The 284,704-nt window shown below is 40.4% G+C and overlaps 10 protein-coding genes and 2 long non-coding RNA genes across 18 annotated transcripts; 5 read left to right on the top strand and 7 right to left on the bottom strand.

Moving 5' to 3' along the window:
- Positions 1-23,327: 23,327 nt before the first annotated feature.
- Positions 23,328-35,490, bottom strand: LOC130177203 (uncharacterized). Its single transcript, XR_008828986.1, has 3 exons — positions 35,266-35,490; positions 32,951-33,107; positions 23,328-23,620 (listed from the first exon to the last, which is right to left on the bottom strand). It is a non-coding gene; the product is annotated as an uncharacterized LOC130177203 (long non-coding RNA).
- A 7,032-nt stretch (positions 35,491-42,522) lies between these two features.
- slc49a4 (solute carrier family 49 member 4) lies at positions 42,523-89,719 on the bottom strand. The gene is made up of 9 exons (XM_056390264.1): positions 89,286-89,719; positions 85,633-85,726; positions 75,581-75,852; positions 74,709-74,838; positions 69,319-69,427; positions 62,558-62,625; positions 56,510-56,637; positions 52,853-53,035; positions 42,523-44,453 (listed from the first exon to the last, which is right to left on the bottom strand). The coding sequence occupies exons 1-9, from the start codon at positions 89,578-89,580 to the stop codon at positions 44,338-44,340; spliced, it is 1,395 nt and encodes a 464-aa protein (XP_056246239.1). The 5' UTR covers positions 89,581-89,719; the 3' UTR covers positions 42,523-44,337.
- A 99-nt stretch (positions 89,720-89,818) lies between these two features.
- On the top strand, positions 89,819-102,900 carry hspbap1 (hspb associated protein 1). Of its 2 annotated transcripts, none has more exons than XM_056390263.1 (8): positions 89,819-89,947; positions 90,775-90,982; positions 92,057-92,241; positions 94,584-94,720; positions 96,699-96,870; positions 99,394-99,477; positions 99,927-100,037; positions 101,626-102,900. In XM_056390263.1, exons 2-8 carry the CDS (start codon positions 90,790-90,792, stop codon positions 102,232-102,234), a joined length of 1,491 nt encoding a protein of 496 aa, XP_056246238.1. In that variant the 5' UTR covers positions 89,819-89,947; positions 90,775-90,789; the 3' UTR covers positions 102,235-102,900. The 2 variants fall into 2 exon arrangements, with proteins under 2 accessions (XP_056246238.1, XP_056246237.1); XM_056390262.1 differs by lacking the exon at positions 89,819-89,947 and adding an exon at positions 90,014-90,224.
- A 123-nt stretch (positions 102,901-103,023) lies between these two features.
- On the bottom strand, positions 103,024-120,945 carry slc15a2 (solute carrier family 15 member 2). Its single transcript, XM_056390260.1, has 22 exons — positions 120,402-120,945; positions 117,909-117,996; positions 116,655-116,796; positions 116,287-116,379; positions 115,866-115,965; positions 115,575-115,665; positions 115,399-115,476; positions 113,901-113,983; positions 113,674-113,757; positions 113,470-113,559; positions 112,709-112,753; positions 112,444-112,479; positions 110,628-110,716; positions 109,940-110,021; positions 109,264-109,389; positions 108,226-108,390; positions 107,909-107,955; positions 107,669-107,776; positions 107,050-107,149; positions 106,816-106,959; positions 106,091-106,195; positions 103,024-104,690 (listed from the first exon to the last, which is right to left on the bottom strand). Exons 1-22 carry the CDS (start codon positions 120,408-120,410, stop codon positions 104,481-104,483), a joined length of 2,115 nt encoding a protein of 704 aa, XP_056246235.1. The 5' UTR covers positions 120,411-120,945; the 3' UTR covers positions 103,024-104,480.
- A 2,593-nt stretch (positions 120,946-123,538) lies between these two features.
- LOC130178129 (sterol 26-hydroxylase, mitochondrial) lies at positions 123,539-135,239 on the bottom strand. The gene is made up of 9 exons (XM_056390261.1): positions 134,856-135,239; positions 133,088-133,278; positions 131,261-131,460; positions 129,832-130,029; positions 128,965-129,128; positions 128,507-128,673; positions 127,955-128,036; positions 126,710-126,913; positions 123,539-125,796 (listed from the first exon to the last, which is right to left on the bottom strand). The coding sequence occupies exons 1-9, from the start codon at positions 135,129-135,131 to the stop codon at positions 125,617-125,619; spliced, it is 1,662 nt and encodes a 553-aa protein (XP_056246236.1). The 5' UTR covers positions 135,132-135,239; the 3' UTR covers positions 123,539-125,616.
- Positions 135,240-138,410: 3,171 nt separating this feature from the next.
- On the bottom strand, positions 138,411-143,872 carry eaf2 (ELL associated factor 2). The gene is made up of 6 exons (XM_056390193.1): positions 143,676-143,872; positions 143,154-143,248; positions 142,170-142,306; positions 141,560-141,741; positions 141,172-141,426; positions 138,411-140,359 (listed from the first exon to the last, which is right to left on the bottom strand). Exons 1-6 carry the CDS (start codon positions 143,776-143,778, stop codon positions 140,316-140,318), a joined length of 816 nt encoding a protein of 271 aa, XP_056246168.1. The 5' UTR covers positions 143,779-143,872; the 3' UTR covers positions 138,411-140,315.
- A 4,441-nt stretch (positions 143,873-148,313) lies between these two features.
- On the top strand, positions 148,314-209,157 carry si:dkey-91i10.2 (uncharacterized protein LOC555224 homolog). Of its 4 annotated transcripts, none has more exons than XM_056388744.1 (8): positions 148,314-148,623; positions 186,357-186,505; positions 191,932-193,661; positions 198,800-198,989; positions 200,380-200,584; positions 203,485-204,074; positions 205,604-205,749; positions 206,061-209,157. In XM_056388744.1, the coding sequence occupies exons 3-8, from the start codon at positions 191,992-191,994 to the stop codon at positions 206,893-206,895; spliced, it is 3,636 nt and encodes a 1,211-aa protein (XP_056244719.1). In that variant the 5' UTR covers positions 148,314-148,623; positions 186,357-186,505; positions 191,932-191,991; the 3' UTR covers positions 206,896-209,157. The 4 variants fall into 4 exon arrangements, with proteins under 4 accessions (XP_056244719.1, XP_056244715.1, XP_056244717.1 ...); XM_056388740.1 differs by having other exon boundaries at positions 198,794-198,989; XM_056388742.1 differs by lacking the exon at positions 148,314-148,623 and adding an exon at positions 167,160-167,308 and having other exon boundaries at positions 198,794-198,989.
- A 72-nt stretch (positions 209,158-209,229) lies between these two features.
- tsn (translin) lies at positions 209,230-212,876 on the bottom strand. Its single transcript, XM_056388747.1, has 6 exons — positions 212,694-212,876; positions 211,680-211,773; positions 211,490-211,586; positions 211,133-211,248; positions 210,975-211,054; positions 209,230-210,803 (listed from the first exon to the last, which is right to left on the bottom strand). The coding sequence occupies exons 1-6, from the start codon at positions 212,757-212,759 to the stop codon at positions 210,573-210,575; spliced, it is 684 nt and encodes a 227-aa protein (XP_056244722.1). The 5' UTR covers positions 212,760-212,876; the 3' UTR covers positions 209,230-210,572.
- A 991-nt stretch (positions 212,877-213,867) lies between these two features.
- LOC130177227 (protein FAM124A) lies at positions 213,868-241,184 on the top strand. 2 transcript variants are annotated; one of them, XM_056388745.1, is made up of 4 exons: positions 213,868-214,169; positions 219,051-219,082; positions 232,937-233,712; positions 239,953-241,184. In XM_056388745.1, the coding sequence occupies exons 1-4, from the start codon at positions 214,114-214,116 to the stop codon at positions 240,775-240,777; spliced, it is 1,689 nt and encodes a 562-aa protein (XP_056244720.1). In that variant the 5' UTR covers positions 213,868-214,113; the 3' UTR covers positions 240,778-241,184. The 2 variants fall into 2 exon arrangements, with proteins under 2 accessions (XP_056244720.1, XP_056244721.1); XM_056388746.1 differs by having other exon boundaries at positions 213,869-214,169; positions 232,946-233,712.
- Positions 241,185-249,174: 7,990 nt separating this feature from the next.
- On the top strand, positions 249,175-256,041 carry serpine3 (serpin peptidase inhibitor, clade E (nexin, plasminogen activator inhibitor type 1), member 3). Its single transcript, XM_056389494.1, has 9 exons — positions 249,175-249,924; positions 250,889-251,217; positions 253,066-253,293; positions 254,116-254,358; positions 254,535-254,733; positions 254,816-254,916; positions 255,001-255,087; positions 255,183-255,266; positions 255,850-256,041. The coding sequence occupies exons 2-9, from the start codon at positions 250,953-250,955 to the stop codon at positions 255,900-255,902; spliced, it is 1,260 nt and encodes a 419-aa protein (XP_056245469.1). The 5' UTR covers positions 249,175-249,924; positions 250,889-250,952; the 3' UTR covers positions 255,903-256,041.
- Positions 256,042-256,158: 117 nt separating this feature from the next.
- ints6 (integrator complex subunit 6) lies at positions 256,159-279,117 on the bottom strand. 2 transcript variants are annotated; one of them, XM_056389492.1, is made up of 18 exons: positions 277,633-279,117; positions 277,432-277,509; positions 276,628-276,777; positions 271,334-271,483; positions 269,586-269,769; positions 266,062-266,187; positions 265,549-265,700; positions 264,487-264,639; positions 262,893-263,025; positions 262,670-262,764; positions 262,467-262,577; positions 261,770-261,985; positions 261,225-261,351; positions 260,899-261,041; positions 260,596-260,782; positions 259,997-260,368; positions 259,196-259,289; positions 256,159-258,072 (listed from the first exon to the last, which is right to left on the bottom strand). In XM_056389492.1, the coding sequence occupies exons 1-18, from the start codon at positions 277,741-277,743 to the stop codon at positions 257,979-257,981; spliced, it is 2,676 nt and encodes an 891-aa protein (XP_056245467.1). In that variant the 5' UTR covers positions 277,744-279,117; the 3' UTR covers positions 256,159-257,978. The 2 variants fall into 2 exon arrangements, with proteins under 2 accessions (XP_056245467.1, XP_056245468.1); XM_056389493.1 differs by having other exon boundaries at positions 271,394-271,483; positions 277,633-279,114.
- A 1,877-nt stretch (positions 279,118-280,994) lies between these two features.
- Positions 280,995-284,052, top strand: LOC130177729 (uncharacterized). The gene is made up of 3 exons (XR_008829049.1): positions 280,995-281,060; positions 281,919-282,283; positions 282,786-284,052. It is a non-coding gene; the product is annotated as an uncharacterized LOC130177729 (long non-coding RNA).
- Positions 284,053-284,704: the final 652 nt, after the last annotated feature.

Below are 284,704 nucleotides of genomic sequence, written 5' to 3'. Positions count from 1 at the left end.
GCTCACCCCTCATCCCCTAAAACACGCACATGCACACAGATGTGTACACACGCACACAAGTTCACATGTTTCTACTGTGTATGTCCTTCTCATTCAGCCCAAGCTGCACCTCTCAATTAGAGAGAGCAGCCTCTATGCAGTTTTATTAATGGTCGCAGTGAAAGCATTAATCAGTTGGTATTCTGCTGACAGACAGATGCAATGATTGGCACTCTGGCAGGGAGCCAGAAGGAGGTCGCCAAGAGGAGGCTGTGGGCTGGAAAGAGGCCGCTCAGATAAAACAGTAGAGGAATACGGGCGGAGACGACGGCAAAGGACACGCGCTCGATTTTATAATTCACCCTCTGTGTGACAGTGAAGAATTAAAATGACAGTGAAAAGGAGACAGGGAAAACACTAGCTTTGGCTTTATGATGATCGCCAAGGGAGTAGGTTTGCTTAAGGATGGAAGTTTGGAGTAAAGTAATATTAGATCATTCCAATGTGACAACAACATCTCTCTCCAGGCTAGCAGTCAGGTTGGTAGCAGGAGTAAACATGATATGGTGGATATATGTATGTATGTGTTTAATTTCTGTCAAAAAAATCCCATTAAAATTTTACCATGACTAAAATGAATTTTTTTTATGCCTTACTGTACTATGACTTTTTAGCACCTTACTATAAAATTATGTTTATATGCCTTTATATACTATGGTGTTTTTATGCCTTATTATACTATGATGTTTTTGTGACTTGATATACAAAGTCATTTTTATGCGGTACTATACTTAGACGTTTTTAAGCCTTACTATACTATGATGTTTTCAGACATTTTTATAGTTTACTATACCATAAAATGTTTCATGACATTTCATGCGTGTGCCTGTGCATTTACGTTTTTATGCCTTACTATACTATAACATTTTTTAATATTTTTAAACCTTATTATACTGTGACGTTTTTTTCACGTTTTTATGCCTTACTATACTATGATGTTTTTTCACGTTTTTTTGGTTTACTATACGGTGAGGTTTTTTCACGTTTTTATGCCTTAATATACTATAACATTTTTCAATATTTTTAAACCTTACTATACTGTGATGTTTTTTGATATTTTTAAGCCTTACTATAGTATGACTTTTTATGACATATTATGCCATACTATATACTTATGTCGTTTTTTAATTCCTTTCTATACTATGACGTTTTTATGAAGTTTTGTGCCTTACTATATTATGAGGTTTTCACGCCTTACTATATTATGAAATTTTTTGAAATTTTTATGCCTTACTATAATATAACATTTTATGACGTTTTTATGCCTTGTTATACTATGACATTTTTGGACGTTTTTATGCCTTTCTATACTATGATTTTTTGTGACATATTATGCCTTACTATACTATGACGTTTTTATGCCTTACTATATAATGACGTTTTTTGGTATTTTCATGCCTTACTATACTATGACGTTTTTATACCTCACTATACTATTACGTTTTTTTCACGTTTTTAGGCAATACTATACTGTGACTTTTTATGCAATATTATGCCTTACTATACTATGATGTTTTTGGACGTTTTTATGCCTTACTATACTATGACGTTTTTTGATATTTTTATACTATGATGTTTTTTGACGTTTTATGCCTTACTATACTATGACGTTTTTTGACGTTATTATGCCTTACTATACTATGACGTTTTTTCGTGTTTTTATGCCTTACAATAGTATGACTTTTTATAACATATTTTGCCTTACTATACTATAACGTTTGTTTATGTTTTTATGCCTTACTATACTATGACTTTTTATGCAATATTATGCCTTACTATACTATGACGTTTTTGGACATTTTTATGCCTTTCTATACTATGACTTTTTATGATATATTATGCCTTACTATACTATGACGTTTTTTAATATTTTTATACTATGATGTTTTTTGACGTTTTTATGCCTTACTATACAATGACGTTTTTTCACGTTTTTAAGCCTTACTATATTATGACTTTTTATGACGTATGATGCCTTACTATACTATGACGTTTTTTGATATTTTTATGCCTTACTATACTATGACGTTTTTTGACATTTTTATGCCTTACTATATCATGACTTTTTCTGACATATTATGCCTTACTATACTATGATGTTTTTTGATGTTTTTATGCCTTACTATATTAACACATTTTTTTCACGTTTTTATGCCTTACTATACTTTGATGTTTTTTGACGTTTTTATGCCTTACTATATTATGACGTTTTTTCATGTTTTGATGCCTTACTATACTGTGATATTTTTTGACATATTATGCCTTTCTATACTATGACTTTTTATGCAATATTATGCCTTACTATACTATGACGTTTTTGGACATTTTTATGCCTTTCTATACTATGACTTTTTATGACGTATGATGCCTTACTATACTATGACGTTTTTTGATATTTTTATGCCTTACTATAATATAACATTTTATGACGTTTTTTGATGTTTTTATGCCTTACTATATTATGACGTTTTTTGACATTTTTATGCCTTACTATACTATGATGTTTTTTGATGTTTTTATGCCTTACTATATTAACACATTTTTTTCACTTTTTTATGCCTTACTATACTTTGATGTTTTTTGACGTTTTTATGCCTTACTATATTATGACGTTTTTTCATGTTTTGATGCCTTACTATACTGTGATATTTTTTGACATATTATGCCTTTCTATACTATGACTTTTTATGACATATTATGCCTTACTATACTATGACGTTTTTTGATATTTTTATACTATAATGTTTTTTCACGTTTTTATGCCTTACTATACTATGACTTTTTATGCAATATTATGCCTTACTATACTATGACGTTTTTGGACATTTTTATGCCTTTCTATACTATGACTTTTTATGATATATTATGCCTTACTATACTATGACGTTTTTTAATATTTTTATACTATGATGTTTTTTGACGTTTTTATGCCTTACTATACAATGACGTTTTTTCACGTTTTTAAGCCTTACTATACTATGACTTTTTATGACATATTATGCCTTACTATACTATGACCTTTTTTGATGTTTTTATGCCTTACTATACTATGACCTTTTTTGATGTTTTTATGCCTTAATATACTATGACATTTTTTGACATTTTTATGCCTTACTATAATATGACGTTTTTTTAAATATTTATGCCTTACTATACTATGATGTTTTTTTCAAGTTTTTATGCCTTACCATGCTGTGACGTTTTTTGATGTTTTTATGCCTTAGTTTACTATGACGTTTTTTGACATTTTTATGCCTTATTATAATATGACTTTTTTGACGTTATTATGCCTTACTATACTATTACATTTTTTGATATTTTTTTGCCTTACTATACTATGACGTTTTTATGCCTTACTATAATATGATGTTTTTTGGCGTTTTTATGTCTTACTATACTATGAAGTTTTTTGGCGTTTTTATGCCTTACAATACTATGACCTTTTATAACATATTATGCCTTACTATACTATAACATTTGTTTATGATTTAAAGCCTTACTATACTATGACTTTTTTTGATATTTTTATGCCTTACTATACTATGATGTTTTTGGACATTTTTATGCCTTACTATATCATGACTTTTTCTGACATATTATGCCTTACTATGCTATGACGTTTTTTGATATTTTTATACTATGATGTTTTTTGACGTTTTTATGCCTTCCTATACTATGACGTTTTTTGACGTTTTTATGCCTTACTATACTGTGATGTTTTTGGACATTTTTATGCCTTTCTATACTATGACTTTTTTATGCCTTACTATACTATGACGTTTTTATGCCTTACTATACTATGAAGTTTTTTCATGTTTTGATACCTTACTATACTATGATGTTTTTTGATATTTTTATGCCTTACTATACTATGACGTTTTTATGCCTTACTATATTATGACTTTTTATGACGTATGATGCCTTACTATACTATGACGTTTTTTGATATTTTTATGCCTTACTATACTATGACGTTTTTTGACATTTTTATGCCTTACTATACTATGACGTTGTTTGATATTTTTATACCTTACTATACTATGACGTTTTTTTCAGGTTTTTATGCCTTACTATACTTTGATGTTTTTTGACGTTTTTATGCCTTACTATAATATGACGTTTTTTCATGTTTTGATGCCTTACTATACTGTGATATTTTTTGACATATTATGCCATTCTATACTATGACTTTTTATGACATATTATGCCTTACTATACTATGACGTTTTTTGATATTTTTATACTATAATGTTTTTTCACGTTTTTATGCCTTACTATAATATGACGTTTTTTAAAATATTTATGCCTTACTATACTATGATGTTTTTTTCAAGTTTTTATGCCTTACCATGCTATGACTTTTTATGACATATTATGCTTACTATACTATGACCTTTTTTGATGTTTTTATGCCTTAGTTTACTATGACGTTTTTTGCCATTTTTATGCCTTATTATAATATGACTTTTTTGACGTTCTTATGCCTTACTATACTATTACGTTTTTTGATATTTTTTTGCCTTACTATACTATGACGTTTTTATGCCTTACTATACTATGATGTTTTTTGGCGTTTTTATGTCTTACTATACTATGAAATTTTTTGGCGTTTTTATGCCTTACAATACTATGACCTTTTATAACATATTATGCCTTACTATACTATAACATTTGTTTATGATTTTAAACCTTACTATACTATGACGTTTTTTGACATTTTTATGCTTACTATACTATGATGTTTTTGGACATTTTTATGCCTTTCTATACTATGACTGTTTATGACATATTATGCTTTACTATGCTATGACTTTTTTTGATATTTTTATACTATGATGTTTTTTGACGTTTTTATGCCTTCCTATACTATGACGTTTTTTGACGTTTTTATGCCTTACTATACTGTGATGTTTTTGGACATTTTTATGCCTTTCTATACTATGACTTTTTTATGCCTTACTATACTATGACGTTTTTATGCCTTACTATACTATGAAGTTTTTTCATGGTTTGATGCCTTACTATACTATGATGTTTTTTGATATTTTTATGCCTTACTATACTGTGACTTTTTATGACATATTATGACTTACAATACTATGACTTTTTTGACGTTTTTATGCCTTACTATACTATGACTTTTTATGACATATTATGCCTTACTATACTATGACGTTTTTTTCACATTTTTGGACTTTACTATATCATGACGTTTTTTGACATTATTATGCCTTATTATACTATGACGTTTTTATGCCTTACTATACTATGACGTTTTTTGACATTGTTATGCCTTACAATACTATGACGTTTTTATGCCTTACTATACTATGATGTTTTTTGACATTATTATGCCTTACTATACTATGACGTTTTTATGCCTTACTATACTATGACGTTTTTATGCCTTACTATACTATGACGTTTTTCGACATTATTATGCCTTACTATACTATGACGTTTTTATACCTTACTATACTATGACGTTATTTGACGTTTTTATGCCTTACTATTACTATGACGTTTTTATGCCTTACTATACTATGATGTTTTTTGGCGCTTTTATGCCTTACTATACTATGACGTTTTTTACAATTTTATGCACCTTACTATACTATGACGTTTTTATGCCTTACTATACTATGCCGTTTTTATGCCTTACTATACTATGATGTTTTTTGACATTATTATGCCTTACTATACTATGACGTTTTTATGCCTTATTATACTATGACGTTTTTATGCCTTACTATACTATGACGTTTTTTGACATTGTTATGCCTTACTATACTATGATGTTTTTTCACGTTTTTAAGCCTTACTATACTATGATGTTTTTTTGACATTATTATGCCTTACTATACTATGACGTTTTTATGCCTTACTATACTATGACGTTTTTATGCCTTACTATACTATGACGTTTTTCGACATTATTATGCCTTACTATACTATGACGTTTTTATACCTTACTATACTATGACGTTATTTGACGTTTTACGCCTTACTATACTATGACGTTTTTATGCCTTACTATACTATGATGTTTTTTGGCGCTTTTATGCTTTACTATACTATGACGTTTTTTACAATTTTATGCACCTTACTATACTATGACGTTTTTATGCCTTACTATACTATGCCGTTTTTTTCACATTTTTATACCTCACTATACTATTACGTTTTTGATATTTTTATGACTTATTATAGTTGTGTTTCTATGCCTTACTATATACTATGACGTTTTTTGGCATTTTTAGGCCTCACCATACCATGACGTTTTTTGACATTTTTATGCCTTACTATACTATGACGTTTTTTTTATATATTTATGCCTTATAATACTATGACGTTTTTTTCACGTTTTTATACCTTACTATATTATGACTTTTTATGACGTATGATGCCTTACTATACTATGACGTTTTTTGATATTTTTATGCCTTACTATACTATGACATTTTTATGCCTTACTATACTATGATGTTTTTTGCGTTTTTATGCCTTACTATACTATGATGTTTTTTGACGTTTTTATGCCTTACTATATTATGACGTTTTTTCATGTTTTGATGCCTTACTATACTGTGATATTTTTTGACATATTATGCCATTCTATACTATGACTTTTTATGACATATTATGCCTTACTATACTATGACGTTTTTTGATATTTTTATACTATAATGTTTTTTCACGTTTTTATGCCTTACTATAATATGACGTTTTTTAAAATATTTATGCCTTACTATACTATGATGTTTTTTTCAAGTTTTTATGCCTTACCATGCTATGACTTTTTATGACATATTATGCCTTACTATACTATGACCTTTTTTGATGTTTTTATGCCTTAGTTTACTATGACGTTTTTTGCCATTTTTATGCCTTATTATAATATGACTTTTTTGACGTTCTTATGCCTTACTATACTATTACGTTTTTTGATATTTTTTTGCCTTACTATACTATGACGTTTTTATGCCTTACTATACTATGATGTTTTTTGGCGTTTTTATGTCTTACTATACTATGAAATTTTTTGGCGTTTTTATGCCTTACAATACTATGACCTTTTATAACATGTTATGCCTTACTATACTATAACATTTGTTTATGATTTTAAACCTTACTATACTATGACTTTTTTTGATATTTTTATGCCTTACTATACTATGATGTTTTTGGACATTTTTATGCCTTTCTATACTATGACTGTTTATGACATATTATGCTTTACTATGCTATGACTTTTTTTGATATTTTTATACTATGATGTTTTTTGACGTTTTTATGCCTTCCTATACTATGACGTTTTTTGACGTTTTTATGCCTTACTATACTGTGATGTTTTTGGACATTTTTATGCCTTTCTATACTATGACTTTTTTATGCCTTACTATACTATGACGTTTTTATGCCTTACTATACTATGAAGTTTTTTCATGGTTTGATGCCTTACTATACTATGATGTTTTTTGATATTTTTATGCCTTACTATACTGTGACTTTTTATGACATATTATGACTTACAATACTATGACGTTTTTATGCCTTACTATACTATGACTTTTTATGACATATTATGCCTTACTATACTATGACGTTTTTTTCACATTTTTGGACTTTACTATATCATGACGTTTTTTGACATTATTATGCCTTATTATACTATGACGTTTTTATGCCTTACTATACTATGACGTTTTTTGACATTGTTATGCCTTACTATACTATGACGTTTTTATGCCTTACTATACTATGATGTTTTTTGACATTATTATGCCTTACTATACTATGACGTTTTTATGCCTTACTATACTATAACGTTTTTATGCCTTACTATACTATGACGTTTTTCGACATTATTATGCCTTACTATACTATGACGTTTTTATACCTTACTATACTATGACGTTATTTGACGTTTTTATGCCTTACTATACTATGACGTTTTTATGCCTTACTATACTATGATGTTTTTTGGCGCTTTTATGCCTTACTATACTATGACGTTTTTTACAATTTTATGCACCTTACTATACTATGACGTTTTTATGCCTTACTATACTATGCCGTTTTTATGCCTTACTATACTATGATGTTTTTTGACATTATTATGCCTTACTATACTATGACGTTTTTATGCCTTATTATACTATGACGTTTTTATGCCTTACTATACTATGACGTTTTTTGACATTGTTATGCCTTACTATACTATGACGTTTTTATGCCTTACTATACTATGATGTTTTTTGACATTATTATGCCTTACTATACTATGACGTTTTTATGCCTTACTATACTATGACGTTTTTATGCCTTACTATACTATGACGTTTTTCGACATTATTATGCCTTACTATACTATGACGTTTTTATACCTTACTATACTATGACGTTATTTGACGTTTTTATGCCTTACTATACTATGACGTTTTTATGCCTTACTATACTATGATGTTTTTTGGCGCTTTTATGCTTTACTATACTATGACGTTTTTTACAATTTTATGCACCTTACTATACTATGACGTTTTTATGCCTTACTATACTATGCCGTTTTTTTCACATTTTTATACCTCACTATACTATTACGTTTTTGATATTTTTATGACTTATTATAGTTGTGTTTCTATGCCTTACTATACTATGACGTTTTTTGGCATTTTTAGGCCTCACCATACCATGACGTTTTTTGACATTTTTATGCCTTACTATACTATGACGTTTTTTTTATATATTTATGCCTTATAATACTATGACGTTTTTTTCACGTTTTTATACCTTACTATATTATGACTTTTTATGACGTATGATGCCTTACTATACTATGACGTTTTTTGATATTTTTATGCCTTACTATACTATGACATTTTTATGCCTTACTATACTATGATGTTTTTTGCGTTTTTATGCCTTACTATACTATGACGTTTTTTGACATTTTTATGCCTTACTATACTATGACGTTTTTTGACGTTTTTATGCCTTACTATACTATGACGTTTTTATGCTTTACTATACTATGACGTTTTTTACAATTTTATGCACCTTACTATACTATGACGTTTTTATGCCTTACTATACTATGCCGTTTTTTTCACATTTTTATACCTCACTATACTATTACGTTTTTGATATTTTTATGACTTACTATAGTTGTGTTTCTATGCCTTACTATACTATGACGTTTTTTGGCATTTTTAGGCCTCACCATACCATGACGTTTTTTGACATTTTTATGCCTTACTATACTATGACGTTTTTTTTATATATTTATGCCTTATAATACTATGACGTTTTTTTCACGTTTTTATACCTTACTATATTATGACTTTTTATGACGTATGATGCCTTACTATACTATGACGTTTTTTGATATTTTTATGCCTTACTATACTATGACATTTTTATGCCTTACTATACTATGATGTTGTTTGCGTTTTTATGCCTTACTATACTATGATGTTTTTTGACATTTTTATGCCTTATTATACTATGACGTTTTTGACGTTTTTATGCCTTACTATACTATGATGTTTTTTGCGTTTTTATGCCTTACTATACTATGACGTTTTTTGACATTTTTATGCCTTACTATACTATGACGTTTTTTGACGTTTTTTGACGTTATTATGCCTTACTATACTATGACGTTTTTATGCCTTACTATACTATGACGTTTTTATGCCTTACTATACTATGACGTTTTTTGACGTTATTATGCCTTACTATACTATGACGTTTTTATGCCTTACTATACTATGACGTTTTTTTCACGTTTTTATGCCTTACTATACTATGACGTTTTTATGCCTTACCATACTATGACGTTTTTTGAAGTTTTTATGCCTTAATATACTATGACGTTTTTTGATATTTTTATGACGTGCTATAGTTGTGTTTCTATGCCTTACTATACTATGACATTTTTGGCATTTTTGGGCCTCACCATACTATGACGTTTTTTGACGTTTTTATGCCTTAATTTACTATGACGTTTTTGACGTTTTTATGCCTTACTATACTATGACGTTTTTATCACATTTTTGGACTTTAATATATCATGACGTTTTTTGACATTTTTATGCCTTATTATACTATGACGTTTTTATGCCTTACTATACTATGACGTTTTTTGACATTGTTATGCCTTACTATACTATGACATTTTTATGCCTTACTATACTATGATGTTTTTTGACATTATTATGCCTTACTATACTATGACGTTTTTATGCCTTACTATACTATGACGTTTTTATGCCTTACTATACTATATGACGTTTTTTGACATTATTATGCCTTATTATACTATGACGTTTTTATGCCTTACTATACTATGACGTTTTTTGACATTTTTATGCCTTACTATACTATGACATTTTTATGCCTTACTATACTATGATGTTTTTTGACATTATTATGCCTTACTATACTATGACGTTTTTATGCCTTACTATACTATGACGTTTTTATGCCTTACTATACTATGACGTTTTTCGACATTATTATGCCTTACTATACTATGACGTTTTTATACCTTACTATACTATGACATTTTTTGATGTTTTTATGCCTTACTATACTATGACATTTTTATGCCTTACTATACTATGATGTTTTTTGGCGCTTTTATGCCTTACTATACTATGACGTTTTTTACAATTTTATGCACCTTACTATACTATGACGTTTTTATGCCTTACTATACTATGACGTTTTTTTCACATTTTTATACCTCACTATACTATTACGTTTTTGATATTTTTATGACTTACTATAGTTGTGTTTCTATGCCTTACTATACTATGACGTTTTTTGGCATTTTTAGGCCTCACCATACCATGATGTTTTTTGACATTTTTATGCCTTACTATACTATGACGTTTTTCTATATATTTATGCCTTATTATACTATGACGTTTTTTTCACGTTTTTATACCTTACTATACTATGACTTTTTATGACGTATGATGCCTTACTCTACTATGACGTTTTTTGATATTTTTATGCCTTACTATACTATGACGTTTTTATGCCTTACTATACTATGATGTTTTTTGCGTTTTTATGCCTTACTATACTATGACGTTTTTTGACATTTTTATGCCTTATTATACTATGACGTTTTTGACGTTTTTATGCCTTACTATACTATGATGTTTTTTGCGTGTTTATGCCTTACTATACTATGACGTTTTTTGACATTATTATGCCTTACTATACTATGACGTTTTTATGCCTTACTATACTATGACGTTTTTTGACGTTATTATGCCTTACTATACTATGACGTTTTTATGCCTTACTATACTATGACGTTTTTTGACATTATTATGCCTCACTATACTATGACGTTTTTATGCCTTACTATACTATTACGTTTTTTGATATTTTTATGACGTGCTATAGTTGTGTTTCTATGCCTTACTATACTATGACGTTTTTTGGCATTTTTAGGCCTCATCATACTATGACGTTTTTTGACATTTTTATGCCTTACTATACTATGACGTTTTTTTAATATATTTATGCCTTACTATACTATGACGTTTTTGTCACGTTTTTATGCCTTACTATACTATGACGTTTTTATGCCTTACTATACTACGACGTTTTTTTACGTTTTTATGCCTTACTATACTATGACGTTTTTATGCCTTACCATACTATGACGTTTTTTGAAGTTTTTATGCCTTAATATACTATGACGTTTTTTGACATTTTTATGCCTTACTATACTATGACGTTTTTTTGCCTTACTATACTATGACGTTTTTTTCACGTTTTTATGCCTTACTATACTATTACGTTTTTTTGACGTTTTTTGATATTTTTATGCCTTACTATAGTTGTGTTTCTATGCCTTACTATACTATGACGTTTTTTGGCATTTTTAGGCCTCATCATACTATGACGTTTTTTGACATTTTTATGCCTTACTATACTATGACGTTTTTTTTATATATTTATGCCTTACTATAATATGACGTTTTTATGCCTTACTATACTATGATGTTTTTATGCCTTACTACACTATGACGTTTTTTGACATTATTATGCCTCACTATACTATGACGTTTTTATGCCTTACTATACTATGACGTTTTTATGCCTTATTATACTATGACGTTTTTGACGTTTTTATGCCTTACTATACTATGACGTTTTTATGCCTTACTATACTATTAAGTTTTTTGATATTTTTATGCCTTACTATACTATGACGTTTTTATGCCTTACTATACTATGACGTTTTTATGCCTTACTATACTACGACGTTTTTTGCACGTTTTTATGCCTTACTATACTATGATATTTTTTGACGTTTTTATGCCTTACTATACTATGACGTTTTTTTCACGTTTTTATGCCTTACTATACTATGACGTTTTTTGACGTTTTTATGCCTTACTATACTATGATGTTTTTATGCCTTACTACACTATGACGTTTTTTGACATTATTATGCCTCACTATACTATGACGTTTTTATGCCTTACTATACTATGACGTTTTTATGCCTTATTATACTATGACGTTTTTTGACGTTTTTATGCCTTACTATACTATGATATTTTTTGACGTTTTTATGCCTTACTATACTATGACGTTTTTTTCACGTTTTTATGCCTTACTATACTATGACGTTTTTTGACGTTATTATGCCTTACTATACTATGACGTTTTTATGCCTTATTATACTATGACGTTTTTTGACATTTTTATGCCTTATTATACTATGACGTTTTTGACGTTTTTATGCCTTACTATACTATGACGTTTTTTGACATTATTATGCCTTACTATACTATGACGTTTTTATGCCTTACTATACTATGACGTTTTTTTCACGTTTTTATGCCTTACTATACTATTACGTTTTTTGACATTTTTATGCCTTACTATAGTTGTGTTTCTATGCCTTACTATACTATGACGTTTTTTGGCATTTTTAGGCCTCATCATACTATGACGTTTTTTGACATTTTTATGCCTTACTATACTATGACGTTTTTTTAATATATTTATGCCTTACTATACTATGACGTTTTTGTCACGTTTTTATGCCTTACTATACTATGACGTTTTTATGCCTTACTATACTAAGACGTTTTTTTACGTTTTTATGCCTTACTATACTATGACGTTTTTATGCCTTACCATACTATGACGTTTTTTGAAGTTTTTATGCCTTACTATACTATGATGTTTTTTACAATTTTATGCGCCTTACTATACTATGACGTTTTTATGCCTTACTATACTATGACGTTTTTTTCACGTTTTTATACCTTACTATACTATTATGTTTTTGATATTTTTATGACTTACTATAGTTGTGTTTCTATGCCTTACTATACTATGACGTTTTTTTATATATTTATGCCTTACTATACTATGACGTTTTTTTCACGTTTTTATGCCTTACTATACTATGATGTTTTTTGGCGTTTTTAAGCCTTACTATACTATGACGTTTTTTACAATTTTATGCGCCTTACTATACTATGACATTTTTTTTTAATATATTTACGCCTTACTATACTATGAAGTTTTTATGCCTTATTATACTATGACGTTTTTTGACATTTTTATGCACTATTATAATATGACGTTTTTGACGTTTTTATGCCTTACTATACTATGATGTTTTTGACGTTTTTATGCCTTACTATAGTATGACGTTTTTCGACATTATTATGCCTTACTATACTATGACGTTTTTATGCCTTACTATACTATGACGTTTTTTTCACGTTTTTATGCCTTACTATACTATGACGTTTTTGTCACGTTTTTATGCCTAACTATACTATGACGTTTTTATGCCTTGCTATACTACGACGTTTTTTTACGTTTTTATGCCTTACTATACTATGACGTTTTTATGCCTTACCATACTATGACGTTTTTTGAAGTTTTTATGCCTTAATATACTATGACGTTTTTTGACATTTTTATGCCTTACTATACTATGAAGTTTTTATGCCTTACTATACTATGACGTTTTTTTCACGTTTTTATGCCTTACTATACTATTACGTTTTTTGATATTTTTATGCCTTACTATAGTTGTGTTTCTATGCCTTACTATACTATGACGTTTTTTGGCATTTTTAGGCCTCATCATACTATGACGTTTTTTGACATTTTTATGCCTTACTATACTATGACGTTTTTTTTTTATATTTATGCCTTACTATACTATGATGTTTTTTGCGTTTTTATGCCTTACTATACTATGATGTTTTTTGGCGTTTTTAAGCCTTACTATACTATGACGTTTTTTTACGTTTTTTATGCCTTACTATACTATGACGTTTTTTTAATATATTTACGCCTTACTATACTATGAAGTTTTTATGCCTTATTATACTATGACGTTTTTTGACATTTTTATGCACTATTATAATATGACGTTTTTGACGTTTTTATGCCTTACTATACTATGATGTTTTTGACGTTTTTATGCCTTACTATAGTATGACGTTTTTCGACATTATTATGCCTTACTATACTATGACGTTTTTATGCCTTACTATACTATGACGTTTTTTTCACGTTTTTATGCCTTACTATACCATGACGTTTTTGTCACGTTTTTATGCCTAACTATACTATGACGTTTTTATGCCTTACCATACTATGACGTTTTTTGAAGTTTTTATGCCTTAATATACTATGACGTTTTTTGACATTTTTATGCCTTACTATACTATGAAGTTTTTATGCCTTACTATACTATGACGTTTTTTTCACGTTTTTATGCCTTACTATACTATTACGTTTTTTGATATTTTTATGCCTTACTATAGTTGTGTTTCTATGCCTTACTATACTATGACGTTTTTTGGCATTTTTAGGCCTCATCATACTATGACGTTTTTTGACATTTTTATGCCTTACTATACTATGACGTTTTTTTTATATATTTATGCCTTACTATAATATGACGTTTTTATGCCTTACTATACTATGATGTTTTTATGCCTTACTCTACTATGACGTTTTGTGATATTTTTATGCCTTACTATACTATGACGTTTTTATGCCTTACTATAGTATGACGTTTTTTCGACGTTTTTATGCTTTACTATAATGTGATGTTTTTTGACGATTTTATGCCTTACTATTCTAAGACCTGTCATGACATATTATGCATTACTATACTATGACGTTTTTTGATATTTTTATACTATGATGTTTTGTGACTTTTTATGCCTTAATATACCATGACGTTTTTTGACATTATTATGCCTCACTATACTATGACGTTTTTATGCCTTACTATACTATGACGTTTTTATGCCTTATTATACTATGACGTTTTTGACGTTTTTATGCCTTACTATACTATGACGTTTTTATGCCTTACTATACTATGATGTTTTTTGGCGCTTTTATGCCTTACTATACTATGACGTTTTTTACAATTTTATGCACCTTACTATACTATGACGTTTTTATGCCTTACTATACTATGACGTTTTTTTCACATTTTTATACCTCACTATACTATTACGTTTTTGATATTTTTATGACTTACTATAGTTGTGTTTCTATGCCTTACTATACTATGACGTTTTTTGGCATTTTTAGGCCTCACCATACCATGATGTTTTTTGACATTTTTATGCCTTACTATACTATGACGTTTTTCTATATATTTATGCCTTATTATACTATGACGTTTTTTTCACGTTTTTATACCTTACTATACTATGACTTTTTATGACGTATGATGCCTTACTCTACTATGACGTTTTTTGATATTTTTATGCCTTACTATACTATGACGTTTTTATGCCTTACTATACTATGATGTTTTTTGACGTTTTTATGCCTTACTATACTATGACGTTTTTTGACATTTTTATGCCTTATTATACTATGACGTTTTTGACGTTTTTATGCCTTACTATACTATGATGTTTTTTGCGTGTTTATGCCTTACTATACTATGACGTTTTTTGACATTTTCATGCCTTATTATACTATGACGTTTTTGACGTTTTTATGCCTTACTATACTATGACGTTTTTTGACATTATTATGCCTTACTATACTATGACGTTTTTATGCCTTACTATACTATGACGTTTTTTGACGTTATTATGCCTTACTATACTATGACGTTTTTATGCCTTACTATACTATGACGTTTTTTTCACCCTTTTTATGCCTTACTATACTATTACGTTTTTTGATATTTTTATGACGTGCTATAGTTGTGTTTCTATGCCTTACTATACTATGACGTTTTTTGGCATTTTTAGGCCTCATCATACTATGACGTTTTTTGACATTTTTATGCCTTACTATACTATGACGTTTTTTTAATATATTTATGCCTTACTATACTATGACGTTTTTGTCACGCTTTTATGCCTTACTATACTATGACGTTTTTATGCCTTGCTATACTACGACGTTTTTTTACGTTTTTATGCCTTACTATACTATGACGTTTTTATGCCTTACCATACTATGACGTTTTTTGAAGTTTTTATGCCTTAATATACTATGACGTTTTTTGACATTTTTATGCCTTACTATACTATATTTTTTTATATTTTTATGCCTTATCAAACTTAGACGTTTTTTCATATATTTATGCCTTACTATACTATGACGTTTTTTTCACGTTTTTATGCCTTACTATACTGTGATGTTTTTTGACATTTTTATGCCTTACTATACTATGACGTTTTTCTATATATTTATGCCTTATTATACTATGACGTTTTTTTCACGTTTTTATACCTTACTATACTATGACTTTTTATGACGTATGATGCCTTACTCTAGTATGACGTTTTTTGATATTTTTATGCCTTACTATACTATGACGTTTTTATGCCTTACTATACTATGACGTTTTTTTTATATATTTATCCCTTACTATACTATGACGTTTTTGTCACGTTTTTATGCCTTACTATACTATGACGTTTTTATGCCTTACTATACTACGACGTTTTTTGACGTTTTTATGCCTTACTATACTATGACGTTTTATGACATATAATGCCTTACTATACTATGATGTTTTGATACCTTACTATACTATGACGTTTTTTGATATATTTATGCTTTATTATACTATGATGTTTTTTGGCGTTTTTATGCCCTACTATACTATGACGTTTTGTGACTTTTTATGCCTTACTATACTATGATATTTTTTGATATTTTTATGCCTTACTATACTGTGATGTTATTTTGACATTTTTATGCCTTACTATACTATGACGTTTTTTGACGTTATTATGCCTTACTATACTATGACGTTTTTATGCCTTATTATACTATGACGTTTTTTGACATTTTTATGCCTTATTATACTATGACGTTTTTTGACGTTTTTATGCCTTACTATACTATGACGTTTTTTGACATTATTATGCCCTACTATACTATGACGTTTTTATGCCTTACTATACTATGACGTTTTTTTCACGTTTTTATGCCTTACTATACTATGACGTTTTTTTCACGTTTTTATGCCTTACTATACTATTACGTTTTTTGATATTTTTATGCCTTACTATAGTTGTGTTTCTATGCCTTACTATACTATGACGTTTTTTGGCATTTTTAGGCCTCATCATACTATGACGTTTTTTGACATTTTTATGCCTTACTATACTATGACGTTTTTTTAATATATTTATGCCTTACTATACTATGACGTTTTTGTCACGTTTTTATGCCTTACTATACTATGACGTTTTTATGCCTTACTATACTATGATGTTTTTTGGCGTTTTTATGCCTTTCTATACTATGACATTTTTTGACATTTTTATGCCTTACTATTCTATGACGTTTTTTTCACGTTTTTATGCCTTACTATACTATTACTTTTCATGACGTTTTAATGCCTTACTATAATATGACGTTTTTATGCCTTACTATACTATGACGTTTTTTGATATATTTATGCTTTATTATACTATGATGTTTTGTGACTTTTTATGCCTTATTATACCATAATGTTTTTTCACGTTTTTATGCCTTTCTATACTATGACGTTTTTTGATATTTTTATGCCTTACTATACCATAATGTTTTTTCACGTTTTTATGCCTTGCTATACTATGACATTTTTTGACGTTTTTATGCTTTACTATAATGTGATGTTTTTTGACGATTTTATGCCTTACTATTCTAAGACCTGTCATGACATATTATGCATTACTATACTATGACGTTTTTTGATATTTTTATACTATGATGTTTTTTGACGTTTTTATGCTTACTATACTATGACGTTTTTTGACGTTTTTATGCCTTACTATATACTATGACGTTTTTTGACATTTTTATGCCTTACTATACTATTAAGTTTTTTTTTAAGTTTTTATGCCTTACTATACTATGACGTTTTTTTCACGTTATTATGCCTTACTATACTATGACGTTTTTATGCCTTACTATACTATATTTTTTTATATTTTTATGCCTTATCAAACTTAGACGTTTTTTCATATATTTATGCCTTACTATACTATGACGTTTTTTTCACGTTTTTATGCCTTACTATACTGTGATGTTTTTTGAAGATTGTATGCCTTAATATACCATGACGTTTTTTGACATTATTATGCCGTACTGTATTATGACGCTTTTTTTAATATATTTATGCCTTACTATACTATGAAGTTTTTATGCCTTACTATAGTATGACGTTTTTTTCACGCTTTTATGCCTTACTATACTATGACGTTTTTGACGTTTTTATGCCTTACTATACTATGACATTTTTTCACGTTTTTATGCCTTGCTATACTATGACATTTTTTGACGTTTTTATGCTTTACTATAATGTGATGTTTTTTGACGATTTTATGCCTTACTATTCTAAGACCTGTCATGACATATTATGCATTACTATACTATGACGTTTTTTGATATTTTTATACTATGATGTTTTTAGACTTTTTCATGCCTTACTATACTATGACGTTTTTTGATGTTATTATGCCTTACTATACTATGACTTTTTATGACATATTATGCCTTACTATACTATTAAGTTTTTTTTTAAGTTTTTATGCCTTACTATACTATGACGTTTTTTTCACGTTATTATGCCTTACTATACTATGACGTTTTTATGCCTTACTATACTATATTTTTTTATATTTTTATGCCTTATCAAACTTAGACGTTTTTTCATATATTTATGCCTTACTATACTATGACGTTTTTTTCACGTTTTTATGCCTTACTATACTGTGATGTTTTTTGAAGATTGTATGCCTTAATATACCATGACGTTTTTTGACATTATTATGCCTTACTATAGTATGACGTTTTTATGCCTTAATATACTATGACGTTTTTATGCTTACTATACTATGAAGTTTTTATGCCTTACTATAGTATGACGTTTTTTTCACGCTTTTATGCCTTACTATACTATGACGTTTTTGACGTTTTTATGCCTTACTATACTATGACATTTTTTGACATTATTATGCCTTACTATACTATGACATTTTTTGACGTTATTATGCCTTACTATACTATGACGTTTTTTGACATTTTTATGCCTTACTATACTATGACGTTTTTGACGTTTTTATGCCTTACTATACTGTGATGTTTTTTGACGATTTTATGCCTTAATATACTATGACATTTTTTGATATTTTTATGCCTTACTATACTATGACGTTTTTTGACATTTTTATGCCTTATTATACTATGACGTTTTTTGACATTTTTATGCCTTATTATACTTTGACGTTATTGACATTTTTATGCCTTACTATTCTATGACGTTTTTTTCACGTTTTTATGCCTTACTATACTATTACTTTTCATGACGTTTTAATGCCTTACTATAATATGACGTTTTTATGCCTTACTATACTATGACGTTTTTTGATATATTTATGCTTTATTATACTATGATGTTTTGTGACTTTTTATGCCTTTCTATACTACGACATTTTTTGATATTTTTATGCCTTACTATACCATAATGTTTTTTCACGTTTTTATGCCTTGCTATACTATGACATTTTTTGACGTTTTTATGCTTTACTATAATGTGATGTTTTTTGACGATTTTATGCCTTACTATTCTAAGACCTGTCATGACATATTATGCATTACTATACTATGACGTTTTTTGATATTTTTATACTATGACGTTTTTTTACGTTTTTATGCCTTACAATACTATGACGTTTTTTGACATTTTTATGCCTTACTATACTATGACGTTTTTTTCACGTTTTTATGCCTTACTATACTGTGATGTTTTTTGAAGATTGTATGCCTTAATATACCATGACGTTTTTTGACATTATTATGCCTTACTGTATTATGACGCTTCTTTTAATATATTTATGCCTTACTATACTATGAAGTTTTTATGCCTTACTATAGTATGACGTTTTTTTCACGCTTTTATGCCTTACTATACTACGACGTTTTTTGACGTTTTTATGCCATACTATACTATGACATTTTTTGACATTATTATGCCTTACTATACTATGACATTTTTTGACGTTTTTTTTATATATTTATGCCTTACTATACTATGACGTTTTTTGACATTTTTATGCTTACTATACTATGACGTTTTTTGACGTTTTTATGCCTTACTATACTGTGATGTTTTTTGACGATTTTATGCCTTAATATACTATGACATTTTTTGAGATTATTATGCCTTACTATACTATGATGTTTTTTGACGATTTTATGCCTTAATATACCATGACGTTTTTTGACATTTTTATGCCTTATTATACTTTGACGTTATTGACATTTTTATGCCTTACTATTCTATGACGTTTTTTTCACGTTTTTATGCCTTACTATACTATTACTTTTCATGACGTTTTAATGCCTTACTATAATATCGACACCCTCTTAAAATAATGGCCTAAGTCATTTTTTCAGGTTTTTCAGGAAACACAAAAAACTCAACAAAAGAGTCATACTTTTGACATAGGCCATTATACAACCGGGGGTAGAATTGCATGTTCCCCTCAACTGAGGATTCAGGCGATTTTACCAGAGGTGGCCAGCATCATGAGGGGGTGATTTAGGCAAAAAAAACATTTTTGTCAAAACATGACTTCGGCCATTATTTTAGGAAGGTGACGATATGACGTTTTTATGCCTTACTATACTATGACGTTTTTTGATATATTTATGCTTTATTATACTATGATGTTTTGTGACTTTTTATGCCTTATTATACCATAATGTTTTTTCACGTTTTTATGCCTTTCTATACTATGACTTTTTTTGATATTTTTATGCCTTACTATACCATAATGTTTTTTCACGTTTTTATGCCTTGCTATACTATGACATTTTTTGACGTTTTTATGCTTTACTATAATGTGATGTTTTTTGACGATTTTATGCCTTACTATTCTAAGACCTGTCATGACATATTATGCATTACTATACTATGACGTTTTTTGATATTTTTATACTATGATGTTTTTAGACTTTTTCATGCCTTACTATACTATGACGTTTTTTGATGTTATTATGCCTTACTATACTATGACTTTTTATGCCTTACTATACTATATTTTTTTATATTTTTATGCCTTATCAAACTTAGACGTTTTTTCACGTTTTTATGCCTTACTATACTGTGATGTTTTTTGAAGATTGTATGCCTTAATATACCATGACGTTTTTTGACATTATTATGCCTTACTGTATTATGACGCTTCTTTTAATATATTTATGCCTTACTATACTATGAAGTTTTTATGCCTTACTATAGTATGACGTTTTTTTCACGTTTTTATGCCTTACTATACTATGACGTTTTTGACGTTTTTATGCCTTACTATACTATGACATTTTTTGACATTATTATGCCTTACTATACTATGACATTTTTTGACGTTATTATGCCTTACTATACTATGACGTTTTTTGACATTTTTATGCCTTACTATACTATGACGTTTTTTGACGTTTTTATGCCTTACTATACTGTGATGTTTTTTGACGATTTTATGCCTTAATATACTATGACATTTTTTGAGATTATTATGCCTTACTATACTATGACGTTTTTTGACATTTTTATGCCTTATTATACTATGACGTTTTTTGACATTTTTATGCCTTATTATACTTTGACGTTATTGACGTTTTTATGCCTTACTATACTATGACGTTTTTTGACATTATTATGCCTTACTATACTATGACATTTTTTGACGTTATTATGCCTTACTATACTATGACGTTTTTTGACATTTTTATGCCTTACTATACTATGACGTTTTTATGCCTTACTATACTATGACGTTTTTTTCACATTTTTATGCCTTACTATACTATGACGTTTTTTGATATTTTTATGCTTTACTATACTATGACGTTTTTATGCCTTACTATACTATGACGTTTTTTTCACGTTTTTATGCCTTACTATACTATTACTTTTCATGACGTTTTAATGCCTTACTATAATATGACGTTTTTTGACTTTTTATGCCTTACTATACTATGATGTTTTTTGATATTTTTATGCCTTATTATACTATGACGTTTTTTGATATATTTATGCCTTACTATACCATAATGTTTTTTCACGTTTTTATGCCTTGCTATACTATGACGTTTTTTCACGTTTTTATGCCTTACTATTCTAAGACCTGCCATGACATATTATGCCTTACTATACTATGACGTTTTTTGATATTTTTATACTATGATGTTTTTAGACGTTTTCATGCCTTACTATACGATGATGTTTTTTGATGTTATTATGCCTTACTATACTATGACGTTTTTTTCACGTTTTTATGCCTTACTATACTATGACGTTTTTTGGCATTTTTAGGCCTCACTGTAGGCTGATTTTTTTTTTTGCCTTATTATACAATGGCGTTTTATGTCTTAGTATCCTACGACTTTTTTATGCCTTACTGTACAATGACTTTTTCATGCCTCAACCTACTATGACTTCATTAGTTCTTACTTCACAATGACTTTTTCATGCCTTTCTATATAGACTTTTTATATCTTACTATAGTATGACTTTTTAGGCCTTACTACCGTAAATTATGCTTTAGTACACTATGCCTTTTATTCAGTGTGAATTTTTTATGCCTTGGTTTATTATGACATTTTTAAGCCTTAATATACAAAGACTTTCTTATGCCTTACTACACTACAACACTTTTATGCCTTACAATACGAAGACCTTTTTATGCCTGTCACAACATAGCTATAAAGCCATGACAAAAAAAGCAAGGGAACACAGGTTGGGCAAATAATAATACATTTATTAACAACAAAATGATGTAACCAAAACAAAAGGACTAAGATAAGCTGTGAGGTATGGACATCAGTACAATCAGTGTTGTGGGTGCATGTTTGCATGAATGGGTGTATGAAGTTTGAGCAGTTGTCTGCATGAACACAAAAGTAAAATATGATGAGTAGCTGAGAGAGATAGAGCCCAAAAAAAGCGTGAAGAGGCGACGTCTTATAGGGCAGAAGCACTGGGCCAAGGTGTTTCCAACTTGGTGATCAAGGTGTTGCTCCACCCTCCAGGGACCTACTGCACAAATGGGAAAACAGAATAATAACTTAAATAGAAAACATAGAGACAGGCCAGGGGTATAACATTGGCTATGTAGCAATAGCAAAACTCATAAATAGCTCCTTTAAAGCTGCATTAATTCCTTTTATGGGCATTAGGGGCAAAAAATGTCCCAACAATCACATGGAACTGACATGTTAATATGCGTAAATATTAGGTACATGAGCATAAACTTTGTACACTTGGTGAATGTAAGTTCTCAGACAAACATCTGACTCTTTAGCTGCTTTGCTTCACCAGCTGGTTGCTAACTTTATCTGTCTGGTTTGCTGCTGCTGCCGCCGCTGCTGCCACCGCCGCTGCTGCCACCGCCGCTGCTGGAATAAGGGGTTTGAAAAAGCAGGCTTTGAAATAGACAGTTAACATCATGTATTACTCTCACTATCAGATATTTTTGTTAAATGCAAAGGGCATCACAAACAGAGAGTGTTGCATTATGGGATGTTGGCAGCCTTACTGTTGCTAGGCTAGCAAGTTTCTTCATGCCGATTTAAAATAAGTTTGTCTTTTACAGTTTGACAGCATTAACAGTATTTGGGAAAGGCAGTTCATATTACAGGATTGTCTGACGTCTTATTTAATGTGTTTCACTGCCATCAAGAAAATCAATTGCTGACCAATGAAAACAAGTTGAAAGTGTCTCCTTGACATTACACAGTCATTTGATAAAATGTTAAAAGTATTAAAAAAATGATTACACATATAACATTTACAACTACGGATGTACTTATATACTACATGTTGTGTTAAAAATATTATTATAGAAAGTCACCCTAAAAACTGGGCTAACAATGAGTTATTACTAATCTAAAGCATTAAGAAATTATGTATTAACCACTAATAAAAGCCATCATTGACAGCCGCGCAGCAGCCCCGTGTTGGTCTGAGAAATCTCGAGAACTACGAGCACCCAGCACAGATCACAGTTGCATAATACAACCATCTGATGTTTATTTCGCGTTGTCGTGTTTACAGAGCGAGCAGCCGGTTGTTTTTGATGTGTGTTGTGCAGCGTCCCAGGAGGTGGCCGGCAGACAGACGTGTCTGTGTTCCCGCACAACGAGACAGGATGGGCAGATCACACAGCGTCTGAAATTGCAGCCAGAAAATGCTCTCATCGTCTGCGGGGATTGAGACTTTGTCGCCTCCGCCATTGCAGCTTTCCATCATCTTCCATGGGAAAAACAGGGTAATCGTTTGATATGATTCATCAGCTTAGCATTAATCCACTGGACAGTTCTTGTGTGTGTGTGTGTGTGTGTGTGTGTGTGTGTGTGTGTGTGTGTGTGTGTGTGTGTGTGTGTGTGTTTGTGTTTGTGTGTGTGTGTTTAAGTGTGGTCTGGGCAAACCCTCCTGGAGAACTCCTCGGGAATTGGTTTTATTGGAAATGTGATCAAAGGAGTCAAGAAGCAACCAAAGTGCAATCTGGCGTAGAACAAAATCAAGCTCTCTCTTCAGGTCTCTTCCTCTAACCTGATAGTGTTTCATTCACTGACCAACAAAACAATCAGACATACAGACACTGCACCTCAGTTACTTCTCCAACAATGCACTTCAATCCTGGAGATGGTTTTACAAAGACTGTGACTATATGACTCAGAGCAAACAGTCAAACACACTTCAGGTAACAAAGTGAGATAGAATAGTATGAGGATAAGAAAAAAATGAACTGAATTCCATTCAATTCAGCAAAGTGTTTCCTGTAAGGAACTTAGGATGTTTTACCAGTAGTTTTTCAAAAGGTTTCCTCAAGACATTGTTAATTATGACTCCACAATATCTTTAGCAAACTACAACTCAGCAGATGGCATTAATTGTTTCCATGGAAATGCAATGATAGCCAGCTTTTCAGGTGTGAAACTGGTGTTTTAGCACAAATGTTGCATTGTTGTATTCAGACAATGCGATGCAAATTTTCACAACGCAGCAAAAGTGTAGAAAGTCACTGAAAAGATACTAGAGGACACAAACAGACTGGGATTCACTCTAAGACAAAGACACACTTGCAGAAGTTGAAAATATTTCAGTTTAAGCTGTGAAGTGTGAGGGTGAGAGAATAGACACTAAAGGGCAACGTACTGTATATTGTCAGTGTGCAACACAAACATGTTAACTGTGCAGGAAAGTAGCAGAGTGATGCATTTTTGGCGCATGAACATGGTGAGCAAGTCTCACTGTAATAGATGGATGCCATCTTTGAGTCTCGCATTCAGTTTCATAACACATCCATGATATCAGTACGCTGAACACTGACTGCAAAAAAGCTGCAGCGCTCACATTTGCATTCATAAAGTGAAGCAAAAAATCTGGACACACCTCCAGCCTGATCTAAGAGCAAAACTAAGACTGTCTCAACTCGCTAAACTTGTCCAACAGATCTCTGTTGATATCAGCCTTTCGAGGTCATGAGGTCATGTAGTTGAAGGTGACGCTGGGATGCTCTCCCTGCATTTTCCTTGTAAGGGGAAAGGATGGGTTAATGGTGTCACAAGTTAACCTCAGCTGACAGAGAGAGATGAGTAGGAGAGACGGAGCCGGCAGTGATGGAGGGTCCTCTCCTCCTCCTAATAAAGCAGAGAAGGGAGACCAAACGATGTTAAATTACCTCCGACGCCTCCCTCTCACACAGAGCCAAGCCTCCACATTCAGCCGTTAAAGTAGCTGCTGCAAAAACGGGGGAATCTTTCCAAGAAGCTCATTTGACGAACATTGAAGTTTATGGTTGCTGCGCAGAGCGTGAGTGAGCCATTTGCGTTTTATTCAATCTACTTAACCAGCTGACGGAGGTTGTAAAGGCTGGCAGCCTCAGTGAGTGGAGGCAATACTGATGACAGCATCATAAATAAAACTGCTGATGGCACGTACATATTGATGGGGACACGGGTGTGAAGCAAGGTAACATAACCTCGCTGCTCCTCCCGCAGCTCACAGAGGATTTCAGAATCATGTAGAAGGAACAGACCACCCCCTTTTCATTTCCATACTAATCCATTAAGTTTGTGTGCGCTTATACAGTATATATACGTATATACACACTTTATGCTATCTGACATTTTGCTAAAAAAAAACAAAAAAAACAAACTAGTAGTTTATTCAGGAAATGCTCCTTGATTTATATTCGACCCACTGCCACGGCAGGCTTGTGCTGTGATACGGACCCCCGCCCCACTCTCCTGGCAGGGTTAATGGATCCAACACACACTGAGAGAAGCCATTTACACCCCCCCATTTGCTTTGCAGATATTTGGTGGTAACAAGTTGTCCAACATGAATCATTTATGTAGCCTGAGGCTTCAGTTTTTACAATAAGTAAGTTTGATCTTATGCCTGTATATAGGCCTGCATCTGAAGCATGGGGATTTAAAAGTGCTTAAATAACAAAAAAAAAAAAAAGGGCGGGGGAACATGGGTATTAAAGTTTCAAAAAATGAGAAAGTGACAAAGTAATTGCAAATCGGTTTCGGGCCAGGCATTCGCCACACGCTCAGACAGCCTTTTAAGCAATTTCCTTGTCCTTGTGCTTGTTTGATGCCTTTTCCTGCAATGTCACTGGAACACAAGCACACATACATGGGCATCAAAGCCACCACGTTCCATTAACTGACAATTTCTTTCAAAGAAAAGCAGCTATAAGAAGGTTAGAAAAAGTTTTCTCTCCTCTGTGCCCTCAAAACTCAGACACAAACACCACAGCAGACAATAACAGATTCAAAAAAAAAAGAAAGAAAGAAAGCACATTTTAAACACACTGAGTCTACAAGGACAAAAAAACATCAACATTTTAATCATAGTGGTGTGTTTACATAGAAAGCTGCACTGGCATTGAGCTGATGGCGTGTTCAAATGCTACATCCCACTGCAGAGACAGATGGGGTAATGAATGGACCACAAGGTCATTTTTCAACATCTCTCTTTCCTCCCAGCTTCGGGGCGTTATCACTTCCAGTACTTATTTAGCTTCACTCCTCCATCACCTCTCTAAACCAATAACTCACGTTAGGTACAGTAATCAGTAGAAATGAGTCAGTGTGCATCTCTGTACCTGCTGCAGAGCGTACTGCATAAAAGTGCATAAAACGTAATTTTTTTTTTTCTCATCTCGTTCATGAGTGCTCCTGCGAGATCAGCGCTGCGTGTGGGCATCGAAGCCAGGAATGCGAGGAATTACAGTCTGGCTGTGCACAGTTTTGCTCTGCATCCCAGTTGTGAAATCAGTCAATCCGGAAAATAGCTGCAAGCTTTTTTTTTTGGGGGGGGGGGGGGGGTTGAGCATCACAGGAAGATTTGGCAACAACTTTCATCTCTGCTCCCCTACTTCCATCCCAGGTAAAGCCCTCCCTGAACCTGTGACGCTGGCAGCAGACACAAACCAGAGCTACAGTTTGTTTACCTCCAAACACGACAAACAGCTTCATTGTTGCAAGGTCTCTCGTCATGTTTATGCTCCGCTCTTGTTGCTGAGGGGATCAGTGAGGTTTACAGGTTTACAGCACCTGCACAGGGACAGGCTGAAGACTGCGGCGAAGACACTGCACAGGGCGTGAAAACGAAAAGCTACATGACTGAAATGAATTTTGGTTGGGAGTACACCGTCTGCGCTCTCTCTGTGTGTGTGTGTGTGTGTGTGTGTGTGTGTGTGTGTGTGTGTGTGAGATAGTCATATACTGAGCATACACATCTTTGAATCTTCAAAGGGACTTTTTGAGGATTAAAACTTGGATGTGGTTCGATTCAGGTTCAGGAAATACTTTTGGGGTGAAACTAATGATCATGTTCATTATTGATTAGGCTGCTGATTATTTTCTATATTAATTTTTTAGTCACTCCACAGCAACCTTTAGAGAAACCTTCAAAACTTTCAAACTCACCAAGAACTTCATTAGGAATATTAATAGTTCCTCCCTTTGTTCTTAAAACAGCCTCAGTTCTTCGTGACATGGATTCCACAAGATTTTGGAGACTTTCCTTTGAGACTCAGTTGACTTGACTGCATCGCATCATTTCTGCACATTGATGCTGCCAATATCCTGTTCTACCAGTAAGAGAGGACTTTTTTGCTTTGCGACATTCAAATGCTGGTCATAGAGTGATGTACATGTCCAACAACAATCCCCAGATCGGCTGCGGCATTCAAGCGATGATTGATTGGTATTAAAGGGCCTAAAGTGCCAAGAAAACATTCCCCTACACCATCACACCACCAGCAGCAGCCTGGACTGTTTACACAAGGCAGGTTGGGTTCATGGACTCATGCTGTTGATGCCACTTTCTGACCCTACCATCTGCTGCCTCAGCAGAAATACAGATTCATCAAACCAGGCTACATTTTTCTAATCCTCAACTGTCAGGTTCTGATGAGCCTGAGCTCAAAGCAGCCTCAGATTTCGGTTCTTGGCGGACCGGAGTGAAACCCAACCCAACTCAATTTGAACTGAGGTCGGCACAAATAAGTTTTTAAAATGGTTGAGTTTACATCAGGGTTCTCTATATTGTTTGCCATACTCGGCCTGGAGAACATGAGACGGGTCAGACAGTATCCTCTGTGCTTGTCTGAGAACAGACCGCATATTGACTGGGATCCAGTGTTCATTCCTCTGTATACCCTTCACGGCTGCTGTACAAGAGCAAGTTTTTAACTCTAGAGTGCGATTGCCATACCATGCTGACGTCCCATACCTGAGCCTGCTCTCTAATACAGCATCATAGAACATCGTCAGGTCCACCCCACACAACCCGAGTCTGAGTAGGAAGTATAAGCTCTTGTGTGAACAAGAACACAAACTTTCAACACGGGCCTTCCAGCATAGGCTGTTGTCCAAGTGAACACAAAGGTACGCTTGTAGGAGTAGACCTGATTGATTGGTTCATCATGTAAAACCACTGGACTATGAACCCCCCACTGACCCAGCGTCCAGAGCAGTGTCCTCAGTTTTTCTCACATTTAAAATGAGATGGGCAGCATCACACCGCTGCACAAAACTCTCTCTCTCTCAGTGAAATAGACTGAGGGATTTGTGTCCTTGTGCAGTAGGCTGAGGATCACAGTGTCATCAGAAAACTTAAAAATGTATTTCATATTGTTTATGGGCTGGATTGAAAAAAAAAAAAAAAAAAATGTATTCTACGTTCCAAATCGATCTTCACTTAAATAATCCAATTTCGATTCATTTTACTGTCCCCATGGATGTTTGCTGAAGCCGACCACCGTTCTCCAACAACGAGATCTGGGCTCCACAGAAGCCCCAGGTCTGAAGGCAGATGTGTTGTTGCATTTCTGGTCCATTCGTAATGTTAACATTAATAATCTTAATAATGCACCAGGTTAGAGGTACAGTTCACAGCATTAGTTCTCTGAGAATCTGACTCATAGCCGAGCAAAATTATTGGTATTATTACTAAAATATCTCCAACTGAGTCGATATTGAATTAAATTGAGAATCACAATGAATCAGGACCTTGTCAATAAGAATTGAATTGATTTTGGGGAAATCAGTGGCAATACCCAGCCCATACAGAGAGAGAGAGAGAGAGAGAGAGAGAGAGAGAGAGAGAGAGAGAGAGAGATAGATGTCGGTGTGTATGACAAAAAACAAAAGCAAATCTTGACATTTCAGAAGCTGAAACCAGAGAATATTTGCCATTTCTGCAGATGCAAATTTTGCAAATGACCAATCAAAATAGTTGATTAACTTTCTGTCAATCAATGAATCAATCAATGCATCTCTAGAACTCTTTATGTCAGTGAGTGTCCTCACAAGTATAGAAATAAAGATTTGTGTGCGGAGGCTGAGTGATCATCATCAATATGAACTCAATCCGGCAGCTCAACATGTGGATATTGAACTGTCATTCACTCTAATCAATTAAATGAAAGAGCAAAGACAGTGTGACCTGATGGTATCAAATCTGTGCTGGATACAGGGAGATGGACAAAATAATGGAAACCCTGGAAATAAAATGCTGTATTTGTCCATCTGATAATGTTGGATTCTCATGACGTTTAACTTGACAGCCTCTTATTTTGTTTCAACAAAACCTATACAGCAGGGAGATATAAACAGAAGACACTTTTCAGAATAAAAGTAGACGATTTGTAATACATGAAGAAAAACCTGAACATTATTGCTTTCACAAAGACAACATGTGACATGGTACATGTGTTTCCATTATTTTATCCACCCTATGGATCTAATCCTTTTGCTCTACATTTCCAGAAGCATGCTGTTTCAAACAGTATAGAAGGAAAATGGTTTCATTCAGCGCTGGCACCAGAGGAAACAATTGAGGAAAAAAAAAGGCAATTTCTGTGCAGCCATTTTTTTCTCTCCCACAGAGGATTTAAGACCCAGAGGAGTGTTTTTTTGGGTGGGTCACTTGTCTCTAAATTGGAGCTTAATTTTCTTTTTCTTTTTTTTCCCTCCCCCTTTAGTATTCATCACCCACACACACATTTTCACACTTTCTCCGTTTCTCACAAACACACCACACATTCCACTGGCATCTCTCAGGTGGCTGTTTGGCATCCTACTGCAGCTCTCTGATGTCACCACCTGGCAGCTGACGGTCGACGGCAGCTGACATGATCAAATCGGGTGCTGTTTCGCTGCACCTCGGGAACAGGGACAGGTTAATGAATCTGCCAACCCAGCCTGGACATTCATTGACATGTTGCACCTCCAATCCTCTGCCCAGTGGGGTCACACTGGCAAAACCCACAAGCTTGAAGACGACCACAGAGAGTCCAACAGGCCAACATCACTGTGGTGGTTTTTTTTTTTGTTTGTTTGTTTGTTTAATTTTCCTTTTGGCACAGAGACAGAGAATCATAAGTCAGCCAGCCAACTCACATGGTATGGACCATTACATTGACGGATTATTATTTGGTCTCCAGGCACTGACTGCACACTTTTCTCAACCAAGCTCATCACAGTAAAAATTGGGGGGGTGACACTAATACCTCCCAATAACCATTTTAGATACAGAGCACAACAAAAGCCATTATGCAGAATCAGCCATGTGTGGGCAGCAGCAGCAGCAGCAGCAGCAGCAGCAGCAGCAGCGACTGTGCCAAGTGGTCACATGTCCTGCAGGGAACAGGTGCACCAGCCTGCAGAGTAAGATGGACCACGTCCCATCAGAGCCTCCGCCTGCAGCCAGCAGTCAGAAAACCCTGCCCTCATTGTAAGGCTATTGCATATACATCTTTTCTACATATAGAACATAAAGGGAGAGACAAAATTCTCTTAGCGCTCAGAGGCAGGACTGTATCTGTTACGGCTCGGGGGCTTGCCTTACTCACTTTACATTGTAACAGTTTTCACATTAAGAAAATAATAATTGCCACAATCAAGTCAAGTCAGTTTTATTTATGTAGCCCAATATCACAAATGTGCCTCAGGGAGCTTTACAATCTGTTCAGTGTACAACACCCACTGCCAAGCTGGATAAGGAAAAACTCACATACCTCCAAAAAAATAAACCTTTACCAGGGGAAGAATTACATCATTTGTTTAAAAAGGATTATTTGGTTATAGCCCTATTGCATATGATTTCATTTAAGGAGGTGCAACACAAAAACTTAATGGACTGAATGAATGGAGTGAACTTCCATTCTCAATTGCCAAACCATAACTTGATGCAAATCTTCTGTATAATTCTTTTTCTTTGGGCAACACAGCTACATTTGTTGCTACATGTGGGACGTAAATGACAAATGTGAATTGCTAACTGTGCTAGTGACAAAGAAAAGCAGCGTATTTAACCATATTTTCACAGAAATATGTGTTTTAAATGTACTGAGAATATGAACTGACGATGGAGAGTTGATTATATTGATGCATGTTGGAGAAACAAACAAGCCACTCAGAGCTTTGTAGGCAGGGTTGATGTGCCAAGTCTCATTTTTAATTTGAGCAGGTTTACATCAGTATAGAAAGAACTATGTGGCAGATATTGGCCTTTAAACACGTAATGTTTCAGGGGTTCAAAAGTAATTGGACACTTGGCTACTAAAAGTTTCTTGGGCAGCTGTTTATAGTTTCAACGTTATTTCATACACACACACACACAAAATAGAAAAAGGCTCACACAAGAGTGACAGAGTTGAGAGATGCCAGTTAGATTGAGCTGAAGTAAACATGCCACAGCCTGGCTGAGAGCGAGTTTGGGCGTTTAGGGAGGGGCATTCTGCAAAACTGAATGTGACACAATAATCATTACAATGTGTCCGAACCTCCACTCTTTGGTTTAAGATAGAATGACTTTGAATACTAACACTTAAAGTCCTACCTCTACAAGAAGTCCAGAGTTGCTCCCAGTTCTGATGTTGAGACAGTAGTATGTTACAAACATCAGTATAAGAGCATTTCCAAAATCACAATACTGTCATTCACAATGTGCTGGTCCATTGGAAACATGAAGTGTGCAGCCGTCAGGGGGGACTTCACTACGGTACACAACAGAGGAAAAAGTGTCATTTAAAGTTATAACAAGCTAACATCACGACTATCGACACCCACTGTGAGGAACTACTGTAAAAATATTTTGCCGTTATTTGGCTACGTGTTTGCACAATAAAAAGAAAACATTCATATCCAGGTTTCACCTTAAATAATTAATGAAACAAAAAGGTCAAGATCTCTGTGACCTCATAAAAAATGATTTCGGCCTCTAAAATGTGATCTCAAGACCCCCCTGAAGGAATCTCTTCAAATTTTACTCAAACATCCACTTTTACTAAAAGATGAACTGATTACATTTTGGTGTAAAGGTCAAAAGGTCAACAATCAAAGTGACCTCACAAAACGCATTCCTTGCTGTAACGTAAAAAGAGTTCACACACAATTTACGACACACTTCAACACAAATGGGACAAAATGATGAAGTGTTGACATTTTATATCCAAAAGGTCAAAGGTCAACGAGTGAAAACACTTATGGCCATTATTCAACGCTTTAAATCAGCAAGATTGTGACCATATTTGTGCAACTTGACTGGTTGACTGAGGTTTATAACTGCAAGGCCCTCGGAGATAATTTTCCATCATGTTTACGATTCTTTGTAAGCTTTACCAGTTACTTATTTTTCACTGGATTGGATTGAAATGTCAATATCTCCAAATTTCGACTCTGTGCAGTATTGATTAGTTCTATCACATCTAGAAGTTATTTGGTCCTGCATAAACAAATTGAGTGCCACAGATCAACTTTAAGATATTTTGACTGAATATTTGCCCAAGAAGGATTATTTTAATTTACTTGAAACCTTTCTATGGGAGTGCTAATGTTCATTGCATACATATAGAAAACGTAAAGATGCTATATAACTCAGTTTTTGAAAGTAGCACTGGCTGTAACATTAGATTCAGTTGTTTTATTTCAGATATTTGTACTAGGTTTATTTCAAGGTTTTCTGTCTCAGTGTGATACCTATTGAGCCTGTTTTTCATTGAATTCAGTGACAGCTTTTGTTGCATGCTGGATGATGGCATCTTGTTCTGTGTCTGGACCAAAATATTAATCTTAGTTCCTTAGTGCAATACACATTATTTTGCAATTTCAAGCTTTTCTGAACTAATTTCTGATGGAAGCAGCTGCCTGCTCCCAGACGGCCAGGCTCAGAGCTAAAGCTAGCTGCCAGGAGGAGGCAGCTAGCTGCATATGTTTTTATAGATTCCCTAGGCAGGTTGTGACATTAATAATTGATTAGGATGGTCACTGGATTGCTATGTTAGTAAATTTAGAGGATTGGCAATTTTGATTAATATGTGTGGATATAATAATACAGCTCAAAACAAAATAAACTCTTCCAGGAATGACTGCTGAATATAAGCAAACGTATAGGGTTTACAGTAATAGGTGGAGACTTTAATTTGGCACCAGATGAGTGGTTAGACAGATACCCATCTATTCATAAATATTACCACTACAACACTGCACTGAAGGAATTCATAAATGTCAACTCTTTTATTGATTTGGAGAGAAAAAAAAAAAACTTAGGAGACAATTTTCTTGGATAAAACCCAATGGGAGATCATGATCCAGAACAGATCTTTGGCTGGTGACTCCATAAATTTTGTGACAAATGTTTCAATGTCCGCTGCACTGGTAAAATTGAAATTACTTACTGAAACCAGAAAATAAACCTAGATGCAGGAAAAAGCACTGAATGTTCATTGCTGATCTGTTAAATTTAGAAGAATATAAAAGACCTTAGTGGTTATAAATGATACAGAACTAACTACTTAGTGTAGAAAATGGGAATGTTTTAAATATAAGGTCAGGAATCCATCCTTTAAATTTAGTAAAACTTGATGTCAGCAACAAAGAAAATGAATTTAAGAAATTAATGACTGTTGCAGAAAAGCTGACTTATCAGATGAAGACAAAGCAAAGTCATTAAGTCTACAATCCAGATTAGATAATTTATTCCTCCAAATGGCACAAGGATCTTAATGTTAACAAGGGGAGAAGAATACATCTTTTTCCTTTTTTTTACTTGAAAGGAGAATTTAAATCCAACAAGTAACCACTACCATGTTCAATTTCTTACGTTTATATTAGACGTCTGATAAGGCAGTAATCCTCTGACACTGTCACACTCACCTGTGGCACCTGGCAGCTGTCTCCACTGTGCACGCGGGATATAAGAGCGCGGGCGAAGTTATCTCGTTGCCGAGGTCCGGGTTTGTTTGGAGACCGGCGAAATGAAGAAGAGGAGAGTCGAGTATTTTCCACACTGACCGCGACCTGAACACAGAGTCAGGGATTAGCGAATACTGTAGCAAAACAGACACCTCTTCTCCCGTGTAGGTCGCCATCATGTTTTTGTCAGCCATATTTAAAGTAAGAAGGGCGGGTTGCTGGTGGATGCCAGAATGTCATTGGCAGAACAAGGGGGTGTGTCTGGGTGTAGATTCAACTTTTATTTTGAATGAAAAAACGTTATTTATGGCATTATTATGGCAGATTGCAGCAGTATTCTGTTGGCCTTTCATCTTTATATTAGCTGATGCTCATAAAGTCACAACTCACCATAAAATTCAGTCAGTCATTTTCCCTTCACAGTATCTACTATGCATTGGAGGGAAAATACTCTAGTTCCTCAAAGAGCATAATGGATTGTAATCCAAGTACAGCTGCCTTTTCTGTGCCTTCACTCCTCTTTTGGCAACAGATATTGAACTGTTGTTTATAGTGAGGGACGTGTTATTGTGACCTGCGTGCAGACACTGCCCAAATGAAATAAAAGAGACTTAAGGAAAGACCTAATATTAATATCAATGTCCTCCTTATTTCCAAAGTTTGCTTTGACCTTTCTGCCTCTTCCCAGGAATTCCCATTCTAGAGGGCACTTTGTTGGAAATGTTTAACCATCTCCATTTATTTTGATCAAGCTTCTCAGTCCAAGCTTATATAGTCTGATTTCCAAGGACATCACTCCCATTTCAATCAATAAGGCAGGTATTAGTAGAAATGTCCCACTACATGTTCTCAGGGCTTTAGCTTGTACAAATCCAGTTAGGAGCTGCTGATCCATAAACCATGCATCCATAATCAATACCTGATGTAATCACTGACTCTCTGTCAGCTCCCCTGTCAGAACCTAAAACCCTCTGTCTTTCTTTCATCAAACCTCATTCGGAGAAACTTAAAGTTTCTTAGCTTTAAAACTTGTTTGCGCCTGCAGCTGGATGGGCAGTGACTTCAGTCAGGGTGTGGTTCTCCTGAAGTGGTTCATATGTAGTTACTCGTTTTTTTGGAAGAAGCTCAGTAAAATCTTAAAACAGATGGCCACTGTAGTTTTAAGTGAATATCAGAATAACAAGAGAAAATAGTGCATTTTTTTAGTATAATAAGTAGTAGTATAGTATTAGTAGTATAATAGTAGTGAGTGTTGTAACTCACAATACACAGTCAAATGGTTGCTTAATGCCAGTGTATAAAACCAACTAAAATTGGCTTCAAGTGCATTAACATATTCAACCAAGAGCTTTGCAGCACATGCAACATGTGATAAAACAAATGCAGCACTAATTACACTTCACATTGTAGATCACTCTTTTTTAATGAATTGCATGTGTGAAATAACTTGGAAACAACTTTAATTAAATTTCTGCAGCCAATGTCGGCACAATGTCAGTGCTTTTTACTGTCATCTGACAAAGTAGAGCACTAGTTAATTAATACCTCCCCTCAGTGTGACACTTTGATGTCTACAGACTTAGGTCAAATTGCAATCAATCCTTTTCTGTTAAAAACTTTTTTGTTGCCTTATCTACCACCGTCGGGACAGTCTAGATCCATTTACAAAGACTTGGATTGTGCTCTGATACAAAGTTAATTGAGCTAACTCAGAGCCGTTGTGGTGCTTCAATGTGCCTCCGCAGGCTCTGCGACTGAGGTGTATCGTCTAAATGGCCATGAAAGGAAACATCAGTCACCAGTCTGCCCCAAAACAAAAGCACCTACGTTCACCTTTGATGAGGAGGAAGTGCGGGGGAAACAAATAGTGTTTTAAGGGGAGAAACAGCTGCATATCATGACAGAGGAGCCCACAGGAGCCTGCAAAGGGCTCAATCTCCTTTTTAAGAGCCCATCTACATTAGCCGAGGATGGCGTCTGTAGTGGAGGTGAGCTGTGATTTAAATAGGCAGCCTGCTGCATCAAAGCCTGTCTCGCTGTTCTTCTGGCTACAGCCTTTTCCGCTTGCATGGTTATCATAATTGCTCTTGCTCAGCGGACATGCTGCTTCCGTCAGGGCCACGTCCTCCTGCATTACAGCTGAGGAGCCTCAGCCAAGCAGAACCTGGCTTTGCAGGTAGACATGTTTTTTTTTCCCAACTCCTCAAAACATCTCAGGAAGTTTGACACAGCTAGTTTTAGGAATAATAAGAGGGTACTTCGTCAGTGACAGCGTGATGGCTTATCAGCTTTAGTCAACCATCTCTGACTTGACCTTCTAACATGTTTCCATTGACCTTTTAAATCACATTTTACTCCCTCTTCTTAAAGGGAAAGTCAATCTAGTGAATATCAAACTTTTTCCCCAGAGGCTAAAGTTTCTACATAGATGTAGAACAGAAACTGTGGGCCAGCTTGAATCACACTAGCTGTCATTACACAGAGAAATGTGCCAAAAGTTGGGTGAGGATTACTGTGAAAGCACAGTGCTGATGTTAAATGATGTGCTGACCCATCATTAGGCCCTTCACAGAGGGACACAATCTAAATGTCCATAGTAACTTTTGAAAACCATACCTCCACAACAAACTACTCTATCCACATACTCAAAACTGTCTGCTTTGCAACATCATGGCAACATACACTGCTCACATTTACACTGTTGCCTCTCTTAAAGTGTTGAAGCTCCACTGGAAGCAATCTGTTTAGCCATAAGCTGTACTGGCGAAAACATCTGTATGCAGAGCTGAAGTTGGAGCAGTTTCTATGGACATTTTGATAAAAGAATTTGTCCGCTTTGAAAACCTCACCAGTGAAATCCATCTGTGCGGTGACTACAGCTGCTGTCCTCCATGTGAAAGCAGACTGTTTTGCAGACACTGTTCAAGGCTTGGTATGAGAATAGCTTTTTTTTTTCTTTTTTTTTTTTTTAAAAAGTCTGTCCAAAGGAATGTTTTCTCTGGACAGTGTTTCATTGATGAGCTGCAGAGGAAGGATAGTAGCAAAAAGAGGCTGTAACTTTGGAGGATATCCACTTGATTTGTCTGACTCGGATTTCTGAAGCTTCATATTAACTTCAGACAAAGTTTGGCACAGAGCAAGGACTGGATTTTATCACAAGCCCTCCGAACTGAACAACCATACAGGCCTCTTTTTTTTTTTTCAACCCCTCTGATACGACCCATAGGAGCGTCTCCGGAAATAGCGCCCCTAAGGCGGTTGTCATGGTTACAATAATAAACACGCGGACTGTTTCCGAGAGCCGTGGTTACTAATAATAAAGGTCACGGCTTGGTTAGGTTTATCATGATTTAGAATAATGCTTCCTTAACATTAGACGATCTCTGTTGTCATGGTTACAACAACAACAACAACAACAACAACGTGATTAACTTTGTAGAACCGTCATGGATGATACAAACAACATAATCTGCCACTTTTAGATGGGAATCGAACACTATACTCGAGTAATATAACTGTGTTTTGTTGAGCCATCCACCCCAACCTCGTCCTAATGCTCCTGTCATAATTACTGCAGCCGCTAGATGTCGCCTAACAACGAGGCGTAACTATGGGTCATAATAACCTGCTGCACAAACAACCTACGGGCTGGTTTTGTTTTCTACAGGAGGGTAGTGTATACATATTGTGTACTTGCACTTGATGCTTTAACTCAGAACAAGCTGCAGTGAGTTTGATATGTTGCTTGGGATACATGACTGCCACACAGTGACTGTCACAGCCCATAAAACCATGACCCAAACGCTCAGTAAGCACTAAATCAATGTGCTGTGTGTGCGTGTGTGCGTGTGTGCGTGTGTGTGTCTTCCTTTCATCTCCCATAAGTCTGCGTTTTGGTTTTTGGAAACATTGGTGGTGCATTTATATCATAATATAAGTTGTGTTTTCCCACAGGAGCGGCCAAATACCTCCGATTCACCAGTGATGAATTGGCAAATTAGTGGCCAGCTGTCAAATGCCGGTAGCTAGGGCTTTTGCAGCCCATCACTCCTAATCAAGAGAACCTAGCCCTTTTTAATATGTTGAAGATAAAGTAACAGGCACTGTGATAGCAGTTCTGCTAAATGAGCCATTTGAAAGCATGGCTCATTTTTCATAATCCTGGAGAAGTCAATTAAGGGACTTGTGGCGCTGAGGGAGGCCCAAGGAGACACTAAGGTGCAGTGTTAGAAAAGAGACACAAGTGAGTTTTAGTCACCAGAGGAAGAAAAACAAGCAGCGTCTCAGTGGAAACACCACAGGGAAATGTAAGGAACAGTATCTGAAAGAAGAAAACAAAAGACGGAGTATATAAAAATGTCAGACACAGTGACAGCGACACCAGTTTTCATCAGCCAGCCAAAAGGCTTTCATAGCCTTTGACTGGCCGATGCAACAAGAAACTAAATATCCAAATTGCTCGTCTGTAAAAGAAAACGATTGTTTCTCTTTGTGCGGCTCCATCTGCTCCCAGTAGACCCTAAACAGCTACAACACCACGCCCCGCACTGACAACGAGCCAGAGGAAGAAACTGAACTCCTGCTGAAAGGCTGTTAATAGTTAGTGTTGTGTATGTGAACAGTAGGAAATGTATGCGCCATTACTTTATCGCCCTCTGACAAGAAAACAGAGGGTTTTTTTTTTGTCCCACGCTTGTCGGAGTGTATTTACATACACACAGGCCTCATTGTAAAAAAGAAAAGTGTTTTCTCCTTAATAAAATGTGTGAATAAAATGCCTCCTCTTTTTGTAGTAATTTTCATATCAGATAAAACTGGATTTAAGCCGATTTTTCTGCCTTCTCTTTTGTGTCTGGCATGAATTTAAAACATCAACAGCTGACTTGCTTGCTTTGGTCCTTCTGAAGATCTGATACATTTATAATATAATATGTATGCACGTCATGGTTTTCTGTGGAAGGGACAGAATAAATCAACCATGCTTATGTATTTTGTCAATGTTTTTGCAGAATAACAAAGTTGATTCATGACTTTAAATCCACCAGGACTACTTTAAAATAATGCCACAGCAATGGCTGTTTGGTCACTGCAACCAATCCAAATTCATTATAAAGTTTCATTGAAAAACAATAGCTTTTTACACAAACAGCTTCAAATGTTTGGCTGACAAGCGGTTGAAACAATTCACAATCCTTTCCTTGGGACCATTTCTTAGATTCCCATACACAAACACACCCACAATAAAATGTATGAGTTAATAGCCATGCTCTGTTTACTCATACATGTTTACATTGTTCATCTCTGTGCAGAATTAGACTTTTTGGCTTTATTATGGTGCACAGAGAGCACAGAGGACAGAGGCTGGAGGAGAGGCGGAAAACACTGAAACTGTGTCAATAAACTGAAGAGTCAAAACAAAGCACGTTTCTTTTCTCTGCAGGATTTGTGATAAATGCATGTGACAGCTTCTCGAAAAACCAAACAGATCAACATAAACCAACAGTGGATTCATTTGACATCCCTGCAGGCCTTTTTTGTAAATGCCAATGCAATAATTTGAGGCACACCCAACTTTAAACTATCCAGTCTGATCTTATGAAAGAGTCAAATTAATCTCTAGCAGCTATTTTTCGTGTCATTTGTGAATTTGAAAAAAAAAAGTCTCAGGTCAGGAGTTCCTGTCAGCTTGAATGGCAGCAGTTCAAAGGATCATGAACAGAATAATTTTATATATGAGGCGGAATTAATCTCAGCATCTTTTCGTCCACACACACACACACACACACACACACACACACACACACACACACACACAAACCATCAATACTAATTGGAACCAGACTGAAGTATTCAGCAGTCTCCTGCATGCAGACTCGCCCCAGAGATATTCATTCTCACCAGCAACAGAGCATGAGCTCATCCCCAGCTGCGTCACCAGCGGAAGGGGACTAAACTTGCAGGCACTAAATGGAAGGGTTAAAAACCAGTGAGGTCATGTCTATAGGTCATACGTGCAGATCCTGATTTGTATTCAAAGACAGGACGGAGAAGTAGGAAGATTTCCTAGAACGCAGGAGTCCTCTGAGAGCTTCCTCTCCTCCTGCCTCGGGACATTGTGCTGCCAAAATAACACAACAAATGAGTTCAGGCCCCAGCAGAGCGTGATGTAATCTGCTCCTTAAAGGCACAGTCTGTGATCCAAATGTAAACAAAAAAACCCCCCACAAGTGAAGACTGAAACCATCGATCAGTCTTAAATGCATCAGCAGCTTCAAAGAGGGTTTCACACATTTACCACGGTTAGATCTACTCAGGTCTACGATGTCATCTGTAATTGGCTTTGTCAAGTCTATGAAAATACCCCAGATCACATTATCAGGGTTATTTAAAAGCACATCTGAAGCTTCACCCATACGAGTAATTAAAAGTCAGGATCTCGGCCTCTGGTGACTTGATTTTGACCATTCGTTTTAAAACCTGTCTCTGTTGAGTTCACCAACTTAATGGAAGAGCAGCAATAAATATAAAAATATACTGATACTTTGGTGTATTAAACTGGTAATATTCTTCTCTGAAGATACATGTAAACTTTTCTGTGAACCTAAGTGCAGAAGGTTGTGACGCGCACATTTCCTAAATGTCAGCAGTACGCTGTGCGGGACCTGCGTGTCAAGCAAGTTGATTGGTTGATTCAACTCTGGTTGGTAGGCAGGTAGGAAACGGAAATAAAAACATGAAGGAAATGTTATACAAGTCGTGCGCAACATAATGACAGAGCAAAAGCCTCTTTCTAGACTCTTGAACTTGTTCGACAGTCATTCTGAAAGGAATCCATCTTCGGTGAAGCGTTGATAAAATTCTCACCAACTGTAGCCTCTATAGAGAGCAAATAATGGCCCAAAATTAACTGCAGCCACAAGAAAGGCTGAGCTCTGAATAAGGAGCTCAGCTGTGATAATGGAGGCAAAATAATTAACCACCTCGCAGACTGTACGTATTTGGACAGTGAGCCATTTTCTGTCGTGTTGGCTCTGTACTCAAGCACACCAGATGTGACCAAAGGAAAGTGTGTGAGTGTGTGAGACGTGCATATCCTTACTGCGTGAACGCTGTAAGATACACCCATTTGAGCAAAAGCAACAAGTTAATGTCCCATATCAAACGGTCACTGAGAGACCGCTGATGGAAATGATCATTAATGTAAAAACAACAGCAATATTATTCTTAAAATGTTCATTTTAATAAGGTGCTGAAAATATTCAACAGTCACATTTGCTCTTTTTCCTTTTCACAGAACAAGGACATTTATAACCCAAAGCCAAGAAAACCGCAGACTGTAAGCTGCAGAACAGAGGAACATGACCTTTAGGTATATGCACAGACAAAAAAAGTCACAGTGTGGAAGAGAGAGAGACAGAGAGAGACTGAACACACTGCACTGGGCAATTAAGGCAACACGTCAAAAGGTAATAGACAACCTTTTCTGTACAAGGAGAGTAAAAAAAAAACAAAAAAAATACAAGCACCAGGAAACACATTACAGAGCCTCCTCAAAACCCACAGGAAATGACATTAAAACACTCCTTATAGCTGCTGTGCAAGACAAAGACACAAAAAGAAGTCGAGGACAAGTTAGAGAAAAAGTTTGTCTATAAGTGACAGATGTTGCTTTTGCTTTGATGTGTTTCTTTGTGGTTATGTCCCTCTAGGTTTGGAGCTGTTTTTTTTTTGTCACAGCTCCAGTTTTATCAGTCAAGGAATCCGTGAAAATGACAACTTCCTTTTCTCTTTATCATTAAGGTTTTTTTGGTCAGTACACTCTCAGTTGGCGCAGAGACACCTGCTGGTGCTTTGGAGGAGGAGCAGCTTGGCAATTACGATGCAATGTAATCCTTGTGTCTGTGCAATAAAATAATCTCCCTCAGTGTGCCTCAGCTGTGGTCGAAATCATGACCAAACATCCTGTTTCTGTGAAACAGTGTGAGTGTTAACGGTGTTAGTGTTGAGACATTTCCAATAAATACTGGCAGGCTGCTGAGGACAACAAATGATTAAAAACTGTAAAAAACAAATGAACATTATTCAGTTAGATTAAAATGCAAATCTCCCAGAAATTGACACAATTAACCATAAATTGGCTGAACAACTTTTGAAACGTGATGGTAGTTCAGATGACTCAGCTTCCTCCACATGGACAGTTCATTGATGGGGAAAAAAGTGCAGGCTTATCCAATCCCAGACCACGTCTCTAGCCGACATCAAATCATCACTCTAGATCATTTTTGCATAATATTGGTCTTGAGAGGGTGATAAAACATAATCTAAGTACCTGCCTCTCAATGACAGGCAGTATCACAGGTCACTTAACAGTGTCGGGCCGGTCGCAGCCTGCAGTTTGGAGCAGCACTAAAACAACAGGAGGTCGCTCGTTCATCCCTGACTCAGCGCAGCCAGGCCTGCTGATTGGCTGATGAAGCTGTCCCTTTAACATCCTTAATTTTTTTCGTGACGCTGATCTGGAGTCTGCGACGTCCAGCTTGTGAGCTTAGAAACAGTGTCCAGTTCATTATAAAGACTATCTAGGGAGGTGAACAGAGCAGCCACAAGGGGGCGACACTGAGAACAACTTTAAATATACTTATTATCATCTGTAAACAACAATAACTAACAGTCTGTCATGCCGTGCCTGGTTAAAAAAAATGAAACCGTTCACAAACGTTTGTTTACATACAAACATAGACTGACATATAAAAACAGGTTATGATGTGTTAGTCATATGGCATCGAGTCAATCACGTATAAAGAGTAAACCGTTGATGTAGAACTGCTCTGTGGTTCTTCTCAGCAGCCATACAACTGTAATCCATCACCACCCTTACAAATTTATATACATTTACATCCTTAAAATCTTACATCTTGAAAGAATGTGGGCTTTCCACTTTCCCGTCATCTCCCTTTTCTCCTCTGCTTTGTGCAAGAATAATTATTTAGTCCCTTGTTGTGAAGTTGTCTTGTCTTTTTGTCCTCTGCAGTGTCACACGGAGACAAAGACGTCCAGGTAGAGGCGGTCGTAAGACTCCCTGAAGAAGAGGATGAGGACGAGGCTGAAGAGACAGGAGCCTGTTAGACACCAGTTGAGCCATGACAGCTCTGGATGAAGGAGAGAGAGAGAGAGTGGAAGAGAAAGAGGAAGAGACATGTTCGGGGTTAGATTTAAGCGCTCTGCATCAGCTCGTATCCAGAATGTGACACACTGGGTGGGCAGGCAGATGACTCAGTGCCCTGCTTAAAGTCACTGCCACCATCCAGCACTTTGTTGTTGTTTTTTTATGATTATTTATTGTACATTTGTTTCTTCTCTTTTCAGCCTTTTTTTTTCTTGTCCTTTCCTCTGCTTCCAAATAAAATGGTCTGGAGCTGTTTTCCCAACTTGGACTAAGACCCTTAGTTCCAATGAAGGAAAATCTGATCACAGAGAAAATAGTGTGCCTCCAATTTTGTGGCAACAGTTTGTGTTTGGCCCTTTCTTGTTTAGCATGACAGCACCCCTGTGTACAGACTCAGGTCCATAAAGTAATGGTTGCCTTAGTTTGGTACTTGACCAGTCTGCACAGTGCCCTGACTGCAACCACATTGCCCCACGCCTCCTTTGTGCAAGGAGGAAACTGTGCAGGTAGGTTCTAAAATCTGGTGCAAAGCCTGAAACCATGAGGGTTGAGGCTGTGATTAATGCCCATGTTATATGGAATGACATGTTCAACAATCACATGGGTGTTCAGGTGTGTCCACTTACTTATGGTCATTTGCTGCATATCTAATCATAGCAGTGCGGAGGTGAATATTAAGTAAAAACCAAAAAAATACACATAATAAAATAAAATAAATCATTCAGCAGGTGAAGTCATTGCGTATTCATGCACATATGAGCTGTTGCACATATTAGCTGTTGCGCACCATCACTTAGAACAATGACTGCTGACTTCAACCCTACCTCAGTGCCAAGCAACAGCATGTGACCATAATGAAATATGAGTCATCTTCATAACTCCAGAAACCTAATGAGTGTTGGTATGAAGTGACACTGAATAATTTATAATCATATAGGACTAATGGCTAATCGATAGAAATTCCAGACATACCGTATAGGAAATAAGAACAGCCTCCTGAGCTGTCTTTCATGATGATTTTGAATAATTCATTGACACTAGCAGTGTTCCCCATTATCATTGACCTACACTTGAACCCAAACATGGTGCAGAATGAGGTGTTCTATTTTCTCAGCTCGGTTCAAGCTCCATTAACCACAGGAGAGGTACTCTGGCTGTCTGCAATAATGCAGAATCTGGAGGGCAGACAGGAAGCTCACAACTGCACTGAGCCGTTGGCATCTTGACTCATTAGCACACAGACAACCTCTTCTTCTTTTCAGCCTCTGGGATGCACACACACTCAAGACTCTCTCCATGCAAGCCTGCACTAACACGCAATCACACCTGACTCAAGTCGATACCCCCCAAAAGTCAATAAATCTCAAGTCTTTCAAATGCATGAAGTCGTCCCCGTTGTGAAGCTGGCCGTCTCAACAGCACACAGGTGTTTGAGGTGTTTTGCCGTGACTGAGACATTAAGCAGAATCTATACTGCGTGGTGAGGGCCAACGTCTCAGTCAGGACCGACGACGCCGTGGCAGCAGGCAACTGCTCGGGTCCTGATAACAAGCCGGACTAAATATAGAGAAATCAGGTCGTATACACAGCAGAGCCCTGGGGGCCCTGCCAGCACAATGTGCTTCAACTCACGCCGGCTCCACTTCAACTCCAGTCAGCTGGCTTTTCATATCGCCAATCAGCCGTCCCGGCCTAAAGAGAGCACCAGATCAATGCATGATGCAGCCTCTTTGTGGTAAATTATGAGTTTTGGCTGTAAGGCTCAAAGCTTTGTGAGCTTGATGCTTCACCTCTTCCATGAGGAGAAAGAAGGTGGGGTAAGAAGATGAAAGCCAAGGATAAATTGAGGTAAGAGAGAGGTGGAGAAGGAGGGTGGAGAGAGTGGAGGGAGATGAGGGATTGGGTGAGGGTGCTTGCAGTGAGGTGTCAAGACTCCTGAAGCAGCCTCATTAATCAGGAGTGTGTGAGCCGGACAGGGGGAGACCTGGCGTGGAGACGGGTTAATGGAGTTGTGTTTATCTGACCTAAAGTCTTTTCAGTCAAACTCTCTCATTTTCTCACATGTACGCTCGGACAAAGAGTCGTCCATTTAAAGTTGGATACACACAGTGTGTTGGGGTGTGTGTGTGTGTGTGTGTGTGTGTGTGTGTGTGTGTGTGTGTGTGTGTGTGTGTGTGTGTGTGTGTGTGTGTGTGTGTGTGTGTTTGGTCCTGCAGTCTTAAAAGAATGCTAATGCAGTGCTGGGTAATTCAATCAGGTGATGTGGTAAAAATGGACAGGCCGCTCAATCGCTCCCCTCTGATCTCTGAGGACATGCAAAATAAAGTTTGGAGGAAATACAGTTAAAGTTTGGCTGAATGGTAAACAGACAGGAGGGGGACTGAGGAGGGGGACTGGGGGGGGGGGGGGGGGTGAAGGGAAAAGATTAGAGCAAATAAGATAAAAGGAAGAAGAGAGGAGTGAAGTCACTTTGTTCTGTTCCTAGAGGCTCCTCAGCTCACCGGCTTGCTTTAAAGTTGATTATTAGATTTTAATGATCACAGCTTAGAGGACAGATATATCTGACTCGAGCTGTGTTGCAGCCCTTTAAACTTTCCTATAATAAAGTGAGCAGCCACAGATTTTCTGGGCTGAGCACTGAAGGTGACTGCACTGGCTTTGAAACATTTGAGAAGCTTAGACTAATAAAAATCACAGTATCTTTTAAATCCCTCGTCATAATTGTCCCACACATTTTTTCTACTTTTGATAAATGGTTTTCATCTGTGGTGTCCTCTTGTTTTCACCTGTTTTAATCCATTTGAAGATTAGGCTTTCATAGTGATTGTTGAAGCAATTTATGGGGTTATTGAAATGGCTGATAATTACGTTCCTGAAAAGGAAGTGGGTGATGATGGCAAATTTTTTTAGGCAATATTGCCCAAAGAGCTGGTGGCCTATTATTTCTATTGAATTTTCAATCTCTTTTTTGTCATCCTTTAACCTTCATCTTAACTGACTTTTGCACAGGTGGTGCTACGGTGGTACTATGGCAACCAACTTAAGGTCTTTAGGAAGGAATTTATCATCAGCTTTGTCAGTTTCATGAGGAGAGACTCTTCATACAGTGAGAAGAGTGAAATTTATTACTTCAGCTATAAATCTGTAACTGCAACTTTCAAACTTGTATATCCTGTTCTATTTGACAGGATGGAGCATGTTGTCGTTCATCATCTTCACCATGACAACCCACCAGAAGACGACTGTGCAACCCCAGCCACCTCTCTGTCTCACTGTGGTTGCGTCAACACTCAAAACTTTAGCAAGTAGCTTCAATAATGAGTAACTTGCTCATTAGAAAACACTATGTAAATAAGCAACTTACAACACTCATACTTCATTTTTATATATAAATTGAAGGAATCAGAGAAATGCAATAACAATCTCCACAGATTTTCACCCGCAACAGGTGAAAACTAAACTTCCTGTCACACCACAGCATCACCTTTTCTCTCTTGGTCAGTTTTTTAAACCATCTTAACTTACTTCTGTCTAAATCTATTCAAAATTTTGAAACCATTTTCCTTATTCCAAAAAAATGTTTTCAAAAATAGTGGCAAAACAATTGTTACAAACATCACAGAGGGCAGATGTAGGTCAAGCGATACACCCTGCTGTGCTAGGTTTGAACAGAACCATGACAACAAGACATCAGCCGACTGCTCAACTACTGCCACAAACTACAGCGGGATCACTGTGACTGGATGATCATGTTCAGAGGACATCAGCGCGAGCATCGGACAGTTCATCATATTAACAGCTTATTACTGTATCAGTCAGCGTCAGCAGAGCGGTGCCACAGAGGAAGGCAGAGACGGGGGTCGACAGGCGTCTTACGGCCTTAATCAGTCTTAATTGAGGTCAATGCAGCGTTATAATTAATGCGGCTCAGTTTCTCCTTTACTACTGCGTCCTTTGTTTGAGAAGACGAGGGTCACACCTGAAGACACACTGACATCGTGTACAGAGCTGGATGATCCATCACAGAATGCCCACTTCCTCATTATGATCCATATGAAAATATTTACTGTTGACACACAAGTTGGTGAGCATGTCTTTAATAGCCAGAATATTGATAATGACTGCCATGTGTGTAATTAATGTGCCGCCCTTCATTTACTCTGTCAGTGTTGGGTCTCACTCTTGATTCAATACTGAAAAAGTATTTATTCTCTGAGGAGTAACAGAGCGAGACAAAGAAAAGATGTTTGTTTTGTTTTTAAACACCTCCACAGTTTTTATGTGGGGGGGGGGGGGGGTCGAAAAAGTTGGTCTGCAAAGGCATTTTCACTTCAGATGAGAATGCAAAGTTTAGCAGAAAAGGAAAAAAAGTTCTTGGGACTAAAAAACTGCAGCAATTATTTTTCTGTGCTGAATAATCTCTGCTTCCCCCAATGCATGAGAGACTAACAACTCACAGCTGAGCGGAAACTCAACGCCACCCCTCCCTCCTTCCCCTCCCTCCTCCTCCTCCTCCTCCTCCTCCTCCTCCTCATCCTCATCCTCCACCTCCTCCTCTTCTTCTTCCTCCACAAAACCTTTGAGGCTCTTTGGCTCCACAATACCTATCTGCTGCTTTGTATTGCACCCGATGCTCCACGCTAAATGACACAAACACACAGCAGGCGAAATTGAAAAAGAGCGACAAGCGTAGATATATGGCCTGGAGGCTCCATTCATGTTTCTGAGTCACATGGTTCAGAGACTGTGGAGATTTTTAAAACATGAAAACAGAGTCAAGAGGCCAGATAGGGCTCACTGAACCAAGACCGGGCTCTCATGGATATTAAAATGGACAAGGAGCTTAATTCATGAATGTCTCTCCGCTCACAGGGAAAAGGAGCCATAATTCAGAATGCATAACAAGGCAATGGGCAGCCAAAAGGAAAACTCTAAAATGAACTGGAAATAGATGGAAATCTTTAAAAAGGCCAGAGTCGCCAATTTTCAATATCAAGAGTTGAAAGGGTTTTGAAAAGAGGCTCATGCAGAATTTATCAGTTCTGAAGTCTGCATATTATTTGCCACATCCATTATGGGACAACAGAGAGGAAATTAGAGTAATGAAACAGCCCACTAGAATACCTCCAAGGGGAATTTACATAATAATCTAATTAATCTTTGCAGGAGTCATCTCTTCAGGAGAGCAATACAGCCGATTCCCAAACACGACAGGAAACATGCACTTCTTTAATTCCCTTGCTATAGTGACTGAACAACATCAGTGTTTTAACATGTACCTTTTGGCATTCCTGTGCTGTACTTTTAAAAATCAAGTGAGATATGCTCCAGTGATGATCACTACCGATACGTAAAGAAACACAGTGCAGTTATGGTTACAGAACTGGAGGCTACAGTGAGTCGCTATCGGAAAGTGACGAGATGGGCCGAGGCTGGGTTAGCATGCCGACTTCTGTAGAAGAAAAGACGTGATAGAAACTTTGGCTTTGCCGTCCACCGTTGTTCAAAATCTGTTAAAACACATCAGTGATCTGTTCCTTCATTACCATGAACACACACACTGCAGTTTATTGAGTCAATCCACAATACACCATCCTGGTGCAATAGATATTCAAATGTGTATTACTCCTCATCTGAAAATAGTTCCCAACAAATGCGCTGTTTCCTCCTCATTGAGTAACATTTGTTAAAAACTGGACGGGTTGTACGAATTGTTGGTTTTGGGCTTTTCACAGTATTTTCTCACTATTAAATAAAAAAAGAATAATGCCAGCCTCATCCTTGAATATATCCCACTGTTACAGTAACCGAATCCCACAGGATACTGAACCTTACATAATGGTTGATCACCTGCTCTGACCTGCAAACAGCGATGGGATTACAGTAGAACAGTAGAGTTCAACAACTTGGTACCTACAGAAACTTTTGTATACGTTTGTATATTGTTGGAAAAGTATGTGGGCAATCTACCACTTAGGTAGTGATCTGCAAGCTGCCTGCCTGCCTGCCTGCCTGCAGCAGTGTGAACTTTCTGAAGAGAGAGCTTCGATCCATCATCGCCTATTATACGACTTCAGGGTGGGAAGTGAAGAAAGGAGCAGAAAAAGCTTCCATCATCTCGGCTTGATCTTCTCTCCAGCTGTCACAAGGAAGTTGTCAGGATCCATCTCAGCACATCAGACGCCCGCGGCTTACCCAAACACACACACACACACACACACACACACACACACACACACACACACACACACACACATATACATACATACACGTGCTGGCATCTCAAAAACAAGGACATACTTGTGCGCTCACAGAGGAGCAGTACATTATGTGCACGGCTACACACAAAACATGCAACACACTGAGATACATGCAGACACACGTTCAACCCCACCAAGTAGGATATCATTCAGCATCGCAGAGAGAAGCGTCGAACAGAGGATGCAACATGTATTTTTTATGAGTTCTACTCTTGTGATCGAGAATGTGTTAGTGTGTGTGTGTGTGTGTGTGTGTGTAATTGTGTGTGTGTATGACTGTGTGTGTGTGTTGGCCTGCAGCTGCTCTATCTACCCAAAGCTCCGTCTATCCACAACTGGTACACTGCTGTCTAATCTATGATTTATCACCATGCTGACACACTACTGGTTCTGATGAATCAAAAAACATCACCTGTCATCTGAATCCCACAGTTTCACTTCTGTTGTATGTTATACGTCAACTGCTGTTGTTTTCACTTTGAATATAACTAAACCGAATTTAAACTAAACCACTGAGCATCACTCCAGCTTCATTCTCAACCCTTCAGACTCCACCTGTGAAATTTACTGAGTCCAACCTGCATCTGCATTGTATTTCAATCCTGTTGCCATCCTGCAATTCTTCAATAAAAGCTTTTAAATTACTAGGAGAAACCTCAACTCCTGAAATAACGGATCCCAATAGTATTCTGAAATAAGTTTTATTCTCACAACATGTTAGGTTGTAGATGTATAAACAATGAAATGAACTACAATTAGTTGACTAATCAATTTGTTAATCAGCAAATCCACAACACTTTGGTGTTGGTCCAGCACAGAAAGCAATTTGTAGCCTGGGCTCTGGGAACTCTAGATGGGCCTTTTTCATTATTTTCTGACATTTCACAGGTCAAACTATTAATCATTTAAATCAGAAATGTGATCAACAGATTAGTCCGCCATGAAAATAATCATTAGTTGTAGCCTTGATATCTTCCCATGCTGGGCTATGTGCAGTGAATATTAGAGACCTGCTGTTCCTGACAAGGCAAGCTGCTTTCGAGCCCTGGCTGTCATACTTGTTAGCGGCCCCCGAGGGCCGCTGGGCCCCACGGCTGTTCAGGTCAAACAAGAATCATATTTACCTGCACTGGCAAGACAACCTAGAAGGCAGGATCAAGATACAGTTGTCAGCCAGCAGCTGTCAGTAGCCTTGTAGCAATCGGACGGATTTGGCAGAGGAGGATGGAGCTCATGAATATTTATGAGGGTCTGAAAATATATTTCTTATTTACTCAAACAAACGGTAAAAGGAGTGTGTGTGTGTGTGTGTGTGTGTGTGTGTGTGTGTGTGTGTGTGTGTGTGTGTGTGTGTGTGTGTCAGAGATGGATCTGTCTTTTCCAGCTGATTGCTGCTGTGATGTAGCCAAACTTACAGGGAAGGATAATGAATCTGAAGACAGGTGAACAAAGATCAGAAGAAGAAGCCGCACTCATGAAACATGGTCCCGAGTACATACTAACATACACACATACATACAAAAATGCACTCTCTCACACACATTCACACACACACACACACACACAAACACACAGTTGCTTAGATGGATGACTGAGCTCAGTTTACTTATGAATTCACTTTTTCATGAGAAAGCCACAGAGGCAGAAGAGAAGCAGATGACATGCTGTCCTCTCTGCTGCAGCCGTAAATTATTATATCAAAGTCTGTCAGGCAGCCAACTCAAAAGATAAATCTGAGTCTAAATTACAATAGGAAGTTTTCTTTCTTTGTGCTGAATGTGTCAATTGCATTGAAACCTAATTTTCCCACTGTCCGCCTTTTATCGGCAGCATCTGCAGGGCTTCAAATGGATTTTTGGAAACAATTGAGCCTGTGGCTTTTGGGAGATGAGAGAAACCTGCAAGGGACAGAAAGCCTCTGGATGGCGCACATTCAGACATTTTCCATTGACAAAAATAAGAAATACAAGAAGTATTTAGGTGGTGTTATCCTAATCCCACAAGACTAATAGATGCAGAAGATGAATGAAAAAATGAATGCATTTGAAAATATTAACAAACCAATGGGAATTTCATCACATATTGTTTCCTCATTCGCACACATGCAGTACTCCTGTCTTACCTGTAGAGTAAAAAGTAAGAAAGAAGAGGAGCAGGCCGGTGACCAGGTTCCCCAGGAAAGTGACCACTCCACAGGTGATGCCTTCAGGGACCGGGTACACCGTCTCGATGAAGAGCTCGAAGAATATTGGCACGCTGCTGTTGATAAAAATGCCCACCAGGATGCAGGAAGTGTACAGGATGGCTGTGAGAGGGCAAAAGAAACAGCAGAAAAACAAAAAGTTACAGTTTAAACTGGTAACTTTGATGTAATTGGGCATCAAATCCCATCTGAGCGACTGTTTAAAAACGATGGCATGCTAGTCAAGTTTATGGAACCGCGGTGGTGATTTATGCCGTGTTCTAAAGCTTCCTACTGTGCCATTTGTTCTCAACAGCAATGAGATTGATGACGAAAGCCTCATCCTGAAGCATTTAATTTAGAACGCCTCCCCTTAAGGTGGCAATTTACTGGAAACAAACCCAAACCACTGTGGGCGTTTTGATGGAAAATGGCCAGTTTGCAACCCAAACAATATAACACATCTCCCCCAAGTCTGCTCACCTGGTCTGCAGTGTCACATAATGAATCAAATTTGTCAGGTTTGTGCGTTTCTGGCTTACTCCCTTTGTTTATATCACATTCCTATTTCAAGTGCTCAATTTTAGGAAGAATCGGTTTAAGGCTGCAGGGGATCCAATTGTGTGTTTTTCTATACTTGTGTAAATGTCATACCTGACTTAACTAAATCTAACAAAACAGACCTTTTTTGAAACCTTACTCTGACAGATTGAAAAATGTGTTTCATAAAGGCCTTTTTTAATGTATCAAAAGAGGCCAAACTTCCTAAATGTTAAATGCCGTCAAAAAAACAAGCAGCCAATTAAGTTAACTGAATAAAATACCGTCTAAAATTCACAAAAGTTTAAGTCTGTAATAAGTAAATCAAAGAATGTATAAACAAAGTTACAAGTCTCACCAGGCAAGTGGCTCTTGGCACTTTTTGATACTATGAGCTATGAACACATTTTTGTTATCACGAGGAAAGTATTGATGTTTGACACCCAGTCTGGCATGAGAGTGTCATGACAATGTTTTGCTGGCTCTGTGACACCAATTCAATTTGAATTTCAGTTTCTTTTGTAATATATTGCCGTTATTAGTTTTTTCACACACTTAGCATTAAGCTGTAATTCATTTCATGGATTCTACAATATATTAAAATCAAATTTCTAATTCTTTTGCCAAAATATGCAGCGGTCCACATAGGAAACAGCTTGTCTCATTTGCTCCTGAGGCATGACGAGAATGCTGCTGCTTTAATTTGTGTAATATAGGCTTATTGCTACAAACAGCAGTTTATTGTCAGCTACGTGTGTGTGTGTGTGTGTGTGTGTGTGTGTGTGTGTGTGTGTGTGTGTGTGTGTGTGTGTGTGTGTGTGTGTATGTGTGTGTTTGCAGAGCAATCAGAGAGCGCTCATTATGTTTGGCGATCTCAGGGTCTAGTCTCAGTCCTCTGGCTGCGACTGAAAGTAAAATGTGTGAACGTGTATTAGAGTAGATGTGCGGAGAGATTAAGCCATCACCTCTTGAGCATCACGGCACCCTCCATCTCCCTTATCACGGCAGATTGGTCCAAATGAGCTCCCCATTAGCCTGCACGTCCCTTTAATCACAGTGCCTCTGAGGGCCCCCGCGTGCCCGACTGCCTGTGACAAGGAATCCAGGCGGCACTCATGCAGCCATCAAACAGAGCCTTCTCCCCTGCTTGTCTTTATTCAACCCTTAATGAAGCACTGATATCAAACCCTTCAACCACTGCACTTTTCCCCTCACGTTATTGAATTAGCCTATCTGCGGCCAGCTCCCACAAGGTAGCAGGAAATCCCTTGAAGGAGGGAGACATGAGATGAGCAGAGGAACATGGGACGTACCTCACTGCCCTGAAGAGAAGACAATGTTTTTTCTAGAAGTTATGTTGGGGGTCGTATTACAATTAGACATTTATGCATTTAGGGCTACAACTAACAATAATAATAACAATAATAATCAGCATAATTTTTAAGTAATCTGCTGATTATTTTCTTGATTAATCATGGAAAGGTACTAGACCTCTGTTATTTGTCATTTCCCATCACTCCCCATTGCCCACATTTTATATTATCTCTCTACTGTCAGCTTTGTAACAAAGGCAAGAATAATTTGTCTTAACGTTATTAGTAGCCACAGTCAAAAAACATACTTGGACAAGCTACATAAAGGTGATTATGGTTTATGGGAAGCAGCAGCAGAATCCATGATATTGATTTATATGACAAATACAACCATGGGAAAGTCTAGTTTATCTGTGTACCTTCTTATATTTGGCATTAACACGTGTCCATCATTCTGTGCTGCTTTGAATAATAGGGAGTTCATTTTAGGAAATCAAGGAATTTAGACAAGACAAGACCAGAACAGAAAAACACACAACGAAATCTAATACACCACAATGACAACTTCTATGCACATGATTGATTTTTTTTTTTCTTCCCAAAAGACTGGTCGGTTGGTCACAAAAACTGCAGATTACACTGATCTGTGTATGTGCCACTGACCATCCCACACTGGGATAATGAGGGGTTCTGGCGGATTTTGTTGCAGTATCACGACACCCCCCGTGTATGCTGTGCCAGGTGGATGAACAAGGTTGGAGTCTGGCTGCTGCAGATTGCCAGAGTCTCAGATAAGAGGACATGAGATAGAAAGAGAGCAATGCCAGAGCCTGGAGAATGATGATGGATGATGATGCCTAGAATCAGTGGCTTTGAACGACATGCTGGTATGCTTATTGGTTTGGCTTAGTGAAAGGCAGCTAAGTCCACTAATGTCCCTAATGGGTTTATCACTGACATCTACTCATGGACTGGTTCTGCTGAATATGTACCAGATGTACAGTGCTCTGTGCAGTACCTGTGCCGTACCTACATGGTGCTGACTTTAAGCTTCCGGGGTGTTTGAGGGTGTTTACGTCCATATTGGTGGAGAGTATATGAATCATTTTACATGTGGTTGCTCAGTTTTAAGACAATACAGCAGGACAAAGCCAATGGGTTTTTAGGGCCAAACACTCAAGTGTCATCCATGTGTTTTGTTCGCTGAGGACCACACTGAGGGGAAAAAGGCTCCAAAACAAGCAAGAAGTGAAGCTGGCTGCACTAGAGCCAGTAAGATATTGCCCTAGAAACACATTGACCCCGTACATGCAATATGATGACTGACTTTCTAGGGCAATCTCTACTGGATCTAGTGCAATAATTACATTTATTTATTTATTTATTTACCTGTGTTATTTGCTGTGGTTGTTCTATTTCCCTGTGTCTTTAAATGCACTAATCAAGAGAAGTCCTAATTGCTTTGCATTCTGGACAATGACAATAAAGGCTTTCTATTGTATCCTATTCTACGAGTTGGAGTCCAGAGCCAACACAAACACTTACATGCTGGTCTATATGTACTAAGACGGGATGCAGACGAAGCACACCTGAATCAACATAATAATTCAGTGTGGATTGTCCTGCCTTTGGCAAATTTATCTGAGCCAGAGCACTGAACCGCTCACTGAATTCATTTTGGCTCTGGGTTGCATCAGAGCCTCCCCAGTTGCATCGGCTGTGTGCAGTGTCACCTTGGACCAACCTGCAGTGGAGGGAAGGTGAGTGACTCTGCTCAGACAGGTGAGCGTGAACCATGTGGAGGACAACGAGGCTCCTGCTAGCATCAGCACCAGGATCAGCTTCAGCATCCCCCGAATAGAGTCAGCAAACCTGGGGGTGGGTGAGACGAAGGGGTGGGGGAGAAAAGAGGAACATCAATATATATATAAAAAAACAAAACAAGAAAAAACACTGAGACAAAGTATTACACATTCAAGATGCTGATCTGAAAAAAAAAAAAAGAAAAACACCAGAACAAAAAGGCTGACATGATTACTGAAGTGAGTAAAGGCAGCTGCTTCAGAAACAAGAGGCATCCTTCATAAACACAATGAGCAGCTATGCAATTTCTCAATGTCTGCTTCTTCTGTGACTTGTGTCATAATCTATTACTGGAGACAAGCATTGTTGCAGAGAGAGGCTAGATCATTTCCTTCTCCCACTTATTTCTGAGTACGTCAGTTGCACTTGTCATTACACAAGCAGACACTATTCCAAGGGTTGATTCAATTTGTCTCACCAGCTAAACAGACAGACTTGAGATGTGCATTTTATTATATTGTGGAAGACAAGCCATTCGGCCATTCTCAAACTCTCTTGAGCATTGTGGTTTCTCTTTGTAGCCCTTTCTAAACCCTCATAGTTCATTAACTCCTCTCCGCTCCTCTGGGTATGCATATGTATGCTTGTGAAAAGCTACACAAGCCTGTAGCAAAGAAAGACACTAATTACTTTTGTTTTGTTGTGCGCAGACGAGATGCTTTGGAAAAGAGGTCTGAGCCTGACAATGAACTTAATGCAAGAATAAAAAGAAGTGTTGGAAATGGCTGATTAGTTCAGCTAGGTTGTGAAGTTCTGTCAGCGTGCTGAGGGCCAGGGGATAAGGGAAACCACCCTTTGGGCAGATAATGAGAACATCTCCACTCAGAATGTTCCAGGATGGCATTTTTAGATGACATTAATATCTCCTGGGATTTCGTGAGCTGTCATTCACAGCTTCGACATATTACCTCTGTGTTCACAGGACATCTACTACATTCTGTATTCCTAACTCCGGACTTGGAATCACTGGGAGAGAATTTAGAGCAGGCTAAGGGGCATAACATGATTAATTCTGCCTTCTCTGATAAACAGATCTAAAGCCGTCATATTTCTGTTTTCAAGAAAGAGCCGGTTGCACTGGAAGAGGCAGTCTAGTTAGAGTGCCAAGCGCTTGCTACTACACAGAGATGTCTAGTTCCTCTGCCCACAGCTACACCCCTCAAATCTGCATCACCCATCTGCCACTGACTGGCTCACATCCACAACCCTTCAACCTCCCCCGGTGCCAGAGAGGGACGAAATCCTTAGCCTGCATCCAGTCAAACCCTCATCTCTTTGCATAGAGGATCACAGGCTACTCCCCTGTATCAATTCCAATCGATCCTCGAGGCACAAAAACCATAAGTAGCTTATTTTGCGTACTCAACCTCCAATGGTCTCTGAGTCCAGTTGATAAAGAGCTTGGTCACTGATTGCCAAGATAAGTCAGGTGCAAGACAGTTTGAATGAAACTAATACAACTGAGCAGAGTTTGGGTTTTGAAAACTACTGGCTTACACTTGACCAATAGCAAAGCTAAATATCCTATCATCAGAAGTATTGTGTTTTTAAAGGGAGAGGCCACCAATGACATGAAATGTTCCTTGTTTTAAGTCAACTGGACATACGCTTAAACACACAGTATGTAACTTCTGCCGCTAGGGCTCTTTCAATCAAAATGCCACGTGGTGGAATTGCTTGGGATTGTGGGAGTTTTATTCTTACCTTCAGTTTCTCCCAGTTTGGTTTCCTTAAGTGTCAGTCGTTTAGGATTTTTTTTTTACTGGGAGCGGAATTATTCACAGAAGTGTCCTCCTCTCCAAATCAAACAGACCAGGGGATTAAAATCGTTAAAAGCACTGAATAAAGCAGTTTCACATCTGAAGACAGTGTTTCGCTGATGCTATACAGCGGACATGAGACATCAGGGAAGGGTTGGGAGGTGAGATTGCTGCTAACCTTTGTTTTCGATTGTTTCTCTGATAACGTATGATCCAGATGTTCAGGAGGTTTTTACCGGTGGGTGTCCTCCTTCCCATAACAAATGGACCAGGGGATTAGAACCAGTAAAAACACAGAATAAAGCAGTTTCACTTTAAAAATCTGTGATTCGCTGATGCTCTTCAGCAGACAGGGCGTGTCAGGGAGCGACTGGGAGCTGAGCTGCCAAACATTTGCTTGGCTTTTTTCTCTGATAACTTAAAATCCAGACGTCCGATGATTAAAATACTTCATCTGGTTAGAATATATAATTTAAAACAACCAAGGTGTAAAAAATGTATCTTAAAACTGCGGCTTAAAACTGGATAAAAGTGAATTTTGAGCTTCTAGCAGACAGCCACAACGCCAACACATAGGGGATATGATGCCATCGAAAGGCGACCAAGTGAAACGCACCGTTACCATGACACCTGTTACATTTTGGCATAATGTAAAGTACGGAAACTCAAAAAAATATATAACACAGGTCTGGTCATTTTTAGACATTTTAATGTGAAAAAGTCACATATAATAACATATTGTAGCTACATGTCAGTGGTTTTCTAAGACTGATATACTAGAAGCAGAGGGCCTTGCCACAGACATGATGTGGAAGTTGGAAAGTAATACAATACTTTGTTGGTTTTGGTGTTTTCCTAGAAATTGTTGACAACAAGACTCACACAAAATAATATTGAACAAGAGAACACTTCTCTCCTGTAATGTAATTCAGACCTCTGTCACACTACTCAGTGAGTAAAGAGGGTCATGTCATCTCATGAGGCAATGTTGGAATTAAAAGCCTATCTTTAACACTCCTCTAACAGGATTTATTGGCCATAAAGATAGCATCGTTTAAGTCATGTAGAATCAGATTCCATTTTCTGCTCTCCTCGTGCCTGCGGGGTTTGATGAATATCATTAGTATGGTATTATCATTTGGGCCTGTCTATGTTTTTAGTGAGGGACATGCAGTAAATAACCAAATAGATGGAGAAGGTATAAGATGACCAGCATGCAATTACGGATTTGCAGGTAAAACAAATGAGGCAGTAGTTGATGCTCCTTTGTGTTTGCTCTATCTCAGCTCATTAACCTGAGAGTATTGCGTAGCTTAGACCTTTGTGATGTGAACGAGAATAACCCAGTTCTGTTTTCTATCATCTCCTCTTCCCTCACCCGCTCTCTCCAATCTTTTTAACTGGAGCTAGTAATGGGAAGATAATGAGGGACCCTTGTTAGTTATTCTTTCCCTCCTCAATCTGTGATGGAAAAAAAAGTATGCAGCGACCGTTATCCAATCAGCTTCTGTCTGGGCCACGCAATTAAACAGTCGCCAGATTGTTTGTCAAATGTTTCCATGATGGGTGCCACACCTTGCAGCATCCACCACCATTAATTGAACCTGCTGTATTAAGCTCCCTGCCATTCAACTATCCACTAGCAAGTCACAGGGAGGGAAATGCTTTCAAGCAGCCAGTGATTTTTGGCAAAGGCAGACCACTGATCCCCTAAGAAATTTAGCTTTGGAGGAATACAAGCCACTTAAAATGTGAAATTGCAACAGAAAAAGCATTTAAAAGGGGGTAATTTTCTGCCCCCTGTGGCAAATTGTGCTCAGCATTGGCTTGGTACTGTGGTAGCTGGGGGGACAGGGACCGCTAGTGGCATATAATAACTCGCATTCTGACATTAACATCTTAAGGGCTGCTAGTGGGTGAGACAAGGGACAAAGATTGCTCTCTGCTCAGTTCATTACCACAGGCTTTCCTGGGAATGTATCTAATGATGCCATGTTCCAGCAGGATGAAGAAGAGGAAGAAGGAAAGAGCAGAGAGAGGCAGGATTTAGTTTTATGGGAGTAGAGAGAGAATGAATAAAGTAAAGATACTGGTTAGTTCCTTCTAGTTCTGCTCTTTTAAAACATTGCCCTAATCAAAGGAGCCCAGTAAGATTGCACCTAGGGGCTCATTTCCCAACGGACATCACAATCAAAGAGGGGATGTGAGGGGAAAAAAAAAAAAAAAAAACAGCTTGGTGACTGATGATTGTAAATGAGAATGTCTGCTTCCTGTTTTCCATTACCCAGGCGCAGCAGCCACAAATTACAAGTCAACGTCTCAATTATGCTCCAGCTTAGCATAGCATTATTACCCAGATACAGGTGTGAAATATATACAGTAGATGTATGCTTAAATGGTAAGAAAATGTCTAACTTTCAATTTTTTTAATTTATTTTTTCTTTAAAAAATTCTGGACAGTAATGATGAAATAATGATGTACGTAAAGTTTTAAAACAACTAAAACAAAAAGTGCATTAACTTCGCTTATAACACGTCCAAATTAATTTCCAACCCAATTAATAAATCAGCAAAGCTGGCCTCACATTTTTAAAGTAAAGTAAAGGTGCTGTCATAAACTTTACTTTGTCAGATGACTTTGTATCATTACATAGTGATAGAATCAATATCTCGGTGCAAAAGTGCAGGAACTACGGTTTGCCTAATGCACAGGTAGCATTTAAGAGCTGCAATCAAATCACTACACTGATACTTGATACGTGGTTTAGACAAGTTCACACCTGACCCCTACCAACCGCGTTTATCACATTTCCACATCTGCACATAGAGCAAATGATGTGCGGCCAATTGTTAAAACTGAATTTCATTTAACTATCAACTGTAGCAGCAAAGAGTCTAATCAATCCGTCCATGGCCTCAGAGTCTATGTAATCAACACCAATAACTCAACAGCTCTGTTTACATACACTCATCTCATGCTGCAAATAGCTTCATTGATTAACGGTGGGAGTTATGGGCTCATTTACGTGATTACAACTTAAAGAAAACAGTGGGCCTGCCTGGAAGTGCTGATTGGGCCTCGGCCTACGATAAACATATATCCGTCAGAGCAGGAATGAATCCCTTGCTTTTGCAGACTCCACACTTTGTCTTTGCGGTGTGGCTCCCTATTCATCAGGGGAGGTGAAGTGGCAAATGCAATAGCATCTACTCCCCTCGCTCTATCACAGCGTCGCTGGATACAGATCATATATTAAAAGAGAGTAGATTAGGTGAAGGGAGCGAGCGAGAAACCCCCATCCTTTAACTCAAGTCAACCCTCCACTGTTCGTTACAAGAGAATAAGTTATTAATAAGGTTATGAACGGGAGCTAGACTAAATTACAATATATATGTATTACACCAAGTCACCCGAGCCATTGCACTGTGAGGAAGATTCAAAAGGTACTAGCTCCTAATCTACTTCTTCAGGTATCAGGGGCACAGGGGAGGCTATCGCACAGAACTTGAAGTTAATACTTGCAAGATTTCAAGGACAGTTCCATCTTTTGTGTTGCGTTACACCAGGTATGCATTCATGCCGGGAACAGGTGGAACACAGAAAGCCAACTAGAACTGTCATTATGCTAACTACATAGGGATCTACATCTGAGGTTGCTCAAATGTCTGGTTTTCTGACCATCCTTGAGACAACTCTACATCGAGGTCTACACGGGTTACACAGAGAAGGCCTGCAAATGTAAATGAGGGGTTACAGTAAATGTCTGTTTTCTAATTTGATGCCTCACCGGGTCCATCAAGTTTTCACTGAGCTGTGTGGCCTGATAATCAGACTGAATTACCATTTTGTTTTCACTTAAACACTGAGAAAATTAGACATCAGGGGTGGGGGGGGGGGGGTTCAGGGGTCTGGAACCAGGCAAGGGTGGCACTATGTTCTCTTTTGAAAGTTACATAATAACATGGATGAGAGGGCTGGGTATAGACTACCCAGGTCCATGGCGTTTGTTTGTGGGAGAAGTTAATTAACAAGCCCATTCTAGGGAAGTCTGGATATGCACAGGTCTTAGCAGTCTCAACTTGCTGAGGAAATCTTACCATACAACTGCAACCACTCAGTGGTCACAAAGTGAGAGACTTACATCATTGAAAAACAAGGTATAGCTTACCTGGCCATTGCCACTCCAAACACACAGCCACCAACAGTCGACCAGAAACCAATCCAACCTGCATCCACCTGTATAAAAAAAGAAAAGATAAAGAGGATGGTGGATTAAAAAAACAATAAAGTAAGAGAGAAAGAAAAAAGGAGAAGAGAAGGGGAGAGAGTCATGAAGCAAAGGGAAGATTATTCAGTGTTCAACATGCAATTCATGACTGTGGGGACAGAGCCAGACAGAGAGCAAGCACTAAGTGTCTGAAGTCTGCTGAGGACTGTCAGTCAGTGTGTCTGGCAAATTGTCGGGCAGCATTGCTATAAGAACAGCTGTGCGTGTGTGTGTGTGTGTGTGTGTGGGTGTGTGTGTAAGACCATTGTCCTTTCTTATTTATCCTGGTGAAGGCCAACACATACACTGCCATAAACTCAGGAGAAACAACGCTATGGCCAAGGGACTGCAGCAGAATCAATGCGAGGTGAAGTGTACCACACGTACGCACGCACACACACACACACACACACACACACACACACTCACACACAAAACCAATCAGCTTGTGGCACCCAGGCGAGAACGTCTCCGGGTGCCAATGAAGGTGTTTGGTTCCCATCCATCTCCCCGAGGCAATAACTCACATTCAACCAAATTCAACCAGATGGAAGATGAGACAGCAAGGGAGCAGAATCTAAAGCAGGATCTGATGCTTTTTGCTTAATCATACTCTGCAACGACCTGTCAGGAAACTCTATAATGAAGAAAAGTGGACTATCAAAGTTATTAAATGTAAAATGTATTCTGGCTGAGTAAGTGATGAATGCCAAAATGTTATTATATTTGATCTAAATTACACTCCTCTAAGTGTTCTGTGCCGGCCAGCCGCCTGTAATATGCTAAAAACTCATCGGGAAGGCACGCATGGCTTGAGGTGAGGCGAAATGCACCTCCCCAGTAAATGGCGCTGATCAAAACATTTGATTCACAAACATTTTAAACTCCCACTACCCTATTGGCCCGTATAACTGCTGCTTATTATCTATGTAGGCTGTGCAGCACCAATGTAAGGGCTTCTAAGGCGTATAATGCCACATTGGTTTGTGCACCAATTTAGGAAGCTAAACATAAATTGCTTGCCAAGACATTTCAATTCTGAGATGCAAATTACTATGTTTCATGTGCGGGTGGAGAGGTAATTAACTGCAGTATTCTTAGTGCCTTGAAACCCTAAAAAAAGGACAGATTTGAAGCTTAATCATGTCTGCTATATTGCGATTGTGTCAATAAGCTGGAGATGACTAGTGCTAGGGAAGGGAAAGCCAGGTCTTCTGGCTCTTGACACATTAACGTGTTTGAGTTCCTTAATTTTTCTCTCTGAATCTCTTGTTATAAGCCATTTTAAGCCAATAATCAAAGACCTTATCCTTAGCTTTAGTTCAACATGGTATTCCTCCTTCAAGTCACTTCATGTAATCCCAGAAAATCCACAAAACAGTCTTCAGTAGAAAGCAAGTGTTCTGTGTGAAGGCAGAACATGCATTCTAATAAAGTTAAACACTGCTCTGGAACTTAGTAATGGAATAAAAACAGCAATCGCACTAAAAAGGAAGCAGGACACATTGGATCAGTCTGTAGTTCTGTGCATTATAAATGGCTCATCTCCATTAAGAGAACAATTACACATGACTGATGATCACAGTGCAGTACCTGTTTCCCGAGTCATACTCATTATGGTAATACTAAGGTCTGCGCTCAATCCTTCTGTCTGCCTGTCTGGCACATTTCCACTCAAACGCCAGGAGTGCAGTGTTTTTATAAGAGCCTTTACTATCCCACTTCTTCATCAAATCCAAACCAATAATTATGCACCTTAGCATTGTCAAACCATCTCACTGTCCTTTTGTGTTTCAATGGCACTTCGGGTCCTGGTCTCACCCTAACTTATACCTCCTACCTAATACAATTATAGTCACGTACAACCCATTCATCCAATCTTGTTTCATTGACTGGACTCTGGGTTTGACAACTCCCAACTAAAATTAGCTTTTTTGATGAGAAAATGTTGGAAACATTTCTTTGCGGTTCTGGTCCATGTTGACATGACTGCATTAGATCACATCTGCAGCTTTGTCAGCTGCACATTCATGCTGCCAATCTCCTGTTCTACCCCAAAGGTGTTCTGCTGGAATCAGATCTGGTGACCGGGGAGGCCACTGAACAACACAGAACTTGTTCATGAAACCAGTCAGATGACTTTTGATTTGTAACATGGTGCATTATCACACTGGAAGTAGCCATTAGAGGATGGTAAATTGTGACCATAAAGGGACACACGTTGTCAGCAACAATACTCAGGCTGTGGAATTCAAACCATGATTGATTGCTATTAAGGGACCAAAGTGTGACAAGAAAACATTCCCCGCACCATTACACCACTAGCAGCAGCCTGGACTGTTGACACAGGGCAGGTTGGGTCCATGGATTCATGCTGTTGATGCCAAATTACCCTCCCATCTGCTGCCTCAGCAGAAATCCAGATTCATCACACCAGGATATGTTTTTGCGGTCTTCAACTGTCCGGTTTTGGCGAGCCTGAGCCTGAGCACGCAGCAGCCTTACGTTTCTGTTCTTGGCTGACAAGACTAGAACCTGACGTGGTCTTCCGCTGTTGTATCCCATCTGCCACGAGGTTCAATGTGTTGTGCATTCCGAGATGGTTCTCTGCTCGCCACGGTCGTGATTGGTGGTTATCTGCGTTGTTGTAGCCTTTCTATCAGCTCTGGCCACTCTCCTCTGACCTCTCAACAAAAATTCATTTACATCCACAGAACTGCCGCTCACTGGATGTTTTTTTTTTTTTTGTCTTTGGCACCATTCTGAGTAACAACTCTGGAGACTATGTGAAAATCCCAGATCAGCAGTTTCAGAAATACTCAAACCTGGCAGCAACAATCATGCCACGGACAAAGTCACTGAGATCCCATTTTTTCCTCATTCTGATATTTGATGTGAACATTAACTGAATCATCAACTGAAGTGGGTTTAAAGGTGTCCCTAATAAAGTTCTCAGTGAGTTTCTGTACAAATAACAGCCAGAGCCTTCCTCTATAGAGAGGTTTTCAGGAGAGAACTCCAGTTTCCCTGATGCAGGCAAGGTCACTTCTTGGATGTACCATGTCAACATGAAGTGAGCACATGTTCCCAAAGTGTGCCTGAATCTGTATCCTATACTTCCCTTTCATTTCTTCTAGAGTCCATCCCTGGTGTTTACGTTGCACTCAAACTCAAATGTCACTCCAAAACAAGAGCTAGGAGCTGAGGAGTTGGTGTGGGACTTGGTTGTAACACCTAGTCATGGTAGTTGCCAATTACTCTTTCCACCACTGCTTCACCCAGGATCCACCCAGTTTCCTAAACATACATTTCCTAGACATTTTCAAGACAGAGGCAAGAGTAAAAACCCCCCTAAAGCTTTCAAAGTGTGCATTCAGAATGCTATGGGTGACATCACAGTTGCTGTCTACATGTTTAACTGACGGTGTGTTTGCAGTCTCTTTAGGCTGTTGTTTATTTCCATCGATGTTCACACTGGCCTTGTATTTATGAAGCCACTAACATGAAAAATTTGAAATCCATTTCCATGTGCCTTCAAAAAGCCCAATACTTGGTCACCCTCAAGTTACTACAGTCAGTTTTTGCATCACTCAAAACCCTGCTAACTTTCCTAGCATAGTGTCAGTCAGACCACTGCGTCTCCTCCTGCTGCGCCATTTGCCAGCCAGCCGATCCCTGCATGTCTCTGTTCGTCTGCCTTTCATTTATTTAAATCAACCCTTGCAAGTTTCTTCCTGGTTATATTTAGCCAATGTTCTCCCCCGGTCGCAGCAGGACATGGCTTAGTGCTGGATCACTTTTTGTCATTTGTAGTGTGCGTGTTTTTACCACTGTGATTGTTTTAGGACCCTCAGCTGTGGATTGGGCACAAGTTTGTTTTTCCAAATCAGTTTTAGAGAGTAGACAGCAGCATTTGTCTCATCCGACGACAACTATACATGCTGCCTCACAGCAGCCATGGTCACCTCTCAATCAGACCACATGGCTAGCTGAAAAAACAGATGACAGAAGCGTCTTTATCTTTGGGGAAGAACCCTGAAGAACAGCTCAAAGAAAAATGCTGTAAAAAGATGGGGAGGGAGGGCAGAGAGGGGAGGGAAGATGAAGCGAAATCTGGAAACACACTAAAGATAAATGACTGCATGAAGCAGAGGTAGAAGAAAGTTGTCAAGTGTGTGCATTTCAGAACACTGAAAAAAGCATTTGGTATTTGCAGTACAGAAGTCATTATTCGAAAATAAGCGTGACAGCGTGCAGCTCCAGACCGGCTTCTGTGAGAGGGAGAAGAGATGGACAGGAAAGGGAGGGAAAGAAAGAGATCTCCAAAAGTAGATGAAAACCTCCAACTAGGGCAGAGTGGAAATAAACCAAGATGGCTGGAAGTTGGCTCGTAGGTGGGATGTATTGCATCAGATCCAAGTGTGGCCTGTGAGCATAAATGAAGGGATTTAAGTGATGCACTTAGGCGAAAAACGAGCGCACTTGCATCCCACCCATTTGCAGCAGGATCTGGTCTGCATAGATAGTGCCAGCGTGAGGCACGCTTTATATCATAACAGACTGACACAGGCTTCACAATCAGGATGACCTTTGCTCCCGTACAATGCAGCAATTATCCGCAAAGGAAAGGAGTACCAAGGTATACACATCTGCTTGTGAGTACACTTTCATGTAACCACCCACCTGCTTCAAAATGAACATATTATGGGAAACCACGAGGAAATTAATAGAAAGTATGAAATTGCCCTCTTGCTATCATCTTTTTGGTGCCTTGGCCTGAGGCTCTTACTGCATATTTTAAATTACCAGACAAACAGTCAGACTCAGTAGCATTTTTCAGGGATGAGAGGAAGATAACAAAAGGGAACAGAGCAGAGCAAAAATGTTTGTTCCAGTGCAAGTGCATGGGAGCTCATGGTGAGAAAGAGGGAAAAGGTCTACACACATCACATCTTGTGCAACATCTCTCTGCACTGTTTTTGGATCTGACAGAATCAACAAAGCTTACAGCAGATAGGAAAGCGGGATAAGTTAAACCTATGATTTGGATCTGCGGAGGCATAGTGAGCTTAAAAAGAAGACGCTGTGTTTGCTTTTCCTCAGTTTAACTTGACTTTAAGAACAAACATCTCCATGTCTGAAGAACAAAGAACATTTCCAGAACTCTTCTTAATACTCTTCCATTTCACCATGTTTGGATGCATCGCTGTTCTGGTCCATTCATTTTCTAAGCTCCAAGTTTTGTACCCATGAGATATCCTGTAACATAGCTCACCTCACTGCAACAGACTTTTATTCTTAACACACTTTTATCTCCTTAACTAGCATGGATAAAAGGAATGTGGAGGAGAGGAAAAAAATCTTTTGAGAACAAATGAAATCTAAGAACAATTTGGTATGCGCTCTGCTACCTCTTGACAGGGGTATAAAGATAGAGGTGTGACGAGAAGTGTCTCATCCTTCGCTCTCCTGTGTGTGATCTCCTCTCAAGCAGCACCTGTCTGATGATAACCTTGAAAAGATCCTCCCTTTGTCTTTCGACATACTGCTGTGTTGAGACCTGGAAGATGGAAATGATACAGACCTTCTTCTCCAAGCTGCACCACACAACCCCCCCCCCCCCCCCCCCCAACTCAACTTGCCTTCCTCTTTTGTCTGTCTCAGACTGAAGATTGAAAGCAGGCATGCAAATGATGAATTGCAGTTGATTGGGCCCCTTCACAAAAGACGGACAGAAGTGCTGAGTGTGATTAACAATCATTTCCCTCTTTTATTTTTAGGTCGCTAGAAATATGGCTGAATCTGTTTTTTGTACGGTGAAGGACATCGTTTTTGAACTTTAAAGTGTATTCAAAAGAGGGTAAGAGCGAGTTAATAAAGCACTGCAGAAAAGTTCAGCTGTCAGGAGGCCTTCTACACGGAAATACACTTTCTCATTATAGTACAGGAACCTTGGGGTTAATTATCCCTCAGCATCTCCAGTATTTCAGATCTGCTTTAAAATGCAATGTGTGCTTTCTGTGCGTTGACTCTAAGGAGCATCGACAAATAACAGGCATCACTCTCTTGAAGGCATGACGACTTTCTTCAAGACACAACCAGGAGGCCGAAGAGAAATCTTACTGGATATTTATCCCATTGTTCATCTGAGTGGGCTACACTTGCGTAAAGATCTGCAAATAGCTGGCACAGTGAGGGTTTTCAAAACGGGAAAATCAAACCCGGTGAATGGAATGATAAGCTACTCGCGCTGCTTCGTTTTTTATGCAGAAATACACGATGGCTGTCTTTTCATTCTATTCTTGGGTGCAACATCCACCTAAAGGGTAACCAAGATGAAAGGTAAAGTGTTGAGCAGAATAAGTGCTGACCTAGTCTGCACATTTTCACAAAAAGCGGCCAAAATAGCAGTATTGACTACGGATTGTTCCTTTTTGATGGAGTGGTGTTTGGAAAGTCTTCCCACACAAACATTTCTTGGCAAAGTGTGCACTGGAAAAAAAAGCCCACTCATAGCTACTATATTCAGTGCTGTTAGTGACCTTGGTTTACTGATGTTCTTTTTATCCAAACCTAATACATTACCAAGATTAAAGGTGATATGTCATTCTGTGTGTGTGTGTGTGTGTGTGTGTGTGTGTGTGTGTGTGTGAGATACCTACCTGACTGACTTTGGCTGGTGTAAGGACCATGTCAAGGACTCCTGCCCAGCCGGCAATCACTCCTGTGGGGACTGCATAGGCCAGCGCTATCATCAGGAACCGCAGGTTACTAAAGGGGACAAACCCACATTAGAGATTCAAGATTGATGCACTCTCAACAAAGTCTTGTGACTAAGTTGTTTGTGTACTGATTCTCCCAGCAATATGAATATGGCTGAGTTCTCTGACCATGTGTGTCTTGGAACCATTAGATTAGAATAATATCCATAACATTAACCTTAAATCTTCTATATCTTCTATAATCTTCTCTAATCTTCTATGCTGCACAACACATCATTCTGTGAAAGGACAGAGGGTCACTATGCTAGCCTCTAGTTTATTTTTTAACTACAGCCACTGACTAAAGTTCTGTAAAAACATACTGTTAAAATCAAGTACAGTCCACATCCTAACAGCTCTGGCCTGAGATGAAAGAGTGAAAGCAACATAATGAAATTCCTCCTTCCCCTCCTGTTCGCTGGTGTTTGGAGGTCTGCCATCAGCTCCAGGTCTTTTTTACTAGTCTTCCCTATACTGTGCGCACACACACACACACACACACACACACACACAATTCCTCCTGCTTCTGTCACAGCAAAAGATCTATCCTTATGCAGAGTGTAGTGACAGAGAGATAAGCATCTATCTGCACATAGTGGGCAGAGCTGCCAAAATAAAGCTGAGGTGTCACAGAGGGCAACATGCACCTAAACTGAACAATACGGTCCAAAGCTGCTCTCCAAGCTCCATGGTCGTGTGGCGTTCAACAGATGGAGTGAGATGTCCTCTAATTCATTCACTGCATCAGTGAATTGATAATAAATTATATATCATAAAAGACTCTGGTTTCCGCAATAACAAATCAAACACCTCAAAAACCTCCCTGAAGCTGAAACCGGTACCACGGTAACTGTGATTATTACAGCAACTACTGCGGCTGACTCTCAGTATATTCAGCATCAGCATATTTAAAAAGTGTGGAAACATTGGTTTATTTGTTGATATTATTCCCTATAGAATATAATATTCAGTCTTGGGATATAAGTTTAAATGGTAAATTCCAGTTTGATAGCACTGTTTAATGGAACTATTCACACTATTCAGTGAAAATGGGGGAGGACGATTAAAGGTGTTGTCTTATACATGTAAAAGAAATTCTCTCCTGTGTTCCCTGGGATTATTTATATTATATAATTATCTATCAATTATTTTTAGATTAACCAATTAGATATTTAGTCTATAAAACATTAGACTATAATAAAAAATACCTGTTATAATTTCCTAGATCGCCAGGGGATCTTTACATGACCAACAGTTTAAAACCCAAACATATTCAATATATATCCAGTTTATCAAAGTGCTCACATTTGAGAAGCTCAAACCAGAGAATAGTTTGCATTTTGCTTGATGAATGACTTTATTACTGATTATTAAAACTGTCACCAACTATATTTACACTGAGTTTTTAAATCGGGTAATGAAACCAATTATTGCCAATGAATAGTTGCTAATCAAGTTATCAGCTGAAATCAAACTGCACAATAATAGATGAAAACAAGCACCATTTCCCAGCTGTGATAAATGGCTTTAGGCTACAGATATTGTGCTGCAGGGTTTATTACGAGCTGTCTCCTAATATCTCATCAGCTCACAGCGAACTGAAAAAAGAAAACAGATACCTCTGTACACCTAGTTATGTATGCGTATTCAGTGTACAAACAGAGAGTGCATCTCTTTAGGGTATATGGCCCCCCTCCAATCCCATGCAACCCAATTACAATCACTTGGAACACCCAAGCTAATCACCTTCGCCCAATGAGGTGGCTTGCTGATTTAAATCAGTGCCACCTCCTCAACCCCAACAATGTGATTAGAATCACTGGGCGTCTGACAAATGAGGCAGAGCTGGCAGAGCAGGCAGCAGATTCATAGATTGTTTTGTTTCCTTGCTCTCCTCTTTTTTGTTTATGGACACTGTTTAACATTTATTCTCCACCTGCTTTGTTCATTATAATGCAGGCGGTATCCTGAGCAGTATCGTGCAGGGACATCTGGAGAACACTTTTGGCCTCCCGCATCCCTACTATGGCATCAAACGCTCAAACACACTGACAGATCAAGTTCACACACACACTTCAAGTCAGTCTTTGAGTTGCAAACTGTGGGGAGAACTTGTCCCAAGATACATACACTGTACAGCAAAAGCATTGTTGCTTTAAACACATGCACACCCGTCCCCTTTCCTGACACTGGTGTACTTCAGACAATGAATCACTTCTATTTGCAGAATGCTTTGACTCCACAGAAAAACAAACACAGCCTGTCTCTCTACTGCAGCCCTGTCTTGTCCTAAGCAGTATGAAGCTACTTGGCCTTGGAGAGAGAATGGAGGGACGGTCATAAAAGCCCCATGATGGAGCACCCTCTCTGCTTTTCTCCCAGCACCCCTTTCATTAACCTTGCCACAACAGCAGGAAATCGATATCCAGGCACCTTTTTCTCCGTCTGAGAACTTATTTAGATAACCAAATGTAAGCAAGCTACTGGGTAAGAGAGGGGACATTTTTTCCCCTTCCCTTCCTGCTGGTGATGAAATATTTCCGAAGAAGTCACAAAGCTGGCGGCGTCATCAGCTAAGTGCCATTTGTCCTTGGCAGACCCGGCTGGAGATCAATGCATCAAGATGACAACTTTCGAAGCTAAAATGAGTATGACCGGGGAGGGAGGGATCATCAATACTCTAGGCTTAGGGCTGCTTAGCATTCCCTCAGACTGTGATCAGAATACAATGATAACTTTACACCATGTGTAGAGACATTCAGGCTTCTAATTAGACTGCTGCTGTGGAAGCAGATGTGAACAGCTGGAAGCTCTCATCAAGCTGAAGATCATTAACCAGTGCTCATACCCTGACAGGCTAAATGGATGAACAGATACATCAATGGATAGGTATCAGGCGGGCTAACTGGCTAGATGGCTGACACCTGCTGTCATTGTGGAGGGCACAAATTGTTACCATTTTGTCAGCGTCTAGAGAAACAAACTTTACTCGGAATACACCAATCAACAATGATACTGACCTTATTAAGCAGATCAGGTATCATACAGATGCGACTAATCAACTTTAAATACAGTTTCTTCATCAATGTCATTATAAAGTTACCTAATAACGTTAATTAGGTCACGACCAACTTAGTTTTTAGTCCCACTGCCATCCCTGGCCTCATGTTACCTTCCATAAAAATGGTCCACCTCCACCGATAGACACTTGGAAGGAAGTACGCTCAGCGGCACAACTAGTTACATGCTCAGATGCTCTCAACACCTGGAGAGAATTTAAGAGGAAGGACTACAAGCAGGTTTTTCAGAACACCACATATAACAGCTGAAATAAACTCTTCTGCTTCAGGCGACTGGAGGAACTGTGGTGCACAGGTGGGCAACCATACACACACATTCTGCTCATGCGCAAAACTGTAAAATGGTTCCAATCTATTAGGGAAACAATGCATCTTTACACCCCACAAGACCCAAGATTCTCTCTGTTACCTGAAGAGACAGAAGGAAGGAGCCAAAAGTAATTACTCCTGACCCTCCCGCCTACAATTAATAGACACAAAAATTATGAGACAGATATAAAATGTAACAAATTACTCATCATTGAGGCTTCAAAAAACCCAAATTTATTAAGAGATGGAGCCCAGCCATGACATTACTAATGCAATAAAATAAGCTTTCATCTTTATCACTTCACTTTCCTCACCAGCTAATCATCTACTCTGATGTTTGGACTGGGCAAGTAGAATAAAGTGGGTTTATGAGGGAATTTTACTTGACAACAGCTTCCTGTTATACACTGAGATGTGGCCAATGAACACAGTGAGAGTTAATGTGCTGTAAAACCAAAACAATGGGCGAAACAAGACTATAAAATGTAGAAATATTAATTAGTGGAGCTTTAAATTTTAATTCTTTTGCCTGACGTGTTTCTGTTATTATGTCTACCTCCTGTATGAGTGCACATGGACACAAAGACTTAAAAGTCACTTTTCCTCCATGTCCAGTCCCTTCAGAAGAATTCTAAGGCTTGATGCTGCTGGACCGAGATACAACATGCTGCCCAAACAGGTCGCTGGAAGGCTGCCTATCAGAAGTGGAACAGAAACCCTCTTAGCTGGATGGCCTAGTTAAGTTGGCCAGTCTGCATATGTATGTGGATGTGTGTGCATCTTTCCAAAACTATGCATTAGGTTGATATCTGCCTGCTCCCTGTCATCTATCTGAGGGAGCTCTTTCAGCGAGTTAAGCCCATCTACGCTGGTCAGAGGCCTATGAAAATCCTGGTGCAGTAGTGAAGCTGTTTCTTTCTAAAGGGGACCAAGTGTAGCCAACAAAGCTAGGCCAACTCCCTGGCTGCCATCGCCCAGCTTTCCTCTCCCTTTTCCAGCTCTTTAATCCCTGGCCACTGCCATGGGCCTCATTCCTCCACAAGCCAGGCAAAAGGCAAGACACTCACTCCTCAGGCGATGTTGTTTCCTCATGGCCCAGAGGATAAATATTTCCTCAGTAGAAAGTGTGAGAAGGGGGGTGGAGTGCTGCAGGGTTATAGTGAACTGTGATTCAATCACTGTCTCTAGATTTCCTCTTAGCTCTCCCCTTATCCGTTTCACAGGGAGGAAAAAGACAAAGGTGATGAAACATCAATAACTGCATTCCACTAATACTGAAATTCAAGACCTTGTCATAATATATCATCTCTCGATTTCTGTTACCACATGCATCAATGGTGTTTTGAGAATGTATCGATAACTGAACCTGATGGTATAGATGCAGAGGATGATGCAGTGGATGATGCTGCGACCAATATATTATAGCTTAGTAATTAATCTAGAGGGAAGGCTGGGGTTTCTTTGATAACAACCCAAGCAGATGGTGAGTGGCAGACCCCTTCATTAAGATTCCATATCCTTCTCCAGCGCAAGATTCTGTCACTTTAACTTTCTAAGACAAGAAGCGTGCATTGCATCAGTAAATAAGAAGCCAAACTAGACCAAATGGATTTGTAGACACAGCAGTTATTGAGCACTGAAGTTGCTGCAGAAATCTGCTCCTGACTGCTCTGTTAGAGTCTGATGTCGTAAAACATGACAGCACCTGAAACTAATTTCAAATGCAGCGCTGAAGCTTCACTTGTTTTACACGTCTACACCCAAATTGAATCAAGGACACATCAATTTAGGCATGCTGAATAATGTACTGAAAGAATGGCCTCAACAAACCGTGTCAGATGGTATTGGTCTTTCAGATGACTTTGTGTGTATGTGTGTCAGCATGTGTGAGTCGCTTTTTACCTAAGAAGTCTGCAGATGCTGCTCCTGTAACTGAGTCTCTGGCTCGCAGCGGCCACACTGGGAGGCATCGGTGGGCGTGATGGGAAATAGAGCAGGACTGCCGCAAAAAGCACGGCAATTGCAGTCAACTCTGCCAGAGCACAGCGACACAGATAAAAGAGACATATGTGTTATCTTCATAGATAAGACAGTCAGACCAATTTGACATTTTAAAAAAGGTCACGGTGACATCTCAAAAGTCCTTTAAAACCAGCCTTGGAATGAACACAATGGCCTGCTAGACATGACCATAGACTAAATACATGTCCTTGTAGCACTGGTTGATATATCAACTTATTTCTCTTGGTGAACCAACACATTTTACAGCTCTATGTCATATATGTATGTGTATGTATATCGAGCAGCAGCTGCTTAAAATGAGTTGTCCCCACAATAATCATAATCCTATGGAGAGGTAGCCGGTTTTTCTACTGTGCAAATTTTAAAGTGTTTTCTATGTCTGTCCTTTCTGTCTTTTGATAACCTCCAAAAAACTTTTGGTTCACAAAGGGTGCCTGCTTCGTCCTTTAAAAATAAATAACAATACTACCTTAGGTTAAACAAAAGCCGCAGCCTCAATCTATTACAGCATGCTTGTTTCTCTTTTCAGCGTGCTTTTAATTTTCTGAATCAGTTAAGCATAACAGTCCCAGCAATCTATTTTTCAGAGGGGCGGTTATGAAGATTATAATTGGAGTTTTTTGGTGTTCGTGCAAATATCTTGGATCCCCTCGCCTGATTGTATTTGTGTCCCTTGACGGGGCTGACATGATGTCGAAATGATGTGCTATCGATCCTCCGTGCCCTCAAAGGTTCTCCCCTGCTGTTGGTACCTGCATACATAACCAGCTGGATCCTGTCTCGGATGGAGCTGTCGGAAACTGCTGCTGCCATCGTGGTTGCTGCCTGGGTGTCATTGGGGGCTGGCACTACCATAGGTCCAACTACAAATGAAGCTGCGCCTCCCAGGTAGGAGAAGAGTGAGGCCACAGCCGTTGCCGTAGCTCTCTGGTCAGGAGCGAACCATGTAGTGGAGAGGTAGGGGCCGGCGCTCATTATGGTTGGGCCGGCTAAACCATTCAGAAACTGACCTCCGTGTATCAACCTGTAACAGAGACAGAAGGAGGAAATAGCTTCAAATCTTCACTATAAACAACAAATTAAAAAAAAAAATCACATATTGTAAGGAAGTGGTGTGGTGTAGGTACAAACATCTGTGCGGCACTTTGGACTTTTCTTTGAACAGCAAATATCAATATTAAAAATTATAATTTTCCACAATATAGGGCGTAATTTAGATGTCACGTAAAATAATAATAATTAGGCTAATACATTCGGACACTGACACCAGGCTAAGCTCATCTGGCTAATTAAAGTCTAATTTCAGTTAGCCAGATGTGGAAAATGCAGTTCTCTTAGCTCAGCTGCTTTCAGTTACTATAATCAAGTTTTAGTCTCTGAAAGGTTGAGTCTGCATTGTGTGGCTCCATAATGGCCTTTAAAAGCAACTATCAGTAAAATCATGACAATGTGATTGATATGATATTTAACTTTACATTGTCCCAGAGCAGATGTGAGATTTCCGCTTCCAGCTGTTGCAGGGACACTGCACAAAATCACAAAATCAAAGTTGAGGACTTTTATTTGAATAGGAAAAGTGTAATGCAGGTTTTTCATGATGCGTGTTGACCCTGTAAACCCTTCTTTTGTGTGCAGCCTATTTATAATGCACTGTTAAACAAAGGTAATCAGACATGACTGCAGCAGTGAGCCTGTCATCAGTGTTCATTAAGTTAAAAATAAACATCAAGTAATGATGCATTTCTTATAAAAATCTGATGGAGTAATGACAGGTGAAAGAATGAAAATAAGGTGCAAAATCTCCAGGGAAGTAAGTAACAACCTGGACCTGAGAGAGTCCAAGTTATAGTCTCACTTTCAGACCGAGCTGTGCAAGACAGATGTACTCTGAGATGTCCCCCGATGGCACCAAACCCCTCACCACCACCACCCGGCCCCCTCCTGCACTGTCTAACTGAGACAGCCAGCCGCCAGAGACAGGGCATGGCTGATTGATTGTCTGTGAGCTCAGTAAAGACACCTTTCATTCAGAGCAGTTTGAGACAGCTCAGCAGGGAGAAAAGGAGAAACAAGAAGGAAGGAAGGAAGGAGGGAAAAGGCAGAAAGAGGGAAATTGATGAGGTAGAGAGAGGAGAGGACAAGGAGGGATCCTGGGCTAATTCTAAGTATTTGATGTTCAAAAATATTCAGTATATTCGCGTGCAGATTGTAGGTTTGACAGCTAAGAGTCCCCGCTGATCCTTACTAGATGTTTACCAGCTGCAACAGCATGTGGCTGCTATTGTTTTCATCTTGTGAGTCTGTGTGTTGTGACATCTGTTGTGCCCTTTTAAATATTTTGTTAAAACCAACTGGATGAAATATATCACCAGTTAGTTAAGTGAAATAATTTTGGAAATAATAGATGTAAGAGTATATGACCAGGATATATGATATTCAGTGGTCCCCAACCTGTTCCAGCTCATGGCCTACTTGAAAATAACAAACATCCGACCCCATAACATACGGAGCCCAAATAAAGCCTCAGAGCACTTTTTGTTTTAATGATAACACCCGAACATTTAGGACTGAACTGAAAGCAGGGGAAGCTCAATTCTTCTTTTTTGTTTGACGGGGGAGACACCATCTGTCTCTTGACGCTTTTTCTTTTCATTCTTCCTGTTGCTAACCAGTTAGCCATTTTGATACTCCAGCTTTTGCCATAGATGTAATCTTTTAGTGCACAATCACACTGAGCTAGAAAACAAGTATACAATGTGGCCTGGCAGCAAAGTGGTCCAGCGGGACCCCCTTGCAATACCTTCGCAGACCACCAGTGGGCCCCGGCCCACAAGTTGGGAACCACTGTTCTAAAATATTATTATTAAGATTTAAAATATTATTCAATAAGACCTTGGTTTAAATAAGATGATTGATAAGACTGTTTCAGGATTTGCTGAGACCTTGAGAGACAAATAGCTGCCATCCTTTTGGCATCCATCACTGTCACTGTAAAAAACCATCAATATGACCGTTTTAAAAATTCACCTGTGTGGGGATGACAAGTACATTTAAACACATCACAATACTAGTGCTGATATGACACTGAGGTGTTGGTACTGATACCATAACCAAGTATGAACATGTTTTTCTACAAAACCCTTAAATGTTGTCTAAACACAAGCAGCCACATATGAACTTTATCTACCTAAAATACAGTTTAACACTGGCAAATTATTTTTCTTAAATCAGGAAAATTCTGATCAATGAATATGTAAACATAATTAAAACATGCACATGAATTCAATGCAACGAGAACATTTTGTTTCGGTACCCAAACCTACATTTAGAAAAGCAGCAGTATCTTCAGACATAAAGCAGGCATACACTAGTTTGTTCACTCTTCAGTGTGCTTACACTTCTCTGCCTTCTAACTGTTTCTAACGTTGCTGTCCACTGGGTTCCAGGGTTGACAGATAAATGCGTCATGGCAGAATACAAAGTACCGTGGTCGCTGACAGATTGATTGGAGAATAACTTGTTCACCCTATATCTCCTTCCCACATCTCAGACCTGCTAACATCCCAGCCTACACACCAGCACCCTCCAAAAATATTCTCTGACACTTACTTTTTATTCATCCCACTTCTTATTTCTTTGTAGAGTTCTTTGTAATGTGCCTCAGTCTTTATTGCTAAAAATTATAGATATGTGCACATCCATGATCCTATCTATGAGAATGATTACACACTAGTGTCATGTTTTGATCATGCATGGGAAACATCATTTACATAGAACACAGAATAACCTGGTTATTCATTTCCCTTTATACATAATTCTACCATTATCAAGGTTTCTGATCTGGCCACCTGCGTTGGTGCAGACATGTCTTTGATGTCTCCTCGACAGCCAGCCTCTCTGTCATTTCTCTACCAAGTTGCCGCAGCAGTTGAGGGATGAACCCAGTGTCGGGACACTGCTGCATTCACCGCTATGCTATTTTCTTCTCCATCTTATTACAAGTGATGGAAGACAAGAGTGACAAGCGAGAAAATTTATCCTCCACATAATCAGTGCCACACTGTCATTTCACTTCAGTAAGTTATCATCATTACATCATTTGTCAGTATATATATATTTTTTTTAAAAGTTACCACTTTGTGATTTAGGTCAAAGATGCATCTGCTGTCATGGAAAAAAATATCAGAAACCTTAATACCCCAAACCACAATGTCCAGTCTTTAGTTAGCATATTAGCATATTCAGGTTTGTCAAAATGTGTGTGAAACCAGAGTATGGTTTCTACACCTTAACCTCCAGGTTAACAACAGGGTGTATTAGTGTTAGGGCTGAACGATATGCAAAACAAACTAATAATGTGATTATTATGACAGAGTCACAATTTCAGTTGGAATAGCCATAAAAATGATGATGTTATTTTTAGTAGCACGTTACCTCACACCTGGAGAATATGATTTGTAGGCCAGGGCGTTTCTGTAGCACCACAATGCTTCATTTATGGCATGTTGTGACACATTTTACCTTTATTAAAAAAAAAAAAAAAACTGCAGCTTCTGTGATTTGGATATTGCAATTTCAATTATATTTCAATTGATTGTTCAGCCTTAATTAGTGTGCATAGAAATGTGCTCCATGTTAAGACGCTGTATTTTTGCAGCATACTAAAATGTGACGTCCTTAGCCACAGATATCACTGGATAAAATGAATGCATGACAAAATGGCTTACTGTTAATCACATGTCACATTAGGGTCATTAGAAGCATCTCTCAACATCTGTGACTGGCAGGTTATGTCCTCAAATCAATTGGTGCTTAATTCCAGCGCTAGTTCACGTCAGATTCATTAGCTCTCGATTGGCCAAATCCTCCTGATCCGGTTAATCAGGTGTTGGTGCAGAAAGGAAATACAGAAAATAAGCCGTGCTGGGGCTCTGTAGGACCGAGAGTAAGCACCACTGATCTAACTGCTTGGCATCTCTCCATGATTAAGAAGTTTTTTTGTGGTCTGTCACACTTTGTTAAGTGCAACACTAGGTATATCACTGTGGCTGAGCTCCATTTGGCTGGGCCAGCGTGCCACTTGTTTTGTAATGGCAAGAGTGGAGGCACCATGAGGTGAGACAGCAGGTAGGATGCTGAATCTATATCAGCTGATACTCAAACAGCAGCTGCAGGTGGAAATGGTAGAGGTAGAAATGCTGTAGTAAAGCAATTTAATCTTTTCACAGCTTTTAACTGTTGGAAGAAACGCTATAATACCTTTTCTATTTGGATTCAGCCACCCATCTGAAATATGTGTTTTCCTTTTTACTCTGAATGCTGTTGATTCACATGGTATTTTGTTTACCTGCTGCACAGAGCCGCTGATTCAAGTCGGCATAGGCATCATCTGACACACTGTAATGGAGTGGACACCACGCCCCAACTAGCACAAGCCGGAATTGTGCCAGTCAGGTGCTGGAGCGCCACTTTTGATCACAGTCTCATTTAGGCCTGGGAAGGGTCCAGATATCAGACTGGTCCACCTGTTGTACTTCATCATGTCATTAGGCACAGGGATAACTCCAAACCCAACACTCAAATCCAGTTTGTCTAAACACTGATTATCAAAGCAACTCAAATAATCTGTCTAATTTAAAACAATAACTGTGAATCATTTGAATTTTTCATCAGTGTTAATGCAGTGTCAAAACCTAAATTATACTTTAATCTATATCTTAGTTTTTTTATTCAAGAAAAGAAAACATGTTAACAAAACATGCCAAATATTTTTTTACTGTCGTCCCAACTCCCAACACAAATGGCTGCAACATAAAAATTATAAATTATAAAATTATAGTTAAAACAGGTATATACCATAACCTGACCAACTCAATGACAGCATTCAGTATTACAGCTTTTGAAACTTTGTGTTACAAAGTTTGGTCAGTACTTTCTAAGTACAGAAGTTCATTATCCTGTCTCAGCGTCTATATGATCTCAGGATGGATGTGAGAAAGAAGAAAATTGCCTTTAATGTGACAGGAGATGAGGACAGATGGTGACTAATATGAGGATGAGCGGTCACACGAGGCAGCCGCACTGTGGTGGGAGAAGGAGAGAGAGGGAAGGGTGCAGCTTTTTTTTTTTTCCCCCAACAAGAGATGATTAAGTTAATCAGTATTGATGAACCCTGTCAGACGGAATCTGATCGTGAATGAGACAAAGAAGCCAGCACTGTGGTGAAATCATCTGACTGCTTCTGGTACGCCAGGGCTGACAGACCCAATTCTGCCACAACAGAAAGGCCAGGCCAATTCTGTCTTGAAAATGGCACCACAGCAATTGTCACAGTAATATTACAGCCTGCTGCAGCACCCACAGCATGTTCTGATGTCCAATCAGACAGTGTGAGTGAGTCTGAGATGTCACTGATAGACACTTACTAATCACACAGGTAGTGTTTATTTAAATATATGAGAGAGACAGATGGAGAAAGAGACTGAAAGGGCAAGACAAAAGAGTGAACACTTGAAAACAAAAAAAAAATTGAGGAAGGTAAAAGTTGATGTCTTTGATTTGAGTGCAGACTTAAGCACAGCAAGGTCTAATCAGTGACCACTGATGCAAGAGTGCCTGTTCTGTCCCTGCCTGAACCGCACAAAACAAACACATTCAACTCAACGCTCCTTTTTAAACATAATTGTAGCAGCTACACAGAAGAATCTGGATATAAAGGAGAGGAAGTTCCATTGCTAACACGTTCTCAACTGCCTTTGATTTCTTAAAGAGTCAAAACATAGGCGGTTTACTTCCTTGAGAGGATAGCATAAAAAAGAAGGAGAAAAAAAAGTAATCACATTTCAAACATGAAACGGCATGCGGAACAAACAGATCTGCAGGGGGCTGTCAAGGGAACTTCACTGTTTCTAAACCTGGATAACTGTCGCCACTTGTCTCCCGATCAGGGGAGCAGGAAACTCAAACGCTGCGTTTGATCGCTCTTGCAACGCCCTTGAACTCTACCCATTCGAAATTCTGGTGCCAGCTTCCTTTTCTCTCAGGTCGTCTAAATCGTCATCCAAGCCCATTTTGATATGAAAAAAAAATATCTTGAGAGGCAGCATACACAGCAGCACCACAGGTCACTGAACAAAAGCTCTCACAGCCTGATATTCTTTTATCTCCACTACTGCAAAGCAAAGAGTGACATCTACTGGTGATCCAGGGAGCTGCATGATCATCATATCAGCCTGTACTTTACTGTGATAATCCATTATGTCATCCATTAAAACATGGCTTCAAGAGCAGTGACCTGTTACATTTAATATGCAAATTAAGCTGAACTGTGTCAGAACTAACATTTGCTGTGTGATTCATGTTATCTTGGCTTTCAGTGAGCCATCTTGCTTTCCACTTTGAAAACTGAATCTAAAGAGCTGAAGGTCATGGCTGTGTAGGACTGCTCCCATCATCCACTGGGAAAACAGCTGGCAGCTCTGACCCCGGCAACACACTTTGAACTTTGCACGTGTTTCTTGAGCTCTGCAGACACCAAGATCTGACACATCCTGTTGTATGGCTGGATTCAGGCGAGTGAGATGTCAGTTTGTCAGTTTAAACCACCAGTCCTGACTGTATCCAAACAAGTAGAGGAAGAGGTCTCTTGTTTCTTTGCAGCACTGTTTCTATTTGATTCTACTTCCCCTTTACAGTAAAAGCATCTGGCAATTGTTCGCGCCAATGCTGCTATATATAGATATACTTGAATGGATGGATAAAAGCATCCAATAAATGACGAGTCGAGATGCATCAGTCTTAACTGGAAGGTTATTGAATGAGGGTCAAGAGAGAGGCTGAGCTCAAAGTTACATTTGAGGGAGCTTTGTGGACTTGAAACGAATCTTAATCCGGCCCAATAAATCAACAATTGCTGCTGTACTGCCAACCAAGATCTATCATTAGAAGGGAAACTCAATTTTCCTCATCAAGATGAGTTAACATGGTTAACTCTTCTCCTGTAAAACCATGTGTATAATGCTGTGTGTGTGACTCAGACCCATCTAGGTTAAGTCTGAGAAAAATAACCCCTGATGGTGTCTGGGTATCTGGGTTATCTTATCCAACATTTTGGAGCACTGGAGTACTCTTGTATGAGGTCACTCTGAAAGTTAAAACAATAAAACAACCTGAAATAACCAGTTTGTAAACATTGGCATTATTAATATTTTTGATTTACTGATGAAATTAAAACTCCAAATAGATCGTTATATCATTTCTGGAGGACTTCACATTATTAGGCTCATTAAAAAGAAGTTGAGTTTGCCCAAAACTCTGACCCAGTAATGAGAGGTGTATCTGTGTTTCTCACTGAAATACAGATTTCCCTACAAGACGCTCTTTTGCTCTGTTATTTGTTTCTAGTCTGTATAAGTTAACATTGTAAAACACAACCAGGTCCACATTGTATTGCTATGCAACGCAGTGACCTATACAAGGTCAACAGTCTAACAAAAGTAGTCTGCACATGCACGACGCGTTTATTCTACACGTTGCTACAGTACGAGCGTTTAGAAGTGGACGTCACTCTTGACTGAAAGCTGTGGTTGTGATGCCTCAAGCACATGGAGCGCCAACAAACCAGGATGGTAAAACACATTTCACAGAAAATTGTAAATACTCTTTTTCGACTTAGGTACCTTCACAAGGGAATCGTGATTCTCCTGCCGAATACGCTTTAACTGAATCTTTTTTATTTTCCTTACATTTGGCCTGTATCAATATAACATAAGCTTTTCAGTCCACTGATGACTTTTTTACCGCAGCCTCATGAGACACAGAGCGAAAGAGACCGAGAAACAAATTGATTTATGTGCTTTCTGAAAGCCAAAATCATTTAAAAAATCCTCAAGTCCGTGGAGTGAAAGCAATATGGGACACTGGAGGATTCTGTGGAAAAACAATTTCCTCTATGTATTGATATTTTATGATATACTGCCTCATTGTGCAGCCCAATAGGAATCATTAGATGGATTACTACTCGGAAATATTCAATGAATTTACATTTTTAAAAGGCACATTATAAGGCACATTATAATTGAAATGACCTTCTCTGAGCACTTGCGCTTTCTATAAGAGGAACACTGAACTCATGAGTAAAACAGAGAATTAAACACTAAGAATAATGGGATTCCTTTTATGTTGTCCAGTGATGGCCTGTCAAAGTGCTGTCTGATAAGGGAGGAAACTGGCAGCAAGGACACGAAAAAGAAGTTACAGATCCACACAATATTGAACTGTCTTTCAGAATCCTGCTCTCTGGTAGCCAAATGCTTTCTGGCAATCCCGCTATCCAGTTACAGGTGTGTACTCTGAAGAAAAAGAAACAGAACCCTTGGATCAATACAGCTGAACACAGCATAGCAACCTGAAAAGCCACAACAATAGACCAACATCGCATGTTGTACTGATGTTCATCCAGTGTCCTGTGTTCAGTGAGGTCACTGTAACCTTTGACCATCAAAATCTAAACGTTCATCCTTGAGTCTAAGTGAAAATTTGTGCCAAATTTGAAGAAATTCCCTCAAAAGATAACACCTCCAGCTGGGGCATAAAAGAGTGGAATAATGCTGTAGTCGCTGCAAGTGGATATTTTGCTGCAAGATCACATATTGTGCCAAAAAATAAATACGTTGTCTGTGAACATTTCACTGATTTGTTCAGTATCCCTTTTGACTTCCCAAATATGTAAAATAAAATGTCCTTATTACATTTATAGAAAACACAATCTGGTCTCAACTACATTTCCTATTAAACCTATATGCTGTTGCACTTAGGTTGTATATAGATGTCATTTTTAGGAGACAGGGTTGGTCGGTCAGGTATTTGGTTCACCACTTTGGTCCACACTGAAGTGACACAATATTTATTGGATAGTCCGCATGAAATTCTGTCCAGACATTCATGATCCTACTGACTTTGGTAATGCACTGACTTCACCTCTAGTGCAACCACGAGGCTGACATTTGCAATTTTGAGTGAAGTGTCTTGACAACTCCTGGATGGCGTTACACTGGTAATCATTGCTCTTCAAAATCTCAATCTGTCCAGTTCTTTGGTTTATGATCAGATACACATGACATTCCCATCAGCCTCAGCTGGGCTTTGTGTTGAACATACTAAGATGGTGAACATGGTTATCATTCTACCTGCTAAGTTTAGACATCAGCATTTCAGCACAGTCATTCCGAGCGTGAACAATTATTTCCAATATAAACATTAAAAAATAGAAGTTAGTAAAATATTCATGTTATAATTTCCCAGAGCCTGAGGTGACCTGTTCAAATTATTTTTCCAGTTTTTCATCCAAACTTCAAAGACATTCAGATATACGATGAAGAAAAGCATTAAATCCTCCTGTTCCCCACAGAGGCTGAAACCGGTGAAGGTGTGACAGTTTTACTTGAAAATGACTGAAACAATCAATCAAAATAGTTGCCAATTCATTTTCTGTGGATTGACTAATCCATTAAATTCATAATCTTGTCAGCTACATCACAAATCATGGCGAACTCATTAGACAAGGTGATGTTCTAACTTTGGCAAGCAACTCGATGCTCATGGATGGTCCTGAACTGGGTGTGGCAGCCGGTTTAAAAAAGTATTTCCTTATAAATCAGATTAGTCGTTATAGAAGGCTTATGACTGCAATGAAGATCACGAGTCACTCTCTGTCTCTGTTCCAAAACCTTTCAAAGGTTCATCATCAACACACTTGCCTTACTTGAAACATCTGCTAGCAAAGTGTTTTACAGGGGCGTCTTACCATCGTCTGAGAGGCTGCTCTGTCAGTGGTATGCTCCGCAGAGCCGCTCCCAGCAGCATGAGGAAGGCAGAGAGGAGAAGGGATGCCCGCAAACCTGGAAGACACAAGATATGGTCATGAAAGTGGAAAAAAAAGAAAAAAAGGAAAAGAAATTATTTTATTACTTCCTGCTAATTAATATTTTTATTCTCAATTAATCTACTGTTTGTTTTGACTAGAAGTATAAGAAAATTGTCTGACCAGCAGTTCAATGACTAAACAAGCAGAGAAAAGCAGCAAATGTTCATGTAACAGAAGCTGGAGCCAGCAAACATTTGGTATTTTCTATTTGGTAAATTACCTAAACTATTAATTGATTACATAATACAACAGTCCATCAATAACGCTGACCTTCATGAAGGTTATGAAGGTCCAAAATGACCATGCAGCTGTTTTAAAGTCTGTATTATTAGTAGTATTAGTTTTGGCTTGGTGTATCTAATAAAGTGGCAACTGAGTTTATATGGCCAATAAGAACACTACAGGAATCCCAAAGCTTCCTGTTTGATATCATTTGTTACAGCAATAGTACAGACAGACCTTTATCTGTCAGTTTGGAAGTGTCTATTCTCAGTTTCACCCACATGATGTCAATATAAGGAAACTCTCTCTCCACTTCCCTGTTTCTGAAGCTTTGGCTACCACGCTATAATTACCACTCCATTGTCAAACATTTCTGGGGAGGCATTGTACCTCATCGATCCCTGATGCGAAACCGGTCACGTGCCGAATATGGGCCTATGGTGCACTTTAGGAATGTGTCTTGCTAAATACTCTTAAACTTAATATCTTTAGACTTTGGATTATTATTAGTTGAATTAAACAAAACATAAAAATTCAAGAAAATAATCTACAGATTAATCCATAATTGAAGTAATAATTAGTTCCAACCGTAATTAGAATAGACAGACGTTTTAAATGCCTTGGATATCTTTCAAAATACCTGTAGCAGCATATAAATAGGGGAAGGAAATGAGCAGTGCCTTCCCCTCTCACTTTAACCAGTGTTTAGGGGTCCTCCAATGATGCATATGAAAACCCTAAAACACCTCAGACTTTAGTTGCATTAGATAGATGTCACAATGACTGAGTGTAACCATGCAAGTGTAAAACAGGGAATTGTCTAAACTAACCAGTCTTGAAACAGTCAATTAATCAGGTAGTAGATAACAGTTTTGGTGACTGATTACAGTCATTTATAAAGCAAAAGCTTTCTCTTTCCATATATGAGAATTTGCTGTTTTTCTGTAAATTGAATATCTTTAAATTGTGAAGTGTCACATAAACAAAACGAACAATTAGTCAACTTCAACTCTTACTTGTGATTCTTTTCTATTTTAGACATTTTATAAACGGGATGATGAATGGGGAAAAAACTGCAATGCAATGGACACAGAGACTCTGTATTTCCATCATAGGTTATTCAAGTGACAAGTAACAAAAACTGTAATCAGTTAATTAAATTGTATTTTGCCGGCATTCTATTATAATAATGCTACAGAAATCTTGTACTTTCTGTGATGCAGGTGGGCTAATATTGCATAGAGTCTTGCATTTGTATTTACACACAAAGAAAAGTAGAGCATTTGTATTTACACAAAAATATTTCACATACACGAAAGGGCGGAAACCTCGAGCGGCCCTGGAGGCCAGCTGCTGTGAGCAGGAATTACAAGCTTTGAAAACCTCACAGTTAAATGGGAGGATCAGCTTTGCCTGACACATTCTGCACTATCAGCGCATATGTATGTCATACCCTAAGCACATTACGAGTGCTCTGTGACCGCATCACATATGACTTGGTGTTAAGACTCTAGCCTCTCTTGGATGCCAACTACCGTGTTGTTGATCATCCACATTTTCTGCCCTCGGGGAGAGGGAACTCTCAGAGGAAATCCAAGCTTTTTCCCCCACTGACAAGACAGAGAGTGTGTATTATAGACAACAGTTTAAGCTTGTTGCAGCCTGTGGATGTTACGTAGGTTTTTTTTAAACAAGGTCACACCATGGCTTAACACAATTTGTGAGCGCTGAATGAGCTGCCCTAACTCAATATATGACTCAGAGGCAGACATAGCTGAACGCTGGGTCTAAAGCAGGGCAATAACTTCACAGGTCTGTTGGGGAATCTACAGCTGGATTATTTTACTTTATACAGTCTTGTCAGTAATAAGTTTCTACCACTCACTGCGCTCAGAAGATATGATATGACAATCTGTGTTTAAATTACGCAAACAAAACACCCCTGACCTCTAATTGCTGATGAATCAGAATCACAAGATGAGTTATGTAATTTCTTGGCAAGATTTGGCTTGTGGTCTTCAATTCATCCTGGTTACTGGGATGTTGTTACTGTTTTTGTCACCTGACAGTTCAGCACAGACAGTAAATACGACGTGTCAGTCAGGTGATGTGGAGGAACTGGTTAGGTGGCAGGCGTCTGATTCAGCGGCTAAAGTCAAGAGGGCTCCTTCAGGCTCCCTTGACATCACTCAAAGGCACTTTACAAAATATTCTGGTGTCTTGTGAATTTGAACCCTCTTGAAAGAGAGAAGTCTTAAAAGCCCTTCAGAAGTTTCTAGTCCCACATCAGCACTTTTTAGCTTTCAAACAGGTTCAACTCATCTACATGGAAAACTGAACACAGGAAAACCCTTCTGCACAGACCAATGTTGATTTAAAAAAGTTAAAGGGGTATCGATCGTTTTTTCTGCCAACATGTTATATGATGAAGCCCATTAATACAAAAGTCAACCAAAGATGCATGAAAGTGATACCTGTACACCTGCACACAAAGACCAAGTCAACTTATCAAGCAAAAATACCAAATATTTCTTCTTCTTTTCAAAGTTTTTTTCTGTTTCAAATTTAACTTGTTGAATATATGTGGGTATTAAACATTTAGTTGGACAAAGCCAGTCATCTGAAGATATCACATTAGGCTCTGGGAACTGTGATGTGCATTTTTCACAATTTATAGACCTAATAAGATGAAAATACCTCAGTCGCTCATTCTGAAAATGGTCGATGACAATGATCATTTTCTGCAAAGCTGTCTAAAACTCATACAAATTTTCAGACTAAATAAAAGTGTCAGCCAATTTATATGAGGAAATATCCAGTAATGGTATCAGCTAACAAACAGGATAGTATTTGTCGCTCCACTGTTACTTCAGTTACTTTAAAAACAGTTGATTAGTTTATCAAATATTGACAGACACGGACAGACATGAAATCTACTACCAGTTTATGAAATCACAGGTATTCTAAATTTAAGTGGCCCTATCTTAATACTATGGAGTCAACATTTGTGATAACAGTTATCAAAACACTTTAGGTCACCAGGGTGAATATGTTTATCAGTGACAAAATACCTCGAATTCCCAGGCCACAGAATGATATGACAATACTTATTTATTTACCAGAGAAGCCTCTTCTGTGTAGGATCCATGTCAAGTAACTACACTAAACTTCTCAGTGATATATCAACAAGACAAACATGTCATGAGTTATCTAAGACTTGTGGGTGATAACAGAGGGGTCGGGTGAAAAAGAGAGGTCAAAAAGCCACAATGTTAAAATAGGACACAGTGTACCAGATTAGAAGAGCTCACCTTTTTTGTCCAATAACCACATAAACAGCAGCCAGGGGACGAACCCCACTGGGCCCCACAGAACCAGAACTGCGATGTCGGACTTGGTGAAGCCGAAAGCGTGAACGGCCGAGTTCTGGATGGGACCCCAGAAGTTCCACACCATCCCCTGCATTAACCCCAGCAGGGAAAACAGGGTCAGAACCAGCCATCTTCTCCCGTACACTCTGCTGTTTACTGGCTGAATGTTTGCCTCCGCATGAGAAGGGGCAAGAAGCGGCTCCCGTTCGGCCTCGGTGCTCGGACGGGCACCCATCGTCGCTGTCTTCTTGTCAGTTCAGTTAAAATTCCGGTTAAAACCCCTGTGTGGTAACGGGAAAAAGGACGTCTCACCGGGCTTCTGTCGACCACACAAAACAAAAACAGCCGTTAGCTCCCCTTTCTGTCACTTAACTTTACTGCGCATGCCCAAACGGAAGCGGTTCGGAACGTGGAAACTGATGTTATGGGGCTGCCATTTTGGCTCGTCTGGAGCATTAGCTTGAGCAGGGCTGTTGCAGCGTCGGCAGATCCCAAATGGAGTAGATTCACACTAAAGTGTTCCAGATGTAAACAGAAACCGTACACTGTCACGTGAGCTTTGTTTACTTCCGCCCGTACCTCAACTACACGTGTAGTGCAAGGTGAGTCCCCTTTTTCCCAGAGATCCCTCTATTTCCGCGAAGCTTGAAAACGTTAGCTTTCTTGGGATATCTTTTCACAAAAAGAGGCTAGCTGATAGCATCGCCTCACTATTTGAAGGGAGTTTAAGGGAGTTGTGTGATAAATCAAGTTCCTCACTCAGAACGATGAGACCAAGTTGCCCCTTCTGTCACGTAAAGATAGTTAGCCACATTATCTGAATGTGTAATGACATTAAAGTGGTTTATGGTGAGGTACTAGCTCGATCGGGTGAGAATGGTATGACAAAAAATGTGTTTGTTTGTTTTCTAGAGGACAAAGGCCATTTAAAATGGTTAACAGTTAACTACAAGTTACGTGGATGTGTATTAAAGAAAGTTAACTTAGCTACGGCTGCAACTAACGATGATTTTCATCATCATCGCTAAATCTTCTATCATCCATAAATGTTTTATGGATGATACGGCTGATCTGTGATGATGGCACATTTTCTACACTGCTGATCTCGTCACATTCACCTCTTCACTCTCTGCCTGAACCCGCCCGAGCCTGCTGTTGAATGCAGGGAGTGACATTTGGGTTGTTAGTGAAATGACACAGCACTGAGGCAGGAACAAATTGCAGTAGACACAAAACAGCAGTTTTTTTTTAGCATGCATAAAGTTTTACAATCTTGTTCACTTTTATCCTGCAGAAGATATCTTAGCTCTCAGTCACTGGTACAGTATAATCTCTGTGAATGGCGAGGATAATGTAACAATTGACAACTGAACTGAAATACCATTTATTTATCAGCTAATCTCTATCTACATCTTCTTTGTTGCAACAGTGTGCTCTTCAGGCCATGGCTGCCACCCCCATTCAACCCTTCAGCACAGAGGAGACCCAGAGGATTCTGCAACACCTGCAGCAGCCGGCAGTCTTCATGAACATGACCAGGGGCTGGCCTGTTCTCCACTGGACTGCAGAGCACCTGTCTGCCTGCCTTGGTGAAAAACTGATCCGGTTCAGACTCGGGAGAAAAGGAGACGTGAACAGTAAGCTGTACCTAAGATTGATCTCGACAGATCTGGGTTGAAATAATTCCTGTGTAATTAATCACTTGGATTGAACATGCGGAATAAAACAAGACTTCTGTGCCCCAAAAAGATTCAATTGAAATGAATTTCTTCACAGCACACTCTTATAGGAAATGCAAGTCATTTCAATTCAACACTATCAGAATAATTTTTAATTTATCAAATTCAATATGGTAAATTAATAAGCTTTTTCTGTTTTTGTGTTCCTGATCACATCAATGCGCTCTTACAGGAACGCCCTGAACACACTCACACAGTTACACACATTAACACCTGGAAGCTGCCCAGTACAACCACAGTCTGACCTGCTGGACACTGAGCAGCTCCACTGGAGCAGTTGGTGGTTAAGAGCCTTGCTCAAGGGCACAATAGTAGTGTTGATGAAGATTTGGATAAGATCCAAATACTCAGTTCTGTATTTTCACCCAATTTTCTGTGATCACATAATAATTGCCTGCAGTCTTGTGTAGTTTATGCTCTGACAAGTGATAATTTACAGGTTAGACTGTAGTTAGCAGGACCCGATGAAGAGGCTGTTTTAATGATCTGATTTAAAATGTCATGTAAGCAAAACACAAAGCAATGAGGATTTTTGCCTATGAGCATCTGGTGTATTTTGTCGTCAGTGTGGCTCTAAAACAGCCACAATAATGAATCCTCCTGTGATAAATAACAGCGCGCAAGTCTTCTAATAAAAGCTAGCTAATTAGATTTCTAAATCATCTTTTTCAGCTGCAACAGCTGACAGGCTGACACGAGGGCATTACTCATTATAAGTGCCGTCACTCAGCTATCAACACACGTTGTTTACTAAAACAAAGGCAAAAGCGAATCACCACAGCTGTGATTTATTTTTCTCATAAAAGTGGGTAAAACAAAATTGCATGCCTCTGTGACGATGCATAGTGCAGCTACATGAATTGCATTTCTTTTAGCACAGATCAGTTCAATTGTTTTTTACGTAAACTATTATGATCAAGTGATGATTCGCTTTCTTGCTCATTTTCTTGCTATTTTCTCCCATTCTCATAGCACCTCTGTTCGAAACCCAGTGTTCCTATGTGGAGGCCAAACTGGTGCACTTTCTCAGCTGGACCCAGGGTCAGTCTGGGACAGATGTTGGGCCTTTTTCTGAATTCTCCTCCTCAGAGTATTGGGCTTATGCCGACTACAAATACATCGCCATCCTGTTTCAAGATCAGCCTTCCATGTTTGAGGTAATCTGGCCTCTGCTTACATACACACATGTTAACGTTTTAATGTACACCTGTGGGACACTTTGGCCTTGGAGGTGCTACTCCTTGTGTCTTTTGGTCTGTACCAGACTCAGTCTTACAATCCTGACAAATTACACATTGTTTGAAAGTCTCCCGATTCTACCTGTGAAAAACATTTTAGGATCCTCACAACATCGCAAGAGCTGTTTACACAGTATTGGTTCAGACTTGTGGCTATTGCTCAGAAGTGTTCACACAAACAGTGCTTCTACAGGCCTTATATTCCCCTTTCTATGCCAAAAAATTTTTTACCATGTTTGCCTTACAGTACAGTACATCTTACAATTGAACCAGTCGTTAATTGTGTTTTAAGGGTCAGCAGCAAGCAATAATACAAGATGAAACAAAAGTTTGGGCCTGTGGTGAAGAAAGTTTTGACAATTTAGGTCGGTCCCTGGCTGTATGAATGAATTAAAGTAGTGTATTTTTGATAACATGGAGGTTCTTAAATAATCAAGATAAAATATATGACCAAAAACGTATGTGGACACATGAACTTTACACTCTTGATGTAACCTGGATGTGCTCCCATTCAGCCACAATGGGAAACTGGGCAGACGATTTCTTTATTAAACTTGCTTTGTGTATAAGGGCCTTGTGTTGACGTAGAAAAGATATGAATCACCATGAAAAAAGCAGAACAAAAAAGTATGTGGACACTGATGGCTGTACACATTGGCCATATGGTGTATATCCTATGGAAAATAATCTTCCCAACCCATTATTACATCTGGTAAGGAGGTTATGATTTCACCCACGTCTGTTTATTTGTCAGCAGGGTTATGCAAGAAGTACTGGACTGATTTGCACCTTACTTGGTGGAGGGATGGGGCATTGGCCAGGGAGGAACCCATTAATTTTGGGGCAGATCTGGATAATTTACTGTGAATTTGAATTTTTCTCTCTGAAGTCTGGGGTATAATGTTTGACATTGGCCTTGGCGGAGGTCTGCGCTCTTTTAGTGCCCTTGTAGTTTTTCATTTCATTTTCTTTCAATTTTTAAAAACAGGTCTAAATTTCAAATTAGGACTGACTGCATCTAACAATGCAGTGAGACAGCACTGTTAAATGATAGAACAAAAGCAGAACAGCAAATCTGGTCCTGACGTTGAAATAGTTGAGAATACTAGACTTCAGGTGAGAGCATAATGTGCATTTACCAGTGACCACTCAGGATCAGATATGTTGCCAAACTAAAACAAATAAAGAGAATCCAGGGTCAACTTAAACGCGTGTTTTTATTAGTGTTTTCATTATATAAATATGTCCATGTATGTCAACAGCTTAATTGTTTGTGTTCTCAGAATGAACAAACACTTTCACATCCTGGTGGAGCTGGTCATGTATGACTTATATGAAAAGTATATAATCACATACAGTCTAAGCAAACAAGAAGAGAGAGAAATGTTATGAATACCAAATTTTATTTGAGATGACAATAAACACAATTAGAAGTTTTTTTTTCTTAAGGCTTAATTTAAGAAATATTATTCACATACTGTTACTGTCTAATCGGGTTGCAACAGCTTCAGCTTATCAACAAATTAAAAATTAAATGGGGGGAAGAAAAAAAATGAAAGAGCCAAAATAGTGTCTTTTTTTCTTAGAATTTTCAATGTTTTGACATTTTCAATTAAAATGTTAAGCTTTTCCCTCTAACGACTTTATTATTAGCTGCTATTCTTGTCCTGTGGTAAGTAAAAGCATAAAAGTGCCATCCGTTCTCGAGCCGCTGCCACACGTTCGTTTCATTTTATCTCAGTGATAAATTTTTATTGGGCATGCACCTGCAATTATTACCTGCTGACATTCATGCTTTTGAGACAGGCAGACGTGGGCTATTTTTCAGGATAAATGATGCTGGGGAAAAGGCTGCCTGAGAGCTAGATTGACCAGTCTGTCATTTACAGCTGTCTGCATACATCGTAATGACTTGCATGATTGCTACACCTCTGTGGCCTGACAGGATATGACTGACAGGACATTTTTTCTTGAAAGATGACAAATATTGTCATTTGGTTTCTCTACACAGAGACCTCCGCTGGTCACCTATAATAGGCGTAAGTAGCTGATGAGGTGGGGCTACATCTTTGAGCTTAAAGCCGTGTTGTGACAGCTGTGAAAATGTGAGCTGTGTTTCCATGTCATGTTTTTTATCACATCCAAAAAAAAAAATGAGACTTGTGATTTAAAAATCAATTGTTGTTAATATTTTCACATTATTTTCGATTGATAATTGTCATAATGTGGTGTGTGTAAGTGTGTATGCGTTTGTGTTGCAGGATGTAAAGTGGTCCGACTTTGGTTTTGAGGGACGTAATGGGAGAGAGAGCACCTTATGGATCGGCACAGAGGGGGCCAACACACCATGCCACCTGGACTCGTATGGCTGCAACCTGGTGCTGCAGGTCCAAGGACGGTAAGACGGATCATCAAGCTAAACCTAGATGCCAAATCCTTTGGTACTATTTTCTACTTATCCCACTACACAACATAATGGGCATGTGAGCGTCAGAACCAGAAGAAGGTGGCCTGGTCTGATGAATCGCATTTTCTTTTACATCATGTGGATGGCCCAGCTGTGTGTGTATTGTTTACCTGGGGAGGAGATGGCAGCAGGATGCACTATGGGGAGAAGGCCCTTCATGGCAACAGTATTTCCTGATGGCAGTGGCCTCTTTCAGCAGGATAATGTTCCCTGCCACACTGCAAAAATTGTTCAAGAATGGTGTGAGGAACATGACAAAGACTTCAACAAAGGCATCTTTTTTTTTTCCAATTTTTTATTTGTATAGTGCCAATTCACAACATTTGTTATCTAAAGGCACTTTTCAAATAGAGCAGGTCTAGACCTTCTCTTTATAATAATATTTACAGAAACCCAACGATTCCCACCAAGAGCAAGCGCTAGGCAACAGTGGCAAGGAAAAAACTTCCATTTAAGAGGCAGAAACCTTGAGCAGAACCGGACTCAGGGTGGGCGGCCATCTGCCTCAGCCGGTTGGGTCGGAGCGGGAGAGAGGGAGAGAGAGAGAGAGAGAGAGAGAGAGAGAGAGCATCTGTGGGATGTACCAGAAAAACAAGTTTGATCCATGGAGTCCACGCATTGCAAAATCCTTGTACAGGACTTAAAGGGTCTGCTGCGAACATCTTGGTGCCTGATACCACAGGACACCTTCAGAGATCTTGTGAGGTCCATGCTTCAACGGGTCAGAGCTGTTTTTTCTGTTTTTGTTTCGTGGCATGAGGGGACCTGCGCAATGTTAGGCTCTTGGTTTTGGTGTCGGTCGGCGTATACCCACTGAGAGGCGTAAAAGTAAAAACTGGCATTGCCCCGTCATTCCTGTGATAATCGGTCTCTGCATTTAATAGAGACTTGTCGTAACTGAGCTGAAAGAAGGTTCAGGATTCCATACAAGCGCGGCTGTACCCCACCACGCCGATGGTGGTGTTTTTATGCCGGTTAACCACCTACCTCTTCCATAACATGAAAGGTGCAATGTAGTGTAACTGCTGACACCGAGCGCGATCTGTCCTCTGCCCCACTGAAAGAGAGTTAATTCGTCGCAGAGCTCACCAGCGCAGTAGGGGAATGGAGATAGAGGGTGAGACGCTATATGGGGCACTGTGAGTCAATAAACAAAAGAGGAAAGGTCTCTGAGTGTCTTATCTCACTCTGCTGGTCTCCCAGAGAGCAACAGTTTTATCTCGCTCCTTGTAATTGGGTCTCGGATTCTTTTGTTTGGTATTGATCTCAAAAGGGAATGAAATTCAGCACAAGCAGTTCTTTGACACTGCTGATCCATGAAAATACAACAGCGCTGATTGATTCCATGACATTTGTGACAATGGTGGGTCAGATGCACAGGAAACAATAATGGCAGTGGCTGTGTTACACAACACCCAAACTATTCATGGGGATGTCATTTGAGTTTCAGGTTAGAGACAACTGGATTCTTTTGCACTGATTAATTTTCATTGGCCCTGTCAGCTTTAATTATCCTCACAAAATGACATAATACCTTTTGGAATTGATAAAAAAAAATGCTGCTTGGATCTTTAAAACACTGTTCACTGTCACTGTAATTCATACTAACAACATCTTCTTCCTGTCATCATGATTCCTATATTTTGTGTTGTATCTAAGTCCATCACAGTTGAAACTGTTTACATAGTTTCTAGTATTTACTACGCTCTGTCAGAGTGCAATAAAAGAGTTGTTTACAGTTTTGGATAGCTGCAACTCTTGGCTTACAACAACCCACTTGGCCTGAATTTATGGCTGACTCGGTCACCACCAAACAGTTGAATGAATTTCTAACGACAGCCTTTGCCTGCTCATTAGTCATTAGCTCATTAGTGAAATCATATCTACCTGCGATGTTTCCTCTTTGCAGGAAACGCTGGCACCTCTTTCCTCCAGAGGACACGCCTAAACTCTACCCAACCCGAATCCCCTATGAGGAGTCGAGTGTCTTCAGTCAGGTGGATGTGCTCCATCCAGACCCGAGGAGGTTCCCTGATTTCCAGAGAGCCAGGGTCCACACCGTCACTCTGCAGCCAGGCCAGGTCAGAATTCTGGACGTGGTATTTTGCAAAACAAAAAGCAAAAACAAAGATCAGATTATTGGTTAAACTGGATCAGTTATGCCTCCTAAAGGATACTGATTTTTTTGGCTTACATACATTGAATGCCAGATGATGTAATTAATTTATGACTGTGATTTGTCACAAGTGTCATCTGCTGCCAGAAAATGGACAAACGCAGAAAAAAAACATGGAAAATATAAAATCAGCTTCTCTCAAGATGTTACATTTCATTTCATGACCAAATAAGGGCGGTTTCATTCAAGTAAAATTTTGTACAATACATTCACATTCCCATCTTTTTTTTTTTTTTTTACTAAATTATATAAGAAGACCAGAGCTGAAATAATAAGCCCATTAACAGGGAAATGATTGAAAGCTATTTTTATAATTAGTGAATGTTTAAGTCATTTTTTTAAGCAAAAATGCCAAATGTTTGAATTTCCTGTTTTTCTTTGTCTTATATGATAGAGTATCACACAGATATAAAATAATAGCTATCAGGTAGATACTATTTTCTGGCATTTTGGAAACTGAACAATTAATTGAGTGAGTGAGAAAATAAATGCAGCACTAAAGAATTGTAAAAAAAAAAAAAAAAAAAACATAAGAAATAGTCACATTTGTAAACAGCTTTATGCCCAGCTGAAGGACAAATAATAAAGCTATAGTTTGTTCTCAGTCAATCTTGGTTAAACATTTTGTAGCTGTGTTGAACTGTGAACCCTGTGTCATGTATAATACCAGTATGGTTACGCCATGTTTTCATTTTTGTATCAAACATTGAACAAAATTACATTAAGCACCTCTTTTGTAATGAGGAAAACCACCCCTCAGTGATTTACTGAGGTTTGATGTTATGCAATACTGTAGCTCTACATTTATGTGATGAACTGCTTGTGACACAGAAGCAATAACCATAAAATATGGCTTTATGAGTCCTTAAACTCTGAACATGTAAAAGTAGACTCAACGGTGAGATTTATTTGTCGTGGTGTCCTCCATAAAAGCGTGAAGCAAGGCAACGGTCGTGACTTGGGTTCCAATTAAATCCTAGCCTGCTCAGTTATAGGGTTTCACCTTCAGCAAAATGGAGTTTTTATATTAAAGGAAGGGGAAGGTTAAGCTACATTAAAGTCGGCTGCGTCATCACTCTTGATGACTTGTCCTGGAGAGAAGTTACAGGATCACGTCTAAGCCAGTAAATCAACTGACAAATCAGTCAGGTTCCCTTCCTCTGCTCCGCTTTAGACGTGGGTGAGTTCATGGTGCCCCTAATTTTCAGAGACCTGAATCGCTGCCGGAGTGTTCCTGGGTGTATTTGGTCTACTTTGCCTTGTTTCAGATTCCAGCTGCATTGTTTTTCAAGTGTCGAAATGGTGTCAAAGCAATTAGCCATCTGTCTCTTTTCACTATCTGCTTGTGCTGGAGCTCCTGCGGTACACCAAATACCCTCCTTTCAGCTACTCCAAAACATGGCTATCGAGTGACTCTGGTGGCTGATTGCGGAGTGATGTGTAGGTCACCGTTGATGACATAACAAGCTAGTTTTGCTTGTTTTGTTGAATGAGAAGTCTGCGCAAAATACCCTAACTCTGTTTATTACCACCTTTCCTCTTTTTACTGGGTAGTTTTTTGGTGTAAACTAAGTCCTGGCTGGTCTAAGTTGATCCCACGGTCAAAAGACTTTTATCCATGGATGTTCTTTCTTAACCTTTGGGCTCAGCCTTTTAACTGTATAGGGTTCAAAGGTTATAGTTATAGGATTCCATCTAATCATAAAGAAGGAAGGAAGGAAGTTTGGTTTCCTGGCTTTCAGAGCTATAGACGCTACCTCACATTCTTTATTTAGCTAATGGAGCAGGCACAGATGTCATCCCATGACTTTAATCTGGTTCGTTAGTCATACGTTAACAAGACATAATATATGGGAGGCAGGTTGTGACCCCTGTCTTGGTTTAAGGCCGGCCTTTGGCATCAGATGTTTGATTCTTCTGGGGCCTCCAAATCAATGATCTTGATCTCCTCCAGCTGATGGTGTGGCCGGACCCGGCATTTACAAACAGTTGAAAGCTACAAGTGCACTTTTGTGCTTAGATTTTTGTCACCATAAAAGTACTTCAGCTGTTGACACAGACTGGATAGTTATGGTATCTACAGCAATCTCCTCCAAGATGGCTCCACCTCTGCAAATCAAATCAAAGGAGAGCTCATCCCTCTTGTCTTGTCAGACCACAGGCCACGAATGAATCAGGACTGCTGAGGAGGCAGGTAATCAATAAGGATTGCCCGTTTTAATAGAGTCACTTTGGTGAACTGCTGACAGTCCTTGAGGAAAGAGGTGTGTGCTGCCATCTAGTGGATGATCAGTACAGTCATGTATTCTCTCAACATTTATCACAGTGGCCTGAAGACAAAAAAAAAAAAAAAGGAGGGGGAGTGGGTGACGTCTTGATACTCTTAATCCATTTAAGCTTCTAATAATGTTTTATCTTCTCTGCTCAGGTGCTTTATGTTCCCAGACACTGGTGGCACTATGTGGAGTCAGTGGATCCCGTCACCGTCAGCGTCAACTCCTGGATCGAGTTGGTAAGGAGCCCAATTTTGTCTCTTCCCTCCTCCTGAGCTATTCACCTGAAAACCTCAAACAATGAAAAGACGTTCTGTGACTTTTGCATCTCAAATAAACTTGAGGCACGTTGGCTTCCCCTCCTCTTTGCCCCCGAGGAGCCCCTGCTCCCGGATGAAGGCCCCTCTCAGCTTTGAGTAATGAACAGGTCTGACAGTAAAAGATTCCCTGTCATTATGATGAGTGTATGTGGACAGCAAGGAGTGTGTGCCGCATGAAAAAAAAGCTCCCTGCTGCCAGACAAATGTTTATTCAAGCAGCGGGTCCCTCTCCAGCTTTTCCCTGCAAGGTCACAGACAACAAACTGTGCCTGCAGCGTACACCGAGACTGCGTCTCTGTGATTCTGTGTAATTATCTTGATATGCGGCGCTCGTACTTGTTTCTGCTTGGCTCTCTGCTCCTGCACAGGAAGCGGACGATGTGGCGAGAGTTAGCGAAGCTGTGACCAAGGCTGTTGTCTGCGCTATTAAAAGTGCTCCGAGTGACGACAACGCTGACGACTGGCTCAATCCCACTGAGGTAGCAAATTAATACTTCCTCCAATTAATAGCTCCCCAATTCTTCCCTCTCGCTTGTGTTGGTGTCGCTAAGAAGAGAAAACGAACGCAGTCTTCAGCTTCTGTAAAAGATTTGCAGGTTCTTCGGTTTCAAAAACACCAAGTCTGTGTGAAACATTGTCCTCAGCTTGCAGCTCACTGTGCAGGGAATTCTGTATGAGTGTCAGATCAGAAAAACTAATCTGGTCATCGCTCATGTCAATCCTTTCATCCGTGGCGGTCTGAATTAAGCCTCAGAATCAGTTCAGTATTATCAACTAAACTTTCAGTTGAATTGCATCATCATGATATGAGCAAACTGTTTTCCTCATAATGATAATAATAATGATAATAATAATATAATACTCATGTTTTTTAAAATTTTGGTCCAATTTTTTTCATCAGGTGAAAGAGGCCTTTCATTTTGCATCACTGCTGTAAAATACAGTATAACTGACGATGAGATTCTGTGACAGAGTACTACCCACTGTACCTCCCACACCTTCTTCTCTTCCTGTGTATCAGTCGGCACAGCCGAGGCAGCTTCTGCCACTCAGAGCGGGTTTATTTATCCCACCTACAGGAGGTCACTTACTGTGTAGTCACAGTATGTGCTGCTGTATAAGAACCACAGATGTTAAGGAGAGACTAAAGCTCCAGAGATGCTTCCTGTAACTGCAAAGAGAGGAAGAGTGGGACTGAACTTTAAACGCTCTTTACTTTCTCGCTTTCTTCTACAAGCTGTTTTCTGCCAGAGGTAGATAGCCAACATATGCTGTGCTATACTGGGGCTTTAAATCAGGCGGGAGAATATTGAATGTTAGTTAAAGTTATAGAGTTCAGAAAGTTTAGAAAATGTATAAAAACTTACTAGATAAAGACTTAAAAATAATAAAAAATAAAGACATTAAAGATATTAATAAAAGCTACACATGGTTCCCCAAAAAATGTAGTAGCTAGCTGCTGCTGCAAGATAAAATTTTCTGGCGATAAACCAGTTACTAAATGAGCTGTAAAGCCCATGTGTGTAGAATATTTATGTGATTTTGGCATCTTTCTTCTTCTTTCAAATTATTCTAATGGCAAATGTTTACTTGTAGAAAAATGAGAGAACCGGCGCGGCTGTTACTTTGACCCCATTCATTTCATTGAATCTGTGGCACGTATTATTGTCTGCAGCAGTGTCTCTTTTTGAAAACACCGCTTGGGTTCACTGAAGTCATTCATTTCCACATCCTATTAGTTTTTAATGTGATTCTCTGAAATGATTCTTTTGCTTTCTTTTTTATATTTTGGGAAAACAAACACATCCCAGCCCTTTTTGTTTTGTACACTTGTTTCCTCTCACTATCCTACAGGCTTTAAATATGTCTCTGTGATAGAGCGACTAGAATGTTAACATTTTTATGAAAGGCCTGATGTTAGATTCAAACCTCAAAATCAAACTATGCCTTGTCGTTTGACATTTGGATGTAATAGCAGCCTAACACGCAGGTGAAAGGTGGTTACTTAGCTGGCAGCTCATGCTTGTGATCTCTCGGTCCCAGTTTGTCTGTGCTCTGTTTCTACAGGAAGGAGTAGCATCCCATAATGAGAACATGCAGTACGTGAATCTGGCAGTAAGGGCTTGTGCGCAAAGACAGAAGGCCCTCTGCCACGGCAAACTGACCCGGGACCCAAGAGACACCCGTCCAGCTAAACGGGACTCCAGCGGACAAATAAGAAAGAAGAGAGATTCGACGGGGGATTCTGTGCCCTTCAGCGTTCCCTTTGGGCCACATCTCATCTCTGTGCGCTGTCAGCAAGAGGACTCACCAGAAGCGAGGGAGGTGACCCCTAAAGATCTGCGGTTCAAATCTTCCAGGAACGGAGCGTGCACATCTCAAGAAGACACTGTCAGCTCGGAGGCAGCAGGGAGATCTGAGGCCGCACCTGCTGTCAGACTCCAGCAGGAGAGACGTGAACGTAGCCCCGACTTGACCCAGTGTAGAGCACGTGATTGTGCAGATGAGACGCCAGAGAACTCTTCAGAGGATTGTGAGGTATCCAGACATGCAATAATAACCACTAATGACCTGTTAGACTGCCTGGTGCATCCTGATATCATCGCCCGTGTCACAGAGCTTCTACTGGAAAGACACACAGGGAGCCACAGGACCACTGCACCATCCCAGCTTTAACATTCACCTGCCATACACAATATACAAGTCTCACTGGAGTTTACGGTGATTTAGAGCCGTGAAAAGACCTAAAGATCTTTCGCCGCAGACATTCATCCTCCGAGCTTCCTGTAATGCTTTGGTGTCAGTAAGAAGTGAGGGAGGAAAGATGAAGATTAACGTGGAGTTTCACCCGACTCTTCTTTCTCCTCTCATCTGTCAAGGTCGTCCTGAGATAAACCCCCGGATGCGAGATGTCATGGTCAAAACTAATTGCAATGCGATGAGTGACGCCATCGAGTGGCTCTAAACATTTCCTGGTTTTGTTGTCCTGCACATGCTAATACTGTTTGGTTCTTCCAGAGCAAGAAAAATGACCACTTAAATCAATTCAGTATGCTAATAAGCCAAACAATGCAAGATGATATTCCAGGGATGTGAACATTTGTTTCCTGTAAAATGTTTCTCTTGTCATTTAGATGAGCGTTGTCATTGAACAGCCACAGAGCGCTGATCGTAATGGTTTGATGATTAATGAGAGCTGTGTGAGGAGCGCTGAATGAAACGGGTCAGTTTGAATACAGTCTGCCGCCACAGGTCACACATCTCAGAATAGGCAAAGGAGGGGTGTGCATCTACAAATATAATAAATGTCATCTTTTATTTGCTAAATGTCACTTCCTGTCCTTTGTTTTCCTCTAATACGAATTGTGTTTTATACACCCGACCACAGATGATCACAGATTTTAAAATTTCAGTGTAATATAGTGCGATGGAAAATTGTTCTAGTTAAGAAGAATGAAAAAAAAGGATGATTTAAAATTTAATCATTAAATTTTCCAACAGCGCAAAAAAAAAAAAAAAAGGTTTTAGCATCACAACAGTCTTTTTTACAGAATAGGGAGCAGCATAATTTAAACATTTGACTTGTCACTGTAGAAAAGGCTCAGGTGTTACTAACAACATTAACAATGGCTCTGTTCTATTCGAGTGTCCCGGTGAAGTCATGACAGTGTGACAGTGAACCTGCTTAAACAAAACCAGGACCCCGAAAACCCGGAGCAGCTGAATTTTATTATTTATACCTGTCCTTTTCTTACTGCGACATGTCAAAAATGTCTTCGGTGAGAAAGTTAAGTATTTCCAGGATTGAAAAATACACTATACAATACTGACTTTTTTTTTTTTTTCATACAATTTTTAGATTTCCCACTTGCAGGGCAATAACTGGTTTCAGTTCAACCTTCAAAGACTTGAAACTTTCACAGTGAACTATTTTAAAGTACTGTATGTCAATGCAGTTGCAAGCAGGCACTGTTTTTCTTGGTGATGTATTCAAGGACTCTGTCACAAACTTTGTTTTTTCCAAAACTCAAACCAGAAGATAAGAAAACATTGTGAAGCGAATAATATGGATCTATTCATAACAATCCCCTCCTGCAACTGAAGGACCAATAAGGTAAATCACAATAAATGGTATACATAGGTAATACATATGCTGAATTTTTAATTATTGGCTTACGATGTGCCACACCACTAATAACTATTTTCCTTTAATATCATTGTTATAGGCGCACAATGTAAACTTAACCACTTCTCCAACATGTGCTGTCAGACCGTGTAGGTTATAATTACCAGCGTGTGGCTGGTGTTGTCTATATATGTGTGTCATCGTGGCAAAATGTGGTTCTGGAGACACCTAGTGCAGGCGATTTGTGTACTTTTGCAGGTGTGCACATCTGCGGACAGATGTTTGTTAGTGCGACCGGTGTGATCCCATACAAGATGGTCTGTAATTATTATTCAGCATCGTAGAAAATATATCGTTCCGACATGCAGTTAATAAGCAACAAATATATACAGAATACAATATCTGACATTCATTTGTAATAACACTATTGATCATGCTGTGGGAAGTCACACAATATTGTGCCTGTCTTAAACACTATGTCATGTATTCAGTCTGATTTAGGAAAAATTCATTCCTGTTCTCAGCCTTTAAATCTTGAAGTGACTGGAGTGTTAAAGGTTTCAGAGAATACATCGAATGATGTCACAAACAAATACTGCGCTTCCAACCACAAGAAATGTCCCGACAATCACATCTCAGTGCTTCATTTTCACAAAAAGTAGCTTAAAACAAAAACATGACAAGAAACTGAATTAAAAACGGTACCTTCACATGATAGCTGCGTGTCTAACTGATCCAATACTTCACCTTTTGTAGCCAAATCTAATCAGCTGCAGCGAAGACATTGGCGGCACAATTACAATCTGGTGCTCTTCCCCCTTTTGTTCATTTGCACCTCATTAGATTTTTTCTTCATGTTGTCATCATCATCTTCCTCCTTCCCTGAGTCCTCCAGGTAAATCTTGTCCAGCTGATCGGGGTCGACGTAGGTGTAGAAGCAGGACATGATGGAGAAGATGATGAAGACGGCCAACAGCAGGCCGGCAAACAGCAGGAACTCTTTCCACTGTGACGACAAATAGAGTTAGCATGTGAACTGTGCTGGGTGGAGAAAGATTTAGTTCACTGCTGAGGTTTGCTGAACTCTAGAGAAGGAATGTTACAGGCATGTAATGTTTTATAGTAACAGGTTTTAGTAGATGTTTGTTTTATTTAAGACAAAGTCACAAAAAGGCCTTTTTAAGAGTTGAATGTCACATTTTCAGTTGTTACAGTGATTATAAGCAATGCAGGGATTTAAAAAGCTGAGAGTTATAACAAAAAAAAAACTACAAAGGAAAAGGAAGTTTTTCACAAATTATAAAAAACAAGACTAGGTCAAAACCTAGAGTATAGCTGGAGCAGCCATGGTCAAATCCTGATTTTATACCTGTGACTGCAACTGACAAAATTACCAAACACATAAATTAAAGTCAAAGACTGAGCTGTGATTTCAGCTATATTTACTTAATAAAACGATCGCTCGGAGAGAAAGTTAGAAGCGACACAATATCTTTCTTATTTTGTCTCTCACACAGCACGCAGCCTCCGTCTGGGATCCACAATAGTTTAGCCTTTATTTCCCTCAACTCCAGAATGTAACACTTTTATTTGAGGCACGTCTTTATTTCTAACTCCCTCCGCTTGATATGTATAATAGCTCATAGTGGCATTTTAGTACGAAGCCTCGTTTTCAGTCGCCCTCGTTTGCCATGTTAAAGTTACTGCGTTATGTGTTAATATAAACTCAACACTTACCTGTAACCATTTCAAATTTCAGCCATGTGCTAAGTTTATACCCAGTCTTGTCTGAAGAAAGTCTGTAGCTCTAGAATCTAAAATTAACCACACTGCAAGCTGTAAACACCCCCCTAACAGTGATGAAGCACTTGGCTGACCAGTGGTGGAAATATGATCAGTCAGTCAGACAATCAGTCAGTCAGTCAGGGACATTCCAGATTACAGGGCTGGTCCAGCTGTTGCGGTCCAGCCAAAAAGAAAACACACTTTCTCACTTACCCTTAGAAGGATAGAAACTCATGTATTTTTATTCGCAGCGCTCCAAGGATTCAATACTGACATTTAGAAAATTCTAATTTAACTCTAGGAACTATTTAGAGAGAGTAACCAGGTCATCCACAGTAACTGGATCTGGGAAGATGCACTGCTGATTAATGTTGAAGTTCAAATGAAGTTCATCTTCATTGTCTTGGGGTGCAAAAGATAACTTTGATAGATAAAAACAAAACTGCATGGCTGGATTCCACTGGAGGGAAGTGAGAAATGCGGCTTTTTGAACTGACACTTTACTGTGACTATTTACAACAAGTAATATTTCAGCCTTAAAAGTATTTCATACGAAAGGTCAGTTGACTGTGGTTTCAGTACAGTTTTTAATGTCTCCCATAATGCCCAATGAAATCATACCTGTTCCAGTCCCGCCCCCTCCGCCACGATCAACACGATCACATTCCCAAATGCAACAGTGAGCAGCCAGCCTGCCTGTAGGACTGACTTCATGTTGGCCGGAGCCTGGAGGCAACACAAATCCAGTGTGAGTAAAGAGCAAAGACATCAAGCAGCTTTGGGATCATACAATCTTTAGAGGTTCAGTGAAATGGCATATTACTTCCTAAACGTGACAAAATATTTCTGTTTTGTTATTTGGTGTGGGACATCAAACAGTCTTAAGTCTTAAACCAACAGGATAAAAGTTACAGAGACAAAAGGAGTTTAATTTAACAGAATAGGCACAACTGATTAACTATTGATTCCATGGGATCATCAAAGGCCTAAACCTCAATCATTTCACTCACACATTCAGTCCCTGTGGGCTTGAATTCTTGAAAATGTGATTATGTTATAATGAATTCCTTTCCAAAAAAAGTATCAAAATGGCCGTAGAAAGTTTTCAAACTACTTCAGTAGCATAATGCTATTCTCCACTGTCCATCTGTATGCTCAGTGTGTTTTAAACACTCATTTCTATGGATGTTTTGAAACCTTTTTGCTGAGAAATTGGGCGCCTGTTGGAATTCATTTAACAAAAAAGCTTTGCCTTGCACTGATCCAGGACAGAAAGCGTACAGACTATATAATCAGACGTTCATAGAGTTTCACATGCAGCTGAGTGAAGTATTATAATGTCAAACCTGTGAGTAGGAGAACTCCAGGCCTGTAATGGAGAACATGACCTCTCCAGCAGTTATGAGGACGTACTGGGGGATCTGCCAGGCAATGTGCACATCGTTGGCCTTCACATCTTCCATCCTGTCAGTCACAATTTTACCCAATTTCTGCCAAAGCAACACAGAGGTGATGTCATGAGTATGGAAGACTTTTAAAATCTTTGTATAAAATGCTATTTGCATGACAGGTGTCCTGACCTCAGTGAGTATGACGGTGTAGGAAGCTCCAAAGTCCAGAAGGCCCACGTCAAGATGAGAGCAATTCTCTGTCTGTGGGCTGCACGTGACATCTGAGTATCTACCCGGAGGCAGGAGGTGCATAAAGGATGACATGAATTAGAAAAGAACAAGAACACATGATTTGACTAGTACCGATCTACACTAAATTAAAAAGTCATATAACACATATTTAAATTATTTAATTGAGGTCTAATTGGGATTTACTTAAATCGCTGCAAAGTGGGAGTTAATGCAGGAATCCATGGTTCTGGAAGTAAAAGTCTTGTTCATTTTCTGCATGAATAACTTTGAACAACAACAACATGAACAACAGATCCTCTTGTTAAATGTAAAGGAAGTAAAGCAAGAATCCTCCAACCGAGACCGCAGTCAAGTCTCTAAACCTCGAGTTTCAAGTGTTCGAGTCCGAGTCCAAGTCTGAGTCGAGTCTCCGTTATCTGAGTCAGAGTCATCAAGGTCAAGTCTGAGTCGAGTTCCAAGATGGATTCCAGTGCTCCACTCTGGCACAGTCAAAGAGCAGATGCACAAATACAAAAGGTCTACACTGAACACAACTGTCAACATGAGTTGTACTCACTCTCCCCGGTCCACAGTCTTGTTAGCAGACATGCTGTAACCAGAGGGTACGTGGAAGGTCACATCTCCCACCGTCAGGTTTAGAGCTTCTGCTTGTGTGTTGAGGAACCTGTTCAATTTGAATTATAAGAACTCATGATCAAATGTAACCGATTAATCAAGTTGGTCAAGTCGACCTACGAGGAAATTTTTATTTTGAAGCCGAATTACATTCAAATTTAAATTATATTAAATATTTTACCTGAGAAGAGGATTCCCTTCTGTGTCTTTCATTATGAAGTCTTTCACCTGGATGACGAATAAAACACACAATAATATCTGAACTCATTTGTGCTGTTACACTCAGTGCCAATGGGGTTGAATATTATTAATAATCATAAATAATAATTGCCAGGAAAACAGTCAAATCAAACCTGATCGAATCACAACCACAACCAGATCCTTGGGTTTAAATAATACCCAAGGATCTTCACTTTACATTTTCAATTGTTCCTTATTTAGTCATGAATATTTAATACTATTAAAAAGACTTTGGAACCAATTTTCAGGGGCACTCACGAGTTTGCACCGGATCTCTTTACTTTCGGGGTACAGGATGAGACTGTAGGCCATTTCTTGTTCAAACATCAGGTTACACCTTGAAGTTGTTCCGTCTAAGGTGACTTCGATGATCAGTTCCTTGCTGGACGCCCCCAGTGGAAGCGTTTCATACTCAGGAGGGTCCTGACACAGAGACCAGGGAGTTAATGTTCAGGTTCTTTCACTGCTTGAAAATAATCTCTGACAAAAAGAGAATGAAATACAATATACTAAGCCTTAGATGATTTTTCTCTGTTGAACTAGTTTATTAATATTGTTTAGAGTATAGAACTATATAAACCTCATATTACATATTTCCTTAAATTAAGTTGTAAAATTTAACAGTTGAGCAAAGACAGAAAGAAGCGTCCTAATCTCCAAAATGTTTCTGTCGAACAGCTAGAGGCTCTGACAGTAGCTGGTAAACAACTTTAGCTTCGTGGGTTCATTAAAATGTAAATGCAAACTGTTAAGACAGACAAAACAAGTTTTAAATGTCTCAAGGGTTTTGCCAAAGACAAACACAAACAGCACATTCATCATGAGCCAACTGGCTTTTGTGTGCCTTGTTAATTGCTGTGCTTTTTTTTTTTGGTGTGTGTGTGTGTGTGTGTGTGTGTGTGTGTGTGTGTGTGTGTGTGTGTGTGTGTGTGTGTGTGTGTTATGGTACACTGGGTGCTTATAGTTTTATACTGTCCTTTGGATCTTATAAGCTATGTGTCTTTGTGATCCCTGTTTATTCCCTTCATATTTTTATTTTATCTCAGCGGTTAAATAAAGCTAATATTACTGAGTGAAGAGGTGATAAACTCTGCACACACTCTCCCACAAGACAAACACACTCTCACATTCTCAGACCTCTGGTAAATTTAGAGTCTAGACTTGTGTTTGAAATGCAAAAGCAGACAAAAAAAAAAACAGTATGAATTTGAGGAAGGCCTGGTCACTGGGAAATGTCTGCTGCCCTGCGTCCACACGGATAAAAAAAGTTGCTTTTCCCTCCTCCCATGTGATTACCTGACGGCATCGGATGGGGTCTGGAAACAGGTCGCTGCCAGGGATCTTCACACTGACATTACCTTCTACCAGGTTGAAGGCCTGCAGGAGACAGCTCCCTTCAGGTGCAGGATCCACCACAGTTTTCTATCAGATGGAGCGGAAAATTAGTATTATAGAAAGAAATTGCTATTATTGTATTACAAAGACTTATATAGCACTTTTTGTGGTTCACAGAGGTCTCACTTTTTTTGATATATTCAAACATTACATTGGGATTAAAACAGAAGAAATTAAGGATAAATGTAATTGTTCTTACAATACACATACACCTTTTTGTCTGGACCAAAGCAGTGGACCGACTGATGGACCAACATAGAGAACATGCCTGCAAGCTGCCAGCATGATTTCAAATTAACCTCATGAAGACAGCTCTAATTCCAGCTGCCAGCTGCTGAGAGTATGAGACATCAGACAAAAATAAATGGGGGGTGAGGTTGTGACAGTTTGTGTAGTAACCGAACCATGAGGACAGCTCAGTTTCTCCAGGATGTGTAGGATTTGTAGAAGTCAGTCTGTGTGCAGGTGTTTTCATGTGTTGTAGCTGCTCGATCTAAGCGTGTAAGTAAGCAATGGTTTTGGTGAGTGCCATTTAATCTCTGTAACGAGATGATTCATGATTGCTGCTCATACGCACCACGACGTTCACCTCCACCAGTGCGGCCGCGCAGAAGGCCAGCGCTGCAAAAATCATCCCCGTGGCCATTTTCCTCAGAGGCCTGGAGGGGCAGAGAGAGTCAGTGACAGACAGTCAACACTTTTATATACCCTTCACGACTATAGGCCCAGTGCGTGTTTACTGTTCTGAGAGTCAGGCTTTATCACTTTATAAATCAGTTGTGATTTCCACATCAGTGTCCTCACTGATCTGCCTGATAAGAGACTGCCTCACCACTTGTTTTGACCCAATGCCATCTGTTGCAAATGTGTCTTTTACAGCCTGAGCTATTCTATAAAAAACATGAATAAAATCATAAATTACGAAAGAGCTCTGCACTATTTGTGTGTGTGTGTGTGTGTGCAATCACATTTGAAAGTTGTTTTAGTTCAATTCTTCGGATGAATAAGTGCTGAAATGTGATCACTTATTTTTCAGTAAACTGTGGCAATCCATGGAAAATAAAAGTGCTGTGTGCTCCACATGCATGAATCAGCCACTCATCAGATTTACAATTGTAAATGTACAGTATGTTTGTGTACGTGCGGCGTATTGCTGGGGGATAAATTAAAGGTCACATGGCTCGTTTTCCCAGTTTAAGAGGCTTCTTAAATGCTCATGTCTGCAATAAAGGTGGACGTATCCAAAACAACAGGCTTCCACTCACGTGATGTTGATTCTGCAGAGGGCGACCAGCGGATATATGATGAGGTCAAAGATGGGCACAAAGACGAGAATCAGCAGAGCGTTCAACATCTACAACACCAGGGAAGGAACGAAAACACGCCGTTAAACGACTCCATAAAAAGCTCCGTAAAACTCGTAAAATCATAAAGGTTAAAGTTACACAAGAATAAAGAGACTAACAGGGGCTCTAATTCCATATCACCAGTGATGAGATGGCTGTGATAGACAGCTGTAAAAGTGTTTTCATGAGAATGACAGCATCACTCGCCAAATCAAACATCAGTCGTCTCTAGTGCACTATGGGAAATGTGTTGATGACAACATCCATTTATACCACGGACATGAAAAAATACATGTTTCTGGCTGGATGGCGGGTTCCTCATTTTGAGTATAAACCAGTTATACACTATAGTCCATATGTATTTGGACAGTAACACATTATTGTGTTGCACAGTGGTTCTCAAGGTGGGTTCCAGGGACCTCCAGGGGTCATTGAGGGGGTTTCCTGAAGGTCTCCAGCAAAAAGGGGAGAATTTTATAATATTTAATGTTTTCCATAAGTAACACAATGACAGAATGTAAGAATGTTGGTCATGGGTTTCAAACACTTTCTGTTATAAAATATCTAAAAGCAAAAACCCAATTGGACAAAATCAGGGACAAAATCTTATCACATGGGGGTCTGTGGTCTCATTCGTGTCAGTTTAAGGGTCCTGGATGTGAAAAGGTTTGAGGAGGATCAGAGGACTTGAAGTTAAACAATGACTATGAGGCAACACGGCTGACTTTGAGCTTTAGGGGTGTTTGAGGGTGTTTTCATCCATGCCAGCACAACTGGACTCTTTTCTTGTCATTGTCAGCCCTCCAGTTTTAGGATGACAATGATCCCACAGCGACAGATAAGGCAAACATTCACATCAGGAAGTACAATGTTCCTGACTGAAGTGACGATGGCTGCAGATGTCACCGAACATTTACGCATGATGCCTTTATTTAAGTTTATTTTTAACTTGTCCAATTCATTTAGGACTGTGTATAAACAGGCTGATGTGGATGTAAACAGCTTCAATCTAAAGCTCAAGTCAGCCTTTAACCTCGTAGCTATTTTTCTTTAGGACACGGCCACAACCACATACATGTCTTTCGAAAGAGTGTTTTATAACTGAGTGAAGAAAACGTAACCTGCCATCCCATACAGGACATCTTATGATTTTAGCACTTTGAAAAATACACAGCTCAGGTGAGACCATTGTTGGATTTTCAATCCTTATTTTATTCACTTTGGTACAGAGCTATTACATTTATTTTTTTTTATAACTCTGTTCTGCAGGACATTGGGTTTAAAATGAATCACTGTCCAAATACTTACAGAATGCAGTGTAGTTTAACCACGGCTCCAAACAAGTTAAACAATGAAAGTATGAGAGTTAACCAGACCCCACACACACACACACACACACACACACACACACACACACACACACGCATACGTACACACTTTAAAAAATGCTTCATCACAGCCACTTTGTTTTCTCAGGTTACTGGGCATGTTGCAGTATAAGTGAGATTGTACTAAGAGGCTTTTTTTAATAAAATTTGGAAAAGAATGAACTTTGACCCCTCATCATGAAGCTTCAATGAAGAGTTGGATGAAACTGATACAGAATATATTAGATATAGTCGGGGAAGAACTGGAGTTTAAGACGTTCAATCTTCTTTATTGTTCTCTTGTCATACATCGTTGCTTATGGACACAAAAACTAGATCCCACTGAGAAGAGGTGGAGCTGCACATACCTGCATCTGGTCGGGCTGAACATTGAAGGAATCTCCCTGTAATAAAACAACATCAATTGATCTGAGCAGGACAGCCACTTAAACTTTAACTTCGTAAATCTAAACCTGATAATAAGGCCATAAACTGATGGCATTTACTGAAATAAAGTGGCCGATCGTTACGAAGATCTGTTTTACAGGACCCACAAACTGATATCAAAGTGCAATAATAAAAGATGTTATCAGCTTTTTTCAACAGTGTTATTTCATGGAAGGAAACTCTTACAAAAGCCATGTTCATCCTCGTGGCTTGAAGTGTCCAACGGGAACCCTGCAACAGCGAAGAACACTGATTGTTAGTGTGTTTTCAGGCAACAACATGAACCGACTCGTTTTGTTTGTTTTCCTGACGAGGAACATTTGACTCACCTCCCGAGGAAGACGTGTGTTTGTTTTGACAGTTAGTTTAAGTTTTGAGTGAAGAACGAGTTCGGGGAGAATGAAATTCAGGAATGTTGATTGTGGCTTTGAGGCTTTCCATAATCAGAAGGTTGAGTTGAGTGTTGGCCAGAGTTGATAACAGATAGTTAAGGGACTGAATAAGAGAGCTATGACACCATGACCTTGACCTTGTGCTGACTGAGAAAAATGGTCACGTATGAACACAGTCAACAGGAACTGAACATGATACTTGATTCAACACTTAAAAACTCTTCATACTTTTTTTTTTACCAGTAAAATTAATCCGCCATCACCAAACCACATACTACACACTAAGAATAACAAAATAAAGCTCCCCTACGTCTCCAAATGTGTATGTGATTATAGCATCATTGACATTATTCTGAGGGCATTAAACTCTGTTCTTGCTTCTTATTTTTAAGGCCACAGTTTGACATTTTGGCAAATACGTTTAAAATCACATCAGCTGGCAGCCTGTTAGCTTAGCTCGGCATAAAGACTGGGAAGAGCTGTTGGACACAGCTGAACTATTGATCACATTAACATGACTCTTGATAAGTTGATAAGTCTCTTGTCTTCACGTACCTGCTGATCGAACAGAGCCCAGAACATCGGCAGCGGGATGTAGAGCACCAAAACCCGCAGCACCATCTTAATCTCCTGGATCAGACGCTTCTGTTAACACAAACCCGCACACCGGATGGATTATCAATACACCGAAAAACACCAACACAAACGCTCTTTTTTTGACCTTTCCAACGAAATTGTCAGGAAAAGTCCTTTTGTTACCGAGTACTTGTCCTCAGCCCAGTCCAGCCAGTGCTTCCTCTGGGGTTCATACTTCGCCCTCCTCCAGCGGTTTCTGATGGCAAACTGCACGCCAAAAGTAAATACCAGAGACAAAGGCAGAAACAGTGTAATTCATACCATTATTACGGCACAAAATGAATCTTTATAGTAAATAAACTTCAATAAATCATCTGATACGACTGGGGACAACCGGCCAGATTACTCACTCCAATGCAATTGCAGACTTCCAACAGGATGTTTCCCTGGGGAGGGTTCTTCTTGTACATCCCGCTGCCGACTATGAACACAACTACACAAGATGGATGAGGAGTTAGACTACAACTGGAGAAGTGAAGAAAAACTGTTTATGTTGGAAATGGATCAGCTGTTGTGCAAACAGTTTCTCCATTTGCCTCATATCAGCGCATAGTAATAACTCCACAGATTAAGCTGAGGTACGGTGCAGACAAAAGAGCAGAATTTAGCAGTAGTTTACCTTTTAAGGAAGTGTTTGCCCCTTTACACTGCCTTGAAAAAAAGGGGGTTCGGGGGTAATAAATTCTCACATGCTGTAAACACACTTCAGGCCTCTAAACGCTGAAGCCCCTCTCTCAAACTCGTCGCTGTGATCTGTGCACGGCCCCTCCAGTAGTAAAAGCACGGTTTGTTTTCACAGCGAGCGGGGCGAGCGAGCATGAATCACACACAAGGATCAGAGGTGACGGGGGATTCAGAGGCAGAGACAACTGACTGTCAGGACGTATGCTGAGGGGCTTTAATCAACAGGAAGCCCGACTGTACAAACATGTTCTCAGCATGCAGATCGCAGCCTGAACCGAGCTTAGACTCTGAAATGTGACAGTTAATTCAGACACTGATGGTTAAAATATTCAAATTAGGGCATCGCACTGCAGCCTGGTGTTTTTATTCATTTCCTGGAGGCAAACATTTTTGTTTTTCGTTTTATTTTTTTCTGAGAAAAATAAATGTTCTTTGGTGGCAGATTTGCATATTGCATCCATACAGCTTGCATACATTCACAGTAATCACTCCAGCAGCTACAGTATTTAGGGTTTAACTGATTTGATCCAGGACACTGATTGGACGGTAGCAGAGCTCCACTGATATAAACATTATCAGCTGATATTGGCTATAGCATTATCAATACCTCTTTTCACAGATAAGTAGAAACATAAGTGCGTAAATGTGTTATAGGCTGTATATTTTTACCCTCATTCGTCTTGAAGTGTAAAAGAATTTGACCAAACAATCCCAACTCCAGAGCTTTCAACCTCATCACATGGTCTTCATCAGAGGATGAAGTTTGCCAAGTTGTGATAAGAGATGGATCTTGAGATACACCTGTTTGACAACTGAGCAAATCCCACGAGGTGATGAAAACAGTGTGATACAGCTGAAAGCTCCAGAAAAAGCAAGCTGGCATTTTCATGTGTCTCGTTCTGACTAGGAATTATAATGATGTGATTTCCAGTTCAACATTTACTGCCTTCTTGACGTCTCATCTCTTTACTGTTACTCACTTACCGTTTTAATGTTTAGCAGGTCTAACGTTTACCATAGTCACCATCTTAGTTAGCATGCTAACATTAGTTCATTAGCACAAAACACAAAGTACAGAATGTCATTGAGAGTGTTATGTAGACACTACTGTGTAGGTGATGTAGGAGACATCTGATTGGATGTTGCAGGTGGATGAAGGCTCACCTAACGCCACGACCATCAGACCCGCAGGAACCCCGAAGGCCAGAGCGTAGCAGTCACCACCGAAACACTGCACATCACCTGCAGGAGCAAATCCAGCATTAACGCCATCAGCGCGCTGATGTCAGTCACACGGTGGACCCGCCAGGTTCCTCAACACTGTGACGGTGAATGCTCACCTCTCAGTATGGGTGTAATCACAGTCGACAGGAGGCTCCCAGCGTTGATTGACATGTAGAAAATGGAGAAGAATTTCTGCCTCTCGCTGACCTGGAGGTGACCAACAACAATCATCAGGGATTTTGTTTTTGCCTGAATCTTTGGTAAATACTAGATTTTGTAACGTGTAAGTCACTGCTGATTTCTGCTGAATCTTTCTTTTTCTTTTTTTCTTAACTCATTTCACAGAGAAGTTAAAAGCTAAACTGCTTTCATTTATTCCAACTACAGAGGGAAGTGCGGCGCCTCACGTTCTCCTCGTCAAACTGGTCTCCTCCAAACGCTGACACGCAGGGTTTGATTCCTCCGGTGCCGAAGGCTATGAATATCAGACCGACCATGGACAGAGCACTGCAACACAAACACACAGCTAATGCAGCTGGAATGGATATGGATATCAAGTGTCTATTCCCTCTAGCACTGAAAAGTCAAATCAAAGTCAACAAGCAAAAATGTGAGATATTTGCTGATTCCACTTTTCTTTTGGGTTTTTTTCTGTTTTATTTAATTGTAAATTAAACATCTTTGGACACTGACACTGATTCACTGCCCGCACCTCTGATATGCTGAGTGATTCAAAGTGAAATAAAAAAGGCTCAACCTGATGACAGACACCTCCAGCAGCACTGCCCTGTGGCCGTGGCTGCTCTGTATCAGCTGCAGATAACTTACATGTGCATGTTGTTGTTTCCCACAGTGGGAATGGCTCCGACCGACTTGACCACATGGCCGATCACATAGACAATGGAGAGGTAGATGATGGTCCTGTTGGGAGCAAACTGTGATTATGTGCATTCAGAGCTGCACTCTTGTTATTATACAAGATCCGTGTGTATGTTTGGTCGGAGTGATTCATCTCCACTAAGACGCTGTGTTACAGAATTTAAACAAAGCTCCCGGGTTGAATGACGTATTGCAAACAGACGCAAAATCTCAAAACCTCTGCACATAAAAGTAAAAACTATTCGCATGGCTTGGTATCACTGTGTTTAGTGAATTCGGGTGAGTTCATTTGGGGATGAAGGAGACGGGGGACTCACTTGAATTTTCCGAGCCAGGAGTCAGCGATGAGAGCTCCCAGTAAGGGCGTGAAATAGCAGAGGCTGCTGAAGGCGTGGTAGACGGCGGTGGAGAGGTCCTTGTCCCAGTGGAGGTAGGTGAGGAAGTAGAGCGTCAGCACCGCTGTCAACAGACACACGAGCATGAGCCCAATGCAAGGGACGGAAACTACCACAAAAAGACTGATCGCTCATTACATGTCAGCAACACCTTGACGACCGCGTATCAAGTTTATCAATCAAACTCCCAGTGTCCCATAATCCATCACTGGTCAAATCATTGTTGTCGATGCATGAAGTATTTGTGTTTAAGTGTATGAGTCACTGGGAGCCACATAACCTCTGTCCTGTTAGTGGGTTAGTCTTTACAAACTCATTCTTTTTTATTTATTCATTCATTCATTTATTAAGAGAATTTCAAAGGTTTCCAGATGCCAGATTTTGCAGGTTGAGTTTTGGGGGTATTTGTATAAAATGACGCACGAGACACGAGACAACCGAAAATTTTTCCGCTGTTTATCTTTGTTTTATTTCACTGTAAATTCGATACGTTTGGGTTTTTGACCCCGAGCTCTAAAGGAAACACAGATGGGCACATTTCACCATAAGTTTCAACCTGAGTTTTCAATCAACCTCATTGACAAACGATTTATATTCTGCATTTACAGATGTACTTTCTCAGTTACTAACATTTTAAACACAAGGCGTTTTCAGAAGAGAGGTCCAGTGCTAGATGCTGTATTTTACAATTAAATCATTCATAAAGAATATCAGTAGATAAATTGATAATGACAATCATTTGTAATGTGTCTGCTTAATGAATATTTCTTACAACTAAATATAAAATCAATCCACTTCATCTGGAACTGACGTGATTTAGCTGCTCAACAGGAAATTGTTTTTCTTGCGTGGCATGTTTACAATTGTGTGTGTGTGTGTGTGTGTGTGTGTGTGTGTGTGAAGCAACAGTAATGTGACAGACATGTGAGAAGAAGTGAGGTCATGTGAGGGGAAGATCCTTATCTTCCATTACAGGCTCTCTGTCATGTTGTTCTGCTGGACTCGCATCCTGTTCGCTGGTTTAACAAGCTGAGCATCGATGATCAATCGACTTTGTGTCAAGGACTTTTCACAGTGAAAAGACCCTAAAGCTACTCTGTCAATGTAGAGTCCTGTTGTTCAGGTCAAATCTATGCTTCCACATGATGTGCAGAAAAAAACAGAATCTTTTCTTACCTTTCATGCCATAGTAGGAGAAGCGTTCACAGAACTCATTCACCACTATGAAGCAGATGCTGGTCGGGTAATTGGTCCCACATAGTTTCTAGAAGAGGAAAAGTTTGTTCACAGGATGAGCATCAACCACAACTTACAGTATGTACATTATTAAAACAACCCCTCTGACAGTAAATCTATAATCCGTTATCTTATCTCTTTTATCTTGGTCAAATATTTTTTTTAAAACTTGCTGATCCAATCGATGGTTTCACCATCTGACCGAGATTCGATGAGTATTTGGCCGTGGAACGAGAGGAATGTGGCAGATACATACCTCCTGTTAGTCCGGCACTCATAAAATACTCCAGTTAATCATTGTGCAGATATAGAAGTTACACAAAACTTTAAGGCTTCTGATCATGATCATGCAAAAAGTCCAATATATGCTCATATTTCTTGCACAGACAACAAGTAACTGTAACAGATTATCAGTTTTCATCTGTTGTACCTACATTTCTACTGTTTACATTGGTTTTATTGTTGTAATTGTGTATTTGACTGAATTCTAGCTTTACATGTGTATTTTTCATTTTATGCAACTTTATGCTGCTGCTGAAGTAATTTTAATATGAGAAATTATACTTTTAACTTTTAATGACGTCTTTAACTTGCAGTTTTTCTGCAGACAAAGATTTTACTAATGAAGTTTATGCTAAAGAGTTCATATGTGATGCATTGCTACAGATGACACTATCCAACAGCACAACACCTGGAAAGAAAGTAGATTCATTTTCTTAGTTACGTTACAGAAATTAGGGAGAGTATAATGTGCAGCTTTCTCATGAGCCTTTCTCTTTTTCTTTTCTCTGTTATTTCTTTGTAGTATCTAAAGTGAAAGCTTCTCTTGTTCAATAGTAAATCATTAAAGCTAGTGTTGAAAACATCTGAAAGAGCCTGGCTCTCAAACGGACTGCAAATCCTGGCTGAGTGAATCTATTCGCAGGAATACTGATACTGTGTAAAATATTGACTGTGAAATGAATGAATGTTCCAAATAAAACAAAATGAAATGTCAAACAGATCTAGCTCCGGCTTCGGAGGTGAAGACCTGCTGCTTTTCCTTGTTTTCTATCATCAGTTCAAAATCTTTCAGACGTGATCTTGGGGGTTCCTGGAATTTGTTATGAGCGTTCAACACGTTTCTATTACCTCTGTTATCTCAGCTCAAGTTAATCTAAACATAATTAACAGATTATCCAGCAATGAAAATAATTAATTGCAGTATGTTCACTTATGAATAAATGAAACTTTAAAAAGAAAAAATCCTCACCTGAATATTCTCCCACTTTTAAAACCTGAGCACCGTTTGATGCTAAAATCATTAAGACGTGGATTGTTGGACTTTAACTTGTAATTGGCGGATGCATTGATCCGGCATTGGTGCAGCTCATCGATCCACATACAGTTTCTCTTTGTCATTATGGAAGTCAGTGTTTTCTCTGTCATGCAGACTCAGTTTTCTGAGCCACAACCATGTCTGGCCTCATGTTGCCTCATGTTGAAACACAGAGTTTCACACAGGGAGATGATTTTAAATCAGGGAAAAAGCAGGAAATGATACCGAAAAAAAGTTGGATCAATGCATCCCTGCTTGTCATGGGTTTTATACTGTGGAAATGCTACAAAAAAAAAAATTCCCACACCCCTGTAGCGGTAACCAGCTCGTGCACATACGGCGCCTTGGCTCGTGTTTGTCTCGGCTTTGTGACATCCGTCTCTGAGCTCTCTGCCTCCAGCTCCACTACAACGGAGGTGAATGTAATCACTCTCCACAGGGTCTCCACAAAGTAGCTACTTGGCAAATATGGAAATGTGTCGCGACAGAGAAGTGAGTGAACCGCATGCGTGATATGATCACAGCTGCTAAACGGAGCGTGAAGTCTTCCTCTGTCAGTGTCGCTCCAAGAAACAACCTGGAGGATTTCAAAGCAAAAGTGCGCGCACAGATTCTGCAAAGCTTCCTCTAGGGATGACAGGAATCAGTTGCGTGGGGTGAAAAGACAATTTGCTGTCACTATCCGTTCATCAGGATTACTTGTGGCTCTAACATCCCTCGCCTGGAGCCTCTTTCTTTTTTTCTTTTTCTTTTTTTCCTTTTGGATTTTAGATGATGCGCCTGTTGCATCATCCCACCACCAGTTTAATGTAAAGCCTCAGTGAGAAGTGTGTGCAGAGCAAAGATCCTAACTGTCTGACACTGCAACACACGGCATGCAGCGCTTGTCTGACTAAAAAAAAACTTTCACAAATCACTTTTAGAAAGACTTGAAGCGCCCTCCGCTCCCACGTGTCCACGCGTAAGTTCCAGCCAGACTCGGTGCGGTTTTTTTTTTTTTTTTTACACTACGATGGATTGAAATGATTTTTAAAAACTTTTCAACAACCAAAACACACATCTAAACAACTTGAACGACTCAGTCTATGCGCCACAAAAACTTTGCATATATTTACCTTGGTCATGTTGCCTTTAATGTGCTGCAGAGATTTGTGGATGTTTACTGCTGCATCGGGAGATCCTGACTGACATCCAAGTCCGTCCCACTCCTGCTCTGCTCTGCGAACCGACGGCACGAATGTAAAACCTCGATCACTTGTGCTTTTTAAAGCAGACTTAAAAGTTAATATTCCACCATAAAACCCCCCCAACTTGCTGCTTGAGGAACTGCAGTGCGCCTGCACAGACTTCACTTCTTGAGGGAGAGTCTCCAACCAAGACAACAACAAGAAAAAAGAAGATCACCCAGTGGGTGTTTTACATCTAGAAGCCGGGGTTTGTATTAACCCAGTTTATAGCAGGAGCAGGAGGTCCGTTAGTTGAAGTGAGTGTAGTGGAGCAGCAGCTTCTCTGGTTCTACAATAGAGTCTTTGTTGGACTCTCAGCCGCAGACCTGACTGTGATGAAGGCTCAAAGTGGCCTGTGACTGTTCGCCAAGCCGCCTAGTTTTCCTCGGAAGGATGACCCTGAAAGCATCACTGGTTGCGTTTTCATTCACTATGGGCAACATGCATTACCTCAGTGTGTGTGTGTGTGTGTGTGTGTGTGTGAGTGAGTGTGTGTGTGTGCGTGTGTGCATGAGTGTGGTGTGACAACTCACCTCTTATTCTGAAAAATACATTCTTTTCTTTAGTCATCTTCACTTGTGTCACTTTGTGTAATGGACAACACACGGCTCTGATGAGGAAGAATGCATATGAATAGCACATAATCTATTGTCACACTGCGTTGACTATGAAGTAATAATTTAATCATTAGTTGTGGTGTAAGTTCCAAATGAAACCTTCTGAAATCAGTTTTTATCAAGCATATAGGGTAAATACGGCATAAAAGTGTAGCTGGTTGCTAATTGTAGTTGAGTAAAAAAGTATTTTTTTCTGAACTGTAATGGAGTAGAAGTATAAAGTGACAGAAAACAGAAATACTTAAGTAAAGTAAAAGTAGTCCTATAGCGACATACGTTATATTTGTACATTTTAAAGTTAAATTTGACCACCAGTTGTAACTCTTTATATTCAGTCTTTCTTGACACCTTCATCATTTTTGCTCAGTGATACTTTGACTAGATCCCTTGTAGAGGAACCGCTCGACATTCAGCTCATCAGGACCCTAAAACATAAGACATCTGTATGGAAATTAACCACAAAGAGTTTGATATGGGATAGAGTAATAGAATAGAATAGAAGCAGTTCCAACCGTATCTCACCGTTATCAGTAGATGGAGATTTCTCAGGTGTCATGGCAACGGCTCAGGTGCTGTAACAAGTGGTCACATACAGGTGGATGGTGTAGTGCGTTACATGCAGCACCTGCAGGAAACACTCGACAAGAGACTGGAGAGAGAAACATTTGCTGTCAACTTCAGCTGTCTGTGAAAACCTAAAGAAAGCATCGAATGTGAAGAGGTCAAAGGTCATCGACCGGCGGTCAGCTGACAGTGCCAAAGACCAGGGCTGTAGCCAGGAGACGTGAGTCCAAGTTGCCAAGTGTCAACCCTCCACCCTAAGAAAGCCTGTGAAACCCTCCATGTTAATCCTTCACTTAGCTTTTCCATCAACTTCTCCTTCCACTTTATCATTCCCAAGGGGAAACTTGTCTCGCAGCCAGGTAAAACACAGAACACGGTCTCATATTTTCTTTCCTGCAAAATGTTCCACACGTTTTTACAAGACTCTCTGTAAAGTGCCAACTAAATTTTTTAGTTATAAAATAGTCCACAGAGAGTCTGTGACAACCGGAAACACTGCTTCATATTTTATAAACCGAACAGCAGATATTCAACCAGCGAAGTTCCTGGTAAATACGGCTGTCAAATAAATGTAGTTGCATAAAAGTACTAAAATAGTCAAACCTAAACATATATAGCCTAAAAATATCAACATCTTACATATCTAATTTATGTGCACGGTCAAATTCCCAGAAACAAAACTGCGCATGTGACTTCCATGTCAGAGACCGGGGTTAAAACCTGCCCTCGTATGACCACCTGATATCATGCGACTGAAGCTGCATGCTTATGTCATGTGATAATAATAAGAAATGAATTACAAAAATTCATCTGCTGATGACAACTGTGAAACGTGGTTGAAGTCAATGTCACACTTACAACTACAATTGGCACATAAACGGTGAGTCTGCGACACACACACGGCATCACTCTTGTGTTGGACGTCCTTTTACTCATTCTTCCAAAAAACAGAATGTTTCCTGTCATGACGCTGACTCAGATTGCTCAACATCTTTCTTGTGAACTGTTTTTTTTCTGTTAAGTTACACAGAAGTTTTTTTTTTTTTTTTAATCTTGCATGACTAATAACCCCAAGTTAAACACACGGCTCTTAGATGTAATACTGAAGACACACTAACCCAAACCCTAAAAACCACTGAACAATCAACAGATATGTACAAGTCATGTGTGACTGGAGAAAACTGAGGCGCTTTCTCCCCCAGCTCTGAAACGGCCACTGATGAGGTGAATTCAGGTAAAAGCCGCCGCGAGTTACTGGTTCTCTTTATTACATCTGTCCCAATTGCGGGGGATGATATGGAGAAAATGAGCAGTTGATGAGGATTTCTATGCTGAGAGACAGAAATATGGATTGTACAAATGGAGATGAAACTCACATTATGGCCCATAAAGATTCCTGGAAAATGGGCCTTATCTAATTCTGCAACCTAAAATGAAATAAATCTTACTAGCTGCGATTTAAGAGGAACTTAAGAAAGTTATGATCCCGTTTCAGAGCTGTGGAATAAATCAGATATTTTGTGTCCCACCCAAGTGTCTCTGAGCTCACACTGGGTAATTTTAGAGTGACTATTAAAACCAGGGAATATGACACATTTACAGTAATGTCCTTTTATGTTAATTGTTCCATTAACAAAAATAAGCAAATGAATAAGTCCTAAATTAGGAAACTGGAGAAAGCTGCAGTGCTGTAACAGTCCACAAGAGAGCGGCAGTGGTCCGCTGCTGAACAGACAACCGACAGAAACACTGCAGCGTTTGGGAAATGAAACCAACATGAAACACCAAAACCTTATGTATCAGTCTATCAGCAGAGAAATTGTGTAAAATGAAAATTTGACATGCTTTTAAAGAAATCATTTTATTTTATTAAGCACTAGATAATGGAGACAAAATCATTCTTGTTTGCAGTGTAATGTTTATACTGTCCATGTGTGTCACTTCATGACACAAATACACAACCGATAATAACACTTCTTCTATTACAAAAGAACACAACATGAAACACCTTTATATTTGAAACGAACAAACATCAATATGTCTTCTTTTGTTCTGCATTATGGGATTGTTTGCACAGGGCAATTAGAGTGAACCGTACTCATTATACAAAAAGGTCAAATGTGTGTTCATAGCGGTAATTCTATACGTACAGTTTTGAAGTTTGTATTTTTGAGAGGGAAGATCAAAAAGAAAACGATTCCTGGATTCTCAACAATAGTGTGTTTGTTTATTTGTTTGTTTTTACTTGCCCTGATTCCATATTGTACCTACTATTTACTGTTTGTCATAGAATACTGTAAGAAACTGTAAGAACACTAGGATACTTTACCATTTTCATCCAACAGGAAATGAAACAATGTGTGATGTCACTGCCAATAAAATGTAATGATAAGAGAACAAATTGTTTTTCCAGAGAATTACAAGTTATATTTTGATTCCAAGACTTTTCTGGAACTGTGTCACCACCATCGTTATCGCCACAGACCATTACGTGTTTCGCAGCTGTGAGCTGTGTCTACATTTCCTTTGTGCATTAAATCTTAAATCTCTTTAAAGAGCTTCTGTCATGTTGATGCTCTGTTAAACCCACGAGACGCTACATAAAATATTGGACTGTACAAACAAGAAACAGGGAGTTTTAATTATAAAACAAATCAAAACTATAAACATGGTTAAACCTACATTTCTGTATGTACAAGATGAATTTTACTCAAACATAAAGAGTAAAAAACAGTATCTCCAAGTTAAGATTTTCAACTCACTGCCAATGTTTTTTTGTTTTTTTTATTTTCCTCAACACTATGGGTCTGGATTTTAAAATACATTTTAAATAATATATATTTATATATTTTCTAGTATGTCAATTTTAAATATGTACAGTAAAATATCATTTTAAAATTACTTAAAAGGGAAATACAAGTACTTGAATTGGTGATGCAGACATTTTTTAAAAATTTGATGTTTACATTTTACCCTTAATGACTTTTAGCAGAGGCTTAGCTGCACCTAATGGACCAACTACAGCTCTGAGGCCAGGGCCTTTCTTAAAGGATAAGGCTGGCTATATTCTTCGTTTTTCTAGAGACTTCGACCGACAATTAACTGATCTTGCAAAACAAGTATCGTCTTTGTCGTCAAAGCCAGATGCATTTTATCACCAAAGCGCTTCCATGTTGTCAAAAAACAATTACTAACACATCAGTGAGTCACTGTTGTAGCATTGCCATGAACACACACACACACACAGTAAATTATTTTGACTCAATCCCACATACACAGTCCCGCTGCCAGAAATACACACCAGAAGAGCAAATGTGTATTCATCCGCCGCTGAAAGTAGTCCCCAGCACATGCACTTTTTCCTTCTGTTTGAGCATCATTTTCCATTAGGGTCAGGGATTATTTTTGGGCCCTATTTCTAAAAATGTTTACACTGAACTGTTGTTGGTTTTTGTCTTTTCATGGGATGTGTTGACAGGAAGAAAAATAAAGAACGTGAAAGTGTATGTATTTTCATGTTGGGGAAACTAAACGAAACAAGACTCAAACTGGAGGTTGGGTCGGTTCAGGTTTGGACCCGGGACACTTCCTGCTGCGAGGCAACAGCTGACGAATTAAAAAAAAAACAAACTGCAGCATTTGTAGAAGTGAAACTTAACAAATCCCTGGAGAAAAATACCCTTTTGACTCTTTATAGTTTTTTGTTGTTGGTTAAAGAATTCATATTTACATTAATACAAATTTTTTAAAATTCTATACATACTGCTTTGTATTCTGTACAGTACAGCCTACGACCGCCTCAATCAGCTCATGTTTTATGCATCAGTTTAGGTGCATTCCATCCAGCCAGTTCTCATGATGTGAACACTGGATAAACAAGTGCCTGGTGACAGGAAACAACACCGTGTGAATACTAAAACAGCTCACAGAGAAACACCTCCTCCTCCTGCTGCTGCTGCTGCTGCCGTCCTCGTCTCCTCCTGCTCCACTCCTCTGTCCAGAAACTGCAGGTTGATTTCTTCAGCAGGGCAGAGCAGGGTTCTGGTGATGGGCTTCACTGTGGTTCCAGCAGGATCTGGCCTCAGCTCATAGTGTTTGATCAACTTTGAAAATAAAAGAGAGAGAAAACTGTTCAAGTGAGTGAAAATTATATTTTTTGGCAGGATATTTATTCACGTGAGCCACATGAGCGCAGACAGAGTCCACACTGCAGTTAATGATTAGCACCGGCTCAGTAGCTGACAGAAGATTCAGTCCAAAGTCAGACAATTGATCTGTGGTCTGTATCATCCCAATGCCAAGAATAACAACAGTTACTACAGGTCAGTGCTGCTCTCTGAATGTAGCTAAAAAGTAACCGACTTCCTGGGAGGTTGGTGTTTAACTTGCTCAATTCACAAGGGTGTACGCCGCTGGTTTGGATGCTGCTGGAGTCAAAGGTCACGGATGTAGACAACACAAATCGAAATGAAATAAAGAAAAATGGACACAAACTCATGTGAAGAATACAGTGAAAATAAAATTTAAAGTGCTACAAACATAGAGATCATAATAATAAGAGAAAGATCAGGAACACTAAGACCAAATTATGAACCGAAACTTCTAAAATATATCAGAACTAAAGTTACAACTTGAGTTTAAATTTCCTTTGATTGAAATTAAGCTATATGTACATTATAAAGGAAAAATACATTCACATACAAACTTCTGACACTGCTTAATGACATTTGACACTGTGACTATCTGAACTGTAGTAGCATCCTGTAGTGTCGTGACTCCTCCACACGTGTTGGAGTTTTGATTATTATCACTGATAAAACCTGATTTTTATAGGTGAAAAACCTCAGCAGTAAAACCCTCCACGCACAGGTCAACACAGTCCACAACAAGATAAAAATACACACACCTCTGATTTATTGTTGGCTCATAATTGTTAATGTTTGAGTGTGAACAAACAGACAAATTTTACACAGTAAGCACACATACAGCAACATTTTTAGCATTTCACGTTCTTACCCTGGACAGGAGAAGATACATCTCAAGTTCTGCCACCCGTCGGCCCAGACACGCCCGGATCCCAAAACCGAACGGCACGGACCCGAACGGGTGCTTGGACTTCTCCTCCGCCCCCCGGAGCCATCGCTGCGGCAGGAAGGTGTGGGCATCAGGGAAGATCGTCTCATCGTAGGACACGGCGTAGTGGCACAGGTGGAACAGCGTCTGTGGGAGAGGACAATGTTGTTAAACTTCAACACTGTACAAAGTCAGTAGGAGGGAGGTAAAGCTGTTGGGCCTAAAGCGTTGTCATTATTAGCTCCAGCAGGTGAAATTCACATAAAAAATGTCTTAAGAAATTAGATTTCCATTTGTTCTCGGGTTCTATATGAGACACAGCTGATCTCATTAAAACATGAAACACAAGGCATATTTGTATAACTCATTTCACACACAAAGACAATTCAATGTGCTTTACATATCGCATTCAAATATTTAAAAAATCATAAATCATTCAAATACAAATTAAGAGAAGAGAAACCTTTTAAAAAGGAAATTGAAATGTTAAGAACAGAGACATAAATTCAGGATGGATAAAGATGTGAAGGCAAGATGCTTGAAAGTTCAGTGTCAAAGTTAAAAGTATTTAACCTGGAATGAAAGGTTATGACAACACTAAGTGATTATGTTGATGAAATAACAATAACAGGCCAAGGCCACTAGAGGGAGCAAGTCTTGTTCTCTTCCTGTCACTCAGCAGCTGCACAAGACTGATCACCTGCCGCATCACTTTACTAGCTCTGATAAATGAACTGTTTTCACAAAGCACCTAGCTATTAACCTCTCATCAAACTATCCAAACAAACACATACTGATGGGGTAGCTCCCCTACTTCCTTTTCTGAATGGTATTAAGGTAAAATTATTCATCTAAAATTACATTAAGACAATTTCTTACCGACTCAAAATGTATTTTTTGAAAGATGTCGATATGAAATATTTTTATGAAGCTGTATTATAGATTTATTTTATATAAAAAAAAAATTCCAACGATAATGTGCACATTTTGGCCATAAAAACCTATATTAAGTTTTATTTACCACATTTCCCAATCTTATTCCAAGTAAATGGACATATATGACATGACTAAGTTGGATAAGTTCCACCAGTTCTTACTGAATACAGTGAGAATATCTCTTTCTCTCATTAACCAAGGATTTTGTTAAAGACGCCACATGGAAAATTTGAATCCGACACACAGTCTCACCTTTTTGGGGAAGAGGTGATCTCCCACCACAATCTCATTTTCAACAGTGAGACGGGCGTTTCCTGGTACCACCGGATACAGCCTGGGGACCGCAGGACACAGTGGGAGTCAGTGACTTCCATGTTTTTATTCGTCTAGTTTAAAGCTGCAGCACTTAGTTTATTAATTTAATAATCAACTGAAAGGAAATGAATTGGCAGCTATCCTGATCATCAATACACTGTTTTTGTCATTTTTCCATTTGATAATCTCCTTTGTCACACATGATGGCAAACTGAAGACTTTTGGGATTTTAGACTGACGGTCTAATAAACAAGACGTGAATACATCACGCTGGACTCTGGGAAATTATTCTGGACATTTCTAACTATTAACTGACATTTTAATGACAAATCAAGAAAATACCCTGCACATTTATCGAATGTAGGTTGCAGCCTTTGTCTAGTTGTGAGACAGATCTTAACATCTGATGTCAGGTCCTTTCAGCCGGAGCAAACATCCTTTAAACAACCAAACAAACCAGTGGATGTCTTATTGATAAGACTCTCTAACCGTAGCGTCTCTCTGATGATGGCCTTCAGGTAGGGCATCTGAGCGATGTCCTCGCTGGTTGGCATCTTGTCTCCGGGGCAAACACCTATCACTTCCTGGTATAACTTCTCTTGGATCTCTGGCTCTTTCGCCAAGTGGTACAGACACCAGGAGACAGTGTTGGAGGTCTGCAACACAGAGGAACACACACGGCGTTATCATCTGTTGTTCGCCGCAATGTTTCAGTGTGTGTCGTCGCAGTGAGATCTTCAGGTCATTTCAACATTTTAATCTCTATATTCGAATGTGAAGTAGATCTAAACTATGTGTTGAAACACAGTGATTAAACTCTTATTTCAAATAGTTACAATGAAGCCTTGTGCATAGATAACTGATAGAAAAATATATTCTTTAAGCCAATAACACACACACACACACACACACACACACACACACACACACACACACCATCTACTCACTGTGTCGACTCCTGCCAGCAGGAGTTCGGTGATGCTGCCCAGAATCTCGGTGAACGTCATCTGATCACTGAGCAGCAGGTGTGTGAGGTACGCTCCCTCCACGTTCTGGTCCAGGTGCACCTGCTTCTGGATCTCCTCCATTTTCTTCTGGACCAACTCTTCAGCTGCGTGACACAGGAGAGGGAGAACTGAAAGTGAGAGGAGACGGCCTCCACACATTTTGCCCACTAGATGGCGAAAGACGAGCACACAGAGTCTGTGTTCAGACGCCTACATGCAGGAAACAACAGCAGGACATGTGGGTTGGACTTTGTCCCTTGAGTGAGTCACCAGAGTTTAGTGTCCTTGAAATTATTTGATACCAGAACCTTAAAAAAAGGTCCAGGAAGTCTGAACTTTAGTAACCTTTTGAAACAACAACCATTAATGGGGAGTAACAGAGAAAGCATTGAGTGACTCACAACACTAACACTACCAGGCAAAGCGAACTGAGCGACTCGGCAGCCAACAGGAGCCCAGGCCCAAACTGACAGTGTGTTATTTGGGACTGAGGATGCAGTTCAAATGCTTTCTAAAAAAGGGAAGAATGCCATACTTCAGAATTCCTGAAAGTGAATCTTTTTTTAAACAATGTTTTCACCCCATAGTGGCGGCATGTGATGTGAATGAATTTGTCTGTTTATTCAGAGTGACTTCAGGGGATCGTGTAAAGGGAAAAAAAAAAAAATCAGGCTTCAGTGAGTTAACACTGAGCAGGGAAATAAATCATCTGCTCATCACAATGAGCATCACTTGCTAACTATTAAATAGCAGCTGGCTCAAAAGATGCTACACTTTGATTTGCTGGTTGAAGTGAATGTTGCTCACCGACTTTGAAGAGATGATCCCAGGCTGCCACAAACCTTTTCCAGAAAGTCAGGTAGGGCCAGTAGGACTTGGGGAAGAGGACGATGACCTGGGAGAGCTGAAACATTTCCCCCACGGAGAGGATGAACTTTTGGGTTTCCTCGGGCACCACCTCGTTCATGCAGCCCATACGCGTCTCAAACAACACGGAGCAGATACCTGCATTTAAAAAGAAAAGGAACATACATTGACTATAATATTAACAATTGGCTTCTGTAACCATCCGAGGTCAGAAGGGGTGATTTTAAATGATGTTTAGCATATAGACTTTGGCCAAAAGTATGTGGACCCCTAAAAATTACACCTGTAAGTGATTGTTGAACATGTCATCCCAAAACCATGAGCATTAAACCTGCTGTTATAACAGCCTGCACTTTTCTGTTTCAGGTTTGAACCTGGCTGCAGGGATTTGCTCCCATTCAGCAGAGGTGAGGTCTAACACTGAAGGTCTGGGTCACAGTCTGCATTACAGTTCATCAGGGTTGAGGCGACGGTTCTCTGATCACAACCACTTCTTCACGGAGCTCGCTTTACGCACGGCAGCATTGTCATGACGAGACAGCAGAGGGTCTTCCCTGAAAGGAAGGGGCCTAGACCAGAAGTACACAAAAGTATGTGGACCAAGAGTGACCAAATACTGAACTGTAGTATATGTGTCATTTTTCATTTTGACATGTTGACAGCAAATGAGCGTATTCACCAACATCCCCACATGTTCTTCTAATATCATTCCCATATGAATGGAGCTTCAGAAGAGCATATGAAATAGTCAAAACCTCAAATGAACTGCAACTTTGCAAATGATATGGTTCAAGGTCATATAATGTGCCTGAACCTCCCTGTGGGATCACAGCAGGTTCTAGGATCAAACCCACAGTTTATCTCACAGAGTCTAATCAGCTGTCAAGGCCAAACAACTCAGCAACTGTGTCAAAGTCAACACCCCGAATGACAAGTGACTAATACTCCGCTCCACTTACATCAAGCTGTCAAGGTGTTCACACAGTCATTGCAAAACACTCAGGTGAAGCAACTTTTAAGTTTTAAGTAGTTCTGCAGGAGTCAAAAAGTCAAGGACAAGTGCAGCAATCTATCTGAAATTGTACGTGTCATTCATGTGAAATGCTTTTCGTCTTGCTGTGACCTGTGTTTTTGGAATTGGCTTTTGAAGAAGAAATGATTAACAAATCTCTTTTGCAGAGAACTTTGTTCTTGTAACATTCAACTTGTGTTAAGTTGTAAGAATGTGCAGTTTCTTTCATTCATATAAGACTTATTAAACCACCACCTAAAAAGTGACATGCATCTTTTGTCCAGTGAGCTTGTGAGGAAAATTAGGATTTTGGGGGGAATTAAATAAAAACATTTAATTTATTTGTTCTCTACCGACCCTCAAAAGCAAATTTGTAGAGCTCTCCAGTCAGGTCATTGACCATGACTCCGTGGCCGTTGGTTTCCCTCAGCCGGGCCACTCTGCTGATGAAGTCCGTCACCACCTCGTTGATAGTGTTCGAGTAGGAGGAGACGTGTTTGGGTTTCAACATCCGAGGGTTCAGGATGCTGCGAATGCGCAGCCACTTGGCCCCCATCCTAAAAAAAGAAAAGAGGATTAAGAAGGTAAAGAATGAGACAAGCCCAGACTGGTAAAAACTGAAATAATCCTTTTTACTGCTCTAAGATTGAGGTGTAGACCATTTCACTGGAAACTTCCAATCACAAAAGTTATGACACACACGAATGCCACGAATTCCCTGTTTGTTTTTAAAGTTTAACATCCTCTTCATGATTAGTAGGTCAGAGACTGAGAGCCGCAGACGTGGAGAGACACAGGTGTTATTGTTTTTTTTGTTTTCATGGGATTTGTTGACCAGACTTATCCTTTTCTTAATAAGTCCAATATAAGTGAAGAACTGGGAACCGCTTCTCTTCCTTTTTACTCTGAACTGGTCTTTGATTTGTAAAATAATCGTTTTAAAAACACCTGAAATAGTAAAGGGGGTTCTGTAGGTCAGGCTCCTGGGTTTGACTCTCAGAGCCCAGGCCCGTCGCATAACTTCAGCAGCTCTGCAGAGTCAAAGTATTCACTACCAACGTCGAGGGCTGCCAAAACAAGTCTGACACGACTGACTGAATACCAGTGAGGGAAAGCTGCTGTTAGTCAAGAAAGAAAACTTCTGACTGGAGTGAAAGGCACAGAGAGGGAAGAAAAGTCCCCTCTACACGACTATAGATTTGCACACAGCAGAGTACAAATGTCAGCTTGACTATAAATACTGTATGTCTGGCTAAACTGTCTTCAATAAAACAATTTCTAAGACTGAATATCAGTGTTATAGAGTGCTGAAGGCATTGTGGTCTTGAATCGATACTTGTTATGTTATATTCACTTTGGAGGAGTTTTAAAGTTGTTAAGATGAGTGCATATTTGGCTGTATTGTTTTACCACATTCACCAATGAATCTCCTGATAAAAAAATGCAGTTCTTTGAATTTAAACCTGCAGTTACTTAGGGGGGAGAGGAACAAGCATATTAGCATCTTTTAGCTCAGCTTTTTTGCAGTTTTTAGTTGATGTGGCGGACAGATGCCCGTTTATGCATACATCTGCAAACATTTTGGAGTCGTGTTTGAGTCTGCGTTAATGAATGTAAATACAATACTCACATTTCTCCCAACCAACTAGTCACTAACTGTGCTGTTTGGTGCTGAGCTGGTAGTGTACAGTGTGTTCTTAGATCTTTTTTTGAAGCCTGCTGCATGAAAACCACGCATGAACCAAAACAGTAAAGTTACAGGCTGGAAAACCAAAACAATGAGCTGAAAGACACGAAAATGCTCATTAGAGCTGAGAGGAACCGCAGAGTTAAGTCAACATTTTCTGTGGATTCATCTTTACAACCAAGTCCTTTCACATTAAAAGTAGTCATGTGATCTATCGTTATTATAAAACTTTGATTGTAGCTGTTTTAAAGACCAGAAAAACAAACTTTACATTACTGCAAACACATTATGAATTAAAAAACATCAATGCAGCCTTTTAATTTCAGCTGATATTGTTCTTTTGAGGATTGTTAAGGATTTGGAAACCTGGTGGTTATCCAGCCATGCTGTGACATAAAGTCTGTTAAATCAGGACGCTCATCTCTCAGAGAACACCAGGCTTTATATCCTCTCTGGCCTGAGGAGTAGATGCAAAGCTAGAGGAGGGTTTAACTCACTCTGTCAGGGGTCCATGGGCCTGGTTCCTGAGCTCTCTGTAGCCCCTCCAGTGCGGCATGTCAGTCCGGACCGGGTGTCGCCCTTCCTGCCTCAACACCTGCTCTATCAGCTCGGCGCTGGCCACGTTCACCACGACCAGAGGGCCATACGTTGACTTCCACAGAGGACCGTAGATCTTGCTGTGCTCGATCTTTGAGCAAATAATGATAAATTGAAAAAAAATAAAAATAAAAAAAATACACAAATTAACACAGTTGAGATGAATGCATAAATTGCTGCAAGAGAAACACTCTTTAATTTGGCTAGTTTACTTATTCTAACATTAAGTTTCCATTTTGGGGCAGCACATTCCTAAATAATTGCACAGAAGTGACTAAAAGTTTGATGAACGAGTCTCGTTTGTGCAGTAATGGAGGCCACTAGTTCAGTGTCTGTTCAAATCACTTAACTCTGTGGTCACGTCTCTTCTCCAAGGTGTGTGGCTGAAAAAGTCCTCTTCTTCTTTTAATGGCAAATTGCAAAAAGGCTGAGCTTTATCGCAACCAAAATGCTGCAACACAGAGTTCTTATATCCTTGTCATCAGTCTTGTATGTTGAAGACATAATGTAAAAACTGAACTTCCTGAACTGTGTGTTTAATCCTAGTAAGTTCTTTGATTGGTATTTTTCAGGCAAACACAAATATCATGATTTTAAAGTCTTAAAAGAAAACACAGGTGTCCAAAGAGCTATTTAAAAGTTTGGGAGAGACCAAGTGGTAGAATGGTGAGGGGTGTTGTGTGACTGTACAGTGGTAGAGTCAGGGTCATGGTTTTTACCAGAAGCAGGATGTAAATAAATGCTGCTGGTTTCCTCTGCTGCTGACAGGTAACACATGCAACGGTTTGAGAAATGTCAGCCGCAGCATTGTTTGTAAAACATTCATCCAGTTTGAGCTGCACTGAAAATCCAGCTACAATATCTGCCTCCAACCCAATACAATGTATAGGAAATTAGGTCAAAGGTCACCGTGACCTCCCAAAGCACTTTCTTTGGCTTCTTGAATGTGATACGTCAGGATTGCCTAGAGGGGCTTTCTTTAGATTTGGCGCAGACATTCACTTGGACTCAGAGATGGACTGATTACATTTTGGTGAGCAAAGGTCAAAGTTGAAGATCAGGGTGACCTCACGTTCTTGTGATTGTAAATATATCAGGAACACCCAGAGGGGATTACTTTACATCTGGTACAAACATCCGCTTGGATTCAAGGATGTTATACAAAAACACTTTTATCTATTATACAGTGCTGTTTATCAGGAAGGGGAGATTGTGATATTTCCTGCGACTTGGCTGGTTGCCAGAGGTCTTCCAACCAGGAGGTGGTAATTCTAGTTTTTCCATGAAGTAACTGAATAAAGTACATGTAGTTCATAGAGAAGATGTAATTTTTCACTGCTCCAGTGGAGCTACTTGGGACAAAGAATAAATCTCAGATGCAAAATCAATGCACATATACCAAAAACCTGCAGGGATAGATCAATCTGGTGAGAAAATATATATTTTTGTAATTTAGGTGGATTGATCCTTTATAAAAAACAGTAACCTATTCCACTTCTCTTTAAAATTACATTCAACGCTGAATTCAGGGTAAGAGAATAACTGCAGTACACGTGCATGGCTGCAGTGTGGCTGAAGATGAAAAACAAACAGTATCAAGGGCAGGTCATGTCATGTTATGTGAATGTCACTCCTCATCCTGCAGAGATTCACTCATTTCTTTCTTACTTGCATTTGTTGCGTCGTTTTGAAATAGCCCTTCACAAAAAGCCAATATAAGGTTGTCATGAAACTCGGTCCGCCTAATTCGTCCATAGTTTTCAGTTTGTTGTTGTTTCCCATCACGGGGGTGGTGGTGGTGGTGGTGGTGGTAGTGGATGCGTCGCGGCGCTGGATTTCCCCATAATTCACCGGACTGAGTCCCGCTGTAAATCTCTGAATCCCTTTCTGTTGCTGTCGGTTGACGACTCGCAACCCGACGTTCATCAGGGATTTCCTCAACATTTTAACAACAGAAAGCGTCTCTTTCCCGCGGTGTCTGAGGTACAGACAGACGTGACAGTCCTAGTCCGCGTCTCTGACGTGCAGTCTGCACAATGGCTCCTTATCTGCAGCAACAGCGCAGCTCGATCCAACCTCTGAGCCAACTATGGACTTCGATACGTCATAAACTGCAGCTACAAACTCTAAGACACCTGTTGCTAATGTGGTTTAAGAGATTAACCTCAATGCAGTATTACTAATATATAGCATTTTAATAAGTAATATTTCTGATACTCTACTGCAGCAGGTGCCAAAAGTATCAACAACAATACAATAACAACAAACTGCATTTACATACCGCTTCTCCTGCTTTGCTCATATTCATAGTAAAGTAAATAAAGTAAAATAAAGTAATTTTAGTGTTATTTTTCTGCACCAGATGCTTTGAAAATGGAAGACTATATCATAATCATGGATTGTGCATTTAAAGGAGAATCCAACCCTTTTTAAGAATTCACATTTATTATTCCTGTGCCCCAAAACAGACTGGTGAATATTTGTGAACATGCAACACTCTCCTCTTAAGCTAGAAACCAAAGGGAGAACCCTATAATATCATCCCAGTTTGCTCTGTAACAATGAATGGGGCTCTGATGCTGTTTGTGTAATTTCTTACATCAAAATGAGTGTTTAAAATGTTACGCTTTATGTCCAATTCAAAATGTGAATGAGACCTGTTAGGCGGGACACTACACAGGTACTGTATATTGTGGGGTTAGTGTGGTAACTTAGTGGCTCAAAGCAATTTCAGCTATTAGCCTGACGGATGAAGGCAAGCCTATAGGCTACCTCCAGAGTCTGTCTGTCTGCAGTATTAGCTCATGATTTGCACTCAATAGCCCTTAATGTGGGGGGTTCAATTAAAAAGAGTAATGCAGTTCCTGCCTTCCATATTTTCACTTGTCACTTAATTAATACACAACTGATTATTCACAAAGTCAGTGCCCCATGTGTTAATGATTCTCTCTGATGTCTATCTTCAGGAAATATAATACAGAATTAACTGTCCCTGGGCACAGGATTAACATATGTGACATTCAAGCCTTTCATTTAGTCCAAACTGCTTTCAAATGAATGAACTGTATGTTTATGAACTTATTTATCAGTAACTTGAACTTCGTGCACAGCTGCTGTTACTTACTTGTAGTTTACCGTCACTTACCGTTGCAGTTTATGGATTTGTGCTGCTGCTTGTGGACTTGATGTTTGCTGGTTGACTCTGTGTCCATGAAGATGTGAGCACTCACATTGTGTGAATCTGTCTTCTGATAAAAGAGCATGTTATGTAATCTGATTCCATCCTGCTTCTAAAGGAATGACAGGCATGGGGGAAATTGCAGGAAATTAACAAACGTGTTCAGGCCCACCGCCAAAACAGTAATGGCCGTCCGGCACGTGTTGTATGTTTCAAACCTGGTTGTGGGTTGTTGGACTTCGAAAACCAGGCCGACCGCACTTCAACCGGATCTTTCGGCCCAGACCCAGCAGAGTCTTTGCCACAATAACTTGAATAACAGCATAAGAAAAGTAAACGGGGGAACAAACAAACGTAGAAACTTTTGGTTCCCGTGAGTTTTGAAAATCGGACGAACGGGAAACGGGGCGTGCAGGGAAAAAACAGAGGTGCGCACATCTGTCTGCTTTGATGGAGTGCACGTGTGCCGAAAGGCGCCAACTTTGCTTTAAATACGGAAGACAAAAAGCAGGAAGGCCGCAGTGGGCCCATGCCTGGCTCTGAGAACAGTCCGCGGCCAAAACACTCTGAAACTTCCACCAGGCTTTTTATGCTGTGTGCACCAAGTAATCACCTGCTCGGTACCGGATGTAAGTCCGACAGCGTCAGAGGCTTTGAATTTACTAGAAGAAGAAGAAGAAGAAGAAGAAAAAAAAAAAGACCGATTAAAATCTGAACAAATGACATTAGTGGTGAGGTAACACAAAACCACTGTGAAAGAAGTGCTTTTGTCAATTTCCGTGTAAGTGTAACGCAGGAAACTGGTGACAGACCTGGTGCTCAAAGTTCCCACAGTATGTGACATTGAAGTTACAAGAAGAATTTTTAACCTATTTTTATATGGCGTTATTTTTGTGCCTTATGTCTTGGACTTTCTGAACACAGGCAAATAAATATAATAAATTATAAATGAATATTGAATTTTCCCCAAAGGATCAATGAATGATTATTTTATATAAATGTATACATTTCTAAATGGTGCGTTCAAGCCTCTTGCTGCCACCAGAGGGCGACTACCACTTTTCCTCAAGAGAGGGAAAATCTATACAACCTAACATCATAATTGGGTTGTAACTTAATTATGGCTAATTATAGTTTTCATACGTTGTCTGCACAATGTGAGACTCTTTGTGGTGTCTAAATACTTGTTTCCAAAACCACTCAGCTGGTGTCATCCAGGAAGAGTCACATCACCAGTCCTTCCTGTTTGTGAGCAATCATACAAGGCAGATCAGTGTGTGCATGAGAGTGTTGGGTAACATAACATTAGTAACTCTTCTCCCAGTGCAACACACCTTTTTGGCTTGTGATGCCTTGAAACAAAACAAAGACATATTTCCTCTATTCAGATAATTCTATTATAATCATTTTTACGGAGGTTCAGGAAAAAACAGAGTACCAAAATGTCAGAAAATAGTTAACACTTCTTTTATCATGTTAATCATCCCACAGCCCTTCAGATTTACCTTGTGACCCCTCAGCAATACCCTGACCCTACGTTATAGGAACCATACAGTGCCTTAAAATGTGTACTGCAGTCTCAGAGTTTATCAAGGTCGACTCAACACCTTCCTCACATGGCCTTGACAAAAACACGACTTTATAAGCTTCACAAATGTGATGCAGCATTTGTATAGATTTTAAAAAATTTCTTTACAGCTCAGTAAATCAAAACTCAGGCGCTGTTGCTTCTCTTGTCGATAAAGTCACAAAACAACTCAGTGAACAAACAGTTGATATGAAAAAGGAAGGAAGATGATGCCCAAGATATCCGGCTATAACCTGAGGAGACCTCGGTCACCGTGACAACAGATAGGAGCAGGTTTTATGTGTAGAAATTGAAAATTTCTCACTTTAGCACCTGCAATTTTCACCAGGGTCCGGTTTGTTAAATTTTAACACAAACAAAAATGTATCCAATCAATCATTTGAAAGATGTTAAACAATCTTAAAATTCACTTGCGATATCTGGAATAATCAAATAAAAACTGACACAAAAGCTGAAAAACAATTAAAATCTTTATTCTTCTACAAAGAAATTACTCTCAAATTGTTTACAAATGATGCTCAGAGGCCACCGCTCTCCTTAAGGCTACACAGAGTATTGACTTCTCATATTCAAAGACATCATTTCTCTCTCTCTCACTGTATCAGCTGGGATGCCAAAGACATGCTGCAACATAAACAGCAGCTTCCTGTGTGCCGAGACAACTCAGCAGTGATATGGGGCTCATGACAAAACAAGAGTACACATGTTATAACTGGCAAAGGTAAATAACAGAAGGCACATGAAGTTCTGTAAGACTCACATTGGGGTGCAGTATCAAAGCATCTGGCTTGTTTCGCAGTATAGTCCATACTAACTTGTACTTCCAATTGCTTGGCTATTAAAATATATATAAAATATATTAAGCAATTCATCATTGGTCGAGTATATTTTGAAATATAAATAATTAGATTCAAGTATTGCAGGTTTAAAGCTACAAAGCATGACCCTAACTGATCACAAGTGCACTACTTCGCCATAAATCAGACCCACTTATATACTCAAATATCAGAGAGATCTTAGTTCTTACAGCTGCATTAATCAGTATTTTTATATGAACAGTGAATAAAATGACTAGGTCAAATTCAAAAAAGGGTTGTCCTGTAGTTATGAAGCTAGAGATACCAGCCTTTCACCTTGAGCTCTACAGAGCATTCGCCCATTTTCAGCTCGTTGTTTTTGGTTTTCTGGGCAACACACTCTGCTCTCATTAACCCCGTTTCCAGTCACAGCAGGCAACTGTTTTCTGTCAAAAAGCTTTCATGGACTCACTGTACACAGCCTGCTTGGTGTCAAACAGCTGACAGAGTTAGCTACTCTCTGGTGAACATAATGGAGCATGTAGAAGCTACAGACCCAGATATATTTCTAAGGGATTGGTGAAGACCAAAAGAGAGCTCATAGGAAAGTGATTCTGGGGCATCTATTGTTAAGGTCGCAAGAAACACAACTACAAATGAATGCTAATGTTGACTTGTGACTTCTGGACGTGTAAATAAGCAACTGTTTGCTCCACTTTTGCAATTACAAATTTCTACAGTCATAATTTATCAATGTTAGGTTTTCAGCTTGTTCCACTTCCTGCAAAGTGGCCACAATAATACTAATATTAATACTACTACTCCTAATAATAATTTTCATTTTAATTAATGCAGCTTTAAATGAAAGAAAAAAATGGTTGTCCTGCAGCTGGGTTTCAGTATTCCAAAGCAAAAGGCACTACAGCTAACTTTACAAAAAAGCAAAGGACTCTGTCATATCAGTTTGGCTCATCCTAAAAAAAACAAATTCATTTCTGTTATGACAGTTTAATGTCTCCGGTCAAAAAGCTGAGACTATTAAAAATTAACTAAAGCTATTAACCAGCATCTGACCTAGGCACAATAAAAGGTTTCTAATATTGCTATAAGCTGAAATACAGAAACTCCAGTGATGGTTTAAGATGACTGATTGGTGGCCAGAGACTTCCATCAACACAACACGAACATTGCTGCCATTCTGCCTCTGATATGCTAGGCCAGTTTAACCGCACATCTGCATCCACTGAGATGAAACATTATGCATAGTTTACTGCTTCTCTTTCACCAACCGCATCACGTCTCTCTGAACTAAGGCATCTCTTTCACATACAATCTTAACATACAAAAAATACACATCATGAAGCCATAAATCAGAAAATAAAATTTGAAGTTTGTTGGCAGAGAAGCAACAAATTATATTTTTGCTAGCAGAATTGTGGATATGTAGAGATGACAGTCCAACATTAAAGGAAGCAAGACACTGAGTAACAGGTCTGTGCCTGGTTCCTTTACCCTTTCCTGAAATCCTCCCGCTGTCCACAGGTAGGCAGTCGTCCTCATTTCGCTCAGTCACTTTCACTGCCTGATTCACTCAGCTGGAGGTCATTCTCTGCAACACAAGAAACACTGGTTCCAGACATGTATCTACAAAAATCTTTTATATCTTTGTCTCACTTTACTGGTTTGTGTGTTATTGTACAGTTTTGTTTGTTTTAGGAAACTTTTATCGCTTATTCATTACCTAAACCTCAATGATATAAATAATGTTCACAATGTCAGACATAATGTATAAATATATATATATATATATATATATATATATGCATTTTTTTATTCATAATATGTATTTTTACATTCTAATATTTGTATTTTTTTATTTTAAGGCATTTGACTGTAGATTTTTACTGTTTTGTTTGTCAGTGTATTTCTGTTCTTTTGTGTGTTAAATGCCTGATTACAAATCAAAATTCCATTGATAATTATAAAGTATATGACGATCAATGTGACGCAGATTATAAAGGACAGATAAGTTCCTTATAATTCAATGCTTCTTTTATACCAACCACATCATGTCTCTGGACTAATTTCACTCACTTTAACATATTTCATTTGAACCTAAAATGATCATGAGGAAATACCGTAACAACTTTGTTGGTGTAGAGGGCAACAACCTTCAAATTTCATGTCATATTAACCTCTGTTTAATATCTTTAAACATGTTTTGTAGAGTGACTGGTTGAGTAAGAGTGAAGCTGAGTTGCTGCTGCTTTCATAGTTGTGCTGAAACTGTAAACTCCTGGCTCATTTTTGACTTAGGAACAAGTGGCTGGTATCAACCTTATGTAAAGATAAGAAAGTATGGAAAACATGAAGAAGATAAGCTCTCTTACATACTCAGATGGAGCTAAGATGGCTACTCACTGAGTGTGTTCATGAGTCCTCCACTCTCCTGGTGGCGACTGCTGGTGTTGATGATAGGCATGCTGTGGTTGGCTGGGGCCGGGGCCGGGGCCGGGGCCGGGGCCGGGGCCGGCGGTGGCGGCGCAGAAGTCCGTTCATCTTCAGAGTCGCTGCTGCTGGAGCTGTCATCACTGCTGGAGGACGAGGAGCTGTTGGAGTCTGAGGAGCTGTCGCTGCTGCTCAGCTGGTCCATGATCTGGGCCTCTGCCATCAGCTCTGCACACAGTGGCGTGAGCACAAACAAGGATGAATAAATGTGGGATAATTATCCCCATTTATAGAAAACAGTGCACACTAAGTTGACTGATTATCAGTACAGATGAAGACATTGTGCCTGACACCATGTTACCTCTCTCAATGTCATCCATGGGCGATGCCGGAGATGTCTTCTCTTTGGGAGGAGAACTCTTGGAGCTGGCTGAGGTCTTGTTGCTGCTGCTGCTGCTGCTGTTGTTGTTACTCCTCATCTGCTGGCTGAGGCGACTGGTCTGTTGCTCCAGGCGAGAATGGATTTTGCTGCTGCCCTCAGCCCTGGGAATACACACGCACAGCACAAATAAAAATATGTAAAATGTTTCTATTAAAATGGTGCACAGGTTTAAAACAAATTTTATGCAAAATAAAATGTGAACCAATGCATGTCTCTATCAACTCCCTTAATGTGAATATATTGGGGAGGGCATGACAAGATTACATGGACTAATCCAGCCTCAGTAACTCTCATTCATTAGGCCGTTTTATTGCTGCCCGTTTTATCTTTTTCAGTATGTTGACTTTTCCCCCCTCAGGCAAGCTTAAGAACTGTTTTTCTGTTTGGCTTTCACTCTGGTTTGGTAAATGAAAACGTCAACACACACTCCACACAAAACTAACGATGGTAAAAATTTGTTGAGGGAATATGGAATTGAAAAAAAAAAGAGCAGTAGTAATCTAATTTGTGAGCAGTTTTTTCTACCCACCTGGTCTTCTTCACAGCTATGTTGCTGTTGAGTTTTTCCAGTCTGTACTCTCCTGTATCATGGTTCACAATGAGGATGCACTCTTTCATGTACGGCCTCTTGGATCCCTTGAAGACCGTTACTGGAGCACTTGAACCCTAAAAAACAGAAGCAACACAGGCAGGGCTGTAGCCAGGATTTTGAAATACAGCATTCATGAGTCTGAGTCTCCTCTCCCCCAGAGACTTTTCACCAGTCACCAAAAATGAAGTCTGAAAACAGTTTTGTTGTTTGTTTTTTAATTTTATTCTATTTTACCATATGTGTTATTTTATTTATTACTGATCTACTCTCCCTACTCCTTCACCCACCTCCTTTTTATTCATTCATTTATATAATTTCTTGTTTGGCCTCATGGTCAGCTTCACAGCCCTTTGCGATGACCTGTGATGGGGTTATGGCAGGTGTGGTGAGGGAGGGGCTGCTAGGAAGTATCGGCTCCTTTAAGTTTGGATTTGCTTTTGGGACCTCTGCTTTTCTGGGAGTAGTATTGGACAGTATTGACACTGACACTATTGCAACTACTGCTCTTTAATGTACATCCCATCCCATCATTATTCCCTGAAACCCCAAGTTAAGAAAAGTCAAAATGCTTAATTTGTCTGAGCAACAATCAAAAACCCAAATATTTTGATTTTACTGTCAGAGATCAGTGGGAAATACTCACATATGAGAAACTGTTGCCAGCTAATTTTTTTGGCACTTTTTTACATTGACATTACCTTAAAAAAAACTTTGTTGTGATTATTCAATTATCAAAGTCATTGCCTTTGATTTTCTGTCAATCAACTAATCATTACAGCTCTAGATAGCACTGCTTGGTTTCTGATTGTCTGAGGAAATAATAGAACTGACATGTTAGTAATTTTAGGAGGTTAAAACAGCAATAACCAAACATCAACATATATTGATGGTGGCGAAAAGCTTTGTAGCATCAAACACTACCTCTAAATTGGGTAAAGTAATAGTGACTTGCTCTCCTTTGCCCACTTCAAGGTCCCCTTCACATGTTGTATCAATGGAGGCTGGTTTGAAGTCATCTGCAAGAAAAGAAAACAAGACAATGAAACATATTATTAAAAAAAAAAAACATACACTCAATATTAACCACAGTATTGCTGACATATTTGTAAATATTACACAAACAGCTGCGATTGGTGCTGCAATTGCCTACCGGTACCACTAGATAGCGGAACTGTACAGATTGACGTGATGCTAACATTAGCTAACATTTTGACAGCTGGGGTATCAATGTGATGTAATAGTTGAGAGTAAACCAACTTATGAAGACAATATAAACATAGAAAACTGTCATCTTACTAAAAGGTGCCAACAGCAGTCGGATAGAAACGGACTGACGACGCGGCTAAACAGCTGCCTTCGGATATTTAGCTAAGAAGCTAACTAGCATGCTACGGTTAGCTTCTGTAAAAGCCAGCCAGCCAACTGACTCAAAATCCCACTTACATCGCACTGTATGGTAGGCACTTTTGGAGTGTTTCTCAAACGTCTCTCCCAGTTTCAGGACATGTTCTTGATTGTCAAAGTTGGAGTAAGCTGTCCCATTCATTCTGAGACTTTCATGAGCTTTAAACTTTCTGCTGTTCTGTTTTATTCGATAACCATGTACGGCAGAGTACTGACCACCTCATTGGTACCATGAAGTCCCGCCTCCTCTACGTTATGATTGGTCAAGCGGACTGTCTCTTGTCTGATTGGTTCAGCGTCTGTCAATCAAGATTTTGTAATGACAGGGCAGCTTCAGGGCAAATGTCACATGGTTTCTTAGTACTTTCTTTTAATAATTGTCTCTTTTTAATGTTATCACACTCATTCACTGTGTTTTTTTTTATAATAGAATTGTATTCAAAAACATACATATATTTATTTGACTGTCCATCTGTGGTAAATTCAATGAATATTAAATTTTCAATGAAAATTTGGAAAAGCACACACCTGTCTATATAAGGTCTCACAGCTGACAATACATATCAGAGCAAAATCCAAGCCATGAGGTAGAAGGAACTGTCTGCAGAGCTCAGAGACCGGATTGTTTCAAAGCACAAATCTGTAGAAGGCTACAGAAACGTGTCTGCTGCATTGAAGGCTCCCAAGAGCACAGTGGCCTTAATAATTCTTAAATGGAAGAAGTTTAGAACAACTAGAGCTAGCAGCACGGTCAAACCGAGTATTCAGGGGAAATGGACCATGGTAAGAGAGGTAAACAAGAACCTCATGGTCACTCTGGCTGAGCTCCACAGATCCTGTGTCTAGGAAGAAGAAGCATCATGTCTGGTTTTCTCTACACATGATGCTTAGAATTGAAGCAACTGAAAAACAGTTCAATCTTGGCTTCATCAGACCAGGTCAGTCAAACCCAAAGAAACTTCTGAGTTTACTGTCAATGTATCAGGAGAGCTTTGTGTGTAAAAACTTAATTAGTTTGTTTTTTGCACAGAAACTTATGCAAAAAAACAGATACTTTTCTGTATTTGCTTTTTTTATTTGTATTTATACTTTATACTTTTATTTCATGCATTCTGTCTTTTTATTGGTGCTTGTGTTAAAACTTAGTGTTAACCCCTTGAACATATTACTTTATAAATAATCAAAAAGAATAAATTAAAAATGAATATCAGTGTCTAGAGCAAATATTAGTATCTCAACCCACAGGCACCAACAGTGACAAACTACCTTTTACACTAAATTAGCAGCATCACTGGGCTGAGCTGTGAACCTAATTACCAAATTAGCTGGAACAGCCTAAACACACTGTGGAGGTCCTGAAGATCTGGCAATGAGAGACTAATGAACTGCTGCAGTAACACCTACTGACTTGCAGTTTCAAGTCCCGCAGGCTGCAGGGGCTCTGAGCTCAATGAGCCCTGTGGCAGCGACAATAATCTCTTTTCCTTTCTTTAAACGGTTAATGATTCCTAAGCCTTAAATTCCTGTCCTGTCCACACTTTACAGAGACCATATGCTCTGCTGCCTTCAAACATTAAAGGATCAACATCCGAAAACAAGTGGAATGATGAGATTACACGAGTGTATAATCACCAGTTCCACAACATGTTCCTCCTACCTCCTGCGCCACATGAAGGGATGGTGGGCATGTGCATGTGTGCAGGTGGACAGGAAGTGCAGTGGTCGGGATGGGAGAAAAATGGTCTGGGAGACGCTGGGAATAATCTGAAATAGGAAAGAAAACAACAGAGAGTAAAGAGTGGTATTGAACCGACCGAGGGGCTCTTAGTAAGCCAGCTCTGTAACCTTTGACCTCTATCTTACACAGGAAGAATCAGAGTAAAGTTCATCAGCTGCAAGAAAACTCAGAGTATAAAGATTTTGGTTAAATAATCAAGCCCAAATTATTTTGGGCATTCAATTCCTTTTTTTTTATGTGTGTGATTAGAATCCCATTTTAAAATGGCTGGTGCTGTGATTGAGAAATGACTAAGATGGATTGCAAAAGGACCAGAATCCTGTTTCACTGTGTCTATATCCCATATGAAAAGAAACCAGCAGGGGTCTGTTTCCATGGATGGAGGTAAACACTGGATGTCCTCTTGTGGTATCAGTTACTGCGGGGGTTGCCCTTGGATCGTGGGAGGTAAGGTTTACTGTTTCCAAGCAACTATCCACAAATTCACAATACTGTGGTCGCACTACATTTGAGAGTCCCCCGGTTGTGATCCAGTAGCAGCGGTGACAGAGATGATAGCGCCGGTCTGCAGGGGAAAAGTACATACTCTGCCAAAGTAGACTAAGCAGCTTGCAAGGCTGAAGTTTTTACATTTCTAGTGTGTGAATTTATATAAAAGCACAGACTCCAGAGTGCATACTGCATAGTCTTTATTTGATTATTGTGGACTGCTCTCATGAATGCATGTAGTTACGCAACTTTTGTCAAGAATAATTTTGGTGGAAAAAAACAACAACAAAACTTAAATACCCCGCCCCATCCTCCTGAGATAATGTGCAGAAGGATTTGATATTGTCAGAGGTAACTACTGTCTGTGAATTCAAGTCAATTTTAGAGAGGTGGATTCAGAAATCTTCAAGTCTGACTTCAAACGTTAGTCGGCGATGCCTCCTAATGCACGACTGGGGGAGAGAATCCACAGTCCTTTTTCTGAATGAGTGATCTGAATCCCTGCCTATCTGTATTCCCCATCACTTCCACTGAGAGCGCATCAGGAAGAAATCTCTTGAACAGGAGAAAGAAAAAACAGCTTCAGTGTTCATATGGGAATCTGAATATTGTTTATAACAGAAAAAATTGTGAACATATTGGAATATGATGAAATAACACTCGAAGCCTTTACTTTTGATTTATTGCTTTTTAAAAAATTTGAATACAGTTTAGAACCACTTATCATAATGATCTTAACTGAATGTTATTTATGATTATTAACTGTTATTAACGTCTTTCTGTTGTTTGTGTTGTTTTAATTGCTGGAACAATGATTTTTTTGCTGCTTTCTTGGCCATCTCTCTTGATAATGAGATTTTAATCACAATTTAACATTATACTCTAGTTTATTAAATAATAGGAGCGAGCCAAAGATATTGTGCTTTTTTATGATTGCACATTTACTATGTGATATACAGTGGTGTGCAATGTATAACTTTATACAGTCATCTGTTATTGAGTCTTTTGGGGCAACTCCAAGACAATTCACATGTTTTAATATTAATCTCAAGTCAAATCTAAACCTCATAGTAAGTTTCAGGTCCCTCGCAGTTTTCTTTTGCCTATTCTTGAGAATTTGAGACTTGACTATTTCTACTTTCAAGGCTCAAGTAACTCAAGTCCTCGTTTTTGTGACTTCAATCTGGCTTCACCTCTGCAGTTTAAAATGTTGAGGTTGTATTTCGTGGTAATGGTGTATTAGACCGCAGTCAATTCAAATGTTGAATATTTAGTTTTCTGTCTTTATTATTACCTTACAGAGTAATGCAGTACAATACAACACCACAAATATCAGCCTTGAGACTAGTAGAGTAAAATCAGCTCCTTTTAAAAATGATCTCTTTCACAAAGGTATGATGTGTTGAGTGTTGAATTATACATTACATTGCATTAAATAGTGTCAGGTATTCTTGTTACAATCATTATTACAATGTCACAAATAAGATGTTACTAATCCGGACGAGTATTTTCAGTGTAAATCAAGTCTCAGGACACATCAGGTTCAGGTTTGACTCAAACTGAATGATACAGAGCAAACACCACCATGATCTGGCCTCTCTGCCTTTTGAGTCTTTGGGGGGTGGGATGGGGGGGGGGGGGGGGGGGGGGGGGGGGACATATGGGCTGAGAGTGGCCACAGCCAGCTTTTTTCATCTAGACCAATCAGGAGCAGAGTGAGAGCGTTGGTCCTATGGCTAGTGCTGTCTTCACTTGCTGTCGGAAATATCAGTCACAACATCAACGACCCACCAAGGGCTAAAAATGTACAGATCCCTACCAGTCACTCCCCCACCCAAATTTACCTGTCACTACAAAACACCAGCAGTGTCCATTCAGTATGTGTATTCCCTTCTATATACACACTTCTCAAAATTACACACCTATAACATCATAAGTGCTATTTCCTATGTTTCTGGGTCTAAACATTTTGCTGCAAATGTATTTAAACACAATCCTTTATGATCTAAGATCTGGTATATGGAGTTGGTATAAGTCAAAATATCATGTAACGTTTTTTTCCTATGCATTACTTTTTGGTTTTATAACATCAGCCAGGGAGTTCATCTTCTCTATTGTAATGGCTCTGAGCCTTTTGTTTTCAAACAACCCTAACCCTAACCCTATGTCAGGGCCACAATAACCCTAATTCTCAGTTCATTCGTATAACGTTTTGTGATAGGAGTTATACAACCTGAGTAAAACATTTCAAATATCATTTTTTGCTTTGCTAATCAAAAGTAAATTTTATTTTAACTTTATTTATTTCTGTATTTATTTCTTAGCATTTAAATCAAACCGGTTCTCCGTTATTATCAAGATTAAAATGTGAAGAAGGAAAGACGTATTCCATCATTTGAAACTGTGAGCGTTGGATTTGAATTTACGAGCAGGACCCGAAGGCAGCACAGTTCCCAAGGAGAAACCCGCAAAGGAACGAGGTCGTGTATCCGAGATCCTCCGGTAAAATAAACCACCTCAGAGCAGCACGAGGGGAGGGCGGGCGGTAAATAAATGACCGACCAAATCGTGATTTCATGGCAGCGCCGTTCCGGTGCAGCCTGCACGGATCCCGGTCTGTAACTCAATTCACATCCTTCACTGAGGAGCTGCCGGGGTTCAACCTGCGATCTGATCTGATCTGGATCCAGAATCCAGACAGAAACGGGACTTCTTCTCTGTGATGTGATGGAGGCGGAGGCGCCCCGAGAGTGACCCTGAGTGAGTAGCCTACACAGGAGCGAATGACTCAAATGATGTTTTTGCTCTAAAATCAAAAGGGCGGGTAAGTGACTGACGCCTGATTGATGCAGCCAGTATTTCTGCTTCACAGTCAATGCTGCAATTCACCTGAAGTGTTCCTGCCGGGACTTGTGCGTGTTTGTTGTCCTCTGCTGTTTTACACGGACTCTAATGTGCTTAATGTTGTCCCCCCCAAATTACCATAGCAGCCCTTAGACATGGGCTACATGTAAGTCTGTTATAGGCGACTTTCCTTTAAGATTTCCACCGTTTTTGACGATATAGTTGTAGCCTGTGTTATCACTCTGCAACCTGCCACAGCTCCTGTTGTTTGAATAACTGAGAAGAAGCTGCGAATTTGTGTGTTTTTAATTGGAGCTGCAAATATCGTATCATTTAACTATTTAAAAAATATATATATAATGTAATTCATTTAAATTCCCTTATAGAATTGATTAAACATTTAATCTAATTAAAGACAAAAATGCTCATCACATCCTAAGGGAACCCAAAGTGGTGTCTTCAAAGTTCTTATTTTGTCTGGTATTGAGATATATTGGCCATAGAAGATCATATATTACATAGATATGTTCTACTATTATATGATAAATAATGAAATACTAAATATTGTATGCATTTATTTAGTCAACAACTGTTTTTGAAGCTCAAGGACCAACTTTCAGTCTCAACTTTTGAGCCAATAGAGACGAGAAGTCCTTTAACCTTTAAAGTGCTGAGAAAATGCAAATTTGAACATTTACAGTTCCACACTCCATCTACTGAGTCATCGTGTGATATAACTGAAAGCTCTAGAACAGCTAGAGGAGGTAAAAAAAGAAAAGTAAATCCGTAGTGATATTAAATTGTGAAAAGCAAATTGCCTCATTTGGGAAACTCTGACCAGCAAATATTTGGTAATTTAATATTTATAAAGGATTTACATTATCCAAATCTCACTTTATTAAATTTATTTTGATCAACTAATCAAATAATTTACTAATTCAATTTAGAACTGGTCTTAATTGGTTTCTGTGGTGCAAAGCTCAGGCTGCATCACGAATGATGGTCTGACTCCTGCACTCAAGAACTTAACATCATTACCTGAATCAAAGGAAGGAAACAGCTGCGAGGCTGAACTCTCACCACCTTTGGGAATTGTCCCGACAGCCTGAACACTGTCCTCAGTGTGAGGCAGTCCTATACACTCACATGGAGGAGTATAACCATGGTGTAAGAATCTTCTGAGGGAAACTCAGCTGAGGGGATTTCTGTCTGTACATATGATTTATACCCAAGATGGGAGAGTCTAACACCACGCAGCATTAGAAAGATGACTGTATTAGTCTTCATGTTCTGTTCCCTCTGTGTGATCCCATTTAGTAAATGAAATAGTAAGACAGTGCAGTTACTCCTTATTTCCCTGGGGGAGTTCCTGCAGTCTCTTGGATGCTCCTGGGAGTCCTCTAGTGCAACATTTCAGGCCTCAGAAAGCAGATGCATCCAAGCCATGACTGGAAATGCCTCTAGGGCTGATGGGAAAGCTGGCTGATTTCCAGACTGCAATCAGATAATGTTAATGAATACAGTAAAACTGTGTTATTTGCGCTAGCAGCAATTTTTTTGTTTTCGTAGGAATGGAAAATACTGTATAATGGACCTCAGGCTTGCTGCACATGAATAGTTGATGGAAACCGACTTAGTTGGAGTGGTTTTCTTTTTCCTAAGATGACTGACTAGTCACATGACTGGAAAACCATTTAAATTGTCACGGGTGCTCTCTCGAAGACACAGGACACGTATTAGTGCTTCGCTTGCATAATGTTTGATGTGTCTGGTTTTAAGCAGAAATGATTGGCTCATTAAGAAGAATCAAATTCTTGAGTGTTGGATTAGTTTTGCTAGGAAACTCTAATTGTAAGTGTCTTTTCCATTTTCTTCTCCATCATGTGTGGAGGAGTTAAACCAAGGCCCGTTCTTGTGTGCTGGTGAATTTAAATGAACTGATGGCTTTGTGGACAACTACTACACACAATTATCGGGGATATTTGGGGTGTTGGTCACAGGCCTGTAGAGCTGTGATTGTCGTCTGTATTGTTCCCGGGAGTTTTAGTTTTAACCTGGATGGGCTGCGTCAGCTCTTCATAAACCCATTTGTCTGTAAAATCCTTCCCAAGTTCTTCGAAGCTCTTTTCAAACAAGTGACTGCACTGCAGTGGGCCGCACTATTAAAACTGAAGAAATGCCTTCACTCTAAATGGGTTGTGTATTAGCAAGCTAATACACACTAGCTTTGTCAGCTGGTTCACTTTGAGAGTAAGTAGGTGTATACAGTTACAAACAACTAATCCCCATGTAATGCATGCATGTATTGTGATGCATTAATCTCCCCTTTGTAAACACTTATGTAACTAGGCTAAGTTGAAACTTAAGAGCAGTTGATGCAGCCTGCTGCTGAGGAGGAGTTTACATTTTACCAATACACATGAACTACACTCATTTTCATATTTTTTAAATAAAATTTGACTACAATTTAATTAAACATACAAAAAATGACATAAAATTATTTTGTAATAATGAAATAAAAAATTGAATTAAATTAAGTTTAGGTCCATTATTCCCTCACCAGGGTAATGTAGAATTATATTCCCTGTAATGTGGAGTGAAGTAGACTTTAAACATCACGGGGAAACTGAAGGAAAAAAAAAAATCTAAAATCCAAACTACAGCTCTGATGAGTTCTGTAGTAGAAGTGTTTGCAGAAATATGTTTGCAAATTTAAAATCAACTCGCTCTCAGCGCCTTTGTCTTTCACTTTTTCTGTGAGCGTGACAGACTAATGTTTAACTGAGTGAGAGACGGCGCATCGTAGAACATCATAGATTTCCCTCCACAGTGTTGCTGTGTCGCTCCCTACCTGAGCTCAACATGGATTTAATCAGTGAGGTGATGTGATAAAAGGTCAAGCTAGTGGACCTGCAGACTCTTATAGCTTCCTGCAAGCTACACGCACACACACACGCACACACACACACACACACACACACACAGCCAGTTAAACACAGAGTCAATAGGACTAGATTTAACGAGACAGGTCGATCTGTCAGGCTAAGCCAGCAGAAATGCATGAGAGGTATACTAAGGGCCCCGGGGCCCTCCAGTGCTAATGTATACACTTGAGACAGGCATAGTAACGTACTGGTTTTGTTTTGGAGCAAGATCAGCTTGACTGGACAGAGTATAATTACCTTCCATTAACTTATTGGCAGAGTTCAGGTGTTTTTTTAGTCCATTGACTTCCAATTACTAAGCTGCTCAGTAATAGTCATTACTGTGGTCATTAAAGGACTCAGGTTGTATGTTATGAGCTGCTTTTTGCACCGGACACGAGTGTCTAGAAAATTAAAGTGGTTTACATAACTACATTGTAGATTTGAAATATGATTACTGTTGTATGGATTGCATGGATTTCAATGCTTGTGCTAATTGATATTAATAATGTAGCTTATGTGCTTGCTTGGCACTGTCCAACAAACTGATCATAAAACACACACTTGCATTTTGAGTTGAGTGTCTTTAAGCTGATAAATCAAAGCAAGAGTGACATCATATTGTGACGATCAGATGTCCAAATTAGTGATTTCAAGTTTCACACTGGGCCATAGTTCATTGAATAAACGTTTGGTTATTTCACATGTGTTAAAATACATTTGCCATATTGTGATATATATTGTAATACCAGAGAAATATCTCCTACTTTATTTCTGGAGCTTTCAACTGCATCTCACAGTCTTGTTGTCACTATGTGACCGAAGTATGGAACTGCGGTTACATAATGATAACTGGGTTAGCTCCGCCTGGAGAAAAAAAAGCTCACGCTCAACATCGATTACATTTTGATAATGTTTTCAACCACGATGGAAGTGCAGTGGTTACTTCTGAGTGAATCTGAGTGTGAGTGATTGTCTGTGTCAGCCCTACGATAGACTGGCGATCTGTCCTGGTTGTAGCCTGATTCTCACCCATTTTACGGTCGGATAGGCTTCAGAACCCGTGACCTTCCACTGGATAAGCAGGTACGCTGATTACAACCGTATCACCCAGCCCTATCATGCGCAGTATAACCGGTTCCAGCAGCTTTTGTTGACTTGAGTCTTCTGAGGTGCAAATCTCATGGCTTGGCTTGAGTCGGTTATATAACATTTTTAAAATAGTAAAAAGCAGAACAGAGTCTAGACAGATGTACCCTCTTCTTTGCTGTTGACCTCAGCCAGAAGACACTCAGCCTTGATGAGAGGAATGCCACCTTGATTAAAGAGCGCAGTGATTATACCTTCATAAAAAAAAAAAAAGAAAAGAAAAATCTGGCCCAGATAATGCACTGGAGAAGACATCTCTGATATCGAGGCTGTTGAAGTCATCTTGTTTTGGAATTTGAGGCAAAAATGGTCAAATATATGACAATGGGAGTGTGTTTCAGGCAGCCAAACATCGTCAAAGCTCGCACACTGAACTCTGTTGTCCCCTGAGAACCTCCTTTGTTCTCGTGTCCTGCCTGCAGGATAAACTGTAACTCATCCCCTCGTGTCCTGTTAGAACATCAGTCACAGCTGCATGCACAGCCACATGAAGGCAGCATGCCTGACGGTGTGTGTGTGTGTGTGTGTGTGTGTGTGCGTGCGCGTGTGTGAGTGTGTGTGTCACCCATCCTCCCCATTTTACCAGAAAACACAATCAACAAAGGGCATTGTGGGTGGATGACAGTCTAAAGTCCCTATCCCAGTTGTGGACAACCACTAATTACCAGTGGAGTAATTAAGAACCAGGCAGCTGTGGCAACATTAAACTGCTTCAGAGAGACCATCGAGAAACGCTGCTGCTGGAGGTGAAACAGTTAATTATACCCTTTTATGCTGCATGTGCACACCATCAAAATATGGCCGCACAGTCTTGGAGACGCGGTTAATATTGTGAGAGTGATCTGAACAGTTTGGGTCATGTAGAGCGACTTGCTGTGTCTTCACTGAGGGAAAGCGAGGGCGGGGGTGAAAGAGAAATCAGTTTTTTTACGAGACAGACTGGAGAGCAGGAAGGTCGCTTGATAAAATGCTAATACAAGCGTTTAGCATCCATGCTCCGTCAGTCTGACGAGGCCGGTCGGCTGTGAGGGCTCTTCAAATGAACACACACACACACACACACACACACACACACACACACACACACACACACACACACACATGCAGCAGTGCTGTGAAGGACACTGACAGTGTATCAGACTCTGATACTATCCGTGAGCTTCTCAACCTTGGGGGTTGATTCTCCTCGCCTTGATATGCAGAGAGAGCGAGCAGAGATTTGGTTGATATAATGAGTTTGGAATTTCATGTTTCTGTGAGATAAACAACACACTCTCAGCAACCCCAGACTGTGCTTATTAGAATTAAATCATAATATTGCTGTCGAGCCTGCTTGGGTATGTTTGGGTTCAGTCTACTGTAAAGCTGGGCTGTACTCAGCCGTGGAAACTCAAACTCAAACTACTTAAATACAATTTCAATTTTTGGTACTTATACTTCATTACTCCCGTTGTCTGCTACTTTATACCTCGACTGCACTTTAGAGGCAAACATTGTTCTTTTTACCCCATTTATTTGAGAGCTGTAGTTACTAATTAGGGTTTTACAGCCAAATTGTAATATCTTCTAATTAGATAAATTGAATTGTTCAATGGATTAAACTGCTAAACATTGTGTTAAGTAGGTGAGATGAACTCCTCCTGACCAGCGACACTTGGGAAATACTGCTTCGACCTTCATGCATTAGTAATAAATTCGATAATACAATACAAATAATGTCACTCTGAGGAGCATTATGATTTAATGCATTTACATTTGCAATCCATTAGTTCATTGTATTTAAGAATCTTTACGACGTTTTATTGTGTTGTACTCACAGAAAATGTGATGTTCGTGACACATGTTTCACACGTTTATCACCACTTCACATGTGATAGATTCACGGACCAAACAACATTTCGCTTGTGAAGAAGTCATATACCGGCACAGATAGTTCACATATAAAATATCTAATTTCACATATGAAAACATGAATTTCACAACCTCCTTGTAAGGGCAACAAACAAGAAAGGTTAACAAACGTACATAAATACAGTAAATGAATGTAAATACTTAAAATTGAGGCTATAGAAATGCTGAGAAACCTGATTGAAGCTGCACACCCTGATCATTTCCATTCTGTAGAAGTTATTTGCTGTGTTCTCTGCGGCATTTGGTTTTCCAAAACCTAATATATTCAGTAATTTACATGAGAGACGTGTCATTTGCTGTGGTTTACTTGCTGTTCATTCATTTCTAATGTCTGCATGAGAGACGTCTGCGTGTTCCTTCTCTAATGCAGCCCTCATCCCATAATAATATTATCTGGATTAGCCTGCATAATCTATTCAGGTTTATTAGCCTGGTAGTATTAGCATATAATAGTACAGAACCTGCAACTGTGTGTCGTAATCGATGGTAAATAGAAAAGCCAGTTTAAAGTACAGTGTAAACTGTTTAATCATTTTTACAAACCAGAAGAAGAAAACAAACCAAAAAAAAGTACAATTTTCAGAAATGCATCATGTTTCTGTTTCTTTAATTGAACCTATTCTTTTATAGCATAGATTGTTTCATATTGCCTTTATACATCACCATGAAAGAGCTTTTTCAGTCTAATAATGATAATAGTCTTTGCTGCTTCCTACATCCCTCTTAACTCTAGCATCACCTGGAAATCTGGCGTTGCAGTTCTTGCGTGTGAAGCATAAGGCGTTTCTAATAAGTCAGACAAAAGCCTTTAACGTTACCTCAGCCATCAGCAGCAGCTTCCTGTCAGAGCAGTCATTTTTCTCAAAGCGCGACCTCGCTGACAGCCTGTGGCAGAGTGAAGGCTCCCTCAATGTGTGACCTCTCCACCCATCATCAAGTGTAACCATGAGTAAAGGTGCAGGCAGAGCTCAAGCTGTTCTCACTCCACCCAACCTTCATTCCTAACAACCATTTGTAACCTGGCTCTCATCTTCCCCACCTCTTTTTCTCCTTTTCTCTCTCTACGCTCCACGCTCTAATGTTCCTGTCTGTTCCACTCTGTCCAAAGTTTCATTTGTACGAGTTCTGTTCATTGCTTCTTTCTTTTTACCCACTGAAGAGGAAAAAACGAGGCTCAGCTGGAGATAAAGTGTGCAGACTCCCCATTAACACTTGTGTTAAACCTATCGTTTTCTATTTTATCCATCTCAAGTGGGGCAGGGGCAATTTTCTTTTTTCTTTTTTTTTTTACTAAGAACTGTGGAGACAAGGATTCAAAACGGTGTCGCCAGATTGATCATATATTGCAATGGTGGGAAGCCAGAGAGGGATTATGTCATTGTTGCTGCAGTAGAGATGCACAGAGATGGGTGCTGAAGTGGAGGAGATAGTTTGAAGTGAACAGTTTCACACTAGGCTTGGGTGATAAGACAATAGATGTCATAAGAGAACAGAAATTTGTCAACTGGAAGAGATGTTACTGAACAGTTTATACTGTAAATTAGAGAATGTTTTGCACATTGTGAGCAGTGCTGCTTTATGGCAATGATGAATTTATAATTTTTTTCATATAAATGTGATGAAGCACCTTGATTTGTCAGATATTTAATTCACTAAATTGGTAAAGATCTATCTGTTCCTGCAATGTCAGATTCCATATGAAAGATTTCACCTGTATCTCCCACCACTAATTCCACATGACGCATGTCTGTCTGATTCTTCCTCAAGGCAACAGTGAAGAGAAAGTAGAGAACGGTCACTTTACATTAGAAAGAAAAAACAGATTCTGTCTTTCCCCCATTGAAGCGGTCAGGAGTTTTATTTTTGTTATCTCTGTTTTACATTCACCCCTCAGGTGATAGGCCCCAGGTTGACAGGTGAAAGAGCAGAGCGTATCAAGATGGGTAGTGGAGGAAACATCGGAGCGACTCAGCCTCAGTCAGACCCAGACTCACGACTTTGTCGAGGAGTGAGGAGTTTGTTGTGCACCCAAATCGTTGACTAGGAGACGTATCAGAACGGCAGCGGCGGTGTTGCCAATTTCAAACTCTCATTCTCTGTACTGACGAGGTTTCGGGTTTGTTTTGCCCCGCCCCTTGTCGGGATTGGTTTCTTAGGTTACATGGCGTATGAATCCCTGGCTGTCTGAATCCGTTTTTATGAGACTGTCATTGGTTCACTGCAGTTCCAAGGTGGAACTACGCAGTCATAGCGCTGACTGCTTATTTCACTCACGATATATTTTGTGTTATATAAAAAACATCATATGGAAATTTTAACAAGTTTAAAAACGTGATTCTCTTTTAGATTCTGTCCTTGTTTTTTAACAATTCAATGTGGTTGATGGAATTTGCTCAGATGAACCAAAACCTCAGGGCATTACGTAACCACACTGAGACATAAAACAACCACAGCAGATAAAATGACCATCATTTTTTAAACTTCGGATTCAGGTATCACCATGATGCCATATGAGCGGTTTCATAACAGTAAAATCCATTGAAGAATATATTTTATAAAGCACTGAATATCTCACACTGTGACAGGTTCAGTTAGAGTTTCACCCAGCTCTTCTTCTTCTTCTTCCTCTGCAGTTCTACGTTATCACCTGATATGATGCTATCTCTGTCTCACTGCTCTCAGCTATGAAACTGTAACAGATTCAGACTGTAGTGATTTTTTTTTTAATCTCCTCTGACAACAAGAATCACTCACCAGATCCCAGTGGCTACCCCTGCAGTAATTAACCATTAGTTTCTGTTCCACAATATAAAAAAATAGCAAAAATGGAATTATGACTGAGTGGATTTTTGCCTGTGAGTGTTTTTGTTAAAGAGCAAGAAATGTTCGCTGCACACAGTGAGGTATTGTTCTCTCAGGGTTTCCAGTCCGTACAGAATAGGCATTGGCAAAATATATTTCTCTCTCTCAGAGGAGATGTGTGCTTGTGTGTGTGTGTGTGTGTGTGTGTGTGTGTGTGTGTGTGTTTGTGTGTGATGTGAAGCCAGATGCAGAATGTTAATGAGACTGAAAACCTCTGCGCTGCTCCACCTGACAGCTTGAAGACGGCCTCTGCTTGTTGTGTTTGTGTGTGTGTGTGTGTGTGTGTTCTGCATTTGTTTACCTTCAAAACCTTCCACCGGACCATTAGGATTCAGGTCAGAGCACCTTTTTACCAGGAGGAGGGATTATCCTGAAAGCGGCAAAAAGGTTGGTTAGTTGATCAGCAGCGTCCTGAGGGAAACAGACTGGTTCAAGAGGCTGAAGTCCCTGCACTGACTTCCAGTGTAACTGCTTTGCCTTTAGCAATTTGGTTGGTAAAAACTGGATTAAACTACTGGTCTGTACATCCTCCCTCCTCTTCCTGTCTCTCCCTCTGTGTCTCTCCGCCATGAAGTGCTGAAATAGAAACAGTGCTGCTCTATTACCACAAGATGCTGTGGGGTTTAAGGGTTTAAAGATGTGTGTAAGGAAGAATCATATGTAGAGTACTGTAAAGCCCTCTGAGACAAATGTGTAATTTCAGGCTTCAGAAAACTGGACTTGATTGGATCCTTTTAGAAGCAGTGATCAACATTTTCTTGCAGCAGGAACAAGAACTGTTGGGCCCTTTAAATCCAGATGAAAATATCCTTTACTGATCTTGTCTTTTTTGGATGAACCACAATTTTGCGAATGTTGCTGACTGACTGAGTGATCAAAATGAATTAGTGCAACCAGTTTCCATTAGGGGGGAGTTTATAGCCTGCAGTGTTGCCGACGTAGCGCGTTTGAAGCAAAGTTCGATTCACTGAGACTGTCCGGTCCTGGGATATACCAGGTTTTGACCTAGTCTTGTTAGAAATTAGTCAAGATCCAGCTACTGACATGGTTCAGCACTACAAACCCATAGACTTGACTTGACCTGACTTGACCCAGCAGCTGGAGATGGTGATAGGATGACACCAGCTCCCATACGACCAGTGTTTCCATATCGGGCTGTAACACCTTATTTAAAGTAGTGAAATACTTACAAAATAGTGAAATAATTTTAAAATGTCGGAGAGATTATGTTGAAGAGATGATGATCATTTGGACTATTTTTTGTGGCATCTGACTGATTTCCACTGACAATAAGTCAGGATATATTTCAATAAATTGATCCCTTCTCTCATCCAAGTTTAACCATTGAGATTGGTGCTGTTCAGCTTGACATGCAATGAATGATAACTGATGACTGACCAAACCAAATGCTGTTTATGTTGAAACAGTTTTTTCCTATTTCGATTATTATGTACTAAATGCAAAACCTTACATCTGTTCACATGAGTGAAAACTTTTAACATTTATTCTGTATTTAAAAGACTTTTATTTTATTCCGTTCATATTGTATATTATAGTCAATTAGAAATTTTTCATTATTGTAATTGTGGTTTTGAGCTTATGAACCCTTTCCTAAATGAAGATTTCCTAGATTGTGATTGGGCTCTTACAGTCTGGCAACACTGGCCATGACACTTGACACCTATAAATGCCAAACTGTTAATATCTGTAGGCTAAAATTGCCACTTGGGAGCTTTGGAGCTTGTCAGATTTGTTCATGTATGAGAGTCTGACAGAAGACTTCCTGGCTGCCTGTGGTCTCACTGCTGCAGTTCAGTTATGTCATTTAAAGTGCGCTTTGATTAATAATAATTTAAAAACCAATAATAATCCTCTCCAATTCATTTCTTATTTCCTGCTGCTGTCATGATACAACATACATGTGTCATTACATTTGTCTTTATTTACTGGAAAAATTATACATCAGTTACTAGTGAGATGATATGAAATACAATCTAGGAAGACTAGTTTAGGTTATCTGAGACGTAAACACTGCACACCTGTTTTTAATATCACAGACATGATTTACAGCTGTCACACACACACACTCATTACGCAGCCTGGCTGGCACGTTGATTCCTACGGTTTAACCTCCTTGCGAAATCCGTACTTTTTGTACACTTACATAAACAACAGCTTTTCCCACAGTGTCTTCATTTCTTTCTGTGTTTAACATTAGAAGCTCCTTTTTTTTTATGGCAGCTGCGTCACTGCTGGGTGTACCTTTAGATCCAGAGATAGCCCGAGGTCTCCTCTAATGGCTTTTCCACGTGCCGTTATTCAAAGGGCAGCGACCTTGTGTGGCTTCCCGCTCTTTCCTTGGACCCTTGGTTATGTCACCGGCGTTACATAATGTCGCACCCTTCAGCACAACTGTGTTTGGTGCAGACATGGGCCTCGTCCTCATGCAGAACAACCCCCTTCAGCAGTTCACAGCCAGCGCTTGTTGCCTTCATTCGGCCCGAGTACAGTGTCATTGAGATTCAAAAAGCCTCGCCCACTGTCTGAATATTCTGCATTATAATACATCTCAGCCAGCCCTCTCTATTGATGTGTAAATGCTGAATTTTCTGCAGTACGCCCAGGCTTCCTACTATTACTATGAAGATTGCCGCGGTTGAATTCTGATGGCTAATGTGTTTTTATTTCTGCCTCCCACGCAGCTCAGAGTCTTTATGAGCCGCCGCCTCTCCGGAGAAGAGGAATAACATTGATCTCTGTGTTTCAGAGGCTAATCTTCCCTCTACCCAAAATAATCCAGCCAACATTTCTTCTGCTTTCCTCTCTGTTCTGGCGATTCAATACATCCAGTCCACTGCACAGATGTGGATGCGTTGCACGGAGACGTCCATGTGGAAACGATCATGTCTTTATTGTCGATTAATGTAGGTTGAATATTAAGAGAGTTTTCCATTCGATAATGAAACTCGGTCACATTTCTGTGCTGCAGCTTGCCAATTTCCTATTTGGCTAATACTTCAGATTCAGATACATGCTGATGCCTCTTGGCAGAAAGAGGCGCCATCACGTGAAGTAGGATAGAACTGTTTAACATTTTGAAGGAAGCGCCCATCTCTCCTTCTCCTGTGGTGATATTTCAGCCGGGGAGCCAGTTTAGTGCATATTCAAGTTGGAAATGATGATGAAAACGATATTAGCCTCCAACAGCATAATCCTGCATTACATCAGTCGTGCTAACCAGATCTGTGGTATCATCTGGAGGAGACCAATCAAGGCGGCTGATGAGAGAGACATGTGGATGGGGTACAAAGTGATCCAGCTTTGAGCAGGACTGTATGGCACACTGCAGAGACGGGTAGATTGACAGGAAAATTGGATTTCAAGGCTTCCCATCAGGAGGGCCAGGGTTCATTCAGTGTACTGTGTGGCTGCAGGCGTGCTGATTATGATAGCAGGCCCCCTTCTACACATGGGGGATTTAAATCAGCCAATACAGAGCTCAGGAGGGAACATGTGTACACACTCACACACATTTACACACACACACACACACACACACACACTGTATGCTGACATATTCATTCACAGACACATCTGAGAATACGGGTCATCGAGTTTTCTTTACGTAACATCTGACATGTAAATGCCACTTTAATGGAGTTGTGCAGCAGCCCCTCTTTCCTATCAGACCTACTGAGAGCGGATGGAAAATTAAATAATGAATGAGGTTAATGGGTCATGATGGTTATGTGCGGCCCTGTCTTCCATTTATTTCCCCTTTTCCAGGCCGGTCACCTGTTCCTAGCCTGGTCCAATCAATAAAATCACACACACACACACACACACACACACACACACACACACACACACACACACACACACACACTCACACACACTAGCACCAGCATATTTGGCTGTTGCTGAGCAGAGCAGATCATCACAACAAGCCTGCACCGCAGAGCACCCCAATACAAACATGTTTTAGCACCGATTGATGGACCTATAATAGGTGGCCCAGATTTTGATATGGGTATTGGTATTTTTGTCAGCAGTGCAGAAAAGCATCATTGTTGAACAACAGAAAACTAGCAGGTTTGGTGATTAACTGAACGTCTCATCGTCTCGACATGTGGGAAAATGTGAAGGACATTTTGATTTTTATTGTATCTGACATTTTCTGAATTGAACCATTAAATGAAACATAATTGGTAATTGGTAACAAAAAATACCCATTAGATGCAACCATAGATGTTAGTATATCTAGCAGACTGTATTCCCAGGGATGTGGGTTTTGCACACACACACACACACAGACAGACACACACACACACACACGTCATCAGTGAATGAGGCAGCAGTTTTTGCAGAAGAATGTGGGCCACTTCCCCTGCCGCATCCCCGTCTCTTCAGTACTTTTGGTCAAAATATGTTTGTGTTGATACAAATATCCTACTGTAACGGCAGAGTAGAGGAGCTTATCACAAAGCAACCAGAGTCTACAGACATTCATCCAATAGCTGTCAAGTATTTTCGTTCAAAATCACAGATTTCAACCTCGTAGTTGTGCTCGAGGATTTACAGAGGTCATTCAAACTCATTGTCTGGGATCGATGTATGTCCGTACAACATTTCACAACAGTGCATTTAATAGTTGCTAATATATTCTGTCAGAGAGATTTTCATTAGTCACCTGTAAATCACTTAATACAACTTATCATTATGTTGATCTTCAGGCACAATAACATAAAACAATCAAGAAAAAAACTGAAATGCACCCAAGTGTAAACGCAACCACTAAATATGAAATCAGCAAGTCAAGTGGTTGAAGTGTATTTAGTCACACTTTATTACACACCTCCCCTTCTCGCACTATAGAATAAAGGGAGGCAGACTAGACAGAAATGCACAACACTTTATTGATGTGTTTGCAAACGTCTACACCAGACGTGATGTATAGAAAAAAAAAACACAATATTACAGAACGTAGAACTCATTCTGATTGACCAAATTTACCCAAGTTTACCTTAATGTCAGTGGACAAAGACCCGGTTGATTATTTAAATATAGTTCAGTGTGTCAAGCCTGTGGCTACTTTCCTGTATGTGTGTCACCGCGTTCCTTTGTGCATTGTACCCTCCATCAACCTCCCACCAGTCGCCCATCACTCTATCGATTGTCAGGCATCAAAGGACTACACTGTCCCCCACAATGCCCCCGTGGTTGCCAAGTAATCAAGCGCCGGATGAATGCGTTGGCAGAGGAAATTATTTGCGTTGTCCTGTATTAACACACTCCTCCCCCCTTAGATATGTAAACATTTCCATCCAGCCAAGGGGGTCAACAACAATGCATCGTTCCTCTCTAGTAAAGCTAACAGTAACAGCTATTGTGCAGCACTGAGGTGTGGATTGTGTGAACACACTGCCTGTGCACACACTCTATTAGGCCTCATCTGTGTGTGTGTGTGTGTGTGTGTGTGTAATATTGTGGACAAATGACATGAGTGAAGCCTGTCTTGTCTTTACTTCCTGCTGTGTTTACTGGTTCAGGAAAGCCCTCTGCTTCAGTAGGCTGCTTCATGCTTTCATGGCTCCCACGGTTACTTACTCATCACTAAAAGCTGGCTTCACCCTCCTTCATCTCGTCTCGCGGCTCCTCCCCTGAGTCATGGAGGCTGTGCTATATTTAACAGGCCTCAGAAAGTAATGGTGTGGCAAGTTCTTATTGAGTTTGCACCCCACAAATGTCTCTCTCTCTCTCGTTGTGTCTTACTCCCTCTCCTTCGTTTCTCAGTAAAAGGCTTGTCCGTGACTCACCAACGGCAGAGCGAGGGCCCTATGAATTATTGAACCAATGGTGAAGCCCTCATAAATTATCTAGCCATGTGTCGCCGGGCGGAGCAGGACAGCTCAGTGGATACATCTCATCTCAACCCTTGGTGTCAGTAAAACCTACACCTCTGTATGGGTCTGATAACAGGACAGGGCCAACCTCAACACTAACAGACAGACACACACACACACACACACACACACACACACACACACACACACACACACACACACACTCATATATACACCCTGCAGTGAAGGCTTCTTCTTTTTGGCTTCTACACAAACATGTCTGGGCTTTCAAACCAGAAATGACAGTGCGCATTATCTGCACAAGTTAGAGCAAAGCCAGAGCACATTACACCAAGACAGCCAACTATAAATAGTCTGCATACAGTAGACTTATATAACAATGGATCCAATAATGGTGTCAGTCATAGTCACAGGTTTTGCACCTCTGTGGAGCTTTTTTAGCCTCTTTTAGCTCATTGTTTTGGTTGTAGAGTGTGTGGATTCTGCTGTTTCCAGGAGCGGCAGGTAGCTGTCATCAGCAAACAAGCTCTGATAAACCCACTGTACACTGGCTGCTCAGCCCACACAGCAGACTGGCCGTCGGAGACCAGCTGGTGCGGAAAACAGAACATTTAGCAGCCAAAAAATCCAGATATTTGAGTTGGCGAGACCAAACCAGAGCTTAAAGGAGTGCAACTAGGCTAATATGTTAGCTGCAACTAATTTATTTAAGTCATTATATGCATTTTGTCAGACTGTTGTGGAGTTCAGTGAAAGCAGCTTCACTGTCATGTAAAGTGACTTCCTGGAGTCTGTGCTGATTGCCTGGTAGCGTCATGGAGACGACAAGTCAAGAGCAGCCACCGTGTGCAGTAAAATTCAAATGGTCAATATTGATTGTAAACGTGGATTTCAACAGTTTGGCAATGATTGCACACTTTATATTACTGTATACTCATATACTTAATAAACATAAACTCACAGACCCACCTCCATCCTCAGATTAATGCCCTCCTGTGGTCGCCATATTGATTTTTTTTGATGTGCGATGGAGCTGTTAAACACTGAATAAACACGTTAACAGCCTTGGACGTTTTTACTGTCCTTCTGTTGAGGGCAGGAAAGCCTTGTGATGCAGAACAGCAGGTGCTTAGTGAACGCACCCCCTACTGCGAGTGGGCTGCATTGACCGCTGATAATGGCTCCACTAACGCCTCATATCTCGCTGCTCTCTCGCTCTGTCACTTGTTCTTGCTGTCAGGGTAAAGTAAGCAAAGTGAAGGACGCGGTGTTTTTAGTGCGTATGGATGTGGGGAAGGAAAGAAAGAAGGCGTCGGCTTCGGTGTAATTCTGGCAATAAGGCAACTGGAGCTCTGTTTTGTACTCTGTTTCATGGACACAAACATGCCAAGAGCCGTCTGGCTGATGCCTGCGTGGTGCCTTTCGTGACTGTTATTCCCACAGGAAGTTGTGTTTGTGGGATGCCCCCGGAGTCTCTCTGCATATGGCAAGCAAATGGCAAACTGAAGCATTGGACACATACTCTGATAGCAGGGCCTCGGCTTAATTCTGTAACGCACTTACTCACTGTTCATGCATGATGTTTGATGCGCAGCCTGTTATGACACATGCTCCTCTGACAGAGCACATGATCCGATTAGATTTTGAGCTTCCTGCTGTGTAAATAAATCTGCATATTAATGAGGAAAATGGGATTTTATTGAGATGCAGATTCATTTTTAAACCCACGCTGGTAGTATGTGAGGACAAGTGCTGTGTGGTGATACAGGAATACCTACTAATCCATTCATTTTCATAATTCATATTGATTGGTGTCAATTATTTGCTTCTTCTTCTAATGAGATTCTACTCTACTGCATAATGCAGCCCTTCACAGTCAATAACACTCACATCTGTAATGTAAATAAAGGCCAGATCAATTTATTATAGTAGTTATTATTGTATTATATCAGTATTGACGTGATACTCATGATATTCACAACTAGTCATCCAAATTAAACAACAAAATACTGAATGCTGGATGTCCAGAATGACACACAGCAGCTCAGTCTGACCTGATGCCTCTATTGACACGGTGACATCATGTTATATGATGCGACAGCACCATGGTTGAGGTTTCGTTATAGGTTTAGGCACAAAACCAACTTGGTTAGGATGGGGAATATCATGGTTTCACTTAAAGTTGAGGGGCATTTGTTGTCATGGTTACAACAATAACCACTTGGTGAAAGTTAAGGAAAGACATGGTTAAAAGAAACCAACATGGATGGTGGGTAATAAATATTGGTCTTTTTTTTTCACATACATCCTACTACTTCCTCCTTTGCTTCCTTCAGCCACTATAGGGCTTTGTTGTGGACGTAGGCACATGTTGTTTTTGGGGGATTTGACTTTAATAATCATTTTCCTTGTGAGGACTAGAAAAGGACTGGAAAATAGTTTAACTATTCGCTCATCCTATTGAGTTATTTTTTAAAATCTATAATATCCTCAAAAATATAAGTTCTTATTTGTTTAAAGATCTCTGTTAGAACTTGGCAACAACCCAGACAGAAACTCTACTATAAGAATTAAAGAATAGCCTTGTATATGCATATACACGTTTTTTATCTGGTGCATTAGAATAACACACTAAATTGATGCTCCTAAAAAGATACATTTTCCAACGTGTCTTCATCAGCTTTACTTAAGATATAATTCTGGCAGCGTATCCACATACTTTATTTCTACTTTAATTTGCGCCAGTGCGCTGCCCAGTAAATTATGAATCAGGACAGACCGTTCTGGAAAGTTATGTTAAAGTTATGTTACATGCTTCGTTACATCCAGTAAGACTGACTTACAACAGTGGTACCAATTAAAAGTAGATATTCTTCCATGAAAGACTTCTCACTGGAACTCTGTGGAGGCCCAGGATAAGGCGGCGCCCATGGGGGGCTTTGTTGCATGTCATTCTTCAACTCTCTCTGCCCTTATTTCCTGTCATCTCTCGACTGTTGACTTGGTAATGAAAGCATAAAATGTACTCATCGGAAAAGAGCTGCAAGGTCTCTCACTCTGACTCATCTGTGTAGCTTGTAATCATTCATTTAGACACAATATCTCCATCAGAGTTTTCTTATGATACGTTCATGTCACTGATTCTGTTGTTATTTGTCACATTTGGGGTTTTACCAGATTTAAAAAATCAGGTGTTTTACTGAGAACTCTGGCCTGTGGTTGGTTACTTTTATCCAGGACACCTTGTGAACTTGTGTATGTGATTCAGGTCATCGGCTGAGAGAGCAGCTGTCAGCTTCATTCTGAGTAAAGGGAATAAAATGAGGGAGAATTAAGGATTAATCAAGTGTCGAAACGTGGCCAGGACGATGATAGAGCAGCAGCACCTGCCTGCACTTTGCTGTGTGTGTGTGTGTGTGTGTGTGTGTGTGTGTGTGTGTGTTTGTGTGTGTGTTTTAGTGTGTGTGTGTGTGTGTGTGTGTGTGTGTGTGTGTGTGTGTGTGTGTGTGTGTGTGTGTGTGCGTGCGTGTGTGTGTGTGCGTGTGTGAGTTCGTGCGCATAACAGAAAGCACCTCACAACTCAAACACAACAGCCGCTTCCCGGTTTCCATGCCAACCACAAGGGCTGTTCATGTTGGAGCATGCTCAGTTTGGCTCCCTTCCCTGTAACAATAGCCAGTGAGAGGGCTCCTACTCACACACACACACACACACACACACGCTCTCTCGCTCTCTCTTTCTCTCTCTCTCTCTCTCTCTCTCACACACACACACGCGCGCACTCTACTCCAGCTCGCGGTGGGAGCGAGACGGAGAGGAGAGGCTGCCTGCTGCGCCGCGGAGCTCATAACACACGCCGACCACCAAACATACACTGGCCTCATGACAAAGGTGAGTACACAAAGCTGCGAATATTCCTGCCCTTTATCTTCTTGTGGTGAGGAGTTTGTAGCACCGGGAGCTCTGCCTCTCCGGTGGACAGAGCTGCAGAGTGGAGACAGTTGTTGCCGGTGGTTGGAAAAAACTAGAGATGAAGAGGAAGCATGTGCTCTGCTTTGTGAGTGACAGGACTGCATGGATTCTCTTTAACATCATGCTTTCTTTTATAACAGCATCATTGTACTCGGGTTACTCCCTGTTCCGTCTTGGAAACAACCTTTTGCGTGCATGGATATTGTCATTTTATGAATGGCGTAAGCAGGTTGAGTATTTATTCCGCTCAATCGGCGGTGTTGTAGTTGACAAAGCAGGGATTGCTCAATAATTCATGTAGCCTTGTATGGAGGGAAGTCAGGGGGATGACAGCAGGTGTAATGTGACGCTTTGCATAGACACAGATAGCTCTTTTAGGCTCCTTTGACAGTGCAGCTCAGTTTTACAACCCTCTGTACTGTTTGCTTATTCAGATCTTCATACTGCATATCAAGCGTGTTCTTTGTAAGCTGACTTGAACCATAGTTATAACTCAAAAGGTGAAAGTATCTCCAAGAAGAAAAGCAGGATGGATAGATCCAGTCTGGTCTGGATGCTCAACCATCTCTGAAAATGTTATATGATCTGCAGGTAGAGGGAATGTGAGGAGCTTCTCCTCATGCCTGACTGACCCTCTAAAATCTTGTGTGTCTGTATTTGCATGTGGTCTGTCTGTCTGTCTGTCTGTCTGTCTGTCTGTCTGTCTGTCTGTCTGTCTATCTGTCTGTCTGTCTGTGAGTGTGTGTCAGGGGCGGTCAGCAGGAATGATATCTCCAATATGATCTTGTAGTCTCGCCCCATTTCTCCCTCAGAGGCACATTTAGAGATTCACAAACACACACACACACTCACAGAGTCGCTACCCGCCTCCCACAAGATTAATTGTTGTGGCTGATAAATTCCTGGTTGGTCGATAGTGTACTCCTCTGCAGCCCCTTGTGTTTGTGCTTGTGTGTGTTGTTGGCCGTTCACAGAGCAGCATGAATATCAACCGGTCTGTGGCCTCATATGTAAACTAGAGGTGCAGCCAGGGATGACTGATATGGTTGGAATCAATATGATGATATTATTGACAATATCTTGCCAATATTCATGTATATGAGTAGAAAATGACTGAAGAAGAGAGTCAGCACTTTACTTTAACCCACTATTTCACATTTGTAAGCAGAATATAAACATTTAATGGATGGTTTATAACACTGTAATGAGTTGTAAACAGCTATAAGGGCTCATGAAACTGTTTGCCAATGAACAGTATTTGTCAACATTTATTCAATAAAGACATTTTATATCATTTTATAAACACCTGTGTTTTACTGTATTGTCATCGTTTATCTATTTATACAGCAACCTTCACTTATGGATACCTCACAGGAGGGGATACAAACAATTATAGCTGCTTATAGTGTGTTATAAAAGCTCATATCGAATATGACAAATCAGTAAATAGTTTAGTTTATAAATGTAAGAAATGAATGAAAGATGTTCATCCACAAATAATGAAAATCCAAGGTGATGTTTTTTTTTTTTCACAATCCAAAACTCAACTGAATTAAATTTGGTATGATATTAATAAACATCCTCACATATGAGAAAGTCGAACCAGAGAATATTTGATATTCTTGCTGATTGACTTCAAATGAAACAACCTGAAAAAAAAAATCACGCAGCTCAATTTATTTTATTTTATGTGCTGATAAAGTTTGGCTAATGTGATGAACCTGAACCTGGTGAATTTACGTCCAACGCTCCCTTTTCCTTTTTAGTCTGCGACACCTCCTCAGAAGAATATCTGGCTTTTTAGCTGTTAAATGCTTTTCTTTATTCACCAGCAACTTGCTAAACCTGTCTGCTTGCCATGACTGTATGGTTTTGGGCAGGTATAGTAAACACTGAGTTTATCAGAGCTTTGTGTCTACTGCTGATGAAGATGAAGTTATGACATAAACCAAAAGTATGCTAAGCTAAAAGTGGCTAAAAGGCTCCAGAGTTGGTTATAACTTTCTGTGGTTTCCAGAGCGATGCCTTGAACATTAATCATTTGACTGATTGGTATAAAAATATTGATTGGTGGCACTTTGAATGCTTTTATCACTTTTGTTTGAAGTGTCGTCTGCCTAATTTTCTGTCAATCCCCTGTTCTATTATTTGCCTGTATAAGTGCTTTTGTTTCAGCACTTATGTAAACAGTTTCCTCCAGTCTGCTCCTTGTGGACCAGCGAGTTGAGGAGGAGGAGGACAGCACGCCACGTTAGCGCTGAAATTTTTAGCTGAGAGGGAAACGGACAAACAAGAGACGAGAGGCGAGACAGAGAGAAAAAGAGAGGGACAGAAATTAGAGAGTTGTAGAGTGATGGATGGCAGACAGGGAGAGAGAGTGAGAGGCACTCTTTCACCCTGTGGGAAATTGGAAAATAAATTGAGTTGACACAGGCAGGTTTGCATAGAGATATTGATGCTGGGGAGTGGGAGGGGAGGTTTGGACTGGGGGCTTTAGGAGGTTCACGCGAGGCTAATCATCTCTGTACCCACCGGTTAGGATATGCAAAAGGCTTCCCGGGGTTAGTAATTAGGAATTTCCATCTGCCATTGATAAAAAGATACAGTCTAGTGTGGCTGGCTGTCTTCTTTGTGTCTAATTAGATGGCTTTTTAGTTTGTCCTTTGGAACATTTCAGTCAAAATGAGGCATTCTTCTCTAGCAACAATTGTTTGGAGTCCTCCTGCAGAAACATGTCAGCTGATCCCGGAGCGTCCTGACCTCTGTTTTGCGTTGGGCAGAATAGAAAGTGGCAGCAACTGTGCGATGTCAGGTTTTGTGGTACGTTTTGATGGCTCAGAGCAAACACAGTGTGTGAGTAATGTGACGGTATCTCTCCTTAATCTTCTTCCTCGTATTCTTTGTGTTTTCCTCTACTTCGTTTTTGTCTTCTTCTGTGGTAGCGAGAGTTTAGAGACGGGGGTTTCTACTTGTGGTTTTAAACTTGCCACAGAACTTGCTCAGAAAGATCCAAACCCCCAATCATTGCTCATTTTGTTTTCCTGATCCAAACAAAGTTCGTAGACTGAGTAGACTGAACTGTTTACGTTTAGACATTTCACACTCGGAAAGGAAAAGATAAACCTGATGATACACTAAAGAAGATGCACACAATCGTGAGATGTGGTATATTACACTTGCACACATGCACACTCACATATTCTCCAGAGTTCATCCAACCTTTCGTGTTGATGCTTGTTAGTCGGGTCCCTGTAAACTGTGGTGACAGTCGATCGATGGCCCTCCATCGCTCCTCATTGCCAAACCCAGCGCCCACCCATCCCCTCTCCTCTCTGCCGCCCTCTCTATCTTCCTCCGTGCTCCTAATCATCACATCCCTCCAGCTCTACCCTTTCATCACTCTCATCCCTTCTTCTTCTATCCCCTGCTTTCCCTACCCCCCTTCTCCCTCGATGCTTCCCTGCCTCTGCTGTCATCTGAAAATCTCTCCTCCCATACAGTGTAAGCCAATTACAAGCTTGTCCTTGGCTTCTGGAGGATAAAGAAGAGGGGCTGCTCCAGCTTTCCTCTCCCTGCTTTTATTTCACTCCCTCCTCCTCCTCTTTCTCTCCCTCTGTTGTGAGAAGGTGTGAGTCATACGATGACATCCAGAATGCCTTCAGCAGATACGGATCCTTGTAGGCGTCCTTAGGAGGCCAGTCAGTCGATACCAGGCCATGATGTATCTCTGATGGATCCTTGTTAAAGCTGACAATGAGCTGACAAGAAAGGCTTTTGGAAAACACTGACTCCCCCTCAGCAAGGTCAAGGGGCAGCATTGATCCAGAGAAAGGAGAACATGTGGCTGAATGTAAAAACAATTGGCTTCAGATTGTAGTCATTTTTATTTTATTCCTTTCTCAGTAAAAAAAACACATATTTAATATTTTAAAGTCTAATTACACAAAAAATGCAACAGTTGGGTAAAATTCATAAAGTAGGTGTGGTTAAAGGTCCCATATTTTACACTTTTCCTGTGTTTTATTTGAAGTTTTGATATCCATAAGAAGATATATTTGGGGTTGGGTGGTGGATCTGGATAGCCCGGGATTGGTGCATGGCTAAGAGTGGTGACTGCTTTGTTGTGACATCACAAAGTTACAGAAGTCCTGACGGCTCGTTTTAAGGCTAAGTTTCTGAATACAGGCTGTGTGTATTTTTCTGTGGACTGATCGCTTTGATACTTTCACAGTATTAATATAGAACCTAGACCTGCTTTATAATCAAAAAAGACATATAAATCTCACTTAATACAATATGGGACCTTTAAGGTGTAGTTACCTCTGTTGAAGCCTACAGGCCTGCAACACATACAACAGACAAGAATGTGTTTTCTGTTTCGGGGTCATCTTCGCGGCTCAACAGGCTTCAGATTTGTCGTAGCTTTCCAAAACAACCTCTGTGAGCATTTTCTAATCTGACCTCCCCTTCACCCGGACAACATTGTTCATCAGTGCCCTCTAAAACCCATTACATGTTTGATATAAAAAATATCATTGGATTCTATTTGAATCAAAACCCGGGGACAGTTGTGGTGTTGTCTGCTTGTATTGCCAGCACTGTCACATCAGGTCAAACCACACCCACACACTCCCCTACTGAAATGGATTAGATGGAAGTTTTTGGGTGTTGATGAATTTTTTTCAGGGGCTGAAAGCTTTTTATTGGTGTTTGGTTTTTGGAAACCTGCCTGAGGTTTTCGCCTGAAAACCTGTGCAGAGTCGAAACGTAACAAAGAAAAGCTTCCAGGGTGGATTCACGCAGATTTCACCTCTCTCACTGAGATTTTCTGGGTTGCAAACATGAATGTTTTCTCTATTTGAACAAACAACAAATGGTCTAATTTTTCTGCGAGCACAGTCTCGTTTGAAACTTTCAAGTCAACTCTCATCTCGAGCTGAGGTCTCTTATTTTGAAAAGAGGCCCTTCAGTTTCTAGGAACAGCGAGACATCAGTGAAATTTTCTTCTTTTTATTCAATTTTATTTGTGAGGGGGGAGCATACATCCCGAGCAGCTGCATGTGACCCAGCGGCTAAATAAAAACAGCAGAATCTATTTACTGGTTTCTTTAGTGACAGGCTGGAGAGGGAGAAGGGCTTTGATGGGATACATGAAGGTTTTTTCTCTTTTTCTCTCTCTTTCTTTCTCTCTGCCTCCATCGTCAGTCTCCATTTCTCTCTTCTCCGTCCACCCTCACCCTCTCTTATCTCCCTGTCTCCCTTCATTCCTGGTTGTTGGAGTGACTCACGTAGCCATCTGCTGCCCAGCAAATCCTCTCCTGCCTTATTAGCCTCCTTTTGTTTATTAACGCCACTCCTGAGACGACAATGATACCTCTATCTACCCCGTCTATCTCTTTCTCTGCTTATCCCTCTCTCCAATCACCTTTAACTCTCCCCCTCCTCTGTCCTGTCAGGCCTTTATCATGTATTCCTCTTCCACTCCCTTTCTCCTCCTCGGCTGAATTCGTCTCTGCACGCGTTGCTTCCCTTCACTGCACCTGATATCGCTTTTTTTTTGTTTTTTTTCCTCTCCTCATCTACCTCTTTCTTTTTGTCCTAAGAGACAGATTGTAGGAATGAGGTCAGACTGTGTGTGTGTGTGTGTGTGAGAGAGAGAGAGAGAGAGAGCGAGAGAGATTGTGTGTGTGTGTGTGTGAGTATGTGTGTGAGCATATGGATATGAATGTGAGCAGACTGTTGATGTGTTGTTGATGTAGGTGTTGCTGATGCTGATGTCATTATGATCCCCTGCAGAAATGACAACAGACACAGGAAAACACCCTGGGGGCGTGCATGTGTGTGTGTGTGTGTGTTTGTGTGTGTGTGTGTGTCTGTGTGTGTGTCTGTGTGTGTGCGTGGGTGTGTGTTTAGGTTACCAAACTGAAAGAGACACGAGTTCAGATAACTGAGTGTGCTTTGGTTCTCGCAGACCTTCGGTTGAACCTGACTACTGTCATATTGCATCTTCTCGGCGACTGTATCTGCCACGATAGTTGATGGTGTTGTGGGTTTTTTTTGTTGCTTTGCACTGTGGTTTTAGCACAAACACTGGCCTTGGGAAGTAATTAGAGCCAGACGTACAACATCACAACACTTCAGCTGTTTGGTCTTTTGTGGCTGATGTGTGAAAAACACATATTGTTTTCATAGGTAATAATAAAATTAAACTATGGCTAGCTGTGCTTTACAAACTGGCAACTGAGTGTATTCACAAACATGAAAAGAAAACATCAGTCATAACATTTCAAACATGACAAAGCCGGCAAGTTCACTGTGGAAATAAGATTTATTTTGACAAAGAAGCGCTGAGAATGCACCGAAATAAAGGTGTGAGGTGGGAGCAGTTGTTTTGGGCATCAGTCAGGAGATCCAGAAGTAAAAGTCTTGCTCATTTTATGCATAAACACCAGTAGTTACTGATGGTTGGATTACATCTATGGCTTGGAAGCACATTGAACTCTCCTGGTTGAATCTTCAGTACAAAAGATGAACATTTAGATTTAGAAAATCCCTGGTGCCTTCCATTAAAAAATAAAAGGTACAAGCTTGTGCGCATAAAAGCTGAAGGAGAGACATCAACTACGAATCCCAAGTTTCATTTCTTTTAAAAAAAAAAACATCCGATGGCAGAGCATAATGGGTCAGTTTGTGATGGACTTGGTCCCATGTTGTGTCCCAAGTTTGAAGGACATCACATTTTGAATTTGCCACAGCTCAGATTTGTGCGTCTGACGAGCTTCTTCCTGGCTGATGCTCATGGGTATTGTAGTATTTAGTCTTTCGACATGGCAAATAAACAGAAAAACACCTTCGATCTCAGAAATGAAGTTGAAAGAATTAAGAACAACATAAACCTATATTACTTGTTAAATTCTCCAGGAGACTCCTGTGTTTCTATTTTGAGGAACACTGAGGATCTTGATAAGTAAAACAGAATAGACTCAGTCTCCCTCTAATTCAGGAAACTCTACATTGAAGAAAACTAAAGAAGATGATGAATGAATGATTAATGTAGAAAGTGGAAGGACAGAAAAAAACAGGCTGACATTTGGCGTGGTACGTCTCAGTTTTCTTTGTGGCCTGATGTGGATCTGAGACGATTTCTAAAGCTTTAAGAGACAGAGAATATGGAGGCTGTTCTTTTGATTTGAAACGGTGCATCAGAGCGCTCAGCCTCAGGCGAGTGGCCTCATGCTGAAAACACGCACTTGTTATTTCTCTGTGTCAGTTAAATGCCAACAGTGTGCCTTAGCTTTCCTCCCAGCGTTACACAAAGCTAAATGTAGAGATTACTCATTATATCACATTCTGTCTGTATATGTCAGCCTCTCTTCTGGGATGAGTCTCTCTTTTTCGCTCATTCATCGTGTGGCACAGATGAGCAGTGATGATGGGAGCGCTTCATTTCTGCTCCTCAGAGGGGAAAGTCGGAGCTTCATAAACTTGTTCATCAAACATCCTGTTTGAAGATCAAGAATTTTAAACTGTCTCATGGGATTGTTATCACCACAGTGCAGCCTGGATAGTGGCAGTTAAAAGAGATGTATAGTTTGATCTGGTGTCTGCAAGGTGTTTGTATGTATGTGTGTGTGTGTGTGTGTGTGTGTGTGTGTGTGTGTGTGTGTGTGTGTGTGTGTGTGTGTGTGTATCTACCTGTCGCTGTAAAGGTTAGTGTGTAGCAGTTGTTATAGATGCAGCCACCAAGCTGAGTGAGATCCATAACCCTCCATCGGTTGATAGGAGAGGCTGGCTGTGGCGTGATAGAAAGCCACGGTGCTGATTGGGTGAAACACACACACGCACACACGCTCTCAAACACACTCATACACACACATACACACACACACACACACACACACACATACACACACTGTTATTGAGATTATTCCTTTCTTTTTTTTTTATCAAGGCTTGTTTTCCTCTGTGATCTCTGGGTAATTACATGGCTTGCTGCTTCATCAATTAAACATGAGCCACTGACATGCAGACTTCGATTGTGTGTAATATTGATCACAGATATTATGTGTGTTGGAGAGTGTGTGTGTGAGTGTGCATTTGTGTGTATGTGCATCTCTCACATACATGGAACTGGACCTGGGTATCATTTGAAGTGGTTTGGTGCCTATGTCAACACAAAACCTGAGTGTTGGCTCCAATACTAAAACATAAGGCTGCAACTAGATCATTTTCATTATTAATTATCTGCTGATTATTTTCTTAATTAATCAGTTAGTGGTTTGGTTTATTTATACAGTGTCACGGGACAAAGACACTGAGAAGGTGAAACTAGGAAACTTCTGGTATGTTTTCTTGACTAATGACTCAAAAGATTCATCAGAATATTTGCCGACTGTTTTCCCATCAGAAAAGTGATCAATTAACGCAGAGAGATTTTATTTCTACTAAGAAGACGTTTAAACATGGTTCTCTACAGAGAAGTTATTTGTTTGGTTATTTTTTTTATTGGGCCTTTATTCTCAAATACATCATTATCTTTGCAAAAGCAGCTGTGCAAGAACATTGCTCGAATAAATTACTGTATAAAATGAACACAATTATGATTTAAATGAAGAAACATCTGATCAAGGAATAAATAAACAAGACTTTTGGAACTGACAATCAATACTTGGTGCTTAAACACAGGCACACTGCATCGGTAAGGCAGGTCAGAATAAAAGCATATTCTCAGTCACAATGACACCGTGGCACAAAAGACGAAATCCTCCTCGTCGGACCAAACATCAATAAGATAAATGAATAATACAATAAACCTGAAGAAAATTTAAAATAACAAGCTGATCAAGCACAATAACTCCACAGTGTCAGACCCTCCTTGTGTCACTTCAAAGCGCCAGTCTTCCCGGAGCACTTTATCTTCATTACAAGGCCTCATATCACATGATAGCTCCGGTCAATCATTTGCATGAATTGCCGCCTTTGAACCATCTCTCCCGAGCGGAGAAGACTCCCTCTTTTGTCCTCTCTGAACAAGTGCAGATCTGCTGCGCCGCTCATGGAAAACCTCATGCAAAAGAAGCAAGGTGTTTGCTCTCAGGTCATCTGCTGCCTGTATAATTCATCGGCAACATTTCTGGCTCCCAACACATGAAATATGAATGAGACCGAGATGACCTGGAACCATATAAGAAGAAGAAGAAGAAGAAGAAGAAGGACATGACAGAGCAGGTTGATTTGTAGGTGCTCTTTACTGCCACAATAACAAGTGACTTGTTGTTTAACCTTGTGTAAAGGAATTGAACTTCACAGTGCAGCGATGTCAGACTTGACACAGTTAGCTGGTGACGTTTAAAGGCGCCTTGCGGAGTTTTCTTGTAAACAAATCGAATTTTCTGTTTTAGATTCATTGTGTTATTCAAAAAAACACATTGTGTTTATACTCGAGATCTAACAAACATATTGAATATATATTCTTTTAACTGTTTTAATTTATTTCTTATCATATTTATTTACAAGGAAGCTGATTTGCCAGCAGTCTTCATCACGTTATTCATTTATTTTATTCGCTGATTGGTTTGCACAGTTAAAACAAAAATACAGTCACTATAGAAACATATGAAACGCAGACAGAGACACACTTACATATACTCATATGTTGGACGCTAAAAGCTTAAAAAGACCTTTAGTGAAATTTCAAGGTTAAACAAACTGCATCACACTAAAGAATGTATTACTATGTGTCTTGGAGCATTACGGCGGCTAACAGTCAATCAGCGGAGTAGCCTGAGATCAACAGCAGGAAGTGACTGGTCTCTCCTGCGTGCTATCTGAAAGACTTTGCTCTATACTGCCACCAGTGGCCAAAAACTCCACTTTGTACCTTTAACCAAGTTGAAGATGGTCGCAGGCGTCTTCTCAGTTGCACACATCTGGAGTGAATGAAAGAACGCTAACACCAAGATGAATCGCCTCCTGCCGTCTATGAACATGTTGCTAACTCCGAGCATAGACCCAGCTTTAGCTTGTTTGCTGCGGCGCAGTGATGCACAGACGAAACGAGATAAGAGGCAAACAAACAAACAGACAGACAAACAGGGCTTTGCATACTGATTTTGAAATTTAAATACCAATGCAATAAATTAATATTAGAATATTTATGCCCAACCATATCTGTGACTAACTGCTCTGTACCGAGAATGGCAACATTCTAGGTAGCGACGTGCTCTTTCTTTCTTTTCTTTCACAAGTGGAAAACTGAAATATGATCTTCCTTGTAGATCCATGAATCGTGAGGTTTACTGTGAGATTTATACTATGAGATAAGGATTTTCCAACTCTGGAAAGGCGTGGCAGCAATCATTTTATTCTCTGTCTCAAAAATCGCAGAGTAAACTGAATTAAAATCAATTTCCTTTGCAAAACAAAAAAGAGTTGAGCCAGGACCCTCACTGTGCCCCTGCTGTGGTCTGATGAGGAGGATGCTTCTTTCTTTTCTTTTTCTTTTCCAACCAGTGCTCTTGTTCTTGCCTGAATTCGTCCTTTAAAACTGCCTCAACAATAAGTCAATTTTATTTTTAACACTGTGTCTGAAAATAACCAGTTCCAGATCCCCGCAGCGCCGAGCTCTCAGCTGCTGTAGTAAACCGTCTCCGCTGTACAACTCTATTCGCCTCCCCGGAGACTTGTAGTTCATACACATACCACAGTCATTCTGCATAATTAACTGCGCTCTTCCACACTCGCACCTTTGATGTTGCCCGTGCTCAGTGTCTCGCAGATCCCCACCCACTCCCTCGTCTCCCCTCCCTCTGATGAGACTGGTAGTGAAGGTGTTGCTGACAGTGCCCCCGGGTGGTGCCTCATTAACCCACATTTCTGTGGCTGATGGGAAACATTGAGAGGTGGGTGGGAGGGTTTGTGTGTGTGTATGTGTGTATGTGTGTGTGTGTGTGTGTGCGTTCATGAGGGAATGTGTCTTAGAGGGAGAAAATGGAAATGTCGAACGTTGCCTTTGAAGAAACTCTTCAGCGTCTGTTTGCGGGGATGGAAAAAGCTGGAAGCTGTTTTTCTTTTTCTTTTTTCATTTTACAACCTTTTCTCCTAATTTAGAATTCAAATCACCCAGGTGCCTCTGCATTCCTATACAGTTACCCTCATCGTCAATGCTCATGCTGTCATTCATCTAGGGTTGGAAGTTGTGCTTAAAAACAGGAAAGGCTTGTTTCATTTAATCGTACAGATTAGGATGTCCTCATTTTTTTTTGTTTTTTTTGTTTGTTTGTTCTTATCCTAATCCAACAGGGTGTCCCAGATCCACTTTATTTTCTGTGCTTTAGATTTAAAACGGACACTTCCCCGTGTGTCGCGCTTCTTGTCAGTTTTGTGTTGCACTGCTATAATGTTTTCTCAGACTCATGATCGGTTTTAAAAAGAAAAGTAATCAAAGTCAACGCAGCACATTTTGGGTGTGTTATGTCGGTAGCAGCTCACTTCCGTTAAACTCCACAGCTCCAGATTTCTTTTCTTTTTTCATTTGCAAACTTGTAGTCCTCAGCCCCAGCCCCTGACTTGAGGCAGTTTATCAGACTTCACACAGCTCCCTCCCAAACCACAACAGACTTTATACAATGTTTTTCTCACATATGCAGTCGTACCCCCCAAGACCTGTAAACAGACTTGGATGTGAGTCGAGTTCCCTCCTCTTGAAGTTAAAGATGCAGGTTTTAGACCCTCGTACTTGATTTGTAGGTTTTTTTCTCTGTGGTGAAGACGTTTGGTTTTGAAGGACATTCAAATCAACAAGAGCAAGTTCCGCACTGAACACAATTAATGCAAAGACTACTAGATACGATGTCTACCTTCAGTTAACCTTTTCTCCAGTAGAACCATCAGTTTCCCCTGATGCAGAAGCAAGTGCTCATGTTGTCAGCGAGAGTTTTCTTTGAGGCTGCGTTACGAGCAAAAATCCTCAGATCCCGTCGCTGCCCCACCCAGGTGTTCCTCTACTCCCCTACTGCTGTTTTTTTTTCCTTTTCAGTCCTCCTCCTCCCCCTTTCCCTGCTCAGCCCTCTCTGATTTCCTCCTCGTCCCTCCTCACCTCCTTAATTTGCATCCTACCTCAGCCATTTAGTAAACTAATCCTTCTAGTAGCAGTTAATGTTCAGCCTCCACCGATCCTCCAGCGCTCCCACCTCCCTCCCCTCGCATCCGTCCATCCTCCTCCTGACAGGGGATGGAGAGGCACTTCACTTCATTAGGATTCTTGGTTCTTATTACCTGTGTGGCCCTGTGCAACCCCTCCCCTCCTTGTGTGTGTGTGTGTGGGTGTGTGAGTGTGTGTTTGTGTCACAGCAACAGAGTCTCACCAGCTTCAGATGCAGAGTGATTCAATTGGATGAGCTGTTGCTCTCGATTTAAACTGAGGCCGCGACTGGATTATTTTCATTACCAGCTGCGGCAGTATGGCTGCTATTGTTTTCACCTGGTGAGTCTGTGTGTGTGTGTGTGTGCGTTTATGGCAAAATGTGGTCCCGGAGACACCTACAGGGTGACACAGCTTCGAGGACTTTGGCAGGTGCTTATATGTTTTCTCTGTGGACAGATTTTGTCACTGTGATAGCATCACAATCACGATCTCTCTCTCTCTCTCACACACACACACACACACACACACACACACACACACACACACACACACACACACACACACACACACACAAGGTGAAATTAATTCTGTCACAGGCTGGTGACTAACAGCTTAAACTGTTAATTGATTGCAGTTAATTATGATTTATTTTCAGTTGATCACTGTTTTTTTGGGTGAGCACTTTAGTACAATAATTTCAGCTGAAGACAACATTAAACATTTGTGTTTATACACCTTCTAAACACTTGACCGCAGGTTTGATCATATGCGTGCATGAAATATTAGTCACAGAACAACAATAATGCTTCCTGTCAGAAATCCTGCTCGAATGCAGGAATCTGTAATAATAATGGCGGTCAGGTCTTCTTATGTAAGACGCTGCGGATAAGCATCTGGATCAATAGACCGGCGCTGAGCTCAGATGGAGCGCTGAGGATTGGGGCTTAATGTGGATAGACTCCCACAGAAATACAGATGCAAACTGCTGGATTAGCACATGACTGACTCACAGGGAGGCAGGTAAACCAACAGGCAAACAGATTACTCATGTAAGACTGTGGGAGACGTGTGTCAAATATCTGAGATACATATGATGTGTGTTTGGTTTTTATCTTCATCTGCGCTGCAAAGTGGTGTTTTTTTTATATATTTTTCTCCAAATGCATTAAAGGCACTTCCTTTTGGAGAATGACGGAAGTGGTCAGCTTGAATTCACGTCAGTTATGTTTTAGATGGTGATGACTAATTTTTGCAGCAGAAGGAAAAGAGTTTTACAGAACGTCTAAAAGCTCACTTGTTTGCTTCGGTTTGGGTTTGATCTTGTAACTTCATGTTGTGTGGCTTGTACACTTCCTCGTTTCCTCTCTTTCCTCTCTCCCTGCACTGAAGCAATTTGTAACGAGAGCTCTTGAAAAGTATTTTAGAAATTTAGTTTAGTACTATCCGTGCAACGTGATCCGCTTCTTCACAATCTGTAAGCTCGATCAGGATGCTTGAGTCTCTAATTTGTCAAAATTTGTCTGAAAACGTGTCTTCTTCCTACGATGCTGTTGCTGTCTCCAGCCTCTGGAGCTCTGCTGGTATCAGTGTGTTTAGCTACACTTTTGCCAAAGCTACTATGAACTGAAAAATACTGAGTTTAAGCTGACAGACTCCGCAGGAGCAAACAACTTTTTTACAGCGATTTCTCCACTTAATCTCAGTGTAGACGTTTCCCTTTAACCAGGAGCGAACTGTTGTCTGTTGACAAGCTTGAAGTATTAGCTAAATGTTATTCAAATGGAACTGTGTGATATTTGAATACAGGTTGTGATAGTGTGCATTTTGCATTTGCTGTTGACTATGACTTAGCGACCTGGGAGCTGCTCCACCAGCTGTCTTCTCCGTACTCCACCTGGCTGCCTCACACTCACACCCTCATAAAAGAGCAACCGGTCGGCTGTAGTTTAGTGTTCGCTGGCGTCCACGGAAACCGCTGCTGTGCAAAGTGAAACATCTCAGCAGCTGGTTGTGTTCGAGCCGTGTTTGAGGCCAGATCTGCACGCCAGCGCTCAGTGTGCCGACAGCAGTCTGCCATTTTCTGCCACACGCTGAGTGTTGAGCGCTGCGTGTCTGCGCACGCGAGCACGCGAGCACACGCACACACGCACACACGCACACGCTTGTAGTACTACCACGAGGCGTTCCTTTGACTTGATTTAAAATACATTAAAATGAACTCAATATGCTTTATTGCTCTTTGGTTAAAGGTTTTATTAGTTACTCGAACAGCTTTTCACTAGCTGATTTAAAATGCAGTGTAGAAACTGAGGGCAACAACAAACACATACACAACACACAGTTGTCTTCTTGACTCTACAGCCACACAGCACCCAGACATGACTGAGCAGGCCACTGTCTTTGTTTTCCAAAAGCTCATCGCTCCCACACTGAAGTGCAAAGCTGGCATTTTCAGATTTAGCCACTCCAGAGACCGGTTTTATTTATTTATTTATTTTTAAAGTTTTTGAGTCTGAAAACAACAGGCCAGTGGATAGAGGGACAAAACAGAGGTAACAAGACAAATGTAAGCCTCAGCTTGTCTGACTGTGCGTCCTCTCCTTGTCTTGGCCTCACCGTGAGGTCTGGCAGGGCCGACACACTCCCGCTGTTCCCGCCTCCAGCTGTGCTAACGTTAGCTAACCACTTTCATTCACACAGCAAACAGCCTCAGATTCAGACACACACGCTGAGCAACAGCACACGCTGGAAGGAGGTGAACACTTTCATGCCATGTTGGTTTTTACGAGTGATTAAATATCGTTAACCCCGTCCACCTGACAGAGTTCTGCCGAGGACTGTTACAGACTGCAGACGCCAAGTTTCTTATTGTAAATTCAAATATTTGTTTTCTGTAAGTTCTGAACAGAATGGAGTCTTATACAGCGCTATACATAAACTTTCAGACAGACAGAGAGAGGTCGTTGCCTGTAAACACAATGGCGGTGGCGGCCAGGAGAGAAAGGGACGCCGCCACTCTCGCCCTCTTTCGCCTGATTGGATGAAGGTTGAACTTTAATGAACTTGTAGCTGCAGCCTGCGAGAAAACCAAGGAAGCTGATATTACTGGTGTCTGAGTTCCTCGGATTATACACCTCTTCGCCAGCAGTGGCTGTAAACTGAAATGCTTTTTGGGAAAAATTTGATTGTCTGGTTTTTGGTCAATAAACAATGTTTATATCAGTTAGCTAAACCTGCCATCGCCTGTAGGTTGTGCCATGTTTCTGGCCATTTTACAACCTCTGTTTTGCTACATGATTCAATTAGAGTGGGTGGATCATAACAATCGTCATAGCATAACGGTGCAGGGCTGTTTGTAGGATTACAGTGTACATGTGCAGCTAATACAGTGGCAACATTTTTTTTTGGTATATTTTCATGTTGTTAATACTCTGAAATGACTCTTCTGACGCCTCAGTAGAGCTTTATCTTTATTTTCTTGATTCTTACATTTTACACACATGCTGTGTAGTTGAAATTCTTAGTTGTGCATGTTGATGTGTGTTCATTTGTGGAAGACTTAGCTTTGAAATCTGATGCTTGATGACTGGCTGCAAAGCAACAATGGAATCGGATGCAGTTTGGATCATGGAGGTCAATCAATCTGCAATTTCAGCTGGAATACTCTTAATGTAATACCTTTGTTTATTATTAATATGCATTTTTAGTGGTGGATACTGTATGTTTTATTCACAGCTGGATCCTGTTGTTTTTAGCAGCTGTAACTTCTCTGCTTTCCCCTGAGAATGAGAGTGTTTGTGGATGATTCTCCTGACAGGAGTGAAGAATACGTTTACTTCTTTTTAATATAACTGTTTTTATGGAACCCCGGTCTGAGATAAGATAAATTTATGTCTATGAAATTATGAGAATATTGAGGTATGTGAGGGTGAGATATTGCCAGACAGACTTTTACACACACACACACACACACACACACACACACACACACACACACGGACACACACGCACACACATGCACACACACACACACACACACAACACACACACACACACACACACACAACACACACACACACACACACACACACACAGGAAACAGCTGGACCAGCCAGATGGAGTTGTGACACTGTATGTCTGTAAGGAACTCTATAGGTGTCAAAAACCATGGATCACCTTATTATCACCTCTTCTACCACTGCATAAGGTCCAAAAGATATTCAGTCTGCAGCATGCACACACACACACACACACACACACACACACACACACACACACACACCAGTAATAAGACATGCCTACAGAAACACTTCTGCATAGTTTAGGAGGCTCTGAAGCGCCCATGAAGAGGGGATGAATGAAACGGGCCAGAAAGGCAGGGAATTGGCTCAGTGATTTAAACGCTTGCTGGATAAAAAGGGGAAAAAAATAAAATAAATAAATGGGTCACTTCAGTCAGTGCCGATAACCAATTTCTCATTCCCTCTCTGAAAAGCCTATCGGTTTCAGTGGGATTGTCACAGCGAGGTTACTGTGAGAGGGAGAGTCTGCCGGCGTTCAAAGTCGAGCTGGAAGTACAGAACGCAGCGAAATAAAGTCTTGTTTTAAATCAACGGATCTGGGGACAGACAAAGTGTGAATGAAGTAAGTTGGATAATATTTTTTTTTTTGCAGAGGATGAGCAGAAGCCTGATGGAGGGGTGGGGATCCACTGGAGGCCCTGTCAGTCATGCAGCACTCCTGGGATGGAGGCGGGTGGTGGTGGAGGGGTTCGTCCCTCAGTGACGGCCACTTGTCAAAAGCTTTGGATGATGCAGCCACAGCACTCTCCATCCCAGCATCCCATGGGGGGGAAGGGAGGGGAGATGGGGGTGGGGTGGGGTGGGGTGGGGGTGTGTTAACGTCAGAAATCATGTGACCTGAGCTTTGAATGACAGCATTTGGTTTGCTTTTCTCATCGTGTGGCTGAAGATGTAGAAGTGGTGGATGCAGACGAGGTGGGGATGGTTCTTTTAGTTAGTTTTTTTTAACTGATTATTCGATCAGTCCTGCAGAGCCGTGTTTCCCTGTCTGAGCTGTGTCTTTGATTTGAGCCGTTGCTGCAATGCACAGTGTAGTGTCTTTTGTTAGAGGCCTGCTGGCCTACATTACATTCATGTCTGCTGTGTAAATATGTCTGGAATTTGTGTCATTTATCTCATTATGCTTTTATCCTCTGCTTTATTGTCTGGAAATGTTGACATGCAGATTGCAGCTGAGTTCCATTATCTTGTGGTCTATAGTGTTTTTCTTATTTGGAAGGTTTTAAAGAAAATATTGGCAATTTAGGTGTCTGTTTTTTTGTTTGTTGGTTTGTTTGTCAGCAGGATTACGCACAAAGTACTGGACTCATTTGCACTGAACTCGGTGGAGGGATGGGACATGGGCCAGGGAAGACCCCATTAAAGTTTGGGGCAGATCCAGATCATTTACTATGGATTTTAATTTTTTTCTCTGAAGTCTGGTGTATGTTGACATTGGCCTTGGCGGAGGTCTGCGCTCTCTGAGTGCCCTTCTAGTTTGTTTGTGTGTCTGTCAGAAGGATTACGCAAAAGGTACTGAACTGATTTGTACCAAACCTGGTGGGGAGATGGGGCATGGACCAGGGAAGAACTCATTACATTTTTGTGCACATCTGGTTTAAGGGGCGGATCCAGGATATTTTTTTTAGAGATAGGGAATTTTTCAACATTTTCTCAGGAAATAATGTTTGGATCTTGATCTTGATCTTCTTGAGTGTTTATAATTTGGTTCAGATAATAATCTGGATCTGGTGGAAGAAAATGTTTGATCTTGGTGTAGGTATGTGCTCTACTGAGTGCCGTTCTAGTTTCATTGTTGTTTATTTGAAATTATAGTTACAATGTATTGATTGATTAAGTAATGTAAATCTTTATTTAATGTTAAATGATTTTTGACAGGGACAAAGAACAATGCATATTGCACCCAATTTATCAATTTTTATTTTATTTTATTAAATTGTGTACCAGAGAAATATTTAATATTCATTCACTTTTGAATTAAATTACTTTTTTTTGTTGAGACAAATGTGCAATTTTATTTTTCAATTGCATGTTTACATTTTTCTTTTTCTTTTATTATTATTTTTATTATTATTATTATGATTATTATTATTATTATTATTATTATTATTATTGTTGTTATTATTATTCATTTTAATTTTTTGGTATTTAACATGTAGAAATGTTTAATTTTCCTTGATTTAATTAAATTAATGTAACTTTAGTTATTTTTTATTGGTCTAGTTATTTTATTGGTTATGGACTTTATTGCTTAGGGACTTTAAAACACCACCAGTATTCATTTTCTTTCTTACCCAGAACTGTTGATGAAATATAATAATTGGGTTGTTAATAGAAATCTGTGTTGCTGCTTGGAAATATAACATTCAATAATTATCCTCAGGCTGTTTTCCTGGAACTCAACCTATGACTGATTCAACACACGCACATATAGCATGTACAAAGTCTTGGCTTGATGCGTGTAATCTGCTGCTCTCTCCTGACAGAGAAACACTAATTATGTAATTGACTCAACATCTAATTCAATCTGCGAAAGGAGGACACGGTGTGTTTTACAGTATTAGGATACATCTGCTGTTCACGTCTCTGTTGCTCTCTGGCTATAAGAGTTAAAAGCAGCAGCGGCAGCAGAACTTGGCAGAGAGATCTTCTCCACCATGGCAGTTTGTTATTATGTTTAGAAAATGCAGCTCATTGATTGATATGCTTTTTCCCTCTTTTTCTCTCTCTTTCCTCGTAGCTCAGGGCTACGTCTGTCTGGCTCTGGTGGAAGCTCCAGACGGATCGCTGCACTGAGGGGAGACTGAGAAGAGGAGGCCGGGCACTTTGGGATCTGAGCCAATGACCTGTAGGAGGAGAGAAGCAGAGTAAAGGCTTGATTAAAATGGGGTAAGTTTAGAAGATCAGACAGCGCGCTGCCAGCAGCTGTAGGAACCGCTGGCTGCAACAGGAGGATTTGTTTCCAAACCTGATCCCTGCAACACGATGCTCGCTGTTAGGTAACCTCTGCCCAGTCGGAGGGGGGGGGGCTGTGCACTGCCAATAGCAAAATACAGACACTGACTCACATATAACACACTCGCATGTCTGCACACAGGCAGAAATACACAGTAACAGGTTGCACAGAGAGGTATAGTCATCGTCTTACAACAACAGAGCCACAAACCTAAACTTAATCAAAAATTATATCAAAATCATGAATAGTTTTGAATGAGGCTTTTATCGTGAGATCATAGACACTGAAGTTCAGGCAGAAGAGCAAAAGATTCAATTATTAAGATGCTTCATGATGAACAATGCAACATCTTCAATGTCACCTTGGTTGTTTTTCTTCTTCCTAATGACCCTCAAACTGAGCGAACACCTTCAAAGTGTCTGCCACTGATTTTAGACCTGTTTGTCCTGTGGCCCCCCCTAAAGTAAAACAAGGTCTTCCTCTGACCCCGTCATCACAGTTTATGTACTTTTTGTGGACGTCAGTTACAAGCAGTTGATGTGTTTAGATTCTGTTTAGGGGCTTAAGGGGCTTTGAAAAATGTAAAAAATCAGCATCGTTGTCTTGAAACGAGGCCGGTTACTGCACTAGAATCAGGAAAATTGAACTTGACATTGATTTGGACTGAAGATGTGAATCTTTCACTGCTGGTACCTTTTTACATTTACATGACGCAACATTTATTCATTCAGCAGACACTTTTATCCAGAGCGACTTACAAGTTACAAAGCTTCAGTGCAGCAGGAAACCTTGGTGTAAGTATTAAGTATTATATCTATTTAATAAGTGCAAATAAAAAATGGCCAAAATTATGTGGATACTTGAGCAAAAATGTGTAGATGCCCAGACTTTTTTTCCCCCCTAAAACTACGATCATTAATCCATCAGATTTTGGAACCTGGCTTCGGGGATTTGCTCCTATTCAGTCACAAGAGCATTAGTGAGGTCAGACGCTGATGTTGGCTGATAAGACCTGGCTCCCGGTCAGCGTTCCAGTTCATCACACATGTGTTGAGTGGGGCTGAGGCCACGGCCCTGTACAGACCAATCGAGCTCTTCTCTGCCAAAATGTGAAAACCATTATGGATGTGAGCGAGAGAGAGAGAGAGAGAGAGAGAGAGTATTAACATCTCCTGTCATTGGAAATGAAGGCTTAAGTCCAAACCAGGAAAAGCGGACCTAAACCGAAGGAACACAAAACAAAGGTGTCCACACATTTTTGGCCATATAATTTAAAATGCAAAGGCTCAATAATACACAAAATGACTTGTTAAGATGGAGATTTTTGTCAGTGTGTTTAATACTGCAGACACTGACAGTGAATGTTTTATCCACTCATTTTGATGCTGCTCTCTTCACGCACTCAGCGATCATATTTGGAGAAACCTTCCCCTGTGCATGCTGGGAACGTGGTGGCTGATTTACCGTCCTGCTGGTAGGGATGAGTTATTCCTCAGTTAGCTCCAGTGACAGAGAGAGCAGGGGGAGCGCGGACCTCCAGCCAGCCTTTATACTGGCAGTAATTCAACCAGAGAAAGGCAGAGAGAGAGGGAGAGAGAGGGAGAGAGAGGGAGGGCGGCGTGCTGAGCAGCATGCTGCACGCTATTCAGACACACATGCTCATGCTAATTAAGCCCAAATTCCACATGTCAGCACTTTTCCTCCAATCTCAACTATGCACGCACACACACACACACACACACACACGCATATTTGTATCTCCCACACAGAATAACAGGAAAACCCATAAAAGAAATGAAAAATGAAAATGAAAAACACTCTTATGCACAACAAAGAGAAAAGGCAAATTAAAAGCCATTATTTAGTCAGGCATAATAATGGTTATGCAGTGACTGGTTTTGACCTCGCAGGCTCTTCATCAGCACGTGGGTAATAGAGAAAAACAGGGTGATAAGATGATGTATGAGAAGATGTAAATTTGTTTCTGCCATAGTAGTTATTCCTTTTGTGTAAAATGTTTTTGGGGAATGATGCACATTATTGAGGACGACCGCTCTGTTGCAGTATCGGCTTTGCAGCCATGTTGGCGACGTTGCTCTGTGGATGACAATGACAGTTGTTTTGTGCACTGACCTTGGTGATCCCCTGACTTTTCATCCAGACATGCGCGTTTGTGTTAGTGAAATGTTTCAACAGTCATCGAATGGATTATCACGAAATCTGGTAAAGTGACATCGTCAGGTCAAAATTTAAATTTGTCCACTGCTGTGGTTTATGACCAAAAACCCAGTGAATATAATAATATGACGCAAAAAATGAAAGGATCGAGCTGCCATTATTCTACATGCTACATGAAAAAGACCAAAACTGACAAAGCTTTAGTCCGTCATGTCTTCTCTGCACCGTCTATATCTCTCAGCCTCGAGCCCATTTGTTCCTGACAGAGAAACTCAAACAGGAGGAAACGATGCCTTCGCTGCAAACTTATTTCCAGCAGCAGATTCATTCACATTTGGTGCTTTGGACGGTGTGTTTGTGGGATTGAGTCAAAATAAACTACAATATGTGTGTTCTTGCAGGAACAGTCATCCAGTGGCTCCACGCTGTAGCTTTTTGATGCTTATGTAATGATATAGTATTTGAGAGTGTAGTGTTTGGAACAATGGAGCTCTGTGGCACAGAGGAATTCAGCTATATCAGTCTCTAGCTCCACAGACGGTACTTAGTCAGTGGAATCAATTCAATGTTGGTTTTTAGTTTTTTCATGAGATTCTTGACAATGACCGAAATACTAAAGAGCTCCAGCTTTGTCCTTGATTATAGAAGTTAGAAAAAACCTGTGTCTCTGTGAATGAATTTCCACCGACAGCCACTGAGTGTCCCCGGTGCTGATAGGATTCATTTTAGAGCGACAGATTAATGTCCTTGGGTTTTTGTTTTGGAGCACTACTCATTTAATAAACAGCCAGCAAATGAGATTAGAGGGAAACCGCCTGCGCTTGTTACGGTGGAGGTTACTGACTAACTGTGATCGCAGCCTTGCTCATACCTCCAGCATGTGAGGAATGGAGATTTATCTATTACTGCAAAGCTGCAGAGAGGAGCGGCGGCCTGTTCGTGCTTTGGCATTAGGGAGCGTTTGAGTCAAAAGATGATTTGGGTTTTATTATTCACCTAATGCATCAGGGATGAGCCCTCTGAGTCCCCGTTTCATAATCACAGTCATAATCACAGCTGTAACCCTGATGCAGACAAAATATAAGATACGGATGATGGGCGTTTGGGTTGGGCGGTCGACATGCTATTTGTACTCATTATAGTGAGAGAGAGAGAGAGAGAGAGAGCGAGCGCTGCAGTACACCTAGTACCATCTTGCCAGCTCTCTGGGCTCCTGGCTAATCTACAACTGCTGTCTGATTAGTCACAAGGAAAGAGCGGAGCCGGCCGCCAGCGGACAGCCGAGCAGTTATCTTCATTACTGTCGCCTCAGCTTACCGCCTTCTCTTAGCGTCACACTCATTTCCTCTTTCTCTGTCTCATCTATGTCTCTTTTACCAGCTCTCTCTCTCTCTCTTTCTCTCTCTCCTTTTTTTCTTCTGTCTGTCTCTGTATCTGTCTCTCAATCTCATGTTTTAATAGCCCGACAAGCAGGGCAATAATCCCTCTATTATTATTCTTGCTGCAGAGAAAGAAAAAAGAAGCAGCCTGAGGGGGTAGACAGGGAGCCATTTATATAAAATGAATGTGATTATTCTAGTAAAGGACCCACGCTTCAGAAACAGTGTCTCTGTGTCCAGAGCCGGAGCGATCCAGTATTCTAATATGTCTGTGGACTGCGCCGTCGTCCCCGCGGCTGAAGACCTCTGACAAATATCTGTCACTGTGGAAAGTCTCAACTGTGGATTCAGAGATATGAGACCTGAGCTGTGAATGCTGAAATCAATGTTGTAGTTTTACAGAGAAAATTTAGTTTTATCTATATCCAGATATGGCAGAGGTGCACAAAGTTCCATACAAAATAATCAGATTGATGTGTAATGCAGTGAAGTTTGTGGGAATGTTATTTGCTGTGAAGACACTTTGTTAGTTTTTGATTAACTGGATTTTGTAGAAGAATAATAAGAAATGATCGAATCATCACAATATGATTTCCCAGCTTTAGAGAGCTACTCTGACAAAATAAAAGGTTCTGAGAGCTCCTCATCTCTTATAGTGCTGGATAAATTAATTCACATATTGTATTCAAACCAAATCAGTTAGATAAGATCATTTAACAAGTCATCAAATATCAACATCCATCAAACTCACATTTTGTACCAAAAACAAAAATATGAGTCATGATTCAGTCAAACATGGACACGCAGATATGATAATACCGCTGCTAATAAACAATCAATAAATCTGCTTAGAAATCAGAGGAAAAGGCTCCTCAGGAAGTAATTCAGTGATAGTTCTCAGTACATCCAAGGAACCTCAAATGGCTCATTCAGTACACTTAATTTTGTGTCTGTCTGTTTATTTGAATAAGTTGCATTTGGAGTAGATTAACTGAGTGAAGTTGTGTTGCTTAAAGTTTGTACTATGGATCCATGGTTTGTACGATACTCTCAGGACCTTTGGGTGAGCTGCTGTTAGCTTGTGAGCCACATGTTGGAGACCCCTGTTTTAAACTTTAAATCAGCTTTAAGATTCAGGATCAGTTACTACATTAAGTCACTTTCAACCCATGAAATAAACTGAAAAGGTTGTGGAGCCAAATTTTGTTCAGAGTCACAGAAGAGAGTCAAAGTTGCTGAATGTAAACAGTATCTGTGAGTCTGTGTTCAAACTAAATCTGATAAGTTTCTATTTGATCAAATGGTGCAGCGAACAACCCAAAACATGTTTTTCAATGTAATCCATCTCACCGAACATCAAATCATCAAGAATTTTGATGACTACAGTTAATGCAGATTTGATATTCGTGGATGATGGATTTCACCACTCAACAAGCAGGTTTTAACAGTCTGCCATTCATTTTTATACTAAACAGAAAGTAATGTTGCCTCCCTGGACGTTGGGAAAATATATGATACAACAATAGTTTGCTGTAGATGTAAAGTGGTTTGTAGTAAATAGGCTGAAATTTGCAAAATCAGCGATTTCAGTGGTTTGTTCCTTTCAGAATAAAATCAAGGATTTGAGATGTTAAAAAGTTAATATTTCATCGTGATATTGATGCAGAAATAATCACAGCTTTCGTTGATTTCTCTGTAGATACTGATACTAACAGAAAAAGAACACAACGTGTCCACGATCACAGGCTCAGCTGTTGTCTGCATAGATCTTACCTTGATATATCCTGTCTTCGTCACTGCAGGCTGCAGATCTTCGTACCTGCTGACTGTGTGTCCGAGTGCCGCTCGCTCAGCCCACAGCCATGCCAGACGTAAAGCCTCCACCACCATGTGACTACCCCTCCACCTCCTCCGCCGCAGCCTCCGCCGGCTCTCCTGCTGGCTGCGCCTCTCCCCTCGACCTTGTCATAGACATGGAGCCCTGCATCGCCAACCTCCCCCTGTCCCCCGACCCACTGTCCTCCTTCCCCCGACACAGACCCAGCATTCCTCACTACCCGGGCGTCCAGGGGCCTCACTTCCCTCTCATGGCCAGGTGTAACAGCAGCACCCTGCTCACTAACCTGGGACTGAGGTACTGCTCCAGCAGGCAGGGCCCTCTGGGGGTGGGGCCGGGTCAGGGGATGGCCCAGGGCTCCTGCAACCACACAGGAAGCAACGGCGGCAGGCCTTACAGGAGTATGGAGAACCTGAACTGGAACGCTGTGGCAGATTCTGGCCTGTGTGCGTTCAGTGCTGCCCCCTACAGGAGCGTGGACAGTGAGTTCATTTTACGCTACACATCCACTAGCCATTGGTATGACGGGCCCCCAGATGGATCCATGGTGGGGGCCCATGGACTGCTACCTAACCCGGAGAGCCTGGCATTTTACCCTCGACATGGGCTGCCCAGGAAGGACCTCCCACTCTTCCCCCAGTTGCTGTTTCCAGGTGGTGTCGACGAATGGGATGCAAGGAAAGGGCTGAGGGAGAAACTCCGCCTCCAGAGTGCGAGGTCAGCAGTTGAGCCTCTGAAGCCCCTCCCACTGCGGCCTCAGGTGACCCCAAGTGAAAGGGAGAGTGTGCATCACATGAATTCAACAGGAGCTGGTTCCAGGTCGCTGTGCACAATGCGCATCACCAGCCCAGAGGAGATCAAACAGGAGGTCCTGAGGCGCTTACAGCTCCGGCGGCAGAACAGCAGCCCCAACCTCACTCTCCACAGCTCCCCGTCCACCCCGAAAGCGGTTAAAACATCCTGCACAACAGACAACATTGCAGGTAACAGGAATGGATCAGATTCTGAGTGCCGCAGACCTCCTGTGGGACGCCTTCATATCCCTACATTCGAGGAGTTTAAGAGGATGAGGCAGAAGGAGGGGGAGCAGAGCAAAGAGTCCACAGCGGGTTCTGTGGCACCTGGAAAACCTGAGGCCAACTCGCAGGATGCAGCTGGATCAGAGAGGGAGTTACCTCCTTCTGATCACGCTGTCCCTCAGGCAGGGTCTGATGGAGCAGACAGAGAGCAGAGGGGAAATCCTGAGGAGGTGAAGGGAGCCAAGAGCGCAGGTGAAAGGACAGGCACCAGTGATGAAGGCCTGCAGACCGTCGCCTCCTCAGAAAAACTCCCTTCCAGCGCTGTGAGCAATAACAGCACTGAAGATCGCACCTCCTCCTCCACCTCCATTTCCAGCACATACTCCCCCATCCGCACGGGCCCGTCTCCACGTTCACCCCTGCAGCCCCTGGCCAGCTCAGCCCAGGAGAAAGCCCCCGCCGCAGGGCGAGACGATGGGAGCAGCAGGCGTAGGAGGAGCAGTCTGGAACCAGCTGGGTCGGTTCCTTTCCCGCCCAGCAGGGAGAACTGGGAACGGCCCTCCAGCTGCTGCCCAGCGCTCCTCCTGGAGGGGACGGACCTGTCCAGCTACGGAGCCAAGATTTACAAGATGAAGGACGGCCTCATTGGCTCTGCACTGGACCTCATCAAGAAGAGGTGAGTCTGGGACGGGGGCAGGAGGAGAGGGTGGAGTGGGGTCTATGTGTTTGTTATTGTCAGAAGTGTTCAGATCTTTTTACTTGTAACTATTGCTGCTATCACTTCTGCTGCCATTGCCAAGATACAAGTGGAGTTGGATACAAACCAGCTCCATAGATAAATGAAAACAGATGAGTTTAATTCAATTCTAATTTCTTTTTCAGTTTGTGCTGCATTGAACTGATGAGACATTTACCTTTACCAATAAATATATCGTTTTTAAATCAAGTCAATCTTGTTGATGGTGAAAGTATATCTCTTAGTTCACATGATCTGAGCCCTATAGCAACAGAGGAGCGTATGCAAGTACACTTCCATGTTTGTGCTATGCAGTTCTAGAGCATTGTGCTGGTGTGTGCGAGTTCCATCTGTTTAAGCCCGCGTGTGTTGTGTTATCGATTTATCTCAGTTATTGTGATAACAGCTGTCGGAGCTAACAGTGTTGGCTCCGCAGACGAGGCTGTGGGCGGGAGGCTGGCATGAAGCATGACAGACTGGAAGACTAGCACCGTCCCCACAGACCCACTGTTTCCCTGTCTCTCCTCTCTCTGTCTGTGTCAGCTGTTGGCTAAATAAATGCAGGCCTCACTCCGCTGTGGTTCATTCTGATCAAGGGCAAACAAGAGGAGGGTGTGTTTCTTTTTCTTTTTTTTCTTTTTTTTTACAACACTGTGGTGTCATTTGGGTCCAGGCCTCTATGTGATGTAGATATTAGACCCAGAATACAGAGGATCTACTTGATAAAGCCTGTTGGAGAATATAAACTCCACCCCCTGCAGGCTGCAGGCTGTGATAGATGGGAGATAGACGGTGTCTTTCCCTGCCTGTCAGGACTCTCCACTGACTGTTGTTCCTTTGTTTGCACTGCTAGAAGGGATGATAGATGTCGGAAGCTCCTCTGCATGAAGGAAGCAGAAAAATAACTGCTGTGTGAGACTTTGTGAACAGTACATGTTCAATATGTGAGAGTCTTGGGCTGCAGCTAAAGGTTGTTTGTACGGTTAATCTATAGAATTTATCAGATAGGGAAAACTGCCTTTTGTGATGTTTTGAAATGATTTAAAACCTGATGAGCACTAAGACTATGAGTCTACAGTCACTGCTAGCAGCTCTGTGAGGCTGTTCCTAAGCACAGCCGTGAGCTAAAAGCTAATGTCAGCATGCTAACATGCACGCAGTGACAATGCTAACATGCTGATGCTAAGCAGATATGATATTTACCATTGCAAACATTTGCAAATTAGAATGACACACAAAAACAGCTGGGGCTGATGGGAATGTTATTAGTTTTGCATTTGATCGTAAACCAAAGCACTGGACAAATTGAAAGTTTGACATGATGATGATGATGGTGATGATGATGGTGATGGATGAAAAATAAGAGAACCACCAAAGTTATTACAATTCATCCTGAAGGGAGCATGAACATGGGCAGCAAATTTCACAATAATCCATTCAATAACTGTTGAAACATTTCACCATAAACCACTAATGTGAAGCTCATGGTGGCACTAGAGGAAGAAGTCAGGGAATCACCACAGTCATTAGGATTCATCCTCTGGAGACCACGAATGTCTGTTCAACATTTCATGGCAATCCACCCAAGTGTTGCTCAGATATTTCAGTCTGGACCGAAGTGGTGGATCGACCAACATAGCATGGTTAAAGACTAAATTCACTTTGCAATGATATAAAAACAGAGAACAGCAGCACATGTTTTGAATTTGACTAATCTTTTTAACAAATAATTGATGATCAAAATTGTTGATTCATTGTCTCCCAGTCATTTCAGCAGCACTGCGGTCCCCTTATAGAGCCACCTAACAGCTCCAGCAGCTCACATTCAACATTGTTTATCCCAAGTGGATTCATCTTTTATGTTCAAAAAGCACCCACGATGCAACACGCTGTGCGCTCCCCTTGTGATTTAAATTCAACCTAAGGCTCAGTGAATGCTAATACTTGAAGATTTATTAATTAAACATGGCAATATTCTGTGTGATCTCTGCACCCTGAGGTATTTGACTTCCACCAATAAGTCTCTTTGTTTAAGTGTATCATGCAGCCAGACCTGCACACGGAGCATAATACAACGCGTGCTGCATTATCGCAGTAATATTCATATTATTACACCTGGGAGGGGTTTTTATAGACCACAAATAGAGTGAAGCATTAAAGCAGCACCAGAGTTAATTGTACGCTGCAGTAAAGGTGCACCAGTTATGTGTAGCATTCAAGGGAGGCGTGTATCCACTGTATTTTCTTTAGTGTTTTCCATTTCCAAAGAGAAATATATTGAATTCATTGGAGTGATGTATGCATCGGTGAAAGTGACAGACGGGCTAATTTAAGTGTCACATTGCACCGTTTTGAGCAGTGATCTATCACATACAGTGGTTTCCTGATAAATGAAGCTGTAGGTTATTACTTCCCATGCATCATCTGAGGTGTGACAGCTAATACTGTGAGGGGAGTGGCCTTTAATGACAGTTTGTCCAAGTGAAAACCGATTGGGCGCTTTGGAGATGTATCCTCAAAACTGTATTAATTATATCTGCCTTCTCGCCATGCCACGTTTAATTTGAGCATTTGAGCACTTTTGATCTGCTGCGTCGGCTTCGTTGATTACATGTGTAGCCTAATGCGAGATAATACAGGTTGCCAGGGTTCGCTGTAGTTTTAATATGAAATGTGTGTGTGTGTGTGTGTGTGTGTGTGTGTGTGTGTGTGTGTGTGTGTGCTGATGTGCCACAGAGCATCAGAAGGATGCTGAGAAATGTGTTTTTATGACATGTCCAGAAAGAGCTCAGTATTTTAACTGGGTTGGGAGGGACAGAGCTCAGAATGGACAGAGTTATGTAAGAACCATTAGAATAATGAGATCTCGCCACAGGGATACACGAGGATACATAACAGGCCGAAGTAAACTACATACAGTATCATGGCTGAGGTTAAAACTAGTGCTGGTGCATTTAATTTATTAGGGGATTTACATAAATTTGTTAAATTGTTTAAGTCGTTTAGCAAGCAAATATGCAAACATTTGCCAGTTGCAGCAGCTCGAGTGGGAGGATTTACTGATTTTCTCAGTTTTATATCAGTGTAAATTTAATATCTTTGGTTTCTGTTGGATGGAAAAACATCAAATTGGGTTCTGGGACATGATAATGGACATTTTTCACTTATTTCTAATATTTCTTACACTTTGTTTATCACTTAATCAAAAAGTAGCTGACACATTGGTTAATAAAATATAGATAGCCCTACGTTAAACAAACCAAACACCAAACAGGGGAACAGAAAGAAAACATGCATGTCACCAGTGTCCACAGTAACAGCAGCAGTTTAACTGATGATAACAAGGTCGTGTCCTGTGTGGACACGACAGGAAACATCGGAAAGAAGAGAAAAGAGGAGATAACATGCAACATTAGACTGCAGCATTAAATCATATAAAAGCACAGGAGCCAATATCACTGAGTGTCACATTTATGTGTCGCTACTACTGTAACATTGCCATGATCAAAACTAACCCAACCTGCTCCTGAGACTAACCCTCCCCATCTGTTGTTGCATACACCAGTTTGTGAAAAAAAGTCAATATTTCAGGAATGTACAGACATAGTTGAGACTTTTATGGGTTTTGACCCTTGGGCCTATTAAAACTGCTCAGCCGATGAAAAATCTGTAAATGCCTTTTAATTTTAATAAAAATATAATAATCTCTAAAATTGCTGTTACAAGGGTTTTTTTTCCTTGCAGTCAAAGCAGTGATATATTATTTTGCACTAGTGCGTGTTGGACCGTGAAACTTGCCAGTGGTTGAAAAACAAAATCCATATACTGTGTATAGTTTAGTATAGTATAGTTCCTGTGTGAGTTATTTATCTTAGCTTAGCTTAGCTTAGCTTAGTTTAGTTTAGCTTAGTTAGCTCTTAGCTCAATGTTGGTGTCATTGCACATTTGTTTTGTTCAGCCTCAGTGTTTACACTTCCTGCCCAGCACCAAACGCAACATCGAGCTTAATATGTTCAGAAGTGTAGGTTTTGTTATTTGTGGTGTTCATCTGCCCCCGAGTGGCCAACAAATCAAATCCTGAGACGGATCTATCACAAACGGGCCAATACTTCTGTCTTAAAAGGATTTTTTGAGTATTTTTGTGCCTGGTGACAATATAGAGATGACAGAGAAGGAGGAGAGAGAGAGAGAGAGAGAGATGAGGAATGAAATTCAACAAAGGTCCCCAGCCTGACAAAAGTCGGGCACATTATGGTTCATGGTTGGCGTCTTAACCCCGAGGCCTCTGATGCTTAGATGTCTTGTCTCTGAAGGGTGTGTTGCACTGTTGTGTGTTTTTACAAATGCATGTATAAGTCCCCACGGGCAAGCATTTGTGGTTTCACTGTGGTGTAATTTCAGTGTGTGTGTGTGTGTGTGTGTGTGTGTGTGTCACTGCCTGTGTGCTTTTGTGGGGTGTCTCAGATCACATGTTGGCCGTGTGCTGCAAGAATGGATCCCCAGTTATCAGACAAAGGAATGAAGGGAAAGTATGATGCCTGGGTGTGTTTGTGTGTGGTTGTGTGCAGGCAGCGCCCCTCTGGTCCAGGGGTTCAGGTGTTAATGTCCACTGATGTGTCTAATTACTGTCCTCCTGAAGAGAGTTTGAGAGGCATTGATTTTGGTGTTTGTGGGGGTAGAAGGATGATGGGAGAGGAGGGGGGCGGGTGGAGGGAGGCACAGCAGGGAGCAGAGAGGCATGTGAGCTGGAGAGGGAAGAGTTAGGTGGAATGAATGGCAGGGGTGCTGTAAGGAGAAGTGAGCTCTGCCAGAATTATAATTTCAACCCTCCTCTCCCTCCTTTGACTTTCCCTCTTTCTTCATTTACTCCCTGTCTCTCACATCCTGACTCTCCTCCCTCTCCTCCTTCTCTTCTCTGCCTCCCATCCTTTCGCTCTCCCACTCCTTGCCTTCCTCTTCTTCCCCTTGTCCTTCCCTTTCCCTCCCTCCCTTCTCTCCATCCATCCATCTCTCTCTCTCTCTCTCTCTCTCTCTCTCTCCTCCGTACCTCCGTCTCCTCCTCTCTTTACCAGCTGCAGTGCAGAGATCTCCGCCGAGGCCCCCGTCAGGCTGTCAGGTGACCGGCACGGAGGCTGTGACATCACCGCCCCCTCGACCGACTGTCAGCCCTCCGCCGTTGCCATGGCAACGTCGGCAACGGCCTGCGGAGCTGAGGCTGGCGACGAGACGCCTGCAGGAGGAGGAGGAAGAGAGGAAGCAGGAGAATGCGTAAGGACTCGTTTTCGTTTTCTTTCTTCTCTTTCTGTGTCTTAAAATGTGTCGTCTGTGCGTGTCTTCGCTCGCCGCTTTGCATTGTTGCTTCGCAATGTGCAGAAACACACTAGATCTATTGGTATTCAAGGATGACAGGGACAAGCAAGGGGACTGCGACACACACACACACACACACATACACACACACGCACATCACTCTCACATACTGATGCAGAGGTATTTGTTGAGACAAGAACAGGCATGCAGCACTCTGTTTTCCAGCAACAGCTCGACGTCTGAGGGTGCAGTAAAAAAAAGAGGATTAAGCCCCCCTCCAGCTGCGGGCTGCTGGTAACTCAGCGTTTCATTCCCTGCTCTCTGCAGCTTGACACCAGCCTCAGCTGCAGCTAGCCTTGTGCTCCTCTCTGTGCATCTGCAGAACAGAAGAGCCGGACTGACATGGAGTCGCATCTTGCTTGCTTGCATGCTACAAGGCTGTAGGTAGTTTAGAGAACAGATGTCGGGGTGCGTACGATTCTAGCCTTGCTTCGTTCTTTGGCTTTGAATCCACAATGGATCCTGCCTCTGCATTCTTAAAGTAAGGGCTGCTGTTTGATAATTCAGCGGAACATGAATTATTCTCCTCAGTATTATGTGATTGCTGCAAGCTGTATATCATGTTGCCTTCTGGTGGAGGGAGATGAAAACCTTCCTCCGCCTTTCAGTCATGTGTAGCTGTTAGTTGTCAGAGAATTGTCAACATTTAGGGAGGTAATCATCGCAAAGCCAATATCATCAAATGCAATGGATGCGGGTGATGCCTCTGGGGTGAGGAGCTGCATGTCAAAGTGCTGACCTTTGAACTTTCAACCTCAGGTCAACTCTCAGGGGCTTGATAGACCCCTAAAAGGATTTTAAAAGCCACGTGAGGAGTGTTTGTCCACGCAGAATGCTGCAGTGTGTCAGGGAATTCCTCGCTTCACCTCAAAAAATAAAAAATAAAAAAGCCAGGAGATGCTTTGAATTGTCACTTGGGGGACGTCTCTCATCTTCAAGGCTGGGTGGCTTCAAGTTGTGATAAGAGCAGATTTTTGGATATGTGGCCTTGTTGTGTTTAGAGTCTATTACAAGACTTGGCAGACGCTCAGTGCTGTATCTCAGTATGAAATTTGGATTCTTGTCAGTTCTACAAGCTGGGATCAGAGAGATAACCAAGACTTGTTATGTAATGATGTCATGACAGTCATGTTGACATCGTACATGAAAACTCCTCACGCAGACGCGCACAGACACATGAACTGTGATTCCTCTCTCCTTATCTCCTCGGAAGAGTCTTGCCCCTTTTTCATCTGTTGCTATAGAAACGTGACAGTTTGATTGACGCACGTGTCCTTCCACCTGGCAGCACACCGGTCTGGGCTGCAGGCGCTCCAGCTCGGACGCAGCCTATGAGCTGGCTGAGACGGTGAGGGCGCAGCGCGAGTGCCGTCTCCGGCCCCACTACAGCGACCCCATGCCAGCCGACGCCTCCAAGCGCAAACAGCTGGAGATGAAGATCGCTGCTGCCGCCCGACTCCACGGCCACCGCCGAGACAGAGACAGAGACAGTGGTGAGTGCATGACAACTTAGTCACAATCAAAACAAGTGTTTGACATGCTTTCTGTATTAATCCATTAAATATTTATGTTACAGTTGAGCAACTTTGGAGCAAATGATGACAAAACTGAAGCTGCAATGTCATATTATAAAACTAGAAAGTATTCAGGATGCAAATTATCCAAGGGATATAATTCAAGGCCGCACAATTTCAAGTCAAATTTGTCATTTGAAATAAAAATGTTTACAAATTTTTAATCTGCTTCTGGATTCAAATCTGCATCAAAACCCACACAGTGATGGACAGTTATGCTGAATGGCAGATTGGTGATGTTTACAAAATTATCAAATTGTCATTGTAACTGAATCATCACATATTGGTGAGATTTTGCAGGGCTACCTCAGTGGTTGGTTTCTGCATGTGTTCATGCTCATACATTTATGTCAAGTAGACACCAAAAGGAAACCATGTATAAGAAAAGAGTGAAAAACAAAACAAAAAAAATGTACCCAAATGTTTTATGCAGATTACTTTTCAGGAGGAGTAATGAAAACAAAAATGTTTTCCAGAAGAATTCACAGTGGCAGACAAGCTGTCAGTGTGGAAATGAGCATGAAATAATTGTCTTGAAGCATGACGGGACAGAAGAAGAGTTTTGCTTCTAAAAAGTTGCCATTTCACAAAGAAGTTTCCCATCACCTCAAACCTCCAGTTCTAGAGAATACATAATATCGTGAAGCCAGTAAAAGATGGCGTCTTGCTAATAAAGATGTGAAGGCTAACATGTCTGACAGTCCTCAGTGATGCCAAATGTCGCAACAAAGGGGCAGTTCTTCATTATAGTTTTAAATAATTTGGACATCGCATAAATCTGACCATGAATAAAACATGTGACTTAAATTAAATGTAGATGCATCAGTCACATCTGTCACACCTGTCCTCTACCTCTGGATATATTTCAGACAATCAAGCTTTAGGAAAGTGAACCTTGTGTAACCTTGTGTAAAGTCAATTATGGTTTAAAGCGTACTCCAGTGATTTAGTCTTAAATTTCCATAAAATTGTGAGACCTACAAAGACAGATGAACAAAAGAATAATCTAAATCAAAGCAGCAGAGAGATATATTTGGAGTTTTAGTCCCTAGTGTGGCTCAAGCTGTAAAAACACTGAATCCCTCATTTCCCATTATGCAACTCTTTGATTTCTTTTTGTTAGCCCCTCCCTACCTGGCAAATGCCCACATCATTCAAATTCCACATCTCCGGGTCTTTGTATGTAAGTTTCCACGCCCAAGCTGGCAAAAAACAAACAAACACAGGGGTCCAAACACATAACTTTCATGGCAGAGGTAGTAATTGATTGTCAGTCACTTAACTTAAAGGAGCTATTTGTAAGTTCTGCTATTGCTACACAGCTAGCATTAGCATTAACAGCTGATTCCTTACCAGGCCTGGTAAGGAATCTCTTACAAGACCTCTCTAAGGAATTTCTCTTTACAAGACAAGAGGTTATATTAAGCCCCATGAGATATGCTTCTACTGCTTCACGGCAGCCTGGATGCTACAGTGACTCGGTATCGGAAAGTGACAAGACTGAGTTAGCTGATTAGCATGCTAAGTTCAGTAGTAGAAAAGAAGTGATAGAAATAGAAGCAAAACAAGAGGGTTGGAGACAGTCCTTGGCAAAAGAATGTATGTAAGTAAGTAAAGGAATGAAGTTTGATGTTGAACTTGCAAAGTTTCTAGTAGACTGGTATGTTAACAGCTGTTAATGCTAACATTGGCTATGTAGCGATAACAGAACTAACTCCTTTAAAAGTCATCTCACTGGACAACTTTGATTGAATCTTAGTTATTACAACAACCCATGCTCCTCTTGAGTGCGGTGACTACCATTTAGGGTCGCGGGCAGCATGATGTGATCAAGTATCTTAACACATAAACACGCGAGTAATAATAAAACAAATTTGTCCAAAAACAGGCTTTGATCCCATCTTTTTATCAGCGGTTCTGACTTGATGCTTCCTTCCTGTGGGGAACTACATCCAGTCTGCTCTGTTAATAAATCCCTAGACTTGTACAGAACTCCACGTCCTCATTACATCTCCCTCACCTCCCCTCATCAAGGAAGGTGAATCACCGTAAAATTCTGAATGAATCTCCATCTGAAGCCGGCATTTTACAATCTGTCGCATTTTGAAAAAGATTAAGGCTATTAAGAGCTGCATTTGTTTTGTATTAACATCTCTTATACAACTCAGTGCCATCCTCATCTCACCTCCCCCACCAAACACCCAAACACACACACACACACACATATATATACACACAGAGCTCCCTTGCTAATACTGTGCTGTCAACAGAAGCTCTTTGACACTGGACGCCGGCCACAGAATGTCAGTCAATATGGCATATGCTAATGGTGACCTTGTTGCTCTTTCCAGCAGATAAAGGGGATATGCGCTAGAAATATATTTTTCCTCAGAGCAAAAGAATTATCATCAAGTGGTTTCATGTTGATACATAATTAACATGGCACATGTATAATGAACCAGGTGTTTGAATGAAACATTTGAAAGCTTGTCTTAGCAGCTCAGCAAACACATACAGTCCCTCGGTTCGAACACACACACACACACACACACACACACACACACACACACACACACAGTATTGACATGATATGTATTGACAACAAAGGTTAAGTCCTTGACTGGAGGGTTAGGGATCTAATTATTGGAGTAAGATGATATCTATAATAGTTCCTTCATTTTGACATGGCCACTAATGACTAGTCCAGATTAAATGGGCGTTCATTTGGGTGGTTGCTATTAATGGTATGTGTGTGTGTGTGTGTGTGTGTGTCTGTAGAGACTAAATACACAAGCACTAATGAATCTTCACCTCCCCAGCTCCAGCAGCAATTCGCGGTCGCTCTGAGCCCCCTGGTGAGGAGCGTCAAGCGGGTCTGGGCGTGACTCGGTCCGGGCAGCATCGCTGGAGCACCATCAGCAGTCTGAGTGCTGACAGCGGTGTGGTGGGTCTGAGTGATGAGCGGGAGGAGGAGGACAGCGAGCCTCGCCGTTACCGCAGAACCCGGGGAGCAGAGGTTGAACGGGTGGACAGCGGCATCGGCCCGGGGCTGTCCCGCACCTGGAAGAGGCCCTCTGCCTCCCTCAGAGCCTGGGAGGCCCAGAGACCCTGTCCAGACTGTGGACTGAGGGACGGAGCCTCCAAAGAGCGAGGAGAGCGCATGTGTGAACGTTGCTCCAAACTGCGCACAGAGCGTAAAGAAGCCATCTTGGAGTTCCTGAACACGGAGTCGAGCTACGGCGAGGACCTGCGGATCATCAAAGAGGAATTTTATTGCCCCATGCAGAGCGCCGGCCTGCTGACAGCTGAGCAGCTCACTGTGGTGTTTGGTAACGTTCAGGAGCTGATAGATGTCAATGATCGCTTCACTGAACACCTGCAGGACAGCATCGACCAGGCCTTTGACCAGGTGACCCATGCTCTGTCATATTGGTGGTCATATTTTGCAGATTTTCAATGCTGTTAAGCTGCTGGTGTTACATAATTCACCTTCAGGGTCACATTTATAAAGACATTGAACGGCATGCTTTCTTTTGAGGGCAAATACCCACAGTACAATGCAAAGATGTTCATATTAACAAAACATTGAAACAATCTGAGATTATTTCAACTTTCTAATGCAATATAACCCAAGGATTCTCTATACACATCCAACCCACAAGGTTACGCACAAGTTCACACACACAAACCAAATCCCTGTCAAAAATGTTAATAGCCTATATCAACAGAATCAAAGGTTTTAGTTGGAGTAATGTGAAAGCATGAGGGCCCAAAGAAGAGAGAAAAAATGATGGGCGATAAGCCTAGATTTCAAAACCTCAACAGGACCTGACTCAAGAACTTGAGCTCCAAGCTCAGTGAGCAAAAGGACTTTTTGTTAAACCTAGGAACAGTTCAAATAAACAGTGTAGAAAGAGTGTAATGAAGGTAGTAAGGTGGGACATGCAGGGTAGAGCCAATCTGTTTGTAAGTCAGAAGGAGGGTTGTGAAACTCGCTCTTGCTTGCAGTGCAGCACCGTTGGGTTTGGTGAAGGTCAGGAAAAAAGTATTTCAGCATCTTTAGTTGCTAAATTGGGGCCCATCCCAACTATTTTACTTCAATGAAAAAAGCAGATTTTGTAACGTTCCTGATACGTGGCTCAAAGGTCAGAGAGTTTCAACAACTTCCAAGAGAAACCGGCTTGTTTTACATCTTCCCTGGAATCAAGACGCATTTTTGATCAGATTTGAGTGGACCTTGTGGTAAAATCATTTGGTCAAATACTTTTTCCAAGGTCGACAGTGAGCTGTGACTCAGTTTTTAAGCCAATGTGGACAAGAAATCATTTAAACGCTCTCAATATTTTTTGCAATCCCATGACAACTGGAAGCAACTGATACTGGAAGAGCAACTTGTTTTGTCAACCAGTCTTTTTCTTTTTTTTTTTTAAATTCTTGTACCATGATTTAGCCATCTCCCATCTTGATTCAAAATACTAACACTCATGTCTAGAAAACATCTGCTGCTCTCACACGAAACTCTTCCCACTGCAACTCACAGTTCATCCAATCCAATGCACCCTTTGCAATATGTTTGTCACTCCTTTGCTTAATCACACCTGCTGTTTCACAGAGCTCACCTGAAAGCCACTGTATGCTGCAACTGTCGTAATCACATAAAGCATTTCATAAGACCCAACTCCAGCACTCCAGCTGTAACCTGCAGGCTCTGAGGATATAAACTCTTATGGGAGTAGTTATAAATGCCACTCCCAAGTCACCACTGTGCTGAGCTTGGTTTATCCTTGAGGGAAGCGATGACGTCAGAGCCAAATATAAACTCTGTACATATTCTGCATGCACATAATTTTTTATTACGGTACCAGCAGATGACTTGCTGGGACAAACTGTTTCCCAGTAAAAGACTTGACCGTTTTCTCTCATGTGGTTTGACCTCAGGGAGACGAGGACCTGCTGACAGTGTACATAGGAGAGATCTTTCTGGAGTTCGTCAACATGCTGCCCGCCTTCCAGACCTACTGCCTGCAGCAGTCCACCTCGGTCAACTTGCTCAACACGCTGGAGAAGGAGAAAGAACTGCTCCGGTATGCACAAAGCACAAGGACTCATCTTTTCTGTGATGGCGAAGTTACTCTGGGAGCTTTCTCGAGTTCCTGCCACGGCTGTTCTGTGTAATTCTTAATGGAAAAGACAGGGGGTTATCACTAATTCAGAAGAAGGTCTATTTTAAGAGTAGAGCTGCAATGATTCATATTTTTAGACAGCACCACAGCTCACCCATGAGTCAGGCCGTCCTGCGATTCGTATTAATCAACTTTTTAAGAGATCTCCGAGGGCATGCACAGACCGTACGAATCTCTCTGTTTTCATCTCAATTTCCTGTTTCTCTTTTCAGAATCTTCCTGGATGTTTCCCAGAACGACAACACAGCACTGCGTCGTATGAACTTGCGCTCCTTCCTCATGGCGCCCCTCCAGCGTGTGACCAAATACCCACTTTTATTGAGCCGCATCATCAAGGTCACTCCCGAATGTCACCCCGACTACGCACGTCTCCGCGAGGCCAAGAGCCGCGTGGAGTCCCACCTGGAGCATATCAACATGAAGACCAAGCAGGAGGGCAACGGCGTCACCTGGTCCCTGCGCTCATTCCGCCGAGACAGCCGCAAGAACCGGGAGGTGATCAACATCGAGATGCGAGAGGTGTCGATGAAGACGGTGGGCTGGGCGAGAGAAAACACGCGCTTCGTCATGGAGGGACCACTCCAGTTGTCCCAGCCGGCAGATGGCCAGTGGGTGAAGAAGGGCAGCAAGGCCCTCAAGTTCCAAAATGTTCAGAGTCTGCTCATGGTGAGGACACAGCGGGCAGGTGAAGCCCCGGGACAGGGCAACGACCTGGGGGCACGGGGAGATCAGGTGGAGGGCGGTGGAGAGAGCATTCGTGATGGAGTGCTGGTTCTAATCAAGGACAAAAGCAGCGGGAAGTTCGCCGTGCTGAGAGAGCCCATCCGCCTGGGGAACTGTGTGGTTTCCACAGATCCGGACAGCGAGGACACATTCGAGGTGCTGGACATTCGACGGGAGTCTTTCGTTTTCCGCGCCTCGGACAAATCTCGTACCCAGCAGTGGTTCCATCAGATTAAGAGATACACTCGAGACTTGGGCACCTGGAGGAAAAGACGCAATGCTTTGCCCAACATCATGATCAACACAAACCAGACCCGCTCCTGAGACCAAACCCACCCCTCCCCCCGTTCTTTGTTACACTGTAAATAACCTGAATCCTTCTACTGCAAAATCAGCTGACAACAAGAAACATTTCTGAGTGACACCACTGTTATAACGTGTGAGATTTCAGTTAAAAAAAAAATCTTTCTCAGAGTCTCTTGAGGGTAAGTTAGAGAAAGATCAAGCACTTTTTTTCTTACAGAGCTATAAGTGCACCACATGTCATGAAGTTAACGTATGAAGATTTAATTTAAAGCCGTTACATGAAAAAAAATATCAGATTCTTGGACAACCAAAAAAACTTGGGCTGTGCTCGTCAGCCTTGATTGTAAAGACTGTTTGCTCTTGGAGAAAGAGAGCCGTGTTTTCAGTGAATAAGGCGTGTCTGTTGAATAGCATGACTGAACGTAACTGACTGCAAAAAGAAGAATTGTAATGTCATTTTTTTTTTTTTTTTTTATACAAGACAGTTGCGCGGGGGGAAATGTTTGTTTTGGTATGTAACGGTAGAGATGTGGTCAAGAGCATTGTCCAGTGGTTTCTGTTTGTTGTCACTGCCCTCTCCTGTCTGTGCCGCCCTCTGCTGTCCGTTGGCGGCAGAGCAACTTTCACTGCCAGAGATGCAGTTGAGCAGAGCCTCTCTTAACAGGCTGAACAGACCTCCTGTATCACTGTGTTGAAATGAGAACTCACGTAACAGCAATAACCTCTGCCAGTTTTCAAAAGAAGTAGCTACTGTATATGCATTTCATTTCCCCCAAGGTTTCCTTTTTGCCGTTCAGGTGTTTATCCTGCTTCAATGAGCGCCGTGTTTCATGTTGAGTTTCACGCGGCTGATTCAACTGAAGTCTCAAATCCGATCATGTTTGTTGCCTTCCCTCGTCATCCTAACACTAAGGAAGTCTCATAAGTTTGTGAGAAGTCTAGTCAATCTACTGTGTGTTAGTTAACATCATGCCAAATAGGTAAAGTCAAACACTACACTTTCCCTCACTGTGTGTTAAGTGCAGAGTTTTTCCACCTGGGGTTTTGGTTCAGATACATTGATATTTGTTTGTTCTACAAAATATCCAAAAGTAATGGAAAATGGTATTCTCAAATTACGAGAGCCAAAGGAGTCTTTTAATTTTTTGTTTTGTCCAACCAACAGTCCAAACCCCAAAGTTATTTAATTTACAATTATACAAGCATTATTTGAGAAACTGGAACCAGCTATTTTTTTTTTTTTTTTGGCAGTTTTAAATAAATATTGCTGACTTTGAGTCAATGCACTATCTACTGACTTATCATTTCAGTATATATTTCCATATATAAATAATATAGGTTGGAAATATGTGACTATTTCATGACCCTAAAAGTAGAAAGCAAAAAAAAAAAAAAAAAAATCTATTTTTAAACTGGCATGATGACATGACATAAAATCTCCAGTGGGGTCACAAAAATTTCTTGATGAACTCTCCTCAAAACAATAACAAAACAAAAACCATCCGTTCATAACATGGTTTTAACTGTCTTAATAATGTGACGTAGCAATGAGTTGTTGTGCCTTGATTACTGTTAAGTTGAAGCTGACTGAAATATTTCCAATCCCTTACAGTAGCTTTTATCTCCGACATGTGGACTAGACTGCCCTCTGCTGGCGCTCCGTTGAGATCAATTTACAGGCAATATCATTATTCCTCTGACGGTCCCTGGCTGCTGGTGACGTGTGATCACCTGATCTCCTATTTTTTTTTTTTTTTTTTTTTTAGTGTGTTTTTACTTCTCCTGATTGTGTGTTTATTTATGAAGGCTTTATTTTTGTTTAATGCACTTTATTCTGATTCAGTAATACAACACTCTGTGTAGCTGCTGGTAAAAAATATGTTACGCGGTCTTGTTTGATCACAATTCTTCACGTTGGAAGGAAATCTTGTCGACAAAAGCTGATTTCAGCGTCTCGAGACAATACAGTTGATCCAGTCATCAAACCAAAACCACTATTTAAGACCGACGCTGTTTTGTTTGCAATGAAGTAGCACTAGAAGAGGTAGCGAATCACTGTGTTTTGGGAGGGCGGGGCTGCTCAACTCCACACCAACACTCCTGGGCTGTTGGGAGGACGCTGTTTCAGATTAACCCTTCCAATATGTGGGGAAAAAAAAAACAAAACCAAGACTGCTTTGTATGAGTCGCATACCATTATTTCCCCTTTTCTCATTTGCGTTTGAAAGGCCTGATGTATTATTTCCCCAATGAATTCTATTAAAATATTTTAAACGACAACCTTGCTCGCGTCCTTCTGAGCGATTTGTTCATTTGCAAAATCTGGCGAAGCTTGAAACATAGAACGCAGAATATATTTACAGTCATTTTTAAGCAACTGTAGAACAACTGATTCAAAGACAGAAACACAAACGGTACAAGTGGAATGCACTTATTACTCCACGAAACAAAAACACAAGATGCAAGAGTTTGAAAGTGAAATATTTCTATAAAATACAGTTCAGCTCCACTACAGTAAAGAGGCAAACAGAAGCTTGGATGCTGACAGTAGAAACAAACCTTCAAGACATTTCCTTAAGTGAAAAAACAGTAAACATAGAACATGCAGTACATGACATTCTGACTATTTTGTAATTTTGCTCACGGATCTCCAGAGAAAGCTTCATCACTCGACATCCAAAATATTCAAAAGGCTCAAGAGACATATTCATTGGCACTGTTCTGCAAGGGGTTCCTTGCTGTTGAAAAGAAAAGAAATCTAACTAATCACGGAGTAGCTTTATATCATGTGAAGTGCATCTTTGTCTTTTCTTTGGCTCTTCCTCTCCTGTAGCCTCATTTATAAAAAAAAAAATCCTGTGTATTCAGGTCAGATAATAATGACCAAAATCCAAACAGAGACTTTTTAACAAAAGTCAGAAAAGATCCAGATCTGGTGAGATGCTGTAAAATGTATTTTACATTTTGGATTGTAGATTTAATCGTCTGATTGTTGCATCACTTACTTTCTTCCTGAATTAGACTCCTGGATCTCTGATTGGATGCACCCATTTTTTGACAATAATTCAGACTCCTAAGAAATATCACAAGGCGTCGACTCGTCTGTTGAACAACACGAACACATTTTACGTTTTCTTTTTTTTTTTTGCTTTATGATATTTTTGTAAATAAACACAAACCACCACGGAAAGTAAGCTCTGCACGGCAGGAGCACTGTGGGCGATCTCCGCCTGTCTTCTTGAATGAATTAAACATCAATTTACTATAATTCAAAAACAAAGAAAGTCGACTGTTGCAAATTAGATGAAACCTTTGCAAAACCAACTCAGGGAAACAATAACAGATGCATCAGATGAAGCTGTGAACACGGATATCCAACAACCAGCAACAAACCAAACCTTCGATCTTAAGCCTCCGAACGAGGGTGTCAAACTCTGGCACCTTCTCTGCCACCCTTCTGACAGACTGCCATCCACCTGAAGCACCTCTCATGCATACATTCACACAGACACACACATATTCATCCGCGCACTCACACAGTCTGTCCTAGGCTGATGGCACCTCAGGCAGATCCCTGGGTCTTGCCTTCCAGGTGGGGTAAGGTCTCCGATCTGCAGCAGCCGTGGAGAGGTTCCAGCCCGGGGTAGCTACTGCGCCCTCCTCCATCTCCCACAGCCAATCACCGCCTCCCAGCTTTACTTGTCCCCGCCAGACTCGGACTCCTTGGCCAGGCCACGGATGGACAGGTCGTACACCACCTCCTCGATCTTCTTCACGTCGTACTTGAGGCCGTCGTAGCGCTTCCGCAGCGGGTCGTTCTTCAGGTTGAGCAGGCGGAAGCCCGAGTCCAGCTCATTGATGAAGTTGGAGATGCGGAGCGGCCGGTTGTAGTCTCCGGCTGTGACGCTGTTTACCGCCAACCGTGACTGAAAAAACCACAGCACGAATTGAACAGTTACTTAGCTTACACATATAATGATCCTATTACTTTTTACTTGGTACACCTTATGCTACAGCTGGAAATGTCATGGTGTATTAGAGACACAAAGCATCGTTCTAACATTTGTACGTTCTTAATATAACAACAACAAACTCACCAGTTCACTAGCCATGATCAGCACACCTGCCAGGTAGTCCTCCACGTCCAGGTGAAAGCCTTTCTCTCGCACCACCTCAACTGGGGGGTGAAGAGAGTCAAGAGTCAGGCCACATCCCTCAGTAACAGTTACACACCAACACATGAAGTGGTACCTACTGCCAAGTATCTGAGCCACCTCCTCCCGAGTCACAAGAGCTTCACTCTCCAGGTAGACGACAAAGGCTGCTAAGAAAGCCAAGCGCTGCAGGACAAACCGCCAGTGTTCATGGAACCTGAGGGGGAAACCAGAGAGATCAGAGAGAGGGAGACGAAACACTTTACTTTATTTCATCGCGATAATCCACCCAGTGTCAATTCTGAGTCCTGAGTATAGTATAGAAGCATGAGAAAGTTGTGGAAATATTAGCCAAGCCAAAAAGAAGAGTAAAGCAATGACACAGACACAAGCAGACAAGAGTTGATTTGCTTTGTAAGCCGAGCACACAAAAGCATTATGTGACGAGTGGCTCTTACCTGTAATACTGCTCCACAGGAAATTTTGTTTTGAGGTCTGCAATTTGTGTCCGGACTGTGCAGAACAACTCGCGTGCCTTTGCACATTTACTGGGAACTAGTAGCAGACAGGAAAAAGAGAAGGACACATTTGAGGGCTCAAACAACATTAAGTAACAAGTCAAAACAGTTCACACTGTTTAACACTCACTTTCTTTGAATCCAGTCGGCTGGTGGACACTTTGGAGAACTGTCAGTATTTCTCTAGCAGTCTGCTCCAACGTCTGAACCACCTTACGGATATCCTGCAGAAACATGTAAAAAGTGTTTTGTTTATAGGAGTATCTCTCCTAACATGTCAGTAAAACATAATGTACTAACAATACAACACATTTAATGGATCACTGACACCTTCAAGTCAATGCAATGTAATTCTTTTTGGGGAGTTTCTTTGTGCTCACCTGGAATCTGAGGTTACATGCATGTCCCACGGTATTTATGAGCATAAAAACTAGTATGTAATCAAATTATGGTCCAGTATGTAAATATATTTTATACAAGTGTGATGTGGAAACTTGAAACCTCCAGCACAAACACACTGGACTGACTATTCAATGAGGTTGGGGACATCCTCTGTCCAGCAGTTAAACTTTTAAAACCACAATTTGGATTCTACAGTTAGGGAGAAAGATTAAATGTAATTTTAAATAGTTAACCAGACCAGACCAAATATTACTCTAAGCAGAGTATTTTCACATGTATGAACACATGATATGGGTCTTTGAGATGGGTGTTCGCTCACACATGTGCCGAATTAAAGCACGTACACGTCTAATGTGAGAAATTAGGTTACGATAAGTATACACTGTCAGATAAAGACGACAGCGTTAAAATGACGATTTTTTAAATGAAGCTTGGCGTTACCCACTGTACCTAATCGACCGCGCGTAGAAGAAACCAAGCAGACAGCAGAGCGTCATTAATTTACATTATAGTTTAAGTGACACGTCTATTATGCATTTTTATGAAGTTGGATAAAATCGCGTTAAACAGCTATTTATCGCAGTCGATCGCTACAGGCTGTGCCGCTTCATGAACAGGACCTCTGTCATTTTTTAACAGTTTATGGAGAGAAATTGTTTACTGTGTGTTGGCAAGGTTTCGGCTCGTTAGCAGCTAGCTAACCGTCTCTGAGAGCTAATGTTGACGGGCTGTTCATTCATACCTCTCTGACGTCCTGGTCGGCGCTCAGGAAGCCCTGGATGTAACTGAACATCTCGGTGACAGACATTTCTGATCAGAGTCAAACTGACGACAATGAAGACGAACCGTACGCTGCTAATTCACAAAAACATCAACGTGCACGAAAACCGTCCCCGCCGCTTCGACAGGCGCGTGGAGATGACGTCACCGCCTCGACGTCACGTTGTTGTCGCTTCGTGTTTTCTGCAAATGAATAAATGAAGAAAAAAAAATGAGAAGAGATAAAAAAAAAAAGAAAATATAAAAACAAAGCACCCATTCTTCTATAAATTATTGGTTTAATACATGAACAGGAACAGCATTGTTTGCAGGAAAGAAATGTGATAACTCCTCTGTTTATTTTATCTAGACAGACAGATGCTGTATTATCTCATTCACCCTGTTGACGGAGCCAAAGCACCACCCTTCTCATATTACCCTACAATGCCTTCAAAAAAACAGCACTCTTACCAGGTACAGTAACACTCTAAGTAAATTAACATGAGAAAGTAAATAAATCTTAATTTCAGTTTTCCATCATAAATTTAAAAATTATGACATCATATCATAATATATCATAATTGCTTTATTTTACAAACCAACATTTTGACTTATTATCCCATAATTATGTTTAAAATCAGTTAATTTTGACTTAATTTTATTTTAATCATTCCTAATGTTCACGTTCACTGGTCGAAATGATCCTCCATACATTTCATAGATATGTATCCTAAAGTCAAATTCCAGGTGCTGGGGGAAAAGGTAAAAGTAGCAATACCACAATATGAAAATAATTTATTTCAAAAATCCTTCATTTACATAAGTAAAGTACATCTGGCAAACCAAAAGTGATTATGATTAATTGCCATTGACTGAGATGTAAAGCAACAGAAAATGATGTATTACATTAATATATCCATTAATTATAATCCCTTTATGAATGGTGCCTTATGAGAATGTAGTAGCCTACTGATAGGAAACTTAAAGAAAGTAGAAGTTCCTCTAAATTGTACTTAAGTATGTACTTGAGTAAACGGAGCTTGTTACTTATAAATCTAAATAATATGTTATTTAAAAAAAAAAAAAAACATGTAATCTTACCCTTTTAACTAGTGTGTGCGACACTTGAAGTTGTGACATTTCCGACGGCTCTAGAAGGCACCATCGGAGAGCGCAGCTGACGCAGAGAAATAACAGTAGTCTCTCAGTCGCCTGTTGCTCCAACTAGTTATCCAGACAACCCGTTGCAGGTCAGGAGTTACGAACAGACTCAGACTCTCCGCTCGTTCACATAACATCAACACATTATCTGAACGGTAGCGTGTTTTTAAATGCCCCGTTTTACTCGTTACGTCAGGACTTTGAAACAATGCGGCTAAGTGTTGTTCGGCCGACTCTCTGAGATGGAGAAAACCTCAGCAGAAGATGACTGCGTGGATTCAGGAGCTGAAACTGGAGGGTGAGTGAAGCAGAACTCATACTGAGGTGTGACAGATCCGGAATTCAAATCCATCATTGTTTTTGTCTCACAGCTAATGGCTTCTCAACATCTACCTATCAACCTTTGGAATTCCCATATTCATATATTCTGGCTTTTGATGTAAGATGTAATTTTAAGAGTCTTTAACTGGGTTATTGAACTTTATTGTGGATACAAATCATATTTCTAAGCAGAGTGTTTTATATCTCTCCAAACATGTCTGTCTTTATAATTTTAGCAACAAGAGTTATACCTTCACAGATAAGGAAAACAACATTAAATTTAAAATTTTTTAAATGAAGTTTAGTGGCACCCACCGGTTTTAACTGAATGTGCGTAGACACTTTATATTATAGGAAAAGCCACTATTATACTTATCAATCTGGATTATAATAAATTAGATACCTAGTTATCATAGTCAACCATTGGATGTACTAAACCTTGTTATAAGTCTATTGTTAAACAGTTTTCAGAGCAAGACAATATTTTAAACCAAATTCATTAAATATTAGACCAAAGTCATATTATTCTTGGATTGCACCCCTTTGCAAATAACCAATGCTTGATAAGGACATATGGAGGAGGTGTAATCCTAATTCTTCAGTGGAAAGTTCAGTCTTAATCACCAACTCATTTGTTAATGAGAGTCCAGCCACATGCTGCTGTAGATGGAGCTTAATTCAAGAATGCTTTGACAATAGAGAGTTAAATGAATCATTGTGTTGTTCACTCTGTTTTCAGCCCTTAAACAAAGATGCGCCTCAGTTTCACCTGCGGTATGTCACTGCTGGATGTGGCTTAGTTGTTGTAGAGAAGGACTTGTGTTTGTGTTTTAGTGAGAGACCCCACATGACCCATAACTCCTTTAGAGACGTCGTCTTCAGTCTCTCCAAATGTGACTCAGTACCCCTCCAGATAGTTGTTTACAAGCACAATTTGACCAGTTTCTGTTTCTTTTTGTTTTCTTATAAGTCTAACTGTGTCTTTTTTACCTCCTCAAGGGGTCGTTGTGGAATAAAGAAAAGAGAAAATAATGTATTTTTTTTTTAAATTATATCAATATTACCCAACCTCTTAGTTCCCCTATAGAAATTAGATTTGTTTTCAGTAGCCTGTGTAGATTTAGGGGTTTCTTAATTGTTATACTTATGTATTTATTAATCAAGGACAATGCTCAGTATTGACATTAATGGAGCCAGTTTTCATTCGTAGTCCCTGAGAAGATGAATGAGAAAAGCAGCCAAATAACATTCAGAGCACATATGTATAACAGAAAACAAACAACCTTAAAAAACCTTATACAAAACTCATATAGAACGTACATCAAAAAAGCTTATAACTCCATAACAACAGACGTTTCACAAGTCGACGCAGCTTTCAGACCAGTTTTGTTCTCTTTATCCCCGTGCATCAGTGCCCCTGTTGTCAGACTAACATGGGACCAGGCAATTCCATTAGCTGTGAACTGGAACGAAACAACACGATGTGTGTGAGAGAAGCATGTTTCATGGGAAAAACCTAAAAAAAAAGAAGAAAAAAAAAAGAGGAAAGAAATAAAGCAGGAGATACATCTGTGGAAAGCGCTGGTGTGAGAGGAAAAGCAGTGACGTCCAGCTGATAACCACAGAGCTGCTCCCTCCATCAGCTCACATCCTCCATCCTCCTCTGCCTCACTTCCTGCTCAGCTCCCACATCCACTGTTCTCCTCACCTCTGACAGTCTCTGCCTTCACCACTCCTCCAATCACAGCTCACAGTGGCCTTACTGTGCTCAGACCATAACATTGTGCTCTGCGGTGTGCAGGTATTTTTTTAGTGCGCTCAAGTCATCAGGTCCACATTAACTCAAACCTGTTACAAATTATTACATTAAAATCACAAAGAGTTGTTCCTATAATACCTTAATATAATTAATTAGTGCCAAATGGTTAATAGCCAAAAACGTGGAAAGCTTGGATGCTAGTTGGACGGTCGATTATCTTGTGATATTTAATTTTTGTCAGTACGGGCCTGTCCTAAATGCCTTAATGGAGACGACAGAATCTGTGGCTTATAATGTATCAGGTGATTTAGGTGTTTAAAGCTGCACTAATCAATAGTTTTATGTTAACAGTGGGTCAGATATGTGTAATGTTTGCTTTCTAGCATATTTACTGTTTGGTTCAGTCTCATCAACCTTGTCTCCAGGAGCAGCAGGCGGCTGTTTTCAGCAAACAAGCTCCGATTAACCCACTTTACACGACCTGCCCAACACCAAACAGCACACAGACAAAGTTAGGGACTCGCTGGCGAACACCGAGGAGCATTAGCAGCTAATGAACCTGATATTTCTCTCAGGAGTTGGTTGAGACCAAACCAGAGCTGAAAGAGACTAGAGAGTACTGGACTTACATTCATTATGTAGCCAGAAATATGGCTTCAAACGAAATGGTTATGTGCTCTGTATCTGCTGGACGAATTAAGGTGATAATATATTAGTGTTGAGTTTATAGATTCCCCCTCAGCGGGCCAAAAAAAGGATTAATGCAGCATTAAGTTTACTTGACAATAAATCTCTTATAATCGTGTGAATAATGACTGTCCTGGTGGAAGTAGCATGACAGGCTTATAGTCTTCAAGAGGTCGGGTTGGATGGTTAGGCATACAAAGAATGTGATTTCACGTTCCATCTCATACTATCAATCAGCACTGGTTTCTTTTAAACCATGACCTTCCCAAATATAACTAAAGCTCATGTAGAGGTGGCACGCCTTAAAATGTTGTTATGTGTGACTCTCCATCTTCATCCTCCTGTTCTCTTCCTCCATCCCACCTCCCCCTTCCTGCCTCTCCCTCCCCTGATCGAATCAGAGACACCTGAATCTGTCCAGCTCTCCGTACACGTCAAACGAGCCCCTACAAGACGCACCTCAGGTCACTCTGCAGTCAGACCTTGTGTGCATGACCGGGCTGCTGCCTGTCTTCGCTTCACTTTTGCGTTTGTGGTCTTTGGGCGGAGATGAAGCGAGGCAGCGCGGCCAGACTGGGAACGCCAAGTGAGATGCTAAGCGGCGCTGCTGGGGGAATCCTGCCAAACACACACACCCGAGGGAGCCGTCAAAACAGAGGCGCGACTGCACACACTAGTACCTCCAACTCTACAAAGAGTCATAAACCTTGAGAAGAAAGATTTTCTCATCTTTTTTTTTTCCACATTCAGTCATTTTCTCTCTGTGTGCATGGCGGGACATGTCGATGAGTTTCACTGTCATTTTGCTGGAACCTTCCGGTCGTTTATGATCTGCTCTTTATATTTGTCTTTTCATTCGCTACCGACGCCAACATTTCCCCCTCTGCACTTCCCTCATCATCTTTGGCTTTTACCTTTCTCTGCTCACCTCTGCTTCCTCCCACATTCCCATCCATTCCTCATCTCTACGCCGCTAATGCTCTTTAGTGAGATTGATAACCTCCTGCTGCAGGAAACAGGCTCGCTCCTCTGTTTCCTGCTGTCCTGCCGCTCCGGAGGCATTCGTTTAGAGGCGGACTCACAGTGAGGGTGTGTGTGGGGGAACAGTCTTCTCTGGTTGTCAGCTGACTCCTGCGGGACTAATATTCTCAGGTTGTGTCGTACACATGTGAGCTGTGGTTTCACGGACGGTTCAGGGAATTAGAACATGTGGGATGCAGGTTAGCTCCTCAGTCAGTGTCATTGTATATGGGCACACACGCCTCTTGTATGTTTCAGGTACACATATTTGTGTAATTGCACAAATTGGCTTTTTTTCTCTAATCTATGGAGATCACATTAGCAGAAATCTAATTCTGCTTCTCTCCCAGTTTGAAGATGGGAGCTTTAGATTAGACCCGTCTGAATGAGAATGTGTGTGTGCCAAGAAGTGGAAGTAAGACTCTTTATGATAAAGAGTTTAAGAGTTAGATTAAAAGATAAATACTACTCTCATGTCAGTAAGTTAAGTATGAAGCCAGGATATGATTAGCCTAGCTTAGCATAAAGGTCAGAAGCAAGGGAAGCCTGGCTGTTCATGTGCTATGTCTTGACAAACAATCTCTTTTCTCACCATAAAAACACCAACTGTTGTCATGTTTCTGTTTGTGTACGGATTGAAGAAACAAGATGTTGTACACTGTGGTTAAATGCTGAGCTGGTAGCTGTGTATTTTCCCCTTGGTACTCTTTGTGCTAAGCTAGGCTAAATCCCTCCTGACTCTAGCCCTGTGTTTATGTTGCGTTCACACAACATCAGCAGAATGGGGAACACTGTAAGACCTCCAGTTGTTCTGACTGCAGAGTGTTTACATAGCCTATTATTGTGCTTTCTTCATAGTCACATGATTTGAATAGCATAAATTACCTACTTTTGCAGTGTTACTGTGTATAGCTTTGTTTTAAATTAGCTGAATCAGTTGTATGAGTGTTTGTTAAACTATTCTGTAGTTCTTTTCACTAAATGGGAGATATTGTCGCTGTCCAAAATACCTGATATAGGTAGCAGCAGCAGCAGCAGCAGCAGCAGCAGCAGCAGCAGCAGCAGTTCTACAAACAGTATTACAAACAGTACTACAAACAGTACTTGAGTGAATGTCCCTGTGTTTTATCCCTTCAGACAGAAACCGCAGTAAAATGTCTGAGTGCATTTTTGGTGACCTTTCCAGTTGGACCTCTTCTACTATTTAGCCAGATGTCAGCACTTTATTTGAAATAGGAGTGTGTCTTCCTGTAAATCATGTTGATTGCACTTCATGCTGTAATATAAACTCCTGTCTCCTCTCTCTGTTTCTTGTCCCACCCACCCCCTCGCTCTGTGTCCACACCGCCTCTGTCGTCTCTGTTTTTGTCTCTTTTCTGTCGTCCACTGCAGGTCTGATTACAGTCCCTTGTCCTCAACAAGCAGTAAGTAAACCAATGGCGACTCAAAGCATTGCTAACAGTGACTCACACACACTCACAGGCTCAGGCTCATGCCCACGACTTTATCTCCCTAATACACACTGACAAAATAAATCCACAAACAGGGGAGGATTGTGTGTGTGTGTGTGTGTGTGTGTGTGTGTGTGTGTGTTTATTGGTCCTTAAGGCCTAAAGCAGATTTTAGGGAGGATTCTTTGTATGGTAATAACAAGCTGCTTGACTGATTATGTGGTTCCTCCGTCCACATTAGTGCATTTAAACACTAACAAAATAATTTGGATTTTGGATTAGTGCCAATTGTCAACTGTCAGAAAAATAATCAACAACTGATGATCAATTAATCATTGATCATTCTAGGCATTTTTCAAGCAAAAATTTCGGAAAGAAATTGTTGTTTTCAGCCTCTCAAATGTTAAGATCTTCTGTGTTTTCTATCATTGTAAACTGAATATTTTGTTTTAAACTGTTGGCCAGACAAAACAAGACATTTGAAGCTGTCACCATGATTTCTGAGAAACTGGAACGGATATTATTCACTATTTTCTGACATTTTATAGACTAAATGATTCATCAATTAATCGATCATACTGGATATAGTCAATCGTTAGCAATGACAGAAAAATTAAAAGTTAAAAAAACACAAAAACACAAGTGAAAGCTTTGGGAAGGATGTACACTTCAAATGATTTCACCAGTACAAACCGAGGACTGTTTCTTCTTAGTGAGCTTTTAAAAAATTAACAAAAACAAAACAATACATTTTGATAATACATTTATAATACATTTGTTAAAGTAAAATTTTCCCCTAAGGATTTTCAGATTTCCATGCATCAACACAAAGCATCATACACAAACACTTCCAGCACATCCATTATCCTTAATTATCAAAATTCAAATAAATTGTTTTAAAGATTATTGGATATTTTGTATATATCATTAGGCCATTAGTTACAGATCGGCTACTTCATATTGCTTTTATGTGTCTGAGTGTGTGTGTAGTTTTGTGTGAATGTGTGTGTGATAGTGAAGATCTGTGTTTGCAGAGGTCACAACCTCTGCAAACACACTGGCTGCCAGGTCTCTAGCCCTTTCACAATGGGAGGATTATATCCAATATTAGCCCATTAATCTGGTCTACAGGAAGCTGCATTATCCCACCCGCACCACACCCGCAAGTCAGGAAATATAGGACCACATACACACACTCACAGACACACACATACACACACAGACACACACATTGAGAGATTCAGCAGTGTCTGGTTTGGTCTTTCCCCTCATGCTTCCTGTGTCATCGCTGTATCAGATGAGCTTCTGCCCACTATTGTCTCTGTCACTACTGGAGGTCAGGGCGGGAACAAAACGTGCACCGGCACAGACGACACAATAGGAAAGCCTGACCGCAATCAGAGACACACGACTGTTACTAAAGCTACTGTACTCGAGGTCGTCATGTGATTTAGGCCTCCACTCCAAAGCAATGGAGGTGAAAGGAACTTTATTTGTCCTCCTCACAACGCTGAAAAATAATTACATTTAAAACCTTAAAGCGACTTCTCCAGAAACAATGATCCAGTCACTGGATGGTCCTCATAGTACACAGTTGATCATTTTTATATGCAGTATTTCTTTTAATAGAAAGTAGTTCCAGTAAAAGCTGTTGACTATATGGTTTGTGGATAATCCAAACAAACAAGGACTTTGCCTGTGAACATTCCTGCTGCAATTCAAATGTGACATTCACCCATGTTGTTTTGTGAAGGAGGTAGAAACTTTATCTCTAAAACATGGCACATACAAAACAGTCTTTTTTTTTGTCATTCGGATGATATCTTTACCCTTTATATTTTGAGAATCTATGTTTAAAATGGACCTAACCACTGACCTTGAAAAGATTTATGACAATTTGAACAAAATCTTTGGACATTGCCCTTTTCCTGCAGTAGGAGTCTGTGGTTTCACTGCAGTAATACACCCCGAGGTGTCCCGATGTACAGACTATCACACTTACTGAACAACTGTTGCATTTTCAGCTTTTTTATTTTGTCTCATCAGGACATCTCGTCATGTAGTGACACTTTGTTGCAGTAACTTTTTCCCACGCCTGTGACAACAAAGTGCTCCTGTGCATGCCAGTTCATCTCATTATTATCTTCTTCTTGATGGATTGTGCTCCTTCCGCAGATCTCAGTGCTGAGTGGCTGAATCTGCTCCTAAATGCCTTCAGAGCTTTCATTAATCATTTTCTGCTGCAGCATCTGAAATGTTTGACCTAAAGGAAAAGATGAGACTCCAAATTACTAAAGGGCTGGGTGACTTACTGTGTGTCAAGCATTTATTGCCCACCAGGGAGTTATGTGTTGCATGAGGGACCTTGACAAAATAAACAAAAAAGTGAAAGTTTTAAGAACATGGTTTAATCAACACTGATGATCTCTGAAATTACTGAAAGTCTATTTTTTTGTCTAATACTAGTTGTGATAGTCAGTATTAGACTATGAGGAAATATACACATCCCACAGACAGACAGATAAAGTGAAAGCAGCTGAGTTGATTTGTTAAAAGGACGGGGCAGATGGAAACAAATTGCTGTGGTGACAGATTTTCCAAAGATGTGAAAGGAGAAAATCCTCATCTGTCTGCACAGCTCTGTGTGTGGCTGCCTGTTTTTGTCCTGAGTGTGTGTGTGCTTATTCATGCATGTGTGTGTGCACTGATGTTTTCATTTCAAAGGTGCATGCAGCATCAGTCGCCTTCCTTGTCTGCAGCCTCCACAGACGTATATTTAGGTTCTTGTGTAGAGCATACTCTATGTTTATACAGGTGGTCTTAACCCCTGACCTTTGACCTCAACTGAGACCAGCTATAAGCCCCCCTGCAGACTGAAATGCCTAACCACCAACGTCAGTCTGACCGAGGTTACACTGTAAGAACAAAAAACATGACAAATATTCTGTCTTGCTTGTATCAAGACTGAACGTGTGGCATGTTTTCACCAAATTTCAACATGCAATTTGCAGTTTGCATGATGAGATAATTTCCTCCCCCCTCACTTTAACAAAAAAATGTGTTTGTAAAATGTGATGCTGCGATCTGCGTGTAAACAGTTCCAGCTGCAGGGCCCTGGGTTTCTGTGGTGGTAAATAAGTGCCAACCCTGGACCTGACATGGATGTCACTACAGACAAGCTACTAGAATTTTAAAGATTAAAAAAGAAGCAATTAACTTTATTCTGTCTTGATTCACCATGCAGACAACGAGACTCAACTTCTTGAAGCAGCATCTTATACTACTTAAATGCCTTGTTAAGATGTGGTGTGTAAAGGCTCGGGGTGGATTAACAGAGATCAAATCTTTAACAAAGATTTTGTATCTAGTTTAAGACTTTTATAAAGCTAAAACATGAACTTCTATCAGGTTACAAACCTCAGTTGCAAGGACAATATTAGACTCATAACAACTGTCATAACAACTCCTACTAGATTTAAAATGTAGTGCAAGATTAAAGATTATCTCACTTACTCACTGTGTATTTCTGACATTAGTAGAGTTTTGAATTTATGTGCAGTCTTTACTCAATGCAAAGGCTTGTGCGATATTTTTATCACTCAGACTAAACGTGGAAAGTTTAACTGCATGGATTTCATGCACCAGCAGTGACGTGATGTTGAAAAATGCTTCTTGTAATCTTTCCTCTGTGCTGTCTGCAGCTGGTGTGTGCAGCATCTTTGAGCTTTCAATAGAAGGTAAATAGGTTTTGATTCAAGAGGCTTCAAGTGAGCCCCACCCCAAACACTTAATCACACAACCTCACTTTCTATTGGTCACAGCAGATGAGTGTCCATTCAGCCAGAGTGACCTGAGACCTTGCCCCTAATGGTTTTCTGTGTGTGTGTGTGTGTGTGTGTGTGTGTGCGTGTGTGTGTGTACATATATGTAAGACAGAGGGGGTCGGCTGTCAGAGTAATGAATGCTTTTAGGCCAGACGGGGGGAGTTTTAAACTGCACAGAGGTCAGACTGTAACAGAACAGACACACACATACAAATATACTAACAGAGATGTAAACAGACTTAAGAAAGACATGCATGATTTGTCACACTTGAATACCTGAAAAATATACTGTCAATGTATTTATTACGAGCAGATGTAGGCTCATGAAAATTTATACCATAGCTTGTATCCAGAAGAGAAAAAACTTGGATGAAAGATTAAAAGAAAACACGAGAAAGATTGAGGGGATCCAACTTTTTGCAGGTAATGTTAAGCAAAACAAAGACTGTGAAAACATTTCTTCCCTAGAAAGGGATGAGGAAGGAAAGGAAGATGAAACAGTGAATAAAAATAAATGTGCCTCAGCATGCTGAACAGTTCAGCGAGTCAGGATAGGATTGATAGTGGTCTAACAAAAGAACTAGGAGTCAGAGGTTGACGTTGACGTATTTTCAGGGATCAGTCTGTCACCAGCAGATGTTCGCTCGATGAGACAAAGACACACGTGTGTGTAAGAGTCAAGCACCGAACTCCAGGGCTGAAAAGTGAAGCCAACACAGAAGAGCCAAAAAACTGCAGTTCCTGAAATGGCCACTTGAGGGTGGCTCCAAAAGCGAGTCAATCCCCATAGACTCTGATGTTAAAATATCCAACTGTACAGCGAAGATAAACATGTTTACAGCCTGGTTAAAAAAGAAAAGAAAACGGTTTTGGTCTCTTTAGCTAATTTCCCATTTAAAGTTTATTGAGGCTCAAAGTTCTGCATATTTGTGGGCGTGTCACTTTGAGTGACAGGTGGGTGAGTGTACGCTTGCCACAAAGCGGGTTAGGTCAGGCACTGCAACCGCTGACGGTGGAGCAGCTCACTCTGTCAAAACCACTCTTCAGAAACGTCACGGAGGCAACGTCCATCTTTATTTACAGTCTATATGAGTAAGCGTATAAATGAATTGAATCTTTAGTGCATTAGGGAGCAGTTTCAATCTGGTGTATTCTGCCAGTGGGAATGAAAGCCACTGTATAGAGAGGTGTTTACAGGAAGTGAATACATTGAATGGCCATTTCTACTGGTTGTAAATAGTATCACTAATGGGGTTAGTACATTGATCACCAGCATGAAAAAAAGTTAAAGTACAGTATAACAAGTGTTTGAAAACTACGTCTGTCTCGGGTCACGTTAATCATTTTTGTTGTGGTGAAACAAAAGTCAACACTTGGCCTGCCGGTGCATCCACTGATGCCAGAGGCCCCCGCTATTGTTATTTGGCTCAGACAGGCAGCAGATTAGCAGAAGCAGGAACACATGTATGCAACTCGCTCTCAACTCCACTCTTTAAAATGTGTACATGACCCGCCCAGTTGTGTTTCAGCTGCTGGATCAAATATTTACTGGTGAAAGTGCAGGAGCCTGTAAAAGTTTTACTTCCTTCCCTCGAATAATTTCAGGTTTCTGTGGTTTTAACTTGGCAATTAGAATTGATATCTTCCCTGCAGGCACGCAGTTAGTCACCAGCGTCGTTAGACATTGATATTTGGTTGAATGTAGGTTGTGACGTCAGGTGACCAAAGTTTGATGTCAGGACAACGTCCAATGCCGATGTCAATATGACGTAGAGTACTGACGACAGCTGATGTTGATATTTTGTTGGTTTCAGGTTGTGTTGTTAAGTGATTAAAATCCAACATCTTCCAAATGTCTCATGCCAACTCCATCCTGACATAAAACACAGGCTTTCTAGTCGTGAGCAAAACCCAACATCTGCTAAACATCACAATGCCAATTAGCCAATGTTGATTTTCATTTCCAGCCAAAAATTTAACGTCTTTCTGACGTTACATTGATGTCCGGTGCCTGCTGGGTTTGTAGAGGCCATAGCCCAAACTTGCGGATGTGTTTTTTTAGGGAGGCGCACATCAGCTACAGCTACATGCATAGGCCCTGAAGCTACACCGTCACCCCTCAACGCATAATTATAAATTTAGCTCGAGAATGTGTCTGACATCACGTGAGTCCTATCTCACACTTTATTTCTGCACGTCTTCGTGTGTAACAAAGAGTGTGGTGTATGTTACACCTTCAACTGGTTAAAGGGGGATCTGAGCGTTCGCTCCATCTTTGCCCTTCATCAGCACAGACTTGTATTCACACTCAGACTCTGGGGAAGATGACGCACTTGTCTCTGTTAGAAGGACAGCGCTGAGTATCCCTTTACATGCCAAACCACTTACAGTGAAGCCAGCCAAGGTGCTTTCAGCATAGCCAATTAGCCAATTTAAATAGCACCTGATGGATCAAGGACCACCCGTAACACACACACACACACACACATGCACACACGCACGCTGCTAGTGCTTTCTGCCTAGCTGAATGTAGCATATAGAGCCAGGCTCTGCTATAAGGCAGCTTGGATTAAGTGTTACCAAATGTGCGTCCTCCAAAATGAGGTTTGGACCATGAGGCCAAGATCTCAGCTAAATATGCTGCAGTCGGCTGTTTGTTAATAGTTTAATTGAAGCAGTGCTGTCTGTCAGCCTTGTTGTGGGCCTTTCATGATGTGTGAGCTCACTGAGTGCATATTCAGTGCAGTATGTAAGGCGTTGCACAGTGAAAAATGTTTTGTTGTTTTGGCTCGGCACCACAGCGACCTGGGTTTGAAATGAAACAATGGCTATGATGTAGACGTTTGAGGTTTTCACAGGTTCACTTGGTTCCTCGTACTGAAGACCTGGGTGTGAACAGGACCTGGGTGTGAACAGGACCTGGGTGTGAACAGGACCACAGTTGGGTCAGGTTCAGTTTCTATTCAGTCTAATGAGAAGTTCAGTTGTATTGCAGTTGGTCTCTCGTCTGTGTGTCAGTATGTCTGATACCCAAGTGCATCCAAGTGATCAGTGCATCGTCATCATCTACTCTTTTCAAACATGGCTGCTTATTAAATTAAATTCCAGTGTTTTCTCTGTCTTCACAGGTCATCCACATTTTGTTTTGTTCGGACCAAGTCTGAATATCTGGGGGTCGCGTTTAGATTGGGTGCCTTTGTTTTTCTTTCTTTTATGCAGAGCAGGTTTGTGCTGGTTCTAAATGTTTAACCAATGAAGATCTCAAGTTGAGGTGGTGATATTCACCTTTAATTTGTGGGTGTTTATCTGTATCAAATGAACAATGCAAACTGTAGCCCTCTTTATACATAGTCCTCCAATCTTAGGGGACAAAAAGATACAGGGTGTCTTCCCTGGTGATGCAGCCGTCCTCAGCTCTGCTCTGGTCTCCTCAAGAATATTGTACGACAAAAAAAAACTCCTTGTTTTGTGTGTTTAGGGACCGTGTATAAAATGTCCTACACTGTTCAGCCAATATAGATGTGAACATCCTCAAACAGCCTGAGAGCTAAAAGTACTTCCAGAGCGTACTGCATGTTTATGTTTGAGTGACGTAGACATGAATAGGGTCACGGCATCAACACCTCTTCAGCTCTTCAAGCCAGACCAGGTCTGTCTGGACGGTGAAGATCACATGACATGCATGAGCTTGGACTAGCTCGTGTTGACTGGCTCCTCACAAAGCCTCTGTTCTAATCTTTCCCCAACAACAGTCTGCCGTAACTCATCTAATCTATGTAATCCTTAAATTTAAAACAAACAGCGGTTTAAAGCCAAGGAGAGTGGCTCCACATTACGGTCTGATTGCTTTTATCTCCTGTGAAACTTTAGGGTTGGCGGCGTTCACATACAGACCCCTTTGTATGTTTTCCTCTGGGACAGGAAGTCAGCAATTCCCTTGATTTTCAGGCGCTGCTTATGCTGCACTTAAAGAGTGATATCAAGCAAAAAATACCAAGCCACATCGTTTTGTGTCTTCAACGCGACAGAGCAAACAAGCTTGTTTGCTTGAATTGTGTCATAATATGCAGTGTAATTTAAGACTGTAATTATGTGCAGAAATGCAGACTTGCAGTTTTCTTCATGTGCATTGAACTCAAGGGCGTAGATTTGTTCTCAACATTGGTAGGGACGGAACAACCCCACCACCCCTCCAAAACAAAGCAAATGGCTTTTTAGTGGTGTCAACCAAACAGTTTATTAACATATAAGATCTGAATATGCATTCAGAAAAGCCCATATGCAAATGTAATGTATGTACATTTGTTGATTTTCCATATATGAAATATATGTACGTATGAAGTAAAATCATATATGTATTTAAAGTATCACCTATATATGTAAAATTTCATATGAAACCTTTAGTAATTTACTAAAACAATATCATATACTGACATATATGTCCAGCTAATAGAAACATGTATTTTAGCAGGTCTGTTTATATTATAGACTTATGTCAGTGTATGTTCATATTATATATGTAAATATAAAAGATAGATATGTATGTTTAAGTTATTGAGAGAATCATATACAAACTTTTTTAATTAGCATGTTGTTTTAATAAAATTGCATGTTACTATGAGTAATTCATTATGTTATGAACTTTTATCTTCATATATCCAGAGGATGTATATATCTTATAATAATATATCCTCTCATAGGTGACACATATGGTAACATCACTCTTGATATAGGGACAGATATGTCATATGTGTCATAAGTCATAGTATAGTAAGACATAAAAAGTCATTGTTTTGTAAGATATAAAAACGCCATAGTATAATAAGGCATGAAAATGTCTACACACAGTAAGACGCCAGGACTAGGATTTGAACCCAAAACCTTCTCACTGTGAGTCCATAGTTATAACCATTATTCTACCAAACTAGCCAGTATGTCTTTCATAATATATAAGGCATAAGAACGTCATAGTATAGCAAGGCATAAAAATGTAAAAGAAAAACGTGATAGTATAGTAAGGCATAAAAGTGTTATAGTACAGTAAGACATAAAAAAGTCAAAATAGTCATATTTTCTGTCATTGTGTTACTTATGGATGGATTTATAGTGAAAATAAATTATTCCCCTTTTTGCTGGGGGACCCCAGGAACCCTCAAGGACCCCTGGGGGTCCCTGGACCCCACTTTGAGAACAAATGCACATATACATCCGTGTCCCACACAGATAATTTACATAGGAGACTTAGAAAAGGTAACTTGGCACAATCTGAATCAGAGCTAAACGTCTGTGTGTTTAACTCTTTGAAATAATAAGCAGTTAAGGTTTTACTGAATTTACAGAACTTTATATTAGAGTCAAGCCTTTACATTTTAATTTCCTTGGCACCGCTCTAACTGACGTACGAGTGTTGGACTTTACATCTTTCTTTCTCTCTCTCTTTTCTTTTTACCAGACGACAAAAAGGGGGCCCCCATCTTGAATTTCCTCCTTCAGTTGTTTTGACTTTAGAGGGCCAAGCTAGCTAAAGCAGTGACTGCAGTGCTTATACACACACATACACACACACACACACACACACACACACACGCACACGCACACGCACACGCACACACACACACACACACACACACAAAACACACTCTGAGGCCTTCGTCGAGTTTTCGCTGCTAATCACTCTCATATGTGCAGGGGCCACTGGAAGGCGTGTTGTTTTATCTCACGTCATCATCTGCGCGTATGGCTGCGAGCATGTGTTGCCGGTTAACACTTAAACACGGCGCGAAGGTAAGAGCCTCGGAGAATTAGAAACGACAGGCCTTTCTGTAAAGGAGCAAATAGATTTTGTGTGTGTCCAGGACGGTCGTGCACACGCATGATTGTGTATGCGGTCAGCCGAGTCAGAACATCAGCATCAGCTTGAAGACTCGAGTGGATTAAGAGCTTAGAGACACACTCCTCCAGAGCTTTACACACAAACCCCCTTCATTCCCTTCACAGGATCGGGGTGACTTAATCTCTAATTTATTCTTCTCGGTGCCAGCTCCCCGTGAACCTCAGACTGAACATACAAGGTACTGAGTTGTATAAAAAAAAAGATACAACTCAGTACGTCATCTATTTGGCTGCTGAGTGACTTTTAAGTTCTATTTGTAACGATGCATCTGTGAATCTTCTCAAGTTTTAGTATTTGATAAAGATAAAGGCGATCTATAGTGACAGGTTACTTTGTCCACGCTGTTTGTATCAATAAGAGACGGCTCAACTACAGAAACACCTCTCTGTTAGGTAGGTGTACCTAATAAACTGGCAGCTGAGTTTATATTAAAAGGAGTCCAATTAACAGAATCAAGACATGAGACAGAAATGCAGCAGCATCACATGGAAGATTTTAAATGTTTAAATACAAACAAATCAAACAAAGAAGTGAAGTGAAATACAAATACAATACAAATTGCCATGTGTATTGTCTTTTTACGTACGCAGTTTTCTTCAACATAATTGAATGAAAACATGTGAAGAGGAGGCTGGAGGAACTAAAGACCAAAAATAAAGTTTGGACTCAAACGCTTGGTTATATAACACTCTTGTTAGGCCTTTTATCTCCTCTGAAAAAACAGATGTAAGCTTCTCTGTTTACATGTTAGCTGTAGTTGCAAAAGTAATAGGAACACAGGACATGCCAAAGTTTCTAAGTGAGGTATGACAGACTGATAATCTCACATACTGATGATCTTAGATTCAAAATCAGTATTCTGTTGAGGGATAAGGAAAGATGCAGCACAGACACAGCAGTAAGTTTACTGTTCATTAATTACAGCACAAACAGCCTGTAAAGTTGTACAATTATTATTCACGTTTTTGCAGAAAAATATAATGTCTTTGTGGATCTTCCATGGATGCTTACATGTATTTTGATTGGCCAGTTCGTTGCATTAAAATGAATCAAATGAGTGAGGGAGCTGATTTCATGTACTGGTCAGCTAGTAACCAAAAAGGTTTGTATAGTTCATCTAGTTTGCACATGTGGATTTAGATGTGTGTGATAGAGCTCTTAAGGCAGGAATATCTAATTGGATCCCAGTCGTCCACGTGCCTCAAACAGTAGTTTGGGTCTAGATGTGAGATGCCAAAGAGATAGATAATGATTCTAATGCGATCAGGCAGAAGTGAACGAGTGTGTGTGTGTGTGTGTGGCCTCGATCCAGACCCAAACTTAGATTGTTATTTAATCCCTGTGTCAGTTTAGTTACTGATATCCCAAGAACTTTGGGATTTACAGACATGAGATAAAGAAGTAGTGCTGGAGAGAGGTGGGGAAATAAAAGCGATGGAGACAAAACACGTGAACACATGGTAAAAAATAGACAAATTAAAAAAGAGTGGAATGGAAATAAAACTGTAAGAGCATGAAACTGAGATGTTTGGACAGGAAGGAAGAGTTAGGATGAAAAATGTTTTGAGCCAAAGCTGGAGTAACTCGTTATATCTCCTAATTTGCCGCTCCATTTGCTTTATTGTTTATCGTCAGTTCTAATGTGGCAGAACTTGGACAAAGATCTCTGTTGCTTTTCGGCTCATTTGTGGTTCTGACTCCTGAGTGACCGTGAGAGCTGAGTGCAGAGAAATCAGGCCGTCTGTGTGACAGTACAATGTGCTGTACAGTAAATACCCTTAAAGATCCCTATCATCCCTGTGTTTGTCTCTTGATGCCAGCCACATGTCAGGGAGGCAGACATTGATTCTAATGGGATCAGGCGGACGTTAATGAACATGGGGCTCTCTCTGTGTGTGTGTGTGTGTGTGTGTGTGTGTGTGTGTGTGTGTGTATGTGTGTGCGTGCGTGTGCGTGTGCGTGTGTTTCTGGGGCAGGTCGTCTGTGCCCTGGCATACAGCTTAAACCTGCAGTGGATTTGTCTTTGGACTGCTGTCTTTATCTCGTTAGACGAACTGAGCCACATAAGGACACTTTGTGTTGGAGCTGAAGTTTGACGGCGTTTGATTGAATCAGAATCCGATGTGTGATCTGCTTATTGAATCCGCTTCCTTTGAAGTCACCTTATCCAGTCTATTTACAGTTTAGTTTCTAAGAATTTTAGGTTGTAAATAAAGTCAGACCACATCACTTTTCTGTAGGGAAAACAGACTGTGGAAATAAATATCCTGATTTTACATATTGTCATTTTTCTGTATATACCGCAGCTATTGCATGTGTACCTGTCTGGGAAGAGGTATTCCTCCTCTCTTGTTTTCCCCATGAAAAAGCTTTTTAGGGGAAGGTTCCTTATGCAAATCCAGGGTCTATTTATTTCAAAGGTTCCACGTCTGAAAGTTTGTAGTTGTTTTCATTTGTACGGTAAAAGCCACAAATACACACAATATACACTCCTAACTCTCTCAACTGGAGGCTGGAAATGTTGCCAAACAAAATTATATCAGGGTGAAGACGACATCTGATTCGTTGCCATCGGTTCAACCTGTTCAAACGTTCAAGGACGTTGTGAGAACATCTTTATCCAAACATGTTCAACCTCATTTCAACCAAGTTGGAGAATGAAACTCAACTTAATGTAGACACCCAAGTTTATGTGTAGATCTATATAACTATATTATACTAAACTAAGAAGTGGTCATCACACTTTGGTTTCATGAAACCTTTGTTAAAAAATATTTTAAATGTATTGCACTGTAAATCCTGTCTTATGTATGATTCTGGATCCTGCTCCTCTAATGGCCACCTCTTAGCAACGTTTCACTGTAACCTAATCTTAACATTTAGTAAATGTCGCCTCTCTGGTCAAGTAGAAACTGTCCTTTTGCAAAGGCCAGCAGGACTCATGAGACAGAACCTGTCCCTGTTAGGCCTCTCTGTTTCATGGAGGGATTCTGGCAACACTCAAACAGTCTGCTGTGCCAGGGACAAGAAGTCTGTGTGTCCTTTCCCAAACAGCCTCAAAGCACAAATGAAATGGGACAAATCCCCGGAGAAGTCAGATAAAGACCCGTAGGAAAAGTGCTCAGAAAAAGAAAGAATGAGAAAACATGGAGATAAGAGGAGATACTGTTTGAGTGTGTAACATGTAAGAATGAAAACACTGGCTAAGTATGACCGCAGTTTGGGAACATGTCAGCGGTGGTTCTGCAGCACCTGTGCCAGGGTGCCGAGCTTTTCTAGGTCAGGGGTTCAGGAGGCGGCTACACCTGAATGCATCGCTCCTGCTGCGGTCTGGAACATTCCTCCGGGCTTCAGTAATGACCTCCTAATGGCACTAATGATCCTCCACAGAGGAGCCCTGCTCCACATGGGTCTGATGTGGAGGAGGGAGGAGGAGGGAGGATGTGAGGGGGAGAAAGGTAAACATTGAAATTGGTAGAAAGATGGAGTTAGTTGTGGATGAGTGAAATGGAGAAGGACAGGAGCGAGAGTCCTGTGGGAAGAGGGGAGGAGGTGGTGGCGGGGGGACTTGAACAAAGAGGTAAAGAACAAATGTACATACATACATGTATTTGATGCAGGAACCTGGAGTTGCATCCAGTCATAGACCTACAATTAATGTTTGCCCTTCATCATGACCTTACCCTCACCTTCACTGTTTTACTTACCTAACCTCGAGCATCCCTTAACCAGAGTTTCTTTGCCATAACCGGGATCTTTTCCTAACCTTAACTATTCCCTAGTTGCCATTCACAGATACTTCAGTAAGAAATCATTTTAAAAATATTGATATTGAATGTCAAACTACATTGTATCTGAACCTGAAGTAGAGTCTTGTTTACGGGAGACAGGGTTTGAAAAAAGCATCAGCAAGAGGGATTTTATGAGAACCATATGAGCCTGTTGTCTGACCGTACACACGTCCTTTAGCTTCTTTCTTTGTTGGCCTGTAACAATTTCTACTTTAAAAAAAAATTGATTATAATTTTGTCTTCTCTTCCCCATGTTTTCCTCACCCCATTTCTCTTCTTGCCCTCTCCACCCTCTCTTTTTCTTGTCTTGATGATGTTGTATGTGGAGGTGAGTTATCCATGGGCGAGCTCCAGGATCCCTTCCTTGTCAGTGTCCATCTCATCGCCGACCCCGGCCAGGGCAAGTTCCTGCAGCATGCTGCCGACGCTGTGCTGGCGTGGGTTCACCCTGAGCTGCAGCTCTTCAGAGTGTCAGAGCGGGCCTCGGTCTCCCAGCGGCCCTGGCCCAAGCACCATCCAAACAGCAGCCTGACAGCGGCGTGCCAGCCGGCCTTAGCCGTCATCGTCTTCCTCCAGGAGGCATATGGTGGCGAGGAGCAGATACTGATGCTGCACCGCGCTCTGCAGAGGCCGCCCTGGCGATACCACCACACTGAAAAAGTCAGCAACGGCCGGCGGATGTTACCCCTGACACCGTGCAGTCAGGACTTTTTCACTCTGTCTCCTGGAACCCCGCTCTGGGCCGTGCGACAGGTGCATTATGGGAAAGAAATAGTGCGATTTACTGTTTATTGCCGACATGAAAATTATGTCGACATGGTGCGGCTGTACAAGCTGCTGCTTCAGCGGAGGGTGGCGCAGAAGAAGGAGGACTTTTGCTTCTTTGTGGTGTACTCCAACCCAGACATGGAGATCCAGTTGTCGTTTAAGAGGCTCCCGCGAGGTCAGAGTCCGCTGGTGCTGGAGTCGGCCGTGATGGAGGTGAGAGTACGGGACGTCGGAGCGCTGGTGCCCCTGCTGCCACACCCCTGCAGCCCAATCAGTGAGGTCCGCTGGCAGACGGAGGACTACGATGGAAATAAGATCCTCCTGCAGGTGAGAGTAGTATCAAAAAATGACATCATTTACCAACTGCACGTGCACGTTTGTTACCTAGGTTACACTAATGACCTCCAGTGTTAGTTCAGGATAGTCAAAGAACGACTTATTTGATGAAAACATGGCCTTTTGTAAAGCACTTTACATTCTGGCTCATATTTCCTGAAATATAAATTGTATCATTCCCCTGGCTCAAGACTAATCTGTCAGTATCTGTTATTTCCCAGAATTGAAATAAGTTTTATCTATAAAGCTCTAAAAGTAACGAGCTCACACAGCAGTAAAACAAGCATCAAGTCCCTTTAATTCCTCCATCATCCAGATTGATTAAAATTTGCATGCTGACGATTACACAACAATCTGTGCTGCTGTAAGTGTGTGCGATTGAACACGCACTCTCACATAAAGTGGTCCTTGTTTGGAGGGTATCAGTTTCAGAGGGGATGTGTGTCCAGGCAGCAGGAGGTAAATCTTTTTGAAAGTTCAATCCGATTAACCTGCAGTCCATTACTGGGATTGGAACAGCGCTGAGGGAAACAATAAGCTGATCTATCATGACAATGGACCATATGCATGATGCCTAACTGCCACCTGGCCTGAGGTCATGTGCTCCTGTAGCTCGCCGCAGCATTACACCCTGTCATAAGTGACACAGCGCTGAGGCCGCTGGCTCTGGAAGTATTTTTTCCCCACTGTAGTTTCAGAGTTTCCCAACATAAGAACACTGGATAATTTACCCATATAATATGTTAATCTTATGACCGTCAGTTGTTGTCATAACTGTGACAGTTTTATATCTGTTTGTTGTGGCGGATGGATTTAAATCCAATGAAAATAAGGCATCCACTTTCTTTTCTTTTTTTAACACAATCAGTTCAAAGAAGTTGAAAGAAGTTTTTTGTTTTTTTGCTAAAGAATTGTGATCAAGATATTCGCTGCGCAAGACGTTTCACATCTAACAGATCATTGTAAGCTCTCTCTCTGGCGGACAAACTGTCAAATACTACCACTACAAATGTATCTTTGGCATCTGCACACTGCAATTTCTTGATGCTTATCAGACAAAATATCTGCCAGTATAACATAATATCAGTTCGGCCAATTTATTGTTCAGGCTCTAAATACTGCAATACCCATGAGTTTCAGTCTGCTGTGGAGAAGCAGCCAGTCACAGGCGTGAATCCAAGCTGTACCAAATTCAGAGCACTTACGGAACATGAACTAAAGTGCACTATACTTTTTTTGCATTCATCCACCACTGATCCAGAATCTGATCTGAAAGGGAACTGATTTAAACCGCAGACTGTTTTGTCAACTTGTAATTTGTAGCTTCAACCTTCCATTAGCATTGCACAACGCAGAATTTTAAGCGCTATGATTGGATGTTCCTTACTTAACTTCTGTCCCTCGGTTTTATGTCTACAGGCTTGTACCTTTCACTTTTTATCAGAGGCTTTTTATTTTCTTACACTGCTGCTCATCTTTTTTTAATCGATGATTGAACTCGTTGTCCACCCAAGAGCGCTCCAGCTGTCAGTCATCTAACCTTGTCTTGTCTGTGGGATGGGAACAACAAAAATGCAACTTGGCGATATGCTGTTGTAGCCTGTTATAGAATCCAAGGTGGCAACTAATGGCAATTTGCATTATCAGTTTAATTGCCCATTATTTTCTTGGATTTGTCTCAGCATCAGAAAATAGTGAATAATTCCCATTGTAAATTCCCAGCCTTCAAATGTCGTGTTTTGTTTGACCAACAGTCGAACACTGAGATATTCAGTTAACTGCCTCATATGACAAAGAACATCGGAAAAACATTTCATTTTAGCAACTTGAAAAAGGGAATGTTCCGCATTTTTGTTGAAAAATGACTGAAACGATTAATCAATCAGTCGTTCGACAGAAAATGAATCAGCTATTTTGACATTATGATATTGTATTTGATCGATTAATATTTTATTTATTCTTCTTAATTTTTATAGAGAATATTCCAAACATCAACTGGTTACAGCTCCTCATATGAAATGATTTGCTCGGTTATGGACTGTATGGATTTCTCACTATTCTCTGATATTTTATTGACCAAACAACTAATCAATTAATCAAGAACATAATAGACGGAATTATTTGATTATGAAAATCGTTAACTGCAGCCCTAGGTGCAGATTAATATTCTGTTGACCTACTAATCAAATAATCAGCTAATCGTTTCAGCTTTAATGGGATCAAAGCTTTGGAAACCACCACCAACCAGCCACAACCAAACTGCTGAGCAGATGAAGAACAAGTTTATTAACTGAAATCACACATTTTCTTGCTGCTGCAGAATTGCGTAGTTGAGGATAAGTGTTCAGTTGTGCTGTTCTTGGCAGGCTGAGGTCAGATCTCCGGCTGACCGGGCTTATCCCAAGATGACTAAAGCTCACAAGAGTAAGGGTCTGATCATCGGCATGTCAACAACCTCATTACCCAGCACCCCCTGCTGCGGCTCCTCACCAGCACTGTAGCATGTTGTCCCCATGGAAAACTGGACAGATCCTGTCATGTCGCGTTAGCAGACAGAGGCACACACGCTTTCATCCGAACATGCACAGTTTTCGTAAATAACAAATGTGCAGTGGCCCTGCAGCATCTCTGGGATAACGGCAAACACACACACACACACACGCACGCACACACACACACACACACACACTCCTTCAAGTGTCATTAAGTTTGAAATTACAACACTCACTGCCTACTTCACTCCTGTACGGGAGAGATAAGTGTGCAGCTGTACAACCGCATCTTGGCTCAGAGCGCAGGAGAGCGTCAGAAGAAGAAAGACGAAGTGAAGAAGAAAGTGAGAGAAAGATAAACAGGAGGAAGTGGACTGAGAACAGAAACGGAGGGGAAAGGTGGTTTAGAAAAGAACTGACTGAGACATTGAGCAGAGAGAGAGGAAAACAGTTGGGCTTTGTTACACACGCACACAGACACACACACACACACGCACACGCACACAGACACACACACACACACACACACGCACACAGACACACACACTAGTTTTAAACTAATGATTTAGTAAATCAGGTTGCACTGTTAAAGTAGTAGGCACACAAGATATTGGTTTATGCTAAACAAGTTGACGTTATTTACTCATTTAGTCAAATGTAACGGGGATAATTCTTTTGTTATTTCATGTAAACTGTTCTATTTTCAAAATGTAATTTAAAATATTTAAGATTTACTTTATTATCAAACTGAGTTTTATCAAGTCTCAGGACAGATATGTCGACTGTTTCTTCATTCTCAACGTGATACAGTAGCAAGCTAATTTAGTTTAGCTTGTTTAGCTAAGTTAGTTTTGTTAATTGGTTCAGTCAGCTACACCTGAAAGTTACTGAGTGAACATATTCAGTAACAACTTATCTCTGCAAATGACTTCGTGTGGTGCAACAGGTTTTAACTTTAGTGATGTGTAAAATTCAATTAAGTAAACACTTATGCTAAGTTTGAACAGCTGGTGCAACCGGCTCCAGTTTACTTGAATTACAAAAAACAGATTTTCTCATTCATCTCTAGCCATGTGGTGAGGTTTTGACAGACAGTCCAGACCGTAACTATTTGGACAGTTACTTATTTTTTTGTTCTTCATGCTCTTTGCTTCAGTAGGAAATTTAAATAAAGGTTTCAAGAAAATAAGACATTTAGGACTCAGTTACAAGGAGTTACAGGAATTAAAAGAAACAGACAAGAAGTTATATATACATATATATCTGCTACATTTGGGTGGATCTCCGTGAATTGATTCATGTAATCAATTAATCATATAACCTATAAAATGTTCAAAAATGGTGAAAACTGTCCAACAGAATTTCCCAGCACCCAAGGTCACATCTTACATGACAACAATCTCAATTTAATATAAAACAAAGGAAAACCAGCAAATGTTTCATTTATTTCTGTATTAATTTCTCAAATAATGAATTGGGGATAAGTGTATATTTGTATTCAAGCCTTTATGATGAGAAGGAACAGAGACATCAGTTGTTCCCTGCACCGACTTTATTCTGACAGGAGCATATGGTAAATCACAGTTCAACTCTTGTTCTCAGGGCATTTAAAGTTCTGCTTCCATGATATTTATTGTTGTTGAATCTGAACATATGGAAATCTGCAAAACTCCCCTCCATCCCGCGTGCACTTGGAAATAATTGTCTTGAGGCTGCCGTGTGGAAAGTTATTGCTTCTGCTTGTATTGTTTGGTTGGGAAGCCGGATGACGGAGCAGACTTTAGAACAGAAACGTGGAGAAACTATCAGCGTCTCGAGGGGGAGGGGCCTGTGCTCGTCAACTAACAGGGAAGGAAAACATAGACGAGAAACTGAACTGACAGAGCAATGAAATGAAATCGGCTGCAGCTGCCTTACATGTTAAAAACAAGAACATTTTCACATTTATGTCAGAGGATCATTGCTTCATACATTTACAGACCTGTGGCTTTGTGGATGGTAATAACACTGCGGCTCTGTCGTGTACAGTTTTGACGATACTTTGGTCCATAAACAAAGGTGTGATACGCATGGGGCTCCTCTGGACGCTAATGACTCCTCCAGCTGCTGGCGTGATTCATAAAGTGGCCAGGCTGAGAACAGGGGGCATTCTGGGGCCTTTGTTCACCCCGGGGTTCCCTTGTACTCCTTCCTCTATCGCCCTGCTGGCTGGACGTAGCGTGAGGAGTGCTTGGTTGCATGAGAGCCCACGGAGGGACGTTAATGGTCTTGAGTATGCACCTCTTTCCTTTGTTTCCCCCGTGACCTCATATTTCACTACATCTACAGAACATACAAGCTGTGCTCTCTTGCACCGCGGCAGTTCTCTTTTTACAAACATGCAAAATATTCTTATCAAACTGCTATTTCAACAGGTCAAGAATGAACCTCCGAGCTCAAGCAAAATATTGTGTCATCTCGAGAAGTGTGCTAGTATCAAAAAACAATGGGGAAATCCTGAAATCTGAACTTTAAACAAGCAAAACTAGCAAATTAAACTTCAGAAATTCAAGATAAAGGTTCTTGAAACAGGACAAACCTGCGGGAGATTGGGGACATGGAATCCAAGTGGGACATGTTTGTTCAAAGCCCCCATTGCCAACGCAGCTGCCCTGAGTTGTAGCCAGAAGGTCCTGTTGGTGTCTTGTTATGGTAGCAACCAAAGAATGGAGGAGGATTATTAGGCTGAAACAAGGTCTTTTCAGTCCTGAAGCAGCAGGTCCTTGAAGGCCTTGGTGGTGTATGGTGCAAGAGACACTTTGAAGAACTCCTGAACCCAACTGGCAACCTCTCTGTGTGGGAAGGCTTAGGAGACCCTAGGTACATCTCAGTTCCCTCATTTGATCAGTCCTTGCTTGACCTGGGAATTCTTCATTCATCTTGAAGGGCATCCCAAATCTTAAAATTTTTGCTCTGAGGAGCGGGGACGTGTTCTCTAAGGAGCCACGAGCAAGGATACAAAAGCAGATTTCACCTAAGATGACAATTCAGAGGAGAGGACATCTCATTTCTCTAAAAACATATTTGCACGTTTCCTCTCTCCTTGCATCTCCCTTCGCATCTTCAGTGGGCGGGACTAAGGTGCAAGGAAAAGACACAGATGAGGAAAACGTTAATGCGGTTAAGGGAATTGAGGTTTTAAACTCAGCAGTAGCAAAACTCCAGGAGCGGATGAGCTTCACCCTGACACATGAGAGGCTCTGGAGACTGTTGGACTGTCTTGGCAGATTATTTGTGTGTTGCATGTGTGTGTCACAGCGTTTCTGTTTTGCTTTTGTGCATACAGTTGCATGCATGTAAGAGTGGTCTGATTCTTGAAGCAAAGCCATCTAGTGTTCTCTTCAAGGATGTGTGGGATGAATATGATAATACGCTGCTCAGACTTGTTCTTGTCAGCTGTAATTACATTCCACCTCTCAATCACCACCACCATCGCTCTGATTATCAGGATCTAAGCTCTTGCTAAAAATAGTTTGAATATCTTACAAAAAAAAACATCAAGACTAGTTTCCTTGTAACAAGTTTAATAGTGTATTTCAAATGGTGATTTGCACATTTTTTGTATCTCCCATAAGATCAAATTAGATTTAATCAACCTAAAATGAGCGATTCTGACTTCTCTGGTAAAAATTGTCTCATATCAGTAAAGTTAAATTCTACAATATAAATCCTCATTGATTTCCTTTTCTTTCCTGTTCAGGTTCAACGTGCACATTTCAAACACAGACACGATCCCTGCCACTTATCATCCGGCGTCACCGAATCAGCCTCGGCTCCATCCACCTTCACCCGCAGCGCCTCCTCTTACAGGAACCGCCGTTATCATCACCGAGTGACATCCCATCCCAGAGCGCACCAGACCTCCCACATCTCCCTCCCTCTGGCCTGCGAGGAGCCGGATGAGCAGGAGCAGTGGCCTGAGCGGCACCACCCAGACAGCTGGAGGACCCAGTGGAGGGGCCACCAGTCCGGGTCCCTCTTCTCTCTACCCAACGTGGGCTCAGCCAGCTCCCGCTCCACCTGCTCCTCTCCTGGACCTTCCCCCAGCCCCCATTACAGGAGTCACTCCCTTAACAGGCGCTCCTCCCTCATTCCGCCCTTCCGGCTCAACGTGGATGCTCTGGTTGGGGCAGAGGAGACGGATGTGGACACAGGGAACAAAGTGAAACCAGTCGGCAATGTGGACCTTACAGTGGTGTCTGCCTACATCAATTCCAGCCTGCCACAGATTTGTCGGCCGTTATCGGCACCACCCGAAGACATCGGACCCTCCCTCTCACCTGGCATCCCAGAGAACGCCTACAAGGCAGCCACACTGAGCCGGATCCCGCACAGCTTCTCCACCAGCAGCACTCCCTCCACTTTTCTGGGGTCATGCCCCCAGAGCACCGGTGTGACCACAAGTGCGGCTCCATCCCTGAGCGATGTCTCCATGAACCAGTCTGACAGCTGCAGCGTTATTAGTGCACCAATTGAAGAGGCGGACAAGGCAGAAGAAGAAGAGGACCAAGAATTCTACATTTGATCGACGCTCTCTCCCCAGTAATGACTTGTCTTCAGGACTGGCACCGTCAAAACGGCTCCACTCTGCGCTCTGGTGTTTGAGAGTAAAACTACAGGCCAGTGACAGTATAAACTGGAGCACAGCACAAACTGTATTTAATGTTCTTGTGTATTTGTGAATGTTGCTTTTTTTTTTGCATGTAGATTTAAGCTTTGTAAATGTCAGGTCATATAAGTAAATGAAGTTACACATTTAAAGGATCAATCACATAACTGTGTACAGATTCACTATTCAATAAAATGATTTCCCTCTCAAGTGTGTTACACACCACTACCTTTTACCAACATTCATTCTCCATTTTATTTACCTGTGGGTGTTTAATCAAAAAAGTAGTGTTGGTTTGAGCATGAATGTGAGTAAAGGATAATATCCACACAGTGTAAAGAGCCTGTGGTATCTATGGAAATGATTTAGAGAGAGTTTTTAGAGTGAGTTTTATATTTCATGCTTATTTCATACAGGTTTGTAGTAATAGATAAAAAACGTAAGGTTCTGAAAGCTCAGACCATCAGTCAGCTGATTCCTCAGTGTGGAGTCTATTTGCCAACAAACACTCAACAAACACAACAATTAACCGGCTAAACTAGGAAACCGGCACTGAGGCCAGTGGATGACTTGAGGTTGTTCTTTACGTGACAGACACTAACCTGAAGCAGATGACTTGAAGCGTCGTGAACACTCCTGCAGTTCATGGATTACCTGTATCTAAAGTTGTTGTGCCTTGTGCACCGGCTGTGCGCACAGGTGGGGAACAATGAGGGCCTCCACCAAAACCATGTTGCTGCCACCTATTGGCTTGGAGTGTGTATTGCTCCCATTTGGTTGCACTTGGAGTCATGTGTGTGTCCACCTGATGAATGTAAATACAATATTCACTCTCCTGTTAGCTTACCTTTAGCTGCTCATCAGAGCTTAGCTGTTCCACTCTCTTCACTAGCTAGTATCTAACTTTGTCTGCTGTTTGGTGCTGGGCAGGTAGAATACAGTGGGTTAATCAGAGAAAACAGCTGGCTGCAGCTGGAAACAAGGTTGATGAGACTCAACCACACAGTTAATTTGCTATAAAAACCAAGACACTGAGCTAAAAGCTGCATAGAGCTGCATGGTTGATAATTTTCAGTTTGTGCGACAGTTGCAACATTAATATAAAAATATCACATCAGCAGCAGAAGGTGGAAGAAAGCAGTAAACTTTGCCCAGTTTGATACTGTAGACAAATGGTTTGTTGTGGAATCACCAGACCCTTAAAACAGCTTAAAATAAATGCCTCAAACTTGAATTCCACCTAAACACCTAAAACAAATGCAATGTACACACACACACACACACACACACACACACACACACACACGCAAACACAAACACACACACCCACACCTTCACTCAGTTTCTGCCTCAAAGTTCCTAGGTTTAGGAGACAGGATTCAGTTGTGCCTTAAGTGGTTGAGGACATTAATTAATAAATATGGAGAAACCGAGGAGGGACTCACTTCGGTGTACTCATGATCATTAGTAAGTTTAATGATAATTATCAGGTTAAAAATGACTGAGTCCATGCCTGTTGTACCTTCATGTGAATGTGGAAAGTTTTAGGGGCTTTTAAGGTTTATAGTTTGGGGGATAGTGAGACATGATACATTTATAAAACGTGAATTCAAGTCAATTTATTTGTCAGGCACATTTAAAAACAACAAATGTTGACCACATGCTAGTAAAAAGTACAAAACATGAACATAAATTAGTCTTGACAAATATAAAAAGTACAACAGGCACAGAAAAATCTACAGAATAATAAAAACAATATAAATGTAAGTCATAATAACATTAAAAAAATTAGACATCTGGTCATGAGTTAGTCCTTTGATAATACAATGCTGCCCTCTTGTGTTGAACTTTGAGGATATGGATTTAATTTGACTCACACCCAGAGATTTTATCATCATTAAAGAGCTGTATCTTGATTTTTAAACCAATGTCTAAATGAATAAGTGTAGTTAATCCAAGTTAATCAAGTGTTTCGGGGCTTGGTGGAGCAGCGCCGCTGAGTGTCAGAGCTGTTTCTCCGAGGCCTGCGAGGCTCCTCTGCGTCTGGGGAAATCCTCAGCGGCCTCTTGTTTCAGCTCGGCCTGTGAAACCTGCCTCTCTCTCCTCAGCCTGAGCACTTAAACAGGTGTGAGTCCGTCTGTGTGGCCTCTCCACACTCTGAAGAGGGGAAATCCAATAATAGTGCTCACTGGTTGTCATGGCGAAGTCTCCTTGCAGCCCTGCAGAGGTGATGTCATCATCGACCAATCAACACAGAGAGTTGTGTAATGTGTTGCTTTTAACAGTGCAGAGGTTACACATGAAGAGAATCTGGAAAACAAATCAGTCTGCGAGTTGTGAGAGTTCCTGAGATCCTTGACAGTTTTACATATTTTATACAACTGTCTAAATTATATTTACGCCCTTCATTTTACAATTTGTGCGTGAAAGTGGGCCAGATCTGTGCAGGAAGTGACACAAACTGATAAACTCCAGACCTTAAGGGTATTTCAGTGCTTATTATTATTGAATTGAAGCTCCAGCAGTCGTAATAATCACCTCATGCCATCTAAAGTGTTTATACGGCTGTAACGCCCACAAACCACAGATTTTTGTTTTTGATTTTTTCATAAATGAGGTCCTTTCTAGGGCCACATTTAGTATCTCATGCAGTTATGTATTATATATATATATATATATATATATATATATATATATATCTGTGGGTATTTGGACTCATTTGGCGCAATGAGGCCAGTGAGTGCTATTACCACTTACAGCAGTTATTCCTAACCAAGGGTACTTGTACCTCAGGGGGTACTTCTGCAGCTACAGCAGGGGGGGGAGGGGGGGGGCAGTATGTGGGAAGGTTTTGGGGTTAGCTCAGCTGATTTACAGTATATCCACGTTTGTGTTTAGGAGGAAAATCAACACACAAAATGAAATAACAACTAATAACACCTCAACCCCAATTACTGCGACTGAGATTGTGGGAAAACTATGATGTAATCGAGCATGAAATTTTAAATGGTTATCTAAAAGTGATATAAAAAAATTAAAAAATGGTTGAAAGGTCTGGCTTCTCTCAATCCAAGTGGTCATAGTACAATGCAAAGAGAACAAAAGAGCCCCAGCCTAAATATTGACATCAATTCCAGGAGCACTGTGTCTTACATGAGTGCACACATGCAGTAAAAGTGTAGATCCACCACATGAGCCCATCTACTGAAGGGGTAGAATGAAGGGCTCCTCAACTCACCTGGTGGGGTTACATCAGACAAAAAAGACTGAACCGCTGCCGTACTATAAAGCAAAAGCAAAAAAGTAATAATGAAATTCAGAAATAATGTTTAACCTCCTGCGGGGGCGACTAACCTGATATCAAAAGAATAAATAAACAAAACCATTTTAAAGTGGTAATAATAAAACATAAAAATATGACATTGATGGAGAAATAGAAAAACTAGAGCAGGAATATTGCAAAGAAAACCACAGAATAATAAAGAGAGAATACGAGCAGTCATGAAGTCATTCATTGAAGCATTTTATTAATAAAAGAGCACCAATAAAGAAAGCTGAAACTGCCAAGACAGATTCAGATTTGATCGTTGATTGCAACGATTCCAACCACAATTATTTTGAAATGACAAATTCTCTTTGAAACCAGAGTTAGCTTATACTGTTATTCCTATTCCTTGGGTGTCTGTAATTAAATTTCCCTTTGACTTGGATGATTGTCAATCCTCACTGACTTTAACTGTACGGTGAAAACACAAGACAGCCTCTCGCTTCAGTGCCTAATGGCAGCAGATGGTGCTATGGTGCAACAGAAACAGGTTGAAAAGGTTTCTACAATTCCAACTATTTAACAATTCACTAACCTGATTCATAAAAGCCTCACAGACCAAAACCTCCACAGTCTGTGCCTCAGAGAACATGTGAGATATTTCTCAAACATTTATGTCTCCCCATGTTTTTAAACGCCTTCATCATCTGCTGTGTGGTCACTCCCCTTCATCTCCTTGCGCTCAAAATAACAAGCACCAACATTTTTCCCATGGTTCTCCAGAGCCACGCTCATGTTCCTGCGAGGTGAAGCCTACGTGGGACACGTCCCCTCACGTCGCCCCTCTCCCAGTGCCAGCACTAGTGGCTCTAATCCGCCGTGGCGTACCTGGCAGATCGCTCTGGCGACACCGGCGTTGTTGCAGCCTGGCCCGGCCCCGCACACCAGCATCCCCTCTAATCCCTCCCAAAGGCCCAGGAGCCTGAAGGGAAGTAGGGCACCGGAGGTGAAGCAGAATGAGTCAGTCAGTCACAGAGAACTGTGCTCAGTGCATCTCTGCTCAAAACTCAACTCTGCTACTAAACCATCATTTACACAGCTGCCACTCATACAGGCTGCTTCAAAACTGTGTGGGTTTGCTTTTTACTTCTTGTTTGATATTTCTCTTCTTGTTTTTGTTCTGTTCTTATTCTGTAGCTGTAGTCCTTCTTCCTCTGTTGTTCTAGTTCTTCCTCTGATGTTGTTGCTGCTTCTCTTTTTCATGTTACATTTTCTCTCGGTCGCACGGAAACTTAAAACACAAGAAATTTAACCATGAGTGGGTTTGTGGTTGAGTTTCTAGCCTGTGAACTCCTCCTCCTCCTCCTCCTCCTCCTCCTCCACTTCCTCCTTCTCCATTCGTTATCATTTTTCCCTGCACGGTCAAAGGTCACGGGCTGGAGAGGGGACTGGGGTGAGAGGTCTGAATGGAGAGCCTGGGGACATTCTCCACCACTTAGGGATTAAGTTGCTGCCGTGTGGAGAAAGGCGGAGGCGTCGCAGAGTCACACAGACACTCGTCAACGAACATGTTGGAGGATGGAAGGAGAAATTCTCATGGAGTAATAACAACAATAAGCTGCTGGAAACACAGACTGGAACGCACGTGCATGTTAAGCATTAGTACCACTCTTAAGGATATTTCCAACATGCATCGCTTGAGTAACACTTAAACCAAAACAATAATGCTGAAATATTCACTTTCAATCATGAGGAGTGCCTGAGATTAGAAAGCTCTGACATTATTATGGGTGAAGCTTTGATTTGCAGTGTTTATACAAAGTTCTGAGGTTGTTCATAATTTCAAAAACATTCCTGCAACGCAAAATACTTGTTAACAAAGGCGCAACACTCTGAGAACATACTGAGGATGTCATCTACAACACAGACGTCAGGAAGAACATCTCACTGGGACGCCGGCTGGACTGGAGATCGCAAAAACGGTTCACACACATTTTAAGAAATGGGAATTATTAATAATTCATAATAATGGATTCTTTAAAGAGTTTTATATCAGAATGTTTTAAGTTGGATCAACAAAAAATGAATAAACAGCAACTGTTTATCAAAGTAAATTTGTTGGTTCTTGCCTCTCAGATGTGAGTGTTTGCTGTGTTTTTCATCCTCATCACGAATCAAAGATGTTTGGGTTTTTTAAACTGCTGCTTTAGACAAACTTAGCATTTCAAAGACATGCAGACTCTAGAAAATCATAAATATAATTTTCTGACATTTGAGAGACTTGTTAGTTGCAGCTTGAGCTTTAAGAACATTAAAAAAATAATAATGATGATGTAACCTTCTGTAACGTTTCCATAACCTACTGGTGATATTAGGGGGAAAATAGCAACTTGTTCATTGATCGCAGGATTGGTGGTCGGATCCCTGACTCATGCTGTGTACATGCTGAAGACTCCTTGAGCAGACACTGAACTGCAAATTGCTCCTGATGACTGGGGACCATGAACCATATCATGGCGGCACTAAAGGAAAAGTTGGGGGACCGCTAAAGTCATTAGGATACACCTACATTGTCTGTCAAGAAGCTCTGACCTGTTGATTGCACCAATCAGAGAATCAAGTCATCACGGTTCATCCTCTGGGGAATATGAATATCTGTACAAACTGTCAAAGGAAAGCTCGCAATAGCTAGATAGATATTTCAGTCTGCACCAAAGGAGTGGACTTGCAGACTGACATCAACTGGCATGGCAAGTGCGTGTTGCAACTTCTCAGTCATTTAACTGCATGGTCTCAGATTTATAAACAGAGCTTTCTATCATTTTAACGATCAGCTTTCTGAAAGATTTTCATCTTGACTTGCCATTTGCTTATAAATACTTGAGACTTGACTCAGACGCCTAAAGGGCAGAGCAGCTCCGTCCTGTAGTAGAGCAGTATTGGCTGTAGCCTGGTACAAAGTGGTTGGCATGCCAGGTCACTACTTCAGCTTGACCTGGCTGTAACCAGGTGGCAGCTGACCAAACAGTGGGGTAAACTGGCAGCTCAAAGAGTGAGTGAGGGTGACTGTGTTGTTAATATTGGCATGTTGTAACGAAACAGTGCCAAGCACACATAATTACCTGCACACATAGGTGAAGAATTGTTACCTTTAAATGTGCAGCTCCCGTCAGGCCGAGGCCTCCTGAGCGCTGCTCCACCCGCCACCCTGACCCTGACCCCTCCGAGCAGCGGCAGCTTGCTTTGCAGTCGGTCCGAGGATCAGAAACACAGAGCACAAATCATTATTTCTACTTCACAAATATGAACCTCTAACAAAATGTTCCTCCAAAGGCCCCATAACCGCCAAAGATAAAAGCTGCTGTTTATGGCGGCATCTTTTCAAACAATTGTCTTTGGTCAGTTACCGTGACGTCTCATCTCCTCCATCAAAGTCCTTAAAATTCCAAATTCCCGCCTCCAGAGTCGGGGCGTTGGGTTTTAAAGAATGTGGCGATTACATTTAATGAAGCCGAGCCATGGCTCCACTAATTAGTCAAGTCCAGTAATGGCCGGAATCCGCTGTTAGACAAAGCAGCCAAATACCTGATAGCTACCAATCATGTTCTCTCCTTCATGGGAAAAAATGCCCACAATTTATTTTGCTGACTGTCATGTCCCCAATTAAGAGGGACAGTTAAGGGGAGATTGCTCCACAGCAGATTGATTTTAGGTGAAATAGAGGGCATACTATCATTCACTGCGGCCAATTCTTCATGTTTTTTTTTGTTTTTTGTTTTGTCTTCACATGCATTCAGATGAGTGCATGTTGTGCTGTAATAAGCGCATGTTAAAGTAAGAATATCAGCAGGATACATAAGTATGCATGATCTGTGTTGCAGGGCTAGTTAATGTAAGAAACTATACTTAATAAGCTGTTAGGCTTTTCCCCTAAAGTAAGAAGTGAATTAGACAGAAGTTCCTTAATTTACTCCTCTCACTCTCACTGCAAAGTCTCCACATTAAAAGAGCTGAAAATGATGGATCTTGAGGCAGACTCTATAAAGCTTTATCTGTGTGACTGCTTTAAAATGTAATGACATTCAAAGGCCTAATCCTTGTCGACGGATTAGAGAGACATTTTACAGTTTTATCTTTTATACTAAGAGGAAATAGTGAAGATTTTTATTGCTGCTGCCGCTTTCACTCCAAGGTTGTTTGCCACCATATATTGATTGTTTATATATGTGAAAGTATACCGTAATCTAATTTATATTTAGCCCTATTTAACTTAATCATATTTAGTCTAAATGCCCTTGATAAGCTGTACACAGAAGTGATAAAATGTTTCATGATGACTGAGATGCTGCTATTCATCACATGCTGGAGCAGCAACATGTCCATGATGAGTGAGTCCACATTCCACAGAGTGAAACCAATTAGAAACGCTGACGCAGCAGTGTGACGCTCAGAGCAGAAATGTCTTTTGATCAACACAACAAAAGGCTAAATGACTTGTATAACACAACGGATGTCTTAGTCTGTGTGTGTGTGTGTGTGTGTGTGTGTGTGTGTGTGTGTGTGTGTGTGTGTGTGTGTGACCTTGTTTGTGAGCCTTAATTTACCCACTGCTGGTAATTATTTAAGAATATGCACTAATAGTATACATTTTGACAGTCTATAAGACAGGTGGACAAACCAGTTAATAATGAAGGACCGGACTTAAATATGTAAACAGTCAGCTAAGCTTTAAGACAGAAGGCAGCTCTGTCCAAATAAAATAAAAAATGAGACTTTCTGATAAGGCACCATTCATAAAGGGATTATAAACTGTAGTAATTGGCTTTATTAACGGTTAATAAATCATTTACTAATGCTTCATAGATGGATATAAGACATTAATGAGTACAACTTTTGGGTTGCCAGGTTGTGGTAAATCGTCCTCCAGCATGACACCTTTGCTCATGTCAGGTTACCCTGTGCAAAAACCAAAGAGTAACAATGACACATTGGTTTTAATTGGTTGCTATGGTATTTGACAAATTAAACAATATGAGAACAAACGTGTTAATTAGTGAGTTTAAGAGGTTGTGGATAGGTAGCTAGCTTTAATTCCAGTCTTTATGCTAAGCTAAACTTGAAAAACGTGGGAGGGTATCAGAGCTAACTATTTTTCAAAACTTAACAATTAATTAAAAACTTAACTATTAATCAGATGCTTCAGACTGTCATCATTTTTTTTACGTTGTTTAAGTCAGAAATTTGACTCTACATCATAATTATGAGATGTCTATATCATTTAAATTTTTCTTCTTCTGTTTTTTTTTCCCCCTGACAGGAATGTGTTCCTATGGCCTATTAATAGTTCCCAACAAAATTTCACAGGTCGTGCGTGCGCGTGTTGTGCCTTGCTGTGCTGTGCGCGTGTGTGTGTGTGTGAGAGAGTTTTTTTTTTTTTTCTTCCCTCTGCCCGGTTTGGGATTTGCTGGTCGGTGACATGCCTCCCTCCGCCTGGCTCCTTATAGCCCCGGGGAGGCAGGAATCCCGGACGAGTGGTACGGACATCGCCGACGGAGACCGGCGCAGCGTTCCCCTTTAAACACGGTCTTATGACTACAGGCTGCCTCAGTGAGAGACGACCGGAGGACCGGACCACAGACTGACAGCCGGGGAAAAGCAGGGGACTGACTCAGTGACAAGAAACCGGTGACAGAGACTGACAGCCGGGAACAGCAGAGGACACATCTCCCCCTGAAGAGGCTGAATGGTTGGTGCCAGTCCGCGAGAAGTTAAACGGATACTACCTCACCTGTCAGCAGGTAGGACTGTGTCATCAGAGCTGATGAAGTAGATTTTAAAAAGCATATTAAAAAAATCAATAGTCCATTAAATCAGAAGGTCAACCTAAAGACACGTATTATTGTCTATGACACTTTATTGGGATTAATCAATTTATGAAGCTATCATCACAATGTTCTTTTATTCCTACCAAGACTTGTGGTGACCTTTTAGTACTAAGAATAAATTCATAATTTTCATCTCTTTATACAGTTGTGGTAAAAGTGCTCAGATCCAGTAGCTAATTGAAAGTATCATTACAACAACTTAAAAGTACAGAAAGTCCTGCATTAAAAATATCTGCATTTAATTCTGTTTGCAGATAATATTTCCATTGGTGTATACAGCCTGTATTGCCTTTTAGATATAATAGAGTAGAAGTTTAATGTGGCATATACAATTACTCAAATAAAGTAACAAAGTACTTAAGTACAGTACTTTGTTATTTATGATATACCAATAGGCTAATAATGTTGCAAGTGTATATCCTTCACACAGTGACCTCAGAGCACCTCATGTTATTTGCAGCCTCACTGATTATATTGTGATTATTCTGTTAGGTGTAGTTGCATATTTACCAACTTATGTATATATAGATATTGTACCCAAATACAATTCATCAACAATAACAACCTTAAATTATTCTGAGATGAACAGGCAGCTGTTACAGTATTTATTAATATGTCTAATCTTAATATGTCTAATATGGATATAGATTATTATAATATGGCAAATGGCTGCAAAATAGAATAATCAAATCAATGTTCAGTGCAATGGGGTGTTTCAGTGTTATGCAATACATCAGACAAAAGTGTTCACACATGCAAATAAAGAATTTCAACAACAACACAATATAATGATACAAATCGCTGACAGTCAATAGTTGCCCACTGGTTGACCTCACTGACCTCGATCATGTGTTTTCTTTCCTTTGACTTTCTACAGGATTTAGTTTCCCTGACCACCAGTTGCACCCTGAGGACACTTCCCCTCCTGCAGCTCTGAGGAAATGTGTCGCCTGCCGGTGGCTTCACTCTTCATTTGCTTCTGGTTGGTGGAGAGAAGCCACTGCAACGGCAGCCTTCAGGACAGCATGGGAGAGCTGCACACCAGGTTCGCCGTCAGCCTCTATCAGACGCTCACCGAGACGGAGAACAACTCCAACCTGATCGTGTCTCCAGTGAGCGTCTCTTTGTCTCTGGGGCTGCTGCAGCTCGGTGCCAGGGGCAACACGCTGGCTCAGCTGGAGGGAACACTGGGATACAACGTGAACGGTAGGATTCGTCTCCATTTCTACACACATGGGGACGAAATGGGGGGGGGGGGTGACTTTTATTCAGATAGCATTAGCTGCTCCTCATGCTGTGAGAACGAGGTTGGAGAGGTTGTTGGTGGCCCTCAGTGCTGTTGGTACCAGGTGGCGTGGAGCGGTGCTGCTGCTGCTGTTGGTCCTACAGAGCACAGTGGTGTCTGGAGCCATAATACCTGCCTCCACACCAACTCTAATCTCATTAACCACTCCTGCAGCTCGGCCCCAGGGTCGAGAGGTCAGTGTGTTTAATTACAAACAAAATGCCAGTTGCAGCTGCTGTTTCTCTTACCTCCATGATGTGATCTCTCTGTCAGTCAGGGATGGTATTGGTTGATATTGGGCTCGGGTTTAGGAGGATGGCTTGGCACAAAATATCCAGTTCTAAACAAAAAAAAAAAAGAAAAAAATCATGTCAAATTCAGTCAAGTTGAAATTATAATTTAATAATAATTATAAATTTGTTTCGTCAGTAAAATTTCAGAAAATAGTGAAAATGTCAGGCACAATTTCTCAGAGCTCAAGATGATCTTCACATTACTTGGTTTGTCCAACCAACAGTACAAAGCTTCAATTTACAATGATATAAAACAGAAGATTCTCATGTTTAAGAAGCTGGAAGAAGCAAATGTTTGATGAATGACGTAAGCGATTAATCAATGCTGATTTATCTTCTGGCGATCGACTTTCTCGTTTCAGCTCTATATTTGCAAGTTAATAAAACAGCCTGAGGGTCGGTCTGTTGTTATGAAGTTTAGCACTGCTACACAGGAAAGACGCCACCTTTTGGTAGAAATCACACTGTGTAGTAACTGCTCCTAGGAAATACTCACCTCTCTCTTTCTAAGTTTATTATAAGACAAATTGTGTACATATACCAAGAGACATTGAAGCACGGAGGCTGATGTTAACGTTTACAGAAAGAGCGAATGAAACCAGCAAAACAGCAACAATACACAGTAAGTTCAGCCTCAATTCTCGCCAATACAAGATTATGTTAGCACAAGAATTATTACTCAAGGCGGCTCGATTTCCCGACCTGCAAGGTTGAGCATTAAAAGGTAGAATCGTAATGATAAAGAAAAAGGAGACTATAAATACAAAGAAAGATAGTAGATATAGAGATACAGTAGATTTGGGGAAAAAAACAAACTTATACGCAAGTTTGGATACAGAAAAAAAAGATAACTATATAGCAACAAGAAAAAGAAATAAAAAAGAAGATCAAGCATGAAAGGGGACCAATTTGCAACTGACTGCTTCTGCCTACTCACAATAACTGCTGTGGATTCTTATGAATGAGAGAATCTGTGTTCGCCCTTGAGTTTGGATCATTTCATCTGTAAATGCTCGGAGTTTATCAGATGAGAGGTCAGCAGGTTGAGAGAGTGAGCCGAGCAAAGCTCAAATTAAGTCAAATGAGCATCTGTTTGTGCACAGTCCTGCAGGGATACGCTGTGAATTCAGTGGAATTGTCGCCGAAACAAGCTCGAGGCTGCTGAGTCGGATGTATTGAAGTTGTGATTATTTTGTAGAAAGGGTATCACAAGACATTTATTCACAGCTTTTGAACTTGGTGTGGATTATATTTGTGCGACAGTGCTGATGATCAGATGTTAAAGCAGAGCAAATGGTTGATAGATACTGAAACTGATAAACAGTTGACAGTGTTTCAGTCTTTCTGTGGATTCACGTGCATACAGCTTTTCTTCTTCAGCTAAGAAAGTTTAAACTGAAGTCTTCCTCTTGCAAAGACTTCCTACTGCTCATCACGCAGCGTCACATCTGACCTCTGTGTCTTCCTGTGTTGCAGACGCCCAGGTACAAGACTTCCTGTTGCACTCGCAGGGCGACATGAGCAACACCAGCCAGGGGATGTGGCTGCACCAGACCTGCACATTATTCATTCAGAGCGGTGTCCAGCTCCTGACTGAGTTCACCCAACACGCAGCGGCCTGGGCAAACACCAGTGTGGTCCGAGCCAACTTCAGCCAACCCAACCACACTCGCAACCAGCCGGAGAGATCGGGGCACAACAACGGTAATCGAGTCAGCTTTATACACCAGTTAGAGCTCCACTAATCAGTTTCTTTACACTGAGAATGAATGAAATTAGCTTGGGTAATAAGCAAACCCACAGAGAATTATCATCAGCCTCTTTTAGCTCCTTGTTTCGGTGTTACAGCACATTAACTGTGTAGTTCAGTCTCATCAGTCTTGTTTCCAGACAATTAATGACTAGCTGGTGAAGGAAGAGGAATATTTGGCAGCTAAGAGACAAAAGATATTTTTCTAAGGAGTTGGGGCGAAGATCAAACCAGAGCTAAAAATGAGAGTCCAGTGGGATGATAATGTGGCTCTGTTCCTGCTGGATGTTCCCTAACATGTCAGCCATTAAAACTTGAAACAGAGTTATTAGCATGCTGTTATAGAGAGATAACACATCAGGGCTGTGTTTTAGTTTGTTGTGGAGTTGCTCTGCCCCTTAGTGACCAGTTAAATCAAATAATGCAGCTTTAACTTTTGTAATTCTAATTCTTAGGGGCCAAGGAGTGTGTAATAATTCTCTTCCTTTTTTTAAAAATTAGTGTTGGGTAATAAAAAAGTAAGATTAAAGGAAAGCAAATATAGTTTGTAGATAATGTGTTTTTCCAGCTTTCTTATCCTTTCACTTACTACTAATGTCATGGTATCAATTATAGTCTTTCTAAAGAAAGTCTACGGTCAGCACTTTCCTCATCTGTGATATTTTCAGATGCTATTCTTCTGTTCATTGCGTCACAACACTGCAGACTGCTGACTACTAAAAGACAAGTTGCACGTCCCTTACATTAAACTTTGACCTTCCCTGGTTACTTCTCAGATGAGACGTGGCCCCTCCAGGCAGGAAGCAGCAGCGGGGAGCTGTCGGGCTCGGGCGAGGCCCAGGCAGAGGCCCTGTGGTGGGGCCACCGGCTGCAGATGGCCCTGGTCAACACAGTGGCCTTCAGGGGTGTCTGGCAGAAACAGTTCCTCTTCACCAACACCCAGAACCTCCCCTTCACCCTCTCTGACGGGAGTACCATCAAGGTGCCCATGATGTATCAGGCTACAGAGGTCAGCTTTGGTAAGAGACACAACTGTTAAAATTAACTCCTCATACTGTGAAGTGAATTTTTGATCCTTAATATGCGATTGTCAGTTTTGTCTTTTAACTTCTCACCTCACTTTAAATAAATGAATAAATGAAACAGTGGAAAAAGTTATAAGCTGCGCAGCTGAACTCGTTGCCCTCCATGGCAGGTCAGTTCAGGACGGCATCAGACCAGCGTTACACCGTGTTGGAGCTTCCGTACCTGGGCCGCTCTCTGAGCCTGCAGGTGGTTCTGCCCAGCGAGAGGAAGACGCCGCTGTCCTCCCTCGAATGCCAGCTCACTGCTCGCCAGCTGGCGTCCTGGGACACTGGCCTGCGCAGAACCAAGATGGACATTTTCCTACCCAGGTAAAGAAGAAAAACTATGCAGTGGATTGAAATAGTGGTTTAGATGGCTCAGACTTGATGTAGATGTTGTTGGTATTTACAGGTTCAGAATGCAGAACAAGTTCAACCTGAGGTCAGTGCTTCCTGCCATGGGCATCAGTGACGCCTTTAACCCGACAGCTGCTGACTTCACTGGAATATCAGGTCAATACATCAATTCATTTCAAAATTAATTCAAAATATTACTGCAGCTCTGCTGGTCAGCTGACAGTTTGTTTCCTCCTGCAGTGGAGGAGGGTCTTTATGTGTCCGATGCCTTCCATGAAGTGAGGATAGAAGTCACAGAAGATGGGACAAAGGCAGCTGCTGCCACAGGTGAGAAAAAGTCCTGTAAAATAATGATACGGAGCAGAATTGAAAGGTTATGATATGAGGTTGCTAAAAGAAAAAGGAATTTCTTACCTTTGCAGCTATGGTGCTACTCAAACGATCCCGTGCTCCTGTCTTCAAGGCGGACCGGCCGTTCTTATTTCTGCTACGACAAGTTAACACAGGTATTTACTATAAACTGTAGAAACTTTGAAAAGATATTGGAGAGATTGACAAACACATTTTTTCTTTTGGTATTTTCATGACACTTTGTGACAGTTATTAAATTATAGAATACGCTGATGCTTATTCTGAGGTTTGACCTGATTTATGTAGACTTGATGTGACTGCGATGGATTATACGACTCAAGCAAATCTGCTAGTGATTTTCAGACCATAAAAAAAATTAACTGAAACAGACAGCGGTCTGTCACATTCAGCAGCAGTCAGATACAATTTTAAGAATGCACAAGTTACATTTAAAGCCCCAATGTGTAGGATTTGAACATATCTGATTTCCTGACCTGTTAGTGGTGGTATTAAAATACACAGCCACAGGGGCAGTTGGATGAGCGAGCTGAATGCAAGAGAGGATAACAAGTTCCACCGTGTCGTTTTTCCACAAAAAAAAAAATAAAAAAGACCTTCAGTAGAAATAAAAAGAAGTTGAAATCAGACATTTTCTGCACGTTGTGACTTTGGAATTTAAATGTACAAAAACAGTGACATGACCCCTCAAACTTATTTTTGTCGTCTTCTGCATTTCAGGATCTGTCTTATTCATGGGCCGAGTGATGAACCCAGCTGACCAAGCGCCCTAAAATTCACACACACACTCATACACACACACACACTCATACACACACACCCCTATTTCACTACTGGTATTTATTTGTGGACCAACAGGAGGGTCCACGGACACTTCAGGAAGAGGGACAATATTTTTGTACATATCTGTAAATAAAATTTTAATACATGTTTTTACACTTTGGGTGTTTCGATCCTTTCTTCCATTATTGCGGATTACAAATTTCTGCCTGACGCTCAGCTCCAAAAATTACCAACAAAGACGCAGAGTCACATCTTTACAGAACACTTTATTTACATGGCCCTTCACAGTGTAAAATAGAAACTTTATTCATGGAAATACTTACAAAAAGGCCATTTTCCACTGAACATTCTCTTTAAATAGTACTCTAGGGTTATTTACATCTTTACAGTGTATTCAAAATACTCTTTTGGTAGCGGCCTCTTCACAAACAAAGACAAGTATGGCAGATTTTGGTCCCTGTCCAAGGAGGGAGGGAACGGAAGAGGGCTGCCCTCTGAATCAGAAATCAACTCTTGACCTCTAGACCTTCATTCAGATTATTTGTGTATATTTGAGAAAATTGAACAGGTTTGAACCAAAAAATATGAGGATTGTTGGAAAAAAGAAAATCTTCTGCAACAAAAAGGTAGTTTTCTCTTTTAAATTACATTAAATAAACATTCTCAAATTTACACAAGTGCATTTCACGGTTAAGTGACAAGAAGTTGGTTTGAGATTCATGGCGAGGAGAGAGGGAGTTCGGGGGGGTGGGGGGGTTATGTTATTTGGCAGCGACCAGCACATTGGGACAAGCTGGCATCCGAGACCTTGGTTCATCAGCACTCCAGGGGACAACAGTTTGTGTTGCATATCAGCTGTTTCAGGCTAAAATAAGATAAAAATGGAGGGAGGGAGGGGGGTAAAAGTAGCTCCATTGTTATTGCTGATCTTGATGCATTAGTATCAGTTCCTGAGCTTTTTGTCCCTGTATTTCAACATTTGTAACCAATGATGTTGCATCATTCACAATGATTTTACTTTATACTGTGTCGCCCTCTCTGAGAACCTGCACTGCAAAAGACACAGACTTTTTAAGTTTACCATCTCCAAGCGTAATGAAAAGCTGTGGATCTTTTTTTTCCCCCCAAGGGGAACTAAAATTATTCATTCTTAAGTTGCTCCTCAGTAATATTAATTGTCAGTCTGGTAGCTAAACCACGAGTTGACAAATTCAAGATTTGAATTGAAGCATACCCATTTAAGAGCACAGCAGTGGAGTGCTTCAGTTAGTGGAGTGTAGAAAGTAAAATTCAACAGTCACACAGAAACATCAGACTCGTCCTCCCCCACAGAACCGAACGCCAAAAAAATGACTGAACGTGAAAATAATAGTGAGCGCATGAAAAGGTGTGGTGAGCAAAGTGTTTCATGAGCGTCTCCGCTGGATCCCGTCTGACCCTGAGTTGGCTGAAAACGTGCACACAACCTGAACCCTTCCTACACAGAGAAAACTGAACATCACATCCAGGCGCAGGCTGCCATGTGTTCCTCTCCAGAAATGTCCTGCTCTCCCTCGTTTACTCCCCCCCCCCCCTCGTTTGAGAGGTTATTCACTCTCATTTGTCACTTTTAAAAACAAGACGATCAAATCAGGGGAGGGGAAATAATCGAGGGGGAACGCCTGAGGACGGGGTCACAGATGGGAACGCAACCGCGCCCAAATGTTCTACAGGCCCAAAGAAATCTCATTGCATAGGGAAACACTTCACCTGCAACAATAAAATGCGTCCTCAACCCCCCCTCCCCTTTTTTTCAATATCTGAAAAATGCACTTGCATCATCCAGGGTCAACACTGCTTTCAGTTTATACTGTGTGTAAACCAACACGACCATCACTGATGTTGATTGAATGAAGAGAGTCCACTCAAGAGCCGGATGCTGCCTTGGATGCTTATCTCGTCTCCGCAGCCCCCCCCCCCCCCCCCCCCCCGGTACAGGAGGATTTGGGGAGGGGGTGGGGGGTTAGAAGGATGTGGAGGGTTGTCGGGTTCATTATCAGTAAGTTCAGTTTGGGAATGAGCCGGACTCAGAGCGTGTCCACGTGGTTCATGTTATTGGATCTGTTGTGGATCTCCTCGAGGAAGTTTTCCAGCTGCTCGATGAGAACGCGCTTCTTGAACCTGTGCAGGGAACAAACAGTGACAACAAATGTTATGGTTCATTGTTCTGTTGGTCACAGCTGTAGGATACAGAACTGCTGAGCCAACTCCGGACGGTTCTGTTCACAGCTTATTTGAGACAACAGCAGAGGAGGGGTTGAATTCCCTTCTCCTGGACGTCTATCTGTCCTATAGCCCCTGGTTTGTTTGGCTGGGGAGCTGCACGTCTGATGTGATGGTAAGTGCCACAGGGGACTGTCCCGTCTCCATTTCTGTTCCCTCTGTACACCCCAGATCTCCAGTATAACTCCGAATCACGCCACCTGCAGATGTTCTGATGACTCTGCGCTGGTGTGGTGTATTAGAGATGGACACAGGGAACTGGTAGCTAACTTTGTGGAGAGGAGCAGCAGGAGTCATCTGCTCCTACGTGTGGACAAGACTGAGGAGATGGTGTTTGACTTGTCACAAAACTCATTATCAGTATATCTGTATATACTCAAGTACTTGGGTGTGAATATCTCTGAACATCAGACTGGACTGGAGGACCAACGCTGACGCTGCGTACAAGAAGGCAATGAGCAGACTCTACTTTCTGAGGAAGCTCAGGTCTTTCAATGTAATGTAGTAAGATGCTGGAAATCTTCCACCAGTCTGCGCTGGCGAGTGCAATCCACTGCACTGTGGTCTGGTGGGGGAGCAGCATCTGTGCCAGATACGCCAGCACGATCAATAAACTCATTCACAACAGCGTTGGTCAGAACCTGCAGACGTTTGAGTCGGTGAGGAACAGGAGGTCACTGAACAAACTGTTCTCCTCCCTCAAACAGGTGAACACACTGCTGCTACCATCTGCACATACCGTCTATATCATACTTTTAATGCATTTATTATGCACTGCCCCTTTTGCACAGTTCTTGTTGCATTTCAACCCGTCTTAAATTGCACACCATCTTCTGCTTCTGATGTATATTTTTATTCAACATCTGCTTTTGCAATTCTGCAGTTGTGGTTTTAATTTTGAATTCTTTGTTAACCTCAGTCTGCAGTAACGCCACCATTTCCCACACACAATCAATGAAGTCTGTCAGTCAGTCAGTCAGTCAGCCAGTCATTCAATCAACCAATCAATCAGTCGTGTTACCTGGCCGCCTCTTTGATGATGTTTTGGAGGAAGATGAGCCGGGTGTCCAGAGTGCCCTGGATCTGCTTCAAGAGGAGGAAGATCTTCTCATAGTCTGAAACAGAAGGAAGCAAATGAGGATCAATCACTATTACTGTGTTTCTATGGTCCAATTCTTTATTCAAATATAGAACATTAATGACTAATAACATACAATAATTTAATTTCTCCTCAGAAAATGTCTGATTATTAAAGTGCTCTGTTTTCAGGTTGCAACTATAAATTATTTTCTATCACAGATTCTCTTCTTCTCCTCAGTAGGGAAATTTCTTGTTTTGTTGGATAAACAGGTTTAAACCCAGAGATATTCAAGTTATGCTGCCCAACATTCAGCAGCTTGCTGTTTTTGTAAAGCACAGTTTTTGAGAAAAACAGCTTTGCTTCAGCTTCACTTATGCGGTTTCCTCTGACAGAATAGGTTGACAACACTTCGAGATATACCACTTCTTTTAAAACAGCGGCACCTTGTTGTGGTATGAAATTCAATACAACAGCCCCTGAACAAACATAGAAGCTTAGAGTTTTTCTTGAGAGAAGCAATGTTTCAAATCAATCGTGATGTTAGTAGTTTCAGGCGTTACAGTAATTACATGCGAGAAAGGATGGGTATTAAAGCTCAATACTTTTTTGGTGCTGACTAAAATGTCCGTATCAAAAACTATCAAGCACCAGAAGTCTTCTTCACTTATTCTGTCGTGAGATATTTAATGATTTAAACCAGAACTCTGCCAATACTATCATTAATCAGTTTATTCTACTTACGCCTGCCGGGTTTCCTGATCTCCTTGGTGATGAGCGCCCTCAGCTCGTTGTTGACCTTCATCGTCTCGTTGTGAATGTGCTTCTTCAGAGCCGCAGGTGACAGGTAGCGGGGCGGCTGGTCATCGACTAGCACCACCTCCATGCCTTCCTCGCTGCCCGGCAGCAGCTCGCCCACCCGGGGTTGCCCGTTCTCCTCCTCGTCACTGTGCTGGAGGTCCTGGGGATCCGTGGCTGTGTGGTTCTCCTGGTGGTTGGCGGGCCCCGAGGGATGATCGGCCTCCGAGTCCGAGCTGCTGTCTGAGCCGTAGTGGTTCTGATTGAGGTGGTTGATGATGATGTCTGGTTCAGGTGCTCCGTCGTTCATGTCCATGTCTATAACAGGAGAGATTTAAAAGACACATGCTATTCATTTATTCTGTTTGTTTGTTGTGAGATATTCTCATCCACGTTCATTAGACCTAAAGGATACAATATGTTTTGGTGAGAAATAAAAAAATGTAAATTCAATATAACAATTAAAAACTGATCAACTGTTTCTGAGAAGTTTTAGCTGGAAAGACGCATAATAACGTGTGTCATAGCCACGATGCAACTCTCACCTGCTGCGGGTCGAGGGCTGGCAGGGGGAGTTACTGGAGGCGTGTAAGCCCTGCCCAGGCGCAGCAGAGGCGACATGCAGCGGCGTCTCTTGGGGCCTCCACCCTGCATGTTGTTACTGTCTCCTGGTCTCTTGCCCTTGTTCTGTGGGCCGGTCACAAACTCATCCGCTTCGTCGATCATCATGCCCTGAGAGAAAAGTGAGGAAGACGGTTAATGACAAAGTACGATGGTCAATTTTCGTGAAGGCTTTTTCCTCATGAAAGACGATTAGGGTGGGGTTGTTTCGAGTCAGTGGGATTAACCTTCTTGTCCAGTTTGAAGGGGTTGCCGAATGTGTGCAGGCGTTTGGGCTGTTCAGGGTCTGCGTCTCGAAGAGGCTGAGGAGCAGCTTTGAGGAAGTCCTGGTAGTTGCCCATCTGGGCGATTGGCACGCTGTGGAACTGGTCTGGACAGGAGACAGGGAAAGTCACCAACATGGAGGGACAGGTCTAGACTTTCTGAAGTGTTCTTCATCACCGGCTGAAAATCTTCAGTCAGTGGTTGAAGCTCTCACACCAACATTGTTTTTAACAGGATTTGCAGAGCACACTTACGACCAAATAAGTGAGGGAACTAGACAGTGACTTACCTGAGTCCTGCCCTCTGAGAGTACAGACGCTGGTGTTGAGCAGATTTCGCCTCATTCGGCTCAGCTGGTCCAGCAGGTGGCTGCGAGGGATGTCGTAGGGATTCCTGAAGCTCTGAGGTTTCAGGCCCTGATGATGACACAAGACAGTAAGGAGGACAGTAAAGTGAGGGATGCGAGTTTGAATTCAGCCCCCCCCCTTCGAGTCACGAAGGAGGGTCATTTTCTGGTGAAATACTGTCGCACTGGCTGCAACAGAGTGGATACAGCCTGAAAGAGACAACCATCTTTCAAATGCCAAAGTGCTCAAGCACACAAACAGGCTCCATAAAACATCCCAATAAACGCCTCAGGAGGATACTGGGATGGAAAGCCAGGAAGGAAGGGAAAGTCTGGGGACTGCTCTTCAGTCGGAAATCAAAGTAAATATCAGTAAGAGACAGTGTCGATCTGCGTAATCATGACTGAGTAACTCTTGCTTATAAAAGCTGTGTGTCCTCAGAAAAACTTTGACTGGTAAAGAGAAGGTTAAATAAAAGGATTCGGACCTTGTTGAGCAGTGCCAGGTGAAAGCCTTGAAACTCTTTGGGGTTGAGCTCCAGGGGCAGAGTCGGTGCCTCTCCTGTGAGACTCTGCAGCTGCTGGATGAAGTCCCTGCGCTGGGCCAGAGATATACCTCCACCCCGCCAACGCACCTTGATGCCGGCCTCTGGCGGTGGCTTTTTACCAATCGAGGCGATCAGCCTGTCGTACTCGATCTTTGACTGGAAATATGAACAAATTAGATGTTGTGAGAAGCAATGCAGTGGAAGGCTTTTTGTATCATTCAGTGTCTTACCTGGTGTATGACATAACATAGCAACACCTTTAATCCCACTATTTAGCTTTTCTAAGCAGTACACAAAACTTAATAAATGGTTTATAACACACTACAGTGCAACTATATTAGTGTTTATTAATCTATTTCTCAGTAAGTATAACTCATCTAGTTGGCACCTATAATAATAATAATCAATACAATAACAGAGTTTCTTTACCAGAACAAAAACCTTTTCCAATTTTCAAAATAAGAGGAACATAAATGTATTAGTGTTTCATTTTGTATTAAACAGTCGTACAAAAACTAAACAAAGGCTCAATTTTACAACCTTACAAGACAAACCAAGACACATGAAATCAAAGAAGAAGTAAACAGAGACTAAAAATCATGCCCAAAGATGAAAAGACAACAGCTCAACAACCAACCTGCTGACTGAGCTTCTTCAGGTAGGAGACCACGCTGTAGCTCAGGCCGTACTCCATGTTGTCGGCCAGCAGGTTTGGCGCTCCCATGATTCTCAGAGCTTTCCTCAAAGACTGCAGAGAGAACACATCAATGAGACCAGTTTTAATGTGTCCAATCAAAAGCAAATCAAAAGTTAAAAAGCTGAAGTGCCAAGTCCACTGACCCCGATATAATATGGAGGCATGGTCTTCAGGTAGTTCTCAAAGGACTGCCGCCATTTGATGGTTGGCTTGAACTTGTGCACTTTGATCAAGTCGTCTGCAAAAAGAGAGCAAAAAAAAAAAATGTTCTGAAATAATTGGACACGCTAAGAGGAAATAATGGCACAGGACCACAAACACAGAGACAGGCTGAAGCTGAGGGACAAACAGATCCATCAGTCTTACCCAGAAGTGGCAGAAGTACGGGGTAGTTGTAGGGCATCACAAACAAGTTGACACAGTTGAGAGCTGTGCTGGCCTTTAAGTAGCCAAAGGGTTGGCCCAGGTCGCTGTACTTGGCACTGTTACATACAAACACCTAAAAGACGAGAGAGAAAAATCATCACATCATCACAAAAAACGACCTGCAGAAGTCCCACGAGCTGCTGTTCAGTTCTGTTTGACATGTGTGCAGTTAACAGTCACAAAACAATCTGCATGTAGGGAGGAAAGACAAGAAGACAAAAAAAAAAAATAAAAAAAATGTTGGAACATGGAAAAATAAAAATGTGGCGACAATCTTTCCAGTCTTCAGTCTTTACCACGAGTGGGGCAAATATGTTGAACGGTCTGAAGGTGGCAGCAGAGGAAAGAGCCTGATATCTAATGAAAATAGTTTACCCTCTATACAGGGACCGTTTTTGGACATCTCAGACTCAGATCTACACTGTCAAATCCGGAAAACCTTTTATCAACCTAAGCTGCACTTTGTTAACTTTGATCTCAGCTGCGGCTTTGAGCTGAATGTTTGTTTACATGCACTTGTGCCGACACCATCACATTAACACACCTTCAGGAAGGTTGTTGACGTGCTCAAGTTTAGTGTGTGAGCATCTTCACATACCTATATGCAACACACTATTGCTAGCATGTTAGCACGTCAACTCACATGCAGCTGGCACGGCAACATTTGTTAGCATGCCAGGGTTTAGCATCCATCCCAAAGTCAAGGTGAACGCTTAAGGAAATTTGATCAGTAGTTTTAGAGGTATCCTGTCATGAACTTACATGTACAATTTGAAAATCGCTGAATAATCATGGGATAACTGAGATCCATCCTGTGGGGACCATGAATGTCAAAATTTTATGATAATTCAGTCACTCACTGTTATAGTCTGATGTGATTTCATTTTGTCTGATTTTTATTTATTTTTTTATTTGTCTTGCCTCAATAAACACTGGCCTCCGTAAAAATATAAAAACCTTCTGAAATAACTCGATTACAACTGCGAACACTTTTAAAAAGGTTGGAAATGTTAAGTTATAGTGTTCATTTTTAAATAAATACACCCAGAGTCCAGGCGCATCAGCCAAAAGGCTTTCAAGGGATTATGTTAAAGACAGCAGTCTCAAACAACATTACAGACAGTTGCAATGACAAGAAGGAACAACATGTCCAGGCTGTTGACAAATGCTGCTTTGCAAATGGCTTGCAAACTAACATGACCCACATTTGGAGCAGTGTTTGAAAACCCGAGAGCTGTAACTTCCCCGGTATTTTCCTCATTAAACCACAGCAAATACTGCAAATCATCCAACACTGCATTTATCACGTCGCTGTTAATATTCAGGTATGTACCACAATTCATTTATCGTCAAACCACCAGGAAACTTCAATGCAAATAATGTTGTACAGCAATTTACACACATTATACTTTAATTACCACACTATGAGAAAAATGTTGTAATTAAAAACATAATGGATTTCAGCTTTCATGCTCGTTAGTGTGTGTGTGTGTGTGTGTGTGTGTGTGTGTGTGTGTGAGAGATGGTGCTGTACCTGCCAGCAGGTGTGCGGGGACTTCCTCTCTAAAATGTACTGTGTGAGCGGTGAAGGCTCCAGCTCATACTTGTCGAAGGGCACCTTGTCTATCACCATGGGCTCAGCGTCCAGGCAGGAGAAACGAACGTGGGGGTGGGCTGAGCGGGGCGGCTGGTTGGGGCACAGAGAGGTAGATACTTTTATAGTATATGTTAAAACACATTAACAATAACACTTTGCACTTACTGAAAAATGCATCTCTGTAAAACTAACCACCTGACTATAATACAGAAAGCCTTTTTTTCACCTGTCTACAAAAAAATTGAAGTATTTATATTTAAAACTCTCAAGTCTTTCAACCTAATGCTGCCGAGTTCAAGAGTTTAAGAGTGAGTTTAAGTCTCTGCCATTCACATATTCTCAATATACTTGTATACTAATATGCTTGCTTTGATAGAACTCAAGATTTATTTTTGTTTTACTAAATTTCTTTAAGTAATTCATTTCCTCGATGAAATACTTATTACATATACTTACACTGTATATATCAGTCTTTGGAAATCCGTCTTTAATCTTTACACATGATTATGCGGAACATGTGGATAAAACATGTGTATTGTGCTGCCACCTGTCCTTTCACATGTTGTACCTTCATTTGCTATATTGTGTTATACTGTATAGTTGGCCTTTGTAATTCTGTTGTATTGCCTTCATTACTTCCCTTTTAACAACATTATTATTGTAGGAACTGTCTGACTTGTTTATGTTGTGTGTCCATGTAAACAAACAAATATACCTTTTATGTGTCATTTTCATTATTGCATGCCATTTATATGTATATATATATATTTAATTGTTTTCTTTCTTCTTCTTTGTAAAAATTATATAACAAAAATAATCTTTGTAAAGTTTTGTATAACTTCAGGATATTTCTGCTGTTGCTATGGGTAATGAGAAAAACTGTCAGTTAAATGCCCTTGATATGAATGCAAGAAATTTAACAGAGGCCTTACAAAGTAAAGGTGCATGGTCCAACCACACAAATATTCTACTTTGATGATTCCTTCACAAGTGTCTTACCAGCGTGGGGGAGTTCTGGTCCGGCCAGAAGGCCTCGGGGATGGGCCAGTGACCAATGGGAACACCGGTTTTAGGGTTGGGTCGTACGTAGATCAGCTTGTGACAGCAGTGCCAAGGCTGCGGACCAGACTTCACCGCCTCAGCTGGAGCGTCTGTACAGGAACATATAGGGGAGGTTTACTTTACAAGTAAAAACAGCCAAACAGAAGCTCAGACAAGAAGGTGTTTGAGAGATATGACACAAAACAAAATGGTTTTGAGAAACTGAAACAGTGTGTAGGCAGTTAAAATACGAAGGTGGGGGTTTTAACAGTGACATCCACCAGCTGTTTATGAACAACAGTCAAGAGAAGCTCAAAGAGGATTTAAAAAAAAAAAAAAAAAAAAGCGAGTGGGAGAAAGCAAAGAGCTTCTCTACTAATCAAACAGATGCAGCGCAGCAGTTGTCAACAAGGTCTTTAAGAAATAAAGTCGGAAATAAATTTCGTTTAGACAAACAGAGGTGTCTCTTACCCTCTAGTGGAGGAGGGTCAGGTCCCGTCTTCTCAAAGTTTATCACCACTCCGCTCTGAATTTTCTGCACCAGAGACTCCAGACACTGATTCAACATACGCTGAGAAAACACGCTGTAGGAACGTCCTGCAACACACACACACACACACACACACACACACACGCATATAAACGTATAAACCTGGGAAATTAATAAGTTCGACACAGTGTTGTCGGTTGGACTTCAATAGCTTTTTCTTGAATCTGAATTAACTATTACGTACACTTGTCAAATCTGGCTCCTTTCAAATCAGATTTTGTTTAGTGTTCATCAGTTTTAAAGCTGCATTCATTTGAGACAAATTTGCTGATGTGTGTTAATCTAATATTCTCTCTTTTTAGCTCTGCCAACACCTGAGAGAAATATCTGGCTCATTAGCTGCTAAATGTTCCACTTTCTTCTTTTGCTAGTCTCTATCTTTGACTGTCTGCTGTTTCATGCTGAGCAGGTAGTGCACAGAGGGTTTGCTGAAAGCATCTGCCTGCTGCCACAGCAGTGGAGTTAGGAAAGTAGTGTATATGATAACTAATTTACTTATGGAATCAAAAGAAATTGAAGTTTATGGATAAATTCTGAGAAGTACTTAGACATTTCTCTGAAGAATCAAATCAACCCAATTTATTTAATAATCCTATTATGTAGATAAATAACTAAGTGGCAGTTTCTCGTGATGCTTTTCTTGTGAGAGAAGATAAAGGATTTCAGACTCAAAGTTTGACCAATCCAGGTATTTTACCAACTTCAAACCAGAGGCAAATGGTGCCAGCTGTCAGAAGTCAAACATGTACAAACGAGTTACAAATGCATCACACATCCTGACAATATTCCTGGATGAAAGCTCACGGTACTATTTAAATGCGTAGTACTCTTAGTTTCTTTTAAAACTCAGCAGTGTCAGACTGTACTGTATGTACGGCACGATTTCAAGCGCCCTCTACTTAACAGCGTGCTTATCTTTATGGAGTTGTATCAGTCTTTACACAGTGGATGCAAAAAAGGTACATTTGCATGAGATGTAGCTCCAGAGCCATGAATCTGCTTTAGTTTATTCATCACAGCATCAGTCACCGGACAGTAAAGGTCACACAAGTGCAGACCGTGAATCAGACGCTGTCTTACAAAGCTACAACTGATTAGTCTAATTCAGCCTTCTGGTCATTTGCTGCCTCCAACTTCACCTCTAGTGACCTTGTTATGCACCCATTCACTCACTCATTTCAAAAGGCCGTGGCTTTGTGTCAGGTCTGCCATCAGCAGTAATGGACAGGCAGCATGTACTGTAGACTGTCGGTGACAATGGAGCTGTGTCATGTTCTGCATTCAGCACCCACTGACTGCTACACAAGCTTTGGTGTGCTCTGTTCTGTGTGTGTTAATCTTAACCTGCCATCAGCATCATTCTAGTCTGTTCCTCCTGCCAGCTGCTTCCACAACCAGGCAGCATGAGGACTGGAGACAGGAGGGATAAAAGTCTACTTCTATAAGTGGATGTTCTTTAAAACTGGTAGGTAGGCAGCCAGGGTTTGTTTTTTTTTTTTTTTTTTCTACAGCCAGGGGGATTACAGATCGAAATCATTGGCTTGAAAGTATGTGATGGGTCTGTGAATGAGACAAAGACAGTTCCAATCCTGGACCAGGTGGGAAAATCTGGGCTTTCTAACCTTAGTCGACATTTACTGCTGAAGTGCACTTGAGCAAAGCACTTAACCCCTCCACAGCAGTTTCGACAGAGTTGCTCAGTGGTTAAAACAAGAGCATGCTGTGCTTGCACAGGGTTGTTCAGCTCCCACTAGCAAACTTGTAAACACAAGTCACTCTGGATGTTGAGCAAGACAAGAGCTCTGGGCTGTCCCTCGCTGATTTTAAAACAGAACAGTTGCCAAGGCGATCTTTATCTCTATCATCAAGTTTTTTTTCTAAAAAAAAAAAAAAAAAAGACTCATTCTCCCTTTTCTGTGTATTGACAGAGATGATTCATCAGCTGTGCTATGGAATGCATTTAACAAATAGCTATTTTGATCTTGTGTTATAAATACTTTGAGCTCGTCCCAGCATGTTCCACGGGGGCTCTGTTGTAAAAATTAGGCCTGTGTCACTCCCAAGAGCAATATGTCTATGATGTTTTTTCCAAAATAAGATTATAATAGCATCTACACTCAGCTGGCAGTTTATTAGATACATCTAGCTAAAACTAATGCAGTTTAATACAACAGTCTTGCAACAAGTCCTCCTTTTAATGTTCAGTTTTTATTGAAACTGTTTCAGAGAGGTGTTGAATCAACTGTATGATCATTTTGGAGGCTGTTGAACTGTATTGCATTCAACAGAGAGGTGTTTCTGTTATTTATTGTGTGTGTGTATATATATATATATATATATATATATATATATATATACACACACACACACACACACACACACACACATATGTGTGTTAAACTGATTTGTTTCACATTAGCCAACTGTCTAATGTTTGAAAAAGAAGCCAAGGATGACTGTGTAGTTTTTACTTTTATTTCTCTTGCCAATTACAATTATATCTACTTTATTAATAAATTATAAATGCAGCAGACACAACCAAATCTGAATCTAAATATGTAGTGGATTGTTTTGTCCTCAATTATTAGACTGTTTGTAGTATTATTGGCTGGACTGCAATAACGGGGCCAGCTGACTGACTGACTGAATGATCAAGTTACCTTTGGTCAGCCGAATGCTGCGTGACTGAGTCATGAAGTTACCGCATTGGTCAACCGAGCTTTGGAGTTTCCCAATTTGACACAGTTGACAATTCAGCACCTTTGTCTCTAGATTAACAAATTTTTCAGACCATTTTAGCAAAGAAAAAAAAAGCATTTAGCGACAAATCCAGCAACTTCTTTGGACAAACCTTTCCTACTTTCCATAGAAGAGAGTCGGCAGTATTGCCCCACGAGCACGAGGTTGGACTTTCCCTCCGCAGGCGCACCTCTCTATGCCTCTCATTCAACTGACTGAATGTCAGCTGACATAAATGAGTTTCTAAATTATTCTCTGAGTGATCATTTTACAAGTAAATATAGCTGAAATCACAGCACAAAACGTCTTCAACTTATGTGTACGGTGACTTTTGCTGTCGATTGCGGGGAAAAAAAACATGTAAATGAGAATAGCTTTATAGGGAATTCGGAGAGTAGGAGAGAAGCAAACAGATAAAGAGCTGACACTGACACATTTCCCTGCTTGTTAATGCCCTCATCTTTCAAACTCCATTCAAACTCTCCACGCGAGATATTCGATATATAAAGCCGAACCCTAAACTAGATATATTCTCAGACTTGACAATGCTCCTCGAGAGCTACACAAGACATTATACAACTGTTTGCACAGGCTGAGTAGTTCTCCTCAGAACAACTACACTGACCTTTTAAAATTGGTGAGGTGCCCCTTTAAGCGATACACTCTACAACACACATATTTAACCAAACACCAGCAGTCGGCCTACCTCCAGTGACCTCACACATGGGGGTGATGGGAGAATCGTCGGGCGGGACGCCTCCGAGGGGTTCGGGCTCCACCGAAGCGTTGCCAGCGATCCGCAGCACCAGAGCGAACAGACGCTGGTCCCAGCGGAAGGGCTCCTTGGTCAGCTCACTACCGGGAAGCGGGGTGGTCAGAGGCAGGTGGAGCTGGACGGTAGAAGACGAGACAATGAGAGCGTTAATGACAGAGGAAGCATGGATCATAACTAGAGTCAAAGTAGTTTTCTCTTTAGTAGCATATGTTGTTTTGAGACTGTTGGGGCAATTTTGAAAATGGATGAGCAAGATTTTTTATGGGAATATTGACAAAGTCCCTTAATTTATCAGGTATTTGATTCACTGCATAATTAAATAAAAGTTATTTATTATCTTTTATACAGACCATTTCTCATTTCAGCGTGCAGGAGATCCTCTATACCCAAATTATATTGCTATTACAAACTGTTCAAAGACATTTAAACATGCAGCCACTGCAAACTGAAAATGTCAGTGTTCATCTCTTCACAGTAAGAGGCTCCATCATTTTGTTTTTATACATTTTCTTTTCAGACATGTCTTAGTCAGGGCAGACTTTTAAATAACTATCAGGAGAGCTGCAATTAAAGTCAACTTTCCCCTACCAAACCTCGCTTGGTAACAGGCACAAGCATGGAATTATCACAGGAGCCATAAATTAGACTGTGGCTGCAGAATCAAGGACTGAACTGTATGTGTCTGACCTCCACAACTTTTACTTCTCGAGCTACAAAACTGACTACATGGCTTAAAGCGTCAGAAATATTCAACATGGATGGCAGATGCAGAGGAGATGACATCTTACAGAGTGAGGAGTCAAAATAAAGAAATAATTGAAGGGAGAGTGAGTTACTGAGTCACTGAGAGGAGTTTTAATCTGACTCGCAGACCGCAGAGGAATCATCGTGGTTGCAGCCGTTCAAAGGCGACACTACATGCTCACACGACTGACCTTTGTAGTTGTGCTTCTGTATCATAATTGGAGCTAAAATGGCAGTTGCTTAATCGATTGGCAACTAATTGGATAATCAATTAATCCACAAAAATGTTAAAAAACTGATCAATTGTTCAAATAATTTATCAAACAAAAATATCAAATATTTCCTGCTTCTCAAATATGAATTTCTGATTGTGTCATTATCACTGTTGAATTGAATATCTTTGGGTTTTACTGTTGGTCAGACAAAATAATCAATTTTAAAATCACATTGGGCTCTGGGAAACTACAATTAGCCTTTTTTACACTGTGTCCTAACGATAAGTCAAAACATAGGCAGAAGAAACAAGGATAAAAACAATTGTTTGAATTATTTGAGAAAAAAAATTCTTGTGCCTTCTCAACTGTGGATATGTGCAGTTTTTTTTTTTTGACACTTTATAGATCAAACAATTAATCAATTTTATCGAGAAATTAAATGACAATACTCAATTGTTAGTTTCAGCCCGAACCCTGTTGTGATTAACTAATCTATGGTAGCGATATCTAATAAGGTAGAGGTATTTAACCAAGTGGTATCTTACAGGTAAGATATGACGCCGTTGCTTCACATCGTCATGGGATGAGTCTAATTTGAACTAGACTACTTCATTAATAGCGGTGGCTCTTTTAGTCTCAGTGACACAGTAGGAAAGGGTTTGATGCTTGTGTTAAAGAGAACAATGTGGGATCAGACAGGCTCTTGAGTTGTCATCCAACCATGCAGGAAGCTCTCCTGATTGGCTGGGACCCCTCGTCTCTGTGGAGATGTTGGCTGACCTCGTCTTGGACTCCGCCGCCGCTTGTCAACTTGTTGCCGTCCGTGATGGCGATTATGATGGCGGGTTCGAGGAAGAAGGGGTTCCTTCCCTACAAAAGATAGAGAGAAAAAAAACATAAATTCACAATCAATTTAAAAATTAAACTATGAGAGCAGATAAAAGGAATGTGTCAAATTAAAAAGAGTCAAGTGCATTTATAGAAGCCAAGAGCAAAATTCATACTGGAATTTAGCACCGGTATATTTATGGCACTTAAAACATCTGAGGCACAAATGAGAACATTTAACCTATCATTACATAGATAACTTACAGGGGATCTATTTTAAGTGAGCGGGTGTGTGAAAGACAGAGCCTTAACTCCAGGGGATAATAAATAGAAACAGAAAAAGTACCATCTTTAGTAGAGTGAGACTACATCTTCACCTGAGACGATACACTGATGTGTATCTGCGGTATACGTTCACCCTATCCCTCAAGATGGCAGAGTGTATTACCTGAGGATCTATATGAAACCTCTTTTCTGCTAGACCCCACAATATTTCATGACATCAGCACACTCCACTCTGATAGAATGAAACTGGAGCAGCGCTGCATTTATCACTATACATCAGCCCTGTGGGATCTCCACAGAGGCCACAGAAAAATGTGGTGAGTTAACCTCGACGCATCCCGACAAGTCCTGTCAGCAAACGGTCAGCGCGCTGGCCCGCACTGACTCACGGAGTCATACGGACTTCATAAAGGCCATCCTGTTCTGACAGCGGTGCGATTATTAATGGATGTGGACCCACTCAGTTTGAACTCTACCTGTAGGCTGCGGTTTCTGCTGAATGATGGATTTGTCCGTTAACACAAACGGCCCAGTGTAAACAGAGCAGGATACTACCAAGATCCACGGTGCTGTAGGTATCCATGACAACCTGGATTTTTTTTTTTTTCCTTCCTTCCCCAAAATCCCTTTATGATATCAGGCACTTTCTTGGCATGCTAATGAGCAGGAGATGAGGCTAACTTGCCAGACGAGTGATGATTTCATCCATGTCACATCAGCTCACTTAGCTTTTTACTGCTGCTATGCATCCAAGTGGCTTAAAACACAGCTATTAAAATGAGATTTTTGGGACATTGCATCAGTCCATATCAACAACACAGAATCAGCCAGCCCTGCTCCTGTAATCTTGTCCGCCACAGTCAGTGTAGTGGCATGTGCAGAGCTGAAACAATTAGTCAATTAACTAATACGTCTGCATAGAGAAAAATAATCAACTATTTTTTATAAATGATTAATTGCTTAAGTTACCTTTTAAGCAAAAAAAAAAATTTACCTAACTAGATATGGAAAATTGTTTACCTTCTATATTAAACTGAAGAACTTTAAATTCTGGGTTATTTGACAGAGAAAACAAGCTATTAATTTGACATCACTTTGTGCTTTAGGAATCTGCAAAGGGCATTATTTTTCACTATTTGCTGTCATGTTCCAGACCATATAATTAATTGATTCATTAAGAAAACAAAACAATCAATGCATTAATCAATAATGAAAATAATTGTTAACCGCAGCCTTAATCGTGTGTAGACCTGTCAATATTGTCAGCTACAGCCAAGTCCACCTGAAGCAGCGGGAAACCTGGTCTGCTAACACAGTGGCAGACTGATGGAGATCCATGAGAGCCCTGCTGACACGTTAACCGATGGCCAAACATCAGCGGTCATATCATTTCCTCACTCTCATCCTTTGTCCTCTTTCTTCTGCTCTTTCATTCCTCTCTTAATGAAACCGTGATCAGTGTCAGGATTCCTCTCCTCCTCCATACCCCTCTTCCATCTCCCAAGGGACAGTCATCTCAGATGCCTGGCAACCTGGAGGGCTCTTTGTTACTGTAGAGAGAAGCACTCCAGGGCAATATTAACTCCCCTATAGGCTTACTCTTCTTTGTCTTCTCCCTCTCTCCCCACTGAACATCTTACACATTCAGCTCTTAAGAACTTGACAATGAAAAATCAAAGTTGACTTTTCCTTATGAATTAAATTGGAGAGACAAGCGGACGATATTGAGTTATTATACAGGGCACATCAAATACAATGCCAACGAAACCCAAGCTACTGCATCACTTTGGTTTACAGCTGTTGAAGCAAATTGAGATTGAAAAACACATACGACAGAGTGTGTGTGTGTAGCCATCAGAGCGCTGATGAAACCTTTGTCAGTTTTGACTGCTCAAAGAAAAGAAGTGCGCCTCCAAAAAAAAAAAAAAAAAAAAAAAAAGGTTCAGCCTGGCTCCTCCACTGCTCGTAAACTTGGACAAAGTGATCTGAACCTCTGTGTGATGTTCAGGTTCAGAGGAAAATTAGGTTCATCACTGACATCATCTGCACACCATGACCTGCTGTAATCAAGTGAATATCAATTTTAGTGTAAACGTGACGCTTGCTCTCAAACAGTTAGCCACACAGTCAACACAACAAAATGATTTTATGGGAAAGCGCACTTGATCCACTTCCCTTGAGAAATCCTTTTAGCAAACTGGTTAAGCTTCACTTAAAAAAGGAAACAAAAACAACAAAAGATGACAACAGCTCACAGGAGGTGTGGTGCACTAACGCTGCGCTAAAAAAATTAGTCAATCGATAATCAATTTATCGATAGAGTGAAAATTATTAACTCATTTATCAAGCAAAAATGCCAAACATCAATAGGATCCAGCTTGTCAAATGTGAGGATTTGCTGCTTTTTCCCCTCTGTTTAAGATTAAAAACTGATTATCTTTGGGTTTTCTGCTGGTTGGACAAAAGAATTAATATGAAAATGTCTCTTTAGGCTGCGGGAAACTGTGATGGGCATTTTCCATTATTTCTGAATATTTCATGATTAATCACTTGTTAAAAATAAAGACAGATTAGTCAATAATAAAAAGAATTGTTAGCTGCAGCCCTTTAACATAGGTCAGTGTACAACTTCCATTGTAAAAATATACTCGATACTAGTAATTACAGCACGGTTATGATGTCAGAGTCACACAGTGGATACAGGGGAGTGTGCCCTCTGTTCTGAAATTGATCTTCTGCCAGCTGTGAGAAGGCGGAGGAGAGAGAACTGGTCATTAAATCATAATCATTGTCAAATCAACCTGTCATTAGAGGTCAGTGGTAAGCAGTGCACAGGACACAGTAACCTTGACCTGCGCATGTTCTGTTTGTGTTTACAGACACGTGTATATGCGTGACCGTATTGTATCCGCCAGCCTGACAGCAGAGTTGGTATTTGACATTCAAACTCGCCGAGAGTGAAGGACAAGCAGTATGTACGCTGTATGTATGCATTAGCCTGCTTGATAGCATGGTTCTGTTTGTTACTGAGTTAAACATTCATCATTGCTCCAACCCTCCTGACTTACCTCCACACTGGGAAACATACATCCAGATTCTATATCAACCACAAGTGTGCAGCTTCTCCAAGCAGTCAAACTGGATATGGCCAGACTTTTAAGCTTACATTAATAATGACTCTTCTGTTTCCCTGGCAGAAAACTGCACCTCGTTTTCAAACACTGGACAGAAGACAAAAAAAAAAAAAAAAAAATCTTACAGGGTGATGTGTTGCATCTCCTGCAAGCTGTTGTCGTTTCTAATGAGACTAAATCAAGACTCGGCTTCTCTGGTCGTTTTGTGTCACACTACACAGTAAGTAGCGTGATGAAAGAAGACGGTTATGTGTTGCAGATAAGAAGGCTTACATGAGAGCAGCACTCTGAAACTGCACAATCTCACAATTTCTATCTACAGAGAAGTGTATCCACAATAGCTTCGCTTTCAACAACTACCTCCCTAAACTGGAAATTTTACCACAGAGACTAAACTGGTGATGTCATTAGGCGGCCCTTTTTGGAATTGCACCAGTTACACTGAATTAGTTACAGACTTTGCGGGCTAAACGAATACTTGTTGCAGGTTTCCAGCTGTGAATCAGGACCACTCTGCTGTCCAGCTGGAGGTGAGACTTGTTTCAAATACACAAATTAAAACCGAGTTGTGCAATATAAGAACAATAACATCAGTGAAGTCCAGTTTAAAGCACCATTTCTCCTTTAACTTGCTCTAGTGCTGTCACATTGTGAAGCTTTTCCTTGAGTAACCCAACATTCCTGACCTTGTACACATAATTTTTTAAATAATTCAATAACTTTCTTGAGATAAATTCTTGTTTGTTGCTAAGCTAGAAGGAAAAAAGTAACCAATCCCAGTTGCAGAGCTTTTCACACCTGATCGCAGCATAAAACAAGACAGTCCAGTAAAATGTGAAAAAATGTTTTCTTCACAAAAAAAAAAAGCTTGAGCATGCTTATCGAAGCACAGAAAACCAGGGACTTTAAACTTAAATTGTCATATAAACATTTTAAATGGCCTCTGGCAAGCTAGAAATTACACTTAAGTGAGGGTTTATTAGATCCATCTAGTTTAAAATAATAATATAATTCAACAATCCTGAAATAAATCCTACCTTCGTGAAGCTTTTAATGCTCAGTTTGTGTTTAAACTAACACAGGGAAGCGCTGATTCAACTTCATGGTCATTTTAAAAGCTGTACTGATGATGAGGCGTTTTGAATTTTAATGTTAATGACGGGAGACTAAATATTAGAGTCAGGTCTCCGTACAAGGAAATACAACCTTCAAACTGACCATAACGTTGAAACATTTCTCTAAAAACAGTTTCAATAAAACTCAACATTATAACCCTAATAAAAAAAGTTATATAATATCTAAAGCAAATATGTTGCATTAGAGCGCATTAGTTACAGCTGGCTATACCTAATAAAATATCAACTCTAGTGCCCATCTGTAAAGACTTCATTAACCGTTTATCCCTCTAAGGCTGCAAGAGATCGTCAGATCTACAGCTCTAATCTGTTAACCGCTAAAAATGTTAGCACAAGGACATCCATGATTTAAGAACACAAACGAAAGACACCAACTCAATGGTGAAATCAACGGTTACTGACAATAAGTTGTTCCTGTTTTTCTTTTTTGAACTTGTTGCTGATATGTTTGTGTCTTGAGCACATGACTGAAAGTGTGTGGGGTCACAGTATGCAGGTGGTTGATGCTTGTAAGACTGGGGATAGGGGAAGAGGGGGTGGGTGAAGGGGGTCTGTTGGGGGGCGCATACAGCACCTTGTCATAGCACTTTCTAAACCTGATTTCCTCTCTGTCCTCTTCAGTGCTACATACCTGTCCATAGTTGTCTATCCCAGTCACTAATCTATTGAGATTGAGTAAATCAAAAGCGGTCCTCAAGGACTGGCCAATAGATGTGAGTCCGGTTGCTTGGAGGTTCCTCAGCTCTGTCATGAATGTGGCATGGCTCTCTTTCCATCCAGCCTTAAAAAAAAAAAACAAACAAACAAAAAAAAACAAATAAACAAAACAAAAAAAAAAACATTTAGTTATTAACATGCAAGAAGCTAGATAGCAACCCCACTGTTGTGAACACCAGGCAACTTTTACATAAGTCACTGTTTAACTTGAGTGTTTTTTTATTGTGAATCTGAACTGATAAACACACACATTTTATATATAAATAAATAAAAATATAAATATATATGTCGCTTCCTCTCTCTTTGCCCAAGCCAATAATTTGACAGCACAGCAGCCAAGACCTTGATCTGTTTCTAGCCGGCTAATGCGACCGGGCCGGGGTCATAAATTACAAAAGTAGCAAAGTCGCCATGTGCGCCGTGACAATTTGGTCTAAACAATTAAAGTAGGCTAGTCTGTCACCCGCCTCCCCTCATCCTCCTCCTCCCCCCACCCCCCCCTCCCCAAAAGATATCACCTCGCTGTATAAATAACACCCAGAGTTCCTTGCTGCTCACATTGAAACAAAATGTCGGCCATGTTTTAAAAGGGGTATGAAAGCTCCTCCTGAAGATTTTCTCTACACAATTGATGTAGTGATCACAACGTGGTGGAGCGATGGAAGGACAGTCAATCTGCGCAATGTAAAGCTGGACATGACCCGAAAACAAACTCTACCTTTATCCCGAAGGGAACGTCTTCAAAATTTACCAACATATACCGGTCCCCTCGGCTCGCCGGATCTCTCCCTCTGAGCTGTGGAAATAGTAGAGAATTATTTACGGTTATCGAGAGATCAGGTTTGACAGGCGAGCTTTGCAACAGTACAATGATGATCTGGGGATCTCCCAGTATTAATGTGTCCCGTGGTTACAGTACCTTCATAAAAGTCTCAACAGCGCCTTTTGCTATGTCCAGATAGGTAGTGCCCAGATGGGTGCGCTGGTTCATTGAAGCGGACGTGTCTATCAGAAAAAGTAAAACGGGCATTGTGATGGTAATGACACGTTCTGCATGGACTTGGTGTCAGTACAACCGGCCAAAACGCAAAAAAATCTTTTGTTCTCCTGCCGCCTGTATCACCTCTCAGCTAGCTAGCTAGCTGGCTAACTGTCTGTCTCACACATTCTTTCAAAAAAGTGTAAGAATAGTGAGTGTAGAAGCCCTTTCCGGGCAAACTAAACTAAAAAACTCAAACCCTAGGGGCAGGTTATTGATTCACGAGGGATTTTGATAATTTTTACAATATTTTGCAAATATTCCTAAGTTTCATAGTAACAAAGTTCCCCCTCACAGAGAGTCCCTGCTTCTCCCTACACTGAATGCGCTGTGTCTTGTCCACCGCTTTTAACCTAAGCTCCGCTTCTGACCCCGCCCCCCAAGCGGTCTTTTACCGTCACATGTACGAATACTCGCTCCCCATTGGCTGTCTGAGGCCACTCATTACCATATCCAAATAAGGCCAAAGCTGAGCGTCTCATGCGCATGCTTGCTTGCCCGAGAGGCAGGAATGCAAGGAAAATATTCTGTACATGCATTTTGTGTTAAAGAATACAACATATATGGCGACGCACTCCTTTTCGAAACATTACCGCAGTTGTTTGAGTGCATATCATTTAGGAATAGGCCTGTGTCTGCTCTAAGAGCTGATTACATAATCAACATTTACTTCATCCTAAGAACGGGCGTGGGCTACTGTGAAAGACAACCCTTGAAGACTATAAAGAGAAAACTGAAGGCAAAGATAGACAACATCAAACAAAAAAAAAAAACAGTGAAACATTTACTAAGCAATGCTCCAAGGGCACACACAAACTACTCGCTGGCAATAGGGCACTTGGTTTTCATGTGATGACCAAATAAAGACAGCCATTCTGCGAAAGGATCTGAAGGAAAACAGGTTTAGCTGAATAGTCGCTGCAAGGGATTGACATGCGCGCACACACTCACACACCCTGCAGCTCGAAGATGGCTATACTTTGTCTTTCTTTCCCATGTGTGCAATGAGCTACATACTTAGACGAGAGAAAGAAATTAAAACTATTATTCAAACAAGAGATCTAATAAGTGACATTTATTAAAGTAGTGGGCAGACTTCTGGTGTTGCTTCCATCACAAACATAATCTGTGATTACATGAGAAAAATATGTTTCAACTAATTTACTACACACTTAAGAATGATTTCAATTGATCTCCAACAGGCTACACAACACCCTGGCTGATCCGGGTCCACTCTTAATGCCACATGACACTCAGACGTGCACGATTGTGCAATACAATTTACATAATGTAGCTCCTTGGAAAATATCATCACTTCCGCAAAAATAAGAGGAAACCATCCGGTGGCTAGTGATCGGAAAGAGGAGGAAGGTCTATCGCCTCTTGTCTGACAAGAGTTGTGTGGAGCAAGACACACACAACAGTTCATTTTCCGGTGTGTCACTGACATGTTTTTCAGAATAAAATAAACTATGTGGCTGGTGTATGGAATCTAGAAGGTAAAACAGTGCACCAGTTGTTTAGACATTTATTACCAGTGATTACATTGTATGCAGTGGTGGAAAGTAGAATAACCAAGCAGCCCACATTTTAGGTCTGAAACTAACAATTATTTTCATTATCGATAATCTGTCGATTATTTTGTTTTGTATCAAACAGTCTAAAACCCAAAGATTGATGGGAACATAACCCTCTGAAACGAGCCATTTTGCACTTTGACACAGAAAATGTTTTTGCAAACTATACTTCTGAACATAAATAGTAAAAATATAACTTTGAAATTTAAACTTAATGCATGACTTTTACGTGTAATAGAGTAGCGTTACTTTTACACATGTACCTTAATTAGAGAAAACATTTAGAGAAAACACAACTCACAACAACAAGATATCCTTTATATAAGTAATTTCTTGTCTATTATTTTGTTTTCTATATGTTTTCATTTTTCTCTTGTTGAATTTGCAAAAGATATGGTTGTTTTTTCAATTTGCACTCGTTTTATACTACAAATATGTAACATGCATTTTTTTCCCCCTAGTTGTTCCACGCTCATACTATCTTTATTACTATGTTCTGCTTTTGTTGCTCCAAAAAGTTTCAACTTATATACTTTATACTTTACTTACCTTACTACTTTAAGACCTTTATTGTGAAGTCCAGACAAAATGTGACTGGAAATGATTGTTCTCGCGATTCACGACTTTTTGTAAACAACCTACAAGACGTACTTGACATGTTTTCATATGTGTCACATTGTTGTGCTTGCTGATTTTAATACACAATATTTGATCACCTGCATAGATCTACTCTGTTAACTACTTGTTTCACGATAATACTTTGCTTGGTTCAAAAACGTTACCAAAACATGACTAGGATTGTCAATAGGGTTTTATTATGAAAGTCAAAACCGGAAATGTGATGTTTTGTTGTCGAAGACAGTTGATTACTAGCTTTGGTGCCTGCGCGAACATTTGTGAAGCTACCAAAAATAACCTAAAATAGACTTCTGGTTGTTTGCCTTCAACATAAAAGAACCTAAACTTAAAGGCTGCATATGTCATATTCATTATATTGATGCAATAAGTCTGGGACTGTATAGTTTATTAGCCATTCTATGGCTTACTATATGACTAATACATAGAGTTTGGCTAGTTGTTAAATCAATACTTAAACTAGTAAAACTCTAGAGAGTGCAATAGAAGCAAGGAGTTGTTTTTATTACATTTTCCAGTCAGACAGTTGTTTAAATAGAGATCAGTGTGATCAATGCATTAGTATTCTGCTTTTATACATTATATTGGTGATGACATGGCTTTTGGTTTTGCTTAGTTTGGTGATACTGTTGGTAAACTATATGGGTTTTCTCACCTTTTAAATCATAGTAATATATTGCCATGAGAATCTGATTTAATAAGTCATCTGTTATAAATGTTAGGAAGTTCTTTTTAAAGGGTAATATGAAAATGAAGTATACTTCTTCTGCAGTTGTTCACGTTGTATGATGAAAAATGCCAGTTAAGGGGGTATTGCCTAATTTCATTGTCCTACTTTTGCTAAGTGCAAATGTATGTTGACGTTTGTGAGCTCGTTCTTCATTAGCCGATGCTGTCTAAACGCTGTTAACGCTTTGCGTGTGTAACTGTCCCATTAAATAAAGACGTGCAATTCAAATCAGCGCACCAAAGCGTCAGTTTGTTATATTATCCAACTTGTGCAATGAAAATTGAACAAGGAAGTCGAGAACCGGAAACAGAGACAGCTCGTCTTCATAGTAAAGATTGCGTGTTTAATTTTCAATTTAAGGAGAGGTAAGCTAAATAAATAAACAAATTGTGTAAATAATGATCATAATTGGACTTAGCACAAGCAGGACAATGAAATTAGGCAATTTTTCATAATTAAACGTGAATATAGCACCGATGTAGTTACAATTTTTTAATGTCAAAAGGGTACAGATGTTTTTCACTTTAATTTCCCTGCAGTTATAAATGTTAATAAATGTACTGTATCCCATCAAGTATGTGGCTGTAAATGTTAATACATTGTTTATAAATGGATTTTGTCCAGATGGCCTGCAGGCTATTTCTCCATAGGGGAAGTGGATTTTCTAGTAACTAAACTGGCAAACGGACAAAGTGTCATGGTGGAGGAGGATTTTTATGAGCAGAAACATGTGTCACTAGAAACTGAATTTAAATTATTCCTATTTGAATTTGAATTGCTCAACTTGAATAATTACATTAACATCTGAATTTGAATCACATCATTTGAATTTATTCTGCACTGACAAACTGGACCGGAATAGCATAATTTAGCATAGTGTAGGCCTACCTGAAACTACATGTAATATTATGAAATTGATTTAATTTGCTCTGAAACTATATTTGATCCTTATTGAAAATTCAACTCTCTGTAAGACCTTATTCCACATTCAGATCTCACAATTTAAATACAGTGCTTTTTTTTGTTTGTTTTTGATGTTGTTGTTGTTTTTTTGTTTGTTTGTTTTTTTTTACAAATTTATAACTTGTGAGTCTCCCAACTTTATGGAAGTGCAGATTTTAAACCCTGGGAGTCTTAGACAGTGGTACCAGTCAGCGACTTAATGTCATTGTTCACATGAGATTCTACTATTTGTACCATCCTTTTAAATTCTGTTGCTGCAGTACAGCTAACCTTTGCCGTGAGGTACAATTGTTGCCGGAATCTGACTTTCGCGAGATCGCACGTGATTCACAGCTGGCGCTAGGAGGAAGAGAGACGGACGTCGTCGTCGTTTGTAATTGGTGGATTTATGTGTCCGTCTACAGTTTCTGTGAAAGTAACCAATGAACGCTCAGGAAATCACTAAGGTCCCACCCATTACCTTAGACACGCTGCAGTTCAGTCAACAGCGGAGAGGTTTGAAAAATGGAAAGTGTGGAGACTGGTGCAGCGGTCTGGCAAAGCAGAGACGGAGCTTAGGGCCTGAATGGTTTGATTCCTACTTTGAGGAGGAACACCACACTAGAAGGGGTCCATTTGAATATGGGTAAGTGTATTTGTTTTTGCAAAAGCTTTGTTTTGCAATATCACAGTGATAGTGCACGTCCAGTGTGTAAAAAGTCCTGAACTTTGATTGACAAAACTGACTGTCCATGAGTAAAGTTTTACTCTGTGCAAAAGTTATTTCCTTGTGTGTAAGCTTCACTAACAAGTAGTATAAATTAATGGGTATGTTTTAGCCATTGACTATTCATAGTCATATTGTTCTGTGCAGAGGAGACTTTGTCTTTCACAGAATTGTATTTATTTATTTGTGTGTGTGTGTGTGTGTGTGTGTGTGTGTACATTTATACTGAAAAATCTCTGTTCAAGTGTTGTGAAATAGTATCCCCACCCCCACCTCTCTTTCAGGTGTGATTTGCTTTGATTTGTTGGGGGTGGACAGGACAGAAGTTGAGCAGTCAGCTTCACACCTCCCCCACATTCAACTTACTTTCAATGAACATAGTAGTATTGAATGTTCTAAACTTTTATTTTATTTTTTACAGAGAGGATTCACAGCTGCCAAAGCCCAGTGAACTACATGCAGCATCTCTCCAGCAGCCACCACCTCTTTCTCTGCCTGCCACTAGGTCAAGATGATCCTCGGCACAAGGGCCTCCATCACAGCCATTACCACCAGCAAAGATGTCCTGTGCCCCTCAAGCACAAGTACCTCCCCCACAGCCACCAGCAGCAAACAGCAGCCAACCCTGCTGTCTTGGAATACAGACAACGATCGAGACACTGCTCCCTCTGTCTCCTGGTTTCAACCAGCTCAGACACCAGGCATACAGCTTAGCTCAGCTCCACTTCCACACATACACCCCTTGACCTTTTCAAACTTTTTTTCACTGTACCAACAGGACAAACACTGTGTCAAAGCACAAACACTCTGGGGAAGAAATACAAATGGACAGACGTAGGGGAGTTTTACAAGTACATTGGGCTGCTTCTGTTCATATACGGATAGATATAGAACAATATCCTAGAACCTTTATCTTAGCGACCCTGATGAGGATGTACAAACTCTTCCGACTAAAACCCATGATGGACACCCACAAGGATGAATGCAAGTTATTTTATCATCCCCCATAGAGATCTGACTGGATGAAAGAATGGTCGCCTCCAAGGCTAAAACTGGGATGACCCAGCATATGAAAGCAAACACCCAAGTGGGGATTCAAGCTGTTTGTCTTGTCTCCTGATTCAAAGAATGGCTACACAGTGGACTTTACAATTTGGACTGGCAAAAGAAACAGGCCTTTGGGTATGGCCTGTCCTATGATTTTGTGATGTCCCTTGTGCAGACAGGTTACCTAGGCACAGGCTACCACATTTATATGGAGATTTTTTATTCTAGCCCCAAGCTCTTCAGTGCTCCCCCCGATGAGCACAGATTTGCTGCCTGTAGGACTTGCAGGGAGGACTGCAAGGACTCTCCGCAGACATAAATGCCCTCAGAAGAAAATCAGAAAAGGGCTCCATAAGATGGATGTGGTATGCCTCATCATCCATGAGAAAAGGATGGACACAAGGGTAGTATCAGTATGCTCCATGATTCACACAGCACACTCTGGAAAAACTGTGCCAAGGAGGATGACACAACAAGATGCCTCCTGGACAAAGGTATCAACCCCCTGGCCTACATTTTGCATCATGGCACGTCAGTCAAAAAAATGAATCCTGAAAACATGCACATTATGTAAATATGGCAAATAGTATATTTTTCTGTATGATTTTTTTAAAAATATATAGTAAATATTTGGTTTGAGAAAAAAACAGTTGTAATGCTCATTTTTCATTTGCACACATCTGTATGGTATGAAGTCATCACAAAATATCATTTTAGACATTTTTTTCTACATTTGTTTGTCATTTTGTTCATATATTCCACTACTTTTGTGAACCTAAGACTTTGGTAAACACATTTCAAGCACCAAAACAATTTGTCCACAGTAAAGGTAAGTGATGAATTTCAAAAATCAGACTTCAACTTTCAGCTTTAGGGCCAAATGATCTATTTACACAACACCAGTGCCTTATAAAGAGATTTTTATGCAAGTTTTGATATGAAACACAATGGTATCATGGACATTAATTGTTGCTTATATACCTTCATGCACTTAACCACTTTACAAAAGGATGCCCTATTATAAAAAGGTACTATTAGTGTCATACTTATAAATCTTACTGTTAGAATCTGTTTTTTGTATTACCACAAACCTCCTTTTACTTGGCGAAAGTTGTTACTAATCTGACGATAAAGTAAAGTGGTAACATTTTCATTATTTTAATAAGTTAAGTTAGTTAAAAATGAGTTGTTAATATGATAGCTTAATTTAATATTCTTCTACTTGCATTATACATTTTAAATGTTATTGTTAGAATTTGATACATGCTTCATTACAAATTACCACAAAACCTT

Source organism: Seriola aureovittata, chromosome 11 (genome assembly GCF_021018895.1).
Source record: "Seriola aureovittata isolate HTS-2021-v1 ecotype China chromosome 11, ASM2101889v1, whole genome shotgun sequence".
NCBI lineage: Eukaryota > Metazoa > Chordata > Actinopteri > Carangiformes > Carangidae > Seriola > Seriola aureovittata.
The sequence above is the reverse complement of the archived record's forward strand: the minus strand, read 5'-3'. Positions and strand labels throughout refer to the sequence as shown.

Coding starts and splice junctions, on each gene's coding strand:
- slc49a4 (XM_056390264.1), bottom strand. CDS start 89,580: ATGGGTGCCCGTCCGAGCACCGAGGCCGAACGGGAGCCGCTTCTTGCC. Junction 62,626..69,318: donor CACCAGCCAAAGTCAGTCAG/GTAGGTATCTCA, acceptor TTTTTTATACAG/GTGGATGCAGGTTGGATTGG. Junction 44,454..52,852: donor TCTTACTTTTTACTCTACAG/GTAAGACAGGAG, acceptor TCCTTCATCCAG/AGCTGTCATGGCTCAACTGG.
- hspbap1 (XM_056390262.1), top strand. Junction 90,983..92,056: donor GAGAAAAGGAGACGTGAACA/GTAAGCTGTACC, acceptor CCATTCTCATAG/CACCTCTGTTCGAAACCCAG. Junction 94,721..96,698: donor GTGCTGCAGGTCCAAGGACG/GTAAGACGGATC, acceptor TCCTCTTTGCAG/GAAACGCTGGCACCTCTTTC.
- slc15a2 (XM_056390260.1), bottom strand. Junction 113,758..113,900: donor AAGTCTGCAATTGCATTGGA/GTGAGTAATCTG, acceptor TTTGGCGTGCAG/TTTGCCATCAGAAACCGCTG. Junction 112,754..113,469: donor GGGCTCTGTTCGATCAGCAG/GTACGTGAAGAC, acceptor TCGCTGTTGCAG/GGTTCCCGTTGGACACTTCA.
- LOC130178129 (XM_056390261.1), bottom strand. CDS start 135,131: ATGTTGAGGAAATCCCTGATGAACGTCGGGTTGCGAGTCGTCAACCGA. Junction 131,461..133,087: donor GCCCATGGACCCCTGACAGA/GTGAGTTAAACC, acceptor TTCTTTTTTTAG/GATGGGGGCCAAGTGGCTGC. Junction 126,914..127,954: donor ATCACCTCTTCCCCAAAAAG/GTGAGACTGTGT, acceptor CCTCTCCCACAG/ACGCTGTTCCACCTGTGCCA.
- eaf2 (XM_056390193.1), bottom strand. CDS start 143,778: ATGAATGGGACAGCTTACTCCAACTTTGACAATCAAGAACATGTCCTG. Junction 141,427..141,559: donor CATGGATGACATTGAGAGAG/GTAACATGGTGT, acceptor CACTGTGTGCAG/AGCTGATGGCAGAGGCCCAG. Junction 140,360..141,171: donor AGGACTCATGAACACACTCA/GTGAGTAGCCAT, acceptor CTTGTGTTGCAG/AGAATGACCTCCAGCTGAGT.
- si:dkey-91i10.2 (XM_056388740.1), top strand. CDS start 191,992: ATGCCAGACGTAAAGCCTCCACCACCATGTGACTACCCCTCCACCTCC. Junction 193,662..198,793: donor CTGGACCTCATCAAGAAGAG/GTGAGTCTGGGA, acceptor TCTCTTTACCAG/CTGCAGTGCAGAGATCTCCG. Junction 204,075..205,603: donor TCGACCAGGCCTTTGACCAG/GTGACCCATGCT, acceptor GTTTGACCTCAG/GGAGACGAGGACCTGCTGAC.
- tsn (XM_056388747.1), bottom strand. CDS start 212,759: ATGTCTGTCACCGAGATGTTCAGTTACATCCAGGGCTTCCTGAGCGCC. Junction 211,587..211,679: donor GCCGACTGGATTCAAAGAAA/GTGAGTGTTAAA, acceptor GTCTGCTACTAG/TTCCCAGTAAATGTGCAAAG. Junction 210,804..210,974: donor TGATCATGGCTAGTGAACTG/GTGAGTTTGTTG, acceptor TGGTTTTTTCAG/TCACGGTTGGCGGTAAACAG.
- LOC130177227 (XM_056388745.1), top strand. CDS start 214,114: ATGGAGAAAACCTCAGCAGAAGATGACTGCGTGGATTCAGGAGCTGAA. Junction 214,170..219,050: donor TCAGGAGCTGAAACTGGAGG/GTGAGTGAAGCA, acceptor CGTCCACTGCAG/GTCTGATTACAGTCCCTTGT. Junction 219,083..232,936: donor TCCCTTGTCCTCAACAAGCA/GTAAGTAAACCA, acceptor TTGATGATGTTG/TATGTGGAGGTGAGTTATCC.
- serpine3 (XM_056389494.1), top strand. CDS start 250,953: ATGTGTCGCCTGCCGGTGGCTTCACTCTTCATTTGCTTCTGGTTGGTG. Junction 254,359..254,534: donor GGCTACAGAGGTCAGCTTTG/GTAAGAGACACA, acceptor CCTCCATGGCAG/GTCAGTTCAGGACGGCATCA. Junction 255,088..255,182: donor AAAGGCAGCTGCTGCCACAG/GTGAGAAAAAGT, acceptor TTACCTTTGCAG/CTATGGTGCTACTCAAACGA.
- ints6 (XM_056389492.1), bottom strand. CDS start 277,743: ATGCCCGTTTTACTTTTTCTGATAGACACGTCCGCTTCAATGAACCAG. Junction 276,778..277,431: donor ACGTTCCCTTCGGGATAAAG/GTAGAGTTTGTT, acceptor TTTTTTTTTAAG/GCTGGATGGAAAGAGAGCCA. Junction 261,352..261,769: donor ACCTGGCACTGCTCAACAAG/GTCCGAATCCTT, acceptor TGTCATCATCAG/GGCCTGAAACCTCAGAGCTT.